This window comes from Ambystoma mexicanum, chromosome 14, assembly GCF_040938575.1.
Source record: "Ambystoma mexicanum isolate Mex_15411 chromosome 14, UKY_AmexF1_1, whole genome shotgun sequence".
Taxonomy (NCBI): Eukaryota; Metazoa; Chordata; class Amphibia; order Caudata; family Ambystomatidae; genus Ambystoma; species Ambystoma mexicanum.
In genome coordinates this window covers 329725582-330013939 of record NC_090940.1, presented here as the reverse complement: position 1 = coordinate 330013939, position 288358 = coordinate 329725582, and the positions used below count along the sequence as shown (strand labels likewise).

Genomic DNA, 288358 nt, shown 5'->3' with positions numbered 1-288358 from the left:
ACAAAGGCCAACACAGATTTACTATTACGCTTTTCTTGAGTACATAGCTCAAGCATACCCACAACTTCACCACGTCCTGCCCACCCTTAGGCATCGATCATACAAAATATCTGGGAAGAAATTTTTGTTTGGGCATTAAACGATTATTTAGTTCACAGGGCTTAAAGTACTTCCAAATACTAACCCAATAACGCTTATTATTGCGATTTTCAGACGGGCAACTTTATCGTCTCATCAACCACTGGACGGCGGTGTAAGTACCATAAAGTTATGGTGGTAATAATAAAATTTGTTTTGACAACTGTGTGGTTGATCTTCTCGGCCGGTCTGCTAGCTACTGTCTTTTGGCAGCTTTACACGGATTTGCATGTCTCTACAACACCCAAACTAATATTTCCCCTAGCGAAGCTGCAAGGAGCGCTGTTGGGTGGTACAGACAACACGGCTGAAAAGATCAGGAGAGGACATCGTAGTGTTGACACAGATATTAACGGAGTAGACACATACCTCACTGGCACAGCACACATAAACAACATGTGGTATAAACATGTATCGAAAAAAGGTAAGGGATTCCAAGGGAAAACAGCAGCACTCAGATGGAGATCGATGGCAACATACCCTTATGAAGAAAATGTCATCAAAACCCTACCCATGTTTGACAATTACTGGCAACATACTGAAGCCCTATGATACATAATCGACGGACCAGAAAAGGGCGAGACAAAAGAAGTAACATTGGACTACTTACCCTGAAAAAGAGACAGGCAGAGAACCCGGCTGCTGGGAATGACCACAGATATTGATATATGGAAAAGTATACACTGAAAATGGATGGGTAGATGGAGTGGTGGGGAGCAAGCCACTGACATTGACAAAAGCTGCAGTTAAATGTTAAAGGTATTTGTACCGCGCACCATCACCAACGGAATTGGTCCCCAGGCGCTCTGGCGGATCTGCAAACGATAAGGTGGGATGGGTTAGTAAGGTGAAGAGGGAGTAGAATAGTGAGAGGAGTGGGGTTCTGTTGGCAGCTTCAACTTAATATACACCGGGTGCAGAGCTTTGGTGCAGGTATTGGATCGGTGTCAGTCCGTGTGTGCTGTTGCTCCAGCTTATGTGTTGTTGCAGTGTTGTGAAGTGCGTGCGGCTTGTGGTGTGAGAGATGGTTGTGTGAGTTTTTGAGTGAGATAAGTATGCAGAGTTTGAGGTTATATTGGTTAGTGGGTTACCTGACCTTTAGCATGATAACATTCACAGTTTTGTCTAAGTGTGGCACTTGCTGGCCCTCACAATCCCATCCAGAAGCGGCGCAGGCCAATGTTCAGAATTCTATCCAGTTGTGGGCATGCTAACATTTACAATCTTATCTAGATGCGGAGCAGGCTGGTGTTCACAGTTCTAAGCGTGGCACATGCTAACATTCAAGTTTCATCTAGGCGTGGGCATGCTATCCTTCAATCAAAGACCTATCTAGATGCGACGCAGGCCAACGTTCACAATTCCATCCAAGTGTGGACATGCCAAAATTCACAATTCCATCTAGATGCGACGCAGGCTAATGTTCACAATTTTATCTAAATGTGGACATGCTAATATTTACAATTCTATCTAAGTGCGGACATGCCAATATTCACAATTCCATCTACATGCTACGCAGGCTAATGTTCACAATTCTATCTAAGTGTGGACATGCTAATATTTACAATTCTATCTAGATGCGACGCAGGCTAATGTTCACAATTGTATCTAAGTGTGGGCGTGCTAATATTATGGCACTCTGTTATTGGGAGGCAAGATAGAGTGGCAGTGGTTTTCTGGAGTGGAGTGATTGCTCTGCACCTCACCCATGCCACACTCACAGTTTTTGTTGGTGTCTGTTAGCTGCTGGCTTCCTTGGCATTCACTGCGGACACCTGCAGACATCTTGGCGATTCCAATGTCGGAGCCGCCCTTGGCCTTGGGGCCCTTCTCCACAGGGGCTGCCGGGCAGAGGGCTGCCCTGGGGGTTTCAGATTTGACCATCAGGTAGCCAATCACGGGGGGGGTGTGGGTTGGGAGGTGGGAGGAGGCAGGAAAGCTGGTCGGGAGGGGGAGAAGGGGACAAGGCAACGTGCCACCAGCTGCTGCCAAATATTTATTTTTTAAAGGGCCCAAAGCTGTCCCGTGCACATTCCACTCACCTGGCCTCCAGAGTTAGAAATGGCGAGGCAGCGAGGCGGCCGTTGGCTGGCCTGCACTCACTGATCGGCTGTAGCCAATCACGGGGTTGGGCGGGTTGGGAGGCGGGAGGAGGCGGGAAAGCAACAACAAGGGAAGCTGGTCGTGAGGGGGAGAAGGGGACAAGGCAGCGTGCGGCCAGCTGCTGCCAAATATTTATTTTTTAAAGGGCCCAAAGTGGTCCCGTGCACATTCCACTCACCTGGCCTCCAGAGTTAGAAATGGCGAGGCGGCCGGTGGCTGGCCTGCACTCGCTGATCAGCAGTAGCCAATCACGGGGGGGTGGGCAGATTGGGAGGCGGGAGGAGGCGGGAAAGCAACAAGGGAAGCTGGTCGGGAGGGGGAGAAGGGGACAAGGCAGTGCACGGCCAGCTGCTGCCAAATATTTCTTTTATAAAGGGCCCAAGGCGGTCCCGTGCGCATTCCACTCACCTGGCCTCCAGAGTTAGAAATGGCGAGGCGGCCGGTGGCTGGCCTGCACTCGCTGATCAGCAGTAGCCAATCACGGGGGGGTGGGCAGATTGGGAGGCGGGAGGAGGCGGGAAAGCAACAAGGGAAACTGGTCGGGAGAGGTAGAAGGGGACAAGGCAGCGCGTTGCCAGCTGCTGCCAAATATTTATTTTTTAGAGGGCCCAAAGCGGTCCCGTGCACATTCCACTCACCTGGCCTCCAGAGATAGAAAATCAAGTTAACAAAGTTCAGGAAGAAAATGACAAGCGCCTTAAAGAATGGGCAAGGAGCGCTAGCTTGCTGGCATGGTTGGATAAAGAAGATGGACCACTAACAATAATTCCTCTGACAACACCAGCCTTGTGCTACCAACACGACCGCGACATGGAAGTGGGGAACAATGAGGGGTGCAAAAGGACTAAGAAACTTTCTGAGATGGGGTCCGGTACAGCGTTGCTCATGGACCACTATTGGGCCTGTGGTTCGAAGGCATACGACAAACTACCACCAAACTGGGGAGGCATATACTCCCTGGCACATGTCAACATTCCTTCACTGGTAGTACCACAGAAACATGTCAAAATAGACTATTTCCCAAAAATGGATGAAGGCAACAGTAGAGGGAAGAGGTTGTTATTGCCAGTAGGATGCATTCCAGGTAACATCACTGCCAAGGATGAACTACTAAGGTGAGTGAAAAGACAAAGAAATTACTTCTGGGCCAAGTTTGAAAAGGCAATCAATGAAGTACCACCATCACACAGACTGTTCAGCAGGACTGCCATGTTTTTCTCAGCACTGATACATCCCGGATTTCAAACGTGTGCCAATGCCAAATGGCTCCAAATTACCCAATGGGAACTGATGATGACAAACTCAACTGTGAACAGATTCAATGCAATAAAAGAAGAGCTCAGAGCAATACGACAGCTGGCACTACAAAATAGATACGTCTTGGACCTCTTCACAGCAAAGGAAGGAGGAGTCTGTGCCAAAATTGGAAGTTCCTGTTGTACGTTCATACAGGCAAATGACAAAGACAACGGGACGCTGTCAGAAGCAGTAGCACAATTGGCTAAGATGCATGCTAAAATGGAAGAAGAATCCAAAGGCAAAAAGAAGGACAGAAGTTGGTTCTCGTACATCTGGTCCTGGATGCCGTCCTGGCTGTCGGATGGCCTGAAAGTACTGGCAGGTACACTGATCTTGTGGACAGCCTATTTGTTCGGGGTGAAAGCATGCAAGGCAAAAACCAAGACAACAGCAGGGGAGGTGATCAGAACTAACGTACTCTTGCCCATGGTTGACTAACAGCAGACGGACATCATTACCAGGGAACAAAAGAGACTGTCAACAGCTTACAGAATCAGACCTATACCCGCCTTCAATGAAATTAGAAAATCCAAAGAATCCGAAGAAGTATGTTGGAAAGTGGGTCTACTTTTTATAATACAGTGGACCTGTCTGGTGGGAAAAACCTTAGATTAACACATTATAGCTAGACAGACCTCCAAGATACACAAGGAGGAGAGATTCAATTAGACCCAAATCTCATGAAGCATTTAAAAAAATATACATTTTTATTTCTTAAACAAATTGATAAAAACACATATTAAATCTTTATGACCCTTAATGCATATTGGTTCTTACTCAATAAAATACTATACATACAAATGTGTTAACTCTGTGATAACTCATAGTGCAAATTTCAAAACGTCTAATGTACTAGAAGGAATATAAATTCAGATTAAATCTGTGTTTATGAAGACCTATGCAACCCACTCGGTCTTATCAATATTTGACAGAAAGATCATTTTTTGTTGTTCTACAGGCTCAGAATACTATAAGAACCTTAAACAGGGCCCAACTATAGGGTCCACATTCCGCAAAGACAGTTGGGAAGATGGGGCTCCAAACTCAGGCGTAGGGGATCACGTGAGCTGAGGGGACCGGTGTTCACAAGTGTGTTTGTGGTCAACTGATTCTATTTATATATAAATGTCAGTAGAATTATGACATTAATAAAAATTGTAAAGAATCTGGATTAGAGAGTGGGGGTGCTAAACAGCAGAATAATACCAAATATACAAATAAGCCGTTCAGACTGATCTTACATTAGTACAACTTCGACAGACAGGCATAATACAGTGGCAAGGGAGTGCTGTATGTCAACTACGCTAGCCTATGGACCATTAATAGTGCTATAATGTGAAGGGTCATCCTAGCGATATTCCTTACATAGCAACAGTAGTTTCAACTGGAAAAGTTCTTCTAACTGGGCTCCAGTTGATTCCCGTCTTCATCAGGACAATGCTATCCCTTGTGTGTTCACCACGTCTTACAGAGTGAATTAAAAATACATCAAATCATTACAGTCAATGTAGGGTAAGCAAAATTGATCAACCCTATAAAAGAAAAAAGAGAAAAGACAAATAACCACATTAAGATTGGGTCCAATTAAGAACTGCGACACAGTCAAGTTTGCTTCAGTCACAATAGTGTCCTGAAGCATTGGTGTGGAAAGGGAGAATAATCATAATTATTACCATATTCTGAACCGGAAGGCTGAAGGGAACGTTATATAATTGCTTCCAATAGCGTGTCAACCTGACACTGTGCAGACCACAACGTAGTTGGTCTGTGGAGACACAAAACAAGGACATTTATTCAAATGGGAACCACGTCCCCTAATTGCCAAAAGTGAAGTGAACTGACCAAATGCATTTGGTTGGCCTGTGCCTATGGCCCAATTGGCCATAGATTAAGAATGTTCGAGAACTCGCCAAAATTGGGTGCTCGAAATCACCCTCCCGTGGATGGATTGCTGTCAGCCACGTGGAGTGGATGCTTCCTCTTAGTGGAAAATTGCATCCTGCTGGGATTAGAAACCGATAGAAACCGTCACTCTGCATTGGATTTTCGGACCTGTGTATCAAAGGACAAGTCAAAAGACCAGTCAAACCGTGCTCATTCTGAGCGTAAAAGCATGTAGTGCAATAAAGGCACTCGCCTTGTGAATTCAGCATAATAGTACCCGCCAAACTGGACAAATACTTTAATTGGCTAATTGAAGAGAACGGCGCCTAATTCTAATGCGGCAGATATGCTGTGCATTCAGTTCATTTGTATTCGTCTCTAAAGATATATTTAAAGGGCGCCTGGCAGGGTCCTGATATGCCCATGAGGGTACATATGTGAATATCAAAACGAATCAGGATGTGAGATCACCATACAGTTATATAGTTATGGAAACAAGACAGCCTGCCAATTTTCAAAATAATTGGGCAGGAACTTGAATCAACCACTACCAAGACGGTCCAAAAATGGGTTCACCTTCAAAAATCCAAACTGGAAGACCTGCAATGCTCACTTAACGACTTGATAACGAACCCGCAAAGAGTAAGTGAAAAACTAAAACTGCAGGATTGGATCACCACCCTGGACAAAGCAGCTTCCATCAAGTGCTTAAACCATCTTCCACCAACCTACAATAAATTGAAACTTCCCATGGCATACCGTCTGAGATTCCCAGACAAAAAATTGCGCTCAACATTTTTAAGGGCTCGTTTAAATCTGCTCCATACCCGAGAAATCCTAGGGAGAAGACTGCAGGTCAGCTCAATTACATGCAGACTGTGTGAAGACCCTAGCTCAGTGGAGAACATCCGACATCTGCTCCTAAGCTGTCCGGCTCTGAAGGAAACTCGCGCCCCATTTTTGACTCCGCTTTGGCATGACTCGGTCCTGTTCGAGGAACACACGTGGTGGTGCCGTTTGATATCTGGTGAGAAGCCCCGATGGGCGGCAGCTACGGCCAAAATATTGGAAGCAGCTTTCATCAAAATCGGTGGTTTAACTCAAAGTGACCTGCAGACTATGGATGTTTAACGGACATTTTGGTGCAATTTTGAAAACTTTTCTGTAGTTTACACTCTGAGACTTACCTTGGCGTACCCTCCCTGTGACATACACCAATTGTAACCTTCAACTTCTTGTAAAAATCATTCTTTCTTTGATTACATACAAGTAAAAAAAAAAATAAAAATAGTTATGGAAACATTTATTTTAATCTCAAAACAATTTTTTCACAAATAATGTTTAGATATTTGCATTACTTTCGATAAGCACGAAAGTGACACGAACAGGTTAGGTATTCTAAAAATGGGAGTTACAACTGTGTACCAACTTCTGGAATGCGGAGGAAAAATTTCCAAACAAAATGCACAAGTGGATACAACAATTAGGTAAAACAAAACTTGGGAAAGTGCTACCCTGGACTGCTTTCAGTCCAGGGGTAACTAATAGACAGTATACACAACACTATATATAAACATACAACAGGGGTTAAACAGTTGTGTCACAGATCATCAACACTGTAGTGTTTCGGCAAACGGGGGCTTGATTCAAGCACGTTATTGTGGTGGCCTTCATCAGGAGAGACCTGAAGCGTGGTTCTATTCGTGCATGTTATCTGTGGGGGAAAGGATGACTATAAGGATCTCAGAATTTTTGTTTCTTATTTAAGGTTACTTAATAATGGCTGAGTGGTGCCTAGAGTATTCACATTTATGTGTGTTGGAGTACAGCTTGCTGTGCTTGAGAGTCCCTCATTTCATCATAGAGGACTGTTGTGTAATAAATACAGTGGAACGAGTTGACCTTGGATACCTGGAACGAAGATTTCAACACAATCCTCTAAACTTATTATTGGCCTATTGAGGTCTCAGATCTGTATAAGGTGAAAATGATGTCTGTGTGTCATTTCCCAAAAAAGACTGCTGTAGCAACACGGTCTACTAGTTAGTTGGTGGTGTGAGTGAGAGGGTCAGGGCATAAGAAGAGCGTGACAACGATGTCTAATGGCTCTTGGTGTGGACGGAGGCAGTGAAATAAACTCAGAGAACACGTAATGGAGTTTTCTTATTAGAAGTAATGGCGCCATATCAATTAGTGGCTGTGCCTACAACGTATGTGTCGTTATTGCATTACTGTGCACAAGTGAGTGATGGTTTATATAAAATGTGCAATGGTGCGCTCTATTTAAACTAGCCTGCTGGTGCTGAACAGAGTGGCCTAACCCAGGGTGGGTGTAAAGTCAGGTAACAGGTTGATCATCCTGTATCCCCTAATTCTAAGGCATTCTATAGAAGTATATAATCACGTGCACACCCGTGTGATGCACACTTGTGACTGTCCAACTAAAACGAGTTTTGCTATACTTATTTTCCACAGCGGGATTAAACCCGAACACTACTTGTATTTCCATTGTGTTATAATTGCTTGGCCTACAGATACAGGTAATGGCTTTTCAACATTTTACATACGTTAATAACATTTCTGAGACCTGTTTGCATGATAACATTCGTATTGTGTTTCACCGTATCTATTCTATTTCTATTCTTATCCGTGGCAACATCTTTAATTCATGGATCATCCATTTAGCGCATTTATCAATTCTTAAAAATGGCATAAGTGCATTCTAGGGGTGATCACGTAACACAATCACTACGTTCACTGAGCGTTTTTCTTTGTTTCTATTAGGATAAAGTTTGTGGTTTGTATTTTCATTTTGTGAAAACTATGATCATTTTTCTAATTTGTGGTTGATAACACTGCTAATTGAAATGTATGTTCTTTTTCTTTTCTCCTATATAATCCATCCCCATTCCCCCTCCTTTCTCTCTGTCCAACTTCTTCGCTGTCTGATTGTGACAAAAATTCATTTGTTCTTATGTACTTTCCCGTCTATGTATTGTATGTGTAACAGTACTAATGTGCAAACAATTTGTTGCCAAATAAGCCCTGGTTTGAAAAAGGCAATACTGTTTATGCCGAAACACGTGTGACCTATGAGCTCTAAACTTGACAAAAAAAACGTTTTTCTGTGCTATGATTAAAAAAGAACGTAATTTAAAGTACACTACGTTGGTGTGGCACGGAATCATTTCTTAGAAGGATTGCGTACTTATCCATATGACAAAGGTGGGGCCTTGACCTCTGTCCTTTTTGATTCTGCGACTCCTATAATTCCTCCAGTGCCAAAATAACTTTTTGGGCGCAAAGTGTAACAAGTTGGTGTTATTCCCCCACACTTTTTTTGGTTTGTAAAATTGCTTACCTGCGTCCATTCCTGTCCTGTGAAGGGCCTTGCATCGAGTTTTGCTGCAATATTCAACTGAGAGACTTTGCATCAGGATTAGACACCGACCAGAGAGCTGCTCAAACCTGCAACCCCTGGGGATGAAGGGCTGAAGCTTATGGTGGGAAAAGCAACCTTGGTCCTTCTACAACCGACCTGCCAAGTCTCATGAAGAATCAGAGTATGGGGGATGAGTTATAGTGATACTTGCCTGCACCCCTAACTCCCCTTTAAAAGTTTGATAACTTTCTAGCACTTTGGCTTTGCCATTGCTTGTTCACACAAGCACTCCAAAAGTTGGGAACACATTTGTTATCTAGTGCCTCGTCCCCTGACACATGGAACTGTTCAATGGACCTCAGAGACCCTACCTTCATTCTTTCCAGCTTCACAAAACTGTATGCAACTTTGCTGAATTTTTGGGCACAAGGCCCCCATATATTTTAGGCATGGGATGTTTGAAGTTAGGATTGAAGCTCTGTGGACTAGTAGTGCCAATAATAATCTGTACTTGCCTGTTCAGGGGTTTAATATGTATTTTGCCATACTCCAGTAATTGTATATATGTATCTAATTTTTTGTATTGAGTGATGTGATCTGTTAGTAGCCACTTTTCACTGTGTGTTGTAGCCATAAGTAAAGAAGTATTTGTATACCTGTTTGTCCAAGTGTGTTCCTTGGCTGCTTCTCTGTGTGTGCTCATTGTGGACCCCTTACAAGCTCACCACCTCTTGAGACTTAGCCTAGACCACTCACCTTGCTACTGTGAAGTGGTTTGGTTACAGATCCCAGAGTTGTCCCTGTCACAACACTAGGTTGGCCTTCTATGCATCTGTCCACCAGGCCAGAGTATAGAGAATCAGTCCTAACCATGGACAACTGTAATTTTACTAATTTCATTTGTGGGAATCGTGTGAAGCTTAGCATAGATTGAGGGTTTCACAGTCTGCTGCTTTGGCCTCGGGTGATTGGTAGTCTTGAGGATTTCACTGTCTGAGATTAACCAAACTGAAACAATATAATTTGAAAGTAGCCTCCACTGGGAGACTTGCACAGCCAATAGTGTCTCCCTTTACTAACTTTCTCTGTCTCCATGTGGCTCATATGTAGGTGTGTGGACCTTTCTAGGTGTGTGCAATGAATACACGAATATTGTGTTTTCTTTTCACGTGCATTCTCTAGATGGCCCTTTTTGGTTCAGGGAAGTGTTTAGTTGTATTTTACCTTTACTTATGCGTTTACTTGGCGTGTCTTGATATTCATGTCTGCCGATTTGTACATGTTTTCTGGCTTTGTATTTGGAGCTTTCCCTTCATTTTTGTGGGAATTTCACTTTAAGTTGAAGATCAGGGACGGGCATTCCATGCATTTTGGCTATAACCTCAAGACACCTGGTCAGCAGGTGGCGGGGGTCTGGAGTTTGAAATAAGAGCTATGGTAGCCTTGCCTTGGCCTCTAGGTTGGGAGAGGCTGGGGCTTGCGATAGACACAATGAGGGTGAGCTGAGCGGTGGACTGTTTATTTTCGATGGCCATGGGCAATTTGTCACATGTTCCCATCGGACACACTGTAAGGAGGTTTGGTGAGTTTTGGGATACACTTGGGGGCTGTGGGTTGTCAGTTCCCAAGATGGGTATTGGAAGAGGTATGACATTTGCAGATGGTGATGAAGGCTTCAACTGGGATACAGGAATAGTCTGAGTCTGTTAAGATGGATTTTCAGAATCAGCCCTGTTAGTAAAATATTTTCTTTTTGCACCTTTCCCTCTATATATCCCTACGGGACCCTGGGTATTTTTGCTTATTTCTTAACCCAGTCCTGACTTTTTGGAGGTCAGTAAAGCTTCTGCTTTCCTTCCCTTGCCTGTTTTCTTCATTCCTATTGGAAAACCGATTAGACCCTAAGACTGTCAGTACTGAGAAACGTTGGCCCTCTATAAGAGTTTGGCGGCAAGCAGTAAATCCATTACCACCACTTTGACCACTCCACCAAATTACAGGACCCCGAAAATGTATTAGCCCCAGCAGTAATTCCATTGGCCTCAGTGGAATCACCACCTGCGAAACTACAGCCAGAAACACAAATGCTAATTCTGCCAATTTACAAGTGCAATTACCGCCAAAAATTGGCAGTAATTCTGCCAAAAATCCAGTGCAGTTACATCCACTCAAAAGCTGGAGGTAAAAGCATCCACGTGATGGGAATCAAGCACAGGTGCCAATAATAACCCTCAAAGTGTATTATAAGGCCCACACTCTCCCCAAAACCAATTCCAATCAACATGCAGCCACAACCATAAGTGAATTACGGCATTACCAACTTGCTGCTGTACATTGAGCTCCAGCAACATGCAGGGCAACCACAGGGAAGGATACAGGCTGCACAAAGACAGAGGAGACTTTTCGGAAGAATTTTCATTTATGGCTAATTTCCCTCACCTAGTGAGTCCCTCAGCAGCTTTGCTGGATTTCTGGGGTTTATTGTTTCCACCTGGTAAGTGTGAGCCTTTTTTCCACTCTTACATGGGTTTTGCCATGTGTATTTCTATTGTTTGTGTGATCTTGGGCTCTGGAGCTACACCACTCCATGAGCCCCACTTTTTGTGTGTGCTGCACAGCACCTTCAGTGCAGTGACACAGGGTTGTCTTTGAGGCTTCCCACTGACTCGATTTTTCTGGGGCTGACTACTGTCCCCCAGAAACAGGTAAAGTTGCCATTTACTTTATGTAGTCATTTAAACTGTAGATCCAATACACCCCATCTTACATGGAATATTGGAAGTGGTTAATTCCTACTCCTTTTGTCTGCACCTCTTGGAGCTTTGTTTCACTCCCTTATACCTAAGACTTGGCTGGTGGCAGTGGTATCTACCCTATCTTTTCTACCGCGATTATACTATATAAACGTGGTACTGTTTTAGGCTATTATATTAGCCTCGAACATAAACCCGCTTGACCAAATACTCTTTCTTTTGGCTCCGGTCGGGTTTAGTCACCATTTCTTTGTGTTAATATCCTTCTTGTGTTTTACATTGCGCAGCAAACCAGGTTTGCCTTCTTTGTTCGTAGACCTACGGAGAAGCCCTCCATTGGCGTCTGGGTGTCTAGGTGGGCTGAATGTGAGGGAGGGGTTTAGTCAACCCCTGCACAGGGTCTCCTTGGAGACCCAAGTCACACTTTGTGTCCATTGGCTGGAGGGGTTGTCCGGGCTGGATAACCCCCCTGCTGTGTGATTGACAGCTAAGCTGTGTGAATGGGGGATTTTCGCATAAAAGGCAGGACTCTTGGGCTGGAAGTCAGAGTCGCCACTGGAACTACAAGAACTGAAGAGAAGCGGAGAAGAAGACGGCTGCTCAACCCCCGAGTCCCGGTGAAGCCCTGCTGCAGTCCTGAGCTATCTACCCTTTAACGACAGAGAAGATCCAGTCCGGAGTCTTCTTCCCTTGAGCATGGTTGGATCAACCAGCTCACCTTTCTACAACCAGAGAATCCTCTACTGGGTCGAAATCGCTGCACGAAGCTGTAGTGGTCCAGATGGCCATCAGAAGAGCCCTTTCCTGTTTTAAAGGAACACACCTTTTATTCACCGTTGCTTTTGCTGCTGCTGGCCTCATCCCTGGGTAGTGCAGATCGCTCCAGACGTACTCCTTCTTGTCCCCACGACTGAAGCTCCAGGAACCATGAGTCTGCAGGAACTACCAGGAACAACTGCCGAAGCACCAGCTTTCTTCATACGAATAAGGCACTGTGCACATTTGGTCGTTCTCTACGTCTGACCTTGAGAAATCGGGGTGAACCCCTTTTTCTTACCAAAGGCTTGTCCCTTCTTCCTTCCCACTTATAACTTTTGCCTCCCTTTGACAATATCCAAGTACTCCTGGCATCGTTCATCTCGAACTGTTCTAAACGTGTGATCCTCGACAACAGAGCCCAGCTCCATTTGACACTGGCGCAGGCCTATTGACTTTATCTGCATTTTTGAACATGTCCTCTGATTCTATTGCCTTGACAAAAGTATTGCCTATGATTTTTATCCCCTTTGCCTTGGTTTCTATTCAAATGCTAAGTGCGTTTGACTGCGGTTACATTTCTTCCCGCGGGTACGCTTTTCGTTCGTCAGAGCGAACTGTCATTACTGTCAAAAAGTGAGCGTTTCTTAAACCCCGGTAACGTCTTTTGTTTCACAACACCGGTCTGTCAAATCTCAAGGTACTTACCTTGAATTGTCCTAAACCAAGGGAATTGGTTGTGTGAAGTATATTTAAGAGTGTGGTTTTGTTTAATAGAAGTGAAGTGTTTTGTGAACAGATGGTTTAAAAATAAATGTACTTATATTTTTTAACTAGAAACCTTGAGTCAGTGTTTGCTTGAGTCACAGTAATTGTAGTCTTTTTTTTTTTAATTAAAAAAGTTGTTTTATTAGTTTGATTAACAAACTTTTTACATCATCATAAAAGATATTCATAATCATTACAATTCATTAAACATAACAAAAAAGTAGTTACATTCATAATTTGAATTCCATATAAAAATGAAAATATTATTTGAAGGAGAAATGCATTTTTTCCTGCTATGTTTGTTAGATGAGTAATTCATTGTTATAGTTTTACAGTTGCAGAATCCATCAGATGAGCAGGAGCTCCACCCACGAGGCCCCTACACTGCGGGAGCAGCGGGCCTGCCGAGGAAAGCATCCCGGAAAAGCTGATGCATTCCGGTAAGTGCTGCCACATCGCACTATTTCGTGCCATCCAACTCCGTTTTTCAAAATGTGTCGCATAATTGCACACAATCACTCCGAGAAGCCCCACTAAGGACTCGGTGTGCTTTGCAGCTCTGTACCCGCCCCACACCCGAAAGAGCACGTTTTGTGCCCCGCATCAGCATTGAGTTACACGAGGTACCGACACGAGGCACCCCTTCTAAGATGGCCGTCTCATTTATGCCTATTACAGTCTGTGCCTTACCAGGTACCCAGCAGTAGTTTTGGCCTGGCTGATTGGCCACTGTGACTACTACCCCTGCAATTGGGTGCCGGCATGCAAAGCCGGCCCTCTCCCACCAAGGCCCTCGGGAACAAGGCCGGTGCCTGTTCTCAGCCTGTTTTCTGCTGACCCTGCCGTCTGCCAGACCCCCTGGACCTCCGACACCCGCCTCCTAAGGTAACATATTGGTAATACAACTATACTGCAGTGTAGAGGCCACGAATGATCAGCTTCCCCCACAAACTAACCTGATCTGCTGTAACTAACGTCTGCCCCAGCAAACCACCACTCTGCAACACCTTTGCCTAGCCCATTACGACTGCATGCTTCTTTTGTACGTTTTGTGTATCCGTGCCACCCCGCTTTTCTAGGGTGACACCAGCGCATTGTGTTTAATTACGACACCAAACCCTGTCTAAGCGTCACACTCATGAGCTATATTTAAACTTTCCTTCATCGTGCTCGACTGTCTCCTAGAATTGCTGATTTGTAGCCCAAATGTAATCTTTTGAATCTAGATGCTACTACCATTGTACTGTGTCTAATTCCCTTTAGAATCGCTGATTTGTAGCCCAAATGCAATATCTCGAATTTAGATGCTACTACTATTGCACTGTCTAATTGCCTTTAGAATTGCTGATTCTGAGCCCAAATGCAACATTTCGAATCTAGATGCTACTACCATTGCACTGTGTCTAATTGCCTTTAGAATTGTTGATTTGCAGCCCAAATGCAACATTTTGAATCTAGATGCTACTTCCATTGCAGTCTGTCTAATTGCCTTCTAGAATTGATTTTGAGTCCACAAGTAATATTTCAAATCTAGATATTACCTCCATCCCACTGAGTCTAACTGTGTTTAAGTTACCCAGCCACTGCTGCCTTAACTGTAATCCTTCCCCTCAGCACCACACCATACTTATCACGTGAAATATCAGGTCACGACATCCGGTCACTGCCCTTTGCCAGCCTCTACCTCACCCACATAGCCATCCTAGGATCCTTATCCTTTACGGTTGGCACTCCCCCCGCCAGCACTCCTAAGCCACACTACATGTACACCCACGATGTCCACCCCACCCCACCCCTCCCTCTACCATGCTCCACTGCTCTGACCTTCCCTCGAATCCTTACCTCAACGACCCAGCCCTGTGGCTTAAACACGTTTCCACTAAACCTACACCAAATCTTCCATGCACTGTACAATATAGGAACACCAGACTTAGATCTAGGCTGCCCCGACCACCTTGCACTCAGCGCAGCCACACGCCCTCCCACAGCCCATCCCACCTACGCCCCCGAACCCATCGTCCTCCACCACACCTACCTTAACCCTCAAGGGAGCCCTTATCAATGCCAGATCCCTCACGGTTTACGCCCTTGACATCGCAGACCTAATCACTGTCCAAAACCTTGACTTCCTAGCCATTACTGAAACCTGGCTACATGACGCCTCTGGCCCACTCCTCGCCCTATCCATACCTAAGGGTTACGCCATTATTAGGACTGATCAACAATCCAACTTGTCTAAAGGAGGAGGAGTCACATTCATACACAGTGACAAGATCACTATGAGAACTATTGCCAATGCCCAATTCAGCTCTGCAGAATCCCTATCAGTGAAACTATCCCTCTCACCTACTAATACAGCAACACTCCACCTTATATACAGACCTCCAGGTCCACCTGGTTCTTTCGCTGACGATGTTACATCTACCTTGTCCGCCAACACAAAGCCTAATTCCCAGGTACTGCTATTAGGTGACCTCAACCTTGGCCTCTCCGATCCTAAGGACCACATGGCCACCGAAGTTGCCACTACCCTCACCAACCTAGGTTTCCAGCAGCGCATTCATGATCCTACCCACAAGAAGGGTAGAACGCTAGACTGGATAGCAGACTTTAATTGCAACACCACTGTCAGCTCCAACACTGCCTGCGCTTGGTCTGACCATCACGTCATTACCTTCCTCATGCCAGCCACCAACCCTCAGCCCACACCTACCATAGCCCCCGCTATACCCACCAGAAATAAAAAGGATATTACCAGGGAGAAACTGCTTCCTCTCATCCTCCCTATTCTGAACACCTGTGCCACGCTGCACAAGGACCCCACCGTCTTAGTAGACACTTTCAACAGCAATCTGCTCAAAGCCATTGAGACCATAGCCCCGCTAAAAATTCGCAAAGCCAAACAACAGTCCCACCTGAACTCTTGGTTCACCCCGCAGCTTAACGATCTACGCAAAGAAAAGTGTAAGGCCGAAGCACTTTGGAAAAGTCATCCTAGTACGACAAATAAAGCCTCCCTCCTGATCACCTCACTTAACTACAAAGAAGCCATCCTTCAAGCCAAGAAAGAGACGTATAATCTATGCATATCTCAAGCATCATCTAACACAAGAGAACTATTCAAAATTCTCAAAGAATTAGAATCCACATCACCTGCCCCCGACTCGTGCACTAAAGACAGCACTTGGTGCAACAATATACAAAATTCACTTCTCAACAAAATAACCAGCCAGCAATTTAAAATTAACGCTAAACAAAACTCTCTCCACACGCCCCTCTTAAGCAAAACCATGCTACCTAAAACAACCACCACAGACTCCCCAGACACCCCAGACTCTCCCTTTCCTTTCAGCTTCACACCGCTCACCACCCTTGAGGTTGAAAAAAATCATCTGCAACTTAAAACCCTCCAATTGCCAAGGGGATGCCTGTCCAGCTCCTATCACTAAGGAATCGGCCCATGACCTCGCTCCCTTCATTACAACCTTTATCAACTCCTCATTTCAATCGGGAGTGGTCCCTAACAATTTGAAGGATGCTTGGGTCATCCCTCTTCTAAAAAAACCAACCCTAGATCCTGAGGTCCCAACCAACTATAGGCCCATCACGACGGTCCCGTTCCTCCTGAAAATCTTAGCCAGAGCAGCGTATCTACAGATACAGAACTACATGGAAACTAACAATCTTCTAGGCACTAGACAATCCGGCTTCAGACCTAAGCACGGTACGGAGACAGCCCTCATAGACCTCAAAACCCAAATTGAGGATCTCAAAGACAAAGGTAAACTAGCCCTGCTACTACTATTAGACTTATCCGCTGCCTTCGACTTGGTCAACCACTAAATCCTTTGTCATCACCTGAAAACTGCAGCCCACTTTTCTGACAATGCCACTAATTGGATTAAATCATTCTTGGACAACAGACATATGAGGGTATTCTCCCCTACTTCCTCTGCCGACCCTGCGCCAGTCCTTTGCGGGGTCCCTCAAAGATCGTGCGTATCCCCTACCCTCTACAATGTTTTCACTAAACCCCTGTTTGATGTGCTTGACTATCTGGGTGTCACCTACACCAACTAGGCCGATGACACCCAGATACTCATCCCCATCACGGGTGACTACACAGTAGACTCGAAATCCTTAAATGACATATACCATGTCATTCAAACCTGGATGGCACAACATGAGCTCTGTCTTAATGATGACAAGACAGAGCTCCTCATCCTAGGGAGACAGCAAAGACTTAACAAGTTGAACCCTATGTTCAGTTCCTTCAATATCGATGGAAACTCCATAAAAGTGTCCAAAGATACTAAAACCCTCTGAATCTACCTAGATTCCACTCTTTCCCTTCACAGACAAACGAATGCAGTAGCAGCCGCCTCTGCCTACACATGCAAGCTGATCACAGCATGTCGCCCTTTTCTCTGTACTCAGAACTGCACAACCCTTGCTAGGACTTTGGTCATGTCCAAACTTGACTACTGTAATGCACTGTACCAAGGAACTAAACAATGCAACCTTGACAAACTCCAGATTATACAAAACAATGCCATCAGAGAAGCCCTCAACATCCCTAGATCAGCCCACATTTCTGAAACTAGGAAGAACCTTCACTGGCTGTCAGTCTCCCAAAGAATTTCACTAAAATCTCTTGCCCTGACTTACAAATGCTTGAATAACCAGGCCCCTAGCTATCTTTCCTCCCGGTTCACCCAGTATATCCCACCTCACTCACTAAGGTCTGCCTGTAGCCAGAGCCTAATGATCCCGAGATTCAAGCTCCAAACAGCCGGTGGGGCCAGTTTCCCAGTTCTGGCAGCCAAACTGTGGAACTCTGTGCCATTCTCCATCAGAAACCTGCCCTCCCTGAACTCATTCAAACACAAAGCTAAACTTTGGCTAGTCTCATCTGACGACCAATTGACACTTTGAAAAACATGTTTACTTATGTATTAGTTGTCGAATCTGCAATGTGATCTGATTCTAATGTTCAACTTAAACGTTCTTTGCAATGTCATACTGTTATGTAACCTCTGTTTTCAAGATATGCGCCCGGTAGCCTCCGGCCCTGGTTTGCGCTATACAAATAAAATAAATACAAAAAATACAAATTATAGGATAATATTTACTTCCTTCTTAGCTAATTCCACAATCAATCTCTCAAGAAATGTGCACAATAAAACAATTATTTTGAATGAATATCCCCACATAAATTTCTTCTAGCACCATTCTCTGGCTTCTTGTGTCATACCTAAGACATTAGGACCAATGAGAGAATATCTCAGAGCTTCAAAGTGAGCGCAATACATGGTAAGATGTTTTAAATGTTTCTACACAAATTTTTCCCTCGCAAAATCTACACCATGGGATCTGACTCATTGGAGATTGCGTGTTCTAAGTAATTGCTTTTTCAAAGGTATGCTGTTGGTTGAGCTTCAATCTCAAATATAAGTCGCGATAGGAATTAGCCGGGAATTTTAACAAATAGGCTCTATGAGGTATTCTAAGAGTGGCAAATTTGGCTGCTTCAGAGTACCATTTTTTTGAATGCATATCATTCAGTGTGATTAGCCAATCATGCTCATATAATCGTTTCTTCACAATCTATTGGTTTTAAGCCACATTCATCAAGTTTATTGATCATGAGATTTGAAAAAGGTGACCAACGAAATAGGCGCTCGATTCTTGATCATAATTAAGAATTCCTCGTAGAGTGATTGGTGAGGTGGAAATAACATTTTTCCATAATTCGTTAACTGTCGCCAATGGAATCTTACCTAGCTCCTGTCGCAATATACAATTTGGTAGGGAGTTTGGTAATCTCAGTGTAGATTTCCATAATTGACCTTGGTTTTGGTCAAGGATTGCATCAATGTTACACAAACATAAATCAAGCCCATATAATAAAATGGCTTCCACTTTCAGCAAATAAAATTGCAAGAGTGGTACTATTGAGAATTTACAATATTTCATTAATACAATCCGCATCTGTGTCATCAAAACAGCTTTTTTCGCGTTTAAATTTAGTAGCCAGTTTTTTCTTGAGGGAGAATCTATCACATCATATCCCAAATATCTCATATTCAAGTTAATAGGCATTGGAATAGAGTTTATGGACCATTTCATTGTAGGGATTCTCTTTTTCATGTTTTTTAAAATGAATATACTTGATTTCTCCACATTACATGTTAAATTATGTTTATACAAATATTCTGCAAATATTGCAAACTTTTTTTGTAAGCCATATGGTGTACGATCAAAGATTAACACATCATCCGCCAATGCAATCCATTGAATCCGCAAATGTCCCAATCTTGCAGTATAGGTGATCTCAGCTTTCCATATTTGTTCGATATCAGAGAAGTAGAGATTAAACAGGGTAGCCGCCAGGTTGCAACCCTGTTTAACCCCCACCTCAGTTGGAATAGGAGTTGTTGTTGAACTAGATTTGTTGATCCGTACCAAATATGAAGTGCCTTGGTGTAATTTAGCCAACATCGCAATTAGGCAATGAGGAATCCCCTTTGCATCAAGTTTTTCACAAAGTAAATTCCTAATCACGCAGTCAAATGCTGCGGATAAATCAACGGATGCCATGTATAGGGCACCCGTATTTGGAATTTTCGTTTGGGCAATTAAGTGTGCTAAAACAGTTGCATTGAGCGCAGTTACCATTCTGGAATGAAAACCGATCTGAAATGGTGAGAGAATAGCAAGACGATTTACAATCTCTTTTAGTTGCTGTAGTAGTAAAACAGCAAAGGTCTTTGCACTTGCATCAATCAATGCAATGGGACGAAAATTGCCGGGGTTTGTTCCAACACCTTTCTTATGAATGGGAACTATAACCCATTGCAACCATGAAGGTGGAATACAAGATCATCGGATGATTTCATCTAATTGAAGTTTCAGCACCGGGGCCCATAATTGCACATTTTCTTTAAGTACACATGGAGGAATACAATCCGGGCCAGGAGCTCTTGATTTGTTTAGCTTTCCAAGGGCCCATGTAATATCCTCTAGAGACCAACCCTTAAATTCCTTTACTGAATAGTGATTAACTTTGGCCGATGCTTCCAAGAATCTTTCGGGTAATGCAAATTTATCCTTGTAGAAATGAGTCCATGTTTCTGCACTGATGTTAGAAGATTGCTCGACCTTTCTTGAGTATTCATTAAACCTTAAAAGCGCCCAAGTGGATCGCCTATCATTGGAACACAGTGATGCTATCATTTTTTGATTTGTTGAGTGATGAAGATGGATTCTATAGTTTTTTATATTATTGTAATATTTGTTAATTACTTTTCGTTTTGTAATTTGGTATTCGGAGTTAGGTAATCCCATTTTGGTTAAGTGCAAAATATCCTGATTTTTTTTTTTTTAAATTTTAATTCTCATAGCAAGTAAATCGACAACTGGAGGCTGTGCTTGATCTTTTGATTTAAGCCAGACCAGGTAGATAAGTGCTGTTGTAATGATGGTTGAATTTTGTAGTGTTTTTATTGACCCTGTAATGGTTGTGTCACTACAGTTCATGCAATTCAGTGCTAGCATTTTAATAATTGCATTTAGCTTTCTGCATGTTTTCTCATTCCATCTTAGTGATGCACCTGGTCGATCTTCCAAGATAAATGTGCTAAATGGATCTTGTACCAAGGTTGAGATAGTTAATTGGATTTCTGAGTATAGAATACAATGATCACTCAATTCAATCATAGCAGTTTCTACTCCCGTACAGCTTGAAGATAATTCCACAGATACGGCAATATAGTCAATGCATGATTTTCTGTTAGTGCGAGACCATGTATATACATTCTCTTTTGAGAGAAAGGGAAGCAAGACCATATTCCAGAGCTCCAAAAAGAGCTGAAAGTGTATACCTATTTTTCTGTTCATCAATGATTGATTTTGGAGCAAAGTTTTTAATTCAGTAAGGGGAGTTTGGAGACAGTTAGAGTTAGTCACCCCCTAGGATTACTTTTGTGTTAGGCCATTTACAAAAGACCTCATCAAACAGAACATCAAGATCATTAAACAAGTTAGTTATTGCGGTAACTAGAGGATTGTAATACAATGAAACTATTAGTACATGATTTGTTTTACACATTCCTAATTCAATTAAAATTGCAATGAAGGAGTATGTTGTACGTGTCAGTACCACGGTGAAAGCATTGAAGTCCTTTGTGGAATTCCTATTACTGCTCATTTGCTCTTGAGATGAGTCTGGCAGCTCCGCTACTGCTACCACTATAACTGTGTAGTACAGGCTTGTACCAAAGGTGAAATTGTACTGCCACTTGTAGATTTAATCACCTGTAGTGTTCCCTAAGGGTACTGCAGAGGATTCTGCCTAACAGAGACGTGTGTTGCGGATGTTAGGATTTGCAGGGCTACTAACCCCTGTGGACGAAGTGACCAGGAATGGTCAAACAAACCCTGGCATTGTGGGTATCCGGGCCAATGAACTACACTGGGACTACAATCCCCATGATTCCCAGTGACAACGTGCATTACGCACGTGCTGCCGGGTCCTGATAAGCTCTGCTCCTGCCCGTGGTCCTTGCTGTTTCTTTTTACTCTGGAGGCATAGGCAGGATGCAAAACGAGAATGGTGGAGCAGGGGAGGCCGTGAGCCGCAGGAGTGAGCCTTGGTAATACTCACTTCACTTGAAGTGAGACTTGAGACTCAGGAAGCAGACAACCCGAGAAACGAGGTGTCTACAAGTACATGCTTTTCATCCAGCACATCCTGAGCATAGGGAGCTGATGTAGGAGTTTTTGTCTATTTCAGCACACTCTGGGAAACCTTATAAGGCTCCCCAAACTTAATAAAAGTACCGCTCTGTAAAGGAGCATTCACACGAAAATAAGCATTGCATGAATCAAGTACTTAGGTTAACACTCTGTGAAGTAACAGGGCAGCATTTGTACATGAAGCATAGCCTCAAATGAAACTAAGTGATTAAGTGAATACTCTGAAGTAACAAGACAGCATCTCATTGTATGGAGAAGTGAAGCAACTCGGTTATGAGCAATCACGGGTGGTGTTACGACAGTTTTTCTAAAGTCCAACTAATGGCTTCATAAAACTATTTCTGAGGCAGTTTAAAACTCCACTCTTAGTATAAGGCTGTGCCACTTGAGAACAGTTGGTAACATAGACAGAGCAGCCAGGCTTATATTAGGAGGGAGAGAGGGCTGTAGTTTGGTACAAGGAAATTGTAGCATACATATGGTCCAAAGAAACACTATGAATTGTAAAAATGATTATAAATGCATGTAGGCCAAGCTAAATCTTGGGAAAGCTAAGTAGTATACATATTATATAAGCACAATCATTAAAAACATACATAATACTTATGGTACACAAACCAAAGTATATCCTTGTTAAGAATAGCAATCAGCAGTTCAAAATTAGTTAAGCCTAAAGACACACAATCAGAATTGCCGGAAGCTATTGTTGGGGTAATTTCTCCTGGGATATACCAGAGGTCTGAGGGTTTGCCTGATTCCAAGGGCCCCAACACCCTGCCCCAGAATAATGGAGGACTCAGTCAACGGCAAGTTAGAACTGCGGTTTATTGCAAAATCCAACACGGATCATACAAGACAATTGAGATTCTCCAGTACTTCTTAGCTCTCCGTGGTGCGCGGTACAGTGTTGTACAAGTATGGTGTGATCACCTGGGCCTTTCCCCAAAAACCTATCATCACAGAGGATTGGGTATCGAGAGTAATAACACCTATGTATGTCCTCATGTACTTTACGGGGTGTCACTGAATTCCTGTATGTTTTATGTGCAGTCATGTGCGTAATCAACTTCCTGTAAGATGTCTGAAAAAAAATTGCTGGGTTAACAACTCTGCACCCCACCACCATAAGTGATGCATTTGATAGTAACACTTTGTACCCTGATGCTCTCTGTGTTGTCAGTGCACTTTTTGGTTTCTCCAGTATCGCAAAGAGGGCGTGCTCCATGTAAAGAGTGGTGCTGCACCCCATGGTAGTACTTGCTGATATATCCATTGTGAATGGGGCAGCAGCCAAAGCTTGTTTGCAAGGATAGTGTCCTCTCATTACTAGCCCGAGCTTCCCACTGTAGTAGGCTATGGGCTTGTGTCAGTACTGCTTTCATTAAGGAAAAGATAAAGGTGGGCACCACACGAAAGTAACAATGATTCTATTAATTAGATAAATCAATTTGGTATAAAAAGTAAATTAAAGTGTCTGGAGCAGGCAGGAAAAGAAATCCTTAGCAATATTCACAAAGAGGATCTGGGATAACCCTGGTCCAACCTGATGCTCACAGTAAATCGGTTATCAAATGTACTTCTTATTTAAAGGTGTTCTAGTACATTATTAAATGTGACAACACAGTTCCATACACAGTACAGTGAATTATCTCAGTAAATATGTATTCCATCTCTTCAGAATGTAGTATGCAGTGCAGAAGCCAATGCATTTTGGAGCAGTCTCCGTCTTCAGAGCTACCAACTGCAGTCCAAGCATACCCTTTTGTGAAACTGAGTGTTGTAATGCCACCCAATGGTAGTTATGGTAAAGCACTTGGACTTTTTCATCCAGACTCAATGGCGAGTCCGTTTTTCCACTTGGTATTTCTATTGATAAAGTAAGTCAAATCTTGTGAGGCTGGGGGAAGTGGTAGAGAAGGAGGCATTCAAGTCTATGACCGTGAAACGGGCAGCTTCCGCTGGAATGCTGCACAAAACAGTAGCTGGATTCAGGACCAAAGGATACTCTGCTTGTACAATGTGATTAAGAGGTACAAGTCCTGGATAAAACGCCATGACCGCCCTTTTGCTTTCTTAACTGGGTACCAGTCATGTTGCATGGGGATTCTGATGGTACTAGAATGCCTCACTCTGCTAGTGCTGAGATTGTCTCGTACTCATAAATGCCCTTGTCTGCCTCGTTTGAAAGTGGGTATTGTTCGACACTGGGCAAGATAGCTCGTGGTTTCAGTTTTATCTTCACTCCTCCCGCTCCTTTCAGAAGCCCCGCATCATAGGGACTTGTGGTTCATAGGATGCTGGACACCTTAGCCAGCTCCTCCTCGCAGAAGGACAGTGGTTTTTCCAGCACCATTGCCATTCTCTGTGGTACCTCTCTGTATTGTATCTTTAGCCAATATGTCACACTCATTTCGAACACAATCTCGTGTTCTGACCTTTCATCTCTGAATAGTTCTTTGTCACTGTGGTCAACCTGTGCCCTTATGCTACAGCGACCACTGCTCGCCATGGCCGTCCTGTGTCATCCATCCCATGTACTGCTCATCACTGCCTCAATTTCTTTTGGTATTGTTGTCCCTTCTGCCTTATCCAGTGGTAACTCTGGTCTGAACAAATACTCACTTGGAACTCACCACATCTTTACTTGAATCCCTGGGAGCCATCCAATTGCAATCTCAGTCCCATATTGGAACAGTTCCTCATCTACTGGCACTCCCCTCTGTACCTTCCATCCACAATAGGCTTGAATGATTTGTCTTACAATGAGGAAGTGCATTCCTGGTGTAGAGCACACTATTCCCTTGTCTGTGAATGTAATTGTTATGTTTAGTCTGCTCATAATGTCTCGTCCCAGTATGTTTACAGGTGTCGGTCGAGAGTACAGTAAAGGCAAAGATAAATTGTATTCCCCTATAGAAAGGGAGATATTGTCTGTGAAAGGAACCACTTATTTAGCCCCAGAGAATCCTTTTGTATTCATGGCATCGCCTAACAACCTAAATGTTCCCTCTCGAATGCAGGACCTATTTGCCCTGGTCTACAAGAAAGGAAAAAGTTTTGTCACCTATGACCACCTCTATGCAAGGTTCCTCCGCAGGGTTGGGTCTGATCGACAGGATGGAACACTTCATGTCTGTCTGTGGGCCATCCTATTGAGGATATAAGGACATCCCATTCCCAGAAAATAAATTGTTCCCCACCATGGTGACCCCCCAGATTCCTAATGGGGGTCGTTGCTACAAAGTATATGCGTGCCACTGTCCCATAGCCAGTGGAGGGTACGCAGCACAGGGGAAATGTGTGCCCCAAACAGGGACCCCGTGGCAACACAGGCAGTTAGATTCTGAAGGCGTTGCAATCGCAGGATGGTGCACTTGGGCTGATCCAGATAGAGAGCATTACAGTAATCAAGTCTGTTCAGCACCAAGGCAGCCACCACAGGAGGACGGAGAGCCACTGGTATCAAAGGAAGAAACTTTTTAAAGATTTTTAGATGGAAATGGGCAGCTTTACAGACCGCGGACACTTGGTCGTTCATCGAAAGAGAGGATGAAAGAATTACTCCCAGATTCCTCATCTTGGACACAGGGATAAGAAGAACGCCAAGTGAAGAAGGCCAGAAAGAGGAAACCCAGAAAGTAGGATCAGGGGGGCCCCAACCACCAACACCTCAGTCGTGTCCCGATTCAGTTTCAACCAGCTGGTGTGTCTGCGGGTGTGCACTAGGTCTCCGTCCTTGCTGTTGCTGAGGTTGGTCCTGTGTGTTATATTCATCTTGGTGCCCTTGATATGAGTGCTGATACAGTGTTCCCCAATTCTGTTCCATTCCCCTGCTCCTTTACACTCTCGAAATATGCCCTATCTGCCCACACGACCAGCATTTGGTGGCTCTCTCCCTTGACTTTGGAAACCCCCTGCATGATCCCATGGGCCCTGATGCACCTGTTGCCCATATCCCAGAAACCCCCCCTGAGAGCCCCCTGGTTGTGATGTATCTGTTGTCCATACCCACGTCCTCTCGATTGCCCCCTCTTCCTCAGAACCCATGCTGCATGTTAAGGGAGGAACACAATGTAATCACAATGCCTTTTAATTGACTACGAACCTCTAAGCTCCACAACCTGTCAAGTCGTGCTCCGCACATTGGACCTTTCACAATCACTGCCTCCTGAGGGACACCCAGAATCTTGCACATTCCGCGCACCATCACTGGTTCACCTCATTTGCCAATTTCAAGTTTTCCAATGCTAGCTCCTCACTGTGTCGTATTCTCCATTTCCTATGTGCTAACCTACGAATGACGCCACCAATTTACTAGACAAGGTAGTGCTAAGAAGTCAATTGCAGCGCGCACAATGTTAAAACCTGCTACCCCAAAATACACACAACCCCAACACAAACCCCACAGCGGTCTTCCTGCCACCTAGCAGAGTATACTACTTTTCTCATGTGTTCGATCTGTACCTGTTGCATCGCCTCACAAGTAAAATGTCTCCTTGAGATTAACCAGACGACTCACCATCCGCAATCTAGGCCATCTCCTTTGCTAAACCTTACGGGGACACTGTCGTCTATGACCCGAGCTAAAACACCCAACCCACAGGGAATCCACTATTTACATAACTTCTGTCATCCGTGCCTTTGAGCCAATAGTCTAGGTTGTTCACCCAAACCTTTTCTCTCTAAATCCGAATGTGCCCTAGCCACAAATAATGTCTACCTCCGCTCCTGACCCTACTAAGTTTGGCAATACTAGACAATACCTTGACAATACTCAACGATACTAAACGGTACTGAACTATACTACACAATACTCGAAATGCCCCCTCATACCCACATTTGCCGTGTGACTGGGTCAATACTTACGCTCTGTGATCCGATGATGCGCTCAGCTGCCGAATCACCCAAAGCTGCCACTTCTCTTGTCTGTTCTGCTAGACACATCACGGACTTCGGGAAGGATATTTCCCATGCTGGCTCCCGACAGCCTTACCGCAGAACACGCGTTCCCTGTGTTCTCGAAATACTGAGGGTGTCCTGCAGCCTTTCAGGTTCTGCGGCGGGCGAGTCGGCTTTTTACAGGGCTGGTGTAACAAACCATTACCACCGCTACCAATATTTTGAGGGTCATTTCTCCCGGGATAGGTAGAGGTCTGGGAGTCTGCCTGATTCCAAGGGCCCCAAAACCCTTCCCCAGAATAACTGAGGACTCCGTCAATGGCAAGTTAGAACTCTGGTTTATTGCAAAGACCAACAGGGATCATACAAGACAATTGAGATTCTCCAGTACTTCTCAGCTCTCCATGGTGTGCGATACAGTTTTGTACACGTATGGCGTCATCACATGGGCCCTTCCCCAAAAACCTATCATCACAGAGGATTGGGTATCGAGAGTAATAACATCTATTTCCATCCCCTATCGAGGTTATTCTACTGGTCCTGGCATTTCAGGTGGCTGGCCTATCCCGTCGCCAAGAAACCTATTATCTATTACATTGTTACAGAGTAATGGAATTACCATTGGTTTGTACCCTTTACCATCCACCCCAGAAGTTCTAAGCTGTGATTGGTTAGGGCTGATCTCCCCAGTCTTGGGACTCGATTCAGTTCTCAGCCCTCTGTGCGCCTATTCAAGGTGATGTGAATGATTGTGTCTTCATTGTAACTTGTGTGTACCACCTTTGCCTATGAGAATGCGCTCTGACGTTGCAACACTTGTTGCTGTCTTGGGCTGGTTTTGCTGGGATCAGCTCTGCTTTCCCACCACAGGTGAACAACCATTGTCTAGCTCAGCTGCACCTCGTGTTTAGAGACCACACAATCAAGCTCTTGAATTTGCATTTATGAGGATGTATTCCATTTCTCTGCAGCTGGTCCCCTTGCCGTATGAGATTTGGAATGTGTCCGTGTATCTCTGACCTTGGCTGTGAGCCTGCTTTGCGCTCTGTGCAACCTGAATCAGCTCTTCTTGTCTCATGCTCTGTGGCATGAGGCCTTCTGTAATTTTCCTTAATGTGTAATATTTCTACATGTTTGTTATTCTAAGTACCCTATAAGTTAGTGGAACATGGTTCTATCAGGCTCCATATATACTCCTGTGGTTCCATAGGCTCATTAGCTTTAAGCATCAGCAAGCTTGTTCAGGATCTCTTGTGCCTTGCAGTTCTGCGTAACTGCATTTGGCTAATGACAAAAATAATAAAGCTTTGACAGTAGGTATGTGTATCCGTCCTCTAGCTATAGAACTGTGCAAACATGTTCTTTGTGTATGCGGATTTGTGTTTGTGTAAAGCAATGCAGGACTGCGATCATATAGGTATTTCCATCCACAATCTCAGTTTCTTCTCCTATACCTGTAAATACATGTATTGAATTCGGTCCATAAGGCTGGCTGAAAGGATACCTTTCTGTGTACTTGTCAATCATTGGTGCACTCGGGATTAGTCCGAAATAAGATGGGTGGCTGCAAGCGTTTCTGGCTCTTCATCATGTCATGAATCTGGGGGGGAGGCGGGGCATTCTTGGGACGCTCTATTCACTATTCCTGGGGAGTAAAACCACAATAGTTATATTGATCAGCAGGATATACTGTGGCCGGGGGACCCGGGAGAGCCGGTATGCTGTGCAGAGTGCCCTGGGCTTAAGATTAGGACCAGTGGGTGCCGCCACCCCCCACCACTGATTGCACTCTGTCTGGGGCAGAAAAGACCCACCAGAAGCAAGATTCTCATGAAGGATGTCTCTGCCTTCCACGGAGCCCTCTCAGGCAGCAGCCATTCTCCAGCTGCGCAACAGCACCCCTCAAGTTATTCTGATGGACTTTTTATTGTGATTTTAACCTATTTAATGCAGGTGGCTCAACCCTTCTTGTCCACTAGAGACTTATTCAAACTATGCAGTCAATATTAGGTTCACTTAACAGACATCATCATGTGACGTAATCAAGCAATGCAGGTAAGTAATGTAGATGCAATAAATCATGGGAACCACTCACAAGTACAATATCCTAACTTTAGAAGTCCAAACCATAAGACGAATGGGGCCTTGTGCCCGTAGGTCTCAGAGTCCAACAGAATGTTTCTCACAGCTATGACTTTTCTTTAAAAACGAATGCAATGGGCATGTGGTGGTGATTAGTTTCAAACTCATTTAAAGTTCCATAACTCACCTATCCTTGGGTAAATTGTTATCACCTTTCTTCCAGACCCAAGACTAGCCCAGGAGCAAGATACCCAACCCATGTTCAATAACCAAAAGGTGCGTGGAGTGGAAATAGGAGACACAGGGACTTGTACCTATGTTGTCCTATGGGGAACGGTGGAAGTGTAAAGTTACTGATTTTCCCAGATTGTCATAATGGACTGTCTGGGGGTTCATTCTTTTGTCCTGGTGAGAGGTGCCCAGTTGCTGAGGGTTCGAGGATGCTTCCGGCCAGATGTAACTTCAAGATGCAGTCCCCGCCGGCGAAGAAATGCAGAATCCAACGATGCAGACCTCTTCTGGACACTTCATAGGGTGGAGAAAGGCAAATTCCAGCAACTGATCACCAATTGCAGGTGACAAAAGGCATCATTCCAGTCACTGTCACAGTAGCTGCTCTGGGACTGGTTTCCTTCAAGATAAGAATCTGTAATTCGGGGAGAAGGCAACTTGTGGCACAAACTGGCAACCACCAAAGTTCCCGGCTTGAAAGCGGAACAGTGACCGTGATGGCGAGGTAGCCCACGGGAGAGCTGTCCAGCAGGCAGTACAGGGATTCCAAAGGCTCTGAAGGGCTGGATCCTCGAGATGGTTTTGAGACTAGTTGGTCCACTTGTCCAAGGGCTGAAGCATCGCTCAGGGACTTTGGCAATCAGGCAGAGGTGCAGGGCTTTACTGGGCAGGACCCTGGAGTGGATGCTGGGCCACTTCAAGAGTAGTCTTTGGGTCATCAACCATCTGCACTTCTTTGAGGAATTCTTGGCTTCTAAGTAGATCTGAAGAATAGCTACAGAAGTCCTCCTCTTATACAAATTCCAAGCTGGAAGCAAGTCCGAGCCCACCAATCGGGGACAACTACTGATTTCACATCTGCCCCAGTAGCAGACTTTCTAGCACCAGTTATGTGGACTGGGACTAGACCATCCCAGCCGCCTAAAGCAGCAGCTTTTCCAGGCAATTACATGACCTTATAAGGACTTTCCTGACCTGCGAAGGCAGGAAGAAGGCCAAACTACAATATGGCCAACAAACAAGCAGAAACCTTGTGGCACAGCCATTTTAGGGCACTCGCCACTTTTAGTAGCCATACGCGGTAAACGCAAATGCGCACACCAAAAACAATGCCAAAACAGTACAAGTGTAACTGCTGCCACCAGCATGTCTTCAGGCACATACAAAAGGTAACCAAAAGATCCCATGTGTAAAAAGCTAGTGGGATATAAAAGTATCCACACTGCACTGCAAGGTGCTGTGTACAATGTTAAAAATACAAGAATTCATAAGGGAACAAACTTTCGCAGTACTGATGGTTTAAAGGACTGATGTATTTTCCCACAACATGTAAGCAAAAGGGAAGTGAAGCTGAAGGCTTTACTTCCCTTCAAAAAGTCAGGGCAGGAGCTAAAACAGAGCAAAAAGAATGGGGTTCCATAGGAAACCACAGAGGGAAAGTTGCAAAAAGAAAAATCTTTCCTAACACCCAGCTTCCTGGTGATCTATCGGTTTATACACAAGATCATTTTCAAAACCAGAGGTAGGTAAACCCTTCTCTGAGCACAATTTTTTTAAAGTATTCAACTTTGTGCATAGCACGTGCTGTACCAGTGTATGTTTCTATAATGGAACACAGGTTTGATAGCTTTTACAGGTAGAACAACTGTAAAAACCTACTGTTCTGTGTAACAGGAACTATGGAACCACTCCAGTGAATCTACAGCGAGTGCTAAAGACCTCATCCTCCACTGAACACCTATTTGTTAAAATGGATTTCCAAAACTCAGCCCTTGGTGGGAAGATTTTGGGAGGCCACACTATTGATTATAAACAGGGATGACATTGAGGCTCTTTCAATGCTCCATTCATCTTAGGGTTTGGACCTCTTAAGTTAGGTTATTGTCTTGTTATCTGGTTCCATCATCAACTGCATCTAAAATACTTTCCTGCTTTGCCAAGTTATTTGATATATGTTTGAACATATGTGACCGTATATATTTGTATCAGAGTGTTGTGCGATAATACTACCTGTTAGATACATTTTCCAGTGTGTTCAGAAGGCCTATAATGAATAACTATTTCTATATTTACTGTCTAAATGTAATTATTGCGTGGCACACTGTGTGGACTCATTGAGGGCCTCTGACCCCACTCTCACTCTCCAGAGAATAAGCTTTGACTGCCTATCGACGTACCTTGATTAGGTTTTGGCAAACCTCTCAGAATTCCCTGTTCACTATAACTAGGGTGGCCTCCTAAAATCTGTCCACCAGGTCAGATTCTAGAAATCTGTCTTAACACTAGGAAAAAGTCTTTAGCTGATGCTAGTAGGTGTAGATGAAGCTTTGACAGGGCAGAGAAGTAGTAATGGCCCTGTTCAGGAATCCTCAGGTTGCACACAGAGGAAGAAGTGTGGGCTTCCTAATCCTCTGTCACAACATCTGAAGCTGAGGTTATTTTTGATTTAAGAAACGAAGAGCTGGGGCTTAAATAAATGGAACTTAAATACAAACTAGCAAAGATGAAATCTGACAAGAAGGAGAAAGTAAAGTTTCGAGCATTCCAGCTGAAGTTGGCCTGGCATCAAGGGTCTTCAGGCTCCTCCAGAGGATCGGGGAAATGGTTCTTGGACCTTCTCTCAGCCACAATTTCCCAGGGATCCGTTTAATGTCTATGATGAAAAGAATTACATTATTGATTGGTTGACTGCATTTTAGTATGCTTTTGAAGTGCAAGAGGTTAATGAGTCTGATCAAATTATATGGTTGCTCAGCAGACATCCCCAGAATGGCTATAGTGCTATTATGGAGTTGTCGGAGTCTGAGAGAAAAGGCTGACAGATTAAAATCGGCTCTGCTCTTCCAGTTTGGAAAGACTCCTGGCCAATACTTAAAGAAAAAAAGTAATACTTCGTTGACTGAATAAATCCTTAAAGAACAGAGTAGCTGGGTTGAAAGTCATAAAGTAATCACTTTTCATGAAAGATAATCGTGTTATGCGTGAACATATGTTTGCCTATTGTCCCCTTGAGCTGAAACAGTATTTGGCAGGTTCAAAGGAGTTGGATCCCAAGAAACGTAACATTGCTGCCTATCTATGGTGTCCCATAGTGTGCCATAAGGATTGTTGGGGAAAGACTTCTCTTTTGGCAACTTGGTCCCCAATCTGTTTGCTTTGTTTGTAAGACTATTCTGACTTTTTGAGGGGAAGTAAAGCCTTCAGCTTCATGTCACTTTTGCTCATTTTGTTATTGGGAAACTGACGAGTCCGGGAACTATGTTTCCCTGTTAACTTTTACACTTTTGTAACTGTTCAACATTGCACATAGCATCTTACCATGCAGTGCAGTGGGGTTACCTTTCTATCACCCTAGCATTTTACTCTTGGGATTCATGGCTACGTTTAGGCCTGCCTAAAGACAAGCTGATGGCAGCAATTATATTTTTAGCATTTTTGTGTTATTTCTAGTGTGCACATTTGCATTTACCGCATATGGCTACTAAACGTGGAGAAAGTCCTAAAAAGGCAATGCCACAAGATTTCCGTCTGTTCTTTGGCCATATTTTTGTTTGGTCTTCTTCCTGCCTCGCCAGGTCAGGAAACCCCATACAAGGTCATGCACTTGCCAAGGAAAGCTGCTTTCATTGGCCAGTGCTGCCTTTGTGTGTATGGCCCAGGAAGTGGGTGGGATGGTCTGATCCCACTCCACATCTGTGGTGCCAGTGTGTGTGTGTGTGGTGCATGAGTGAAACCAATAGTTTCGTATTTGTATTTATTACATTTTATATACTGCTTTACGTCAAACTTCAAAGTGCTTTACATTCCAACAAGAATACATTAGAAGCACAAGTACCAAAATTAAGTTAAATAATTGAGAACAGTATGCAGAACAATTTGCTGAGAACTAAGAACAAGCTAAAAATGGAGGAAGAGTAAGAAGGAAGTAATAAGGAGCTGTCAGGAGGGAGGATGAAGGTGGTGAGATTTTAAAGAGGAGCATAAGGAGGAGTAAGAGGAAATGGAGCAGTTAAGGAGAAGTAGATTTCCAGTGCAGAGGGGCGAGGAGCTGAAAGGATCGGAAGCGGGAAGGGGCGCAAGGTGATGGTGGAACAGTGAGGAGGAAGAGGTGAGCAGAACGGAGGGGACGAGAGGGGGAGTAGAAAGAGAGGAGGGAGGAAAGGTAGGGAGGGGCAAGATTATGAAGAGATTTTAAAACAAGGCAGAGGAAGTTGAATTTAAGTTGTGAATGAAAGGGAAGCCAACCAAGAGAAGAACGCGAAGAGCAGATGGAGTCATGAGGAGATAGAAAGCAAAGAGTACGGATAGCAGAGTGATGGAGGGATTTGAGGGGAGCAAGATTAGAGGCATGGAGGCCAAAGAGGAGAGCAGAGCACTAGATTAGACAGGAAAAGATACAGGATCAAATTAAGAGTTTGGTGGCATGGAAGGTGAGGGAGGATCGATTTTGCGAACATTGAAGAGGTGATAGCGACAGGCTCGGGAGGTAAGAGAAATGCGGTGAGTAAATGAGATGTTAGAGTCGAGGTGGAGGCCAAGATTGCAGGCAGATGTTGAGGAAGGAAGATTGGTAGGGGGAAAGAGGATATAAGGAGGGGGAGGGGGAGGGGGAGAGGGAGGAGGCAGTGTGTTGGCAGGTTGTCCCTGGTCTGACATCTACTGGCTGTTTGAATGGTGCAGATCCTTACCATTGGTGGGCTTGGACTTGCTTCCAGGCTGGATTTTGGATAAGAAGAGGACACCTGCAGTCATTGCTTTAGATCAGCTTTGGTGCCAAGAATCTCTCATAGATGAAGAGCCAACTGAAAATCTGAAGAAGACTTTGCATCCCTTCCTGCGTCTGGCCCGGTGAAGCCCTGTTGGACTACCTGATCTGCAAAGGCCCTGCGTGGTGCTCCAACCCCTTGAATGGTGGGACCAACCACTCTTGATGTATCCGAGCATCCAGACGTCCTGAGCCTTTGGAGGTTTCCCTGGACCACCCGGTGGACTGTCAAGCTCTTTGGTGGGCTACCTCGCTAGAACAGTTGCAGTTCTGCGTTTACACCTAGACCTTGGTCGCCAGCTTGTGGCACAAGTCATCTTACTCCCAAATGTCAGCATCCCAATCTCAAGGGATCTTGTCCTGGATGGGTTTCTACAACCTTGACTGGAAGGATGACTGCCATTGTATGTGTGTAGTGGCCATGGCTGTAACTCGCCTTCCCCTGTCCTGTGAAGTCCCCTGAAGAGGGCTCCATCAGAGGATCTTGCATTTCTCCATCGGCAAGGGTTGCATTCTACTGTTGAACCCAACTGGAAGAATCCTTCCACCCGCAACTCCTGGGCACCAGTCGCCAGAACCACTGGCGGGAAATCCAAACTCCACCAACCTGCAGTCGACCCAGCAAGTCATCTTGGAAAATCAGAGTCCGGCAATGAGTAAACGCAAAGAATGTGTCTCCCCCTTTCCTCCATATGATAACATTGATATTGATATTTTATTTCTATCGCGCTCGTACACAAGTGTTTCAGAGCGCGACAAGGCAAGGGAGGGGAACAGGGGAGAACAAAACAGCGATCTTACTAGGCCCAGTGACATTGAGAATGGGCAACTGCCTGGGAGAGGGGGAGGGGTGAAAAGTGCATGGAAGGGGGGGAGAAGTGGAAAGTGCAAAGCAGAGGGGAAACAGATAAATAATAAATAAATAAATAATAAAGGCAACAAACAGTGATAGTGCAGCCAGCAATTTGCAAGTGCTAGGTTTAAAGCAGCAGACAGGGTAGGCCTGATAAGTGCAGGAAGAAAACAGGAAGGGGGCTGTATGGGTACAGATACAGACCCCATTGCAAGGGTTGGCCCGGAGGCCGTGTGGGAGGGTGGCAGGGGGAGCAGGTACCTGGGCCCGGAGGACAGAGGGTGGCCAGGTGCACGGTGCCGAGAGAGAACAGATCAGCAGGGGAGAGCGGGAGCAAAGGCAGAAGAAAAGAGGAAGGTCTTGAGGTGCTTCCGAAACCGGAGATGGTTCTCCACAAGTTTTAGAGTGTCAGGGAGGCTGTTCCAGAGGAAAGCCCCAGCCAAAGACAGATCTACCCCCAGCTTGTTTCTTTGAAAAACGACGGACCCTGAGGGAGTTCGAGGTAGAGGAGCGAAGAGCTCGAGAGGGGAGGTATTTGCGTAGGGATAGCTGAAGATATTTTGGACCCATGCCCCAGAAAGCATTGTGGACAATGCAGAGGGTTTTGAATTTAATCCTTGCATCCTTTGGGAGCCAATGGAGAGATTTCAGAGCTGGAGAGATACAATCCCTGGGCTTGAGGCCAAGGACAAGTCTTGCAGTCCTGTTCTGGATTAGTTGCAGAGGGCGGAGAGTAGAGGCAGGTAGATTTAGAAAGAGGCTGTTTCAATAGTCCAACCTAGAGAGAACCAGAGCTTGGGATACCATGAGCTTCTGGGTGGAGAGGAAAGGCAGAGTACCTCTGAGGAGGTACAGTAGGAAGTTTGACTTTTTATAGACCTCACAGATGTGGGCGGAGAAGGAAAGGGTGGAGTCAAAGATGACCCCAACGTTCTTAGCCCTGCAGCTGGGGGTAGGAGGAGGGCCAAGGGAAGCCGGCCAGAGAGTGAAGGGAATGGATGGTGAAGGTATGCCGATGAGGAGGATCTACGTCTTGCTGGCATTCAGACAAAGATCACTGGCGGCACACCAATCTTGAATGGCAGTTAGGCAATCAGAGATGGGAGAGGAGGTGGCTGAGGGCAGCCTGAAAATTAGTTGAGTGTCTTCAGCGTAGCACTGGAAATTTGAGCAGAAAATTGCAATGCAACGGGCGAGAGTTGCCAGGTATCGCTTGAAAAGCCAGTTTGAGGTTAGACCCCTGGGGAACACCACGGGTAGAGAGGAAGATAGATGATAGGAAGGACCCAAGTTGGACCTGAGAGGGTCGATCAGAGAGGAAAGAGATCAGCCAGGGCAGAGCCTGATCAGTGATATCCAGGTTTTCACAGAGACGGTTGAGCAGGATGGTATGGTTGACCGTGTCGAAGGCAGAAGAGAGATTGAGGAGGATAACATGGAGAACAAGCATCTTTGTATGCTTCCATTCCACTGCCTTTAGTTTGAACCTTGGTAGTACCATCTGAAAGAGAAGAACACATTTTATTAATCTACTAACTTTTGAACAATCATCAACACAAGTACCTCACCTGCTACAGATACATTCTGGGGAGAAGCATTGTGGCTGATGTGACTTTTGGACACAAGGGCCCACCCTTCTTAGGGATGGCCCACTGAAGTTGGGGAATATCATGTGTGACTTGGCTCCATCTTTACTGCATCCCTTACTTACCTCCTTTGTTGAGTCATTGAATGCATTTTAAGAACCTACAGTGACTGTTTATTAGTGAGTGTTTTGTTATAGTATCACCTGCTAGTTTCATTTTTTTGTGCTTTCGTAAGGCCACAAATAAATATTGTATTTTTATAAATTCCTGTCCAAATTGAATTGTGTGCTTCACTGTGGACCCATGACTCCACACTCAACTCCTGAGAATAGGCTTGACTGCTCTGTACGCTTACCTTGATTGGGTTTTGGCTCCCCTCTCAGAGTTCCCCAGTTCCCTATAGCTAGGGTGTCCATCAGGGCAGATTCGAGAAATCTATTTAAACAAGGGCAAACATGCTTCTTGTAAGCATGAGACAGGGGTAAACGCAGAAAGAGGGTGGGCCTACTGATAAACCTGCATCCCAGGGGGGGTAAGCCACAAAGACATCATGTAAAGGGTAGTGGGACATATCATCCCAAGCAACAAAGTGAACACAGTAAGCATTCCTACATACAAAGGTCCTCAGGATTGTGTGAAACCTGTGCAAGTGACCATGTGAAGGGGACCCCAAATGTAGGTATAATTCTGTTAATCTGACACTCCCTTATGAGGGGGCGAGATACTCACAATACCATCCTTCTCTCCCGACTCCTTGCCTAGTGTTGCTGGATCAGAAATGGTTCTAGTGTCCCTGGGAGCCTAGAGTTGCTGTAGCTTATGCTTGGGTACCTGATAATACCGAACATTATTTCAAGGATAGTGTACTGGTAGATGGTTTAGAAAACTCTTATCAGGGCCACTGGGGCCAGCAGATCTTTGGTGGATTCCACATTGAGAAATCCAGAGGCTCTGGCCAGAGCTCCTCCGAGGCCCACGAAGTTGGCTGATGGTCCGCCTCTCAACTTCCCAGTCATGCCAGTCACACTAACAGTAAATGGAGGCGTGGTCAGGATATCTGTAAATGTATAGAGGAAGATTACAGGCAGAGTTTACTTAGGGAATTACCCGATACTTGGGTCTTATGGGGGACACTGCAGAACTACAATGTAATAGCTCTCAAACATGCAAGGCGGCCTTAGCCAAGCCTAAGGGAAAGACTGAGCCAAAGGGGAAACCCAAGGCCAAGAAGACAAAGAATCCGAAATAAGGTAAGAAGAGCTCCTACCTTACTTTACCTACAACTGCGGTTGAGGTAACTGACAGAACCCTTAACCCTGACAAGGATGAATGGTTCCCTGAAGTATTCAATCCCCTTTGGCACTCTAAAATGCAATGTTTACTTGCAGAAGGGGGTCCCCTCTAGGAAGGAGGTAAGTAAGGGTCAGAGAGAATTTCCATTTTTTTGAAGGCCCAAGGAGAAAGGCCTTCTCCCAGTTGGTGAGTGAATCCCCCCTGGGAAGTGTAGAATCTATTGGGAAGGTGGGACCAAGGTAGGAGACAATAGGAGGTAGGTGGCCCTTCTTACTGCAGCTGGCACATGAAGCCCCCCACACCCCTTGCAGGTCATCCTGGTGTCAAGAGATCTAAGGAGCAGTTTAACATTAATTTCTACTGGCCCAAGATGGATGTGGATTCAGATTGAAAATCACTGTAGGAGTTGTCAGTTATCTGGCAAAGTGGAACAAATATTCAGGCTCCATTGGCACCCCTTCCTGTAGTGGAGGTACCATTTGTGAGTGTAGGGATCGACATTGCTGGCCCCCTTGAATCTCCTAAATCCTCTGGCAGTAGGTTTACCCTGTGGTGGGTGATAATTCTACCAGATATCCTGAAACCATTCCACTGAAAAAAGTGACTGCCAAGTAAGTTGCTAAAGCATTGTTTATGCATTTTTACCAGGCTTGGCTTCCCAAAAGAAATGGAGTCCGACAAAGGCAGCAACCTTATGTCTAATTATATGCAGGCCAAGTGGAAAGACTGTGGGGTGTCCTACACATTTTCATCTGCATACAACCACAAACTAATGGTCTAGTAGCGAGATTAAACAGAACTCCCAAAAGCATGATTGGAGCGCTTGAAGAGTCCCAGAGAAGGAAGGGGGATCTTCTTCCTGCAGGCTTTCTTTTTGCCTACTGAGAGTTGTCTAAAGAAGGGGTTGGTTTTACACCCTTTGAACTTGTTTTGATCACACCGTCAGGGGATCCTTAGCTATAGTCAAGGAAGGATGAGAGTCTCCCACTCCTGTTACAGCCAATGTGGTGGACTATGTGCTTGGATTAAGAAAGAGAATGTCCCTTCTGATGGCAATGACAAGCTGAAGGCTTAGCAAGCACTGGTGAAACATTGGTACGACCAGAAAGCTTACCTTGTTCATTGTTAGGGAGAATTATCATTTTAGTGCTAAATTCCTCCCCCCTTCGAGGGCTCCCCCCCCAGCTCTTTTGCTGGACTTCAGACTTTTTAATTTTCTCTTGAGTGAGTGGGATCTTTCTCTCCCTCATGTGTATTTACCTGATTTGGATTTTGTGTTTTTGCTGTTTTTGGAGTCTGAAACTCCATAGGCATCTGCTTTTTGGATGGTGACACACGGCACCTTCAGTGCAGTGTCACTGAGAAATCCTTTTGATTTCTCATGCGTTTTAGATAACTTTTCTTGGGTGAACTACAGTTGCCAAAAATAGTAAAATGAAATTGACTTTACTTACCTTTTCTCTTTGTAGGTCCAGCACACCCCATTTTATGTGGAGTGTTGTTACTTAGTAGCCCCTTATCCTACTTTCTCATGTAACATTTTTATATGACCCTCACTACGTGGAAGTGGTTTACTTTTTCCTACCATTGTGCTTTTCTACCGCAGGCTCAACCCTCACCTGTGTTACAGCACCCATGGGTGACAATTTTGTCAAAATGGCCCTGGTCGTCTTTTTTCACCATTTTCGGTTTATGAAGTCTTTCTTGACTTTTACTCTAGTAAAGTTTGAGCTCTTTGTTGGTCTTGCCGTTGGTGGGCTTCAGCAGTGAAGCCTGGCCCTGGCTCCAGTGTATCTGGAAGGACAGGATGCGGGGGAGGGTCCCGAAAATCCCCTATCCTTTGTCTCTAGGAATACCTCAATGAAACTAGTCCCGATTGGCTGGCTGGCTGGCCTTTAGGACTGTCACTCTGCTCTGTGATAGACAGCCGAGGCTGTGCATGAATGGGAGAACGCTGCTTAAAAGGCAAGGGATTTTTGGGACTACAGGCAGTCTCTACCACTGGAAGAACATCTGAAGAAGAAACTGTAGACAAAGCTCTCTGCAACCTGCTGGACCTTCAATTGCCCAGTGAAGCCCTGCTGCTTTGCTGACCTTTTTCACCTCAACCGAGAAGCTCCTCAGGAACGACTTCTCCCCTTGGGTTAGTGGGACCAACTAACCCTGAGATGAACTCCACTTGGCGCCCTTCCTGACTTGCTGTGCCTCTCTGTTGCTGCAGAACCCCAATGCCGAGGGGCCGAGGGACCATAATCGAGTGCAAGTCTGCCATGAAACGCATCCGGCTAAAAGCTCCAGGACCCGCCAAAGGACCCTCCAGAAGCAGGACATCCCGATCCAGAGTCCCCTCACTAGAGTGCAGGACAGAGGGAGCACGGAAAGTCCAACCAGTGTCCAGCGATACGCATTGGTGCCGTTTGCGAAGCGCTGAAACTGCAAAGTGCCACTGAAAGAAAAGAACCCTTAGCTGCCGACGACCTTCCAGAGTACTGCTGCAGGAGCCCTCCAGATGTCCTCCCTCTTTGTCCCCACGACTGAGGCTCAGAAACCAGGGTCTGCTTGGCTGCAGCAAGACGGAATCCAGCTGTACCACCTTTTCTTCTAACCAGAGGTACTGTTTGGGCTTGGGGGTACTTACCTTCTTGCCTTGAGTCATGCTGTCTCACCTGAGACTTGCACCTGCTTACTTTGAGTTGATTTCAACTCCCTTTTCACAGGCTTAACAGCTTGTGCCCCTACAGGTGATTTTTCTGAACTCGCTAACTTTGTGCAAAAATTTTAACCAAGAAGCACATCAGATCCACAGACTGTATCCAAATGACTTTGGCTGTCCTGGCTCCCTCACTCATCTTAATCCATTGACTTTAATACTGCTTCTCCCCTCATAGTTTGTGGCTTCTTAAACCCTGTTTCTGCCTGGAGAGATTTATCTAGACTTCATTGGATGATTTAGTTGTCCTCACATATTCTGAGAAACTGTTGTAACCTTTTTGCAACTCTAAATCTGCAAAGTATGCTTGTGTAATATATACATGCAAATACCATCCTTGTGATTGAAGTCACCTCTGGGTGTAGGAGAAGTGTATGAAGCATATCCAAACATTGTTCACTGGCTTGTTTAATTCTGAAAAGTAATTTTAAAGTTTATTTGTATTGTTACAATCTTTTAACTTTTTGAAGTATGCTTATTTAAAATGGACGTTAAATAAATCATGTATAACTAAAACCTTGATTATAAGTGTTGCTTGGCTACTTGTATTTACGGCTTTCAATTGTACAGCTCACATTTACCCCTCTTGAGATAGGCCTGGCTGCTCAGTCACACTACCAACTTCTGTAGTACAGACCTAGACCAAAAGGTGGGTTACCGAATACCAAGCAGATAAGTCTTGTGTAGTCTCACACAGTGTGACTGCACCAATTCTAACCCAACATTCATTTTCCCCTAAGCCAAGAAATCCTGATCATTTATTCCATAAGGTCTAGAGCTTTACAGGACAATTGGTCTGGTCCTTAACAGATAGTTGAATGACTAGGTGAGGTGAACTATTTAGTGGATCGTGGAAGACCTAATCAGTCTCCTAAAGTGTTTCATGTAAATAGAGTGAAGGCATTCATGACAAGGGTTGACATGGGAGCCCTGTTTTTGGCTTCAGATAGGAAGAGGAATCTGAACCTCTCCTTGATCTACTCCAAAGTAGTGCTTAAGATGTCTTCATTGAGTGCGTTTGATTGTCCCCTCAACTGACTCTGCAACAGGGTGAGGTGAAAACATTGCTTAAGCAATGCTTGCGCCCCGTTTTCTCTAACCTCAGGCTTGACACTTTGGTATCAGCAGGATATTGACATTGGAGATAATGTGCGTACCAAAAGTAGGAGTTACAGGATGTGAGACACCACACATCAAGTCTGAGGTCAACAAGATGTTTGAGTTAAAGGTGACAGAGCCCTTAAATAGTCCATGGTCCAGTCTAGTTGTATTTGTAACTACAGGCACTATAGATTTGAGGTTCTACATGGACTATGAGCAGGCACTATAGATTTGAGGTTCTGCATGGTCTATAGAGTGTTTAATACAGTGACCAAGACAAATGTTCATCCCCTTCCACAAACCTGGCCAAGTTACAGTGACCTACCTTGGGAATGAGGTTGCTGGAGGCAAAATTCATCCTCAACCAAGTAAAGTATAAAGCAGGGCAACTCCCACAACCCAAACCCAGGTGAGAGCTTTTCTAGGCCTCACTGGGTATTACAGGAATGTCATGGCAGACTATAGAATCATAGCTATCCCTCTGACTGCACTCGCCACTCCAAAGAAGCCTAAGAAGGTTACTTGGTCGGTGTATTGAGAGCAGGCCTTTCAGGCAGGGTCTGACTGGGGAATACAATTGTCTCGGGCACCAATGAAAAAGTGGCCCTCAGTTGCAAATGGCAATTCATTCCTTTTGTGACAGACTGACTAGTACACAAGGGGGAGTTTGTTGATAAAATGTGATGCAAATAGCTGCATATGAATTCACTCATTTAACTGGCCCACATTGGCCAAAAACAATGGCACAAGTTCACCAAATAAACTGTCCCACACCAGCATTTTGCGCTTTTGGTTTGGGTATTGCGCTATTGGCCAGCACAAGCCTGCTTTCAGGGCTTGAAAATTACATTTGCCAGGAACCTGTTCTCTGGGTACAGGACTGCCAGTGTTGGTGGAGAAAAAGGGTTTGTTGTCTGGCACCACAAAACAAATCTTTTATGCTTGTTGAAGTAACAGTGTCTAGTGTTTGGTTTACGCGTCTCTTTGAGGATCTCCATACATCTTTGAGGTAGATTTAAATGACCAAACTATGACTTCAGGAGCCAAGCTGCCAGGTTCATAGACTGAGGTTGAGAGTGCAATGGTGCCCCCCCCCGCGTTGTGTGAGCATGTTGAAGGGGCACAGGAGTTTGATCGGGTCGCACATCGCCAGTTTGCGCAGATGTGGATACCTAGGTTGTCTTTCCCACATAGTAGCAACTAGGAGTAACGTCACTTGTTCTTTGTGCATTTTGTTCACCGCTTTGCTCATCAGAGGAGTTGGGGGGAAAAGCACAGGCAAATTTCCCTGACCAGTTCATCCAGAAGACATTCCCTTGAAGTTGTGTAGGGGGAACCTAGATGCGAAGTCTGGGTATTGTTCGTTTTGTCTTGTTGCGAACACGTCTACAGGGGGGTAGCCCTATCTTTGTTGAGTTGCCACTTGCCACAGGTGCTCTTCTGGTAGAGGTCGTCTGCTTAGTGAGGCTGCTAGAGAATCGAGTTACCCTGGAACATGTTGCGATGTTAGGAACATGCCTGGCTTGATTGCCCACTTCCATATTTTTTTGTGCTTGCCTGGACAGACTTGGAATGTGTGGCCCCCTGCATGTTTATGTAAAACATAGCAGTGGTGCTGTCTGTGAGTATGTGTACTGTCTGTCAGGTGTGCTTGGAAGGCTTGTAATGCCCCAAGCACTGCTAGAAGTTCCAGTAGTAGGTTGATGTGATTCATGTGCTGTGAGATGAAGGTAATGGGCACCCCACCCGGTGAGTGTTGTGTCTGTTGTGACAACCGCTTGCACCGCCGGGTCGTGAAAGGGGTTTCCCTTTAACAGGTTCTCTTTTGTCCACCGGCGTAGAGCTTGTACTAGGGTTGGCAAAACGACCACTAGATCGTCCTACTGACCGCTTGCCTCAGACAACTGTTTCGCCAACCACTCTTGCATTGGGCACATGCGCAATCGTGCGCATGGGACCAGGTAAATGCATAATGCCATCATCCAGAGGAGGCGCATTGCTTTGCGTACCGTTTTCTGGAGGCGGCTAGATACTGCAGTATTTGCAGCAGTATGTTTTGTACTCTTTCTTTCGACTGAAAGACTAAACCCTCTTCTGTTTTTATGACAGCTCCTATGAACTATTTGGTCTTGTTTGGTAAAATGCATTGCTTGGGGGGGGGGGGTGTTGAGCCGCCTCTGCAGGAGGATCCACACCTACTTCGAGACCTCCTTTGGCCTCTATGAAACCAGTATTCAAAGGACTGTCCCTGTGATGAACCCCAGGACGTGCTTTGACCTTGGTTGTAACCTGATGCTCGTTGAGGGTTTTTCCCTCTAAAACAGCAAAAATTATAGCCCCCTCTGTCAGGAGGGTTTATTGGTGAACTTCCCAATTTTAGGGTGTCTTTCTTCTTTCGCACTCTTTAGAGCGTCTTCCGCCGATTTGCCAAACACGTTGGGTTCCATGGGCATATTAAGGAGGGTAGCCCGAGTTTCGAGCTTGAAGCCTGACTGGCGTAGCCCTGCGTGGCGTTTTTCCAACGTGCCCTCTGCTATTATTATTCCTGCATTGTCTGCTGCATCCAAGTTGTTCTTGAGGATGCAGTTTGCCATTTGTTCACCCTCTGCAACGAGAGCGACAGTTGCATTTTAAGAGGCTCTGGAACCAATGCTATTTGTTCAGGCATCTCATCCCACTTGTGGCAGTTGTAACTAGCTAATAAAGTTGTGTTATTAGCAATTCTAGTCTGGTAAACTGCCAAAGAGGCTACATTTCTTCTACAAGTGTAAATCTTTTCTCTCCTTATCCAGAGGGGCTTCGGAAGAGGCCAGAGGTGTTCCTGCTCTCTTTCTAGTAGTTGTTACCACTAAGGAGTCGGGTTTTAACTGTCCCCTGATGTAAAGGAGGTCTGAGGGGGCAGGCCGGAATACTTTCTCAATGCGTGGGTTGACTGCCCGTGTTAAATTAGGAGTAATCAGAGAGGGTTGGATGCGTCTCTGTACTGATTGTAGTAGGGAGATGAATTGGGTTGCCGACTTATCTCTTAGTATGTCTTCAACAAATTCCTTATCGACTTGTGTCTCTTGTGCCGCCTTTAGGAGCAGGTCGTTATACTATATTTGGTTATCCACTGGTGAGAGTGATCTGGTGACTGGAAGATGTAGACATCGCCGTTGTAATAATATTGGTCGACGTCACCCATGTCCCCTTGGTTGTCTGGGTCTGTGTACGTTCCAGGATCCTGGGAGTCTTGCATGGTGTAACAATAAGCATTCTGCCCTAAATCCTGCTTGTTAAGGCGGATTTCTGAACTCTGACCTGGAAGGCAGATGTTCAGAAGGCCAGCCTAGATTCTTGGAATAGGGAAACCTCTGGACAAGCCAGACCAAGCAAGGTAGCTATGGCAGGCGGTCAAGACTAAGTCTCAGGAGGGGTGAGGGTGACTGAAAGACCTCAATGAGCACACAAAGCAAGGACACTTACAATTTACTCCCAGACAGGTGTTCAAAAATATAGACACATTTATTACAAGGCCTTTGTAACTCAGACCGTAGCAAAAATCACAGCAGTACTAAGTAAACCAACACAATCAATACAATATATATATACACAAGACCATTGGGGTCTAAAGGGTTAAATGCACGAAATATGTCGGCATCCTAGATGGGACGGAAACAGGCAGTGCAGGTAGTCCTTAGGTCCCTTTCGACATCAGCAACACACCTAACTAAGTGGCAGTCCAAGCCCTCAGAATGCAAGTACACGTGGTTGTTCCAATGGGCAAAACAGGGTCTCTTCAGGGGTCTCTAGCAGCTCAGGAAGGTGGATGAGGCGATGAAGAATAAGTTCCCACTATTCAGGGAGGACCCCCCACTTGAAGGCAGAGGCAGTTCCAGAGTGCGGGATGGAGTCGCTAGTTCACACTAGCAGTGGATGAGAGGGACCCCCAGGGCCCACTTGTGCGTAATAATGGATAGAGGCACTAGGGGCCACCGGTTAAGGTTAGGGTTACTCACCAGCCGCAGGCGCACTCCGGACCAAACTTCGCCAGTCGAGTCCACTTTAGTTGCGGATTCTACTGCAGCAATACGACGGTTCTGAGGCTTTCAGTTCTTGAGATACAGTGATGATTCCCAAACGGGACAGTGGCAATGTCTCCGCTCCAGGCAGATGAATCGGCCTAGTTTCACTGCAGCAGGCTTCAGGGGCAAGAGGGTCACAAATGCAGTGCACCTGCAAATGTCGTTGCCGCGGTAGGGCAACACAGTAACCTCGTATGTTCCGGTCCTGGCGCACTCGTCTCACTTCAGACCTGGGAATGCCAAGTGTATGAAATTCGGTGTGAGGCTGCCACAGACATAGGGCTAGCAGTATACCAAGTTTCGAGGGCCTCCTCGGAAACGACAGCAGAGACAGAGCAAAGGCCCTCCGTAAACTGGTCAGCCGACTGGTTGGCCCAGGGACACTTCCGAGAAGGCTTACTTGCAGGGTTTGCTGAAGGTGCCGAGAATAGTTGGTCCCACTATTCTAATGGGTTGAAGCGTCTTTGCAGAACTTCTAGGATGACCAGATGCAGAGGGGTCCCACGGGACGACAGTGGGCTCAGGGTGCCAAACCTTCCAGTGGTTCCTCGACTCGGCTTCTTAGTTTCAGGATACTTGGATCCCATCCTTCGTTCAGTGAACTCCAGAGATCGACATGGTATGGGTGTTTTTGGCCTCCTCTTAAAGTTCCCTTCGTGCCAAAAGAAAGAGGACCCAATGGGAGATCTGCTCACAAACACACACTCCATACGTGGACCAATCACAGACCCCGGTGTTCCAGTCATTCATGGCACTCCAGGCTCTCCGGCACCCAGGATGTGTATTTGGGACAGACACCCCAGCCCACATCTTGGAGGCACACACACAAGGTATGCAGAAGCCCGCAAAAGCTTGGTGTTTCGCTGGAAACTGCATGTCCAAATAAGGACTGACCCGGGTCAGCTCGACCTGGAGAAGGCAAAGGGGCAAGATGGCTCAAGGACAGGACAAAACCTTGTGGCATGGCCATTTTGGAGCTAGGCCACCTATTCGTGCCAAACGCGGTTAACATGGCAGGAAAGGGTTAAAACATTATAAAAAGATAAGATGCCACCAGCCCTGTCCATGACATCTGCACATCTCGCAAAAAGTCCATCGAGAGTATCTAGGGTCATTGTAATTGACTATGAGACCCAAGTACACTGTACTGTAAGGTACATTGTGCACTTGTTACATGTTGCAGAAAAGTTGCAACATTAGAAAAGGACTAAGGGAAACAAAGTCTCCCAGTACTGACTGTCTTAAGGGCATGTCAGTTTCCCCATAAAAAGTGAGCAAAAGCCCAGGAGTGCAGCTGAAGGCTGTGCTTCTCTGGCAAAGTCAGTGTATGGTGCCTGAACAGCACCAACACGTTTGGGGGGTGTACACATGGAGGGAAAATTACATACAATTATGAAATCTTTTCTAACACTGCTGCAAGATGGAAGCTTTTGTGAGGTCTGTGCAGGCCTGCTTTGAGTAGTTACTGGCTCACTGTGTGGAACACCCTGAAGGTTTTGCATGCCCTCGGGGTGGTCATCAAAGAAATTAGCTAGAGAGGACATAGGCCTCATGACTATCAATCTGTTCTGCTGTCCATTGTGATGAATTTAGTATTACTGGGGGAACAGAGGCGGGGGGGTGGGTGTTGGTTCTGGTGCATGGGGTCTTTTATGGTGCATAGCTCCCAAAATGGTGCCCTCTCCCTTGGTCATAGTCCCCAAAATAGAGCCCTCTCCCTGTGTCTTAGAAGACTTATGGTTTTTCGATGTCTGGCTTTTTAACAGTGTATCTGGGTCACGTTTTCTAATGAGCTTGCTCATTTGAGCTTGGTGTAGTTTTCAAAGAGGCCTTCGAAGCGCCCTTCGACGGTCAGCATGCGAGGGGGCCATTGATGCGTCTTTCGACGCCCGGTTGTTGGCGTGTGAGGACTTTGTGGCTTTAGACACGGTGTCACAAACTGACTTGCTTGGCTGTTTTGGGGGCCTGTCATGTGGCGACCGCGAAGACCCAGAGGACAGGGAAACTTTGGACCTCCCCATGATGCCATGTGGGGCTTTCCGGTCGGCGACGTGGTCGATTTACGGCCGTGGAAGGTGTTTTGTGTGGTGCGACTTGGTCATGCTAGTGCCGCTGGGTGTCATCCCTGTAGCATAACTGCCGGCCTGCGTTGGTGTCAGGGGCTTGCACGCGGGTATCCGATGGATCCCGATCGCCCTCAGCATTACTGCAGACGTCAATGCTGCTGTTTCTGAAGGCTCTCTCTACGTCCATTGTGGCCTCGACCTGCCTGGCGTGGTGGGCCCAGTGTTTTTTTTTGCGGTCCTGGAGTGTTCTGGGCCTGAACAGTTTGCACGAAATGCACTGTCCTTCGGCGTGATCCCTGGTGAGACCGAGATTGCACACATGGTGCGAGTCTTTCCAAGGGAACTTTCTGTTACAGGAGGGGCAAAACTTAAAGGGTGTCTTCTCCATTATGTATGGGGAAGGCAGCTTGGCGAAATAAGTGGGTGGAGAGGAGAATATGCTTTCCCTTAATGAGACCAAAGAACGAACCACACCCCCACCCTCCCTACTGTGAGGGCCGAGGCCTGTTTAGGCCTTCTGAGGCCATGGCAAAGTTTCGTTGAGATGTAGTCGCCGACGATGGTAATAGGTCCTCGATGCCGTCGCTGAAGATCTCGCAGTAGACGGATATCAAAAGGACAAAAAGAATACAAGTTTAAATGTTCCAAGCAATAGCCATAGCCAAGAAGGAACTCCGCGTAATGCAACAGACTATTGATGGTGGAAAAAAACAATCTGAGGGACCTCTATGCGTGAAGCACCATGGGTACAGTAGATGTCACACAAGAGAGATTACTACTGGCACTTCCACTAGATATCGGACTATGCATAGCATGTGATCTAAGCAGATTCCACAAGCCTCAGAAATATATATGGGATACATTACTCACCGTAATCGTATTTCTGATGCTTGTATCTGCTTAGATTCACATGCTGTGCATAGGCCGACATCTAGTGGACGCTGAGGAGTATTACAGTTTGTTTTTCGAAACTCTAAAATGGGTGTCGACACAGGGCGTGCCAGTAATACTATCCCTAGTGTGACGTCCACTGTACCCAAGATCCCTCACGCGTCTAGGATCCTCAGATTGTATTTTTTCTGACATGAGGTAGCATAAGGAGTAGCGCGAGTACAGATAATCCAAGCAGATAGACAGAAAGGTAAGACTACAAGCAATCATGCGCCTTCTCTCAGAGGGGAGGAAGGGTGGGTCGCATGTGAATCTAAGCAGATACAAGCATCAGAAATACGATTACGGTGAGTAATGTATCCCTGTGAGGCTTGTGGGAATCTGCTTAGATCACATGCTGTGCATAGATTAGCGAGCAGTACCTGAAGGAGGTGGTATGTGAGAAGGGTCATGAGCAAATAAGTGTCTTAGAACCGCTTGTCCCACTTGTGTATCTGCCCTGGAATGGGTGTCAATGCAGTAATGCGGAGTAAAAGTGTGAATAGAGCTCAAAGTAGCTGCTTTGCAAATGGTGTCAAGGGGTACATTTGCAATGAAAGCCAGAGTGGCCCCAATGCCTCTAGTAGAGTGGGCTCTTGGCGTGAAAGGCAGAGTTCTTTCAGAGAGTGAGTAACACAGCTGGATACAGTTAATAATCCACTTCGAGATGGCACCTTTAGAGACGCGATTCCCCTCTTTGCCTGTAGCTACGGAGACAAACAGTTGATCTGTTTTTCTTAGCGGTCTGGTTTTATTTACATAGTAGAGGACCGCCCTACGCACATCTAGGGTGTGTAGTTTCATCTCAGCCAAGCTTTGCGGGTCCTGGAAGAAAGCCGGAAGCTCGATGGACTGGTTTACATGGAATTTTGATATAAATGTAGGTGAGAACCTAGGGTGTGTGTGTAAAACCAGTTTGTCTTTATGGACAGTAAAGAAGGGATCCTGCATTGACAGAGCCTGAATTTCACTGACCCTTCTTATAGAAGTAATAGCTACTAAGAAGGCCGTTTTATAAGTCAGGTGTTTGAGACTGCTTTTATGCATGGGTTCGAAAGGGGGGCCCATGATATTGGCTAGCACCACATTAAGGTCCCACCCTGGTGGTGGGTTTGAAATAGGAGGGTGAAGTCTCTTTACTCCTTCCATGAAGGCTTTAACTACTGGTACTTTCCACCACGAACCCTTGCTATGGGAAGTGGTGTAAGCCGACAGGGCTGCCAGGTGTACTTTCAGTGAGTTAAAAACCAATCCTGCATCCAGCAGGTGGAGCATGTATGTAACAATAGTGGAAGGAGTGCAATCAACCGGGTTGATTGATCTACTCTGGCACCAGATAACGAACCTCTTCCACTTGTCAAAATAACAGTGCCTTGTGTTTGGTTTCCTAGATTCCTTTAGGATGTCCATACACCTCTGTGGCAAATTGAGATGTCCAAACTCTATGACCTCAGGAGCCATGCTGCCAGGTTCATTGAGTTGGGTTGCTGGTGCACTGTTTGACCTTGGTGCTGGGACAGTAGGTTGTACCAGGCTGGAAGTTTGATGGGCTCGCACACCGCCATCCTGCGTAGGTGTGGGAACCACGATTGTCTTGCCCACATGGGAGCAACTAGGACGAGCGTCAACGACTCTGTTCATCTTGTTCACCACTTTCCTGATGAGAGGAGTTGGTGGAAAAGCGTACGCAAACATCCCTGACCAGTTCATCCACAGGGCGTTCCCCTGGGAGTCTGGTTGGGGGAACCTGGATGCAAATCCTGGGCATTGTCTGTTTTCGCTTGTGGCGAATAAGTCTATAATGGGGAAACCCCACTGAGAGAAGATATCTTCTACGACCTCTCTGTGTAGAACCCATTCGTGTTCCTCTGGGAGGGAGTCTCTGCTCAGAGCATCCGCTAGGGAATTGAGCTCCCCTGGAGCATGTTGTGATGACAAGAAGATGTTCCGTCTGAGTGCCCATATCCAGATTTTCTGGGCAAGCTTGAACAGATTTGGCGAGCGAGTCCCTCCTTGCTTGTTCAGGTAGAACATGGCTGTTGTGCTGTCCGTCTGGATTTGCACTGACAGGCTTAGTAGGTGGGGCTCGAACGCCTGAAGCGCTCTGAATACTGCCAGAAGCTCTAGCAGGTTGATGTGGTTCTTGGCCACTGAGTGAGACCAGAGACCCTGAGCTGTGTGGTGGAGATGGTGAGCTCCCCACCCCGTCAGGCATGCATCTGTAGTGACTATTGCCTGTACCTCGGGATCGTAAAAGGGTTTCCCCTGTGCGAGATTCTCTCTTGTCCACCAGTGAAGGCTTTGTACCAGTGTTGGTGAAACGACCACTAGATCGTCCCACTGACCACTTGCCCGAGACCACTGTTTCGCCAACCATTCCTGCATGGGACGCATGCGCAGACGCGCGTGGGGGACCAGGTAAATACATGACACCATCATGCCCAGTAAACGCATTGCTTTGCGTATTTTTATTTGTTGACCAGACTGATAATGCGGAATTTGCAGTAGTATATTCCAAATTCTTTCTTCTGAAGGAAAGGTCAACCCTTTTTGGGTATCTAGGATTGCTCCTAGGAATTGTTTTGAGGTGCTTGGCACTAGGCTTGACTTTTTCTCGTTGATTGAGAAGCCTAACTCGTGAAGGAGGTCGATAGTCCTTTGAATGTTTGTCCTGCAAATTCCTGGGGTTTCCCCCGTTATGAGCCAGTCGTCCAGATAAGGGCACACTGGGATTGCCTCCCTGCGTAGGTGTGCAGCCGCCACCGCCAGTACCTTGGTGAATACCCTTGGTGCTGAAGCTATCCCGAAGGGCAGTACCTTGAATTGGTAGTGTCGACTGTCCACCTTGAAGCGCAATTACTTTGTGCGCTGGGAACGTAGAAATATGAAAATAAGCATCTTTCATATCCAAGGTTGCCATGTAATCCCCCTTTTTTAGGAGGGGGATTACCTCTTGTAGCGTGGCCATACGAGATTTTTGGGGCTTGACATACTTGTTGGCAGGCCGTAAGTCCAATACTGGGCGCATTGTCAAATCTTTCTTTGGCACAAGGAAGTAAGTTGAATAAATACCCTTGTTTACCTGGTGTCCCGGGACGAGTTGTATCGCGTCCTTTTCTAGCAGAATGGCTATCTCCTCGAGGAGAATCTTCTGATGTTCTAAAGAGTGTACTCTTTCTCTTGGAGGATGGTTCCGGGGACGCTGCAGTAGTTCTATACAATATCCTGTGGATACTGTTGACAGCACCCACCTGTCTGATGTGATCCCTTCGCAAGCCTGGGTGAAGTTGAAAATGCGTCCCCCTACTGGGGTTGCGTGAGAAGGGACCCTGAACTGAGCGTCACTGCTTTGGTGGAGGCGTGCCGCCTCCCTTGTTGGGGCTGCCTCTGCCTTTACCACGACCTCTTTTATTACCCCTGCCGTAACCCTGGGTAGACTGTTGGTTGTTGTTCCACTGTGTACCCTGCCCCTGGGAATAGGTAGATCCTCTCTGGGAATTTTGGCCGCGTGGGCGACGAAAATTACTATTCCCTCTCTGGTTAGAGGGTTTATTGGTTAACTGGCCAAGGGACTTGAGTGTTTCGTATTCGTCCTTGGCATTCTTCAGTGCGTCTTCGACCGCCTTACCAAACAGATCGGTTTCCACCGGTTTGTCCAACAATGATACCTGGGTTTCTGCCTAAAAACCAGACTGCCGTAACCACGCATGTCTTTTGATAGTGCCTTCCGCTATCAATCTGCCTGCGTTGTCCGCGGCGATGAAGGTTGCTTTCAAAATGCAACCAGACACGGCTCTACCGTCTGCGGAAATCCGAGCTAACTGGCCCTTTAAAGGTTCAGGAGCAGAGGCTATGAGTGCCGCGACTTCTTCCCACTGATGGCAGTTGTAGCTGGCCAACAGGGTGGTGGAGTTTGCAATCCTTGCTTGATAGGCGGACGTTGAGGCTACTTTCCTGCCGAAACCGTATAGTTTTTTGCTCTCCTTGTCGGGAGGAGCTTCAGACGATGACAAGGATGTTCCAGCCCTCTTACGAGTGTTGGTGACAACTAGGGAGTCTGGCTTCAGATGTCCTCTTATATAGAGAGGGTCAGACTGGGCCGCCCTGAAAAGTTTTTCAACCCTGGGATTGACTGCTCTGGTGAGGTTGGGGTTCACCAGGGACGGATCTATTCTCCGCTGAATGGACTTAAGGATAGGGATGGTCTGGGCAACAGGCCTCCTTTCTCCCACTAACTCTTCTGCGAAGTCCCTCTCCTCCTGGACACCGTGGGTGTCAATGTGGAAATGTTCTGCTGCGCGTGCGAGAACCTCGTTTAGGAGGGGTTGGTTATCGACCGCGGAGTCGGTAACCGGGGCTTCGTTCTCTACCGGGGAATCTACTCTGTATGTTTCCGGGTCCTCCTCTTCCTGGTCCTCATCATCCCCATAGTAGCCCGTCCCGGTTTGCTCTTCTACCATACCAAATTCTTGGTCCTCACCAAAGGAAGCCTCTCCTTGATACAGTGAGTATGGTCTTGCGTATGGTTGTACCTCGAAGTGTTCTGACCTCATCGGTGTTCCAAACCGGGGCTTTTTACTCGGGGGGGGGGGGGGGGGGAAATAGGATCATTAGAGCCTGAGGGTGTCGCCCCTTGTGGATCATACAAGAGGAAATGTTCTGGATTTTTATCATAAAAATCAGCCAAAGAAGACATTCTTGACATGACCCTATGTCTTCACTGGACCATTTTTTGGAACTGGGAATGACTCTCTCAGCAAGTCTATGGGATTTATCTTGAGTAGCTTTGCTGGTTTTAGACATATCAGCAGACCTGGTTTTGTCTGTCTGTTTAGGGGGAGTGGTGTGTTTCACAGGTGTGGAAGAGTGCAAAGGTTGTTTCTTCTGCTGTTTTCCCCCCTCCCCGTGAGTGGAAAAATGTTTTCCCTGTCCTTTAGTGGCTCTGGAGGTTTTCGACGCCTGGCGTCGAGGATCGGGGGTGGTGTCCCTGTCCTTCGAGCGTGGGGCCTCGCTGATTTTAACTGCAGGCTCCGACTCCTGGAGCGCGGCCTGGGGGTGGAAGTCGTCTTCGTCTTCCGACGATCGAACTTCTGTTAGCCTAGGGAGCGAGGCACTCTTGGCAAGAGTGGATGATTGCCTGAGTCATGTGGCGATCTTGATCGAGAGCGCCCAGAGGACACTGAATAGGACCGTTCTGTTTGTGCCTCTTTCCGAGAACTTGACGTCGTCGAGTCTCGGTTGGACTTAGTGTGTTTAGTGTGTGTAGTATGTGAAGCGCTTGTGTCGCCGGGGGTCTTCCCCATGGCCGCCCTGCCGGACGACCTTCCGAGGTCGGGGACCTGAGCTCGGCTGTCTTTCGACGCCGTAATGCCCTCGCCGTCCGAAAGTACGGCGTCGCTGCCGTTGCTGAAGGCGCCCTCCGCTGCCATGGCCGCCTGCCTGGCGTGGTGGGCCCAACGCTTCGTCAAACGGTCCTTAAGTGTCTTAGGATTAAACCTACTACACGCTCTGCAGTTCGCTTCGGGGTGGTCCCTCGGCAAGCAGAGATTGCACGTGGCGTGCCTGTCGACCCAAGGGTATTTGCGATTGCACTTGGGGCAGAATTGAAAAGGTGTACCCTCCATACACACCTTGAGGCAGCGGGCTGTTAAGTGTAGGAAATGTATAAGGTGTACCTATATACCAAGAGTGTAGAGTATGTACCACCCCCCACTCTCCCTACTTGCAGGGCCGAGGCCAGAGGCCTTCCAAGGCCCGGGCCGAGGCCAGAGGCCTTCCGAGGCCCGGGCCGAGGCCAGAGGCCTTCCGAGGCCCAAATCCGTCGTGCAACAGCCGACGGTCGATTTCTTCTCCAGCCGGCGTCGAGTGTCGAAGTTCGACGTTGGGGTGGGGAAGGATGTCAATAGATTATTATTTTAAATTTTTAGCAAAAGTATGGCTAAGGCCAGGGGACTCCGCAAAATGCTTCCGACCAGTATGGCGGAAAAAAACAATCTGAGGATCCTAGACGCGCGAGGGATCTTGGGTACAGTGGACGTCACACTAGGGATAGTGTTACTGGCACGCCCTGTGTCGACGCCCATTTTCGAGTTTCGAAAAACAAACTGTAATACTCCGCAGCTTCCACTAGATGTCGGCCTATGCACAGCATGTGATCTAAGCAGATCCCACAAGCCTCAGAAATATATATATATATATTTGTGAAAGTGTGTATTTTCGGGGTTGGCTCCAGCCCCATAACAGATGGTGAGCTGAAATTTTGGCCCACGGTCGGCATACCAGTGTGGGGTGTACTGGCGAGAGTGAAATGTGACCGACCCTGCACATTAGCCCTGTGCAGGGCAGTGGCCAGTCCTGTGCCATCAGTATAAGCGTTTTTTGGGAGATTGCCGAATTTGCTATTGTTGGCTCCATCCCCACAACAGTTGGTGGGCTTAAATTTTGGCCAGAGGTTGGCATACCAGTCTGGGGGTGTACTGGTGCTAGTGAAATCTGACAAACCACACCCATTCGCCCTGCACAGGGGTGGAGCAGGGTCCTGCACAGTACTATCAGTATAGGCGATATTGGGAGATAGCCGATTGAGATTTTTCAAAAATAGGAAGTTATGACACAATAAAACAAACACAAGGCTATAGCAGAACCCCACGTACAGGTCAGCTGCAGACCCGGGCAACGCTGGCTTGTACAGTTAGTAAAAACATTTATATTTACCTACTTGTCTAACTTGAATTACTACTGTTGCTCTGTGTGGACTCATTGTAGCCATAGACCACTGTTACTGACTAGTCTTTTCACCCTTTGTGTATGGGGTGGTGGCCAACATTGACCGCTGGATGCCTGGAGCCCTGAAATCAGAAGCTAGCATGATGTATTCCTTCTTCTAGACACTGCTACCTCAGGGTTCCTTTTGACATTTTTCTACTAATGCTATAGGTATTCCATGAACCTCTCCCTTCAGGAAATAAAAGTGTTGAACTCTCCTGTGTGTTGTATGATCTGTTGTCACCTCATGAACAATACCTATTGCCTAGCCAATTTCACATTGCCCAGGTTAATTACATTTTGTCAAGCCAGTTTAAAGAGTTATTAGAGTTCCTTAATTTCCCTTGAAAAGGGTTGTGATGGTATTCACATTGCCAAGTACAGCACAGGCAATAGCAGAGCGATAATTACACACACTTTGCATGGGCAGAGGCAGTCCATGTTACCTGCGGACAGAACATTTGCAGCATATGTAGCAGTGAGGCAAGCATCACTCAGCATGATACGAGTGCTCAACAGGCAACAGAAGTACAGGATTCCCCTTAACAGGTTTCTGATCAAATGCATCCCTCGCTGCATCAGAAAGCAAACCCTTAAACATCGGCCACCTGATGACAACCCCTCAGGGTTAAAACATGTACATGTTGTGGCATGTTACCAACATTGGTCGTCCATCAATTTAATATCATATGACAATTTCAAAATGGTTAAATAAAAATATATAAAAAAAAGTCTTAGCAAAAGTAAAGTGGTTGAATGCTTTCTAAGAACTGTTCCATCGCTCAGGAAGTGGTTTCCGTTCAGTTCATAATAAATATTCCCTTAACAGTCACTCACTCGTTAAAACATAGCCAACAGCAGTACACTCCTCTCCGACAAAGGGTCAGTCTACAGTTTTAACAGAGGTAACTACAGTGCAAGCATCCTCAAATACTAGTCGGAGAAAAGGTAGTAAACAATAGAAGGTTACCACATTGTGGAGAACATGTAAAGCACAGGAAATATAAGAACAGGTGCCACTCATACACATGTTAAACACTAAAAGCAGCAGTGAACACATCTCTGCACACAACAGGAACACTACAAATAACTGAGATGGAGGTTTAACACACATCAGGTTGAGCACCAAAACCACCTTTACAATCTCCTTAAAAACAGCAGTGGGGGTGTCCGTCATGTTCTTTGTTCTGTCACGTCCTCATGGTTTGTTGATGTCAAAATAGTGCGCAGGATCATGTTTTTGAATTAGGTCTAGGTAATTTTGTAGATTGTATAGCAACAGTTATTTGCTTGGAATGTTGTTCTAATTTTGGTGTTGTGTATTGTTCAATGATCTAAACTGTAAATATTGTTGATTTTATGTTGAAAATTATAAACAAAAGTTTTTTTTTTTTAAAACAGCAGATAGAACCTGAGTAGTAAAAAGGTCCCTCACACACATCTGAATGAAGTTGTGTAAGGAGGTGCTCCAATTGACAAGCTCCACCATTAGGCTGCAATAATCGTGCATCAGTTTTAGGCTAGTAGGGCATCCCTGAGCGAAATTGTGTGTCACAGGCTGTGTTTGGTACAGAGCTCTGTGACACTCGATTCGAGTGCAGCAACCCAAGGTAAACAAGTGAAAATAAGTCACCTGGCAAGCAAACCTTTTAAAAAGAGATGTGTACTTATTCCATTTTTCTTTCTGGTGTTAGGCCATTGACGACAATTCTAAGATGTCCTCCAATGGCTGCAAGTGAAGAGCCAAGTAGGAAATAGATGCAGATAGCACAGCGGCCCCAATGAGGACGAGGACCCAGATAATTCAAACCTAAAATGCAAATCGACGATAGAAAAAGTCCAGCGACAATATGTACAGCATCTAATCCCAGGACGATGGGGAGTAGGGCATGGCAGGTAGCAAATACTGACAATGCAAATGTGCAACTGCCATGCAGTGCTCTTGTCCAGTCCTCACGAAGAAAAAGACCAGCCTTTGGTCTAGGACTGAGTGAGGGGAGGTACGCCAACAGGGGTGGGGCTGTGGCTGTGTGCAAAATGTTCTGGTCCATACCCATCTCTTGGCCAACATCTCACAATTATGGAAGATTGTGTCATATGTAGGTGTAGCTCAAGTGATAGTTATGCAGTGCTTGGGGTCATGGGGGCACAGGCATGATTTGTATTTGATCTGATTTCACAGCTGTGTGCAAATGTTATGTGGGCCATCCACCTAGATTTTCTGAAATCCTGATGCACTTTTAGATATTCAGTCATTTCACCATGACACATGGTCGTTAGAATCCACAAACATTATGGAAACCAAAGACAAACCACAGACTTTTAAACAAAAAACAAAAGAAGGTAGCCTACTAACACCCGTAACCAAACACTACTATGAAAGTTAATTTCACCAACTTTATTAACTAAAAATGTTGATGATGGACTACCATTTGAATCCACAGTTTTATGCAAAGGGTTGGTATTTGAAAACACAAATTGCGATTCATGAAACATGCCACAGTTGTACATAGATCCTAAATTGAAATAAGTACACACAATGACCAATGGGATAAAGGAATTCATGTTTCATCTCCCCACTTTTCCTAGTCTGTAATCTGTTCGTGGATCAGCAATTACTGCCTGAACGGCAACGATAGCCTCATTAATCTTTGTTTGTAGATCTCGGAGTTCCTCAATGTGGAGCAATCTGAGAATTTTGGCAGCTTCATTCAGAACAGCATCTAGTTTAACAATAAATAACACAAGACATATTCAATTGATGATCATAACATTGCAATGAGATCAACTGCTAATATCTGAATTTATTAAAAAGAAAAATGAAAGCAGCTTGCATCGTGTTACATGATCAACGCTTGCAATTTACAGTACATTCGGAATGTTCCAAGTCGTTAACCCATGGGTTTTACAATAGGAGCATAAGACCACCATAGAGACCCCTCATGTCAAAAGTAATTCAGCGCATCATGTAATCAGTGTATTCGATTTTAAACCTTACAACATCATACATGCAAAAGCAGTTACAGATATATTTTCAAGTCCACTGGACAACAAAAACCTAAACCTAACACATTTTGCATTCAAAAAGACTATTGCTGCTTGACATCCATTTAAAAACATGGTTATTCTTTTAAAATTATATTTGACTTTATCTTTTTTTTTAAAGATTAGAGACAAACGAATGAGAACATTGCATCTAACTGCAGTTTCTAGATATGCTCAGTTAAAGACCAGTGTTAAATCAAGTGCCTTGTGGCATATTACCAGAGTCGCAAGTGAACAGGTCTATACATAACTGAATAGCAAAATGTTAGTATGACAAAACTCGACGTTCTATCATAATCCCTAAATAACTTAGTTTGTGAAATAACTGGCAACTAAAAAGTATTGCTTTTTGGCACTGAACGAGAATGTCAGGTAATCCCTTTTTGGATCATTGGGCTGGTATTATTTTCAATAGCTGTGGATTTCTGCCACAAGAAGTGAATTATGAAACATTGCAATGCCGAGTAAAGGGAAGAATCACTTCTGCTCAACTATACTTCAACACATTAGGACTATCAGAATGTATCATGTGTAAAATACTAAAATGTGTCCTTGCTGTTAGGACAGTTTTTCTGGAGTCCAACTAAGGGCTTAGTAAAATCATTCAACTGAGACAGTACAAGACTCCACTCTTAGTATAAGGCTGTACCACCTGAGTTTGTGATAGCGTAGACAGAGCAGCCAGGCTGATTTTAGGAGGAAGAGAGGGCTTTAGAATCAGTACAAAGAAATGGCATAAACACGGACACCAAGTATTGTAAAAATAAAGGGTTTATTTTATATACAAGCAGACCAAGAGATGCTTGGGTAAGTAATTACTATCAAAGCATATAAACACATTATAAAAACATATCAGTATGCTTTAAATACACAGATAAAAGCACAGACCTTATTTAGAATACCTAACTGTATGTCTAGAGGCTGTGGGGGGGGGGGGGAGGTAAAACCATAGATTACTTTCTGATTACTTTTAGTAATGGAAGGGTAGTAGACCCCGTCAGTTATGCAGTGACACTCAACAAGGAAATTGCAGTCAACCAACTTGCAAATATACAGCGCTCAGTGGAACACAGGCTAAGATAAGCAAGAACTCTTTACAAGTTGTATGCACCAGGCAAACCAAGGTCAGCTACACCTAACAGAACACTTTTCAGGAATAGCGCACAGCTATTCTAAGCAGGTATGACCTAATGTTGTAATATTCTATTACAGTTTGCTTTTTTAGATCCGTTCAACACAGATTAAGGTAAGCAATAACTAACTTATTTTAGGATGGCACACAGCTAACACACGGTAAGTAAAACCTGTATACTTTTTAAAGGGGCTATCAGCAACTTAAAGGTAAGTATAACCTTTGGCAGACTTATTCTGGACAGGCTAACGGCAAGTCAGGGCAAGCAAGACCCAATTAGGGACACTCATACAATTAACCCAACAGGAATAGTCAAGTGAAACCTACAGCATTACTTTTGGGGAAGAGGCACAACCAATTCACAAGTGAGTAACTTAACCTTATATATACTTTTCAGAATAGTACAACACACATTCAAGTTAAGAAAGAACTTTGGTAACTGTGCACTCTCCGAGTTAGTTCCCAACCAACTTCTTTTACACGTATATCACTTTTGCACACTGGCTATACTTTTCAAGGAAGAGCCCTTTTCTTATCCAATCCTTCCCTTATTCTATAGCATGAGTTTAATCAGAGGCAGTAGAGGGACCCTAGTGGTCTAGGTGCCAGCTATAGGTAGGGTGAGATAGGGTTCAGTTGCAGGCAAAGTCAGAGTTCCAGAGGAAGACTGTTCAAGCAAGTATTTCACTTTAAAGTTAGTTGAGGGTCCAGGGACTTCAGAGAAGACACCCGAGGAGGATTCTGCAGTGGGCCTGGCTAAACTGGATGAGTGGCCTCCCAAAAATCACAGAAAACACCCCATAGCTATAGAGCAATCACAAAGGCTTAAGGTAGGTAAAATACCCCAGCCAACACAGTACCTCAGCACAGAAGAGTTGCAGCAGGAAGACTTCACGATTTGCAGCCAAAAACCCACTCGATCCTTTGTCAAGAAGACTGGACATTGGAAGGGCTTCTGCAGCATGGAAGCATGGATCACAGGAGAATGTTCCAGGCAAGAGTTTCCTCGCAGCTGGATGCAGCTCTGTGAATTTGGCACCTTTTCAGGAGCACAGAAGAAGACAGAATATCGCTAGTTGGATTCTCATCGTTTGCAAGGTCCAGCACTCTGGTGAGGGGGCTTTTCGGAGCTGAATCGTGCCTCTGGAGACCCAGAAGGATGCCGGCATTGAGATTTGTAATTCGGAAGACCGTGCACCACCAGATGGCTGAGGTCCCAGGGTATGGGGTATTGCAGCCCTGCAAGGTCGCAGTACAACGTGGGATGGCTAAAAATGCAGGTCTTCATGAGTCTAGTGGGTCTCACCAGGCTCTGGGTCGGGGCGTTGTTTTCGGAGTCCCCAGATCGATTGGAAGGAAGAGCTAGAGCAGGCTCCAGTTACATAGAAGGGTCTCTGGTCGCTGAAAATGGTCTCAGCTGCGGTTTTTCATCTTCCTCTTCGTTTTGGTTTTTAATGGTCGACTACCTCTTCAGCTTCCAGAATCAGACTTTTATGCGGAAAGCCAGCCAGCTTTCCAGCTTGAAATGGATTTCCGCAGTCAGGCTGGAAGACAAAGGGCTGCTGAGTTTTTGACTCCTCCCTCGCTTTCTGTCTTCACAGACACTCTGGAGCCTGGGAAGGAGATCCACAGAATGCCCGAAACTAAAGTTAACACAAAGGAAATTCCTTCCCTGGATGTCAAGGGAAGAAACAAGAAAGCACAAGGAATGGCGAAAAAAGAAGACCGTGCCATTTTGGTAAAATGAGCACCAATGGGTGCCTTTACCGGGGATGTGCAAACAGCCGTGGTAAAGGTGCACTGAATTAATAAAAAGGTTCACTGCCACCAGCCATTAAAGGCAAGTTTGTCCTTGTAACATACATGTTACATTTAAAATGAGAAAGGGGATGCTCAGTATCACCCCATGATTCCACATAGGGTGGGGGGTGCTGGTCTTCACTAAGAAAATGTAAAAGGGATCCAGATATCCTTTCTACCCCTGGGAATTGCAGTTCTCACAATGTTAGCCAGAGAAATTGAAAAGGGGAGCCCCCAGGGCAACTCTGCAACAATAGGCACTTATTGTCAAAAAGCTGTCAAAGAGGGTAACTTTTAAAAGGCACTATGGACAGTCTTAGAAATGACACCCATAAAAAGACTAAAAGACTGTTAGGAAGAATTCTCAGAAATGTGCCAATTCCCTTCAACTTTTCTGGATTTTGAGGACTTGATTTTTTTAACCTGGAGAGAGTGAGATCCTTTTTCCTACCCTCATGTATTTTAATGTGATTTTGAACACTGTTTCTTTTGGTTGTGGAATCCGACAAACTCCATAGGCATCATCTATTACATTGCGTCACACAGCACCTTCAGTGCAGTGACACAGGGAAGTCTTCCAGATTTCCCAAAGGTTTAAATGCCTTCTCTGGGATAAACTACTGTTCCCCAGAGCATTAAAGTGAAGTGGAATTGACTAACTTTCTAGGCCCAGCACACACTATCTGACAATAGGGTGCTGGAGGGGTTACCTAGTATCCCCTTTGTCTAGCTTCTCAAGTAACATTTTTACGTTACGCTTTCCTCACTGAATGGCTGGTGGCAGTGGTTTACGTTTAACTACAGAGTTGTGCACTTACTGCGGGCTGCATTCACAGCTGCAAGTAAAGCACACAAGGAAGCCATTTTTGTCAAAATGTTCCCGTTGACTTTTTTCGCCATTTCTTTGTGGAAAGGTCCGTCGTGAGATTTACTCTGCGCGCCAAACCAGGTTTGGTCCCATTGTTCGCTTTGCCTTTGGCGGGATTCATGAGTGAAGCTCGCCTCTGGCTCCAGGGTGTCTGGGGTGGGCAGGAGGTGAGGTAGGTGCCCGAAACTCCCTGCCCTTAGTCTCCTAGGAGACCCAAATTCACTCAATGATGATTGGCCAGCTGACTGACTGGCCAGGACAGCCACCCTGCTGGGTGACTGAGCTAGGCTGGAATGAATGGGGAGAGAACTGAATAAAAGGTGAGGCTTTTGGCTTGGAAGCAGAGTCGACCACTGGACGAAGGAACCGAAGCAGAACTTGAAGAGGACGCCTGCTGAAACTCTTGGACCGTTGGTTTGCCTGTTGAAGCCCTGCTGCTGTGCTGAAACTCCAAATTCGTATCGACAGAGGCCCCTGCAAGGACGACTTCTCACTTTGTGTTGGTGGGACCAATCAACTCCAAAGTAAGCCACCTGGACATTCTCTCGGAACTGGTTGCATTTCCACAGAGTTGCTGCTGGAAACCGAAACACCAGGGAGAGGAACACCAGATAGTGTGCATTTCTTTTAAGTTGGCCAAGAGCTCCAGGAAGATCCTCTGGACTCCCAGGAAGCAGGACTGACAGAGCCTGAGCCACCTCAACAGGGTGCTGGACCCCAGAAGCAAGGAAAGTCCATCTCGACAGCCAGAAACCCCCGTGTTGCTATTTGCGCTAGTCGCGAGGAACTGAAACACTGAAGTGCCACTTATTTCAAGATTGCCATTTGGGAGCGGTGACCGTCCCATTGCAGTGCAAGAGTCCCCAGAAGTCCTCCCTCTTGTCCCCACGACTGAGGCCTAGGAACAGTGAGATCTGCAGAGTTGCACAGGAACAGGAGTCCTCTGCTACACTTTTTCTTCATACTAAAGGTACTGTAAAGTCTAGGATAACTTACCTCTTGTTATAAAGTTGCTTGCATCTTCTATTCACAAGTCTAACAGCTTGTGGCCCATTTGATTCTTCTTTTCTTCAAAGACTTCTAAAACATTGTGCAAAGACTTTTTCTACTTACCTGCAAAAAAAGTGTTTCAGCTCATATAGACTTTTGCCTATTGGCTTAGCCTGTTCCACTGAATGACTCTTATTGAAGGATCTGAAAGTATTTGCCGGCTTAAGAATATTTGTGGTCTCTTGTATGTTCTAATAACCTTTTCCTTTGACTTACTCCTACATGATTCTAAATGCAACAGTGATATATTAATGTCCCCAGCACCCTAGCTATTGAAGTCACCCGAGGGTGTAGGTTGTGTCTGTGGGCCATCCCAAAAGGGTACTTACTGATTTAGAAATATTAAGAGTGTGTTTTATGAAGTAATCTTGAGTGTTACTGTTATATTGCTCCCTTCTGAAGAAGGCTTATTCCAACTGACTGATAAAATAATAATCGTTTATTCAAGAAACCTTATGTGTAAGTGTTTATTTGAATACTTGTCACTGTGAATCTCTGCAACTCCCCACCAGCTCACATTGACAACTCTTGAGATAAGCCTGGCTGCTCAACACACTACCAAACTGTGTAGTACAGACTTATACCAAAGGTTGGGTTTTGGATTTCCTGTAGTCCGAGTTGTTGTAGTGCACCCAAAGGATACTGCATACAAACTTTGCCTAACAAAGACTGAGTGTGGGAAAAGGTTCCCACTCAGTTCTGGGGAAAAAAAATTTACCAGTCCAGCAAAAAGTTCTGGGGTGGACACCGGTCAGGAAGATTTATCATTAATATGAAAATCTTACCCAACACTTGCCAATTCATAGTAAGATTCAGAATTTGTTCACAATTTGTAGTTGTAAGGAATTACCAACGGTTCATGATTTATACTAGCTTTGATAAACATGTCAAAAGGTACGAAATATAACAGTTGAATAACATTGATAACTTTAAATCTGACCAAAATCATAGTTTAAGTTCTACAGGTCTGCCTAGATCTCCTACTGCAGTTCGCCCACACGCTTATATTGGCTTCTCTCTACATTCCCCATTACAAAACACTGTATTGACCTCATGTCACTAATTTTGTCTATTGGGGAACCAGAAGAGAATCTGGATGTAAGCTTATTTTACTCCCCATTTTACAATGCTAGGAGGAAAAGGGCATTTCATGGAGTATGTAAACATACTACTCATTCCTGTATGGTTGTTTGTTGCAAGGAAAAAAAAATGTATATTTAAAAATAAGCATTTGTCTTGTAATTCGTGTCTTCTTTATAGCTATTAAATCCTGTAAATAAAAGAAGCATTTTTAACATGTTGGCCCTCTTATAATCTGGTAACGCTATATAGCAGGGGTCTTTTGTGGAAGGTGCTGCTCATGCAACTTGACTGAACACATTTAAGCAGTGCATGAGGCACAACGGTTTAAGTACTGATTTTAGTGGGTAAAACAGGCATATACATCACTTGTCAGGAGCCTTAATCTGCATACCTTCCCTTTCATTATGTTTGTGCTAACATTGTGGCCACCCGACTGCATCCGTTCCACAGCCTGGGATTATCTACTTTCAGTAGGATCCCAATTCCCACAGATGCTTCAGAGTTCCATTACACCTTTCAGGCCTCTTGTGGTCTGTATCCTCTATCATGTTAACCAACTCCTTACTGCTGCTACTTGAATAGACACAGGTGGGCATTACAAATTATGATGTGCCTTTCCCAGAAATGTTAATGTATCGACATTTCATTTTCAACATCCTTTACATCCCACTATCGTTGTTTTCACCTCCCCTTATATCTCTTGACCCACTTAGCAGTGGTTGGCTCCATTCGTATACATTGCCTTATAATAACTCTATGCTCTTTATATAGCGCTTTTGCGAAAGCGCTTTAAAGAGAACATATTTAAATACAATTATCACCCAATGGAAGTTGGCACTCATTTATCGATCTCTATTTTATTTTAGTGTTAACTTATTAGGCCCTTGTATAACTAGCAAAACTGTTTCAAATCGCCCACAGCGCAAACCGGGTCGGGACAGGGGAAGGTAGACAATGAATTACAGCAAGAATAAATAATTGCATTAATAGTACAAAACAAATACTGAAACTAAAAGGGAAGGGAAAACAAACCTATCCCTTGTGAGTGTTCAGAACATGCAATTGCAGATGGGGGAGGGGTGAGGGATAAGGTGTTTTGATGCTCACAGAGAAGTGCTAAGAGGGGAGGAACATAACTGCAACCACCCATGGGTAGGCTGAGCCCAAGTAAGTACAGCAGAAGATAGCGACTGGGATGAGATGTGTTGGGGTCAAGGCCCCAAAGACACATAAGGGCCCTGCAAATCAGTCACGCTGCTGTAAGATTAGCAGGGAAGAGAGAAGGAGGAGTTCAAGAGGAAGGTCTTGATGTTTTTTTTTCGGAATTTAAGGAAGTCTTGTTCAAGACGGAAAGGGAGAGGGAGGCTGCTCCACAGGGGGGGCTTCAGATGGATAAAATGCAGAGTTCACCTTGCAGGGATCTGAACCTGCGCTCTGCAGATCACACAAAGATTGCAGAAGGGATTGCTCAACCCACTGAGCTACTTTAACGGCTATATTAACCCTAAAATCAATTCTCCAACTATCTCTTCTACATGTGGGTAGGGAGAATGCGGCATGCGCCTCCCTTCGTGGGGATGGCCGAGCCACGCTTTGCCAGCTTAGGCCATGCATGTTGCTGCTTCCGACAGTAATGTGTCTTTGGGCTGCATGCTGGACCTGCAAATATGATGGCAGCTCCCAAAAACACACTGACAAGGTCTGTCTCCAGGACCCTGTCAGGGGTGGGAGGGAGCCCGGCCCCCAATACCTTGTCAGTGTCTGAATGTGTGCGGGCAGACTCTCTCTCACCCCCTGCTTACCAGCAGTGTTGCTGACGGTACAAGGAGCCACAGCTGTCGAGGGGACAACGGAGGACGAGGTGGTGTTTGCGCCCCACCCAAATACAAAGGAGGGGTTGCGCGGCCCAGTCAGCGTGATGCTCGCAGCACCTCACAGGACTCTGCTGCATCAATATCAAAGGCGAAGGATCCCACCCAGAAGACCACCGCCAGGCACAGAGGAGACACTGAGCCGGCCCAAGACAGAAGAGCCCGGCTGAGGAACGACACCTGTTAGGCAAGATTGCATGAAGTACCCTTTGGGTGGACTACAATAACGTTGACCTCCTGGCAAGAGGGACCCAACCTTTGCTATAAGTCTGAACTACATAGGTTGGTAGTGTGGTCGAGCAGCCAGGCTTATCTCAAGAAGGGTCAACGTGAGCAGTAATGTTGTGACAGTTTCACAAATAGTTATCCAAATAAACATTGACACTCAAGGTTTCTTGAGATAAATAGTATTAGTTTATTTCAGTCAGTTATATAAGCCTGCTTCAAAAAGGGAGCAAAACATGTAACACTTAAATATACTTAAATAAACCAACGGAAAGACAGTCCGGACAGAAGGAAACGCGACTGAATACACAGGCTCACCAAGACGGATGCACTAGGACGCCACATCAACACCACTCCGACCCTGAACCATTCAAAGCCTCAACCGACCAGTGTCACAATAAATAACCTGAGAATATATATTACCTACCCAGTCGCACACCCGTAGAAAAGGTTCAGCTGCAAATACCAATCCAAACAATACTCAATATGATACAGTTGGATCAGCGCAGCACCACCAAAGCGAGTCGGCCCACGAGGAACCAGCAACAACCCACAGGTATACAACTCTAAAGGAACCAGAAGTACCTGAATCAGGATACAGACCCCACTAGCCCAACCCTCAATTTTCTGCATACTTAACCCACACAACCATCTCTCTCCCAGCAATCCGCACGCACCTTACCACACCGCATCAACAACACAAACATCATCCACATCACTCGAGGCCTCGCCCCCGATCCGATACTGGCGCCAAAGCCCAGCACTCGGTGTATACTGAGCTGACGCTGCAAACAGCACACCACTTCTCCACTCTCCTTATCCCCTCTTCCCCGACTAACCCTACCTGCCCTTCCCGTTTACAGATCCGCCAGAGCACCTGGGGACCAATTCTGTTTGTGACGGTGCGCTATATAAGTACCTTTAACATAGCATACTTCAAAACACACTTTCTCTAAATCAGATGACGCCCATTGGGGATGGCAAAAAACACTTTCTACAACCTCAGGTGACAAATAGCTAGGGCACTGAGGACATTGAATTATCACTGGTACATTTAGAGCAATACTGAGTTAGGTGTAAAAGGTAGAATAGAGGGATAAAACAAAGGTTAACAAATATTTCATAAACAGGCAACTACTGTTAAACCCCTTCCAAAGCACAAAGTCAGAGGTAAAGAGGAGTCTCTCAGGGAGCCAGGACAGCCAATGTTAATGGCACAGTGTCAAGGGGAGCTGAGGATCTTCTTTGCAGGTAGGTAAAAAGTCTTGCACAATGTTTTTAGAAATGTTTGTAGAAAAATAGAACACTTAAAGGGCCACAAGCTGGGAGGCTTGCGAGTGGCAAAGCTTTAGCAACTCTGCAAGGTAACCAAGACAGGTCTCAACTGAGAGCAAGTAAGGCTACACAACAAGAGGTAAGTTCTCTTAGACTTTACAGTACCTCTGGTTAGAAGAAATGGTTACAGCTTGCTTCTGTTCCCGTACAGCTCTGCAGATCCTGTTGTTCCTGAGCCTCAGTCGTGCGGACAAGAGGGAAGACATCTGGGGACTCCTGCTCTGCAATGGGAAGGTCAGCGGCAGCAATGGGCAAACTTCGATTCAGCGGTTCGTCTGTGTTTCAGCTCCTTGCGTCTGACAGCAAATAGCAACACTGCGGTTTTCGGATACCACTTCACACTTTCGTTGCATCTGGGGTCCAGCACTACGTTGAGGTGGCTCAGGCTTGGTCAGTTCTTCAACAGGGAAGTCCGGAGGATCTTTCTAGCGCTCGGGTCTGACTTAAAAGCAACGCATACAATCTGGTGTTCCTCTCCCTGGCTCTGCAGTTCCAGCAGCAACTGAATGGGAAATGCAACTAGCTTCGAGAGGATGTCCAGACGGGCTTACTTTTTTCATTTATGTTCTGTATGGTTTTCTGCCCAGGAGTCCATTTGGGACTCCTGGCAGTGCAGCTCTTCCTGTTTTTGGTTTGGTGTACAGACTCGTGCAACCCTGTAGCCCTAGTGTATGTTTTGGGGCGCCTATGTGTGGCCCACAGAGCAGGGTACGGGCTGGTGGCAGTTCTGTGCTGAATTGACTGGTACCCTGAGCGTCCTCCATTTTGGGATGCCCAGGCCCTGTCATTGGAATCGATAGATTCCTGATGGAGACAAGATGGTCCCCGTAGCCTCTGGCCTTCCATTGCCCGTTACCTTGATCTTCCCAAAGTCCCAGGAAGCCCTGACTCTGTCCCTTCCCCCTGACTGGCTGTTGGGTGGAAGTTCCATATATGGTGTTGTTGTGAAGTCCAAGCCAGACTGACTGGAGCCTTCCCAGTGACTATGTTGTGGGTACTCCCTGTGGATGGGACCTGGGTGAGTGGAGTGTGACACGAATATGCACTTCTTGTTGTGGATGTCTAGTTTCTGGTGACACAATGACTGAGTCAGCCCTGCCCAAAACTGGTATGAATGCAGTGTGGAGTGTTGAATGGCTGGGTACTTGTTAAATGTTAAAGGTATTTGTACCGCGCACCGTCACCAACGGAATTGGTCCCCAGGCGCTCAGGCAGATCTGTAAATGATAAAGGTGGGATGGGTTAGTAAGGTGAAGAAGGGAGTAGGATAGTGAGAGGAGTGGTGTTCTGTTGGCAGCTTCAACTCAGTATACACCGGGTGCTGAGCTTTGGTGCGGGTATCGGATCGGAGTGAGTCCGCGTGTGCTTTTGTGCCAGCTTATGTGTTGTTGGTGTTGTGAAGTGCATGCGGCTTGTTGTGCGAGAGATGGTTGTGTGAGTTTATTGAGTGAGATAAGTATGCAGAGTTTGAGCTTCTATTGGATAGTGGGTTACCTGACCTTTACCATGCTAACATACACAGTTCTGTCTGAGTGTGGCACTTGTTGGCCTTTACATTCCCATCTAGACGTGGCACAGTTCAGGGTTTAGGACTCCCTCCAGGTGCGGTCATGCCAACATTCACACTTTTATCTATATGCGGCGCAGGCTAGAGTTTAGAGATCCGTCCAGGTGTGGGCATGCTAACATTCACAACTCCATCCGAACGCCACGCAGGCTGGTGTTCACAACTCTAAGTGTGGCACACGCTAGCATTCATGTTTATCTAGGCGCGTGCATGTTATCCTTCAGTCAATCCTATCCAGATGTGACGCAGGCCAACGTCTATCTAGGTGCGTCTGCCGGTCTGGATATGTTCGTCCAGTACGTACGAGTGGGAGAGTCATTTGAGGGATTTCGGCTGGGTCTAGGTATGTGGTCAGTCTCTTAGCCTTCCTTTGTGGCTATTTTACATGAGGTCTTATGCTACGTCGAGTGGTTGGTTCTTCGGTTTGAGTGTTTGTCCAATTTGAGAGTGGCCGAGGTTGGAGTTATTTTCATCATTATTTTAATGTCTGGGCATTCTAGTGCATCTCCGTTGTGGTTACGCTTTGAAGAGCCATGATTTGAGGAGTTTCCTGAATGTTAGGTGGTTTGTTGTATTCTGTATATTCTTAGGTAAGTCATTCCAGGTTTTGGGTGCCTAGTGAGAGAAAGACGATCCTCCGAGTTTTTTTCTGTTGTAGGGTTTTGGTTCCAGGCGTATGTCGGTGCTTGATCTAGCGTTCTTGTCGGTTGATGTAGGCGTAGCTTGTCGCTTAGGAATTCTGAGCCTTGTTTGTGTATTACTCTGTGCGTGATGCACATGGCCTTGAACTTTATTCGTTGTTTCAGTGGTAGCCAGTGTAGTATTTTTAGCGCGGGTCTGATGTGTTCTCTTCTGGGTAGCTTGAGGAGGAGTCTGGCTGCTGCATTTTGTATACGTTGCAGTTTTTTTTTTAGAAGTCGTTCGGGCATGCCCAGGTATAGGCTATTGGCATAGTCTACTCTGGACATGATCAGGGCGATGATGGTAATGATCAGGGCGATGATGTTAAGTGTTTTGTTGGCGAACAACAGGAACGGTAGGATCCTTTTTGCTGCACGCAGGAGGAAGAAACATTTCTTGATTACAGAGTTTACTTGTGGCTCCAGAGAGAGAGAGAGATGGTTATCCATCAGGACCCCTAGGTTTTTTACAGTTTATGGTTCTGGTGTGGTGCGAGCTCTCTTGGCCAGGGGATGTAGTTGATGTCTCCTCCCTTTTTTGAAACAATCATTATCTCTGTTTTGCCTGGGTTGATTTTGAGATGGTTGAGGTTCATCCAGTTGAATATGTCACAAAGGCAATTCTCTAGTGTGGTGTTTCCTTCTCGGGTGTCTTGTATGTTGAAGATTATTTATTTGAGTATCGTCGGCGTAATTGTAGCATGTGAGGCAGTGTTTTTTGATGAGTTTGATTAATAGGTATATGTAGATGTTGAATAGAAGCGGAAAGAAGGATGATCCTTGTGGTACTCCACACGTGGAGACTCTGGGTTTGGATTTACAAAGTTTCATCCATATTGTTTCTGTTCTGTTTGTTAGGAAGGATTTGATCCATAGTAGGGCAGTGTGTTATCCCTAGTCCTTCTAGTCTCTTTATGAGGATGGCGTGGTTGACAGTGTCTAAGGCTGCAGACAGATCAAGGAGAATCAGGGCGGTGCTGTTGTCGGAGTTTGTTTTTAGGTCGTCCCATATTGAGGAGAGCCGATTCTGTTCCTCTCATAGGTCTGAAGCCAACTTGTGCCTGGTCTAGTAGGCAATGCTCTTCTATGAATTCTTGGGTTATTTGGTAGACGTACGTTTCTAGCAGTTTGGCTATGTAGGGTATGTTGGAGATGGGTCTGTAGTTAGATATCCAAGTCCTCTACGTTTCCTGTTGTGTCTTTGAGTAGCGGCTTGATGTAAGCCGATTTGAAGGCCTGCGGTACTTTACCTGTTGAGATTGAAAGATTGAGGAGGTTCCTGTGGTATTCCATGGGGGTTCCTTGGTTGAGAATTGTTTTGTATATGTCCGGGGGCAAGGATCTTCAGGAAAGCCCGATTTGTTGCTTTGGTTTACCAGTTTGACGAAAGCCTCAACTGATATTTCTGGGAAGTTTTGTAGCTTGTTTGCGTGTTCCTCGTCTGTGTCGGTGGGGTTTGAGCTGTGAACGCTTGGGCTGTTTTGTATGGTGTGTTGGATGGAGGTTATTTTGTTTTTGAAGTGGTCTCCGAGGTCCTCGCAGAGTTTCGTCAATGGGATTGGCGTGTTGTTGCAGGCCGGTGGGTTTATCTAGTTTATGATTTTGAATAGTTCTTTTTGAGCGTTTGGTGCTCTGAAGAATCAGTTGTCGTAATGTTTCCTCTTCGCTTTTTGTATTTCCTTTTTATATGCGCAGATCTGTTGTAGGAATTTAAATTTGTTTGCGGTGGTGTTGTTGGTCCTCCATTCAGATTCTAGTTTTTGTTTTTTTCCTTTTCATGGTGTTGAGTAGCGGGGTGAACCATTTTGCTGTAGTTTTCTTGCGTGATGGGGTGAAGGGCTTTTCTTTGGCGATGTCGTCAAGGGTTGTTCCGATCCAGGTATGAAGTAGGGCAACTTTTTTGTATAGGTCTGCTTCTTCCATGGTTGATGCTTGTGGTTTGCTGAGTTCTAGGAGCTCGGTTAGGTTGGAGTTTTTTTATGGTTCTCCAATTTCTTTTCATCATGATAGGTTGTTTTTCTTGTTGCTTTTTTGTTGGAGCGACTGTTGTGATTCTGAATGGAATGATGAGGTGGTCGCTCCAAAGTATTTGAATTGGGGGTGCCGTGGTGATGAGATCCTTGTTGGTGAAGATTGCGTCAAGTGTGTGCCCTGCTGAGTGGGTTGCTCCTTTGACTAGTTGTTGCAGGTTCATGGCTGCTAGTTGGGCGGTTAGGGATTTTTGTGTGGTTGTGGTTTCTTCGTCGAACCAGATGTCGAAATCTCTGAAGTTGATCAGATGATTGTACTTGATGGCTAGGATAGTGATTGCTTCCGTGAAAGCGTCTATGAAAGTCGCATCGTAGGTTGGTGGTCTGTATATCAGTATGAATTTCAGGTTGGTTTTGGGGTTTACTGAAAGTCGCAGTATTAAGGATTCACATTTATCGATGTTTAGTGGGTCTTCCATTTTGATGGCCAGATGTTCCTTGTGGATGATCGCAGGCCCCCTGCCCCCCACCCTTTTTGGATTTTCTGTTTGTTTGGATGCATTCAAAGTCTTCAGGCAGGCAGTTGTTGAGGGTGATCTTGTAGTTGTCATCTAGCCATGTTTCGGTTACAAATAGGATGTCTATGCCTCCTTCTGACAGGAGGTCGTATATTTCCGTTGCATGTTTGGACATTGACCTTGCGTTTATTAGGTTACAGTGGATTTTCTGGGTGAGATTTTGTTTTGAGGTTATTTGTTGTTCAAGTTTATAATTGTCTGTTTGTGAAGTTTCGGCATTGATGTCGGTAGGGTGAAGAACGGCAACAGCTGCTTCTTCATTGAAGCGGTCTAGTAAGTTGATAACATGGCTGATTAGTCTTGGTGTTTCTGCTGTGATGCTACTCGGATGAAGATCAGCTGTGGTTTCTTCATTGGGTCCGATTGTTGGGTGGGAGGTGTCATTGGTGCTTCGCCGTATTTTGCGTGATGTAGTGGAAATCGATGTTGCCCCTCTGTTCTTGTAATGTGAGGGGTAATGGGGTCGGAGCCCTCCCATTCTCTTGTTGAGTGCCCCCATCTTTTTTCCATGTGCGTCAGGAAATTCTTTGCATGTTTCGAGGTTTCCGTGTTGGGGTGTCGGTGTACCGTGGTTGTTGTGAGGTAAGGTGTGAGGTATAAGGATTTTTCTCCTGTGGATTTTGTTCTGGTTGTGGCTGTTTTAGGTGTGTTTTCTTCCAATGGGGCTGTTTCTTGTGGGTTCTGTCGGTGTTGTGTGTTCGCGTCTCTTGTTGCACGATCTTGTTCTCTTTCTCGGCGTCCTTTTCTGGTACGGGCCATTTTCCAGTCTAGGTGCAGGCGTAGTATGGTAGTTGGTCCTCTATGCTGTGCTGTACAGTCGCAGTGACCTCGGTTTTCCTTCTTTGGATACGCTGGGGTGTGCTCTGGCTCAGTGTTGCTTTCTGTCGGTCGGTAGGGTTGGTTTCCTAAGGGTGCGAGGGGTCTTGGGGGGGGGGGAAGGGGTTAGGGTGTTAACGGTCTGCTGGTATGGGATTTAATTGAGTTAGGTGGTGGTGGTGGGTTTCTGGGATTGGTAGAGTACTGAACTAAGCGCAGCTAGATTATTTGAGAGACATGTATAGTGGGTGAGGGTCCTATCAGTGCAATCTAGGCATCACACAGTGCCGTTCGGCGACAAGGCCAATGCTGAGTCCTGAGAGACCTGCACAGTGGGAGAGACGCCCACCGGCGCAACCTAAACACCACACAGTGTAGTTTGGAGACAGAGCCCTCGCTAAACTTGAGGGACCCGCGCAATGGGAGAGAGGCCTATCAGTGCAATCTAAACAACCTACACAGCAATTTGGGGAGAGAGCCCCTGCTGAATTTGAGAGACCTGTATATAGTGGGAGAGAGGCCTATCAGTGCAACCTAAACATCACACAATGCAATTTGGAGACAGAACCCCTGCTAAACTCGAGAGACCCGCGCAGTGGGAGATTGGCCCATCAGTGCAGCCTAAACATCATATAATGCAGTTTGGGGACAGAACCTCTGCTAAATTTGGGAGACCTGTATAGTGGGAGAGAGGCCTATCAGTGCAATCTAAACATCATAAAATGCAGTTTGGGGACAGAGCCCCTGATAAATTTGAGAGACCTGTATAGTGGGAGAGAGGCCCATCAGTGCAATCTAAACATCATAAAATGCAGTTTGGGGACGGTGCCCCTGCTAAATTTGAGAGACCCACACAGTGGGAGAGAGGGCCATCAGTGCAATTTAAACATCATGAAATGCAATCATTTTTTTTTTACTTTGGGTTTGGTAAGCGGCTCGGAGTCTGGGGTAGAGTAGTTGCTCTAATCCTGACCCAGGCCACTCCTACCTTACTGATCCTTGTGGATGATGGTTGACGGCTGGCAACTATTTCCCCATGCAGACACCAGTTGACACTTCTGGGATCCGCCTCTGTGGAACCAGGAAAGGGTTCAGGGAGGAAGGGGATGCAAGGACCTGCTCCTGGGCACGGGCCCACGGACTTCTGGCCAAAATCAAAAATCAGGTGGCCGTTTCTTCCGGGCGCACACTCACCGCGCTAGGGGCTCACCCACTCACCTGCACGGCCCGGATGGCAGTGGTGTGCAGGTCGAGGTGGGGATGATGCACGGGGAGGGAAGCGGCCCATCAGGGATGGTGGGAGGGAGCGAGGGCGGCCACTGGGGAGAGCGGGAAGGAGGCGGCCTGCGCTGGGGGGACACGCAGGGGGCTCCGATAGAAGCGGAGTTGAGGCTCGAGGCCTAGAGGGGCTGGGGGCTCACCCATTCACCTGCACGGCCCAATACACAACTTGTTTTGAGTGTCTGGAGAGAAGTGAATGGCCCGAATGCACTATGCACTGGACTGGCTGCCTGCCTGCCTGCATGAATGCCCTTCTGACCGATTGGTTGCCTGTGTGTGACCCAGCAGAATGAAGATCAACTAGTCTATCTGGGGGCCTCTCACTGCTAGAATTCGTGTTCAGAAGCTGAAGAGAAACTGGAGTTGAAACTGAAGCTTAACCTTGAACCCCTGCTGGAAGAGAAGAATTGCTGTTGCTCTCCTTCATCAATCTGAAAGCTGCTGTGTCTCCAAGGATTGACCCAGAGAGGACCTGCTTAGGCGCCCTCTTCCCGAGCTACGAGGGACCATCGTGCACTGCTAATCTTTGCCAGTGCTCCCTGGTAGACAGACCTATGAATGGCTGCCGACCGGAGACGGGGACCGCCACGGAATCACAAGGAGAAGCGCCCGGACACTGTTGTCTATCACCATCGACGACCGCCGTCACTGTGCTCCCTTTGCCTAAGTAACATTTGATCCAAGGACGCTCTCGCCTGCACCGTCGACCGCTTTGTCCTGCCGGTGAAAGTCGAGCCCGCTGACGCGCCGAGGATCATCCGCCGGTGGGTTTCCCGCCACCTGAAGACCACAGAAGCCGACGACTCGATGCCCCTGCTGGGCCACAGTTCTTCAAACTCTTTGCGGTCCTGAACTATCGTCACCGGGGTGCCCCGCACGCCTCTTCCTTGCAGGACGCCAACGCTCTGTCGTCGACGAGCACCGCTAGGAATGAAGCTGCCATCTCACCGTCATCGTTCAACCCTTTTCTTCGTGGGATCTCGACGATCCGTGGGGCCTGCCTTAAAGGGAGCCGCTCAAGAAGGATCAGTCGACGACCTGACAAAGAACTCTGCAGTTCCAGGTACATTGGGGTTGTAGAACTATTTTAGAAGGAAATAACACTTCTAGAACAATATATGAACTGGTCTTGTGATATATCTTTACTTTACAGGTTGCCCAGGTGGGGGGGATCTTCACACAACTGTGTTTAACGGTAGAGGCCAGTTTTCTGCCAATTGTTCTAACCAACTGCTTTCCTCCAATGTCTATTGTTGGCTGCCTTTATTAAGTGATCTGTGTGACATTTAACCAGAATATAGTTGATGAACTTTAATGAGATCTGATAATAATTGTGGTACCACTTTAGAGCTGTATATATTTGCCATTGTAGATTCACTGAGCACAAAGTGAGTTATATTGATAGTGTACATAACCTTGAATATTAATTATATAAAGACTGTTTGAACTAATACAGTGTGTGGACATTCCTTTGTGGGGGGCTTGGGGAACTACACTGTAATTATGAACCAGCCTGAATTGTGTCCTGAGAAGCTAGGCCTTGATTGCTCGACCACGATACCAATAGAGAATCTTCGCTGGGGTCCTCTGTGCCTCTCCTCTACCATATAGACTCCAGTCTTTACACACACAATGGTAGTAACAAAGTAAACCACTGTCCCTAGTCATTAATTGTAGGAAGGGCAACACAAAAATGTTACCTGAGAAACTAGACAGGAGGGGATACTAATAAACTCCTCCAGCACCCTATGGTAAGATAGTGTGTGCTGGGTCTAGAAAGTTACAAATTATAAGTAAAGTCAATTTCACTTCACTGCTCTTGGAAACAGTAGTTTCACCAAGAGAAGGTTGGGGAAATCTAAGCCCTGAACTACTGAAAGTGCTGTGTGACACAATGTAAAGATGGTGCATATGGAGTTTGTCAGACTCCAAAGTTAAAATGAACACAGAAATAATTAAATCACATTAAATTTACATGAGATAAAAAGTCCTAAAGTCCAGCAAAAGAGCTGGGGGTCTCTAAGGTAGGAATTAACACATTTCTGAGAATTCTCCCTAACACCACCTCAGATAATGGAGGAACACCTCCACTTACCCAAGCAGAGTGATAAAGAGCACGGCTCCAGCAGAGATCTGGTGGAGCCCACATGTGAAGGAGAAAAAGCCACTAAACCATCAAGAGTTTCTCTTTTTAAAAATGGGCCTACAGATCAGCCTGAACAATAGGGAGCCACTGCTCTCTACCGGTGATTATGTGACCAATATGAGAGATTTAGCAGGGCCATGTGGCAAAGGTGGCGGGGCTTGCATGCCTTTTAAGGCCTACCGAGCCCATCTCCTGTGTCACTCGTCTGAACCAGTTAAGAGATTGTTAGGGAGGGGTAGCCAATCCTCGGAGGGGGTGGGTCACTATTGGGAAGAATTCTCAGAAATGTGCTAATTCCCTTCTATCTTTAGAGACCCCCCCCCCAGCTCTTTTTGCTGGACTTTAGGACTTTTAATTTCTGACCTGGAGAGAGGGAGAGCTGTTTCCCACTCTTGTGTATTTTTCTGTGATTTGGCCTAGGAGAAAGATTGTATGCAGTAACCCTGTGGGAGACTACACCAGTCGTGTCCTCTTGGTATTAGGTAAGCTACTGATTGGTATAGGTCTGTACTACACAAGTTGCTAGATGTTAGGGAGCATTCTCAGAAATATGCCAATTCCATCTACCTTAGAGACACCCAACAACTTTGCTGGATTTTGATAACTTGATTTTTTTAACCTGGAGAGAGTGAGACCCTTTTTTCCCCCCCAACTCTCTCATGTATTTTAATGTGATTTTTGAACTCTGCTTTTCTTTTGGTTGTGGGGTCTGACAAACTCCATAGGCATAATCTTTTACATTGTGTCACGCAGCAACTTCAGCGCAGTGGCACAGAGACATCTTTCAGATTTCCCAAAGGTTTAAATACCTTCTCTTGGATAAACTACTGTTTCCAAGAGCAGTGAAGTGAAATTGACTTTACTTACATTTATAACTTTCTAGACTCCGCCCACACTATCTTACAATAGGGTGCTGGAGGGGTTACTTAGTATCCCCTTTGTCTAGCTTCTCATGTAACATTATTATGTCACCCTTTCCTCGATGAATGGCTGGTGGCAGTGGTTTACTTTTAACTACCGTGGTGTGTATTTACCGCGGGCTGCGTTCGCAGCTGCAGTAAAGCACCCAAGGGTGCCATTTTTGTCAAAATGGCCCAAGTGTTTTTTTTGCAATTGCTTTGTGAAAAAGGTCCTCCTTGAGATTTACTCTGCATGCCAAACCAGGTTGGTCCCTTTGTTCGCTTTGCCTTTGGCGGGATTCACGAGTGAAGCCTGCCTCTGGCCCTAGTGCGGGACCCCAGAAGCAAGGAAAGTCCATCTTGACATCCAGAAACCGGAGTGTTGATATTTGTGGTAGTCGCGAGGAGTTGAAACACTGAAATGCCACTTGTTTGAAGATTGCCGGTTGCAAGCGGTGACCGTCCCATTGCAGTGCAGTAGTCCCTAGAAGTCCTCCCTCTTGTCCCCACGACTGAGGCCCAGGAACAGTGAGATCTGCAGAGCAGGAACAGCAGTCATCTGCTGCATTTTTTCTTCAATTCAAAAGGTACTGTAAAGTCTGAGAGAACTTCACTCTTATTGTAGAGTTGCTTGCATCTTTTACTACTCACAAGCCCAAACAGCTTGTGGCCCTACATTGATTCTTCTTTTCTTCAAAGACTTCTAAAACTTTTGCCCATTGACATTGGCTTAACCTATTCTACTGAATGAGACTGCATAGGGGATCTAAAAATATTTGCCTGCTTAAGAATATTCTAAATGCAGCAGTAAGATATTAATGTCCCCAGCACCCTAACTACTGAAGTCACCTGAGGTTGTAGGTTGCGATTGTGGGCCATCCTAAAAGGGTCTTTACTGATTTAGAAACTAAGAGTGTGTATTTATGGAGTGTGTATGTATGTCTTCGATATTTATTCCTTCTGAAGAAGGCTTATTCTTGATATATAATTGAATAATTGTTTATTCAAGAAACCTTGTAAGTGTTTATTTGAATAAATGTGTAACTCCCCAACAGCTCACATTGACCCCTCTTGAGGTAAGCCTAGCTGCTCAACACGCTACCAACCTGTGTAGTACAAGCTTATACCAAAGGTTGGGTTCCTACTGCCAGGTGGTCAGGGTTGTTGTAGTATACCCAAAGGGTACTGCATACAATCTTACCTAACAGTAGACTGACTGAGCAGACAGACTTCCCTCAAGAGGGGTAAATGTGAGCTGTAGCACTGAAATCCACAAATACAAGTATGCAAATAACACAAATAATTATTTTACCAAAAAAAAAAACTTAACTGTCAGTGTTAAATAAGCCTTCTTTAAAAAGGGCAATATGCAACAATAAAAACACACTTCATAACACTTTAAGATAAGCAAGTAGATACTCTTTGGAGATGCTTCATACACACTTCCTACACCCTGAGGTGACTTAAATTACTAGGACGTTATTGGCATTTATATATCACTTTTTGTACTTGATAACATTATTTTTTTTAATTAAGTTTAAAGTGCAATTGGTTAATTAAAACCTTATACACTACAACAAGAAATATATTGACAAAAACAATTACATATCAATCATAACCAATTATCAAAACATATTATAGACAATATTCAGTTTAAGGAATTCATCATGAAGAGGGGGAAAGATATCATCTAAACATCTAAAATGTGTTTGTTTTTTTAATTATGAAAGACAATTAAAATAGTACATTAACAGATTGCTCGCTTCCAAATATAAAAAGCTGCCCCAACAAAAACCTTTATCTCTCCATCATAGATAACTGACCAAAATTGGTCAGATTCAATCATTAGAAGATCCCCAACTATGTGAGCATACCCTTTCTTTAGCTTAGAACACATAGTAAGAATATGTCTTACAGTCTCTACCTCTATGTTACAATGCCTGCACAATCTTTCCGCTCGGGGAGTATTCGTCCATGCCCCGGTTATTTCATTACAGGGAAGCGTGTTCCGGCGTAAATGCAAAATAAATCTTCTTAAAGCCCTATTACTAGTATTTAATAGATATTCTCTCGGAATTGCAGGTTTAAGACCTTGGAGAGCATAAACTGTATATCGAGACTTAGTATAGAGGTAAGATTGATTTTCACTCATGTCCCAGATATCAGCTTTTTCCTTAAGGCTTTTCAAAATACATACACTGTTGTCTTTCACCATGGGGTCTTTATAGCCTAAAGCCTCAAGGAAGCGTAGGACTGTATTTTGCAAACTTACAATATCTGTGTTCTTAAACCTTCCTTCGTTTTTATTTTTTCCTATAAGATTAAGGAGTTTTCCTTCTTCCCCTTCCCCTGATATTATTCTAAAATAAAGTTTGCAGCATCCAACCTTCCACAGGATCAGAAGGGAAATCAGCCCCAGGTCACATCTTATTGCTTGTATGGGCACAGCGTTAGGTAATCCTAGCACAGGCCTCCAAAGCTTCCCTTCCAATTGATCATGTTTGCTCAAATATTTGCTCTCCACTGTTTCCAGAGCATACATTATACTTGCAATGATGCAGCTCTTATATACCTCAAGAAATCCTTCGATGGAATGACCCCCTTTACAAGCCATATATTTCCTTATAACATTCCATTTCTTTAATATTTTATGGTTTACCGCCTCTTGGAAGAAATGTATGCAGGGGTTGCTCAGAATGGGCATCCCCAGATATGGGTAGGACTCAACAACTTCTAATTTAATAGAATTGATGTACAACCTAGAAGTACATTTTTCCTCTCTTCTTTTGTTGTACCAAATGCCATGATCTTGGTCTTTTTTATATTGATATTTAGATTATTTACCTCAGAATAAGAAAACGGGCCATTCAGCATTCTTTGCAATCCTACCAGAGTCTTGTCCATAAGGATGGTGTCGTCTACATACATTAGACCATATATTGCTTTTCCACCCACAATCGGAGGACAATTATTTAAGGCAGTGAAACTCTCCCACATATTTGAAACATATAAATTATACAGTATTGGCGATGTTACACATCCCTGCTGGAGGCCAGTATTCGTACTAATGTCAGGTGATAACAACCCCCCTTTATCCAGATAGATCGACCCCGTGGTCTCCCTATACATTTCTTCCAAGAAGTGAAGAATTTTTGGGCAAACCTTTTTTCCCTCTGTTTTTCCCACAACAGGGCCCTATTGACACAATCAAAAGCTTTTGAGTAATCTATAAAGCACACAAATAATGTTTCCCCTTTATCCTTGGAGCCAGCTATGATAGGTTTCAACATGGTCAAATTATCCAGGGTACTATATCCTTTTCTAAAACCAGTTTGTAGGGGTGAGAGGAGACCCTTCTCTTCCATCCAATAGTTCAATCTATCTACTAACAGGGAACAAAAAATCTTACAGCTGCTATCAGCCATTGCTAATAATCTATAGTTATCAGGCAATTTTCTGTCCCCTTTTTAAAAATAGGGATAACTATAGCTTTCCTCCAGCTATCTGGTATAATACCCGTTTCCCATATGCCGATAAATAGGTGTAGGAAAAGCACTGGCCATTTCTTGGGGTTTTGTTTTGTAACAATATTGACCAGCCTGTCCGGTCCAGGAGCTTGTGATGATTTCATTTTTGAAATAACTAAGGATATCAAAATACCAAAAGGGAACTTGTAGCTGCCACCCAGATTTTAACAGATGGGAATATCAGATGTGACTTGTCTTGAAGAAGAGATCAGTAATGTACTGTTTCCAAACCTCCTGTCCCACGTCATTATTTTCTCCATTATCCTCATCCATCAGGAATTGACGGTAGAGATACCAAAAATGTTTTGAATCAGGGTTTTACATAGCTTATATATACACACCTCCAATTAGCATTATTGGTATTATATTTGTACTCCTTTATCCAGTTTTTATACTGGGTCTTAATATTACTGATTCTCTTACTTCTCTCTTCGTCGTCTAAGTCAAATAACTCCTTAAGTTCCTGAATATCACGCGTCATAACTTTTTTCCTGTCCTGAATCACTTGGTCAAAATTTTGGGAATGATTTTTTCCATTCATGTTTTTCAAAATAATATTACTATTCGGTCTACGTATTAGGCCCAGCAAGTTTGTGATTGAATTTAAGCCTTTAAGGGCAATATCCTGGCCATCAATGGGGAGTCGATCAAACATACTGTTAAGAGAGGCTACATTTTTAATCAGACCAAGTGATCCCATTTCCACCTGCTGAAAATTGGATATTCATCACTTTTTCCACTTCCCAGCTCTGTATTTTTGGTCCGGTAGTAAATTTGCCCCTAAGTGGTGAGTGATCACTCAAAGGGGTATCTACATGTTCGAAAGAAATGCTAGAACGACTTAGATTTTTATTCACAAACATATAGTCCAGCCTATACCAGACCTTCACATTGGTCCAGGTTTCCCTAATTCCAGACCCTATATTAGGTTCCAAATAGTTAAGCCCCCAACTGGACATCAAATTCATCCATCGAATTCCCTGTGAGGTTTGGGGATTTATCTCCCCAATCAAACAGTGATCCTGTGTTTCCATAGATACAGTAATGAGCGTTTCATCCCACAGTTCTTTGCACCTATCCGTCTCCTTTTTAGCCAAATCACAGTAGGCATAAAAATCCCCTCCTATGCAAATTTCGGAGTCTGGGGATTCCAATATCCAATCTTCGATGGTAAGTTTGAGAATCTCCTCATTTTCCCTAAAGTCACCCCCCCACCGAATGGGAATAGATGGAGAAATTTCTCTAAAAGGCTTCCCCTATCTCTAACTGCACACATAACATAAGGAGAGTTCCAATGCCTCTCATATACACTATAAGAGATTATTTTTTACCCCAATACATAAACCTCCAAATGGTCTACCCTTTTCCCCTTTAGTGGCAACTTTAGTCCATATATCATATCCGTCCAATAATATTTCCCCCGTGACCCAAGTTTCTTGAAGGGCAAATATATTGCTCTCCAACAACATTTGAATACCATCCTTACAAAGTAGGGAGTTAAAACCCCTACTATTCCAAGAAAGAATGGTGAACTCATTGTTAGATACCTCATCTCAGTATGGAATAGATGAGTTTCCCTCCAAGGATCTTCCGTCAATTTCCTTACTTCCAAATTCATTATTAGTCGGAGGAATCACCTTCAGATCCCTATTTTTATCCTTAAATTCTTTGTAGATGGGGGAGTTGCATATTACAATTTCATAATTATTTCCCCATACATCATTAGAATGTTCCTGTATGAGGTCAACAAATACCGCAGATCTAAATTGAACGATTGCCCAATTTTCCCAGCTTCCAATTTCGGGCAAAATGATGGAATCAATATCCCCTGTGTCAATATATTTTAACTGTGGTATCTGTGACAATTTGTTAAGTATCCAAGCCCCATTTAAAAAAGGGCTTTCGTCAGTAGTGGATTGTTCAATGATCTTGATACTTTTCCCCACTAAAAGCTGGGGTACTTTCATTCCAGCAGGGTTTCCCATTCTGATTTTTGAACTGCTATGCATAGCCAGTTGTTCCAGCTCATTAGTGTATATTTCCCTCTCCTTTTTTGTTAAGGACATACAACTTCCGCTGGCATTCAATTTCATAGTGGTTCCCCACTTCTACACATTTGGAGTCTAAAGGGGCAGTGTTGGCGAGTGCCAAGGAATTCTTTTTAACATTCTTATTAAATGTAACCTTGGTCATTGCCACCCTATTTCGGGTGGGACTATTTTTTTCTTTTATGTTTAGTACGGCTCTTTAAACCTTGGGATACCATTATTTCAATAGCACTATCACTAGAGTTTATTTCTTCGGCCATACTTCCCCTTGAGATTGGCGACTCACTAGGATGTGTTTTTAACTGAGCATCATCTTTCTCATTTTCTTTTTCAGCGGCTAAAACCAACTCACTCAGATCTCCAAGAGCATCATTGGACTCCTTGAGGTGCTTATAATCCCTATGCACTTCCTTACCCCAATATTCCTCTACCATGATCCCAAGGGATCTGGTGTTATCAATGGTCTGTTGTACCAAGGATTTGGGGTCACTCTGATCCTTAAGCAGCTTAGTGTAAATGGTCAGAAGGACATCCATCATGGTAGTTAGAACATCAAATTTCTCTCCCGCTTTAAGTGACTTTTCACTTACACCATTCCTTTCACTATTAGGAGGATGTTCAAAAAACTTTCCAGTTGAGTGCCAGGACACATCCCCTTCATTAGGTTCGGCTTCTACTTGGGCACATTTTTCCAGGTCAGGAGTAGCAGATAAATTTATTCCAATGACATTATTCATATCAGTTTCCTCTACCGCAGAAATATCCAACGTATTCCCTTTCCCATAGATTGGCGCCTAAAGTTATGAATTTCAGCAAAGAGTTGTTGTCAATCATCAAACTATTAGAAGGGGGTGGTTGCAGTAGTTTGGTTTCAGAAACATTCACTTTTTCAGTTAAAAAAATAATTATCTTAGGTTGCTCTAATACACCTTTAATCCCACAAGTTTGCTCTTTCTTCCCTCCTTTCTTTGGGTTTTTACCTTTACCCAACTTCTGGGTTCCTAATTTTAAATTGGGTGTTATTGTATCTTTTTTCCCCCTTTTTAGACCTAAGGTTATGTACACAAACTCGGAGCCATGATGCTAAGAAAGGGAGAATTAACCGTCCACTTAAAATAGAGGAGAGGTCTACAAGGGAAAGAGGGTCCAAAAGGGATACTCCGTAACTAAAGTCAAAAGGTAACCCACCTACCCGAAGAGGTGAGTAGCTCTAGTGCTAAAGTGGTTGTGCAAGAAATAAAAATATGTATGACCTATAAAAACAGCATTCAGAAATTCACCATATTCTAAGAATAACAGAGGAGAAGATCTCTTCGCAGCCCCACAGTTAAAAATAAAAAGGTTAAAACTGGGGATCTTCTAACAATATCGCCATAAAAGGAGGAAGTAAAAAGCGGAGTGGCACCAATTACAAAAAGAGAACAATAAAAGACAATTTATAACAAATATTTTTAAATAAGACAAAGACACAATTACAAAGATCACACAGCTATCAAAATTAAATAAATCTGTTAGTTGATAGCTTTAACGTCATAGGATGGCATAAGATTTCTAAGTTTAAACCGTAAAAGCAGTTCCAAATGGCTACCTGGTGTGGGAACACCCGACAGCTTAAGGAGCGCCCTTAGTCCGACTCTCCCCCCAACCAGGAAGTCCTTTAAAAGATGAGATAACAGCTGGTTTCCTTGCTTCATGAACCAGTTCACTTACATTAACATTACTCAATCCACAAATTCATAGCCACCATAACAGCCAATTAATGAGGAGGCACGCCTAACAGCACTGCGCCCTTGTCTCCCCTGCAGGCTTAATGCCACAAGGGGTCCGGCGAGTGCTTTTAAGCCCGTGCTTCTGGGGTGGACGTGGCCTGGCGGCGAGGTCCGCTTTCCAGGATTTCAGGCACCGGCAGCTTAAGAAAACACAGCCAGAAGGGTCAGCGCTGCTGTTTGATGTAACCAAAAGCAACCTTGATAACATTCAGAGGAAAAGATTAGGGAATGAAAAAGGTGAACAGGTTCTCAGAGCATGTGAATACCTTTCAACCTCCCAATGAAGTCTAGATTAGATCTTTCAGAGAAATACAAGTTAAACTCATGCACCACCTATGAGGGACAGTTGGAATCAAAGTCAATGGGTCAGAAGAGTCTGCAGGGAGCCAGGACAGCCAAAGTCAATTTGAACAATGTTTATAGAGCGGTAGCACTTCTTTAGATAGCACAAATGTCTTGCACAATGTTTTAGAGCGTTTGTAGAAAAATAATCACTGTTGGGCCACAAGCTGTTCGGCTTGTGAAAGACAGAGCTGAGATCAACTCTACAAAAAGCAGCTACTGCAAGTCTCAAGTGAGATAAGGCAGGCTACAGACAAAAGAGGTAAGTACCCCTTAGTCAAGACAGTACCTTAGGTTTGAAGAAAAGGATCCAGCTGGCTTCTGTTCTGGTTGCAGTCTTGCAGTTCCTGGGTTCCTGGGCCTCAGTCGTGGGGGCAAGAGGGAGGACGTCTGGAGGACTACTGCACTGCAGTTTGAAGTTTGGCGGCACTTCTCAACCCCTGACCCTTGGTTCTAGCAGCAGCAAAAAAGTACAGCCGGTTGAGTCGATTTGAAATTGGAGCTTCAACACTGCAACAGGGCTTCACTGGGCAGTTAAACGGTCCAGGAGGATGCAGCAAGCTTCTATTCCAGATTCCTTCATCGGATGTTTCGTCCAGTGGTCGACTCTGCTTTCAGCCCAAGAAACCTCACCTTTTATGCACATTTCTCCCATTCATGCACAGCCTAGCTGCCACTCACAGCAGGGTGGCTGTCCTGCAAGGACGGCCAGCCAGCCAATCAGCACTGGGTGCATTCCGGTAACCAAGGAGGCCAAGGACAGGGAGTTTCGGGCACCTCCCTCGCTTCCTGCCCTGCCAGACACACTGGAGCCAGAGGCGGGTTTCAGCACTGAAGCCTGCCAAAGGCAAAATAAAAAAAAGGGTTAAACGTGGTTTGGCGCATATAGTAAAACCCAAGAAAGACCTCACAAGCAAGAAATGGCGAAAAAAAGACGACTGGGGTCATTTGGACAAAAAGGGCACCCATGGGTGCAGTACTGCAGCCGAGGATTCAGCCTGCAGTAAAAACACACAATGGTAGGAACATTAAATTACCACCAGCCATTAAAAGTAGTGAGGGTAACAAACAGTGTTACATGAGTAAGTAGGAAAAGGGGCTACTAAGTAACCCCCCCTCCAGTACTTCCACATAAAATGCGGTATACTGGACCTACATAGGAAAAACAGGTAACTAAATTCAATTTCACTTTACTAATCTTGGTAACAGTAGTTCCCCATGAGAAGGTATTTAAACCTTATGAGAAAATCAAAGTACTTCTCCGTGACAATGCACTGAAGGTGCTGTGTGCCACCATACAAAGGGTAGATGCCTATGGAGTTTGTCAGACTCCAAAAACCAAGAAACACAGAGTCCAAATCAGATCAGAAATACATGAGTGAGAAAAAGGTCTCACTTACTGCAGGGTAAACATTAAAAGTCCAAAAGTCCAGCAAGAGAGCTAGGGGTCTCCAAGGTTGAAGGGAATTAGCACAGAAATGAGAATTCTCTTTAACATGTGGCAATTAACCTTAGAAAGAAGACATCCAGGATTACCATTGGTGCCATTTCCTTGGCAGACATTGGAAGAGGATCGTTTCAACTGAAAGCTGTTACCAGTGGAGTTTTGTTTGAACAACTTCTATGTTGAGTTGGAACTCGCAAGACTTGGTTGAAGGTGCTGGCGACACTATGGAAGAAATTATAACTGGTTCAAGACATTCCTGTTCCTTTGAACATTTGGAGGATTTACTTTGGAAAACCCTGGGGAAGGGATTTACCAGGACAGGTGAAGGTCATCCAAAATACTGGTTAAATACTGTCAATTTTCTTTATGTTTATGAGTTGCTTTGACTATTTTGTTGTTTAGTGTAAGGACCAGTTTGTTTATGTTAGGATGTTAGGAGTTTTAGCGTGAATTTTAATTTATGTGCTATTCCCTTCAACTCTTTAGACCCACAGCTCTTTTGCTGGACTTTAGGATTTTAACCCTGAAGTGATTGGGCCCTTTTTCTCACTCTCTCATGAGTTTGACCTGATTTGAATTATGTGTTTCTTTTATTTTTGGCGTCTTGACAAACTCCATAGGCATCTACTTTTTGAATGGTGACACAGCACCTTCAGTGCATGCAGTGTGAGAAATCCTTTAGATTTCTCATAAGGTTTAAATACCTTTTCTTGTGTGAACTAATGTTCCCAAGATTATTAAAGTAAAATTGACTTTACTTCCCTTTTCTCTTTGTAGGTCCAGCACACCCCATCTTAAGTGGAGTGCTGGGGGATTACCTAGTAGCCCCTTATCCTACCTACTCATGATAAAAAATAAAAATTAAAAAATAAATGCTTACCCTCACTACTTTGGCTGGTGGCAGTGGTTTCATTTTACTACCATTGTGCTTTCATACCACAGGGTGAATCCTCAGCTGCAGTATAGCACCCATGCGTGACAATTTTGTCAAAATTGCCCCGGTCTTCCTTGAGTTTTACTCTGCACGCCAAACTAGGTTTGAGCCTTTTGTTCGTTTTGCCTTTGGCGGGCCTCAGTACTGAAACCCACCTCTCGCTACAGTGTGTCTGGAAGGGCAGGAGGTGAGAGAGGTTCAAGAAACTCCCCTGTCCTTTGTATTTAGGAATGCCTGAATGTACCCAGTTCTGATTGGCTGGCTGGCTGTCCTTTCAGAAGCTGTTTGAGTGACAGCTCGGCTGTGCATGAATGGGAGAAATCTGCTTAAAAGGCGAGGGCTTTGGGACTGAAGACAGAGTCGACCACTGGGAAGAACAACCCGACGAAGAAACCGTGAACGAAGCTTGCCGCATTCTCCTAGACTGTTGAACTGCCTGGTGAAGCCCTGCTGCTGTGCTGAAACTCCTTTTTCTGATCGACAATAGAAGCTCCGGAAGGGACGACTTCTTCCCTTGGGTTAGTGGGACCAACTAACTCAGAGACGAACTCTGCCGGACCCTCCCCTTCCCCACTGGCTGTACTTCTTTGCTGCTGGAGGAACCAAGTACCAGGGGTTGAGAAATCCGTAGCAGAGTGCAACGTCTGTGATCTGGCCAGAAGCTCCAGGAGTCTCCCCAGGACCCTCCAAAAGCAGGACGACCAGACCTTGAGTCACCCCACCAGAGTGCAAGACTCAAGGATTGAAGGAAGCCCAACCGGTATCCAAGATCCACATTGGTGCTGTTTACCGAGCGATGAAACCGTGCCACTGATCTAAAAAGAGCCCGTAGCTGCCGACGACCATCTGTCGCAGGAGTCCCCAGACGTCCTCTCTCTTGTCCCCAAGACTGAGGCCCAGGAACACAGGATCTGCATCGCTGCAACCAGACAGGAGCCAGCTGGACCACTCTTCTTCTAACCAAAAGTACTGTTCCGACTTGGGGTACTTGCCTCAGTCTCTTTAGCTTTTCTCCTCTCAGTTGAGACCTGCAGTAGCTGCTTTGCTAGAGTCGATTTCAGCTCTACCCTTCACAAGTGTAACAACTTGTGGCCCTACAGTGATACAAACTCTACAACTGTGTGCAAGACTTTACTATCTAAGAAGTGCCTCAGCTCCATAGACTGTTCCAATTGACTTTGGCTGCCCCTGCTTCCTGCACACTCTTCTACTCAATTCGACTGCTATTTACTGTCCCTCAGAGGTGATAACATTTTTTTTTTTTAACTATTACTAGGAAAGGTTTTTGTCTAGATTTCATTGGAAGATTTAAGTGCTCACGTGCTCTGAGAACTTGTTTAACCTTTTTCCTTCCCTTAGCCTTTCTGCAAACCTCAGAATCTATAACGTGTACTAGTAATATATAAATGCCATTACTGTCCTTGTTAGTGAAGTCACCTCAGGATCTAGGAAATGTGTAAAAAGCATCTCTAAAGAGTTCTCTACTAGCTTTGTATGATTCTGGAAAAGTATTTTAAAGTATATTTGATTGTTACCTATATTGCCCTTTTTAAAGAATGCTTATTTAAAAACTGATGTTAAATAAATGGCTATTTATAACTGAAACCTTGAGTATAAGTGTTAATTGGATAATTGTATCTGTGTATCTGTGTATTTCATTCTACAGCTCACATTTACCCCTCGAGATAAGCCTGGCTGCTCAGTCACACTACTAGTACAGGCATATGCCAAAATGTGGATTACCTAATAACAGGAGGACAAGTGTTGTGTAGTCTCCCACAGGGTCACTACATCAATTATTGCCTAACAGTCTGAACTGAAAAGCAACTGTAATTGAATATTACATCCCAAGTTCCAACTCCCCTAGAATAACTTGAATCAGAGCTATAGGTTTACATCTTTCCTAGAATCTGTGTTTCACTAGATCAGAAAGGTATATTGTCCAGTTGATATTACTACGTGATTTCTTGGTGAGCGTCACAGTACAACGGACAGGGTCTACTACCCTTGTATTACTGTAAAGTAATCTGAAAATAACTTATGGTTTTTACACCCCCCCCACCCACCAGAATAGGTTTGCATTATACTGAATGTGTATACTAAGGTCTGACTTACCTAGAAATACTTTTAGGTGTTCTAAATAAGGTCTGTGCTTTGATCTGCATAGTTAAAGCATAGGGTTGTGTTTTTCGAATGCGTTTACATGCTTTATGATAGTACTTACCCAAGAATCTCTTGGTCTGCTTGTATATAAAATAAACCCTTTATTTTTACAATACATAAGTGTCAGTGTTTCATTGGACCATATGTAGAATACAATTTCTTTCTACTGATTCTACAGTCCTCTCTCTCCCTCTTAAGAAAATGAGCCTCGCTGCTCTGTCTACGGTCCCATGAACTCAAGTAGTATAGCCTTATACTGTCTCAGTTGAATGGTTTTACTAAGCCTGGACTTCAGAAAAACTGTCCTTAAAGATGGAAATAGAAATATAATAATAAACTTGTAGTAAAGATCTATAGCCAGGAAAACACAACATGCGACAGACTATGATGGCGGAAAAAAACAATCTGAGGGTCCTCGACGCGTGAAGCATCATGGGTATAATAGATGTCACACTAGGGATAATATTACTAACATGCCCAGTCGATGTCCATTTTCGAGTTTCGAAAATAAATTATGTAAAACTCTGACACTGCACCTAGATATCGGCCAATGCATAGGATGCGATCTAAGCAGATCCACAAGCCTCACAAATATATATATTATACTTTGGTCAAACAGAATATAAAAGTATTTAAATGGACACTTGTTCGAAAATTCCCTTTAAATGTGCAGAATATCCTGCATTCCAAAAAGGAAGTTTCAGAACGTATGAGCAGCCAGCAGAAAAATGCATTTACAATGTGAATCATAATAAAGTGATCTTCCTTACCTCCTGTGTCAAATCCAAGAACATGCTTTTCCAGTGCAATAGGCAAGCCCTGAAAATACAGTAAAGGACAAGCAATGTTAAATGTCTGCAAAGTAATTCAGCAAATATTCTTGTGGGAGTCGCTGACCCACAACTAGGCAATAGGGTTCCCTCAAGCTTTTCGTGGCTCTGAAGTCAATAGCATCTCTTAAGAGGGGAATAAAGCGATTGCAAATACGGTATGACACATGGAACATTCATTAAAAGAAACTTCCAAAAGATCTTTGCAAAATTATACTCATCTCCTATGAACTGCTACAGCAGAGGGAGCAACTCTGTGCCAACATCTATTTTTCCTTACCAACAGAAATGCTAAGGAATTACATAGAACTGTGCAATGTTGTGGGGAACAAAGAAACTTTGCAGAGGACCCTAGTATGTCAGTTCTTTTTACTCTTCGTCTCTGCCAACTGGCAGTCAAGAAGTCAGGTCCTTAAGCACTAATTTCTTTGTCCTTGTGGTTGGATGCTTGGTGTTAAGATTTCTCTTTTAAGCAACTTTGCCTCCTTATTTTAGGGACCCTCATTTTTTTTTAACCTGCCCTGACTTTTTACAGAGAAGTGAACCCTTCAGCTTCACTTCTCTGGCCTTTTGCTAATTTCCTATGGGGAAACTGACTAGTCTTTCGTACCATCAGTACTGGGAAACTGTTTCCCTTTTGTCTTTTTTACTTATTTTGGTAGCTTTCCTATCGGTGAACACAGCATCTCAAAATGAAGTGCATGGGGTTACCACCTTAGTTTTTATCACCTTAGTCTTATACACTATGGATTTTATGTTTGTTTTATATGTGCTAATGGACTAGCTGATGGCAGCAATTACATTTTTTTTTTTTACCATTTTGCATTCTTTTTAGTGTGCCGATTAACATTTTCATAGTCTGGCTAGCAAACGTGGCTGGTGCCTTAAAGTGACCATATTGTTTCTTGGCCTTCATCCTGCATTCTCAGGTCAGGAAATTCCTAATATGTCCATGCATTGTCCAGGAAAGATGCTGTTTTCGTGGGCTAGTGCATGCCATGTGTGTGTGGAGAGAGGAAGTGGGTGGGACTGTCTGGTTCCAGTCCACAACTGTGGTGCCTGAAAGTCCAGTGTGCATGCACGAGTAAAACCCACAGTGGTCCCGAATTGGACTACAGCTGGCTTAGTGAGTGGTGCAGATCTTGCTACTGGAGGGCTGAGTTTGATCATTCACCTGACTAACAAAGTTACTCACCGTAGTGACTACCTTACTCCTAGTCCATAGTCCCCTTTCCGCCATACTTTTGGGACATTCCGTCCTGTGGAACGGGACTGGAGCACTTTTGGAAAAAAGCATCAAATTGAAAATGTGTCCTCTCTTTACACGGGGTACCACACGTGGCCGTAAACCCGTCCACCCCGCATCGCTCTTCAATCCTTTTCTATCGCCAGGTCTGAGACCATTTAAGCAATAATAGAAGATACTTATTAGAAGGGACGGCGGACGGGCTTATGGAGGAAAGGTGACTATGGACTAGGAGTAAGGTAGTCACTACGGTGAGTAACTGTTAGTTATACTCCTACGTCCCGTCCCCTTTCCTCCATACTTTTGGGAGATTACCAAGCACTCCTTACAGAATAACGGGTGGATGGAACTCCTTTACTGAAAGAGGTTTTGAGAACAGCTTGCCCGAACTGAGCATCATCCCTGTAGCTCAGGTCTAAGCAGTAATGTTTCACAAAGGCTGGTGGGAAAGCCCACGCAGCTGCTTTGGCAACGGTTTGATGTGTTTACAGAGCGACCAATAGGTAGGAGGCAATGAGGGGAAAGCATAAGCTTTCATGTTGACCCACAAGCTGCAAAGAGGACCACCTCTGGCGTGCCCCATTGTTGGAAAAGTTGGAGATGATATTGCTGTTCATCTCACACTCGTAACCGATGCCGACTGGTGCCTGAATTAATCTGCAGTCACATTGAGGTGACCTGTGATGTGTGGAGCCTGGAGCCAAATAATATACTGGGTGGCCCAGCCCAAATTTGCATGACAAGATCCAGAATGAGAGGAGTGTGCGTCGCCCTGCTTGTTGATGTAAAACCTCACTTTAAGGGAGGTATTCAAAAAGACAGCTGTGGCCCGCAGAGGTTGGGCCGCCATTATCACACACCAGGGGCGGACTGCGTCACAGGAGCAAGTGAAGCAATAGTCTCCCCAGGGGAGTCGGGGGGCCTTGGGTGCTATCCTAGCCTTGAACAAGGAACCTCAGTAGAGCCTGTTCTGGCAGATCTAGGTTGTTTACTAGAAACTTCAGTGGCTTCCCCATAAGGATCCCCGGCAGAGCAGGTACTGGAAGGCCTGTGGTACGCGACTGCCTTCCTTCGCCCCTGAACAGAATTGGTATCACCACGGCCGCGCACACGGAAAGGCTTAGGGATATACCTTACAGCCTGGACCCTAGATGAGGGACTCAATTCTATTGGTGAACAATTTAGCCCCAAGCAGGAGAACCTCAGGTTTAACCCTGGTCTTATAGCCACCTCGAGAGGGGCCTCAAGCCAAGACTCAGTACAGTTAACTTCAGATGGAATGGAGAGCCTCAGGGCGAACCCTGGTATCCAAAGCCACAGCAGAACTCGGGTCAGTCTTAGCCCCAAATGGGGAACCTTTGAAGAAACTCTGGTAATGGGAGACTGCTGCGGGGCTCCTCAGAGTAGTTTCTGGTGCGTCTCGCTGAGCCGAGACAAAAAAAAAAATAATAAAAAATAAAAAAAAAAAAAGAGTACCCGAATCTGAAGTGTTCTGCTCCCACGGAGAACCGCAGATATTTCATATGCGGGCTCCAGAGAACCGCAGATATTTCATATGCGGGCTCCAGAGAACCGCAGATATTTCATATGCGGGCTCCAGAGAACCGCAGATATTTCATATGCAGGCTCCAGAGAACCGCAGATATTTCATATGCGGGCTCCAGAGAACCGCAGATATTTCATATGCGGGCACCAAGTCACAATGTGCATTTACGCATCCTGGAAGACCACCACACTGAGTCAATCGACCCTTCGAAAGAGAGGGCTTTATTTGGCAAGGGAGTGATCAACTTGAATTTCAAGAAGAGAGGTCTGAAGGGTGGGGTAGGAGGAAAGGGCAATCGAAAACCCGCCTAAAACAATGGCCAAACCCCACCAGTCTTCGGTGATGGTTTGCCACGCCTCCAGATGAGACGAGATTCGTCCTCCCACTGAAGTGTAGTGTGACTGACAAAAAATATCATTTGGTGATTTGTCGGCAGGGAGATGATCTGTGCCTGTAGAGGAGGCTGATGGCCGAGAGAAAAACCAACCACCTTACCGCTGCAGTTTAAGGCGGGACTACCAAGGAGTTTCTGATCGGTGCGCACGGCATCCCTGAAAATCCCTGATCCCAAAGAAGGACCGAGTCTGAGAATCTAACCTCTGCGTACAAGGGGCCTTAGCTGAAGCTGCCGCCAGGACCAACAAACTGGTCCCTGTTGTCCACATGGCGTGTGAAAAAACTGCTCAACCCCAAAGGAAAAGCTCCCAGCACCATTCGACATGAAAGTTGGTGTAAGGGAGGTATCCAAAAAGGCTGCCGCAGACCAACACCGGATGAGAACTGCGTCATAGGAGAAATTAGCCAACTGTCCCCTCAGGGGACTTAAGAAACGCCTTGAAACAAGGATCCTCGGCCGACCGGTTCTGGCAGATCTAGGATGTTTATTGGACATCCTAGGAACCGATGCATAATTAGCCTCCAAAAGAGGAACCTCGGCAGAGCTGCTACTGGAAGCCCTGCTGCTGATGACCTTTACCCCCTCGAGAGAATTGGTACCACCAGACCCCGAGCGTGGGACGGTTGAATTTATCCCTCGACTCTGTCGGTACTGTATTTAGAGGAACCTTGGGTTTTAACCCGGGACATATAGCTCCCTCAAGAGGGGCCTCGAGCCGTTGCTCGGTGCGACAAGCACCAGAAACTGAGATCTCAGGGTGTAGCTCAGTTTCAGTGTGGAAAATAGCAAAAGACGAACTGAGCTGAACCTTCGCACCCAAATGGTGAACCTCTGAACCACATCCGGTTTTGGCAGGTACTCTGGTGCGCCTATTAGGACCTTGAAGCACCTCAAGAGAATCCCTGGTAACAGAGCTACACAAGCCCCTCCTGGTCATGGAATACTCTCACCGAGCAGCGGTGCTGCTCATCGCCGTCCTCATCCGCTTGAGGCTCATCCAAACTAGGCGGAAATAGAAGACTGGTCCTCCATGCCTACCGCCTCAGGTTTTGAAAGAAAACCTGAATCGGAGCCTCCGGGGATGGGGTGGAACAGGAATGAAAAGACGCTTGAACTACGTCCTCATTAGGGTCAGAGTGCAGCATCTGAAACTTCCCAAAAAACGCATCCTCAGCCGAGGATTTAGGAGCATGGTTGCCAGGAGGGTACACCCCCAGCCGGGGCCACATAGAACAGAGGAGCAAAGGCAGGAGGGAGCGAAACAGTATGAGGCAGCGGAGCCCACGCACACCGGTCAAAGAAGGGTGAAACTGGTTACTAATGCCGAAAGGAATGCTCCTAGCACCAGACGTTGCAAACGTAGGTGTACGGGAGGTATCCAAAATGGCCACCGTAGGCCACGCAGGTTGGCCTGACATCTTTCGCCACTTGAAGAGAACTGCGTCACATGCGTAGCTGAGGCACTTGTCTCCTCAGGAGAGTCAGGGGCTTAAGTAACACTTTAGCCTTACAAGGAGCCTCGGCAGAGCCGGTCCTGGGTGGTCTCGGATGCTTAGTCGACCTCTTCGAACCAGTCTCAAAATTAGCCTTCAACGGAGGAACCTCGGACAAGCCGGTACCAGAGGGAATGCAGTCTGTGACCCCCCCCTCTTTGCCCCCTCGACAGAACCGGTACCACCATAACCCTGAGCGTGGGACGGTTGAGGACAATATCTTACCGACAAGACCCTCAGAGAAAGCCTCTCAGATCTGTCGATATAGACTTTAGCCTCCACAAGAGGAACCTCAGGTTTCAACCTGGTACGTAAAGCTCCCTTAAAAGGGGCCTCGAGTCGGGACTCGGTACAGACTTTGGCCTCCACAAGAACCACCTCCGGTTTCAACCTTGTTACAGTGGGGGAAAACTCCAGAAACGGAGATCTCAAGGTGAACCCTGGTTTCCCAGCACCCAGTCGAACTGGGCTTAACTTTAGCACTGTGATGGTGAACCTCGGAACAATGTCCGGTACTGGCAGGTCCGTCAGAACCCTTGGAGGAATCTCCAGTACGCCTGTTAGACCCTTGGGGCAAACCCTGGTCACAGAGCTACAAGAAAGCTCTTAAAGTACTCCTTCATGGGGTCAGAGTGCATAAGTCTCTGAAACATCCCGAAAAAGGCATCCTTGGACAAAGAGGCTGCCAGGAAGCGGGACCGCATGCGGCAGTGGCATCCAAGCACGCCAGTCATAGGAAGGGCGGAACAGATTCACACTGTCGCGTGGATAAGGTTGTCCAACAAAAAGAAGGTTCCCAGCACCCGCCGACGATAGCGTGGGTGTGAGGGAAGAATCTAAAATGGCCACCGTAGACCACGCGAGAACGGCTGCCATTTTGTGAACATCTGATGAGAACTGCGTCACGTGTAGATGAGGCAGTTGACTCCACAGATTGGTCAGGGGACTTGACTGAAATGTTAGCCTTGACACAAGGATCCTTGACAGAGCCGATACTATGGGGCCTTGGATGTTTATTGGACATCCTGTCCCTTGAATTAGCCTCCAAAAGGAGGAACCTCGGCAACGCCGGTAACAGAGGAGTTACGGTCGACGACCTCTCCCTGTGCCCCCTCAACAGAACCGGTACCTCCACGAGGGTGGGAAAGTTGAGGAATCCACCTCACAGACAAGACCTTTACAGGCCTCTCAGTTCTGTTGGTACACACCTTAGCCTTGTTAAGAAGAACCTCAGAACAGAGTCCGGTCTTAATAGCTCCCTCGAGAGGGAGCTCAAACCAGGGTTCGGTACAGAAAGCCTCAACAGAGGCCTCAGGGCGCACCCCGGTGTCTGTGTGGGAAGCTCCAGACAAGGAGACCTTGGAGAGATCTCCAGTACCCACAGCCTCAGCACGACTATGCTGGCTATTAGCACCTTATGGGTGAACCTCGATCTTGATCCGGTATAGGAAGGTCCCTTGCGGAAACCCTTGGAGAAAACCCTGGTATGCCCATTAGGCCTGCAAGGCACCTCAGGGATAACCCCGGTAGCAGAGCTTTTGAAACCCCTTCCAGACCTGGAGGACCCCAGGAAGGAATCCCCTGGCCGGGGTGCCCTGAAAAGTAAAGAACTTACCAGGCGTCTCTTCTTTCCATCAATGAAGAGTTGGAAATGAGATGAGGAACCTTCTGGAAGATTTCCTCCGACCTACGAAGATGACGAAGTGCCCGTACTGAAAGGGAGTCCAGACACTCTAGCAGAGAGAATGGGGGCGATGCTCGCAAGAAGAACAAGTGGCAAATCACAAACGCTCCAGCATAGACAGAGGACTACGCAATCGCAGAACCGGAGCAGGAGAGAAGGACAAGGACAACAGGAAAGAAAAAAAGGTCTTCCCGGTGATGCTAGTGCGTCAAGTCTCGACCGCGCAAAGAAAAGGACTGAAGGGGGATGCGCGAGGCGGAGCTAAGGAGGGCAGGGTTACGGCCGTGTGCGGTACCCCGCATAAAAAGAGAAGGACACATTTTCCATTTGATGCATTTTTTTTTTTTTTTTTACAAAAGTGCTCCAGTCCCGTCCCACAGGACGGAATGTCCCAAAAGTATGGAGGAAAGGAGATGCGACGTAGGAGTATTTAGGATAAGGAGGAGTCCTTGTTGGGTAAGATTTTCATAGTAATGATAAGAGAATATTTTCTTACCTGTAACTCCATTTCTCCAGCATTGGTATCTTTCATGGATTCACATGCTTAGAATATTCCCCCTCAGGCTGGGAATCCTCGGTAAATTATATAGACCTTTTCCATAGGAAAAATGTCGACACTTTTGTGTCCTATCTATGTCGTTTTGGGCCACGTACGCCTGTGCCACTAGGACGTAGAGGTATAAGTAGCCCCGCCCCCGCGGCTTCCTCAGATTTCGACCCCCAAAGTAGTATGGGGGGGGACATCTGGTTTGCATGCCAGGGGAGGCCGACGGGCGCATGTGAATCCATGAAAGATACCAATGCTGGAGAAATGGAGTTACAGGTAAGAAACTATTCCCTTCTCCAGCATTGGATCTTTCATGGATTCACATGCTTAGAATAGATTGTACAGCAGTATCCCCCATAGTTGGAGGTGTGTATGCAAACCAATAACACTATAACCATGAATGCATATTCGCCATGGCTAAACTTCAAATAATAGTACATGAACAGCTAAAAAAACAACACTTTAAAGTACATTAGCCAAAGGATATACCCCTTTTATTGGGGCCTACCTTATTGAAACAGGTGCCGTAGGACTGCATGACCCATCTGTGTATCCTCAGCATGTTGTTGTTCGAGGCAATAATGTCGGGTAAACGTATGTGGTACCGACCAGGAAGCCGCCTGACATATCTCCCAGCGAAATCCCGGACCACAATGCCGACGACGACGACGACGACGAAGCAGATCTCGTCGAATGGGCTCCTGGACGTCTTTCCAGTGGTTTCCCAGCTTTTGAGTGGCAAAAAGAAATGGTAGACGACACCCAGCGGGACAGACCTTGTTTTGAGATTGCTTTACCTTTAGCCGAAGGGACATAGGTCACAAATAGCTGTCTTGTGTCCCTGAGATTTTGAGTGCGATGGAGGTAAAATTTCAGAGCCCTTCTCACGTCCAACATATGGAGAGTCCTCTCCGCAGCAGACGAAGGTGTTGGAAAAAACGTCGGTAGCACCATAGAAGAGTGCTTATGGAACATGGTAGGGACTTTAGGAATGAAGTGAGGATTAGTAGCCAACACAACTATTTTTGAAAAACCTAAAATATGGTGGATCGATCACCAACGCTTGTATTTCTGACAGACGTCTAGCCGAAGTTATAGCCACCAGAAAAGCCAGTTTCCATGATGGGAATTTCAATGACGACGATGACATCGGCTCAAAAGGAGCCTTCATTAGTGCTGCTAGAACCAGGTTAAGACTCCAGATCGGCGGAAACTTCTTTGTTGGAGGAAAAGTTCGGAACAATCCTTTCATGAAATGTTTAATCAACCAGTCACTAAATAATGGAGTTGAATGTCTCTTCCGAGTAAATCTCGAAATGGCCGCCAGATGCACTTTTATCAATGAAAAAGACAAACCTTTTTGTGCCAGGAGTAGCAAGTATGGTAGAAGCTGCTCCGGTGTGATGTGAAGTGGACGTAAACCTGGCTGATCCCCGCACCAAATACAGAATCTCTTCCATTTGTATGTATATGAAGCGTTCGTGGACGGCGCCCTTGCAGCTTGCAAAATGCGACGACAGTCCGGTCGAATTGCTATCATACCAAACTCGGAGAAATCAGGAGCCAGGCTGTCAGACGGAGGCTGTCTGGGTCGTGGTGCCAAACAGCCCCTTTGTCCTGAGACAGAAGGTTCGGGATCCTCTGGAACCTCATGGGCTCCGCTGCTGAAAGATGGAGTAGATCGGAGAACCACACTTGTCTCGCCCAGTATGGGGCCACCAGGATCACCCGACAAGGATATCTGTGAATCCATTGCAGCGTCCGACGTATGAGTGGAAACGGGAGGAACGCATACAAAACGTGTCCGTCCACGGGAAGGAGAACGCTTCCCCCAGTGAGTCTTGCTGTGGCCACCTGCTCGCGTATTGTAAGCACTTCCTGTTCTCTCTCGTCGCAAAGAGATCTAGAGCCGGACGACTCCACTTTTCGAAGACACGGTGTAGTTGTTGGTCGTTCAATTCCCATTCGTGTAGTCGATTCATCTCTCTGCTGAGAGAGTCTGCTTGCACATTTTTGACTCCTGGTAAGTGGAACGCCAATAGATATATCCTGTGGCGGAGGGCCCAATGCCAGATCTCCTGGACTTCGGTCGACAGAGTCTTGGAGCGCGTACCCCCCTGTTTTCTCAGGTAAAACATTGTTGTCTTGTTGTCTGTCATTATCCGTACAACGGATCCCTTTATGCGTGGCAGAAAGGACTTCAGGGCCCAACGCACTGCCCTTAACTCCAGCACGTTGATGTGAAGGCTGGACTCCTCCGATGACCACTGACCTTGAACTTTAAGGGAATCCAGATGAGCTCCCCATCCAGTCAGAGAAGCATCTGTCACCACAGTCATCTGGAACACAGGTTCCAGTAAGGGCACTCCTCTTGTTAGATTTTTGGAGATTCTCCACCACTGAAGTGCCTGCACGAGCTTGCTGTTGATGGTCAATTTTTCCGACCAACGACCTTGACTCTGAGCCCATCGATCCGTCAAGAATTCCTGAATGGGCCTCATGAAGAGACGACAATTGTTGATCAAGGGTATACAGGACGCCACGGTCCTTGTACCTTCTCACCAACACTCTGGTGTTGACTTTCCATTCCGATGCCTTGTGTCGTAGTTTCAGAACTCTTTCGACGGATGGTTTTACCAATCCTGACTGCGTCTGGAACTCCGCCCCCAGAAAGACCAAGGTACTTGATGGCGTTAAGGAGGACTTTTCAAAGTTTATTGTGAAGCCCAAGCGCTGTAGGAGGGACATGGTGGCATTCAGACATTCCCGTGCCCTTTCCGGAGATAATCCCCTTACTAACCAATCGTCCAGATATGGGTACACATGATGACCATCCTTCCGTAACCGGGCTGCCACTGGTGCCAAACATTTCGTGAACGTCCTGGGAGACGATTTTAGTCCGAATGGGAGGACCTTGAACTGATAGTGGGTTCGCCCGACGACGAACCGCAGAAATCTTTTGTGTCGTCGACGCATGGCGATATGAAAGTACACGTCTTGAATGTCTAGCGACGACAAATGTATCGATCGGATAACCTCTTGCAGAGTAAGCATTTTGAACTTTAGATTCTTCAGCAGCTTGTTGAGAGCCCGTAGATATAGAATGGGAAGCCATTTTCCATTGGGTTTCTTGACCACGAAATAACGGGAGTACACTCCCTTTCCTCTTTCGGCCACCGGGACCAGTTCTATTGCCCCTTTCTGCAGCATAAGCATCACTTCCTGCACCAGTATCTGAAGATGGGATTGCGGCAAGAACACTGGCGGAATGTGTGGTGGCTTGTCCTTGAACTGTAGGGAGTGACCCAGACGTAACGTGTCCAAAACCCATTGGTCCGTTGTTATGCGTTCCCACTCGTCGACGCGACGAGACACTCTGCCCCCCAGGACGCCTCGAAACATGTCATTGCTGGGTTTTTGCCTGTCGATCCTTCGCCGACGATGAGTAGGCGCCACTCCTTCTTGAGGACTGGTAATCTCTGCCTCTACAAGTAGCTTGGGCTGCTCGTCTGTAGCCTTGGGAAGAGTAGGAGGGGCGACTGAAACCTCGGTCTATAGGTGATCCAAACTGGGAGTTTCCGGAAGCACTTCTGAAAGGACGAATGGAACGAACATTTCTGCCACTTTGGAGGGCTCCGAGTGACCGAGCAGTGTCGGTGTCTTCTTTCATGCCCTTCAAGGCTTCATCCACTTTCTCGCCAAACAGTTGTTCCCATTTGCACGGCATGTCCAGCACCTTGTATTGCACCTCTGGTCTAAAAGTCGTGCACTTAAGCCAGGCTTGCCTCCTTAACAAGACGCCGTTATCGATTTGTTTAAAACCGGCCTCGGCCAGGTCGACAGCGATATTTATGGAGTGATTGGAAGCCTCTTCCCCTTCACGTACTAGTAGCATAGCGGACTTCCTGTGTTCCTCTGGCAGATGGTCTAAGATAGGAGCCAAACGATGCCACATCTCTCTATCATACCGTGCCATAATGGTCAGGGAGTTGGCTGCTTTCACTGTAGTCGCACCGACTGACAATACCTTCTTTCCAAACGCATCTCGTCTCCTGGCATCGTTGTCCGGCGGGGTCGTGCATTTGTGTTGCGACCTCGCGTTTCTGGCCGCAGCAGCAGACACCACTGAATCCAGCGAAGGTTGAGACGTCAAGCATGTGGGGGTTGACTCCGGAGCCTTGAATTTCTTTTCTAACCATCCTTTTATCGCCGGTTCTGAGAAAGGATGAGGCATGGTCCTCAACCCCTCTTGCCAGACATGGTCCAAAATGGGGATAGCAAACATCGATTTTCTTCTCTTGCCCATATGATCGAAGAGAAAGCAATCTTTCATCACTTCTTCCGGCGCCAGGCCAAATTCCGCACACGCTTTTCCCATCATTGCATGGAAGGTCCCGAAGTCATCCGGCGGTGATGGTTGCGCCGAGCTCATCCGACTCCCATGTGGGGTTCCTTGAGGGGGATAATGAGACGTCTGAAAGGGACCCTTTACGCTCTGACTCCGGCAGTTCTCCCTCCTCCGAGTGTGGGCGAGAACAATCGTCCATCGGGCAGGTTGCAGGTATTCTGGTCGTACAGCGAGGAGCCGGGCCTGGTTCGGCGATGACCGGCATAGCCTGCGGTACCGTCGGGACACCAGTGTGAGGCAACTGCGTGTCCAGACGCTGTAACAGCTTCTGTAACATGTTCAACACCTCCAAGGCACAATAGAGACTGGGGATTCAGCAAGGAATGGGATGGCACTTCCATTTGGGAGTTGCCCCGAACTGATTGCACGTAACCCCAGATCAGTCGGCTGTACAATCGGACCACGGTCATCCTCCGCTGACGAGATGGAAAGGGCTGCTTCTGGCTGCAACAAGGCCTCAGGCAAGATCGGGTCGAAATCTTCCGGCAGCCAACCCACCGAAGGTGCCACCGTCAACGACGACATCTCCATAACCGCTGTTTGACCCGCCGAAGTGATTGCGGGAAGAGCAGGCACAGATGGCAAAGAAGACGTTGACGATCTGACCATCGTCGACGAAGTTTTTGGTGCAGAGCCTTGTGGCACACCCGCCGGTTTGGAACTCGGCTTGTGGGTCGACGACACTCGATTCGAGGTAGAGCCATGGCGGTCTCCCGAGGAGGATTTCAATTTCTTTTCCTTTTTTGATGAGGAGGAAGAAGAGGACGTTTTCTTTGACGAAGAGTCCCTCGCAGGATGTTTATCTGAGGGGTGTTTTTCCGATGATTGTGGTTTCTTCGTCGGGGGGCTCTGCCGACAAAGAGCGACGAGGGGGCACCGGAGATTTAGATCTCGAGGCAGTAGAGCCTACCTCCGATGCAGGGTACGCACCCGCCCCGTCATTGAGCCAAGTCACCAGGCGTCTGTTACGGTCCTTCAGGGTCTTCTGGGAGAAGCCCTGACAGATCTCACACGTGTCGGCCGAATGATGAGGGTGAAGACAGTAAATACAGTCCATATGCCCATCACCTTCATACACTTTAAGACCGCATGTAGCACACGGACAAAACAACGCCTTTCCAGACATTTTCAAAGGAAGTCGAAGAAAAAGAACGCACAACCTAGCAAAAATAGTAGATACTCGAGGTAATCCCACTACTTTGGAAGACGGTTGAAATCTGAGGGAGCCGCGGGGGCGGGGCTACTTATACCTATGTCCTAATGGCGCAGGCGTACGCGGCCCAAAACGACGTAGATAGGACACAAAAGTGTCGAAATCTTTCCTATGGAAAAGGTCTATATAATTTACTGAGGATTCCAGCCTGACGACTGGGAATATTCTAAGCATGTGAATCCATGAAAGATCCAATGCTGGAGAAATCTTTTTGACCTGTGTCAAACCCAGAACTTTTTTTGATTTTACTGGTGGATTATTTCCACTTATACCTCTATGAGTGGGAACCTTTTTCCACACTCGCAGAGTCTTTTACTCTTTGTATGGGTGTCATTTTTAAGACTCTCCATGGTGTCTTTTAAAGGTTATCCTCTTTGACAACCTTTTGACAATAAGTGCCTATTGTTGCTGGGTTGCCCGAGGGGATCCCCCTTTTAACTTTCTCTGGCTAACCTTGTGAGAATTACAGTTCCCAGAGGTAGAAAGGATCTTTTACATTTTATTCGGTGAAACCAGCACACCACACTTTTGGAGTGCTGTGGAGATACTGAGTATCCCCTTTCACACGAAACCTGTAACAATTATGTTACAGGGATAAGTTTACCTTTAATGGCTAGTAGCAGCGATACCTTTTATTAATTTGGTGCACCTTTACTGCAGGCTGTGTGCACAGCCCCGGTAAATGCACCCATGGGTGCTCACTTTATCAAAATGGGCCCAGTTTTTTTTGCCATTTTAGTGTTCCTTGTCCTTTCTTGTTCCTTCCTCTGAAATCCAGGGTTGGAAATTCCTTTGTGTGATTTTCTATCTCCGCCGGGAGTCCTGTGGATGCCCCTCCCAGGCTCCAGTGTGTCTGAAGGCAGGAAGCGAGGGAGGAGTCCAAAACTCTGCAGCCCTTTGTGTTCCAGCCTGAGTGCATGATTCCAATTCAAACTGGAATACTGGCAGTCCTGAAAGGATTACCAACCAACCAACCTCCCCCCTTCCCTCGCCTCCCCTCCCACCTCCCCTCCCCCCTTCCTCTACCTCCACCCTCCTTCCCCTCCCGTCCCGTCATCGCCTCCCACCCCGCCCCCATCCCCTCCCTTGCCCCTCCCACCCCCCCTTCCATGCCCCCCCCCTTGATCCCTCTTCCCCCACCCTCCCTCCCAAGTCTGAATGTTGCAAGGCTGTTTGATTGGCTCGGTTCCTGCATAAGAGTCCGAACCTGGAGGCAGAAGAGGTAGTGGACCACTGGAACCAAAACCGAAGAGGATGCTGAAGGAAAAGCAAGAGACGATTTCCAGCGACAGGAGGGCATGATGTGTAACCAAAGCCTGCTGTAGCCCTTCCTTCCAATCGACCTGGGGACTCCGAAAACGATAACCCAGAGCTTGGTGAGACCCACTCTACTCGAGAAGACCTTCATTTTGAGCCATCCCACGCCATGCTGCGATCTTGCGGGGCTCCAATACCCCAATACCCAGGGACCTCAAGCCATTGTGCGGTGCACAGTCTTCCGAATCTTGCTGAAGCTTCGTGGGCATCCTGCTGGATCTCCAGAGACACAAATCAAGTCTTAAAATCCACTCACCAGAGTGCTGGACCTTTGTAACGACAAGAAACCGACTGGCAATATTTGCCTTTTTATGTGCTCCTGAAAAGGTGCAAAGTCCACACAGCTGCATCCAGCCACGAGTAAACCTTGCCTAGAGCCTTTCCTGTTTATCCCGGCTGCAAAATCTCTTCCAAGGTCCTGTTTTCAGTCACCACAAGGAATCCACCGACCAGGTTTTTGCCTGCAGATTCCGAAGTCCTGCTGCAAAATCTTCTGTGCGGAGGTACTGTGCTGGCTTGGGTATTTACTTACCTTAAGTCTCTGGTGATTCCTGTGTAGTTTTGGGGTGGCTTCTGTGATTGGGAGGCCTCTCGTCCAGTTCACCCAGGCTCACTGCTGGAATCCTCCTAGGGTGTCTTCTGTGAAGCCACTGGACCCACAACTAACGCCAAAGTAAAATACTCACCTGTTTGAACAGTCCTCCTACGGATCTCTGACTTTTGCTACTTAAGAACCTATCCTGACACTGTCTGTTGGACACTAGACCCTAGTGACTCCCCCCCCCCCTTCTGCCACTGAGACCACTCATGCTCCAATAATAAGGGAAAGACTTTGAAAGGATTGGGCCTTTTGCCTAGAAAAGAGAATACGTGTTTAAAAGTTACAAACTAACTTCTTTTGCAAGTAAGTAACTGTAACAGAGTGAACAGTACTTACCTTAGAAATGTTGTGCCATTCTGAAAAGTATATGTAAAATCTTTCTTTCCTTAGAAACTGTTTCGCTATTCTAACAGAAAGTAGATGTAAGGGTATATTACTCACCTGTGATTTGGTTGTGCTTCTTCCCAAAAGTAATGTTGGTTTCACTTCACTATTCCTGTTAGGATGAATGTATGAGTGTCCACAACTGGGTCTCACTTCCCCCGACTTGCTGTTAGCTTGTCCATAATAGGTCTGCTTTAGGTTTTACCTACCTAGAGTAACCTTGAGTCATTCAGAAAGAGTAACATTGGGTTTTGCTTTCCCTGGTCTGTTTTAGATATATACAAAAAGAGTCTTAGGTTTACACCTGCCTTTAAGTGGCTGATAGCTCCTGTAAAAAGTGCATAGGTGTTACTTGCCTTGAGCATAACTGTTATCCTAAAATAAGTTTTGCTTCCCTTAGTCTGAACTGAAAAGCAACTGTAATTGAATAATACACCCCAAGGTACAACTCCCCTAGAATAACCGTTACCCTGAATCAGAGTTATGGGTGTTTTAGTTATGGGTGTTTTACTGTTCCTAAAGTAAGTGTTCCACCATTCACAAAAAGTATATTGTCTTGTTGGTTTACTAAGTGATTTCTTGCTGCGCATCACTGTACAACTGCTAGGGTCTACTACCCATATATTACTGAAAGTAATCTAAAAAGTAACTATTGGTTTGAATTCCCTTAGAACTCCTGTTAAGTGTCCCAAATTAGGTTATATGCTTTGGTCCGTTTACCTTCCAGCATAGTGTTGTGTTTCTACAATTGTGGTTATATATAATGGGATAGTACTTATTCCAACCCCCTCCCCCCTGACCCCTCCAAGATTCATCTGGGTCTACTTGTATTTAAATAAAGCATTTATTTTGTATACAATACATAGTGTTTCAGTGTTTCTTTGGACTATTTGTATTACAATTTAATTTGTAGGGATTCTACAGCCCTCTCTCCCTCCTAAGATAAGCCTGGCTGCTCTGTCTACGCTACCCTGAACTCAGGTGGTACAGCCTTATACTAAGAGTGGAGTCTTGCACTGCCTCAGTTGAATGGTTTTACTAAGCTCTTAATGGACTTGAGTAAGACTGTGCTAACAACAATTTAAAATGTAGAGAGGATTAGGATTGGGAACACATGTTCTGACAAGGATAATAAATGACTAATAGAAATGTTACAGGAACAGTGAGAAAGGGGATACTATGTAACCCCTCAGCACTGCACATAAGTTGGGCTGTGCTGATCTCAATAGGAAATAGGAAATGTAGAAAGGATAGATAGTATCCCTCTACACTTGGGAACATTAGTTCACACAAGTAAAATGAGAAAACAAAAAGGGAAGCCCAAGTGGCTCCCCAACAACACTGCACAGAAAGTGTTGTGTGCTGCAAAAGTAAATTACAGATGCCTAATAAAGCTATAGGAAAGTATAACTCCAAAAATAAAGTATGAAGAGACTTACAAATGACTCCCATAGACAGAGTAAAAGAAAGGGAGAGTTGGGAAAAAGGTTCCTACTCACTCAGGAACTCTGTGCCCAGCTACCCAAGGGTTCGGAGCGCATTATCAAATAAACAGACAAAAAAAAAACACAAGTCCAGCAAAAAAGTGCTGGTGTCTCATAGGTGAAGGGAACTTAACATAAAATGAAAAATCTACAATTGGTCATCTAAAAAATACCCCCAAGACAAGGATGCTCATCTCCATGCAAGGGAGAACGTTTTGAAAAGAGTGCAGGGAACTGCAGAACCAGTACTGCCTAATTGTCAAAGTTAAGGATGTGTCAGGAGACTGTAGGCTTCAAGTGTAATTTGTGACTGGTGGTCCGGTAGAGTAAATGAGGAAAAAACAATGTTTAAGCAGAGCGATGTCCAAGAAAACCTACATTTTGTGTTTTTCTGTGTTCATTATTGTGGAGTTCGTTGTCAGTCTAAAGCACTCCCCTTCACAAAGCAGGAACTACGACATCGAGACATTTTATATTATCTAGTCTACGAGGCCTATTTTAATCTTCCTAAAGGCAAGTTTACAAGTTGAGATGTTATCTCTTCACAGAAACGAATCCTGCAGCACATCAACAAATAATCAAATAGTGAAACCAGGCAGCAAAGGTAAAGACGAGGTTCACTTCCCTAAAGCGTGCTGAAATGGGCAGGGAAACTTGCAGTTTCCCAGTTCCAACATTGCTGCCTCCAAGCACAAACCTCAGGATTTCTTTTAGGGCTTTACACGATGAGATTCAGAAGAGCCGGTATGATATATTTAGCCTTTTACATTAACAATGAACTTCCTAATGGCACATCCTCCAGTCTTGGAGGGCGCGGCTTTGCAGCACCTTTCGAGTCTGTACAGTACCATTTGACCTAGTCACGTCGTACAGACTACCACCTTCAGCAGATCTTTCCATCCTGCCTGTGCCCATGCCCATCATTCCAGTTCCAAGCAGAGTAGCTCGCCTTCAATGAGGATGTAGAGCTGGAAGTGTGCACCCACCTGAGCTCTTGAAGGTGGTAACCGGTCATTCAGAAAAGAAGAAATGCAATTTCATTTTTCTGATATGGCACTTGCTGCCATAGTATTTCTCATCATTGCACCTACCGCAACAGAAAGTAAACGCTGGAGGGCAAGGTGCAAAAGGTAGTATATGCAATATGATATATTATTTAAAAAGAGCAATATTTTGAAAAATCATGCCATTTGCCACCTGCTCAGGTTCGGCTATAGCGAAGATAAAAAAAAAACCCAAACAAGATAGAAAAACAAACTCAAATGAAGCAGCACACATTATACAGGAAAGGTCTCCAAAGACAAGCGGTTAACAGGCAAAGTATTAATTGCATGAAATCCTACCTCTCGGGATTGATTTGCTTTTGCCACAGCTTCCTGGCTCAGGCGCTCTTGAACTAGAATTCGAATTGCCTAAACAAAAACATTGTAAAAAAGCAAGTTACTTCACATTGCACAATTACAAATTAAATCATAATAAACCAAAGGAAATTATAAATTACCCACAACTCACACTCGTGTAATACACATTTTTTGGGCAATGGTGAGCCAGGAACACATCAAGACCTCACTTTTTTACGACAGATACTCGGGGCCATTTTGCCCAGTTTTCGTTATTGCTTGCTGCCTGTTTCCAGCAATCAGGGGAGGCCCTTTTCCCCTTTGTTAAATGTCCAGGAATGCCATAATGCCTGCTTCAATGAAAGTTTAAGTTGTGGCCCATACTCGTGCTCTGCTTCTTCGTCCACTGTGCAGGAAGCCATACGGGTCTTAACCAGCAAGGAGGTTTGCAGGAGACCTGCGCAGACAATCCACCAATCAATGTTGAGCAATCCTCTTCGGTATAATGATTTGATTTTGCCAATAGATCAGCCCACGAAATACAATTTATGGATGAGAGCATAGAGCACTGCACACAAGTCAAGGCCTTTCATAGTGGGCTAGATTGACCTCCATCAAACTACCCTCTGAGCAGCATTCCAGTCCTAGATTACCAAGGGTTCTTAAAGCCTTCTGACCGGTAAAATTCAGAAAGGATGCTTAAAGTTGTGTGCACAACCAAAGCATGTTATCACACCAACATAAACAATAATTTTAGCAGAGGGAGTGCAGAAAAAACCCAGGAATTGTTACGTTTGACTACATAAAATATCAGATTCTTGAGACCTCAAAAAAGAACAATAAAAAAACGACTTAAAGTAATGGTTCGCCCAAAAACTTATTGCAAAAAAAGATGGGCAATAATAAAAAAAAAAAATAATCGATTGCCACTTTTTTTTTTAAGTCCCTATGTAAAATTTTGAGAAAATTAAGCTAACATTTTTAAAAAGGAAGCACATGGGGGCATCCATTTTGTGAAATGGATGCCCGCCGCTGTGCTTGCTTTGGCTTTTGCGGCACTAATGAAGGAAAAGCCAGCCAGCTGTAGTAAACAAAAGCTACCACTGGGTGGCTTTTCCTTCATTGGTGCCGGGACTCTGAGGACGCAGCCCGGAGACTACAGGCAGAAAAGCTGCAACTGCATCTCGGTAAGTGCTATTTATTTTTTTTTTTAAAAAAAGCACTAGCTGGGCTGGAGGAGCCCGGAAAACTTAGAAATAAAACCACACCTTTAAAAACGTATTTAAGTTTGCGGTAGCTTTTGAAGCTACCGCACACAAATACAACGTTATTGTGTTTGAAAACGCTGCGGTTTTTCTTTCCAAGTTTCTTAGGCTCCTCCGGCTCGGAGGAGCCTTGCATTTCAAACACAACCGCGTTGTGTTTCTGCCTAAAGCTGCTTTCCCATCTGGGGCTTTCGGGCTCCCCGTGGGGAGCCCGAGAGCCCCAAATGGGAAAACTGCTTTAGGCAGAAACACTGCGGCATGGAAACACAACCGCGTTGTGTTTCTGCTGCCTTGCCTTTCACTTTGGGTCTCCGGTGCTCCCCTGGGGGAGCACCGGAGACCCAAAGTGATAGCCACGGCAGCAGAAACACAACGTGGTTGTGTTTCAAAAGCGCTGTGGTTTTTCTTTCCAAGTTTCTCAAGCTCCTCCGAGCCGGAGGAGCCTGAGAAACTTGGAAAGAAAAACTGCAGCGTTTTCAAACACAATAATGTTGTATTTATGTGTGCGGTAGCTTCAAAAGCTACCGCAAACATAATACGTTTTTAAAGCTCCAGTTTTATTTCCAAGTTATCCGGGCTCCTCCAGCCCGGAAAACTTAGAAAAAAAACTGCAGCTAGTGTTTATTTTTATTTAAAAAATAGCACTTACCGAGATGCAGCTGCAGCTTTTCTGCCGGTTGTCTCCGGTCTCCGTCCTCAGAGTCCCGGCACCAATGAAGGAAAAGCCACGCAGTGGTAGCTTTTGTTTACTACAGCTGGCTGGCTTTTCCTTCATTAGTGCCGCAAAAGCCAAAGCAAGCACAGCGGCGGGCATCCATTTCACAAAATGGATGCCCCCATGTGCTTCCCTTTGAGCTTCATTTTCTCAAAATTTTACATAGGGACTTAAAAAAAAGAAAGTGCCAATCGATTTTTTTTATTATTGGCCATTTTTTTTGCAATAACATTTTTTGGGTGAACCATTCCTTTAAACAAAGAGATTGCAGATAAGGAACAAGTTACTTACCTGTAACTGTTCTCAAGCATGGGTCTGGCATGGATTCACATGCTCATGAATATTCCCTGTTTCTGAACTGTCTTTCTACTAGTAACCAATCACTGGTCTCTGGGTCATACTGCCCCCAGCCAATGACTGCCCTCTACCTAATCCCCTCCTCTGGCAGCCATCTTCAGATTTGATAGAACAAAGTGGCAGTAGGACCAAGAGAAGAGCCGCAGAGGGGTAGGCGGGAGGGTTCACACATGTGAATCCATGCCAGACCCATGCTGGAGAACAACAGTTACAGGTAAGTAACTTGTTCCTTCTCCAGCATGGGGTCTGGCATAGATTCACATGCTCATGAATACAAGAATACATAGCAGTACACACATGCACAACCACAGAAGGTGGCAAGGATCAACATTTAGTATTACAACAACTCAACATTAAGCATCTCTTTCCTCCTCACCAGGCTCACCTTCAAGCGAACAGGTTGCGCAGCACTGCCTGGCTGACTCTGGACTCCTCCCTGGAATTCTGGTCGACGCAGTAAAATCCTGTGACGGTGTGCATCGGCCTCCACGTAGCAGCCCTGCAGCTGTCCAGCAGGGGCACACCAGACAGGATGCCGTGGTAGCAGTGATTGCTCTGGTTGAATGGGCTCTCGGACGGCTGGGCAACGGTCAGTTTGCCAACAGGTGACAGTGCATTATACAGCCGGAGAGCCATCTGGAAATGGAAGCCTTCGAGAGGGCCTTACCTTGGTTCACAGGTCCGAAGTCCACAAATAGCTGTGAAGTCTTCCGAAAACTCTTTGTGCGGTCCACGTAGAACTTCAGCGCTCTAGCCACATTCAGCGAGTGCAAAGTCCTCTCAGCCGGCAACAAAGGTGATGGGAAGAAAACAGGTAACACCAAGGGCTCGTTGAGGTGGAAGTTCGACGGCACCTTGAGCAAGAAGGAGGGGTGCGTCCTCAGCACCACCCTAGTCTTGTGGAATGTCAGGTATGGAGGTTTACAGGAGAGGGCCTGGATCTCTCCCACTCGTCATGCGGAGGTGATGCCCAGAAGAAACGTGGTCTTCTACAACAGGAACTTCAATGGTGCCGAATGCAGAGGCTCGAATGGCGGCCCAATGAGCCTGGTCAGCACCATGTTGAGCTCCCACACCGGGGACAGTCCTTTCATGAACTCCTTCACCAGGCGATGAGACCATAGGGATGACCGCCCCGGAGTTCTAGTGTAGCGGGAGATAGCCGCCAGATGGATCTTGATGGAGGCATGTGCCAGCCCCGCCTTGGCCAGCGATAGCAAGTACGGCAGCACCCGAGGGGCCGTAATCCGCAGAGGGTTAATCTTCTGTGCACGGCACCAGACAAAGAACCTCTTCCATTTGTGTCCATAGTACTTGAGTCGAGGACGCCCTGGCCTATGCAAGCAGCTCCTTGCAGTCCGCCGGGTTATCGTATCCTCCGAACTCTAGTGCTGCAGGAGCCAGGCCTGCAGGTTCAGCGACCCCGGGCCGTGGAGTAGGATGGCACCTCCTTCTCTGGCGAGAAGATCCGCGTCCGTCGGCAGTTTGACTGGGGGGGGTGGTGGATGCTGACATGTCCAGAAGGTTTGGGAGCAAAATCTGCCTCGGCCACGCAGGTGCGGTGAGGATCATCCTGAGTTGACTGATGAGTCGCAACGGCAACGGTGGGAACGCATACTGTAACAGGCCGTCCCAGGGGAATGAGAAGGCATCGCCCATGCTCCCCGGCTGGGAAAACCTGCTGGCAAACCTCCGGCACTTGGTGTTCGTCACGGTTAGGCAGAATCCTGTGCAGTTCCTTTAGGGAGCACTACAGAAGATTAAGACTACATATATGAGCAATAAATCCCCTTTGGTATCGGTCTGTACCACAAAGATTTAGTTGGTAGCTGTGGCTAAGAAGTCAGACTTATCTCAAGAGGGAGATGAGCAGTATTCAGGGTTTACACAATAGGGCTACAGTGCTATGGTACAAGGAAACACTGACCAAAGCTTTGTATTAAAAAGAATATATATATTTATTTTACACACTTTTAGCTGAACACATTATTCACAGTTAATAAAGCAAGTTAAAATCAGTCAAGAAAAGTATACACAACTCCCTAGTTAAGTTTAAGACAAGGTTGAGCAAGAGGGAAAACTGAGCAAAACGGCACAGTGAAGACCAAACACAAATGGCACTCTAGCAATTTCTCACAAGGGAGGGAAAGCACAAGTTATACAGGAATATCTTCTTACACACCACGGCAACACTTCACATAAGTTTGTGAACAAGTTTAGGCAAGGCGGTACTTTAGCAAAGAGAATACTTAAATGAAAACCAAGCAAAATGGCACTTCACAAGTTAAAAAATTGGGAAGGAAAAGGTGGTTATAAGAAGTGGGTGCATCAACACAGTTCTAGCTGAGAAGCAATCTAGAGAAGGGAGTTCTAACAAATTTAGCCAGAGTCAATAGGCCTGTGCCAGAGTCAGTGGTACATGGTAAAGGGCCCAGGAGCAAAATGTTCTTGTAGCCTCAGTCAAGTCTTTGGTTAACGATTCGAAAAGGTGGATGCAGAAGGTGAAAGACAATGTTTAGAAAATAGGGGTGGCGAACCCAACAGGTAGGTAAAGGATTTAAAACACCTTTAGCACTACCACACGAAAAAGGCTACCTGGCGGAACAATGTACCTTAAAATGAAGTGGCTCCTGCAGTGGCGGTTGTTCCCGATAGTTGCTGCAGTTCGGGGGATCCAGCAGAGGAAGAGAGGCTCTCGTCGTGGAGGAAGGTTCGAGTTACTGCACTACCCAGGGATGAAACCAGACGCAGTGCTGCCCGAGTAAAAGGTACGCTCCTTTAAATAGCGGTCCGGGTGGACGGGTGCCTGGCTATCCGGTCTCCGAGTACAGGGTACTGGCGATGGGCAGGTCCAGGAAGGCAATTGGCAAACTGGCTGGCCCCACCAGCACAAGGGAAGAAGGCTCTTGCAAATGAAGATCTTCTCTCGTCGAGTGGAGAAAAGTGGTGAGACGCTGCAGTGGGGATTCACTGGCGGTTCAGTCGTTGCAGGTGTCTTTGGCTTCTCTCCTCTTCAGCTTCTTAGTTCCAGTAGCAACGGCTTCCCCTTCCAGTCCTCCGGACCCTGCTTTTATGCAAAAACATCCCCATTCATATAGCCTAGCTGTCACTCACAGTGGAGAGGTCATCTTGGCGGGAGACCCTCCAACCTATCAGGACAGAGTACGACATGGGTTGCTGTGGCAACCCTGTCCAGGGGTCCTACTCCCCCCTCCCACACAATGCACCCACCCCGGACTCAGTGGCGCTGAAAGGAGGGCTTCTTGGCAGAAGCCCGCCAAAAGGACGAACAAAGGATCCCCGACCTGGGTTAGGAGTTTAGAGAAAGAAGTTATATGAACGTTCTGGCAAATAAAACCTACCGGAGTAAAGTTAATATTAAAATAAACCGTTAATATAAAAAATAAAATGTTAGAGGCTGTCAGAAAATGGGGTAGCCTCGAACAATGGGAAAATCCCATAGGGAAATATTCGCGGTCGGATATTTACGGTTGTAACCACTGCCACCAGCCAGAAACTTTTGAGAGAAGGACTGTACAGTACCCTCTCGAAAATGAACACCAGGGAAAAACTATGGACCCTTCCCAGCACCCCCATAGTAAGATGGGTTGTACTAGTTTAGTTCATAAAAATTGACTAGTAAAGTCAATTGGGACTTTACATGCCCGGGGAGACAGTAGTCAGTCCCAGGGTATGGAGTCTATGTTTGGGGGTCACTATGACACCCCTGTGCATCGAGGGTGCTGTGTAACACATGGGTATAAAGATGGTTTCTATGAGGGTGAGAAAAACCCCATAGACATTAAACACAAAAAAATAGCCTAGAACACACAGAGCAAAAATGCCTAAGCGTGGGGAAAAAGAGTCAAACTTAGCAGGAGAAAAAAAAAACCCTTAAAATCCAGCAAAGCTGCTGGGGGAACTCTAGGTAAGGGAAATTAGCCATAAGATGAGAATTCTCCCTTACAGTCGCCGTCGCGAATAGGTCGATCTGGGTATTGCCCCATCGCCTGAATAAGAGATCCACTTGATCCTGCCGCAGCTCCCACTCATGGCACGAGCGCAGCTCCCTGCTGAGTGAGTCGGCGATGGTATTCTTTATTCCTGCCAGATGGAAGGGTACCAGAAACATCCCTTGGGCAACGGCCTAGTGCCACAGATCCTGCGCTTCCTTGCTTCCGGATGTAGAACATCGGGGTGGTGTTGACCCTTTCCACCTTGCCCTTGAGGGACGGAAGGAACGACCTGAGGGCCCAGAACACGGCTCAGAGCTCCAGGACATTGATGTGTAGTGACCTCTCCTCTGGGAGCCAAAGGCCTCTTGCGTGGAGATCTCCAGTGTGCGCACCACACCCCTCCAGGGAGGCATCCGTCGTCACCGTTTCCTGGTGTGCAGGGGTCTGGAAGTCCATGCCCGCCATCAGATGTGCACAGGTGCCCCACCACCGGATCGCTTGGCAGAAAGTCTCGTTGAGAGATCCTGTCTTCGAAGCTGCCCACCGCTTGCATCCAACGGGCGTTGAGGAACTCCTGCAGAGGTCGCATCCTCAGCCTGCATAGGCGCACGAGGTAGATGCACAAGGACATCATGTCGAGAAGGGACTTGATGAACCTCACCCTGGCCACGTCCATGGTCAACAGCCAGTGTACCCTGCCCAGGATGGCCTTCGTCCTTTCCCTCCGACGCAAAGCCATTTGCGCCACTACGTCGAGCCTGGCTCCCAGGAACACGGCGACTTGCAACGGTACCAAGTGAGATTTCGTAAAGTTGATCGATAATCCCAGATACATGAGCAGTTGGACGGTCTTCACTGTGTGATCAACGGCGAGTTCTCTTGACTTTGCTTGGATGAGCCAATCGTCCAGGTAGGGGTAGACGTGGACCCCCTGCAGGCGCAGCCGCGTCGCCACTGGTGCTAGACACTTGGTGAACACTCTGGGCCCTGACTTCAATCTAAAGGGAAGGGCCTTGAACTGATAGTGTCGCCCTTGGACCACAAATCGCAGGAATTTTCTATGTCCTTTTAGAATGGGGATGTGGAAGTAGGCATCCTCCAAGTCCAGCAACGATAGTAAGTCTCCTTCCTCCAGCTGTCCCAGCACGTGCTGGAGGGCGACCAGGTCCCAGAAGTTCTGGATGATGTACTTGTTTAGACGAAGGTCCAGGATGGGTCGCCAACCGCCTGTCTTCTTTCGGACGAGAAAGTATCGCGAGTACACTCCGGAGCCCCGGAGCCTCTTTGGGACGAGTTAGATAGCTCCCTTTCTTAGCATCGCCCGTACCTCCAGCAGCAGTTGGGGGATGTGGTCTTCCTTCCTGGCCACGGGTGGAATACGGGGACACCTCTTTTGAAATTCCAGGGTGTGCCCGCGGGCCAGGGCATCCAGCACCCAATGGTCGGTGGAGATGGACTCCCACACGCCGACTAATTTCGCCAGCCGGCCTCCCACCGGGGTGCTCAGGTGAGGGCCAGACACCACGGTCGGTTCAATCATGTTTTGTCACGGCCTTGCCTCCTTGGCGGCGGCGGCGTGATCCTCCTGTCTTGCTGCGTCCTCTGTAGGCCTCCTGCGACAAGGAGCGGGCCGCTTGGCGGTACGACGAGGAAGCGGCACCAAATCCTTTGGAGGCACCTTGCTTGCCTCTGGAGTTCCGAAAGGATGGCCGTCGTTGTGGAAGAACACCCAAGGCCCGAGCCGTCTCGGTGTCCGCCTTGATGGCCTGCAGTGAGCCGTCCACTGTCTTGCCGAACAGGTTGTTCCTGTCGAAGGGCATGTCCAGAACCTTGGTCTGCACGTCTTGGCGGAAGTCGGTGGCCTTGAGCCAAGCACGCCGGCGAAGGCAAACGCCACTGCCCATCTGACAGAAGCTGGTGTCGGCGATGTCCACGGCTACCGTGATGGTGTGGTCTGATGCCACTTCACCTTCCTGTAGGATTTCCAGGGCCTCAGCCCTCGTCGTCCGGGAGGAAGTCCAGCAAGGGAGTGATCTTGAACCACAGTTCCCTATCGTAGCGTGCCATGATCGCAAGGGCGTGGCCGCTTTAATCGTCGTTGCCGCCACCGAGATGAGACGACTCATCCCTCGGAGGAGGGGAAGGTGGTGAGGGGAGGTCAATTCCGTCGTCGCAGCTGTCGTCGTTGTCCGTCCCTGTCGTTGCCGTTTCCGTTCCAGTCTCATCCCTCGGAGGAGGGGAAGGGGGGTGAAGGCTGAAAGGGGGGAGGAGGATGGACTCGCCTCCGCTTGATAGGTGGGATCTCCGACGGACCAGGCTCTGCTGGGTCCTTGGTGGGGGTAAGGGCATCCTCGTCCTCATCTTCATGCACAGGGTCTGTATAGCCATCAAGATCGCTCCTGAATTGTCCTGTGGTACGGGTACTGGCTGCAACGCGACCGACGGTCGGGGTGCGGGATCCTCTGCAGCCCTATCTTCCTTGTCAGCCCCACCGTCACTCTCCAAGTCGGGATCCTTCCAGTGGGCCTTGGATTCCTCAAACTTCTTGTCCAGGATCCTTTGAATGCTCTGCAACTCATCCTCAGAGGTGGTATCCCTGTCCATTATGGCTACCATGCCCCCCCCACCTCTTTTCCCTGCTAGGGTTTCACAGGGGTCTTCTCAATAGGCAGAAAAGACGATTCCCTCCTGGGTGGCAGGGAAACTCTAGCCCCTGAAGTCGCCTCCATTGGGGAAGCCTCCATAGGTTTCGCCAGGGCCGCCACGACTCCCTCAATCGAGGCCTTAGCCGGGTGAATCAGGGCCTTCACGACCTTGGGCGTGCCTGAGGCCTTCACCTTGGGGGGGGGGGGGTCACTGCCTCGCTCCCCCCTCAGCTGTCTCCGTCAGAATCGACCGGGGCTTCTCCCGAAGCTTACCCGGGTTCTCCGACTTCCTCTTCACCGAGCCAGAGCGTTGGCTCGTGGTTGATGGCGTCAGTGATAGTGCGCCCTGCCTGGCAGCCGAGGAGCCCAACCATTCGGCGCTCCTGGTGCCCGCGGACAGGCGGTGCTTTGCCTTTTGTTGGGCCCCCGTCGCCGGAGCACCCTCAAAGGTCTCAGAAGACCGCTCGGATTTCTTCTTCTCACCTGCTGCTGGGCTCTTCCCCTCCAGCCAGTTGGTGTGTCGAATACGACGATCCTTCATTGTCTGTTCGGACATGTTCTTACAAAACGCGCAGTCTTTCTCGACGTACGCTTTGTTTTCGTGAAGGCAGTAGAGGCACCGAGAGTGCTCATCCTCCTTAAAGACGTTTTGAAGCCCGCAGCAAGAGCAGTTCCTGAAAAGCTTGGATCCAGTAGGCGTCATGCTTCCCTTGTCCTGGGCCATGTCCACGCAGGGTAGGCCTCAAAGATCTTATGGAATCCTCAGAGAAGTGGAAAATATGAAAAAAATGCCCTTGAGGGGCGTAGAAAATTCCAAAACGGGTCCCCGTTAATCGGAAGCGAAGTCGGTGGAGCTTGAGGCTCTATTGACCGAAAATATAAGAGTAAACTCTTCAAAAAAACGCAAACGCAGTAAAAGCTCGAGAGCTAAAGCACGAGGATCCCAACACTTGAATGTGCGGTAAAAATCTGAAGATGGCTGCCAGAGGAGGGGCTTAGCTAGAGGGAAGTCATTGGCTGGGGGCAGTATGATCCAGGGACCAGTGATTGGTTACTAGTAGAAAGACAGTCAGAAACGAAACAAACTGATTTTTTTCTTTACCGAGGATTCCCAGCCCGACGACGGGGAATATTCATGAGCATGTGAATCCATGCCAGACCCCATGCTGGAGAAAATGTGCTTCCCCCAACTAGTCTTCATTGTCCCTTGCCAATTCCCATCCCACAAACTAACCTGGCATGCGTATCCTCCACTCCTCAAGGCAGCAACAACCCTTTACTGTTGATGAAAGGGAAAGTAGTTTCACCAATGAATAGTCCTGAGCAGGCTTAATCAGAGTGATAATGTTCCAAAACCAAAATCGGAAAGCTATGGGGCAAACATTACTGCAGAAGTCAAATGCTTCTCACCAAAGCGGCACAAGAGTCATTTCTAAGAGGTTGTTGAGGGAAGGTGGCTGCAGAGGGGGGATGCTAAAATGCCAAAACAGGTGGCCTTTGTGATAGAGGCATCAACATATGGCCGAGAGCTGCATAATGTTTAAACAGAACACGATTGAGTTTAAAGAAAACAAGGATTGGGGCACAAAAGTAAAGCCAACAAAAGAACACTTTTCTGTCAAATGGTCAGGCAGAAAAGGGGAGAGGTAAGTTCAAAGATTCAAAGTTGCTGGCGAACGCTGCCTCTCACATTCCCCACGGATTAGAAATGTAACCGCGAGGGCAGACCTTCGGTATCTAAATTCCTTCCATCAATGGTGTCAGGAAGGACACGAGCACCAAGAATGGGAATGGGGAAGAGGCCTTGTGGCATCCTCCACATACCTCCTCCAGGGTCGGCCTCAGAGGAGGTGGCTTCCCCCAGAGTCTCTCTCCCCCCGATGTCTTGTCCTCGCTAAAGGCCTTTCTGTCACACTGTAAATGTTGGTTGGGTTGAGTGGTCAAGGGAAGTGACTGTGAATTAGGTGGATGGTGTGTTTGAACTATAAGGGTGAAGAAGGAGGCCAACACAGGTGGCATGGTTGTTGGCATAAACCTTTATTATACCAGAAATAAAGACAACACTTACCTCTCCCTAACTCTAAGAGGGGTTTACCTAGCTCAGCTAAAATACAAGTTCAATCAGGATGTCCATGTACATCAAAAGTTCACCGTCCTGTGTCAAAAACCTATTTCGTCCCTTACACTTATAACTAAACTTATGAAGTAGTGTATCTTGGTGCACAAGAATGGGTCCCTTCTTCTGGACAACGGACCACAATTCCAGTTAAGTGGAATCTTTACCTGAGGCAATTACTCCCTTCCCCAGGTAATGTGAACACGCAGTAACATTCTCAATGTCAACTCAAAAGGTAAAGTTCCAGTTCAAACCTCAATATTCCTTATTGTCCATAGTTGCTTCTTCACTATTGGGCTCCTGGAGAATGCTTCGGTTTTCCAGCCCCAGCGGAAATGGTACACCGTCCTTTCATCGTGGGATGAAAGGATGCTGGGTTTTTCACCGTTGTCATTTCAATGTGAAAACTCATTGAATTTTGTAGGGGGGGGGGTTAAAAAGAATATATAGATGGGGTGTGGGTGTTCTGCGATAGTTAAATAATTAAAGGGGATGGGGATCTCACCAAAAAGAAAAAATGATGAGCTTTTACGTTGAAATATCAACGGAGAAAAACCCATTGTTGTTTCATCCCGCGATGAAATAACATGGAACCGTGGGACTGACTCTCTTCCCGACTTCAATACCTCAACATAAAGGATTGATGGCTTTGCATTACAAGTTTGTCATTTCTTCTTTCCAGCAGAATGACTCCCTTTTCTTGGTCTCAGGTTCACAGTGCTTTTTTCACACACAGCCAGGGGGAATGCGTACCTCTCCCTGGACTCTCTCTTCACTTGGTTTCACAATTTGACAATGCCAGGGGAAGGACTCCCTTCCCCTGATCATCCTTGGCTTTGATCGCCTACTCTTTTGGCTTGCTTTCCCAGTTAACAATACCAATGGGAATGTCTCCCTTCCTCTGGCCTTTCTTCTCCTTCCTGCTCTGACAGACCTAGTTCACTACCCTGCCAGGTACTGCCATGAAGAGGACGACAGGAGAATATTTGACACTGGGTGCGGATCCCAGACCAGTCCTTTATCACTTTCCAGCCATCCCACCAACTGTTGCAGTAACCCAGATACCTACAGGGAACTTGCCAGTGCTTTCCAGTCGGTTGTGGGCTTCTCAGTGTCCTTTCTCAAGCTTTGGACTGCTTCTCCAGCAGTTGCGAAGGTCGGCAGCATTCTCTCCTTCTCAGACTGTGCTGTTCGAGCTGACCGTACGTTCCATCTCCCTCAATTGGCTGGATGGCCATTGTTTCCTGTTCTGTCGGTCCATCCACGGTGGACCTGCAGGGACCGCCTCTGCCGCCTCTGAGTGTCTCTCCCTGCTTGTCCTCACTTGCTGGCTTTGCTAACCACTAGATGGCTCTTTGGAGGTTCTAGGAATAGTCTGTAGGGCTCTGCACCTCCTCCTCGTCCCAGTACTTGCACACTATTTGTTCTGGGTAGTCTTTGCTATTCTTTATCCCAGTATAAGCCAAGAATGTTTCTCTTGGGTAGCCCCTACTCTTCCTCATCCTGGTGTAGGTTAAGTTTTGGGTTTTACAGAGATGCATGAATGTCTGTGGTTTTGGGGGAGGCATGTGGAATGGGTCTTAGGGCTAGGGATATTTGGGTGAGGGGGGGCATACCACGTTTCCCTTAGATGGTCATCCTTGTCCTCCTAGTCCCTAGAGGGGGGAAGTCTCTCCCCATGAGATCGCTCCCACTGAGTACAACCCCCATGGGACTATCGGGTAGCAGCCTCACCTTCCTAGCCTCATAGGAAGGGGCTCCCCCTCAGGGAGAAGTGACATCTAAGGATTTCTCACAGAACATATGGCTCTACAGTAGTTTACTGAAAAGGGTGATGGTTGAACAGCAACCCGAACAACATGAAAGAACAGGAAATAAATGCAAACCTTCAACATCATCAGGTAGTCGTCATGACGCTGGATCTGAAGCAGGTTAGCCAAGGCCATCACACCTGCTTTGAAGTCCGGATTAGTAACTAAAAGGATGATAAAAACAAAGGTTTACTTGTTTGGCTCTAGAATGCAGAGTTCTAAAAATGGCAAATGCTTATTTTTAGATGGCTGGCGTTTAAAATAAGAACAATTACACTGAGAAACATTTACATTACACAATTTTTCTTGTATCTTGTGAAAAAATGTCTAAAAAAGTGAGTGAAATAGAATATACATCATACAAACATCTTAGCAATGAGATACAAGTTAATTGATTTTCACTGTTGGGTGCTGCGGGAGCAACTTGGCCTGCCCCCCCGCCACAATTGAAGGTAAACCCTGTTGGGCTTTTTCATGCTGATCAAAATATGTAAAGAAAAAGAAAAAAACGAAAATTGTGCTGCAAGCCCTCCACACTCGCCTGTTTGTGTTGGAGATATTTTTACATCTTCACCTTGATGTGCACTTTGATTTTAGTGTTTTAAAGTGTACATCCTTACTTCAAGACACTTGGCCATTTAAATAGGTTTTATGAATCTCCACTGCAAAATGGTCGACGCATCCTCGTGTAGAGGAGCCACCCTCAGTCTAGCCAGCTGCCCTGCTGTAATTGGGCAGCTCTTTCCTTGAAGACCCAATCCGGGACACCGGCAGGCGGAAGCCATCCCCTTAGATCAAGGCCCCACAAGTAAGTGCCTGTCTGGGACCGGGGGAGGGCCCGGAAGTGCCCCACCCCCACTTTCACCTCCACAGAAAATCATGGAATAGCTCACAGACAGGCAGGCTGTTAGCCAACAAATTTGGGCCCCTGCAACTCTACGCACCCTGCAGAATACCTATGAGTGATGGCTGGACATTGTCAGTGCCTCTCCACTTATCCTAATAACTGTTGAACCATGGTGTTCATATACCATTCTGCCTTACTTTATCTCACTTATTCCTTCTTTCACACATGTATTTTTTTTTTGCAAATTCAGCCTGGTGTGTTTTCTGCACCCCATTTTGTACTGCATTTTGTCTCTTTTTGCAAAAACAAAGCCTGGTGTGTGTTTTTAACATTTGTGAACTCATCTGCGGTACTAAAGTATTCCCAGTGCATCTGTTCTCCTGTTTGCCAGGGTTACTAGGCCGCCTGGCGAGTTTGTGCTTGGACTGTGCTGTGCAGCCTCTTCTCTCCCAGCTATCCTCTACCGCCCCTATGGCACTCACCATCTCCCCCATCTTCTCCAATTGCTACACTTTCACCTATCCGTCATCTCTCATGAAGTCTGGAAGAATAAAGCCAATAAAAGACATCCTGACCACCTACCCTGGCCTACCTATCACAGACGCCTATGTCAGCGCAACTTCTAGACAGATCTTCATGGAAATCCTCTTTTCTGTACTCTCTCCAGATCTATAGACTCATCTCAGTTAATCTCTTCTCTCGCCTCTCAGATCCTCACCCATTGATGGCGGCACTAGATGGGAGGTCCTCTTGGCGAGCTTTGTATCATTCAGGTGTATCATTAATGTCTATCACAAAGGCACCATCTTGGTTCAGGGTCCTCAACCCAACCTTCTCTTTGACCGGTACCTGCTGTCCCTCGTTAACTTCCTTCCCACACCTGCTACTCCTTCCACTCTCTCTGCACCCCCCTTCGACTGGTGTACTACGCCCCTGTAGCCCTCCTCGTAAAACCTTCAACGGTGGAGACCTCTTGCATCTAGCCACGCTGAATGCTTGTTCTGCCATCAAACGCACTGCCAACATTTGCCTCCTCCTCTAAGACATTGACCTAGACATCTTGGCTCTTACCGAGACGTGGTTTAGTGCCAGCTGAGTCACTGCTTTTGACTCCCTGACAGCTACAAGATCATCTCCAAGCCAGGCCCAAACCATGCTGGCAGTGGGGTTGCTTTAATATTCCCTGGGTGGTCCCTTCGTCCCTCATATCCACCCAGCATTACTGTTCCTTCAAGAGCCTGGTATGCAAGCTGGTCATCTCTCATACCTCCTCTCTGACCATCACAACCATCTAGCGACCACCTGGCTCTACCACCCTTTTTGTCTCTGAATGGGCCGATTTCTCCTCCTCTCTCCTCACAACCTCTAAACGCCTTCGCCTGGGTGATTTCAACATCGTCTCTCTATGTGACCTCTGCACCTCATGCTCCCCCTTTCCATTCTGGTCCTACCCACTCGACAGAAACACTTTCGATGTCTTGATGCCTTCATCTATACTGATCTTTCACCCCCCTCCTACTGATCACCCCACTCTCTCCTCTCACCACACGGCCCTCTGACCCCCACCTCCTCCAGCCCTGCCAACCTCGTTCACGAACATCCGTCTGATGAAACGAGTGTCCGCTGCTGCCTTCGCATCTACCTTCATCCCCCACCTCTCCACTACAGACTACCTCTACTCTCAGCAACCTCCATCTTGCCATTACTAATATCCTTGACATCCCTGCCCCAGTCATGGGATTACGCCTGAAACATGCCTCGAAGCGCAACACCTGGAACGACTCCGAACTGGCCGCCTCGAAACGCAAATGCAGAGCTGTGTAAAAGTGGCAGACCTCAGTGTTCGGGAGAATTCTCATTTCTGTGTTAATTCCCTTCTACCTTAGAGACCCCCAGCTATTTTGCTGGATTTTGGGACTTTGTGATTTTAATCCTGGAGTGAGACCTGTGTCTCACGCTCTTAAGGATTTTATCTGATTTGGACTGTTTCTTTTGGTTTTTGGAGTCTGAAACTCCATAGGCATCATCTTTTGTATTGTTACACACAGCACCCTCAGTGCAGTGTCATAGAGAAGTCCTTTGGATTTCTCTCAAGGTTTAAATACCTTCTCTTGGGTAAACTACTGTTCACAAGAGTAGTAAAGTCAAATTGACTTTACTTACCTTTTTCTCTTTGTAAACTCAGCACACACCATCTTATGTGGAGTGCTGAGGGGTTACTTAGTATCCCCTTTGTCTACATTCTCAATTTTCCTACTACTGAGTTTTTACCGCAGGCTGAATCCTCAGCTGCAGTGGGGTGACTATTTTGTCAAAATTGTCCCGTTCTTTTTTCACCATTTTTTGCTTGTGAGGTCTTTCTTGGGTTTTACTCAGCGTGCCAAACCAGGTTAGGTCTTGTTCAGTCTTTGGCGGGATTCTCGGCTGAAGCCCGCCTCTGGCTCCAGCGTGTCTGGCAGGGTGGAAAGCAAGGAGGTTCCCAAAACTCCCAGTTCTTAGTCTACTTGGTTACAGGAATGCACCCAAAGGCAATTGGCTGGCTGTCCTTGGAGGACAGCTACCCTGCTGTGTGAGTGACAGCTAGGCTGCAAATGAATGGGAGAAACCTGCATAAAAGATGAAGTCTCTTCGCGAGAAGGCAGAGTCGACCACTGGACGAAGGAAACGAAGAAAGAAACCGGAAGAGAAGCTTGCTGCACCTCCTGGACTGTTGGTTTGCCCGGCTAAGCCCTGCTGCAGTGCTGAAGCTCTAATTTTCGTATCGACTAGAGAAGCCTGGAACAGATGACTTCTTCCCTTGGGTTGTTGGGACCAACTGACCGCCAGATGAACTTGACTTGACCCCCACTCCCTGCTGGCAGTACTTCTTTGCTGCTGCTGGAACCGATTGCCAGGGGACAGGAACACCAGAAACAAGTACATCGTCTTTAAGCCAGATCCAAGCTCCAGGAAGATCCTGAAGACCCTCATGAAGCAGAGTGACCAAATATTGAGCCACCTCAACAGAGTTCTGGACCCCAGAAGCAATGGGAGCCCACAAGGTGTCCAAGAACCGTGGCGATGCTATTGACCGGTAGATAAAACCGCAAAGTGCTGCTGATCTGGAGTGAGTCCATTGTCGCTGCCGACCTTCAAACTGCAGTGCAGGAGTCCCACAGACGTCCCCCGCTCTTGTCCCCACGACTGAGGCCCAGGAACACAGGAACTGCAAGACTGCAACCAGAAGAAAAGCCAGTTGGATCCTTTTTCTTCAGACTCAGGTACTGTCTAACTAGGGGTACTTGACTTTTGTGTGTAGCTTGCTTGTTCTCACTGAAGACTTGCAGTAGCTGCCTTTTGCATCATTGCTTGCATCTTTGCTTTTCACAAGCCTACCAGCTTGTGGCCCTACAGTGATTCTATTCTACAAACGCTCATTGTGCAAGACTTCAAGAAGTGCCTCAGCTCCCCAGACTTTATTCAATTGACATTGGCTGTCCTGGTTCCCTGCAGACTTTCTGACACTTTGACTTGGTGTTTATCAGTCCCTCGAAAAGTCATACATACATTTACTTGTATTACTGGGAAAGGGTTAACATATACTTTGACTCTTCCCTCTCCTTATCTCATCATATCTCCCTCACTGCTCAGGCTTGTCGCTATCATCTCTTCAACATCTGTAAATCCATCCCTCTCGCACCTTCCATGCTCCCAAACTCTTAATATCCTCCCTCATCTTCTCTCGCCTTTTCTATTGTTCTTCTCTCTTCTTCGGTCTTCCGCTTCCCATCTTGCCCCCCTCAAATCCCTTCATCCCTCTGAGATACGTACTCTCGGTTTACTCACTTCTCATGACTATTTCCAACTCACTTTTTTACCTAGGAAGGCTTCCTTTCCACTACCAGCTTGACTTTCACTTCCTTTGTCTTTAAACCTTTTCATGACTTTGCTACTCCTTACCTATTCTCTCATTCTATACCCCATCTCCCTCCCTTCATTCATTATGCTGATCTCTTACTTTCTGTTCCCCCACCACCATGTGCCTCTTCTCATTTCTGCTCCCTTCAGCTTCTTGCCCCCTTACACTGGAACTCCCTACCTCTCTCTATCTGCTCCTCCCCCACCCATTCCTCTTTCTGCTCCTCATTGAAAGAACTTCACTCCCCTCCCTGATACCTTCCCTCTCTCTCTATCCCCCTCCCTCCTTCTATTATCCTCTGTTCTCCTCATATTTATCTGTCCCTGTCTCTTCTATGTTCTTCTCTCTTTTGTTGCTCACTTCACTCATTACTCTCTCCCTCTCGATCCTTCCCTACCCCCCTCCTCTCCTCTCCCTTCTTACTTGCAAATTGTTCTAAATGCCGATTTTATGGTTTGATTCATGTTTACTGTTTTGCTTCTACTGTTCCATGTTTTATGTGTTACTTGTTAACTTTAAAAGCGCCTTGGATTAAGGCGCTATATAAAACAAAAATACAAATACAAATACTTTGTTGGGGGATTGTAAAGTACTTACCTGTTCAGATAACCTTTTCCACAACTCAGTATTGCATTCAAGTATTAAAAGTGATATATCAATGTCCACAGTGTCCTAGCTATTGATCACCTCGGGGAGTAACAAGTGTGTGTGACACATCCCAAAAGGGCATCTACTTAACTGAAATCGAAGGAGCATTTTTGAAGTGTATTTTATGGTTACATAATGCCCTTTCTAAAGAAGGCTTATTTTAAAACTGACTGTTAAATTAATGAATAATTACTCTAATAAGAAACCTTGAGTAGAAGTGTTATCTGAATACTTGTCCCTGGGAACCTATATGTTACACCTCTACAGCTCACATTGACCCCTCTTGAGATAAGTCTGACTGCTCAGTCACTCAACCAACTTGTGTAGTACAGGCCTCTACCAAAGGTTGGGTTACCTATTGCCAAGAGGACAAGGCTGGTGTAGTCTCCCACACACAATCTTGTCTAACACTCCGGTTGACCCTCTGACAAACTGGCCTGTCGCCTGCTCCAAAGGTAAAACAGACTCTCCATCCGTGCCATAAAAACGGCCCACATCCAGGCTAGCATCTCTGGTGCATCCAAAAAAAAAAACGGCTGAACTATAAAAATCTGTTAGGAACTAGCCAACCCTTCCGCAGTCGACTCCTCGCCTCCTCCCTCCCATGCCCTCTGCAACGCACTGGCCACACACTCATTGCAATAACTCAGGACATCTGGAGCAGCCTTGTGTCACTCTCCCCTTCCATTCCCCCACACCTGTGCTTCCTACGGCCTACCATCCTCCCTCTGCCTTTCTCCCCTTTTCCTCTATCACACCTGTTGAGGTCACCAGAGTGGTCTGCGCCATGAAGGTCTCGACCAAACAGGTCTGCCACTGTTCCTCCAGAACCATTTAGGACAATATCGGCTCTCTTGCCCCTGCACTTGCTGAATTCTGTAACCACTCTTGCAACTGGATCTTTTCCCCCTCCTCCATCAAGCACTCCCTTGTGCGCCCCCTCCTGAAAAAACCTTCTGCAGACCCGTCTTGTCCAGCCAACTACCGCCCCATATCCATCACCCCCTTCCTTGAGAAACTCTTGGAGAAGCTGGGCTTCCCCCAACTGACACAGCAGACTGAACTTGTTGGTTGTCATCAATCTGGAAATCCGAGCATCCAGAGGAACGGAAACTGCTCTTCTGAACACCCGCAAGGAATTACTTGCATCTCTTGATTCCAACTCTCCAGCTGTTCTCATTCTACTCGATCTCTCCTCTGCATTGGATAGGGTGAACCACTCCATCCTCATAAAACGGCTCCACGATACCCTGGGTATCTTGGAGCGAGCACTAGACTGGCTGACTACCTTCCTCCGCGACTGTCCGTCCCAAGTTATTCTGGGCTCTTTTACCTCCCTTAACTATATGTCCAACTGTGGCGTTCCCCGGGGCTCCAACCTTTCTCCCTGGTTCTTCAACACCTATCTTGCTCCGTTCACAAACCTCATTTCCACCTTCTCCCCTAACTTCCAGTGTTATGCAGATGACACAAAACTCTTCTTCAAACTTCGCTCTGACCCTCCCCCTCCTACTTCCTCCATCATTCCTGACTGCCTATCTGCCATGTAGTCCTGGTGTACTTCCAATGATGTCTGCCTCAGCAAGACTATGATCCTTCCCTATTGGGACCCTTGCTCCTTCCTTCTTCCCTTTACTCTGGCCATCTTCTATGAGCTATCCCCCTTCTCCTTCATCTGAAGCCAGAAACCTTGGAGTCATCTTCGACTCCTCTCATTCCTTCCTCCGTCCGTCCGTCCCTCCCATTCAGGACCTTGCCAAGAAGGCCCACTTTCAACTCCACCTCCTCAAAGGAATTCTTCCTTTTCTCACTTTTCCCCAGAAGCTCAATGTCTCTAGAGCTCTGGTTCTCTCTAGGCCAGACTACTGCAATAGCCTTTTCCTTACGCTACCCTCTTCTCTACGACCCCTCTAGCTAATCTAGAATAGGGCTGAGAGACTTATCCTTGGCCTCAAGCCCACGGACCACATCTCACCAGCCCTAAAAACCCTCCACTGGCTCCCGGTTGCTGCAAGGATCAAATTAAAATACCTCTGCATCATCCATAAGGCTGTCTGGGGCTGGGGACCACGATATCTACAACTTGCTCTCACTAAAAACTCTTCCCTCCAGATCTTTACGTTCCTCCGGCACCAACTCTGTGTGTCAAGTGCTTCGCTAAAGAGTGTGCTCGTGGCCGATCCCATTCATCGGCAGGCTCTCTCCTATGGTGCAGCCTCCCCCTTCCTCTTCCTCTTCGACTTGAGCCGGATCTCCTCAAATTCCAGAAGCACCACAAAACTTTCCTTTTCACATCTTCCTTTCCTTCATCCCTCCACTGCTAAACCCCACAGTTGCTGAGATTGGTGGCCAGGGTCCTTATGTGTCCTCTTGGGCTCGGGTCTCCCCCAACCACCTTCAGCCGCTGCCAACACTTGCCTTGGCACCCACTGGCCTGTGCCACCAAAGGCCTGCACTTATTTATCGACAGCTGACCACCCTCACCTAGGCACTTAACAGCTGCTCGCTCCCTAGCCCTTGCCCCCACTCCCTCATCCCTTCCTTCTCTGCATGCGCAGATTCTGAATGCTCACAAGGCCTAATAGGTCTGCCTCTATCACTGTTATATTTGCTTTTCATCCCATGTTTCCTCCCTGTTGCCCTGTGGGCGCTTTTAAACACAATTTACTTGATGTATAAGCGCCTTACAAATGCACAATAAAGAAAATAAAAGAATACAGAAAAGAGATGTCCTATAACGGTACATACAACCTTGGATGTGATCATGCTAGATCTGTATAAAAGCCTGGGAATAACGTTATTACAAGATGGTTATGACATCACAACTGCCCTGTAACTAGAAAATGACATCACAACTTCTCCGTGATCAGTTACTACGCTTCAGTTGTGATGTCACAATGCCTGCTGCTTGAGCTAGCAAGGATCGGAATTCCAGCTGTCACTGCAGCAGTTCATTAAAGCCAACACACACTTTTCAAATCCCTTGCTTGTTAAATAGTTTTCTGTGACCGTTTACAGCAATTGATTGCCTGGGAACTGTTTATGGTAGAATGTTTTATTTGTGCTGTGCATATGTGAAAAAAGTGCATGATATTACTAATCTTAAAGTACAAAATAAAAACGTTTTTCCAACGCATTTTATTAAAATGTTAAACTATTTTTCTGCAACACATTAAAAGTTGCATATTAGCATTTTAAAAACCAAACTGATTCTACATTGATTACATGGATCAGCAAATGGAAGATCTCTAAAATTAGATTAAGCTAGAGGCCGGGTATTAAAGGGGATGACAGTGTGCGGATATATACTAGTACAAAAATACACCTCTGTATGTAAAAAGGATATTGCAAGACACCACAGATTTCCGTGACCTTATAAAAGCTCTTATTTGGCCATGTAACCCCTTGGTGACTTGTAATATCCTTAACGTATGGTAAGGGGCCCTTTATCCCTTCTATATGTATAAAACAGAAAATGTGTTTGTATGTTCCTCGTACAATTCCACACTGTTCCACCAAACTTCACCACATTTTGCATAGTGACCCGTTAGGACCCTTCGGACATTACTGGCTACATGACATTTGGACACCCCACCCCTTTCCCTGGATTTCACCCTCTTCACGCAAGAGACGGTTGCCTGAAATCAACGAAACATCAATGTGTTCATAGAAGGATCTGTATTGACATGAGGAACAAAACTTGGTCCCTTTTGGACCTAGAAAACCACATTTCAAGGCCCTAGGACACACCCTTTTCCAGAGATTTGGCCACAAAACACTGCACCGCGCCAGCGGTGGCGACGGGTGGGGAGAGCGCACACAAAATCCCAGTATGCTGAAGCACTAACTCACGCCTTCCCTCCATGTCTGCTCCGGGGTATGTGAGCAAGCCACAAGCACCCACTGTCAGTGCAGTTTACTTCCGAGTGCAAAGCATATCAAGTGATGAGCGACTGTCAAATGATGAGTGTTATGTCCGTCTACAGAACCCGGCGCAGTGCTGGTACTTTTTGCTAGTATATAATAAATTGGAGATTTTAAAATACTGCAAAGACGAATTACATAGTACTTTTATGGAAAAACTGAGTGAGCAAAGAAAAGATTAATGTAAGTAAAGGGGACATGATGATAGGGAGGTTTTTCCAAAGCCCTTTGAGTGCTGTACTTTCGTGAAATAGCAAGGGAGGTGGGGTCATCAACTATTACTATTGGTAGTGTGGCTGAGCAGTCAAGCTTCTCTTTTAGGACGGGGTTGGCAGATATAAAAGTACACACAGGTACAATAAAATACACCACACAATATACTGTAAAATGATGTGTATACTACTAAGTACTGTATATTGTTAAAACAGTACTACCAGGAATACAAAAACAAACTCAGTAAGTAAATAGAAATCACAGTAATGTGTGGAACATGTTCTACCTCCAAGGTTTGGATATTAGACAGATCCTAGCAGGCAAGTACTTTATACATTATATAGGTCAAAGTAGGGATTGAATTCAGACAGGCTATACTGGTCATGGTTAAGTTGATTTTCATTTCTTTGGTGTGGGGGGGGGGGGGGGGGAAGAGGGTATAGCTCAGCAGCAACGTGTTCGTCTTGGAAGCAAGACCACGCAAAGCAACACAGGTTTGAATCCCGATTCCACGCTTAGCACCAAATCTCTGGCATTAAGCGCGCTATAAAAGAAAAATTATAATTATGCAAAATCTTCCTCACCTGAGAGATCCCAGAACTTTTTGCTAGACTTGTGGATTCTTTTTCCTTGTTCCTGGGTGAGTGGGAACCTTTTCCCTCACCCTTTCTTTGACTCTTTTTATAGGTGTCACTTTGGTGACTCCATATTTTTGATTATATCTTTCCTATAACTTTTTGGGTATCTAAATTTATTTATTGCAGCAGACAGCACTTTATGTGCAGAGTTGCCATTGGGTCTACCCTTTTTATTTTCTCTTGATTTACCTTGGGTGAACTACTGTTCCCAAGGGTGGAGTGGGATTTTCATCCCATTTATATTTTATATAGTGAGACCTGCACATCCCACCTTGTGTGGAGTGCTGGGGAGATCCCCTTTCACACTGCTCCAGTAAATTTTCTGATACTGTGACAAGCTTACTATTATGGCTGCTGGCAGTGGAAATACTTTAAGGACATTACTATTCCTATCAGGCTGTCGAACCAGCCGTGGTACGAGGGTCACCATTCTGCTAGAATGGTGGCTTCTTTCTTTTTTCTCTTTTGTAGTGAGCTTGTCCTTTCTTAGCCCTTTTTCTGCCGTCCAGGGTGAGGGAGGTCCTGGTTGAAGTTTTGTCTTGGGAGGGAACCCTTTGTGTAGACTACTGAGGCTCCAGAGTGTCTAAAGGCAGGAAGTGAGGAGCCTGAAACTCTGCAGCCCTTATCTTCTGGTGTGTTTGAGCGAAACCAGTTCCCACTGGGGGGCTGGCTGTCCTGAATGGACAGCCACCCGCCCCATTCTGTAAACTGCAGGGAGAGTTTGCAGAAGTTGTGTGTGGGTTCCTGTATAACTGTCCGATTCTGGAAGCTGAAGAAAAGTCTACCACTGGATCCGAATCTGAAGATGAAGAGAAGACGACTGTAGCGGATTCCAGCGACCAGAGATACCTGCTGTGCAACCAGAACCTGTTCTGAACCTTTCTTCCAAAGAAGACTACTCCGACTCAGAGACTGCTGTGTCCCTTCAGTCTTGAGACAAACTGTAAAACGAGCAATTCCACGACATGCTGTGACCTTCCTGGGCTGCAAACCGCTAATACCATGGGACCTCAAGGGGAATGCGAGCGGCGACAACTGTCCTTCATCTGGTACATGTAAAAGGGCGCCATATCCATAGAGCCACGAGAAGCACCGAAGATTCCTTTGTTGGGAGCCTTTTCTGTTGACTGCTGCTGCACGTTTCCATCTAGTGTCCGTTCTTTCGTCACCACAACCAAGAATCCATTGACCAGGTCCTGTGCTGCTGCATCATGAAGGTGTCCGCCTGCAAGCTCTTCTTCACTGCTGAGGTACTGTGTATGCTTGGGTAATACTTACCTAAATTCTTGCGTCGATCGTGTGTGGCTCAGTGGGTGATTTGTGTGTTTCGGTGTTTGCCCATACCGTTCGCCCAGGCCTAAGGCTGGAATGCATCTAGGGAGCCTTCTACACAAAGTCCCTGAAAACTTTCTAATAACGCTAATGCATGTACTTGTTTGACGAGAAATCCTCTGAAACTCTCGACTTTCCTGCATCTTGACCTGCCAGTTGGCCACTAGAAAACTAGTTCCCGTCTTCTGTCTCAGAGATCACTCACTCATCCGTTAGAATAGGGAAGGACTTGAAGTATAAGCCCATGTTTTGAAAAGATAACTTAATTGCTAAAATGTGTTAGGTTTGCAAATGTATCTCTGAAATAGAATAAGTTACATCTCTGAAATAGAATGTTACAAAGTGTTACCAAGTTCTTACTTAACTTTGAGTTGCTTGTTGCCCCTCTGGAAAGTATTAGAGGTTATTTACTTACCTTTAATCGGGGTTCTGAAAAGTAATCCGAATGTAACTATCTATTCTGAAAGAATACTATGTTCTGTATTTTGCAATGTGTATATTTGTTAACAGTGTTGGTATAACTAGAGCATCCCAAAAACAGAACACCATTGTAGGTTAACATTACTGTCTGCTCCCTTGAATTACATTGTGTCACACTAATGTTTTACTCCAGGCAAGTTGCAACATTTAGATATGTTTCCCCAGTGCACACTGCACTTCCACTGCAAGAATAATGCTCCACAAGGGAAGATGCCCCTCCAAAATGGCCGCCGCCATTTCTTTTGACCCATTCAGCATCCAGAAGGGCCTGGTACAGGCCTCTGGTTTCAAGCAGCATGAATGGCTGCCTTCACATCATATGGGGAAACGACCCCAGAGCTGGCAGGCGCAGCCGGTCCATTTCCAAGGGCAGTTTCAAAGGGCTATAATGCCCGTCTTGGCCTGTCCTGGACAGTCCGGGACGCTGGCGGCCCCCCCCTCCCTCCTCCCCTATGTCCGCAGCATGCCCTGCATCCACAGCTGACCAGGAAACATCGGCAGATTGACTGGAATGACCGTGCCTGCACACCTCCACTCCAAGGTAACACTGCTGCAATTTCAGCCCCAGTCCGCTGTAAGCACTTTCCTCTGCCCAGCTACCAAAAACAGGCAGACCAGCGTCTTTAGAACTGTAGCAATACCCACTCGCAACAATCCCCACCACATACGGATATCACCACTAGGAGACACACTGCCCAAATCTTGCAACTCTTGGTCCACCCTACTGTTACACAGCACCCAGGACCTCTGAGCAATGACACATGGGCTACCTAAACCTACGACATTCCTCCATCCAATAGTGCATTTTGGCACCTCCCTCAGCCTCACTAGCTGGCCCGCACCAATCACAGTACTCAAGACTACCCACACCTCCGCCCCTCCCACATCAGGATGAAGGTCCATCACCCAACCTCGTGTTGAGCCAGACCTGACCCTTGTCAGTTATGCAGGCATAGTACCCTCATCCATCCATCGTATTATTGCCATCCCACCAACCCACCACGAACAAACACCCACCTAGATGACCGCAAGGTCAGCACACTCCGTTCAAGATCTAAATAATCAGCACTCACCCAACCCACTATGAACAGAAACACCCACCTAAGGGACTGCATGGCCACTACTCCCAGCAGCAGATTAAACTACTCGGCACTGCCCAGTCAACCCCCTCCAGACCATTGACTGCTAAGGACACTAAATATCCTACCATAGTAAAGGCCTTGACAAGCCATCCTCGCAGCTCCCAAACGTCTCCAAGCAAGGTAGCACCTGTTACGATCCCACCTAGCCCGCCTTTCAAGCATCTACCTCGCTTACCTCTACATTGTTCTCTCATCAATGCTAGATCTATTTGTGCGCATGCCCCAGATATCCATGACTTGATGAGCACCCATAACCTTGACATCCTAGCATCCACTGAAGCTTGGCTGCATGCTGCTTCAGGCCCAGCTCTATCGTTGTCAGTCCCACAGGGTTCACAATCTTGCCAGACTGAACGCCAGAGGCAGAGGGTTAGCGCTTATAGCAAGGGATTCCCTTCCCATTAGAGTCTGCAACTCCACACTAAGCGACAACTGTTACATATCTGTCAAGCTTACCCTTTCAGCCTCTGACACCATCACCCTTCACACCATCTAGCCCCGGTTAGGCAGAATTTGTATGCAGTACCCTTTGCAGTTTTCTGGAACGGAGTTGTACACATCCATATTCTTCTTCTTACCCAGACCAAGGGGCTCTAAGGATACACTGGCCTGAACACCCAAGGGTTCTTCAGACAATAGGTGAAAGTGGGCACTAGCCATTTGTACTTCCCCCTCAGGTATGAAGGCTAAGGAGGCAGTGCTGACCCCTGGCATCTGGGATCTCCTTTCACATGGTCAGTTGGCCCACAGACATAGCATTTACCAAATGCTCTCTGGAATGGCGGTGCCTGCTGACCTCCCTCTGGTTGCGCACCAGATGATTCACTAGACCTACCAGAATTCCCATGGGATCTACCGTTATGTGGTTTGGGGGCCTCTTCTGGTTGGTTGGAATTAGAAATATCTTTACTCATCTTTGTGCTGCTTCCCCTCATCCTTTTTGTGAGTGGCCCCAGAATCCTTATGAGTGGACCTGTTGGCAACCCACGAGTCAGCTGCTCTTGCTATCTTTTTGGGATCAATCTCTTTAGAGTCAGCCAAGTGCTGTCTCAGCTCAGGAGAGCAGGCATCAAAAATAGATTCCAACAAACAGATTTCTCATTCCTTCAAAAATATTAACTCTGTAACCCGTAACCCATCCATCTAAGTTTTTCAAACAGGCACACACCCAGGTAGCCCATGGGGTACCCATCAGTCTTTTTGAGGGTCCTAAACCTCAAGGTACCTGGAAGGAGTTTTCCCAAAACTAGCTATCAAAGCTAGCTTCAAATTTTCATACTCCAATCTTTTAAAGTTCCCCCACCTCCATTACAGCATCGGTTGCAAGCTGGAGGAGCCTAGACAAAAGCCAAGGAATAAGCCGATTCCCTGTGAAACCCTGAATCCTATAGTTATATTCAAAAGCACCCAACCAATTCAAAATATCAAGCTTCACCTCGTACATACTCACAGCTTCATTAGGCATGCCATGTCTCTTAAGACTGGAAGACCTAGAAGACTCTGAGATAGAAACATTTTCAAAAGCATCTTGCATTCCCATTTCCCTTAGTTTGAGTTCTTGATGTTTGCTTTCAGTTTGCATTTGTAGCCTTTTGAACTCTAACTCAAGTCTAATTTTTTAAAGAGAGACACATTCTGGACTCACTATTGGACTGGTAGGGTCCCCGTGGCTAAAGGTTGAGGCCCAAGAGCTTGTTGAGGTGCAGAGGGGCCCACATCCTGAGACTCCTCTAACGCTTCTGACTCTTCAATAACATTAGAGTTAGACTGAATCATTATCATCCTCATCAGCATGTTCCACATTTTCTGAAATAGCAGGTGTGACAGGCCTACTATTCAGGTTTTGATGATTCAACAATCTTTCAATTAATTAATTTTTCTTTCCTTTAACAGGGAGATTCCTGACTTTGCACATTTCTTTCAGTTGCTCCACTGTTAAAAGGATCAGGGCTACCTGTCTGGGGTTTTCCATAACTGGCATGTTGAAATTGCTTTTCTAGTGGTGCTTAGCCTTGTGAAGGTTACTACTTGAACAAATGTAAAGCAAACTCTCAATGTAACTACAATTTATCCTCACCGCTTGCCACCAGTGTTAGGCAGAGTTTGTATGCAGTACCCTTCGGGATCACTACACACAACTAGGTATACAGGTGTAAGCTATACCAACCTTTGGCATAAGTCTGTACTACACAGTTTTGGTAGTGGAGCTGAGCAGCCAGGCTTATCTCTAGAGGGGAATGTGAGCAGTAATGATATCACACAGAGGTCTACAATCACAAATGTTCAAGTAAACTCTTACACTCAAGGTTTCTTTGATAAATACTTATTAATGTATTTATCTGTCAGTTATAAAACATTCATAAGAAGGAGGCAATATAATCACACACAAATATACTTCAATACTATTTCAGAATAATTTTCAAGAGGAGTAAAAGTCAAAGATTATTAGAACATAAAAGGTTACAATTATTCTTAGACAGTGCAAATACCTTGAGTTCAGCAGAATAGTCAATTCAATTCAATAGGCTAGGCCAAAGTCAATGGACTAAAGTCTTGGATAGGATAAAGCCGTTCTGGTAAGTAAACGGTAAAGTCTCTGCCAAAGTTCTCGGAAGAAGTTTGTAAAAAGAAGAACCATATGTTGGTTCACAAGCTGATTAGGCCTGTGAGTTGCAAAAGTTTCAAGCACTTTCACTGCGAGAGGTAAGAACTCTCAGTCTTATTTCCACAGTACCTTGCAATGAAGAAAAAGATGCAGCTGGTGACTTCTATTCCTGGCAGTTCGCTGTTCCTGTGCCTCAGTCGTTGGGGACAAGAGGGAGGACGTCAGGGGACTCCTGCACTGCACTGCGACTGGTCAAAAAGCTGGCATTTGGCAAATCTTCAATTCCAGTGGCTGTGAGAAAAGCACAAAATGGTGTCCCTCTCCCTGGTTATACGGATTCCTGCGGCACTCTGAGGAAAATGCAACCAGCTCCGAGATTGATATACAGGTGGCTTACTGTCCAGTTGATTGGGCCCATCAACTCAAAGGGAAAAGTCGTCATGCAGGGGCTTCTCTATCGAGGTGAACTGGAGATTCGGACCTGCAGCAGGTTTTCACCTGGCAAACCAATGGTCCAGGAGTTGCAGCAGCCGTCCTCTTCAAGCTCGTCTTCGGTTCTTTCGTTCCAGTGGTCGACTCTGCCTTCCAAGCCAAGAGACTCGCCTTTTATTCAGTTCTCTCCCATTCATTCCAGCCTAGCTGTCACTCACCCAGCAGGGTGTTTGTCCTTGCCGGACAGTCAGCCAGCCAATTATCACAGAGTGCATTTGGGTCTCCTGGAAGACCAAGTACAAGGAGTTTCGGGCACCTCCCTCACTTCTTGCCCACCCCAGAAACTTGGGCACCAGAGGCGGTCTTCACTCCTGAAGCCCACCAAAGGCGAATGAACAAAGAGACCAAACCTGGTTTGGTGTGCTGAGCAAAACTCTAGAAGGACCTTTCCACAAAGAAATGGTGAAAAAAGACGACCGGGACCTATTTTTACAGAGGGGGCTCAGACGCCATCTTTAACAACATGTCTCCTGCGATTTAATGCTACCAGTGTTCGCCTTCGGAAAAATCATGGTAGTTCATTGTAAAACCACTGCCACCAGCTATTCTGAGAGGAAAGGGTAGCATTTGACTACTACATCAGTATCTAGACACAGGGGATACTAGGTAACCCCTCCAGCACTCTATTGTAAGATGGGGTGCGTTGGGTCTAGGAATTTAAAAGACTAGTAAAGTCCATTTCACTGTACTTACTCTGGGAAACAGTAGTTTATCCCAGAGAAGGTATTTAAACCTTGGGAATGCCTGAAAGGCTTCCATGTGCCACTGCACTGAGGGTGCTGTGCGACACAAATGATGCCTATGGAGTTGTTTAAACTCCATAATTAAAAAAGAAACAAACACAGAAACACATTGATTTGAAAAGTACAAAGTCCCAAAGTTCAGCAAAAGAGCTAGCGGTCTCCAAGGTAGAGAGGAATTACCACATGTATGAGACTTCTCCCTAACAGCCCCCAAGGTCCATCACCTTCCTTTGAAGAGAACATCCTACTTACATTGGGCGCCAACATCAAATCTTCTTCAAAGGTTATTCTCATGGGAGTCTTTAATCTAGGATTCAACGACCCTGCAGATTTAATTTCCGCCTCATTCACCAACTCTCTGAATGCATTCGGCTTCCAACAAACTGTTACCTCTCCTAAGCATAACAAAGTAAGAACCCTTAACTGAATTGCTGATCTAAATTGCTAGGTTAACATCCTTACCAACAGCCCTTTCCCATGGTCGATCACAACATTGTGCACTTCACCATCTCACCTACCGCCCACATGAAACCAACCACCATCCCACTGCACCCCACCCTAGCCCGCAGCACTAAGAATATCACCAAAGAGCATATTGCACACCCTACTAAACTCACTCTTGCCGGAGGCACCCTTTGCCACTGACCCAAACATACTTGTTGATCTGTACTGTAAGACTTTGACAGCTGCCATTGACACTGTTGCACAGCTAAGGCCATGCAAATTGAAACCATTGGCACACAGACACCCATGACTTACCCCTGAACTCCTAATACTCGGTTTTAAAAAACGGCTAGCAGAAACTGATTGCAAGAAATCACCAACCGAATCAATGAAATTTGTTCTCCATGCTGCCAAACACTATTAAAAAGCCATACTCTCTGCTAAAGCCACCACCTACAACGCCTGCATTGCCAATGTGAAATCAAACACTTATGTGCGGTTTGTCATTCCTGGGGAACTGGAATCCCCTACCAATCCCCCAACCACTATCTTGAAAGAGGATTTCTGGTGCACCACGATTCAGAACGCCATGCTCATTTAAATTTAAACTTTGCATAGAAAAATCGACACCAAGCAAGTCCTCCGCAAACCCTCGCTCCGACCTACAGCAGACACGACTGTCTCTGCCTACAACCACCCATCCCTGCCGATGTCTCAGAAGTCGATGTTAAATCTATTATAAAAGGTCTTAAACAGTCTTGTTGTATAGGTGACATCTGGCCTGCAGCCCTCATTAAAGACTGCATGGAATCTAGGCACCCTTCATTGCTTCCTTCATTAATACCTACATTCACTACCAGCATTTTCCCCACCAGCCTTAAGGAATCCTGGATTCGCCCTCTAATAAAAATAAAAACTTGTATGAAGGTACGATCCCTACTACTGCCCGATAACCGTCCCCTTTCTACTAAAGATTCTGGACAGACTGGCTTATCTGCAACTCCAGAGCTACCCGGAAGATAATTACATCCTGGGTATGCACCAGTCAGGGTTCCGCCCAGGCCACAGGACTGAATCAGCGCTACTTGATCTAAAGATATAGATAAATGAAATTAGGGACAATGGAAAGTCTACATTATTGCTACTCCAAGATCTGTCTGCTGCATTTGACCAGGTGGACGACAAAATTCTTGGCCAACATCTTTCCTCTGCAGCTAACTTCTCCCCGGAGGCCACAACCTGGATTGACTCCTTCCTAAGCGAGTATTCTCAGAGATCACTAGTGCCCCTCCGCCACCCATCACCTGAGGTATACCAAGGATCCTGTGTATCACCAGCTCTGTACAATATTTTCACTAAAACACTATTCTTCCTTCTGGACTCAATCGGCATATCTGACAAAAACTATGCCGATGATGCATAAATATTACTACTCCCACTCCGGCAACTACATCGAGGACTCTACCACACTAAACTCCTTATATTCGACCAACCAGGTGTGGATGGCCTCCCACCGCTTATGCTTAAATGATGACAAGACAGAGATCCTACTGGTGGGCTCCCCGTCAGGGATTAAGAAGTTTGATGCACTATATGCCGCCTTCAACATTGACAGCAGCCACACACCAGTCTCAACCTTTCTGAATATGTTAGGAGTGTGCCTGGATGCCACACTATCCCTTTCACGGCAAGTATTGCCTCTTCAGCCGCCTACACAACCAAATTAATCAATGCAGCCAGACCCTTCCACTATCCGGACAGTTGCCTCACTATAGCCAAAGCTAGTATAGGATCAAGGCTGGACTGACTATTGTAATGCCCTCTTTGCTGGCACTTTGTAGACAACATTAGAAAGATGCAAGCATATCTCTCTTAATAGACCTTTCGTAAGTCAATAAAAACACTTGTTCACTTGACTGTCCTCCAGCACGAGTTTGTTTAGCCTTATGAGCAATGGCCTTTCCAATACACTAACACTCTTTTTAACCTGAAATGTACAACTTTTATGATCTCTGTGTAACTGTTTTTGTAGCAGCGCCTTGATGCCCCTGGGGTTAGCGTGCTTTAGAAATGTAAAAATACACAAATAAATAGTGCTCTGCCATTCTAAATGTGCAACTAGGTTTTACTCAGCTTGAACTGCATACTGCTCTTCTAAATAAGGGTTATACTTTGGTTTGCATACCATAAGAGTCGTGTCCCAGCTACTGGAGCTAGAGCAGGAGCTTGTTCTGTGCTGTGTGCTGCAGGAGCAATGCTGGCAACTTCTCAACATCATTCCCGAGATGCGAGGTAAGCCAGTGGGCTTCCAGAATCAAACAGCTGCTCAGCTGCACATTTGCCAATATATTTGTTCGGAGCCTGGAGTAACCGCAGTAATTGTTCCCGGATATCGGAAGTGAACCGCGAGGATTCCACCCTCCAAGATGGCAGCCAAAAACGATTTTTGCACCCTGGAATCAACATTGCTTCAGCCGACAGTGGATTGGCAAGTGTGCCTTTCTTGAACCAATCAACAGGCGCTGGCAGGCGAAAGCCAGTCCCCAACAAAGGCCATCCAACTAAGGCTCCTGTCAGAGCCTGTCTGAGCCGTAAGGACCAAGGGACAGAGGACCGGACACCAAGCTGTACTTCTTCCTTACCATACTCGTGCTACCATACCTCTGCATACCTGTCCCCACCACGAGCATGCTCCGATATGAAAGTACTTACCAGGTGGACTATTAAACACCACTCAACTAAAATACTCACTGCCTTCAATCAGATTACATCACCTGCCACTTCAGCTGCTGCTTTAACCATTTGTACCACTTGCACTTTAACCCTGTGGTTCCGATGCAGTCGTCCATCTATGCACTTGCTAAACTGTCAAATCAAGCTGTAATGAAACCCCTCACATCGGTATATCTAGACTGCCACAGCTTCTAGCATGATCGTGCACTTAAAACGCCATGTGTATACTGCTACTGCCTACACTCTCGACTGCCGACATTTTTACTAGAAACTGCTTCGAAGAGCCTTCACAGTATACAGCATAATATCCCGATCCTGCCTTACAAATCTGTGCCATAATTGCTTGTACAACAACTCAATGTGTAAACTCTTATATCTGTACCTAGCTAATGCTCCTTTCTTAGTTGGAGCAACCGCACCACTTTATTGGCAATATTGAGCTCTCGCCACTGTGACAACTAATGCCATTGCTATGTCAGCTTTCATACTCGTGTTGTTACCATTGCTGCAAATGTTATCCCGTTCTGCATGACTGACGGCTGCGCCTCCCACCATCTTGCTACCACCTGCCCCCGACTTGTTAGATCTGACTAAACCCGCACGCTTACCCATGACACTGCGCATGAAGAAGCCCCCATACACTAGAATCCACATGGATATTGCCACTTTAAAGGATGTGCCTTGCACAGCAGGCTGCTATATCCAGTTAGGGAAGGGCCTAGTTCGCCTACGTTGTGCCCGTCACCACCCATCCCATGCCCCACCCCTTTCCTCAACAAAATCTCGCCCTTCCCTGCTCTAACCCCCTCACTTAATACCCCCCCCTCGCAATCAGGACAAAGTGAGGCTATACCCTATCACCAATGCCCGCCTTTCAGCCACACTTCCGCCAGACGGACGCACAAGAACTTACCGCCTATCCGCACGGACAGCCCAGCTACACTCCCATGCCCACATGGCCCTTGTGCTGCCGGCCCTCACTTTACAGAAACTTCTCCCACATGATTCACAAACCATCGTCCCATTACCTTCCTCACGCCCCATTGATGGGCACACCAGAAGACTTAGACTGTCTTCTCACTCCAACCAATTCCACATCCAACGGCACCAGACACACATGGCTGTCAACTATAACTTACAGAAACTTAAGATACACAACCATCTAGATGCAGAACTAGCACCACACCAGAGTAATAACAGCTCACCTACCACAAAGGGGCCCACCGCTCATCTCACCTCATCCAAAGAGACACACATAGGATGATAGATCAGAGTGTCGCACAAATGTAAATACACCCTCTAAAACTCCAGACACTGTCAATGAGACCGTACACCTAAAAGGGGCTCCCATTAAACGCCAGATCCATCACCACCCATGCTCTGGACATTGCAGACGTCATCAAAACCAAGGATCTAGATTTCAAAGCAGGCTCAGAAATCTGGCTCCACACAGCTTCGGGCCCCCACCTATCCTTAGCCATCCCAGAAGGCTACTCTATCTATAGGAAGGATAGAACAGAAGCAAAAGGAGGTGGAGTAGCCCGACTAGCCAAGAAAGCCTTAAACCTAAGAACTTCCACTGAACCTCCCCTCACCTCAGGTGAAGTCATCACACTAAAAATCTTATTCACACCTACCTGCACCCTCACTCTACACATCGTCTACAGGCTCCCAGGTCCTACCACTACATTCAAAGATTACATAATTTCACTCTTAGCTCACAATATGATCCCTCAATCTAAAGCCAACATTCTTGGCAATTTCAATGTAGGATTGCTGACTCTCTAAATAGACATGCATGCCCTCCTAGCTAATTCCATGAATGCCTAAGGTTTCACACATCGAATCTGCTCACCTACTCATGAAAAAGGACGTACCTTAGACTGCAGAGCTGACACCAATTGTGTCACAGACATACTCGTCAGATCACAACATCACAATTTTCTCTACTACTTTTATTACTAAAACTGCTAAACATCCCCTAACCGCATCCACAGCTCTATCCAGAAGTATCAACCGTGATAACATATTACCACTTCCAACACCTTTATTGGATCGGACATATTCTGACAACGACCCATCAGCACTGGTCAGTCAATATAATAAAACCTTGACTGCAGCTATTGAAAAGGTAGCCGCTTTGAAAATTAAAAAAAGCCAAACCAATTGCACAGATTAACTCTTGGTTTACCCCTGAACTCCAAACCATGCGTGCAACCAAAAGGTCAGCGGTAAACAACTAGCTAAAGTCACCAACACCTGAGAACAAAACCCTTTTCCAGACACTAGCAAATAACTACAATAAAGAAATCATTAAAGCCAAACGCAAAGTCTACAACCAAAGAATCCAGAACGCCCAATCAAATTCCAGAGAATTATTCACTATTCTCCACGAAATGGAACCACCAGCACCCACACCAGACCACACCATCAAACATGAACAATGCTGCTCCAATATTCAAAATGCCTTAGCAGACAAAATGTCACTACTACAACAAAAAATAGAACTAAAAAAAATCTAAACTTAACCTCAACCTTACCACGCTAACCACACTTCCATTAACGGAACTACACAAGGATAGTAAATTCATTATCATGCCCGTGTCCACCCTAGACACCATCAATATCATTAAAGGTCTAAAACCGTCAAGATGTAAAGGCATCACCTGCCCTGAAACTCTGGTAAATGAATGTGCTAATGAATTAGCACCCTTCATAACCAGCCTCATCAACAGCTCATTTGCCACCAACACAGTACCGAATGACTTAAAGGCAGCCTGGGCACTTCCGTTACTAAAAAACCTACACTAGACCCCAACATCCCCACGAACTTCTGACCCATCACCACAGTGCCATTTCTATTTAAAAACCTTGATTGTGCAGCCTACATGCAGATCCAAAAATTCCTAGAACTCAATCTCCTAGGTCGCAGACAATTAGGGTTTAGACTCGGTCACGGAACAGAAACAGCCCTTCTAGATTTAAAAACGCAAATGGACCAATACAAGGATAAAGGTGACCTATGCATCCTCCTCCTAATAGACATCTCTGCAGCCTTTGATCTGGTCAATCACGACATATTGTGCCAACACCTTGAAACAGCGGCTCACTTTTCTCCTAAAGCCATTAAATGGATTGAATCCTTCCTCGGACTACAAGGGTCTTCTCTGACAGCAGCCCCCCCTGTCTTTGTAACCTGTGGCATACCGCAAGGCTCATGCGTGTCACCCACCTTATACAATGCATTTACTAAGCTCCTATTCGATAAGCTTGACAAAATGGGCACCATGTATACAAATTATGCGGATGATACGTAAATTCTTATACCGATCACTGGATGTTATGACAGACACCAAAAATCTAAACAAAATGTACCTCGCAATCCAAGCATGGATGGCTCTTTATGAATTGTGCCTTAATGACGACAAGACTAAGTTAATTCTAATCGGAAACAAAACTAAGCTAAGCAATCTCCCACAACAAAACAAATCATTCAACATTGATGGCAACACTATCATGGTCACCAACGAAATAAAAACTCTCTGGGTCTACATTGACTCTACCCTCAACTTAGACAGTCAGGTCAATGCTTTAGTCTAATCTGCAGCCTACACCTCTAAACTGATAAGAGCAAGCAGACCCTTCTCCACTGACAACTCCATCACAATGGCCAGAGCCCTGATACTCTCCAGGATCGATTATTGTAACTCACTAGTTGCCGGAAAGAGTATCAGAAATATCAAACAATTACAAATAGTACAGAATAATGTCATCAGAGCTGCATTGAATATTCCCAATAACGAACACATTTCGTCACCAGGCGTAATATCCACTGGCTCCCAGTCCATGATTGGGATCAAATTTTAAATTCTTACTCTCACACCCAAATGTCTAACAATGCACCAGCCTACCTTAGCAACCAGATCAGCAAAACCCAATCTATCAGACCCACACACTCTTCATACACCAATCTGATTGCTAGCCCCAGATACAGAAGACAGAAAGCAGGAGGTTTGAGCTTCCTGGTATAGCAGACACATTGTGGAACTCCCTCCCTACACAACTACAAAACGACATCCCTTTGTAAAAACTGTAATGCAAAAACCCTATTATTTTGACTAGACCACATACAATAGACACGTGGCCTCTTAACACCTGAGGCTTCCCCTGCTAGTACCGACGCAACTGACATGTCTAAGACTATGTATAACTAGCCTTGTTACTATAAATGCTGTGAACATCCAATTCTAAGTAAACTTGAAATTTTGAATGTTTAATTAATCTATGTACCACCTATTATGCAAATGTCAATATGTTAATGAAGTCTTAAAAACATGTAACCAATTTCTTAAGCCTCAGCGCGTAGATGCCAATGGGCTACGTGCGCTTTACGAATGTACAAATAACTAAGTATTGTGTTGGTTTTTATAATTGTATTTATAGATAATAGTACTTCGCTTTAAGGCATCTCTTTGCCTGTGTATATATTAAATAAACCATTATGTTTACAATACATCAGTGTTTCTTTGGACCATGTGTATGCTACAATTTCTTTGTACCCATCTACAACCCTCTCTCCCTCCTAAGATAAGCCAGGCGGCTCTGTCAAACACGTGTGTATAGGCAGGTTATAAATGCCATATCATAGCTACCCTATTCCAGGTAACCTATACCAAGAGTTGGAGTTTACTGTATTGCCTAAGGTATAGTTTTATAAAGTATTACTTTAGAAAAAGGTGTCCTAACAGTCAAGTGGTAAATAAGAAAACGTTAACAGTAATATATCAACGAAGGACCCAGTTTACTCCGAAAATAAAAACAAAGAGCAACATGTTGAAACCGTATTTATGGGATACATTACTCACCGTAATCATATTTCTGATGCTTGTACCTGCTTAGATTCACATGCTGTGCATAGGCTGACATCTAGAGGAAGCTGCGGAGTATTACAGTTTGTTTTCCGAAACTAGAAAATGGGCGTTGACACAAGGCGTGCCAGTAATACTATCCCTAGTGTGACGTCCACTGTACCCATGATCCTTTACGCGTGTAGGACCCTCAGATTGTATTTTTTCTGACATGAGGAATAGCGCGAGTACAGATTATCCAAGCAGATAGATAGGAAGATAAGACAACAAGCATCTATGCGCTTTTCTCAGAGGGGAGGAAGGGGGGGTTGCATGTGAATCGAAGCAGATACAAGCATCAGAAATACGATTACGGTGAGTAATGTATCCCTTCTGAGGCTTGTGGAATCTGCTTGGATTGCATGCTGTGCATAGATTAGCGAGCAGTGTTAGAAGAAGGAGGTTGGATGCGAGAAGGGTCCTGAGCAAACAGATGTCTTAGAACCGCTTGTCTCACTTGAGTATCTGTCTTGGAATGAGTGTCAATGCAGTAGTGCCGAGTAAAAGTGTGAATAGAGCTCCAAGTAGCTGCTTTGCAAATGGTGTCAAGGGGTACATTTGCAATGAATGCCAGAGTGGCCCCAATGCCTCTTGTAGAGTGGGCTCTTGGCGTAAAAGGCAGAGTCTTTTCAGAAAGGGAGTAACATAGTTGGATACAATTGACTATCCATTTGGAGATGGCACCTTTAGAGATGCAATCTCCTTCTCTGCCTGTAGCTACGGAGACAAACAGTTGGTCTGTTTTCCTTAGCGGTCTGGTCTTGTCTACATAGTAGAGGACCGCTCTTCGCACATCTAAAGTGTGTAGTTTCGCCTCAGAAGAGCTTTTGGGTTCTTGGAAGAAGGCCGGAAGCTCAATGGACTGGTTAACGTGGAATTTAGAAATAAACTTTGGTTCTACGAACACACTCTAGGTTCTCACCGGTTTATCCTTATGAACAGTAAAGAAAGGATCCTGCACTGACAGAGCCTGAATTTCACTGACCCTTCTTATGTATGTAATGGCTACTAAGAAGGCAGTTTTATAGGTCAGGTGTTTGAGACTGGCTTTATGCATGGGTTCAAATGGTGGGCCCAGGAGCTTAGCAAGCACCACATTAAGGTCCCAACCAGGTGGTGGGTTAGAAATTGGAGGGTGGAGTCTCTTTACCCTTTCCACGAAAGCTTTAACCACTGGTACTTTTCACCACAAAACCTTGTTGTGGGAAGTGGTGTAGGCTGCCAGCGCTGCCAGATGTACCTTTAGTGAGTTAAATACCAGGCCTGCATCCAGCAGGTGGAACATGTAAGTGACAATATTGGAAGGAATGCAATCAACTGGGTTGATTTGCTTATTCTGGCACCAGATAACAAATCTTTTCCATTTATCAAAGTAACAGTTTCCTAGATTCTTTTAGGATGTCCATACATCTCTGTGGTAAGTTGAGATGTCCAAACTCTGACTTCAGGAGCCATGCTGCCAGGTTCATTGAGTTGGGTTGAGGGTGCACGGTTTGTCCTTGGTGCTGGGACAGTAGGTTGTACCAGCACGGGAGCCTGATGGGTTCGCACACCGCTAGTCTGCGTAGGTGTGGGAACCACGGTTGCCTCGCTCACATGGGAGCAACTAGGAGGAGCGTCATCGATTCCCTGTGCATCTTGTTGACAACTTTCCTCATGAGAGGGGTTGGTGGAAAAGCGTAGGCAAACATTCCTGACCAGTTCAACCACAGGGTGTTACCCTTGGAGTCTGGCTGGAGGAACCTGGATGCGAATTCTGGGCATTGCCCGTTTTCGCTTGTGGCGAATAGGTCTGTAGTGGGGAAACCCCACTGTGAGGAGATGTCTTGTACGACTTCTCCGAGTAGACACCATTCGTGTTCTCTTGGGAGGGAATCTCTGCTTAAAGCGTCTGCTAGCGAATTGAGATCCCCTGGAACATGTTGAGATGACAGGTAAATGTTCCGTCTGAGCGCCCATCTCCAAATTTTCTGGGCAAGCTTGGACAGATTTGGCGAACGAGTCCCTCCCTGTTTAGGTAAAACATCGCTGTTGTGCTGTCTGTCAGATTCTGCACTGACAGGTTCAACAGGTGGGGCTCGAACGCTTGAAGCGCTCTGAATACTGCCAGAAGCTCTAGCAGATTGATATGATTCTTGGCCACTGTGCGAGACCAGAGACTGAGCTGTGTGGTGAAGGAGGTGTGCTCCCCACCCTGACAGGGATGCGTCCGTAGTGACTACAGCCTGTACCTCTGGATCGTAAAAGGGTTTCCCCTTTGACAGGATCTCTCTTGTCCAACAGTGAAGACTTTGTACAAGTGTTGGCGAAACGACAACTAGATCGTCCCACTGACCACTTGCCCTGGACCACTGTTTCGCCAACCATTCTTGCATGGGTCGCAGGCGCACGTGGGGGACCAGGTAAATAAATGGCACCATCATGCCTAGCAAACGCATTGCTTTGCGCACCCTTATCTGGCGACCGGGCTGATAGAGGAATTTGCAGTAGTAGATTCCGAATTATTTGCTCTGATGGAAAGGCCAACCCCTCTTGAGTGTCTAGGACAGCTCCTAGTAACTGTTTGGAGGTGCTTGGCACCAGGCTGGATTTTTTCTTGTTTATGGAGAAACCCAATTCGAAGAGGTTGATTGTTCTTTCAATGTTTGATCTGCAAATTACTGGGGTCTCCCCCGTGATGAGCCAGTCGTCCAGGTAAGGCTACACTGGGATTGCCTCCCTGCGCAAGTGTGCCGCCGCCACCGCCAGTGCCTTGGTGAATACCCTTGGAGCGGCGGCTATACCGAAGGGCAGCACCTTGAACTGGTAGTGCTGACTGTCCAGCATTAAGCGCAAGAATCTTCTGAGCGCTGGGAACATGGAAATATGAAAATAGGCATCTTTCATGTCCAATGTTGCCATGTAATCCCCTTTTTTAGGAGGGGGATTACCTCTTGGAGAGTAGTCATGCGAAACTTTTGGGGCTTGACATACTAGTTTGCAGGGCGCAAGTCTAAAACTGGGCGCATTGTGAGATCTTTTTTTGGCACAAGGAAGTAAGTTGAATAAACACCCTTGTTTACCTGGGTGGCCGGGACGAGTTCTATCGCGTCCTTTGCTAGAAGATTGACAATCTCCTCAAGGAGGATCTTCTGGAGGTCTGAGGAATGTATTTTTTGACGTGGACGGTGGTTTCGGGGACGCTCGAGTAGTTCTATGCAGTATCCTGTGGACACTGTGGACAGCACCCATCTGTCTGATGTGATCCCTTCCCAAGCTTGGGTGAAGTTGGTAATGCGTCCCCCTACTGGAGATGCTTGAGAAGGGACGCTGAACACGGCGTCACTGTTTTGCGTGAGGCGTGCCGCCTCTGCTGGGGTGCCTCTAGCCTTACCACGGCCCCTCTTGTTTCCTCTGCTGTAACTCTGGGTAGACTGCTGGTTGTTACCCCATGATGTATCCTGCCCCTGTGAATAGTTGGAGCCTCTGAATTTTGGCCGCGTGGGCGATGAAAATTACTATTGCCTCTTTGATTAGGGGGCTTGTTGGTCAACTGTCCCAGGGATTTCAGAGTCTCATACTCATCTTTGGCATTCTTTAATGCGTCCTCTACCGCTTTGCCAAACAGTAGATTAGGCTCCACCGGCATGTCGATTAGGGATGCTTGTGTCTCGGGTTTAAACCCCGACTGTCTTAACCAAGCATGCCTCTTAATGACAGTACTCTCTGCTATTAGCCTGCTGGCGTTATCTGCGGCATCAAAGGTTGCCTTAAGGATGCAACCGGACACGGCTCTCCCCTCCGACGCAACCTGGGCCAACTGGCCCTTTAAGGGTTCCGGTGCGGAGTCGATGAGGGCAGCTACTTGCTCCCACTGGTGGCAGTTGTAACTAGCCAGCAGTGTGGTGGAATTGGCAATCCTTGCCTGGTAAGCGGAAGTGGATGCTACCTTCCTTCCCAACCCGTAGATTTTCTTGCTCTCCTTGTCGGGGGGGGGGAGCCTCAGATGATGATAGAGGCGTTCCCGCCCTCTTCCGGGTATTAGTAACTACCAGGGACTCAGGCTTCAGTTGCCCCCTTATGTATAGCGGGTCCGATTTGTCTGCCCTGAAATATTTCTCAACTCTGGGGTTTACTGCCCTGGTGAGGTTAGGATTGAGAAGGGAAGGATCAATTCTCTGTTGAATGGACTTGAGAATTGGAATGGCCTGAGCAATGGGGTTTTTTCTCTCCTACTAGTTCCTCATCAAAGTCCCTCTCCTCCTGTGCCCCTCGAGTGTTTATGCGGAAGTGTTCTGCCGCTCTAGTCAAGACCTCATTTAGGAGGGGCTGGTTTTTGTCGACTGGAGAGTCGGTAACTTGAGGTTCTTTGCCTACCGGGGAATCTATTCTGTAGACTTCTGGGTCATCTTCCTCTTCGTCCTCGTCATCCCCATAATAGTCATCCCCAGTTTGGTCATCCAACGTTACCAAGTCTGGATCCTCATCCTGTAGTGGATCCTCACTATACTGGGCGTAAGGCTGGATGTAAAAAGGGTCTGAAGACCGACCTTGCGTTGGGGTCTCAAACCGAGGTTTCTTACCAGGGGGCTGTGGGTCCCTAGACCCTGAGGGAGTAGCACTGTCAGTGGTATAGGAGAAGAAGTGTTCTGGGTTCTTGGAGTAGAAGTCTGCTGGGGAGGACATTCTAGAAATAACCCCGTCTATATCCTCACTGGTCAATTTTTTGGAGCTGGGAATGACCCTTACTTGAGAGGGTTCCCCTTCTATGACTTGACTGGACCTATGGGCTTTGAAGGGGTGTTGGCTAGTTTTCATGTAACTGGTGCAGAAGAAGGGCGAGATGGTTTCTTCTGCTGTTTCCCCCCTTCCCCACGAGTGGAAGAGTGTTTCCCTGGCGTTTTCACCCTCAGAGCTTTTCGACGCCTGGCGTCGAGATTCGGGGGTAGTGTCCCTTTCCTTAGAGTGAGGGCGTTGGGATTCGAAAGCAGCCGCCGAACGGTCTGCTTACGCCGACTCTTGGTGAGCGGCCTGGGGCTGCCAGTCGGCTTCATCTTCTGACGAGCGTACCTCCATGACTTTGGCGAGTGAGGCACTTTTGGTAACTGTAGATGGTTGCCTGGCGGTGTGAGGTGACCTTGACTGAGAACGCCCAGAGGACACCGATTCGGTGGACCGCTCTGTGTGCCCCTTTCCGAGAACTCGGCACACGCGTCAAGTCTCGGTTGGACTTTGAGTGCTTAGGTGTGGAAGTGGTGTGGGTAGCGCTCGTGTCGCCGGGTGTGTTCCCCATAACTGCCCTGCTGGACAGCCTTCCGAGGTCAGGGACTTGGGCGTCTTTCGACGCCTCGTTGCCCTCGCCGTCCGAAAGTACGGCGTCGCTGCCATCACTGAAGGTGCCCTCCGCTTCCATGGCCTCGCGTGGTGGGCCCAATGTTTGGTCGAGCGGTCCTGAAGTGTCTTAGCCTTGAACCGGCTACACGCTCTGCAGTTCGCCTCGGGGCGGACCCTCGGCAAGCAGAGGTTACAGGTGGCGTGTTAGTCAACCCACGGATACTTGGGGCAGAATTTGAAAGGGGTACCCTCCATACACACCCTGTGGCAGCGGGCTAGTGTGTGTAGGAAAATATATACGAGTGTAGAGTATGTTACCACACCCCACTCTCCCTACTTGCCGGGCCGGAGGCCTTCCAAGGCCCAAAGTCCGTCGTGCAGCTCTCGACGGTTGTTTCTTCTCCGGGCCGGCGTCGAAATTCGAACCTCAATGATTCAACGTGGGAGTGGAAGAAACAGGGAAATATAATTGATTTTTAGCAAAATATGGCTGAAAACCAGGGAACTCAGCTGAATGCTTCCGTCAAGTATAGTGGAAAAAAAAACAATCCACGTGGGCTGCACACGTGAGGGATCATGGGTATAGTGGACGTCACACTAGGGATAGTATTTCTGGCACGCCCTGTGTCGACGCCCATTTTTTTCGAGTTTCAAAAAACAAACTGTAATACTCTGCAGCTTCCACTAGATGTCACAGCATGTGATCTAAGCAGATTCACAAGCCTCAGATACATATGTATATATTTGAATGCACCTCACACTTTCAACATTTTCAAAAGGCCCCAAACAGAAGTCCCTTTCACATGAACAGCAGGATTTTAAACACAAACAAAAATGGCTTGGCCTTCGTTTTCTTTTTCCAAGTAAAATTGAAGAACCATGTGGAAAAGGGGCCTACCCGTCATTACCAATGGGAAAAGCAGCATTTTAATTCACAAAAGGAGGAATCGAAGATCCCTTTCACAGGGAAAACAGGATTTTTAAACAGTGACACAAAAACGGATTGCACAGTTGTATGCAAATAAAAGCAGTTTAAACGTGAAAATGTATCGCTGCTAACAGAAAAATGTCAGGGAAAAGACGATGTGCGGGTTGACAAAAAACAATGTATATTATGCTTCACTTACAAAACACCAGTGACATCTGAAAAGCCACTTTGTTTTCATGAAAAAATGTCAGCCCAAGACAAACCCTTTTGCTCACTGCGGGACACTTCACAAAGAAATCCCACTCTGCCAGTCTGGGTGTCGCATCTCCCATCTAATTACCAACTGCAATAAAATGTCCTGCTAAAGGTGTCAAAATTCATTTTTCTCCAGACCTGCTGGCTCTGAAAGCATTGTCTGCAGTAGAAGTTCCCCTTGGCTGGAGCAGGACTAATATGTGGGAAAACGATGGAAACAACTTCAAAGAGCAAGCTTCCAACACAGAGAATGATCAAAAGAAAAACTGTGTGTGCAGGCTGACCCAGTGAAAACAAATGGCCGGAAGGCAGGAGGGGGGCCATTTGTCCCACAAAGATTCATAATTAATGTAAAACGACTATCATCATTTAGGCCATTTTATCAGTAACCATAAGGCAGATCGATTTAATCTATGTACCATTTTTTAGGTAATGTGCAGGCGAATTTGGAGATATAAAATACATCCACCTGCGACTCATGGAACTGTAATGGCTATCTAAGATGCGTTTCTGGCTAATCTGAACATGTTCCAAATGTGAGAGTTGGTGCGCGGGTGCAGAATAGAATTAGGGATATGGGTAAGAACTATATTCATAACTTATGCTTTTTATGGAAAAGGCAGAAATGTGCCACATGGCCATGCAATATGGTACAGAACTGGTGGTTGGCTTATCTATTTACCCATGATTTGCTGAATCAGAAAATATGTATATTATGGCAGTTGCTAGTAAAATTATGGAGTTGTGATACATAACTAGTTTTTGCCAAACATTTGAAAGGAGAACAAATGGTGATTACAAATGGATATTGCTATATGTTGCTCCAGACTCCTAAACCAAACCCGACTTGGAGGCTGGTCTCGGGAGGAGAGAGAAGGGTAACTGACCAATCCTAGTTGCAGGAATTATTACAGGGTACTTCACCAAGATTGTAAAATTGGTGGCGTCATCGCCGTTATACAAGAGGGACTGCACTAAGAGGACGAAACACACAGAGGGACAGACACACAGAGGAGATAGACCATCAGGAAGGCTGCTGAAATGTACAATCTGACAGCTGTAAGGAAACACCAGAGAAGATTGCTGACAGTGCATCTGGGTGGAGTCGTCTATTTCTAGGAAGGCCTCAAAGCTGACTGAGTTCTATGGTGGAGAGCAGGAGACCAACTTTGAGAGTGGAGTAGCCAGACGCCGGCCCCATCTTTCCAGAGAGTCCTAAGATGCAGGTGGCTTTCCTGAACTTTAAACAGAGGCTTTCTATTTAAGGAGAACTGAGCCCTGGGAGACCAAAAGGTGGGGGAGTCTGCTTGCCTTCAATCCTTTCCTTTTATAGTGGGTGGGGGAGGGGCAAAACAGTATAGATCCTTAGCCTATTTAACTAAACAAATTAATTTAATTAATTCATTTGGCAGAACTACAGGGTGAATTTTGTTAAAATCCAAAATTAACAAAGCTCACTTTGCAGTGTGCACTGAAAACTATAGCCTATCATTTAATGGAGTAATCTTTTGTCCTGCTGACCAGGACTTCTTTAAGGAAGAGGGGTGTCTTTGTTCTTAAATCAGTCCAAAACTTTTTATCCAGCTTCCCCAACACAGGTCTTTCAGTGGAAGGGGGTCTGAAATCCAAAATTCCCCAAGATCATGCCAATTTTTATGTCCTACTTCCCCAAAACAGACCAAAGTAGAGGTGGGGGGGGCTCTGAAAAGCAAACCGCTAAATCACACTGTTTTTTAAACCAAAAGTGTGGGTGAAATCATAATTGCCATATGTATTTGTACCGATCTTGAAACCCACCGCTAGTCTTTTAAGCCGCAGGAAAATCAAAATCGCACACTGCATGATAATTGCTTTCACTATTGATCAGTGTAATTATTTCTTGAAGTGAAATTTGCAGAAAGTGAAGAATTGTGATTATGTTCTTTTCAACTCACTTTTGTGATGTATTCATGCTGAAAGAAGTGGGTTGTGTTGTGCCACGGATAAAGTGGTGTTCCACATTGTCCTGCTAAGTTATATTACTTTTCTTTAACCTCTTTAGTGCCAAGGACGAGCTATCTCGTCCTTGGGATTACCTCCCTGTTGCCAAGGACGAGATAGGTCGTCCTTTCAGGCACTCTGTTTTGTGCGATCCCTACAAAGCAGGGATCGCACAAAACTGTAATCCAACCCCTGGGCTATGTGAGGGGGAGGTCCCCCCTCACTGCCAGGGGGCTGGATTACCTTCAGTTTCACGTCGGCATGCGTAAAGCACGTCAGCGTGAAACCGAAAGTAAAATCACTGCAGCAGCCATTTTCAGCTGCTGCAGTGAAAGAAGGTAAGAGCCCTTCTTTCTTCGCGTCGATCTCCGGCTGTATTTCAAGCCGGAGATCGAGGCGGGTATCGTTGGAAAGGGGAGATCCTCCCCTTTCCAACAATACCCATTGTATGGCATTGCGGCCCGCGGATCGGGCGCAGGGCGCCTGATCCGTGGGCAGCAATGTCACCGGATCAATGCAGATCCGTTTGTGACATGGGGGGAGGAGGGGCTGCTTACTAGGTAAGTGGCCCTCTTCCCCCCCCCCGTGGCCCCAAAGCATGAGGCCACAGCGCCAGAGACCCCTGGGGGCAGATGATCACTGCCCCCAGGGGTGAAAAGAAAAAAAAATTAAAAAATCGAGGGAAGGGGGAGGGGGTTTGGGGTCCTGGGGCCCACTAGACCACCAGGGATATGGCAAAAAGTGGTGTCCTTGGAAAGGGGAGGTTCTCCCCTTTCCAAGGAAACATCTACATGAGGCATTGCTGGTCACGGATCAGCTGATCCGTGACCAGCAACCCACTGGACCACCATGGATCCGTTTGTGAGATAGGGGGGAGGGGGGCTGCTTCAAGTAAGCAGCCCCTCTCCCCCTCCCGGCCCCCAAAGCATGGGGGCACATGCATGTGAACCCTGGGGCAGATGGCTGACCATCTGCCCCCAGGGAATGTTAAAAAAAAGAAATGATGGGAAAAGGGGTGGGGGTGTGTGGCCACTAGCCACCATGGATTTTTTACTGAAAAAAGGGGGGGTGCCCCCCCCCCCAACCGAAGTAGAAAGAAAGGGGGGCACCCCTTGTAACCCTCCCTGGGGGCAGATATCTGGCTCCAGGGTGGGATGCATGAGGTGGGCCCCCCCCTATCTGACGCCAGGGAGGGATGCATGAGGTGGCCCCCCCATTTGGGTGGGGGGGAGAAGGCCACCCCCCATTCCAGTAGAACATTTGCCGGCAATGTAGGGTACCCCTCAGCCCCCCCCCCCCTAAAAAGCAGCCTACGATTTTGTATTTTTTTGTTTGTTTACCCAACTTTGCTTGGGGCAGATGGCCACATTAGTGTGCCAATCTGCCCCCAGGGTGCCCAAACCTTACTGCCCCACTCACTTGGGGGCCTGTCCCACCATTTTTGGGGGCCCTCTCCCCCCCACCCAAATGGAGGAGGGGTGTACCTCATGCAGCCGTTTGTAGGAGGCCCAGGGAGGCCTGCATGAGTGCCCCTGCCACCCATTTGGGGTGAGGGGGGAGAGGGCCCCCAAAAATGGTGGGACAGGCCCCACAGTGCGTGGGGCAGTAAGGTTTGGGCACCCCGGCACCACATTGGCACACCAATATGTCCCTCTGCGCCAAGGCAGGTATAGTAAACAAAGAACAGAATTCAAAATGGCAGGCTGCCCCTTTAGCGGGGGCGGACGGGCCCCCTACACCGCTGTGGAATTTTCTAATGTGAAGGGGGGTGCACCTCTCCACTCCCACCCCAACTGGAGGGGCGGCCCATCTCATGTAGCCCTCCCCAGGGGCAGAAAAGGGGGAAGCTGTCCTGCACTCCTCCCTGGGCTCAGGCGTCCGTTCCTAGGAGCAGATATCTGGTCCCAGGGAGGCCTGCATGACATGGCACCCACTCCATTGCGGGTGGGGGAGGGGTCAACGCCACATCCCATTAGAACATTTCCCAACCCTTTGGGGTGCCCCACAGCCCCCCGGTAAAAGGCGTTTCAACATTTTGTCTTTTTTCCTTTAGTAACCCAACTCCCCTTGGTGCAGAGAGGCACATTGATGTGCCAATCTGGCCCCGGGGTGCCCAAACCTTACTACCCCACCCACTGGGGGCTCTGTCCCACCATTTTTTGGGGACCCTCTCCCCCCCACCCCAAATGGAAGGGGGTGTACCTCACGCAGCCGTTTGTAGGAGGCCCAGGGAGGCCTGCATGAGGTGCCCCCACCACCCATTTGGTGTGAGGGGGAGAGGGCCCCCAAAAATGGTGGGACAGGCCCCCCAGTGGGTGGGGCAGTAAGGTTTGGGCACACAGGCGCCAGATTGGCACACCAATGTGCCCCTCTGCGCCAAGGCAAGTTTTATTTAAAAAAAAAAAAAATGGAAAATGGTGGAATGCATTTTAGGGGGGGCTGTGGAGCACCCCAAAGGGACGGGGAATTTTCGGTGACCCCGTCTCCCCCACCCGCAATGGAGTGGGTGCCATGTCATGCAGCCCTCCCTGGAACCAGATATCTGCTCCTAGGAACGGACACCTGAGCCCAGGGAGGAGTGCAGGACAGCCCCCCACCCTATCTGCCCCTGGGGAGGGCTACATGAGATGAACTGCCCCTCCAATTTGGCCATGTGTGGATTCCCACGGGTGTCCTCTTTTGGGAAATATAGGGTTTACTGTTTCCCTTGCTGGCTTCGACACCCTAGGCCGAAATCTGTAGGTTGCCCACATGAACAAAATGGGCAGTGGCGAAAGACTTGGGGTTACCAGTGGGTTACCCTTTTCCTTTTGCGCCCCCAGTAGGTGCACCCACACATGTGAGGTACCATTTTCATCGAGACACCTATGGGAACACGGGACAGTAGGCCATGTGTTGTTGGGGCGTGTTTCGATGGGTGAGCCGAGCAAAATGTGCGGAAAATGCGTTCCCCCTCCCCCCACATTTCTGACTTTGCAGGGGTGTCTGGGTAATAAATTCTTGGGCGATTTGCCCAAATCATACCTCTGCGGATTCCCACAGGTGTCCTCTTTTCGGAAATGCCTTGGGTTCCCTGTTTTCCTTGGTGGCTTGGACATCCGAGGCCCATATCTGTATGGTGTGCCTGGCGGCAGAGCGTCTGACATTCCGGTCTGAAAACAGACTTGGGGTTACTTGTGTTTTAGGCTTTCCCCTTGGCGCCCAGGTAGGTGCACCCACACATGTGAGGTACCGTTTTCATCGGGACACCTGTGGGAATGCGGGATGGTAGGCCATGTGCTGTGTTTGTGTGGTTTTCATAACGTTTTGACCCATTTGTTGGTGCCCTCTGTCACACAACCCTTTAATTTCCCAAATGTGACCTACATTTAGTCGCTGCTTTAGCCACCATACACTTTTGTAACCTGCACAAGTCACCTACCCTTGAAAAGGTCTGCCTGTGCTCTTTCAAAAAATGTATGCTTGCCGTTCCTCACCACATTGGTTTTCCCGATTTACACATGCTAAGTGCATCTGTTCAGGCCGTGAGCGTAAAACTCCTGTGTACCATGGATCAGTGTTTGGCTTGTGCTATTGCTATTGCTTGTTTTATAAAACACTACAAAAATGTGTGCTTGCCTAACTGCAAGAGTCAGGGTAATGTAGCGAAGCATTGCTTTTCTCAAAATTCATAGAAGCCATTGCCGTACCAAGCCAACCATGTCCAACACATACCTTTTTTTCAGTCATTTTCCCGCTTTTCCCCCAATCGATGGCAGTTTCCCCTACCTAGTTATTGCCTGACCTACGCAAATCACCCCTTCCTAAACTTGGAATTTTGTCTACTTTTCAGAAATATATGCCTTTCTGTCCTCCAATTCGGCTTTCCTACCCGTTTCTCCCATTCCGTCCATGCATGTCCAATTGGCAAAAATGGCCAAAATCGCCCACCTCTCACAAAACGGTTGATAAACTACATCAAAATATTTTTTTTTCCTTTCCACTCAACCTGTTCTTGAAAGCCAGGAAATTGGGGAACTCAGCACAGCAAACCATTTGTTCCTAGCTCTTACAAGGAAAAAACCACAGGCTTCTTTTTCTTTGTACATCATTTTATTGGCATTTTTTGAAAAAACCCAAAATGTTCGCCCTTTTTGCTTATTTTCTCTCACCCCCCTACAGCAACCTAGGATTCCTCGGTAGCGTTACGACCGCCTACATGTGGGGAAAAAAGGAGCCAAATTTGGCCAAGATAGCTCATGTAACAAAAAAGTTACCAGCCATTGAATGGCCATACCGAAATAACCAAAAAAGGCCCTGGCACAGGGGGGAAATACCCATGGCAGTTAAAGGGTTAAATAAATACCAATATATTTCTGTACACCGGCCTGGTACATGGCTCATTGTTCGCTTAGGATAGAGGGATCCAATGGGCACGATGTGTGTCCGAGATGGGGCTAAAGAAAATCTGTTAAAATAGTTTGTTGCGTAACCCCTTGAGTGGGGAGGGAAGGAAATCCCCATGTTGAGGGTAGAAGAGTGGCCTGCCGTGGTTTTCTAATCTAAAATGAATGTAAAATCACTGGTCCATTTACATAAATTGTGCAGAAAATCACTGTGCCTCAGGGAAAATGTCATGGTTCAAGTACCATGGTGACAGTCCCGCTTACCGTGCTTGCACGGAGGTGGGACCCAAGGTCTACGTGCTACGGCGCAATGCCTCGAGGTCACCATGGTAACACCTAAATACACATGTTGGCATTCGCGCTCACGCCCGAGCGAATGCGTTTGCCTTGAATACTGCGCTCTCTGCTGAGTTAGGTAAGATTCCATTTCTGCTATCCATTTTCACGCACGTTTATATCATTGCCGAACAATGATTAGATTTTTCATGGTATTGACAGGAGCTGATTGTTTAGCTGGATGCTCCCCACATCAGTTGAAGAGTTATTTGAATTTCAAGGTACCCATTACTTTGACGCTTTTTTACATTGCAGGATACAGGTTTGTAAAACTGACATAAAATTTTCTTTTCTTACTTTCATTTCACCACGTTGGGGCACATTGATGAACATTGAACCGGCATGTGTTTTTTCATGCTAATTTTGTACTACTATTTGGTTGTTTACCTGCTATACAAATTATTAATAACAGTAAAATGTTGGTCATATGAGTATCAACACATCATTTTCGGCCCTGAAGAAGGTTTTTCACCGAAAATGCATCGGCAATTGCACATGAGATTTTAGCCAAGTTTTGCCTGGCCTCAATGAATACGATATATTAATATTCGAAAAAGGAAAGAGAAGGGGTGTGAATAAACAGTTCCTTTAAGAAAATCACGAACATTAGTGGTTGTGAATACTTCTTATAATAAATTAGAAGCACGTTCAGACCAAGTGTGCAGCCCTGTTCAGGGGCAACTGAGAGCACCAGTTTTAATAGGGTGGACTCGCTATTTTTTTTGTTGATGGTCCAAGTAATTACCTGTTTTAGTCACTAGTACAGTGTTTGGAGTTCCAAAGGTTCTCCATTTAAGAACAGGACAACCCCAAAAGATCCCCCGCAATTCTAGGTTAAAAAAAGGTAAATCGTATTTACCATCTGTAAGTGCAGGAGGCGGCGACCACCTAGCTGGGGAGTCCCACAGAAGAGTTCCAATCCATGCCTCAAGCATCCTGGAGATTGATGGCTGCAGTGTGAGATTCACTGTAAATACTAGAGCTAGCACCACATCTTTAAAACAGTCCTCCAGCAATTCATGTCAAAATCTGAGGATAGCCAAAACAGCCCTCCAATGACATACCACCTAAACACATGTTGGCAGCCAACCACCAAACAGGCGGACCCTAATAACTGACTAACACAGTGGTCCACCCACACATTATGTGTACTGGGCCTGTCTGCAGCAGAAAACAATGCAGTTTAAACCACTTTAGAGGGTGCTGATCTGGGCTCAAAACGAGCTTCTAGCTTCGCAATGGCTATTTTAGGCCTGCCCCAGAGTTCAAATAAGCAAAAGGATGTACCAAAAGAAAATAGCTGAGAGTAGGCTGGGACAAAGCAGAACAAGGTGGTGGGGGTGGGGGGGTGGCGGGGTAACCTAGGCACCAGGGAGCAGGTAGAGGGAAAAGGGCCTTGGCAGCAAGGGAAGGGGAAAGAATGCCTGGGACTGAAGGGTCGATCAAACAGGTGTGCCAGAAATAAAAGGGCACTGCCAGCTCAGACTTCACATTGTGTGAGCTGGTGGTTCCCTTTACATAACATTGTCATGTAAAGTATTAGTCAATGACATTCTATTAGTGAGTGACAGAGGCGCTATTAGTTAGTGACCTAGGCACAAAGGGCGCAGCCAACTCAGGCCGCTGGTAGACCTGGGGGCAGCAGTGTCTGGGACCCAATGGGAAGGGGGGGACCATGGAGGAGGACTGGGACAAAACACAGACTGATGCAGACTCCAAAAATGACCATAAATAACAGGGCTCAGCAGTTTTATTTTGTTAACTTGTGTCTGCCCGAATGGCGAGGTGCATTACAAGCCGATTGGATATATGCATATCAGAATAAGAACAGCAAGGTAGGACACGTGCACTCGTCTTGTATGCATGCACACCAGATTATTAACTGCATCTACTAGTGCCTTATACTGGCCAACAAAAGGTGATCATCTGTGTGGGCGCCTCGTGCATTTGGGGCTGGGAAGGTAGGGCGAGTTTCAGGTTATAGAATACAGGGACAACACTCTCTCCTGTGGCATATAAAGTATCCTCGCAGCTTTTATCATTGACAGTGCTCTCAGGGTTTCTGCCAACTCGTCTAGATGTTCTCCCTTTCTCGTCCAACTGATTCTCGCGTGTCCCGTTCAATGAATGAATTAATCTTTCATTTAACACCCCTCATTACCGCTTTGGTAACCCGCAGTGCTAAGCACAGGTTCCAAGCGTGGGAACGCCCCTGGTTAAAAGCCCAAGCTTCGCTCGGCTTTTAACTTGGGCGGCTGGGTCATTAACACCTTTTCCAGCCCCTGGAACGGGTGCTTAACGCCACAATAAAGCTCACTGAAAGTCCAAGGAAGAGCGGACTTTGGGGATCTAAATTTAGAAAACCGTGGCATGGTAGAGCTCCCTCGGTTTGGTGTACAAGGTCCTACATTTCACTCTGCCGAAGTCGAAAATAAAATGTGAAAAACGGGGTAGGGGAAACGAACAGAATTAAAGAAAAATGCAGAATCATGCAAGGTATGATTTCTCACGCAAGCAGATACAAAGTAAGGAATTCCTTATGTTACCGTTCAGCTAACTCAGAACTAGCTAGAGCTCTCACAGGCAACCCTTCAAACTTCCAGAGCGAACACTGTAGCTCATTGCAATCACTCGCAACATTTTACCTTCGGGACGTGCGTTCCCTCTGCATCTACAATTACGAAGATCGTTCCTGACTCGTGTGCTCCAATTCAAAGGCTGCCTTTTTAAAAAAATATAATGTATTGTGTTATGGCTTAAAAAATGTAAACCTTTCACAATGACAAATGAGGAAAAAGGAAAAAATAAAAAAATCAATACAAATGAGTAATTAATTAAAATCAGTTCGTCGCCAGACAAGCGTTTGAGTATTTCAAACCAAAGTTAAAACGTTTTTTCCGTTCCAGTTACCGTCACCGGACAGGTGACTGGATTTTCCAGCGAGAAATCTGCATAAAGTCTGAGTTAAAGAGACATTTGCACCCCACAATAAACAGGCCCAAAACAAGCTAACTGAACACAAACGTGTTTGAAGAAATTAAAAAATGAATTACAGTACATAACTAAAAGTTTAAGAGATTACAAGACTGACTGCAGAAACTACAGTATAATGGCCGACCTGTATATTGGGGTCGTCGTGCCAATCGTTCCATGGTTGGGAGTTGGTTTTGACTAGAGTCTTTAGACGAAAGCGCAGGTAGAGGCTGCATTGCAAGAGGATTGCTTTAACAACATATTTGTTATTCCAAAGCCAGGATCTTGTGGCTTTGCAGGGTTGTATATAGTGCAGGCATTATTGGGCAGCTTAACAATACCAACGCTATCAATCTTTAGAGGGTAGACGTCGACAATTCAAACCAGTGACCTGCAGGTTGGATAAAGATGTATGGCGGAGCAAACGCATCCAACTGAGCAACAATGCCCCTATCACTTACTGGTAATCTTCATTACTCCTAGTCCTCCTCCTCCTCCTCCTCGTCCCAGTACTTTACTTTGAGTACACTCCGTGCTCACAGGAAATCTTTCTTCAAGCTGAACTCCTCTGGACCCTCCCCTTCTCTCCCAGGAGGTATAACCTCCAACTTACCCACCACACAGCAATACATCCAAAGGCAAGTCATGGGCACCTTCCGTAAGGGAAGTTCATACTGGGACGAGTTAGAGTAGGAATAATGAAGAATACCGGTATGTAATCCGAGCATTACCTCCACGTGCCTCTTCCTCATTCCAGTACTTACCTTTCGAGTTGTACCAAAGCAGAAAACAGGAGGGATGCCCATGCCCACCACAAAAGACAGACACCAAGGGCAATGTGAAACTAACCCAACAACAATTTATTCAATGTACGGACGAAAGAAGGCCGAGACTCCTGCCACCACTTCAACCAGACACAGCCCTCAGAACCCCCACACCAAAGGAAGTGGACCTTGGCCCATCCACATGAGTTGGTAAAGTCTAACAAAGGTGTTCAGAGTACCCCAGGTGGCAGTTCGGCAAATGTTAAGCAGAGGCACCCCCTGCATGCTAGCCTAGGAGATCTGGTGGACCAACCCTGGACCCGCCCCGCAGGGCATATTTTTATTTATTTTATTTATTACATTTGTTACTCGCCCAGACCCTGGGGTATCACGGCGAAAGATACAGAAGGTAGTCAATTATTAAACACTGTTACAGTTACAAAGCAATAATACATTTTTTATACAAACGTTACAAGAGAATACGTGGTCATATGTCAGATTCCAATTGGTGAGATAGTCCTTACCCTTATGTTCCGGCATAGGCCCGCAGACTCACAGGCCTGCAGAATTAAAGACTTAATCCACCGGCTGATATTATGAGTGGAAGCCCGGTGGCCACAGCCCCCCCCCCCCTCGGACCCCAAAGGTGACCAAGAGATGATCAGTGAGATGAGAGGATTCTGTGCAGGAAAAAGGTTCTGTACGACAGCCCGCTTGACATCCAGACAATGCCAAGCCTCCTCCTCAGGAGAGGACGGAGCAGCAAATAAAGCTGGAAGAACCCCCTGCTGAGACCGATGGAACCAAGAAGAGACTTGTACAAAAGAAGGGTCAAACCACAGGACCAGAGCCTCCTCCCGGACCACCAGGAACAGAGACCTACACAAGAGGGCCACAGACTTCCCCCAAAGGCAGAGCCGAAGTACCCACCATTAAAAAGGTAGTCTTCAGCATCGACCACTTAAGCCCCAAACCCTCCAGGGGCTCAAAGAAAGGGAGGCTCCTGCAACATAGATGGGATGAAAGGAAGGTCCCAAGGGAAATCCCAACTGGACCAAAAGGACAAGAATCTGCCACCCCTTTCAACAGTCTCGAGACCAGAGCCTGCCCCCACCCCTGGTTAAAGGGGACCAGGAAACATGAAAATGCCAGCTCACTGAGAATGGAGAGTAGAGACTGCCAACCCCTTCTCAGCCCCCTCAGGAAATTGCAAAATGTCCTGCAGACCACCAACCAGCCTAGACACCCCTCAGGAAACACCAAGCATGAAAATTACCCCAATGACGGACATAAAACAGAAGGACAACATGCCCTCTGGACTGTCCCAGGCACAGCAGCCGAAAATATTGTCCATCCGAATCATAACATCCTTCCCTAGGATCGAAGGTCCGAACAGCACCAAAGCCCTCAGAACAGCAGCCAATTCCTTCCAATTGGAGGACCTCCCCTTGTCCTGAAGAGACCAGCTCGCCTGAAGAGACAAGTCTTGGAGAGTAGTTCCCTAACCAAGGCTGCTGGCATCAGTGGTACAAAGGACCTAACCAACCACCAGCAAAGAGACTTCCGGAGGGGAGATGTGACTGGGATCAATGTCGTACTGAAGGGACGCCGGTGCCAATGGGACAACAGGTGACACCAACAGTCTCAAATGCAGCCATGCCCAGGGGACCACAAAGACTTAGGCAGCCATGTGACCCTGGAGACACAACCGCTCCCTTGCTGTAGTCCAGTCCTTGTGGAAGCAACCCTCCAAGAGAGGCCGCAGCCGGGGGGTCCTGTCCAGTGGGAGCCGAACCACTCCCTCGGGAGCAGAACTGGGCACTGATGAACTGTAGAGTCTGAGAGAGGGACAAGTGGCACTTCGGGAGATTGAGCAAAAACCACAATGGACCAGGGCACGGCAGACAAGGCGAAGATGGACCACCACCTGGAGCCAGGACCTGGCCCTGATCAACCAATCGTCTAAGTAAGGCTACACATGAATCCTGGCCAGGTGCAAGGATGCCACCAACTTTGTGAAGACCCGTGGAGCAGATTTGAGCCTGAAGGGGAGAACCCTGAATTGAAAATGATCCCCCGCCCCACAACGAACCGCTGCAAGCTCTGATGACCAGAACATGGTAATAAGCGTCCTGTAGGTCGAGGGAAACCAACCAATCCCCTGCAACACCGCCAGGATGACGACGGACTGTAGGGTCTCCATCTTAAAGTCCTGTGTCCGAACAAAAGCATTCAGGATCCATAGATTGATGAGCACGAAGGAGAGTCCTTGTCTGGGAACCAGAAACACCCTGGAATAGAACTCTGTCCCCCTCAGGCCCGCGCACACCGAGACAATGGCCTGCTTCTGAAGAAGGTCTTGTTGGGCGGAGTACAAGGCCACATGGCGACAGACGTCCCTGGGCAGAGGAGTCAACCAGAGACCGGACTCCGGAGAAGCAGAAACAAAGTCCAGCCGGTACTCCAGGCGAACCACAGATTGAGCTCAGATGACGGAGGCCAAGAGGTTCCAGATTCAAGAAAAGCCAGACAAACTCCCTCCCACCAGCCAACAGCGAGCGTCAGGACTTCAAAGGCTTAGGAGGGGACCTGGGACAACGTAACAGACCCCGGAGCCCTGCTTCATATGAACAGTCTGGGGACGAGGAACGTAAGATGTGCGAGGAGGCCGAAAACCACCAACCAGACTCGGGATCTACCTTCTCCCTCAATTTGTTGCATGTTTATCCGCCTTAAAGAGAGCATCCCCAACAACTTCCAACCTTCAAATGGTTGCCTCGCTAGGGAGAATTCTCATTTCTGTACTAATTCAGCTCTTTTGTTGGACTTCAGCACGTCTTAATTTTAACCCTGGAGCGAGTGAGCCCTTTTTCTCACTCTCTCATGTGTTTTGATCTGATTTGGATTTTGTGTTTCCTTTGTTTTTGGACACCGACAAAACTCCATAGGCATCTACTTTTGTATGGTGACGCACAGCACCTGCAGTGCAGTGTCACAGAGAAACCCTTTATATTTCTTTTAAGGTTTAAATACCTTTTCTTGTGAGGACTACTGTTCCCCAGAATAGTAAAGTGAAATTGACTTTACTTCCTTTTCCTTTTTGTAGGTCCAGCCCACCCCATATTATGTGGAGTGCTGGGGGTTTCTTCATAGCCCCTTTTCCTACTTCTCATGTAACCCTCACTACTTTAAATGTCTGGTGGCAGTGGTTTATCTTTCCTACCATTGTGCATTTGTATCGCAGGCTGAATACTCAGCTGCAGCCCATTGGTGACCGTTTTGTCAAAATGGCCCGGTCTTCTGTTTTCCGCCATCTTCTGTTTGTGAGGTCTTTCTCTGGTTTTACTCTGCACGCCAAACCAGGTTTGGCCCTTTGTTAGTTTTGCCTTTGGCGGGCTTCAGTACTGAAACCCGCCTCTGGCTCCAGTGTGTCTGTAAGGGCAGGAATTGAGGGAAGTGCCCGAAACTCCCCGGTCCTTTGTCTCCAGGGAAACCTGAATGCACCCAGTCCTGATTAGCTAGCTGGCAGTCCTTGAAGGACAGCCACCCTGCTATTTGAATGACCACTGGGAAGGACATCCCAAAGAAGAAACCGTGAACGAAGCATGTTGCATCCTCCTGGACCATTGAACTGCCCTGTGAAGCCCTGCTGCTGTGCTTTTCTGGTCGACAAGAGAAGCTCTGGAAACAGACGACTTCTTCCCTTGGGTTAGTGGGACCAACTAACCCCGAGATAAACTTTGCTGGAAGACCTACCCTGACTGGCTGTACTTCTTTGCTGCTGCAGGAACCGAGTGGCAGGGGTCTAGAATTCCGTAGTAGAGTGCAGCGTCTGTAAACCGCCCAAAAGCTTCAGGAGTCTCCCTAGGACTCTCCAGAAGCAGGACGACCAGAGCTTGAGTCACCTCACCAGAGTGCAGGACACAAGGAGTGAAGGAAGCCCCACCGGTGTCCACGATTCACAGTGGTGACGTTAACTGAGCGTTGAAATTGCGAAGTGCTGCTGATCCAAAAAGAGCCCATAGCTGCCACCGACCATCAAACTGCTGCTGCAGGAGTCCCCAGACGTCCTCCCTCTTGTCTCTAGGACTGAGGCCCAGGAACACAGGATCTGCATCGCTGCAAAAGGAGCCAGTAGGACCCTCTTCTTCAAACCAAAAGATACTGTTCTGACTTGGGGTACTTACCTCAGTGTTTGTAGCTTTCTCTTCTCAGTTGAGACTTGGAGTAGCTGCTTTTTCTCGCATTGATATCAGCTCTAACTTCACAAGTTTAACAGCTTGTGACCCTACAGTGATTTTTCTTCAACAAACTAACTTTGTGCAAGACTTACTATCAAAGAAGTGCCTCAGCTCCATAGACTTTGCTCCAGTTGATTTAGAAAAATTAAAAATCCGGGACTCAGCGCCACCAGTTTAACAGTCATTTAATTGCGTTATATTGTCACACATTAAATTATGAGGTAAAGCCCATGAATGATAACATGTTTCGGCTCGCTCAGAGCCTTTTTCAAATCTGGGCCGAATTTCGATTAGCCAATCCGAAAGACTAAATGTCAATGTAGAAGTAACGGGGTCAGATCCCCACAACAAAATCTTAGATCAGCGAGCAAAGACAATCACACGCTGATCTAAGATTAATGACTGTTAAACTGGTGGCGCTGAGTCCCGGATTTTTTCTTTTTCTACATTACATGTGGTGACAGTTAGGCTTTACTACCGTCTGAGTCCAGAGACCTGCAACACCCATTTACTCACAGATGCAATTGTATCAACACCAGTTTCTCCATTGTCTAAAATTGGGATTGTAAGGTGTCGCCCCACAGAGCAGCTTTTTTTAAAGCCAGACTTCCCCTTTCTTGCTCCAGTTGACTTTGGCTGTCCTGGCTGCCTGCAGACTCTTCTATACCATTTGACTTTGATTCTTTCTGTCCCTCATATGTGATGCATTGGTTTTAAACTAATATTGCTGGGAAAGGTTTTTATCTAGACTTCATTGGACGATTTAAAGTGCTCACATGCTCTGAAAACCTGTTTAACACCTTTCCTTCCATTAACATTTCTTCCTACCAACCTCAGAATTACAAAGTGTACAAGTGACATATAAATGCCATTACTAGTTATTGAAGTCACCTCAGCGTGTAGGAAGTGTGTATGAAGCAACTCTAATGAGTATCTACTTGCTTTGTGTTGATTCTGAGAACATATTTTAAAGTGTATGTGATTGGGTTTACAGTCTTTCCATCAAAAATCCTCCATCGAAAATAAAATCCATCGAAATAAAAGCACTGAAAATAAATTAATCAAAATGCTATCTTTTTCATTTCAAAGTACATATCCATCGAATCTTGTCTATCAAATACAGGAATACGTTCAATGGAAATAGCACATGCAAGAGTAAAGCACCCTATGTTATGAGGTGAGGCAAAGTGACAGTTTCTAATAACGTCGCATTATCCATTTTGTGCTGAGAGAATCAAACTGATTATCGAGGCAAAGCCAGATTACATCGTTGTTACACACCACTGGTAAGCGTTTCTATTCAACATAACATAGAAGTATCGAAAAACGACACCATAATGATAGTTTAAAGTTAAAATTAATTTTGGTTTCTTTGGTTTTACAGTTGATAAAAATGGCAGAAAGTATGGAATTTATTAACTCAAAAAAATTGTGAAAAAGCAACTAGCTTACTTAGTATTTACGTACAATCAAGAAAAACAGATTAATGAACGTGTATATATTGGAAATGTACGGAATATTACTAAAGTAAATGCAAAGGACGTGCCATCAGTCACTGGGAAAGGATAATTCACCAGATTGATCACAATCATTTGCCAGATAGTACAAATATAATGATAAAGAAAACAATTGATGAAATAAAAAAAAAACAGCTGGTGCAAACAAAGAGGCGGCAAGCGGATCGGTCATAAAGCATGTATACACCAAACTGCCTTTTCATGTGGCCGCACAAATGGCAGAAAAAAAAAAAAAGACAACTCTGAGACAAATAGACAAAAAAATAAGACAAGTTTCCAAAAATACCAGAAACATTTAACACAATTGAGATTCCAATTCAATTTCAGGTAACTGAGAAAAATTAGAATTTCATGCTGTTAAGTAAAGATATAAATGACCAAAAACTGCTGATGTTCGGAACATCAAGAAACATGGAATACCTAAAACAATCAAAAATCTGGCATGGGGATGCAACTTTTAAAATACGCCCAAAACTATTCGGCCAATTCTAAAGCATCCATGAAATAGAAGACACTCTTGTGCCATTAATCCATGTGCTGATGTCCAATAAAACAGAAGAAATGTATAAACATATTTTCAGGTGAATCAGAGACACTATTACTCCAATTCACCACAAATCATGGTAACCGATTATGAAGTTCAGCAAATGAAAGCATTTACAGAAACTTTTCAGTCATGTCAAATACAGGGATGTTTCTTTCATTGTGCACAGGCAATGTGGAGGAAATTAAAACACGTAGGAATGCAATCAAAGTATATTAGTGATTTGGAATTTCAGCAGAATATAAAACTTATTTGCACATATTGATCATATTGAAAATTATTATGAACATTTAAATGAATTAGTTTAAAAAAAAACACTTCCTCTAACCACTATTAGACTACTTCGACAGCACATGGATTGGACAATTGACAAGAAATGGCACAGGAAGAAGAGCAAGATACAACAAAAATGTATCTAACTGTTTTAATTCGGTGATAGGACATGCCAGAACTAACAAAACGGAAGGATGGCACAACATACTAAATAAATATTTTGGAACACCAAATCCAACACCAACTTTTTAAAACAACTCAATAAGAACAATCAAATCAAGAAATGGTGATTGCACAAATAATATTCAAAGAAAAAACACATATACAGAAAAAATACAGAGATTTGGCAGAAAGGTTAAAGTAATGCATTCTAAATTTCGAAAAAACAGACAATTAAGGTTTCTAAAAAGTATAGCTTTCAATATTAAATGTTACATTTAAAATAAAAACTCACAAATTGCAGTGGTATCCTGAAATCCTCAAAATAGGAAACAATTCCAAAAGTGCCAAGGTAAAAACCAATAAAAAAATAAATCCAAACCGACACCAAAAACCCATAGAATCCAAAAACAAAACAAATCCAAAACCACAAGAAAATCGATACAAAATGTAATCCAGGTTAAAAAAAAAAAAAAAACATTAAAAAAAGCCATGAAAATAATCCAAAGGAAACAAACTCCGGGAGGAACAGCCAACTCGCGAAAAAGAACTTCCAAAATGGCGATCACATCGTACGTACGACGTAAATAACAAAGAAATACAAAAAAAAAAATGCATGTATTCTAAAGACAAAAAGTGAACAAACAGCGACATCTAGTGGACGAAAAATATAACGAATGCAAGAAAACTTGACAGCACTTATTTAACATAGAAGTTATTAAAAAATTACAGTTAATCTTCAAGAGTTTTAAATGTGAATATTTTAAATTTAAATAAAAAAGAACCAATGATGAAAAAATTGTTTCCATTTATTTTAAGTCAGTCAATTCAACAAAATGTATTCATGAAATTGCATTTCGATGGAAATAGCTTTCAATGAATACATTTGGTTGGATTTTAACTTGATTAAACTACTTTCGATGGATAGACTGGATACCTTTGATTGCTACATATATTGCCCTTTTTAAAGAATGCTTATTTAAAACTGACCATTAAATAAATAAATACATTATTTTACTAGAAACCTTGAGTTTAAGTGTTATTTGGATACTTGTATTGATGGATTTCTTTGCTACAGCTCTACAGCTCAAATTTACCCCTCTTGAGATAAGGCTGGCTGCCCAGTCACACTACCAACTTGTGTAGGACAGACCTATACCAATAGGTGGGTTAACTAACACGAGGACAAGGGTTGTGTAGTTTCCCACAGGGTTACTACATCAATTCTTGCCTAACAAGCCTCAATGCTGCGGGCTTCTGGTATCCCTGGTATCCATCTGCCCTCCAATCCCGAAAACACATGCCATCTGCTAGCGACAGTGGCGCCCGTGGCCCTAGCCGTCCCTCGCACACCATAATAAAACAGGTCCGTAATGAACTTGGTCTGCCGCTGCATGTCTGACAAGAGCAGGGAAGCGCCAGTGCCATTATCCAGAGATAGCTGCAGTTTCTGAAAGCCAGCCAACACAGTGTCTGTGCCATACAACCCATAGGTGTTGGACCGCAAAACCAGATGAGACCCCCCCCCCCCCACATAGGATTTCTTGATGGCAGAATCCACCTTGTCGTCCACCGGATCCATGACAGCCGCTTCATCTGCCAACAGAGGAACGGCCCACCAGGCTAGCCAGAATGTCATTCACCTCCACAGTGACAGGCAGCCGCGATTCCTCACCACTCAAGGGATACAACTTCGCCATAAACCAGGTCATGGAGATCTGCTCCAGACTGACCCACTCGTGCAGGACCTAGTCCGGAATGTCCGAAATCAAAGATCCCCAGCTTACGGGAATGTTTATACTGGCAAATAGATGGTTCCGAAGCATGCTTCCACCAGCTCCTGAAACAGACCTGTAGATCTTTCCCATCACCAGCTGGACCTGGTCCGGGTCGAAGTCCTTCCCGGTGGTGTGGGGATATATTGACCCACTCAACATTTCCCCACATCACCAAGCTGCATTTGCGCAGAAACAGCCAAATAGCTGAGCTGGCTCCAGTGAGCGCCATGGCTCAAAACTGCATTTTGCAACAACCACCAAAAATGGCTGCACCGTCCTGCCAAAGCACACATCGGGCAGGATGGAACAAGGGGGCCCATTGAAGGAGACTGCCAGTGGGTTCCGAGAAACAAAAGGAAGAAAGTGGAAAAAGCAGCGTTGCTTTGCTGCAAAAGTCGAAATCTCCATTGAAAAGAAATGCTTTTTCACCTTTAAAAAAAAAAAGAAATGCGGATTTGACGCTAAAATCGCTCTGTTCCTTAAAGCCACTGCGATTAATAAGCCCTACCAAACCCTGTGTGTCTCACAGTGCCTCAGCAAAAGCAGGTACGATTCTGAATTGACAAGCCCTGTCAAACCAACTAAAAAAAAAAAAAAAAAAAAACAAAAAAAAACAACCAGGAACCTTACTTTTACTTACATGGGAAACACATTCATTTTCTTTGCAAAAGTATGCAAAACTCAGCTGTTCAGAGAGAGCCTCTAACTAGCTGAGCCATGTCTGTTTCAATGCATCTGTGATGCAGACCAACTCCAGCATTCAAGAGAATAACTATAGCTGCAAGACAGTGTGTGAAGCTGCTGGAGATGAAAAGTCGAAGCTGCACCACGTGTAAAAAAAATGGGCCTTTGCAAACTAAGCAAAAACAAATGCCCGTTTGTTGGAACAGTACACTGGTGAATGAAAGCCTGCCAGTCTTTGGCAATATGAAGGGGTTTGTTGCTGGTGAGATTATAGAACATGGGTTACTTTATGCAACAGGCTCGTTTAATTCTGGATCGAAGATCAGAAAATAAAAGGTTAAAACTATGGTGGCTGGAGTTGCAAGTTGAAAAACAGGTTTTCTGCTTGGAGGGGGGCACCAAAAGGAGAGCTCTCTCTATCAGCATACACTGCCAACCCCCTGATAATTACGTGGTTGAACAGACTCATCTCTGCTGGGACCCTGACAATGAAGCTCAGAGGGAAGGAAGTCTGAAGTGTGAAGGGACAATAAAACTTCAATCATGGGAGAAACCCCCACCATACTCTGGAGGAAATGACAGTTGGCAGCAGTTGAAGGAAAGAAAACAAATTGACCCAGGGACAAAGGGACTGCCATTTGTTCCCAAAGACTATTTCAGGAATAAACTTTAGAGACTTGTATCTCTGCAGCAAGTCTGAACATTTTTAAAAAGGTCACAGTTTAAAAGTGATTTTTGCGTGCGTTCTTTTGAGACATGGTAGAATTCACTGACACCCTGGGGACAGAAAGGGCAAAGTATTGAGGATAAATTGAAACGTATCAATGTTGCAAACATACATTTTTTTATACATACATCCCTTGGAATAATTCGCATATGTGTATAAAGTTATGGAATTTTAGGCCGAATCTTTCATGATCAAAATGACCAAAATGTATCAGAAGGGCGAAACAAGGTCCAACAGACTGGAGGATTGGACTGATATGTGCTGCACATAATATGTAACCTGTGTATATAATTTGCTAAGAGATTGCAATTGTATAAATGTATGTTTTTGGCAAAATCAGATTTTTAAGTAAAGTAATTGTGGGAGTTTTTGGACATTGTAAAACTCACCTCATAAATCTGACATAATTCCCTTGGAAATCCAATCAGTTGAGAGCAAGGCGGAGACTAGCACCCCTGTCCAATCCAAGTAGTTTAGAGGCATGCTTAGTTAACCCTGCCCAGCCTATACTTTGATGACGTCATTATGCATTATAAATAAGGGTCCCGGACAAGACTGTAGACCAACACTCTTCCTGATTTCCTGCACTGCGTTCCTGTTCCCGTCCTCTTCCAGATCCAGACTCCAACCAGAAGGCCAAGCATTGCTGATCCTACCCCAGGGCCCACTGCAAAACCCAATCAGTGCTGATCCCATTCCCAGCAAGGCCTCAAATCTAAAAAACCCAATACATTTCCCGTTAACAAGGGGAAAGCTGTGGTACCTTCTGCATCCTGATCCAGCCTGGCTTGCTGCCACTCACTGCAAGCTGCTGCAATCCTGCTACCCTGATGACCTTTAGTATCCAGTGACCAGAATTGCCCATCCAGTACTTGCCAGCCGGCGACCAGAAATGCACAGCTGTTTGCCAGATGCTCTGCCATGGGGTGACTAGACCTGGTTGACTGTCCAAAAAGCCTAAAACTAAAAAGTGGATCGTGAGTATTTCATCACCCCATAGTAATCCCTAGTATCTTTGTCTTGCATTGTCCTCATCCCACTCTATAAGTCATCCTGTCATTGTCCTGATAACTTGTCCAACCGTCAGAATTCTCTGTGCATTTTGTCATTAATCTCCAAGCATCAGTGCTACTTCTCTTCATTTCTGTCTTGCATAGATCATATGTTATTAGCGATATTTTTATTAAAGTAATTTTCCTTAAAGAAAACGGGGTACACTGCGTGAAGGGTTACATCTGCAGCGCAACTTAGAGAATTCACGGGTGGCTTTCCTCTTTTCTTAGTCCTTAAATCTAGTTAAAGTTAAACTGTTCTTTTCACAAACGGATTCCCTTTCCAATTTCACCCTTCATTTTACTCAAAGCGCGCCTCCTTCTATATTGCAGAACTCCAATTTACCAGCTAGACTCTTACTTTCAATTTCATTTTGTACTTGTGATATATATCTATTCCCCCAAACATAAAAACCGCACTCCAAATCAGTGTATTTCACCCGTTTTTCTTTAACTGTTTGGTAATTTTAGGCGGGAATTGCAAAAGTGTACATTTTAAACGTGTTATTTGACTGAAATCTGTTTTAAACGTCCACCCATTTCTGAACTGCATGCTTTAGGTAATCCATTCTTTGTCCATTCTTTGTGAATGTTAGTATCTTTGCATTGTTGCTTTAGTAAGGAATCGTATTTGCTTCAAGGTTTTTAACACACTCATTATTGAATTATCCATTTCTGAGTGTCAGTTCACCACATTGCAAGGGGTTTAAAATCTGTGTCCTCTCTTATTTGGGGAGGGAAGGTCAGATTTAGATTCCGTTTTCAGTTTTATTCCCGACTACCTGCTGCTTCTTTGTATTCACTCAGAATTGATTATTGGGTGGGGGGGGGCTTGAGGGAACATTGCAGGGGGAAATTCTAACTTGGGTGCCATCTGTCCTAAATCAAAAAGTGCTCCTATTCTGCTGTGCTGTGTAAATGCTCCACTAAAAAGTCAAACCCAGTGCATTGCTCACATTCTGATTGCAACTATCACCCCATTGGTGATTGCTGCCCCATGTTAAAAAGTGTGATTTCTTTTGAATTTTAAATAAATAAATAATGCATTTGACCAACCAGCCTGGTTCATGGTCCATTGTGACCCGGGGTATTTGAAAAGGGGGTGTGATATGAGTGGTGTATCATCCCAAAATTGAATCCACATAAATAAGGAGATAAGCACCTGCGTTTGGTGCTACATACTAGGCCGAGACCAAGGTGTGTGTGTCGCCTGATTGAAATCCTCAACAGTGGCCTTCTTGTCATCACATGAAAGGGAGGGCCCAGCTGCATCTGTAGAAGAGGAAGAAGAGCAGGACGAAGAAGACTGGGACAGATTTCGACGCCCCCAAACCCACTGTACGGCTGGCCAGAAATTCCTTAAAAAGAACCTTTTAGTCCTGCCCGGAAACCCCATGATCAGGAGCAGCCACCATCCTCGGAATAACCACCCTAGTGGAAAAGGCTGTTACAACAGGTTTCCTTTTAGCTGCGTGTTTCCCAATTGCAACGACAGGCAGAGTCGCCAGAAACCACCAAAACAGTGGTCCAGGCCGCCATTTAAAAGAAACAGCCCGGGAAAATCCCTGGGAGTCGTCCCAGACTACCAGCAACAAGGCAGCGTTGCCAGGGCTACTCAAGCCAAAGGCACGGCTCAAAAAGGGGCAGGCATGCCCTGCCCCACCACAGGGGAAAGGACGCTGTGCCAACATGGAGGCCGAAACAGTTACACCGGAGAGCTGCTGTGTCCCTGGGCACTCCCAGACATGGCCCTAAGCCAGCACGTACCACTGCAGAAACCTGAACGCGGACCAGGAGAGGCAGAGTAACAGCAGGAACCTGTGACCTAGGAACCACACCAAAAGGAGCACAGAAGGCGTCGTTAGGGAGATTTTTCATTTTTATGCTTCTGCTTCCTCCCCTAGTGAGACCCCAAGCACTTTTCTTTCTATACTGAATGAGGGGATCCTCCCCCCCCCATTAATTATTAGTTGCTCTGTTCTCTGATTTTTAACTTTCTTATGGCTTGTGCTTTCATCCATATCTTTTCAAGGGCATCTGTGTAACTTTTGCAGCACACAGCACCCTATGTGCAGTGTTGCTGTGAACCCTTTGGGTTCTCCTTTACGATTCTTTTACTATCCTCAAGTAACTACAGTTCTTAAGGATAGAGGAATACTTTGCATCCTTCCTAAAACTTTATACTATGAGAGATTAGCACACACCACCTTATGTGGAGTTCTATTGGGATACCCATTATCCCCCTTCTCTCTGCTCATGTAACTTTTTAGTCAAAGACAACTCTATAGTTATGGCTGGTGGCAGTAGACGTGTTCTACCAACTATTGTGCCATGTATTACTGCACACTGTATTCACAGTCTCGGTTGTGCACAATAGGGTCACCTATGTTCCAACACAGTGGCTCCTTTCTTTTTTCACCATTTCTATCGTAGTTGTTCTTTGTTAGCCCTTCTTCTGAGAGGAGGCGGTCTGTGTGTATGTTTTGCCTTTGGCGGGAACCTTTGGGTTTCCCAGCCTAGGCTCCAGTGTGTCTGGGCAGGCAGGAAGTGGGGGAGGAGTTATTCACTCCCCTGCCCTTTGCCTGCAAGAGTGCCTGAATGAAACCAGTTACCACGGGGGGGAGGTGGTGGGGGGGCTGGTTGTCCAACTGACCTGTTGTGTAAAATGCTAAGATTGCAGAGGAGTGTGTGGGAATACTGAACAAAAAGGTGAGGGCCCTGAGGTGAAAGGCAAGCCGACCACTGGAACAGAGGAACTGAAGCTGAAGACTACCAGTGACGCCTGCATACCCTTCCAAACACTTTGAAGCAACCACTTTTGTCCTGACCCCATTTTCTAAATCAGAGGAGCTCTGAAGAGGACTCATTCCCTTTGGCTGGTGAGACCAACCAGCCCTGAGACAAACTACAAAATTAAGCAATCTCCTGAGTTGCTGTGTCTCTCCAGAGCTGCAGACGCAAATACCAGGAGATTTCTGACCCATTTGCAGTGCAATGTCTTTGCAAGGCGGAAACCATCCAGAACTTTGGTGAGCTCCAGTTGGACCTCCAGAGGCACGATCAGACTCCGCTAAGTCCCCCTCACCCGAGTGCAGGGCTTCAGAAGCGAAGAGGATCGACCAGGCGAATACCATCCTTTGTTGGTGCTGAGAAAGACACCAAAACCAAAGACTGACCAAAGAAGAAATCCATGCCAAGGGTTCGTTTTTTCTCTCTCTCTCTCTCTCTCTCTCTCTCTCTCTAGACTGCTGCTGAGACATCCCATTCTCAGCCCTTCCTTTCGTCACCAGACCAAGGAATCAAGAGCCTGGGTCCATCGCTACTGCACAGAGGAGAATCCAGCTACAAGCATTTCTTCTAACCCGAGCTACTGTGGGCTGAAAGGTATAACTTAACTTGAACCAAGACGTCGCTCCAGAGAGAATGGAATGCATGAAGGGGTGGTGTCCGGTCAAAGGGTCGACTACAAAGTAGGGATTTAACGGTATTACGGTATACCGTTAAAGATACCGTGAACCACTTAATTGAACAATAATAACCGTCACATTGTTTATACCGGTATACCGTTCATACCGTTAAGTGTGCTTTTCAATCTGATTTGGAAAGGCTGCAGTAAGCAAGTTCTGCGCAGTCTTGGTCTTGCACTGTTGGATGTGCCGTCTGCCAAGTAGTTTCAGTTTGAGCAGTTTTTAATGCAATTCCATAAACCACACGTGCCTGACACAAAATCAACATGTTAGCAATAGGAAGAATAAATACAGTGCCAAGAAGGAAAGGGGTTTACTTTTTTTTAAAGCGCTCACACAGCCCCAGGGCATCGAGGCGCTGTTAAAGAAATTGGTTTTGTTTATTTTGTTGCATAATTGTTTTTGTCTTAGTTGCGTATTTATAACATGCTTAAACACCCAGAGGTTTCTAAGCGCGGACCCAGGGATCGAACCTGTGTTTCTTCATGTCGTCTTGCTTCCAAGGCACGCACGTTGCCGCTAAGCTATCCTCCCGGGACTTTGGGTTGGAGGCTTTGGGGTTTATATATTTATAATGGATAATGTTTTCTAAACATATGACAATGGCGTATTTCCCTGGTTCTATAATTGAATTTACATATAATAAGTCACACTGCGAAATTTAATCATCTCTGTGGGTATTCCCTGCTGCCATACCAAAGGGTAACATGTCCGTGATTACTGAACACCTTTTGGCCCAGAAGTAAACTAAAGGCTGTAACGTAAAGAGAGAGTGCATGTGTGTGTGTGTGTGTATGTGCACAAGCGTATACTACCATCAGACTCCATTGATCTGTGGCATGCAGATTATCAATTTGGCAACATGTTCATCTTCACCAGTAACCAGTGGGGGAGCTAAAAGCCTAAATGACCACTTAAGAAAAGCTATTCAGTTTGCTTTGCCAGTCGCAGCAGGGCCCCGCCTCCCCCTCCTCTCCACACGTGCGTTTGTGTTTGGTGCAAGCAAGGGGTGGCATTTCAGTGGAAAGTATGTTGAAAAGCCCAATTCTGGCCCTGGGTGCATGGTTTTGTTTGTGATGATAAATCTGACAATTTATGACCTTTTAGAAAATATTTGTTAAGATTAGTTAACTCCACCTGCTATACCGCGATAACCATGATATACCGTCATTTGGAAAGAAGGTTATTGTACCGTCATAAAACTAATACCGTGACACCCCTACTACAAAGGATCGAATGGTCAAAGGTTCGACGCAATAGGGCCAAAAACAAAAAGGATCGAATTTTTTTTTAAAATTATATATTTTTTGGGGGGGGGTTTTCGTTTAGGGAAAAAAAAGTGGTTACCACCACAAAAACGGGGGTTGGGTGGGGGACTCCCCCCCAACCAACAAAAAAAAACAAAAAAAAAATGTAAAAAAAGACAAAAAATGTCGATCCTTTTGTTTTCGGTCCTTTTGCGTCGATCCTTTGTAGTCGATCCTTTGACCTATAACCTGAAGGGGTCCAGCCTACCTCTGACCCAAGCTTGCCAGCTTGTGTCCCTTTAGGGAGTCCTTTTGCAGGGTCTCCCTCTGTGTTATATTGCTGCGCAACCTATCCTAGAGACTGAACGTACCCTAAGGAACGTTTGCTGTTCCACTCCTACACTGACTTTTTCGTATAGTTTGGGATTGGACTTTAAAAGCGTTGCCTGAATAGTGTTTCTAAAACATTACGCTCTGCTGCTGTGTGATTAACCAACCTTTTTCCTTCCTAAAAGACTATTTTATGTGGTTTTGCTAACTAAATACAATTACTGTATATCTGAAGTAGCGCGTGTGAGCGGTAGTACCGATAATACAGTAGAACTGTCATTAGTGTCAAACTCAATTGTAACCGCAAGCAACTACCATTGAAGCAATGGCCTTTGTAAAGTACCAAGAATTTACATGTGTGTTGGTTAAGTGAATTAAGTATTTGTCTACCTTACTTGTGTAAATATAATAAATGTATATTTTAATATAACATTTTATATTAAAGTGTTTCTTTGTACTATTGCATTTACTGGGTTCAGTGTACTTACCTACAGCTCACATCTTCCTCCTATGATAAACCTGGCTGCTCTACCATTCTACCAACATCCCTTGGGTAGTACAGACTTATTCTGAGAGTTGTGGACTTGTGTACCAAGGTATAGTTTTATGGGGACTTTAGCAAAATTCCACTAACAGGCCGCCCACCCCGCCTCTGCCCAACATGAGTCTGTTAGGGAGAATTTTCAGTTTGTGCCAATTCCCTTTAACCTGAGAGACCCCCAGCACTTCTACTGGACTGTTGACTTTTTTTATTTTAATCTCCCGAGTGAGTAGAACTTTTTACCACTCATTCATTCTTTTTCTCTGACTGGGGATTTTTGATTCTTACTGTTTAATGGAGTCTGGTAAACTCCATAGGCATCTGCTTTTTGCTTAGTGACACAGCACCCTCTGTGCAGTGTCACTGCGGAGTCCCATATAATTCGCTTAACGTTTAAATACATTTTCGTGTGAGAACTTAGTTCCCAAGAATAGTGAGATAAAAAGTTATTTTATGGGTCCAGCACACACCACCTAATGGTGGGTGCTGGGGGGTTACACACTAACTCCTTGTCCCACTTCTCATGTAACATTTTGTTAAACTGACTAATTTAAATGGCTGTCGTTACCTATTACTACCTTTTGTGCAGGTTACTAGCAGGCTGATTTCTAAGCTGCAGTACAGCACCCATGGGTGACCATTTTCTCAAAATGGCCCGTCTTCTTTTTTTGCCATTTTTCACTTGTCAGTTCCTTCTGGGCTTTTACTCTAACCTATGGAATAGATTTGAGTCCTTTGTGAGTTTTGCCTTTGGCAGGCTTCAGCGTGTCCAGGCTTCAGTGTGTCTGGGAAGGCAGGAAGGGAAAGAGGAACCCGAAGCTTCACTGTCCTTTGTCTGTAGGTATGGCTGGCTGAAACCAGTTCTAACTGGGCGACAGCCACCCCCATTCAGCCAGTCAGGCCGATTTAGTCAGGCAAGCAACCCGTTCAGGGGAGGAACTCAATGATGAAGACGGCAACCTGTGAGGCATTTTCTTCGAATGTAGTGTAGACAAGTGGTGAGACCCACTCCTAGATCAAGATCGTTTTTCAGCTTTCTTCCGACTAGGATAGTCGCCCCTCGACTCATCGGAGCATTGCTTTTTCAACTGAGTCATCGAAGGGGATTTATGTGACCTACCTGCAGCTAATTTCCCTCTACGTTCTTTCAGGGCTTTCACAGTCATCGAAAGGAGGATCCACATGTCAATGTCTTATGATGGGATCCCAAGCACCACAGACTCACCCGATCGGGGTCCATAAGGAACATTTTTTGCCCTGCAGTCGTGGCATTGTTTTTAAACCCCGATTTTGGAGTTGATGATGCCGACAAAGATGCCATTATTTTCACAAAATTCAATAGGTTTCTGGAAGGAACCAAAGCGCGCCGATCTTCCGAAGTGATGGCTCTCGAGGAAAAACAGAACTGAAGCCAACGCTCGCTGCGCGCGCTATATACCAGTGATGACGTCGACATTGAGAGAGGACATTGAGTCGACAAGCATCAATGCGCAGCGCCCACGCTTGAAAACGTTTCTCAAGGCGCTAAAGCTGGATATGGATTTATCAGAAGATGAGGAATACGTGGGAGGACACAATCCATTTGAAATATCCATTTGCATATCAGTCTTTGTCCCACCCACAGGTTATTTGGCCGTCCTCTCTCTCGGTAGAGGGGCTCCCGGACCTCTTTTTGTATGTTTAGGAAATTGAGGCTTTCACCCTAAATTACCCAGGGTTATCGAGGCACAGCTTCACCTCACTGATGAGTTCCGACTAAGCCAAAACACTTGTCTGGGGTTGCTGTTGGTACTCCTGTTCAGAGGACAATTGCCTAGCATTTTGGTGCTGGACTGCCCAAGTGGGTGGGACAAAGGCTGATAGGCAAATGGATATTTCTCCTCTGTGAAAAGTACAGTGAGCTAAAACAGGGTTGCAGACCCGCCCGAGTCAGCACCTTCCCAAAGAACAGGTTATTTGGCCCTTTTTTTTTTGATAGAGGGCCTCCCAGACTTCTTTTTGTATGATGGGAATTACTGTGTGCAATACCGTCTACTCTTTAACTCACCCCTGAAAGTCTTTATGTCACCAGCTATGGGGCTTACAATTTAAAGTAAAGATTAATTCCTTAACTGGCCATTTACTGTTTATCAAGGTTTATAGTGAAAATGTCGACTGCAAAAATGTCGAAAACTTTTTTTTTTAAAAACCATTTTAATGGGGGGGGGGGTTCCCTGTTTATTTTTACTAGCTAGACCCCAAAAGAAAATTGAATTTAAATTTTTTTCCCCGACATTTTTGCATTCGACTTTTTGCAGTCGACATAACTGGACACCGTTTATCAACACTATGCTTTGCTATGCATTACGTTTAACCCGAGTACTTATTTTCCCCTATTGTTAATATTTTTTGTGTGACTTTATATATAAAAAGTTTACTTTTTTTTAGTACACCGGTGTAACGTATTCTTTTTTTGGAGAGTAATGGCAATAATTTTAACTGAGGTTAAACCGGAGCGCTCTGCAGCAGCGCTCCTTGGAAGAGTCTGATCCTGCTTTTTGAGTGACGCACTGTTCTACCATTAGGTTTGATATTTACACATCTCTCACTAAGGGGTTGTGCAAAAACCTCCAAACATTGGTCTTCAGTCACTTGATTTTTAAGCAATGTGTCCGTGCATCTGTTCCTCAGGTTGAATTTCAATTAAAACAAGCATTTGGCAAAGCCAATAGCTTTGTTTTTTATAAAGATTTTGCTAGGTACTGTCATATGCCCAGGTCCTCGCAAGATTTACCAGCTGTTGCCATTTTATGGCAAGGTAGCAGAGGCGTTGCTAGGTCTGGAAAAGATCTAAACTATGCTAATGTCTTGACTGTCGGGACTCGGGCTAGCTAGCCTTTTGGTTGTAGCCCAGGATAGAAGCTAATGGGCTACAACTAAAAGACCCGGGGCTATAGTCCCCTCAGTCCCCTCTAGCAACGCCTCTGCCAGGTAGTATCATATTGGCAGTGCCTGGAAAATGATGATCCCATGCCTACACAAAAGCCCAAACAGTTCACTTTGCCAATGCTTGTTTTTTGTTTCAGAAATAGCATTTAAAATCATTTGGTTTATAATAAGAGACACTGAATCTTGGACTGATGCAGTACAAGACATCTGTTTTTTGTATTGTTAACGCCAATAACTAGGAGAAGGCAATCCATGCATCTGGAAACCATCAAATGAGTTGGGTACGATTATAAAACAATGGAAAGTGATAAGCTGTTAGCCAAATGACAATTTTCATTCAATTTTTTTTTTTAAACAGCCAATCCTCCTGATACAAGTTGGTTTTGCGATCCCCAACTTCAATCACGCACCGTGTGGCAGCCCCATATTTTCCACCCATTACAGGACTTGGCGACCCACTGCAGAGCATACAACGTGACGTTCTGGTATTAATTGCAACTCTTACCTCCAAGTCATGACATGTGCCTGGTAAAAATGCAACCATAGACATGTACCAAGAACATGTGTCCAATTCATTCTGCAAGTTCATGGAGGTCAGAAGTGGGTAAAGCTACTCACCGCCAATATTAAGTGTTTGTGCCGCCTTCTCCCATATAATTTGAAGACAGAACCGAAACAATTCTTACGCAGCAAAAATAGATTTTTTAAAATGGCAGCCTGGGAAGCACATGCCTGCCAGGCTCTTCCCCTGAAATGTGTTTACCTGCTCCCAAGTACCAGTCCTTTTCCATTCATGCAGAAGGAATATAATTGAGTGGAAAGCAGTGTGTGGCAACGCTTGAAAAGGCGGCGTGTTGAGTGTGGGGAGGGGGTAAGAAGCACCAGTACAAGAGCACCACTGCAGAATAATTTGTACTTACTGACACATCCAGACAACCTTCCACCAGGCAAGTCAGGCCACAATGAGCATCTGACTAACTTTCACTGAATAGTGTTAGGCAAGATTGTATGCAGTACCCTGTGGGTGTCTGCACCAGCCTCGTCCTCTTGGCAATAGTTAACCTAACCTTTGGTATAAGCATGTACTACACAAGTTGGTAGAATGACTGAGCAGCCAGGCTCATCTCAAGAGGGGTCAATATGAGCTGTAGGGTTTTAAAAGACTTTCACAGTGCCAAGTATCCAGATAACAAGTATACTCAAGGTTTCTTGATTAAACAATTATTCATTTATTTAACAGTCAGTTTGAATAAGCCTTCTTTAGAAGGGAGCAAATATGTAACAAAAATATACTTCAATAAATATACACACGCGGTTTCAATAAATCAGTAGATACCCATTTGGGATGGCACATAACCGCAGGTCACTTAAATAACTAGACCACTGTGGACATTTATATATCACTAGTAAATCTAGAGCAATAAGGAGTTTGGTGTCAAAGGAAAAGGTTGGGGTGAGAAACAATGGTTAAAACGTATCACAAACTGGTAAGCACTTTTGAATTCTCCAATGCAATGTAGATTAACCCTTTCCCAGCTACACAAATGGAGAACATGTGACTTTTTGGAGGGAGGGATCAAAACACAAAGTCAGAGATTGGAAGAGTCCATCAGGGAGCCAGGACAGCCAATGTCAATTTAGCAAAGTCTAGGAGTACTGAAGTTCTTCTTGAAGGTAAGTAAAAAGTCTTGCACAATGTTGGAGAGTTTTTGTTGAAAAAAGGGATCACTTTTGGGCCACAGGCTGGGAGGCTTGTGATGGGCAAAATTGCAAGCAACTCTTCAAGAGGTAAAAAAGGCAAGTCTCAACTGAGAGCTAGCAAGTTACACAGTAAGAGGTAATTAATTACCCCTTAGTTTACAGTACCTTAGGTCTGATGAAATTGGTTCCAGCTGGCTTCTGTTTGTTGCATGTCAGGTCCTGGTGTTCCTGGGCCCCTGTCTTGGGGACAAGAGGGAGGACCGTGCACTACAATTCGAAGGTCGGCGGCAGCAATGGGAAAACTTCAGATCAGCAGCACTTTGCGGTTTCAGCTTCTCATGAACAGCACCACCACGGTTCGTGGACACTTGGTGGACTTTCCTTGCTTCTAGGGTCCAGCACTCTGTTGAGGTGGCTGCGGCTTGGTTAGTCCTGCATCATGGGAGTCTGGAGGATCTTACTGGAACTCGGGTCCAACTTAAAAACAATGCTCTCAATTCTGGTGTTCCTTTCCCTGCCACTCGGTTCATGCAGCAGCAAATGGAAGTAGAGCCAGCAACGAGAAGATTTCCAGACAAGTTTGTCTTGGGGTGGAGTGGTCCCACCAACCCAAGCGGTGAAGTCGTTTGTTGCAGTGCTTCTCTAGTCGAGGCAAATTCGTAGCTTCAGCAATGCAGTAGGGCTTCACTGGGCAAACCAACGGTCCAGGAGATGCAGCAAGCTTCCCTTCCAGGTTTTTCTTCGGATTCCTTCGTCCAGTGGTCGACTCTGCCTTCTATGTGGGTTTCTCCCATTCAGTCACAGCCTAGCTGTCAATCACACAGCAGGTTGGCTTTCCTCCAAGGACAGCCAGTCAGCCAATCACCTTTGGATGCATTCCTGTAACCAAGGTGACTAAGCACAGGGAGGTTCGGGAACCTCCCTCACTTCCTGCCCTGTCAGACACGCTGGAACCAGGGGCAGGCTTCACCAAGCCTGGTTTGGGGCGCAGAGAAAATCTCAAGAAGGACCTGTCCAACAAGAAATGGCGAAAAAGGTAGACTGGGGCCATTTTGACAAACCCATGGGTGCTTCACTGCAATTGCAGCTTGCAGTACAAACACTCAATGAAAGTAAAAAGTAAACCACTGCCACCAGCCATTAATTGTAGGGTAACAAAAACTAGACAAAAGGGATACTAGGTAACCCCTCCAGCACACCTATTGTAAGATCGTGTGTGCTGGGTCTAGAAAGTTACACATTTAAGTAAAGTCAATTCCACTTCACTGCTCTTGGAAACAGTAGTATAACCAAGAGAAGGTATTTAAACCTTTGGGAAATCTGAAAGACTTCCCTGTGCCACTGCACTGAAGGTGCTGTGTGTCACAATGTAAAAAGATGATGCCTAAGGAGTTTGTCAGACTCCAAAACCAAAAGAAACAGTGTTCAAATCAAAGAGAAATACATGAGAGTGAGAAAAAGTCTTACTCTCTCCAGGATAAAAATGTAATGTCCTAAAGTCCAGCAAAAGAGCTGGGGGTCTCTAAGGTGGAAGGGAATTTGCATATTTCTGAGAATTATCCCTAACAAATAGTGGGCCTCATTACGAGATTGGTGGTAGTCATGGCACTATTTGCGCCATGACTGCCACCAATAACGGGTCCGGCACCGGTGTAGTTCAATGGGGACTTACCGGTCTAGTCCGACCCAGGTGGGACCGCTAAATCCCCATTGAACATGCCATTCCCATTTAAGCCCCCATAGGGTTCAATGGGAATGGGGAGGGCGCTAATAACGGTCTCGCAACGTGCAAGCCCGGCCTGGTCTCTTAGCGGGACCCGTAAGGGACGTGTGGTCTGACCACACGTAGCTTGCGGTCCCCGCCTAGAGACCTCGGAATAGGGCGGTAGGGGATTACTGGCACCGGTCTCCTTACCGGTGCCCAGTATCCCCTACCGCCCTACTCGTAATGAGGCCCAGTGATTCCAAAACTTGTGACTATTGTCCAATGCTTCCCTATATAAATGACAGGTAAAGGAACATGGTGCTGGGAAGGAACCTTAAGCTGCATTTGCACCAATGGCTCTAGAATGGATATCTGTAGGCGGTGAAAACTCCAAAGTAGCGTGGGATTCTACTCACTCAGGCAGGAATGGAGGCTTTGGTTGCTGGGTTGTCATGACCATCGTAGGTAACCGGTCTGCCCGAGGACTTGTCATGCTATAAGTGAACCTTAAGAGGCCCGCAAACATTTGACAACTAAAAAGAATTAGCGATGTAAGCAGACAAAAATGTCCACATCCGCAATCAATGCTTTCATAGAGCCTTGATCATAAAGTGGGAGGAGATTTGTACTAGTCGCACACAGAGGGAGAACCTGAGACAGAAGTCTCTGGCACCGCCCGTCACAGTGTGCAGGCAAGTACTGAAGTGTCGAAACAGTCACTCGTGAAGGAGAAGCTTACTCCAGCGAGCGGTTTGATAACATGCCATTTCTAGTATTATTTATTCTCCCACTTGGGTTTATTATGGTTTAGTAAAGAGTAAATTAAAATCATCATTTGCTCGATTTTGTTTCCTAGAGGTTTTTTTTCTTAATGAATAATTTAAACTCAAAAGGCAAAACAGCTTTCCTTTGATACACAGCTTAAAATATTAACAGAAACAAACATTTATTTGAACTAGCTTTTCCACATGAAAGAGAATGTAGGGGCAACACAACCATCACGTTGGATTACAGAGAATGAAAATCAGACTAAACCATGTAGGCAAAGCCTGACCCAACATAGTTGTGAAATGTAATTAACCCTTTCCCCATAGCAGGTGGGAGGGGGAGAGTCACTAGCCTTCCCCATATCCCTTCTGCTCACCTCTTCCTTACCGACAAGAAAGAACAAGGACACACATCGCAGCTGTCACTTAAAATATACAAAATACTCTAACCTTCACCTATCCCCCTTACCCACTGGCCAACTCTGCCCATTCACCCCATTTTAGGGAGGTTTTCCAGAGACGTCGTGAGGGGTGCAAAGAGAACTGGGGCTTTGTGGGAGGCCATGGTGGACATCAAATTAGACCAATCTCCCTCAATGGGTAACGTAGCAGAACTATCAGGCTTCCCTCTTAGGAGGATAAGGGATGTAACAAAGTATAAATATTCCCATAGACAATACAATGTAAAAAATATATACACACATTTATTTAATATTGCATTAAGATAAAAGACACTGTCAAATGAGTACATTACAAACACATTCACAGGTTGCACTTCACTCCCAAGTGCCAAAATAAAGAGGACTAACAGTACTAGGACTATATAAGCCCTAGACAGGAGAGTGGTAAAGGGGTCAGGCGTTAAAGAGAAAAGGTTAAAGGGTCATCAAAATAGACTGTTAAATTCAAGCAGTACAGGGGCTGACTAGGTCCCAGTTCAATCTTAGAAATATGTAGAAACAATGTGGCCATTCATTATTTCCAATGGCACAGAGTGAAATGTACTGTATTCTACTACAATCTGTAATAACTCATGGGTGCCTTCCAAAAACAGAGCCTTTGTTCTAAAAACACCAGGGCGCCATCTATGGTCGACCAGAGCAAAATGTTCCTGTTCAGTAAAGTGCCTTGAAAGTTACTACGAAGGAGTTAAAGATGGTACCAAAGGTTCGCTCATAGGAATCAATAGGACAAATCCCATAAATTTGCTGTGGTTAATGGGAACATCAGGTTAAGTTATCCTACTTTTAGCAGGAGAGGCATCCAGGCATGATTGGAGCACAAGAGAACCCTAAATAAGAGTTCCAGCCCAGGGCTCAAAACGAGCAGGCCAGTATGAGCTGGTTGCTCAGAGAGCACCACACACAGACAATGAAGATCAACAGTAGTGGTGATTCAAAACTCCTAAAGGCAACATAGTGCAATGCATTCAACATTCATCCAGAGGTTAGAGTGTGATCCTATTCCCAATTCTTGTGCTGCTGTCCTCTACATAGAGACAGGGGCATATAAAAGGACAGGAATAGCAGCTACATTTCCCTGCCTGACAGGTAACTACCCCTAACGAGTGCTGAAGAAAATAGTAGATGGTGACCAAGCACTCTTCTCCAATTATTCGTACCAGTGAGTCACTTGCTTACTCTTTTGCCTCTGACTCTCAACACTTATTATAAAATATTAGATAAACCCAGCATACTATCTTTGGCAAAGTGATCTTTATTGCCCGATAATCTAGGTTCCATAATCATCGGGTTAGATAAAACTATGAAGACCTAAATTGATCCATAGTGAAGAAGGTTATTTAAATAGTCCACTGGGATCAAGTGCAAACTGTATTTGTAGGCAGATTGCCAAGTGCCTTTGCTACAGTTCTATTGTCAACCCATTTCAGTGGTTGTGTATTGCTTATAGGAGCGGAGTAAAAGTGGGCACCACTTGTGAGTTTCAAGTTTTCTTTATAATTCAAAATGTATCCAATTCAATTTATTTTATATTCATTTTAGCCTGGAGCTGTCAAAATGAACTAATCCCATGACACAAGGATTAGAAATATATGCAACAAACAACAACAAGGTAGAACCACATCGTAGTATTTGACGCTCTGTTAGCTCATATTTTGAGCTAACTGAGAACGTCAAATACTATGAGGTGGTTCCACCTTGTTATTTTTTGGTGTGTATTGCTTATCCCCACTTTCTTCAGGACAGTCTTCGAATTTAAAAACGTGGTATACTCAGTAGTGAGGCTTCTTACCACACATCTGTTATGTTACATCAATGTTTTATTTTGCCAATAAAAATCACTTTGCCAAATATAGCCAAAGTATGCAGAGGACAGCAGCATAAGACCTGGGAATAGGATCACGTCTGATGTATGTTGAGTGTTTTGCACTATATTGTCTTTACGTGTTTCCCCCCCCCATTTATGATTTAGAAACTTTATGCCAGGGATTACCCTGCCTATCATTTGTAGAGTCCTCCCGTCTGCAATCTAATTGCAATTCAATACCCCACTACTCCTAGAACCAGTTGACCCCTGCAACACTACTCCTGGAAGCAGTTAAACCCTGCAATCTGAGCCAAGTACGAAATCAGGACCGACCCCAGCCCCCCTGTACTCCCAGATCATAGAAACAGGTACTCACTGCACTGTCCTTCTAAAATTCAGCCCAGAGTTCATAGGCTGTCAGGTTAAGTACCTGCTAGCAGGGATTTGGGGCTCCAAATGAAGGGTTCATGACTCAGCAATGAGCCAGGCGACGGCGGCCCAACAAAGAAGACAAATGGAGAGAAAACCAATGTGTTATTTGTAAATCATACATTTTGCACTCACCATCTAAATTTATTAGTGGCTCCGCATTTTTTGTTGCATTGTCCGCATTGGCAGGTTTAGCATTTTTATATTTATCCGCTGCAAAAAAACAAAAACAACAAGAATAATCAAAGTTCAAAAACTTATGTTCCAGGCAAGATTCATATCAACAAGGCCATTCCTCTCTAGGAGGAACTTTTCTATGCTGCAACATTCTATTCAACACAAGGAGAATGCTAAAACATGATTAAAATTATTTCACTTTCTCATAGACATTCGTTAAATTTTACGTGATACCCAATGCATGCTCAGGTTTAATTTGATCCAGTGTAGCCAGGTTTGCTTTTTAAATGCTTAAATTATGAAGATAATTTTATGTAAATACTAGACATTGATTTTACTAACTTAGTTGGTCTACACACTTGACTCATTATTAAAGTAACTTTTTAATTTCACCATGAAAACTCCCAAAACAGGTATTGTTACCACCCTCATTCTATAAGGCTATACTAATCAATTAAAGAAAAATGTGCAATTAGTATACAAGCCGCTTTGCGATGGCCGCACCTTGCCACACTTCCCATTTCACCTCTCAATATAAACAAATTCACAGATAGGATTAGTCTTTGCCCTGGTGTTCGCTGTAGGAAAGCGACTATCAACACTGTGGCTTTCAGGTCCACCCATTCTCCTACTGGCAAACCTGGCGGGGCAGTAAAGGAAACTATCTCGGGAGAGCTGTGTAGTTAAAAGATACAGTAAACACTTGGTCAAAGCCCACGCTCGGAAATATTTTCTCTTTGCTGCTTTCTACACAGACTTCTAGGGACACCTTTTCTTTTTGCCATTGTTGGATGCTGACCTGACTTTTTGGAGGCAGGTAAAGACCACAGCTTTACTTCACTGGTTTTGTTGCACACTATTATGGGGAAACTGATCAGTCCCTAAAACCATATTTACTGGAGATTATGTCTCCCTTAAAGGATTTCTTGTTTTTTAAAGCTGTATATATCACCTTAAAATGAAGTGCGGTTGAGACACTTTCTTTCCTTTTAAACGTTTTCTTTTGTAACTTTGTGGCTACAATTGAAAGGTTTCCAGGATGGGCTTGTGGCAGCAGTCATTTTTATACTACCCTTTTCATGTTTTCCTTGTAGAATGTGCAATTTGCCACATTATGAAATAAAGAGTACCATGTACTCTAAAATGGATCTGCCACAAGATTTATGCCTGTACTTTCTCCTTCTTCCTGCCTTCTCAGGTCCGGAATTGCCATATATAGAACGCCCTTTTCCTGGAAAAGACTCAGCTTTCACAGGCAAAGTGGCGGTCCTTGTGTTGCGGGATGTGGAGGCTGACAGTCTAGTCCCAGTCTACATCTGAGCCAAGGAGTGTCTGTTGCTGGACAGAATGTTTGGCCAGTGGCTGTCCATGGTTGAACAGCCCCTGCCAGTTTGAATGGGGTGTATCATTGCCATTTGTGGACCCAGTGGCGCATCAATACCTAATTGTGGAAAAAAAGGAGGACTCCTGCAGCCATTTGACGCATCATTATTGGAGCCAGGACCACTTCATAGAAGTGCAGCACGCTGAAGACCCCAGTACAACCATTGCAGCTGACCAGAAGGCCCTTTCAGTGCTTCATCCCCTCGACTGGTGGAAGCAACCTGTTTTGACCCCTGCTAAAAGATCCATGCCTACTGGGACTTGGAAAGTATCCCCGGATCAACTAGTGGACTGACCAGCTCTCCGGGGCCATCTCACTGCAGCAGTTGTCATTCTGCGAGCATCCTTGGAACTTGGTGGATCTTCAACTTGTACAACTAGACCTCTGCTCCAGCAGTTTAAGCCTAGTACACTGAAGAGAAGGTTTTCAGGGCCTGCTACTTTGTTTGCCCTACGAAGATCGCCCGGCACCGCCCGATTGTGGTGGCTCACACTAGAACCCATCTTTTTCGTGTCCTGCAGGTCTCCATCGCTTCGTGGCAAGGGTGTCCAGTATTCAGAATGTTATCACCAGAGCCTGAATGGCATACTATGCTAACCCCAATACAGACGCTGAAAGAGACTGCTGCACCTGGAACCTTAAGCGGTCCTGCGAAGAATCAAAAGGGGGCAAGTTGTACTATTCCTGCTCCCCCATCCGCCATATGGTTTGCATGGGAGCAAAGCCTTCACCCTATCTCTCCCAAGCCTGACTAAGATCGGTGGTGGGCTGGTCAAGGTTATCCCACCCCCCCCCCCACCTGTGCCCCGGGCCGCTCCTTGAGTGGTGTGATTGGGAGAGAAAGCTTTCTGAATTTTCCTGAACTTTGCAACACTTACCTTCAGCCTGTGGTCTCTGGGATAGCTATTATCGCAATCTAAAAGTAAACCCACCTAACAGTAGGGTTTATTGAACTTTTATTATGTTTAAATGTGACTTCTGGGCACTAGACCTCATAACTCATTCCCTATCAGGGCTGGACTCACTAAATGTCAGAGATCCAAGTGTTCTACATACATTACGTACCTGTGTTTACTGGTACTGAAATTGAGTTTTTCTAATTCGCATTTTACCAACTACTCACAGTTTTTTTCAGGGATGCATCTGCTACAATTGCCTACACTTTCTAAAAGTACAGTGTCTGTGTTCTGTTAGTAGCAGCCCCAAAAGGTGAATGTATATATGTATTTACATAATAGTTGTATGGTGATTCTCACCTATATTTTTTAATTGCTTAGACTGAATCTTAAAGGCCTAATAAAAATGGTATATTTGTATACTTCTCAGTCTAATTTGAATTACTGGGCTGCTTGGTGTGCGTCTCATTATAGCTCTTGCCCGCCCTCACACTCCTCCCGGGTCTAATCCTTGCTGCTCTACTTTGACTGGGTTTGGCTAGACATCAGTGTTTTTCCATAACACCATAATAGATCAGCCTCTCAGAATTCACACAGAATTCACATTTAGGGTTGAAACCACACAGCATATTGGCCAAAATATCCATCTTGAAACCACACAGTATATTGGCCAAAATATATCACTTTAGATTTAATGTGCAGGAAAACATGCATTTAATAATTACAGATGAGCAGCTTTTCGAAAATGGGGATACTTCAATGTCTTAGGATGTCACCCTGCCAAGGTAAGATCCTCAGGCAAATTCACCATCAGTCTGTGGCCCCAGGCAATAAGCTCGGCCAAGTTGGGCTACAACATCTCAGTCAATATTTGGCCTTAAAGGTATAACTTTTCCCATAGAAATCAATGCTTGCATTGAAAAGACAAAATGTTAGCACTTGCGATGATAGACAGTCTGTCAAAAAGTCTGGAAATTGTTTTAAGTCAAAGTTTACCAGTAGCATAGACTATCTTGTTTGGGAGTAACAGATCTGATCAAGGCGAACAGCCAGGCAATGCAAATGGTGTTCCAGGAGAGCAGATCAGTTAAACGTATAGTTTCGCTGATTCCTATGGTCTTTGTTTGGGTCTTAGTTTGACGTTATTTTTTTAATTTTATTAATTTACATTTATAAAGCACACTAGCAGTCCGGAGGCATCAAGTTCCTTTGGGTTCAAGGTTTTTTAGAAGTGTAGGCCTCCGACACTGCCAGTTACCTGTCCTTTTCATGCGAGGGGAGACTCTTCAGGGCACTTCACAGGATGGGCAATGCGTGTGCCAGCGACAGCCACCACACATAAAAGGCTGGAGTCCTACTGTCCAGGACAGGATCCCTTGAAGCTGGGAGGCAGAAATGTGCCAGGAAAGCGACCACCATAGTTCTGGCTGCAAATGTGGAACAGAGACAGTTCTTGCTAGGTAGCCCACTGGAGAGCTGGACAGTCCACCAGGTGGTGCAGGGACACTTGCAAGGGATAAGGGTCCCACCAGTCCAGGGGTTGAAGCACCACACAGGGCCTTCGCAGATCAGGAAGTACAACAGAGCTTCACCGGTAAGACACAGGAAGGGATTGTTAGGCAGAAACCTGTGCAGTTCCCTTAGGGACCACTGCAAAAGATTTAAGACTACAGGTGTTGGCAGTAAACCCACTTGGTAGCAGTCTGTACCACCCAGATTTACCTGGTAGCTGTGGCTGAGCAGTCAGACTTCCCTCAAGAAGAGTTAGGCAGTATGCAAAGTATACACAATAGGCACTCAGATACAATAATACAAGCAAACACTGACCATAGCTTTGGTATCAAAGTATATAATTATTTATTTAAAAACAAAACACACAGTTGAAACACTCCAGCACTCTTATTGTAAAATATTCTAAACACAGTTACTATTGTAATATATACACCCCTTTTTCCCTATCAGATAAATCACAGTAAAACGCCACTTATTTTCATACAGAGGTGAGCGCTTAACTAGATTGCACTCTAATAAGTTTGTGAGAAAGGGAGGGAAAAAGACAGAATATGAAAAGGTACACCACTCTAAGATTCAGGAACACTGTTAGCAAGGCAGAGAGCAAAAGGTCACTGGTGAGCCAAAGTCCAAAGGCTGGGCCCACTCTTAGAGAGAGCAGAGCACAAATGCGCCCAAGATCACACAGTTACACTAGGCTTAAGAAGTCTTGCAGAGGGTTCAAAAAGAGTTTAGAGAGGCTTTAAGAAAGTTTAGCCAGGGTGTCCCAGACTAACCCAGGTTCGAAAGCCGGGGGCTAAATCTACCCCGTACAGTCGGTAGCAAGGGAAGCCAGGCGGGACACGGTACCTTAAGTGGGAAGGATCCTCCAGCGGTGGCAGTTGTTCCTGGTAGTGGTTGCAAGTTGCGTCGTCGTCCAGGGGAAGAGAAGATCTCGACTTGGAGGAAAGATGAAGGTCGTTGCACTACCAGGGAAGAAACCAGCGCAGAATTTTCCGGTTAAAAGGTAGTACCTTTGTTTCGCGGTCGTGGTAAAACGTGGTATCCCGGTTGCTGGGGTGCTTGGCACAGGCAAGGCGGCCACGAGGTACGTAGGGAAAGTGAAAAGACGGTGAAACTGGTTATCCCCACCAGTCAAAGGAAGAAGACTCTCCGGCGGGAGATCTCCTCTGTCGTTGGGAAAAGTGGTGAGGCAGTCCAGCAGGGCTCCACCGGTGGTGGTGTCGTGGCAGGTCGGCTCAGCTTCTCCCTCGTCAGATTCTTAGGTCCTGTGGCGACTTCTGAAGTTCCAGTCCCCAAAGCCCTGCTTTTATGCAGCAAACCCCCATTCACTCAGCCTAGCTGTCACTCAAACATGGATGGAGTGCGACTTGAGTTGCCTAGGCAACTCAGTCCAGGGTGCCTAAATTTCCCTCCACCCCTCCTAAGTACCCCAGACAGAGTGGCACCACTTTGGAGGGCTTCTGTGGAGAAGCCCGCCAAAAAGTGGAACAAAGGGCTCGGCTTGGGTTGGAGTCACAGAAGAGAACACAAACACCATTTTTAGAATCAAGTTTTGGCAAAAAATACCAACCGGAGAATTAATATTAATTAAATAAACCAGCGGTATGTTCGAGGCTACCGTAAATTATAAAATAAAGATAGTAGCCTAAAACAATGGGAAATCCCATAGGAAAATATTTGCGGTTGAATATAAAAAGTAGTATCCACTGCCACCAGCCAAAACTCGATCAGGGGGGACGGAGACGTGCCCCCTCGACTAACAGACCCCGGGGCAATTGAATTGCCCCAGCCAGTATGTCCACAATATGATGTTTTGTACTGGTTCTGTTCAGAATTTAAGACTAGTAAAGTCAATGGTGACTTTACATGCCCTGGGAGACAGTAGTCAGTCCCAGGGTATGGGGTCTATACTGGGGGGTCACTATGACACCCCTGTGTCACTGCACTGAGGGTGCTGTGTAACACACATCACAAAAACACATGAAGCCCTATGGAGTAAAAGACCCCATAGCCCATTAAACACATCTAGATTCAAAGCAACACACTCAAATCATGCCCAAGAGTGAGGGTAAAAGTCTCACTCTTGGCAGGAGAAAAAAATAAACCCAAAAAATCCAGCAAAGCTGCTGGGGGACTCACTAGGTTAGGAAATTCAGCCTAAATAGAGAATTCTCCCTAACACTCACCCCCCCACACTAAGGGACAGGAGGATTTAATCCACTCCTGGATGAACCTCATACCTCTAGTCGATGACATACATCCTAGAGAGTCCATCAGCAGTTTGATGGTGACACCCTGACCTGTGCTCAATGGTAAAATCAAACCCTTGCAGGCAGATTGACCATCTCAATAGTTTTGGATTTTCCCCCTTCATTTGCATTAACCATCTCAAGGGTTGGTGGTCAGTCTGAATGACAAAAGTAGAAACATACAAGTATGGCCTAAACCTCTTCAGTGCCCACACAATAGCAAAGCATTCTCTTTCTATTGTTGCCCACAATAGGATCCTTCAGCTTACGGCTGATGAAGCAAATGGGGTGCTCCCTACCCTTCTCATCCATTTGGCTTAGAACTGCACCTATACCTACATTGGAAGCATCAGTTTGTACAATGAAAGGTTGGTGGTAGTCAGGAGCTCTCAATACTGGAGCTTGGCAAAGAGCTTTCTTTAGTTTTTCAAAGGCCTGATTGCACTCCTCATTCCATTTGACCTTTTTAGGGAATTTTGGAGAGGAGGTTACATTCAGTGGAGAAGCTATGGTCCCATATTTCTCAATGAAATTCCTGTAGTACCCAGTGAGGCCTAGGAAGGCTCTCACTTGGGTTTGAGTAGTAGGTGTTCTCCAATTTTGCACAGCTTCAATTTTGCTGAGCAAAGGCCTTATTTCTCCACCTCCTACCTCATGTCCAAGGTAGACCACCTTACTTTGACCTATCTGGCATTTACTTGCCTTGATAGTCAAATTGGCCTGCCCAAGAGCCTGCAAAACATGTCCTAGGTGGTTCACATGATCCTCCCAGCAGTGGCTGAAGACTGCAATGTCATCCAAGTTTACCATGCAGAAGTCCTCCATCCCAGCTAGAACTTGGTTCACCATCCTTTGGAATGTAGCAGGTGCATTTTTTAATCCAAAAGGCATGACCTTAAACTGGTACAAGCCAACTGGGGTGGAAAATGCAGTTTTCTCCTTGGCATGGTCTGTCAAGGCTATTTGCCAATAGCCTGACGTAAGGTCAAATGTGCTGATGTACTTGGCTGCACCAAGTCTATCCACCAACTCATCTGTCCTTGGTAAAGGGTGGGCATCAGTCTTGGTGACTGCATTAAGAGCTCTATAGTCCACACAGAATCTCAAGTCTTTGGACCCTGCCTTTGGTACTAACACAACTGGGCTAGACCATGGACTAGTAGAGGGTTCCATTACCCCGAGAACAAGCATCTTCTTGACCTCCCCCTTGATATGGGTTCTCACATTTTCTGACATTCGGTATCCTCTGCTTTTGACTGGCAGACGGTCACCAGTGAGTATCTCGTGCTGTCCCCAAGGGGTCAAGCCTGGTGAGAGTGAGAACAGGGAGGCAAACTGATTTAACATAGATTTGCACTCCTCTTGTTGCTCAGGTGTCAGATCTGAAGAGAGATTGACTCCTTCAATTTTTTCATCTAAAGGTACACCTCTGAGGAGATCAGGGAGAGACTCACTCTCTTCTTCCTCTGCTGCTGAAGCTAGAATCAAGGCTCCTAACTTCAGGTCTGGAGATGTACGCTTTCAGTCGGTTGGTGTGGAAGACTCTAGAGCTTCCCTGGGTCTGCCCAGATCCACCAGATAGTTGACCTCTCCAAGTTTTCCCACAACTTTGAAGGGTCCCATCCATTTGTCTTGCAAGGCCCTCTGCCTTGTTGGGAGCATAATCAGAACTAGCTGGTCTTGAGTGAACTCAACCACGTTAGCCTTTTGATCATGCCAATGCTTGACCAAAGCTTGTCCAGCTTTCAGGTCATCACTAGCTTCTGCCATCATGTGCGACATTCTCCTTCCGAGACCTATCACATAGTCAGTCACTCTGACTGGCTTGAGGGGAGGAGCGCCTTCCAACCCCTCCTTAATCAGGGCCAATGGACCCCTGACTGGATGGCCATAGAGAAGTTCAAAGGGAGAATAACCTACTCCCTCTTGAGGGACTTCTCTATAAGCAAAGAGAAGGCATGGCAGTAGAAGGTCCCACTTTGTTTTCAGAGGTTCCTCTAAAGCACCTATCATGCTTTTCATGGTTCTGTTAAATCTTTCTACCAATCCATTGGTTTGGGGGTGGTAGGCGGTTGAGAACTTGTAAGTAACTCCACAGGTTTTCCACATGGCTTTCATGTAGTGGGACATAAAGTTTGACCCCGTCGGATATTACTTCCTTAGGAAACCCAACCCTGGTAAAAATACCAAGGAGGGCCTCAGCCACAGCCGGAGCTGTAACAGTCCTCATAGGAATTGCCTCAGGGTATCTAGTAGCATGGTCTACTACAACAAGGATAAACCTGTTGCCTGAGGAGGTAGGGGGATCAAGAGGACCAACAATGTCAATCCCTACCCTCTCAAATGGGACTCCCACAACTGGGAGAGGCACTAATGGTGCCACATTCTTGGCGCCAACCTTACCAGAAGTTTGGCAGGTATGGCAGCTCTTGCAAAACCTATCTACTTCGGCCCCCATTTTTGGCCAATAGAAGAGTGGGAGCCTTTCCTTGGTCTTCTTGAAACTCAAGTGACCAGCCAAAGGAATCTCGTGGGCTAAGTGCTAGAACGGTTGTCTGTTTTCTTGAGGCACTACAAGGCATTTGTAGTCTCCAGGTTCAGACTCAGTTGGTTCACTGTAGAAGAGGCCATCTTCCCAGTGCAACCTATACTTCCCAGGCTCTTGCCCATCAGCCTGAGCAGCTGCCTGTTGGCGGAGACCCTCCAGAGTTGGACATTCTCTTTGTCCCTTACGGAAAGCTGCCCTGCTGGGCCCACCTTCTGCCAGTAAAGACTCCAGCTCAAGATGGTCCTCAGGGTCTAGATCTCCAATAAGTTCTTGGCCTCCCACTAGCTCTTCTTCAGAGTCTAGTTCAACCATACAGGGTTGTACCTCCCTCTCAGCCTCAGCTGGAGGTGGAGTTACAGGTGTAACTGTTGGAAGCACTGGAGTGCTTGCTGCTGACTTTTTCCTAGGAGTCTTAGGTTGCCCCTTTGCTCCTGATCTGGTAGTTACTGCAGTGAGTTGCTCCAGTGGTAAAGGAGTGATCTCTGTCATCATCTCTTGAGATAACCCTCGCAGGGTTTTCTCCCTTGCAGGTTTTGTGAGCTCCTGTAACCTTTTACTAGGTGGTCTGGGGTACGTGACAACTCCAAGAGCTTTTAGGTCATTACCCAACAGAACCCTACCTGGCACTTCACATTGTACACTGACAGGTATTTTTACAGCCATGTCATTACACTGGATGAGAACTGGTAACTGGGGACACATCTGCACAGGCCCTCCAGCTAACTTGGTGAGGCATTTGGGTGCCTTAGCAACATCCTCTGCCTTGAAAAATGATTCATCCAACACAGTTATGCTGGCCCCAGTGTCTCTAATGGCAGGAGTCTCCTGACCATTTACCTGGACACTGTCTTTATAATACTCTTTAGTATTATCTGGGATAGAATTATACACATCTAAATTCTGTTCCCACAACCCCAGAGAAACTAAAGAAACACTGGCTGAGACTCCAATGGGTTCATCAGCCAGCAGTAGAAAGTTTCCACTTGCCATTGGGACTTCCTCTTCTGGAGCGAAGGCTAAGGAGGCAAGTTGGATCCCTGAAGGTTTACCCTTGCATCTGGGATCTCCTTTCACATGGTCAGTAGAGCCACAAACAAAGCATTTACCAAATGCCTTCTGGAATGGAAGCTTGTTCTGACCTCCCTCTGGTTTGGCACCAGAGGAGACACTATTCTGCTGTGGTTTCCCTGGTGGCTTACCCTTCTGGTTTTGTTTGGGGCCCTCTTTGGAATTTGCAGTATTAGAATTCTCTTTTGAGTCCTTTTTAGGCTGTTTCCCCTCATGCTTTTTCTGAGTTACCCCAGAATCCTTGTGAGTGGCCCTTTTGGCAACCCACAAGTCAGCAGCCTTAGCTAGCTTTCGGGAATCTAATTCCTTTGAATCAGCCAAGTGCTGTCTGAGCTCAGGAGAGCAGGCATCATAAATTGACTCCAACATAAAAAGATTCTTCATACCTTCATAAGTGTTCACATTGTAACCCTTAATCCATCCCTCTAAGTTTTTCAACCCTTCACTCACCCAGGTAGCCCAAGGGGCACCATCATGCTTTTTGAGGGTTCTAAACCTCTTAAGATACTGGGAAGGGGTCTTCCCAAACCTAGCTATCAGAGCTAGTTTCACACATTCATACTCTTTCCTATCCTCCTCCCCCAACCCCATTACCACATCAGTTGCAACAGGGGGAAGCCTAGAGAACAACCAGGTGAGTAAGTCATTTCCTGTGATGTTCCGGAGGCCATGATTATATTCAAACAGAGACAACCAATCCAACATATCCAACTTAGACTCATACATACCAACCAATTCTTTAGGCATCCGGGGTCTTTTAGGACTGGAACTTCTAGAGGAGCCAGAGAGAGAAGCATTTTCGACAGATAATTTCTTCATTTCTAGCTCATGCTTGAGCTCCATTTCCCTTAGCCTTAGTTCTCGATTCATTTCCTAATGTCTCTGCTCAGCCAGAGTATTCAGTCTTTTGAACTCTAGTTCAAGTTTCATTTTCTCTAATTTGAGATATTGAGGACTTAGTGTGGGACTTGGCAAAGGCCCAGTAGGTACAGCATGTAGAGCAGACAGAGGCCTAGGGGGGACAGTCACAGCAGCCTCACCCTCCTCTTCTGACTCTTCCTCAAGATTATCAATATTTTGATCAATATCAATTTCTATACTGTTAACTACATTTTCTGGCATGGTAGGTTCCTCAGACCCATCATCCAGACTTTGGTTAGCTAACAACCTTTCTATTAATTCCATTTTCTTGCCTTTAGTCAGGAGGTTCTTATGCTTACATAATACTTTTAAACAATCAGCAGTTTTTGTAGCAAGGGACTCTTGACTATAAGTTTCCATAGTTGACATGTTAGAAAGATTACCTTTTCAGTGCTAAGCTTTGTGGTTAGTTGCACTAAGGTATCCTCAAGCACTCTAAAGTGTATACTCAATACAAATCCCACCGCTGTAAACCAGTGTTAGGCAGAAACCTGTGCAGTTCCCTTAGGGACCACTGCAAAAGATTTAAGACTACAGGTGTTGGCAGTAAACCCACTTGGTAGCAGTCTGTACCACCCTGATTTACCTGGTAGCTGTGGCTGAGCAGTCAGACTTCCCTCAAGAAGAGTTAGGCAGTATGCAAAGTGTACACAATAGGCACTCAGATACAATAATACAAGCAAACACTGACCAGAGCTTTGGTATCAAAGTATATAATTATTTATTTAAAAAAACATAGTTGAAACACTCCAGCACTCTTATTGTAAAATATTCTAAACACAGTTACTATTGTAATATATACACCCCTTTTTCCCTATCAGATAAATCACAGTAAAACGCCACTTATTTTCATACAGAGGTGAGCGCTTAACTAGATTGCACTCTAATAAGTTTGTGAGAAAGGGAGGGAAAAAGACAATGTGAAAAGGTACACCACTCTAAGATTCAGGAACACTGTTAGCAAGGCAGAGAGCAAAAAGTCACTGGTGAGCCAAAGTCCAAAGGCTGGGCCCACTCTTAGAGACCAGAGCACAAATGCGCCCAAGATCACACAGTTACACTAGGCTTAGAAAGTCTTGCAGAGGGTTCAAAAAGAGTTTAGAGAGGCTTTAAGAAAGTTTAGCCAGGGTCTTCCAGACTAACCCAGGTTCGAAAGCCGGGGGCTAAATCTACCCCGTACAGTCGGTAGCAAGGGAAGCCAGGCAGGACACAGTACCTTAAGGGGGAAGGATCCTCCAGCGGTGGCAGTTGTTCCTGGTAGTGGTTGCAAGTTGCGTCGTAGTCCAGGGGAAGAGGAGAAGATCTCGACTTGTAGGAAAGATGAAGGTCGTTGCACTACCAGGGAAGAAACCAGCTGGAGAGTTTTCCGGTTAAAGCTGGTAGCTTTGTTTCGCGGTCGTGGTAAAACGTGGTATCCCGCTTGCCGGGGTGCTTGGCACGGGCAAGGTGGCCACGAGGTACGTCAGGAAAGCGAAAAGACGGTGAAACTGGTTATCCCCACCAGTCAAAGGAAGAAGACTCTCCGGCGGGAGATCTCGGTCGTTGGGAAAAGTGGTGAGGAAGTCCAGCAGGGCGGCTCAGCTTCTCCCTCGTCGGATTCTTAGGTCCTGTGGCGACTTCTGAAGTTACAGTCCCCAAAGCCCTGCTTTTATGCAGCAAACCCCCATTCACTCAGCCTAGCTGTCACTCAAACATGCTAAGTGGTGAGCCGGCCGGCTCACCACTTGGGCCAATCAGGATGGAGTGCGACTTGAGTTGCCTAAGCAACTCAGTCCAGGGTGCCTAAATTTCCCTCCACCCCTCCTAAGTACCCCAGACAGAGTGGCACCACTTTGGAGGGCTTCTGTGGAGAAACCCGCCAAAAAGTGGAACAAAGGGCTCGACTTGGGTTGGAGTCACAGAAGAGAACACAACGCCATTTTTAGAATCAAGTTTTGGCAAAAAATACCAACCGGAGAATTAATATTAATTAAATAAAGCGGCGGTATGTTCGAGGTTACCGTAAATAATTAAATAAAGATAGTAGCCAAAAACAATGGGAAATCCCATAGGAAAAAATTTGCGGTTGAATATAAAAAGTAGTATCCACTGCCACCAGCCAAAACTCGATCAGGGGGGACAGAGACGTGCCCCCTCGACTAACAGACCCCGGGGCAATTGAATTGCCCCAGCCAGTACGTCCACAATATGATGGTTTGCACTAGTTCTGTTCAGAATTTAAGACTAGTAAAGTCAATGGTGACTTTACATGCCCTGGGAGACAGTAGTCAGTCCCAGGGTATGGGGTCTATACTAGGGGGTCACTATGACACCCCTGTGTCACTGCACTGAGGGTGCTGTGTAACACACATCACAAAAACACATGAAGCCCTATTGAGTAAAAGACCCCATAGCCCATTAAACACATCTAGATTCAAAGAAACACACTCAAATCATGCCCAAGAGTGAGGGTAAAAGGGTCTCACTCTTGGCAGGAGAAAAAAATAAACCCCAAAAATCTGGCAAAGCTGCTGGGGGACTCACTAGGTTAGGAAATTCAGCCTAAATAGAGAATTCTCCCTAACAGGGATGCTGGGCCTCTTCAGGAGACTTCTTCAGATCTTTAGTCGGCTGCTCTTCTATAAGGGATTAATGGCTGAAATGCTGATCTGAAGAAATTGCTGCAGCAGTCCTCTTATAAAGCAATCCAGCCTGGACATCACTAGCCTGGGAAAGCTGCAGTTTTCCCAGGTAAGTGCATGGCCATATATGAGATTTCCTGACCTGGCACGGTAGGAAGACGGCAGAACAAGTGATAATCACATGGCATGGCCATTTTAAGGAGCCATACGTGGCAAACAAATGTGCACACTAGAAATAACTCAAAAATTGTAAAAATACAAAAAACAGAAGCTCGAAGGGGCTCAAGTCAACACCCTCCTGTGGTACCTCTCTGTAAGTAAACAGTAAGCATGGTAACAGAAGATCCAATTTTCTTCTTTGGGTTCTTCCAGAGCCCCAATCATACCTTTTAAGGTTCTGTTAAACCTTTCAACTAAACCATTGGTTTGTGGGTGATATGCGGATGAAAACCTATAGGTGACACCACAGTCCTTCCACATGGCCTGCATATACTTTGACATAAAGTTGATATCCCCATCAGACAACTTCTTTAGGGAAGCCAACCCTAGTAAATATGCCAAGAAAAGCTTTTGCAACTGACTTGGCAGTCACAGTCTTCAATGGGATGGCCTCAGGATATCTTGTAGCATGGTCGACCAGTACCAGGATAAACCTATTGCCTGATAATGTCGATCCCTTCCCTATCAATTGGTACCCCCACAACTGGGAGTGGTACCAGTGTAGCTTGGATTGTTGAGCCACTCTTACCAAATAACTGACAGGTGGCACAACTCCTGCAGTGACTTTCTACTTGCACCCCCATCTTGGGCCAGTAGAAATGCATGGATAACCTTTGATTGGTTCTCTTGATGCCAAGGTAACCAGCAAGGGGCACTTCATGCGCCAAATGCAGGAGGAAGGGTCTTACAGCAAGGGGAACCGCCAGCCTCCTATGGTCTCCTTCTGTAGACTCTGTAGGCTCACTGTAGAGGAGCCCACCTTCCCAATAAATCCTATGCTTCCGAGGAGGTTCACTCTCAAGCTGGGAGCAGGCCTGTCTCCTTAGGCCTTCCAGAGATGGGCACTCACGTTGACCCTTACTGAATTCATACCCGTCAGGACCACCTTCTACTAATAAGTCTTAGTTCAGGATGGTCATTTGGATCAAATACTTCAGGTAACACCTCTACCTCGTCAGGTCCAGGTGTTTGACCAAATACTTCCACCTCTGTGATAGGCGAGTTAGGGGGAATGTTTTCTTTCCCTCTTTTCTTTCTCAACTCCTTTAGCCTTGGGTTTCCCCTTTGGCTTGGTCACTGCAGGGGTCTTGGCCAGTGCTGCCCTAGTTTGAGACCTTGTGCAGGATCTTTCTGCTGTATCTCCACAAGCCCCAAGGCTCCGAGATCATTTCCCAGCAAGACCTTTCCTGGGACATCTCTCTGAATGCTCACTAGAATCCTGACTACTGTACCATTTAAAGTGAGATTTACAGGTATAACTGGGAACTGGAGAGGTGGGCCATGAGCCAACTTAGTGGGCATCAGAGCAGCTCTGGGTCTACTGAGGTAGAACCCACTACAGTACGACTGCACAAACTATCCCTAAGAGCAGGAGTACCTACTCCATTAATCAGCACACTGTCCTTAAAGTAGTGCTTGGCATTATCAGGAATCCCGGCATATGCTCGGGGACACTAGGCTCCCAGGGAAAATAAAACTACCTCAAAATCTATCCCACTGGGGAAGGAATCCGAGGAGAAGGATGCCCCTGTAATCTCTTCTTCCTCATAGGAGAAGGCCAGATTAGCAGAGTGAAGCCCCAAAGTTTTGACCTTACATCTGGGGTACCCCTTCACATGGTCACTTGCTCCACAAGCCACACAGATCCACTGAGTCTGTGGACATAGGGAGGCTTATTGTAACCAGTGTTCTGTCTTGTAGGTAACCTCCACTACCCTGTGTGTTATCCTGTGACATACCCTTATTTTTCTTTGTGGCCTTTCTGTGGGGAAGTTTTATCAGATCCCCCACCCTCCTCATCTTTGGGCTTTGTCCCCTTCTCCTGCTTATCGGGAAGAGTATTGTCCTTATAGGACACTATATGAAACCCACAAATCTACTGCAATAGCCAGCTTCCTAGGATCTAACTCCCTTGAATCTAGTGTAGTAGAATGGCAACCAATGGGGTATTATATTTACATGTATTATCTGTAGAGGGTTTGAGGGTTTAACCAAGGAGGGGTTAGGAGCTGTAAAAAGGACCAATTTTAAAGAGGCCACTTATAGATAAATATACAATCCTATACTCTACATCCAATCAAGTAAGAGAAAATAAGTTTGCTGCGATTGTATCAACAATGACGTCAAGTGTGAAGATTCGCTCCATTAAAAATAGTTGTTTCTAACACCATTTTAAGATTATCCCTTGTACATTCTCCCAGCAGCTATCCGTTTTGGCATAAAGCTGGGTTTACTCGTGCACTTGGGAGTTACACCGTTATTATTTTCTTCTTATTGGTACTTTTGGCACAATCCTAACATTTGGAGGCACTGCTGAGATACCCAATGTTTGGTGGAGGGTTGAGGACTCCTTGCCACGGCTTCATCACAGTCTGTCTGCAGGGAGCTGTTTGAGTGCGTACTTAAAGACAAGTCTGGCCGGAGCCCGGCTTCAGCGAAAGTCCTACCCGGTCTTGCAGGTGGCACTCTGGGCGCAGATGGCAGAAGCAGACAGATCGAAAAGACTCAAAGCCGGCGGGGATCGCAAAAGTATATCCGTTCACGAATACATCCGTGGGGGAGGGTACTGTATTATTGTGTTGTTATGTTCTTTAAGTTGAAAAGAGTACTGAAGAAAGAATTATTGGTTAGTTGAGGTTTTATTGTTATAATGGCAGACACCTGCATTGTTCATTTGTGTACTTCGCATCCCCAATAAAAACGAAAGACTTTTAAATATCACGTGCAATGAGTCAAAGACATTGCTGGCAAAATTATCCAAGAGATTGAAGAATGACCCAGAGTTTAACTACAAAGCAGAGTGTAACAGAGCTAAAAACATTTATAAAAGGTTGGCTTCGCTCCCACAAAATAATCATGTTACAGAATGACTCTGAAAAGACGCTCGAGATACTGAAACAGAAGAACACGTGGTCCTTTTGGGACATAATTATAACATGGACGCCAGCAAACGTGCGTTTCCAACTAATATGGTGTCGGAAGTACAATGGAAAGAACTATTCATCGGTATTTAAAAAAAGAATGTTAGAATATATTCAGGTTGATCCAGTGGGTCTTTGGGGATATCGGTTTCACTAAATCAGAAATCACAGAAAACATCCTGAAGCTCAGTTCCTCAAGGGCTCCCGGACCAGACGGCCTGACTAATGAAATTCTGAAACAGCACCCAGAAGAATGGGCAGAATTTTGCACTGAATTATTCAATAAAATAGTGATCGAAAAAAAGGCTACCTGCATCTTGGAAATCTTGGACAAAAGCCATAATGATGCCGATTTTAAAAAAAGGCATACGTTCAGACCCGACAAACTATAGGCCTATAGACATATTAGATGTCGTGGGTAAGATCTTTGCTGTGCAATTACTCAAGAGATTGACGAGGTGGATAAGGCAGAGCGGGGCGGGGCATTTGATAAGCGCCAAACAGGATTCGTCAAAGGCATTGGCTGCGGGTTAAATGTATTTCTGATCAACTTGCTAAAAATGGAGGCCATTAGTAAAAGAACTAAAACCTATCTGGCCTTTGTTGATTTAGCAAAATCCTTTGACAGCGTCGACTGCAAACATTTGTGGACTAAGATGAAACCACTGAAATGCCCTCCAAACCTCCTTGCTGCCATTAAAGAGCTTTACTCAAATACTGAAATAACTGTGAGGCTGGATGCAACAGGAGCACTATCATCAGCAATAAAAACATCAAGTGGTGTGAAGCAAGGGTGCCCGTAGCCACCCTATTTAGCCTGTTCATCGCGGATGTGGGAAGAGCATTAGATTAAGTATACACATTCGCACTCAAGATCAATGGTAACAGGTTAAGCCATATGATCTATGCAGATGATATTGTATTAGTAGATGCTACTCCAATAGGTCTACAGAGAAAGTTGGAGGCCTTAAACAAGTATACAGATAAGAACAGCCCCACTAATTTCAGCAAAAGCTGAGATTTTGGTCTTGCAGAATTTAGTGGGAGCTAAAAAAAAAATATTTAAAAAAAATGAATTTAAAAAAAAACAAAAAAAAAAAAACACACAGGACAACAATTTAAGTGGTCTATTGGAAAAGCCCAAATAAAAGTGACAGAGGTACCCTATTTGGGAGTTCTAGCAAATTCAAATGTAAATGATGATCCAATGACCCTGAAAATCCGGCGAAAATGTCTGCACAGGGAGCTGCTATTAACAAAAAGTATGGGAATTTTTCTTTGAAACCTGCTTGGGAATTTTAAAAGGCTAAGGTAATTCCTTCATTAATATTTGGTGGAGAAGCGATGTTGGGATGCCCATATGGTATATGGGCTTGGTGTGAAAACACATATTGGACGCAGATATTACAAATATCAAGAAGTACTCCAACAGCCTGTATCAGATTTGAACTTGGGCTATCTTCCATAAATGCAAAAGTCGTGGCAAACGCTCACGTTATACAGGAAAATAAGTGGAGCTGAGAATATACTTCAATATCAAATCCTGGCCTTAAAGTCACCAACTATTTTAACTGAATCTGTCTTAGTTAAGTGGAATCAGCGGTGTGAACTCCTCTTGACGCAACTACAATTGACCAAAGAATTATTGATTCAAAATCCCAATGCAGTTTAAAAAAAAAAAAAAGCTGCTGTTGCAAGACTGGTGCGAAAACTCAGAACAACGTACCAACATAGATGTATGGCCCAAGTAGCTCCAGAAGCAAGAGCTCTAACTCGTTGCCAGAGTACTTGAATATCTTTCCTTGAAGAAAAAAGCGAAAGACCTTTCAAAATTTCGATTACATCTGATGCCGACCAAAATGGTGATCATTTGAGAGCTAAATGAAATCTTGTGGATGATCTTTGCAGGTTCTACGAAGTGGAAAGTGAATCCCTAAAACATCTGGTCCTATATTGCAATAAGTTAAGCGATTTAAGAACATTATAATTAGTAAAGTATTCGCAAAGAGCCCTCATAGGAGTGGAGAAGATTGGCGGCATCAGATGGCTGCAGGAATAGACAAAGTTGACTTTTTCGCTTATATTCTACTTGGAACAACTTGAAATCAGTACGACTGAAAAATAAGCAGAGAGAATCGTTAACTCTAAAGAAGAGAGCGCGCAGACCACACTAAATAAAAAGAGGACAATGGTATGCAGGTGGCACGGAAGAACTTCAAAAGTGATAATGAATGTAGAATATGTGAGATTTACTTTAAATTGACTTTTTCCGTTCTTTTAATGTTAAATATATATGTGTCAAGAAGAAGAAACATGTGACATATTTTAAAAGTTTGTAATGAACTATTGAAAAAATAATAAATGATCCAGCCATGGCCCCAAGAAGGGACACATTTGAAGCATCTGCTGCAACATAAACATATTTACATGCCACACATAAGGGAAAGAAATTACAGAGCAGACTAAGCATACTTGACTTATGGAAAATGTTCGAGGAGGAGGAGCACAGTTAAGTAGAAGAGACCATGAAAAGTGCGTGAAACCCACTGCACCCCTCCTCCCCCTTCAACCAGGTCTTCCGTACTCAACTGTGTCAGGATATCAATTGCAAACTTCTGCAGGTTACAGCAATCCCCGATATGTGCCCCAAGAGGTGGAAGGTAATATTAAGGGGAAAAGGTGGCCTAAAGGGCACCTTAGCAGAGTGAGTTGAACACAGTAAAAGACATATCTTAGAAGCATGGTTAAAAGAAGACAAAGAAGAGTTCAAAAGGGTGAAAAGCGCAAAGGCAGGAGAACAGGGAGCAGCAGTTACACCGGACAAACGATTAGGAAGGCAGATAGTATTTCAATTAGACAGACTCGGAACTGGCAATGATTACATGAAGGTTTTGGAAAGAGGGGATAAGCAGGAGAGAAGAGAGTGTAGGCGGGAGGTGCATGCAGTCATCAGTAGAGGGTGACAGAGGACAGATGGGGAAGAGAGCATGAGAGTAGCTGCTGACAATGTCAGCAGAAACATAATAGATGAGAATGAAAGGAATGCATGTACGCGGAGGCAGAATGATGAGGGCTTAGAAGAGGTAAAAGGAGAGGAAGAAGAGTAAAGATGAAGAGGTGGTTCAAGCCCCCCAAACAGAGACGCTTGAAAGAATAGAGGTTCCCTTAATAGACTTGCGGAATGACAAGCTAATATGGAGTGAAAGCCCATCCCTCCCGGGGTTTCTTCCAATAACTTCTGGAAGAAAACCAGATATGTGAACAGATTCAGAAATGTGCCCGGCCACTGAGCAAAACACATGGCGATAACATCGAAAGGGACAAAGGGCGCAGCTGCACCTGTGTGAAAAGCAAGGGCGGCGCAGTTACGATTGCTACAAAAGGCGAGGGGGCTAGCTCAGTGTGCGCCATGGCCACAAACAAACAGATAAAAACAATTTGATGGCTACATTACCATCTTTGACAGCAGGGGCACGAAAGTGGATTAATGAGCTGGAAAAAAGGATAGCAGGAATGACATTAGTGGTAGGGGACGTGAAGAGCTTACTTGCTAACACTAGGAGAGCAATCAGACAACGTATGGAAAAGAGCAAGTTATCCTGGTGTGGCGGCTCAAAATAATGCACACAATGTTTGCTGTTTAGCAATTGTAGAGCAGACGTTTGGAGGGTACAATACCCTGATACACCAGACATGAGTGCAATTATGACACTTAAAATGAGGACAGATGAGGATTGAACAAATATATAAGAGAAGTGGCGTTTAGAAACATGAGAGGGCTGGGACAAGAATATACCCATATTTTATCACATTTTATGCCAGGGTCTTCATAATGAAGTGCAGAAACTAAAGAAAATTGTAGGGATCGATATGAAACAATGGCCCGCGATACATTTAAATATTGTTCATTATTGTCGACTCAGTGAAGACGAGGCGAGGAACAAAACAGGAGAGACGAGAGAAAGCTAAATTGGTGCAGAAGAAATTATTAAAAGGTAACGGTAGAAGGGGGCAGTGATGACAAGACAAAATAATGAGCAGGAATATCAACAGCAGGTGGCGAGTGGATATATGGGAGAAAGAGGAGAAAATATCTATTACCCCAGGGGGAGGAGGGTATGAGCCGAGGGGTTGAGGGTATGGATTTGGAGGCAGATCTGGAGGAGGTTTTGGCAGGACAGGACCACGATATAGAGGCTTTGGAGCACAGGGAAGTTTTTGAGCACAGTGTTGGATGTGCAGGAAGATGGGGCACTACGTATGGGGGTGGAGGGGTGTAGTGGCTATGAACAGAGGATGGCAACAACTGGTCCAAAAGGGGGGGCAATGTTTCCCCTACAATATTCTGCACAGACACAGCAAGAGTGGGGCACATTTCAATGCACAAAGCCGCAGCCATTCCCAGAACAGATGCAATAACACACAACCACAGACACAAATGCAAATGAGGATGCTTCAGGCAGCACACGCCACAGAAACCGAACTCACAGCAAGCATTGAATCCATTACCAATGCAAACACAACCATCCGGACAGAGGGACTGGAATATATTTCCATGAACTATGGGATCGATGACAAGGGGTGCAACAGCGATGGGAGGGAATTCCTTGACTGGAACAGGGAAGAGCATCTATCCATGATAGAATAGCCCACAGAGAAGCTTGATTTGTCCAGTGCCAACACTAACTCCTGACTCAGAAAAGGAAACCTGGGTGGGGGTGAAAAAAGGAGATAGGATTTCATTCTTAGCGGACACCGGGGCAACAAGATCTTGTGTCAGGGAAAGGGGGGTTCACACTGTCACAAATAACTATGGGACGCACAAGGGTTTTCTGGGACTATGATAAAGGTTCCAGTCATAGAAGCGCTATAAATAACAGTAGGAGAAGATACGATGGCAGCGCCATTGTTGTATTCTTGAAAGAAACCGGTTAACATACTGGGAAGCGACCTGATGGCCAAATTAAACATGACAATTTCATTTACCGAAGAAGGGATATGTTCGATACCAGGCATGTATTATGCAAATGCAAAAGAGTTCCTACAGGTATTTTGTGGATGGAAAGCATTACGAGGGATTCACCCAAATTAAGAATTATTCCTTTATGGGTTAGAAGTGTTGATAGGATGGCTTCCACGAATGCGAGACAGGCTGTTATGATTACCTACAGAGTTTTTGCTTAGAGCAGAAGTACACACAGACATGGCAGAGGGAGAAGAGAGCATAACGATGCATTTGGAAGCAGCAGTGCCAAAGAACAGTGTAGTGTAAGCTGCCCCGCAGCCATAGTCCTAGACTCAACACAGCGGTTGAGTGACATGACTGATGAGCCATTTGAAAATGCTCATGAAGAAGGATAGTCATGAAGTTAATTTTGAAATATCCATTCCATACCAATTGCAAGTACAGTACAGAGAAATCCCTCCGATAAGATTGTTGGCTAAAAAAGCCTGATCCATTATGCAACAAGTACCAACTGTACTATGCACTAGCGGCCCGGCCCGTATGATGTAGGTATGCTGGAAGAAATTAGAGCAGTATGAAAACAAATTGAAGGAGGGAACCATTTGACTCTGAGTTAAACATTATCCTGTATCAAGAAAGGCATTTATGAGACAATTGCAGCCTTGAAACGACAAGGAATCCCCATGCAACACGGCAGTGTACCCAATGGAAAAAAAGGAGGGTCTTGGAGATTCATACAAGATTTGAGTAATATGGAGGCAGAGTTTAATATTGTGCCTAACCCAGCTACAATTGTGTGTAAAATACCACTCGCTGCCACACATTTTACAGTGATTGATCTAAAAATAAGCTTTTTCACACATTCTATTGCACAGTGATTCTCAATATCTCAGTGTTCACTTAACGTAGGATCCGACTCCAACCCACAAGAATCCCACAGGGGTACTGCAAGTCCCCCAGTGTTTTCAACAGAGTGCTGCAGATAGACCTGGGAAATATACAGACACCCAGTACAATTATATGTTGATGATTTGTTAGTGTGCAGCACCACACAGGACGAGTGCAGGGCAGACTCTGTAACATCAATAGTACTGCCCAAGAAGGGTTGCAAGGTAGTCAAGGAAAAGTTACAATATTGTCAGGAAGAATTATTATATATTTAGGCCAGATAATATCAATGGAAGGAAGGAGGGAACACGACAGGACAGAGCAAAGGCAACTGAAAACACAGACCTACAGCTACTTTCTGGGGTTAAGCAATTATGGTTGTGTGTGGGTTTTTGACTGCAGCACATATGTTCAGCCCCTTTTGGAAGGACTAAAGGAAGCGCAAAAAGAGGAGAGCCCCATAATGAAGACAGACAAGATCACTGTATTTGAGGCCCTGAAAGAAGCAATAAGTAAAGCTCCCATGCTAGGGATACCAGATTACAAGGAAGAATTTTATTTATTCTCAAATTCATATGGAAACATGACAGATATCCTCATGCAGAAAACTTCAATGGGGCACAAACAGTGGGATTGTAGATCCAGTGATGAGAAGACTTTTGCCACGTGAACAAGCATTGGCTGCAGCTGCATTTGCAATAGAGAAGTCAACTGCATTAACAATTGGCTGTGCAGTAACAATGTATGTGGAACACGCTTTGTCCACCATCCTAGAGAAACCAAAGTCCACGCTCACTACACAGAGAGCATCTGGATACCAGATAATATTGTTCAACCGATCAAACATTACCAGATGTCACACAGTGAACGCTGCAAGATTTATTGCCAAACCAGTAGAGGAAGGAGACTGGGTTCATGACTGTTCAACATACACAGAAGTACAGGACGATATACCCCCAGTAAAAGAAACAAAGTTGGAAAGGTGGTCTTCATTGATGGTTCAGCGACAATCGATCAGAGCACAGGGATTGAGGCATTCAGGAGCAGCAGTGATAAGGATTAGAGGTGATGATTTTGAGATTGTGGCAAGTATCAGATTACCAGGACATTTTTCTGCGCAGGCAGCCGAGTCAGTGGCGCTATTAGCATTTGAAGAGCACGAGGATCAGGAGGCGACGATATATTACGACTCCGCCTATGTGATGTCTACAGTACATTCAGGACTGTCACGGCGGAGAGAGTGGGGTGTCCAGCATGCTGACAGAACACCAGTACAGCATGGCCAGTTATCAGGAAGACTACTAGATGTACTAGCTTATCCCGCGGTGGCTGCCGTGGTGAAGTTTGCAGCCCATACACAGGGCACAGATTTTATTTCCTGTGGTAACGATGCGGTAGATGCAGAAGCAAAAAGAGCAGCATTTTCCAGATAGCAGAAAAACAATTACCCCACACAAATATATGCTCAAAATGAAAACAGCACAGCTATAATGCATTACCATTAACACAATTAGTGGAGTTACAGGGACATGCATCACAGAGAGCAGGATCTTTGGATAAAGGGGGGGGGTTGCATTATCCCCCAGTGATCTAGTGTGGCGACAGGATAGCACAGGAAAGCCTGCAATGCCACTTGAGTTACAAGTTACTTACAGTAGCGTTAGAACAGCTGCACTACCCAGTACATGCCACAGGACAATATGTAGCAGCAGACATTTCAGTACATTGGTTCGTCCCTAACCTGCAGGAGCATGTGGTCAACTCTATTATCAATTGTGCCACGTACCAGCAAATACTGCAGGCATACCCGTAGAACAGTGAGAGGCACAATACCCCACCCGACAGTCCCATTTAGGCATTTGCATATCGACTATGTTTATATGATCCAAACCTGTAATGGATACCAATACACGATAGTTGCGGTGTCCTTTTTCATGCTGGATAGAAGCAGGACCATGTACCCATGCAGACGCAAAATTGGCTGCCAAATTCCTCCTACGAGAGGTGTTCCCCCAATACGGAGTCTGTGAAGTGCTGCACTCAGACAATAGCCCACACATTGTAAACAAGGTATTACCCGAATTAACATCCCTACTTGGCATCAAGCACAAGCTTTGTACTGTTTATCAACCTCAGGCCAAGGGCATTGTTGACTGTCTAAACTGATTCATAAAACACATTGCAAAATTAAAAAAGATACCCTACAATTGTGGTTGCATTTCCTTTGCCTAGCCCTTCAGTCAGGCTCAGACCACCACCTCACACCCGATGAAATTGTGATGGGCAGAAGGATGCATGTCCCCTTTGCTCCTGCCACGCAGGCTCGATTGAATGCAGAGACCTCTGCTACAGTGTTAGATGAGATGCATGATTATTTAACTGCCATGACTAAATGTCTGAAATTTATTGCGACAGATAAAGGTGTGGCGGGGTACCAAGAAGAATAATGACAGAGAAAGAGCAGTATATGCGAATGCTAGAATAACCCTCCCCTTGTCCTTATTTCCTTAGTCCCTGGAGATTTGATTATGAAAAGAACTTCATCAGGAAGTGGCACACACCACGGTTTGATGGTCCATTTACCGTCCAGTATGCAACCCCCACCAAAGTAAAGGTTTATGGCACGAAAGAATGGGTGCATATAGGTGCTGTTAAGAGATATGTATGCACGGCGCCCCTGTCGGATGAAGAGGAGCCTGAGAATATTTGACCAGACCACAGAAGGAGAGGATGAGAGCTGACCGGCAACATCACCCTATTACCTACACTGAACTATGAATTTCTCTATAACGAAGGAAAATGTAGTATCCTTATTATTGCAACATGTGAAGAGAAGATATCTGGAGAAGCTATATTCGCTCGCCATTATGATTGACTCTTTATTCTTTTCCCTTTGTTTTTATTTTGTTTATACCAAAGCAATACAAATGTTTAGTGATAGTGCTACCAATATAGCAGTTAGCATCAGCGAAGAAATTAGACGAGTAAGCAGAGATGTCATTAACAATGAATATCTAAGGAGGCAAATGATAAAGTGGGCAGGGAGAAATCGGATGAACACTGTTGTGTGCGCACTGCTTCCATATGCTAGGAGTGTCTCCAGATAGTTGGTGGCTGAGGAAATACCAGTAAACAAGGCGCTCTGCTCATCTCACATTGCATTATGCAAAACAAGGGGACTATTTCGTTCGGCTGCTATAAAATGGGTAACAAAAGCAGATTCCCTTTATGTATATAATTCTATTAAGGAGAAGACAATGTTAAATAAAGTAATGAAATATACACCATCAGGGCCACAAAGAGCAGTAACAGTAACTGCTCATCCGTTATTGAGATACACTAACAAGGACAAGGGATACTGTTTTGTTGGGACAGACTACAGTTACACATAGCAGGAGGGGTCTTTAAATCCAAAGGTTGGATACAACAGATCATGGGATGTAGCGCAGAGGCGCTTAGTGGATTTTCGCGATATCCTATAGAAAATGCTAATGAAATGTGCCTAGAAGAATGGAAGCAAAATGTCAAACTATTAACATGGGCAAGGACTGAAAACCCAAGGCTGTATTTTTATAAACAATGGCACAGTACAGCTAGGGAACAATGTAGGATGCAAACAAATTGTGGATTTGCCAGGCATGAGAGTAGACTGAGCAGTACTAATGGACCACTATTCGATCTGTGGTCAACAGGCCTATATGCACCTTCTGCCAAATTAGAGTGGCATCTGCTTACTAGCAGTACTACACGCAACAGGCACTGGTGGTGCCCCAAGGTGACATGGTGCAAATAGTAGATTACTCTATGGTGAAAAGGTCTCAGAAGGAGAAAAGACATGAAAGGTCACAACGCATAAAAAGAGAATGATCTTTTAAAAACATCTAAGGACGCACTAGAGGCTATCCCATATGACCACAGGCTGTTTAGCCTGGCATCAATGTAATTTGCATCCCTCCTCGCCCCAGGGGTGCAAACAACAGCAAATGCCAAATGGTTGCAGATGAGAGTTACTTTCTGCAGGCAACAAATGCCACTGAAAAGGGGTTAAATATCATTAGGGAAGGGCTGAGACCAATAGGATTGATGACTCTCCAAAACAGGTATGCCCTTGACCTCCTCAGTTCTATGGAGGGAGGGGTGTGTGCAATAATTGGCTCAAGCTGCTGAACAATTATAGCTGCACACAATTAGCAGAATTAAAGCTTGACTGAAGCAATAACATCCCTGCAAGATTTGCACACAAAAAGGGTTCAGGAAACTAGTGTAACAGAAGATTAGGTCTAGTTTACATCTCTATTCTCATGGGTGCCTAACTGGCTAGGTAATACGTTCAACATAATGGTAGCAGTCCTTGCATTAGTATTAACAGGTTTCTGCGTCTTGCAAATAATCCTAGCACAATTTAGGAAGACTGGGAAAAAGGTTGCAGAACACTACATGACGACAGTGATATTGGGTAAAGATAATGTGGTGCACATCCACACTCTAACAGATGAAACACAGGAAATGCATGTAAAAAAAGACCAATAGGACCACCAGGCACTATGTTTGAGCACCCAATGGACCCAGAAAACTATACCGAGCACTGGGTCAAGTGTGAAGATGGGGTGTGCCGTTTCATGACATGCGGGCCAGAAGAATATGTAGAGCAAGGCGGCAGCCTGAGGGAGGGTTGTAAAATATAGAAACCCAAAAGATGGGTAAGATAGGATGATGGAAAATTATAGTGTGGTCAATACATTGAGACCAGAGGAGGGGAATGAAATAATGGAAATGAAGGTTGTAACAGGCATGGCCACGCACCCACCTATTTCCGAGTATACACGAAGATACAAGCTGAGAACTGGTATATAAACAGATAGTAAAATACTAAGAGCCATGCAGGGAATTATCAAATCGTGACACATGCAGACACGAAGAACACTTACACGTAGACACGATAGACTGATATGCAAATGGATATTCCTCCTTTGTGAAAGGTACAGTGAGCAAAAAGCGATAGCTGCGGACTGTCCAAGTGGGAAAAAAAAAAACACAGAACAGGTTATCATGCCATGTTCTTTCCAGAGAGGGGTGCCTGCTACCTTTTTGTAGTTTCAGTTGGTAGCAGTGAGAAACACACATATCCTTGAATGCCAGGTGCATGTGGCATTAGGCAAGATTTGGAGTACTACCCTTTGGGTGCACTACAACAACCCTGACCTCCTGGCAATAGGAACTCAACCTTTGGTATAAATCTGTACTACACAGGTTGGTGGTGTGATTGAGCAGCCAGGCTTATCTCAAGAGGGGTCAATGTGAGCAGTAGGGGAGTTACACAGAGATTCACAGTTACAAGTATCCAAATAAACTCTCATTAAACAATTATTAATTTATAACAGTCCGTTTGAATAAGCCTTCTTCAGAAGGGGCAATATAATAGTAACACACAAATACACTCAAAATACACACTCAGTTTCCCTAAATTAGCAAATACCCATTTGGGATGGCGCACACATACTTCCTACACCCTCAGGTGACAAATAGCTAGGACACTGTGGACATTAATATATCACTGTTGCGTTTAGAGCAATACTTAGGAGTTTGTCAAAGAAAAGGGTTATTAGAATAAAACAAGTGATCACACAAAAATTCTGAAGCAGGTAAGTACTTTTGGAAACCCTGATGCAGAGCAAGTTAACTCTTTCCTGGAAGGAAGGTAAAACTACACAGACAGAGGAGAGATGTGTCATTCAGGGAGCCTGAGCCAGGCTATACTCAATTGGGCAAATGTCTAGGTGAGCTGAAGCACTTCTTGTAGTTAAATAAACATCCTGCACAATGTTTTAGAAGTCTTTGTAGAAAAAGTAGACTCAATGTAGGGCCACAAGCAGGGAGGCTTGTGAGAAGTAGAAGATGCAAGCAACTCTACAGAGGCAAACAAGACAAGTCAACTGAGAACAAGTATGGCTACAAGACAAAAGGTAAGTTCTCTTAGACTGTACAGTACCTTTGGTTAGAAGAAATGGTTCCAGCTGGCTTCTGGTCCTGTGTGGCTCTGCAGATCCTGTTCCTGTGCCTCAGTCGTGGGGACAAGATGGAGGACTTCTGGGGACTCCTGCACCACAACGGACAGTCGGCGACAGAAAAGGACAATTCTATTCAGCTGCACTTCGTGGTTTCAGCTCCCCGCGTCTCAAACGGGACCACGGCGGACTCTCGGATACCACCTTAGACGTTCCTCACATCTGGGGTCCAGCATGGTTTATCAGGCTTGGTTAGTCCTGCTTACTAGGAGTCCGGAGGATCTTCCAGCAGCTCGGGTCTGACTTAAAAGTGATGCACTCCAATCTGGTGTTCCTCTCCCTGGCACTTCGGTTCCAGCAGCACCAAGGAAGTACAGCCAGCTCCGAGAGGATGTCCAGACAAGTTCACTTTGGAGTTGAGGCGTCCTTGCAGGGCTTCTCTAGTTGAGGTAAATTCTGAGCTTCAGCACAGCAGCAGGGCATCACCGGGCAAACCAACGGTCCAGGAGTTGCAGCAGGCATCTCTTCCAAGTCCTTCTTCGGATTCCTTCATCCAGTGGTCGACTGCCTTCCAAGCCAAAAAGCCTAACCTTTTATGCAGGTTTCTTCCATTCATTCCAGCCTAGCTGTCAGTCACACAACAGGGTGGCTGTCCTTGCCGGACAACCAGCCAATCACCTTTGGGTGCATTCCTGTGACCAAGGGGATTAAGCACAGGGACGTTCGGGCACTTCCCCCTCACTTCCTGCACCGGCCAGACATACTGGAGTCAGAGACGGGCTTCACTCGCGAATCCCGCCAAAGAAAATGAACAAAGGGACCAAACCTGGTTTGGCGCGCAGAGTAAATCTCAAGAAGGACCTTTCCAACAAGAAATGGCAAAAGATGACGACCGGGGCCATTTTGACAAAATGGGCACCCATGGGTGCTTTACCAAGGCTGCAATTGGAGCCCGCAATAAAAAAAAAAAAAAAAGACACACAATGGTAGTTAAGTAAACCACTGCCACCAGCCATTCATTGTAGAAAGGGTAACATAAAAATGTTACATGAGAAACTAGACAAAGGGGATACCAAGTAACCCCTCCAGAACCCTATTCTAAGTTAGTGTGTACTAGGTCTAGAAAAGTTACAAATGTAAGCAAAGTCAATTTCATTTCACTGCTCTTGGAAACACTAGTTCATCTAAGAGAAGGTATTGAAACCGGTGTGCAGTAAAAAATAAAAAAAACAAATTCCATCGAAAGTCATAATATCGAAAACAAAAAGTTCAAAAAAAAAAGTTTAACGTCTTTTTGACATTCGATTATATCACTATAAACCATTGAAACCTTTGGGAAATTTTGGAAGACTTTGTTGTGTCACTGCACTGAAGGTGCTGTGTGTTACAATGTAAAGATGATGCCTATGGGGTTTATCAGACTCCACAACCGAAAGAGTCCAAATCACATTAAAATACATGCGAGAGTGGGGAAAAAAAAAGGTCTCACGCAATCCAGGTGAAAAATAAAAAGTCCTGAAATCCAGCAAAGTTGCTGGGGGTCTCTAAGGTAGAGAGGAATTAGCACATTTCTGAGAATTCTCCCTAACAAGTGGCTAGAGTGCCAACTCACATCATAATAGATGAAAACACAGCACACAGAGTGGCTGCAAAAGGAAAGCATGCACACATTAGAATGGCAGAAAATCCAACAAATGGATGAATTTTGAGCTCTGAACAGTGGTCCTCAACCACGTGATCCCAACAACGACCATTCATTCTGGGCACAATCAGATAGTGCACCTGCCGCTTCCTTAGCACATCCAGACACAGAGACAACAGCCAAGGCCACAAACAAAGCTTGTAGATAAGACAATGTGCCTGGGAACAGAGGGGAGTAACTTCTTTAAACTAGATCATAGAGGTTCACCCATCTCTCCTTGCTCATCACGTAACTTGGCACTGTGCAAGGTATTCGAGGTTGGATGAGAAAACGACAGACCAATCGAAGTCTGTTCTTATCAACTAGTGTAGAATGTAAACCAATGGTGTATTATATTCAAATGTATTATCTGTAGAAGGTTTACCATAGGAGGGGTTATGAGCTACAGAAGGGCCAATTACACACAAAAAAAGAAAAAAAAAAAAAGTGTTCACTTATAGATAAATATTTTCAGTCTATACTCATCGTCCAAGTACGAGAATACAAGTTTGTTTTGATTGCATTAACAAGGACATCAATTGTGACGATTACCTTAGTTAGAATCAACAATGTTTTGTACCATTTTGAGGATACCGTTTGTATGCCCTCCCAGCAGCCGTCTGTTTTGGAATAAAGCTGTGTTTTCTTGTGTACTTGGAGTTATTCTGTTACGGAGTATTTTTTTTTCGTACTTTTACTTTTGGGCCAATCTTAACAGAGGTCCCTCTATTCACCTAAGTAAAGTCAAAGATCCAGAAAAACACCAGGGAAAGTGCAAACGGCTTAGGATGGTATAAAATGGGCGTTGGGTGAGATTGTCATATTATTTATAATTCTTCCTGACCTGTGTCAACCCCAGAATATTTTGCTTGGCCTTGGTAATTATTTGACTGTGTCTCTAGGTGAGTGGAAATCTTTTTCCACGCCACCTAGTCTTTTACTCTTTTTATGGCTGACCTTTTTATGTCTCTCCATAGTGTATGGTTAGAGTTATAGTTTCCTATAACTTTTGGGCTTAGGCTGGGTTGCCCCTTTGGGCCCCCCTGTTCATTTATCTTTCATGTACTTGATTGAACTACTGTTCCCAAGTAGTAAAGAGGGATTTTCATCCCCTTTACATTTTGTACAAGTGAGCCAGCACACCCCACCTTGCTGGGGGGATACAATGCATCCCCTTTCTTACTTACCTGGTAACATTTTGTTACAATTGCGAGTTTACTTGAATGGCTGGTGGCAGCGGTTTTACCTTTATGACTTTTCATTATTACTACTTGCGGGCTGTTACTTCAGCCTCGATAATGCAGAGAAGGGCACAAATTGTGGGCATCCTTTTTGCGCCATTTCATGTATGCTTGCTGTTTGAGGTCTTCGCCCTGCCATTCTAGGTGGGAACTAACTCAGTAGAAGTTGTGTCAGCGGAGGGAATTCTTTGGATTCCCGGCCAGGCTGCAGAGTGTCTGAGAAGGTAGGAAGCGAGGGAGGAGTCCAAAACTTTGCATCCCTTTGTCTTTCACCTTGCCTGAAAGGAGCCAACTCCCAGTGGGGGGCTGGCTATCCTGATTGGACAGCCAGTCAGCCTCTTGCAGTAAAATGCAGTGAGGGATTGCAGAAGTTGTGCTGTAGTTCCAGGTTTAGTTCATTTATCAGGAAGCTGCTGACAAGTCAAACACTGTAGCTGAGACCGAAGAGGAAGATGAAGAAAAGACAGCTGTAGCAATTTCCAGGGAACGGACAGCCTGCTGTGTAACCAGAGCCTGGAAGGATGGGTTACAGCAATCGACCTGAGGATCCAGAAAAGGATGACCCCAACCAAGAGCCCAGTGAGAACTACTAGACTCAGGAAGACCTGCATTGTGAGCCATTCCTTAGCATGCTGCGACCTTACCAGGCTGCAATACCCAAATACCATGGGAACACGAGCCATTTATGAGTGCACAATCTTCCGAATTGCGCGGAAAGACTGGTGGCATCCTTCTGGACCTCCAGAGACTCAAATTGAATCCTTGAAGTCCATTCACCAGAGTGCTGGACCAAATTAGTGACGAGAATCAACCCAGAGATATTCAGTCTACTCCTGGCATCTGAAAAGAGTGCCAAAACCACAGAAATGCACCCAACTGCGAAGAAACCCTTGCCCGGAGTCTCCCCCGTTGACCCCTGCTGCAAATTCCCTTCCAGTGTCCCATCTTCACGACAAGGAATTAGACCACCATATTTATGGCTGCAGATCCTGAAGACGTTCAGCTGCAAACTCCTCTTCTGTGCGGAGGTACTGTGCTGACTGGGGTATTACTTACCTTAAGCCTTTTGGGATTCCTGTGGAGCACGGGGGGGGGGGTGATTTGTGCGATTGGGAGTTCCCTCATCCAGTTCCTCCAGGCCTAATGCTGGAAACCCTCTAGGCTGTCTTCTCTGAAGTCCCTGGAACCTTTCTCCAACTCTAAAGTAAAATACATACTTGTTTGAACAGTTTTCCTCAGGAACTCTGACTTTTACTATATCTGTGTCTATCCTGGCCCGACTATTGGCCACTGGAGACTAGTGACCCCCCCCCCCCCCCTCTTGCCACTGAGAACACTCATGCTCCAAAAATAGGGAAGGCTGTATAAGGTGTGGGCCTTTTGCCTAGTAAATGCAAAAAGTGTTTAAAAATACTTACTTGTAATAGAGCTGGTTTGGTAACTACCCCTCTGAAATATCAGCAGTTACAAAAGTTCTTAACATCCTTTGAATGCGTTTTGCCATACTGAAAGGTATATACAAGGTTATTGTTCTCACCTGTGAATTGGTTCCCCCACTTCCCAAAAGTAATACAGTTGGCTTCACCCAACTATTTCTTTCAGAATGTAAGTGTACACGTTTACCAACTGGGTCTTTACTCCCCTGACCTGCTGTATAGCTTGTCTATAATGAGTCTGCCTTCGGTGTTACTTGGTCTGCCTTGTGCCATCCAAAAATAAGAGTTATTGCTTACCTCAATCTTTGTTTCAATGATCTGAAAACCAACTGTAATAGTTGATTACAGCATTAAGTCTTAGTCACCTGGTATAACTGAATGTAGTTGTAGGTTCATACTGTTCCATTCATTTGTGTTTCACTATCTGCAAAGGTATCCTGGTAACCGGGTTGGTTTAGCGTGTGATTTTCTTAACTGAGTGTCACTGCATGACCGACGGGGTCTACTCCCCTTGAATTACTGAAAGTAATCTAAAAGTAACTTGTGGTTTTATTTCCCCATAATAAGTGTTTTCGATTCCAAATAGTTATAATTGGGGCTGACTTACGTATAATTACAGTTAGTATTCTGAACAAGGGCTATGCTTTGATCTGTGAACCTTAAAGCATTGTGTTGTGTTTTGTTTTTATATTGTGTTTATGACTCATGACAAACTACTTACCAGCCAAGATTTACCTTCGCCTATATGCATTTATAATAAACCTTTATTTTTTATAATACTTCTGGGTGCAAGCGTTTCTTCTGAACCATTTGTATGCTACAGGTTCTTTGTACTTTCCTACAGCCCTCTCTCCCTCTTAAGATAAGCCTGGCTGCTCTCTCTATGCTACCAAATACTCAGATGGTTCAGCCTTATACTAAGAGTGGAGTTTTGTACGGTCTCAGTTGTATGGTTATACTAAGCCCTCAGTTGGAGTTCAGAAAAACTGTCCTAACAATGGGTCAAGAAATTCTGTACTAAAATGGTCTGGTGCAATGGAAAGCAGTTCTGTTCTTTGGACATATTTCTCCCAGTAGTTCTGTGGATCAGAGACAAAATATATAATGTGCCGACTACTCCAGTGGAGGGACGCTGTAGAATTTCTTAATGCTGAACGTGCCCTTCTTTTCAAATAATGTTTTTTTAAGTCTAGATAGAGTAGCCTCAGGACTAGAAATATAAATTGTAAAGCTCTTTAATTGTTTTTGGCCCATGTAATGTCATGTAATTTGTATAGCGCCTTTTCTCATTGATATGGCCTCAAAGCAATGTTGGTTGAACGCCCACCAAAGTCCAAGGTATGGAAACTTTGTCAGATGTGTTTAGAATACGTGTGTGCATTTTAGCCAATAGGTAGGTCACTAGGGGTGGCCAAGTCCCCGTTAGCTACCCAGATCGAGCTGGCATGTGGATTGGAGCTGTGAGGTAGTCTGGAGAGTATGCGAATGCAGGAGACTCATTAAGTGCCCAGCTTGACCGATTTTTTTCGTAGTGGTGTTAGCTACATTCTTATGGCAGAGGTGTTGTGCAATGTTTTAGTGTTTGACAGCAGATGCGTGCGGGTGGGTGGCCGTGCCTTCGGCTATCTACTATAAGCATGGAGCGTGATACGTACCTCGGTATCTTGCTTGGTTTGTAAGTAAGTTCAACAGAGGCTAAACCCAACATGTAGACAAATTTAACAGTGGCAAAATTCAAAATGTAGCTAAATTCAGCACAGTGGCTATATTCAACATGAAGCTAGATTTCAAATGGGGGGGGATTCAAAGCGCAGGTAAATTCAACAAAGTGGCTATATTAGAAAATGCAGCTAAATTCAACACAGTGGCTATACCTAGAATGCAGCTAAGTCTAACAGTGGCAAAATTCAAAAGCAGCTAGATATGAAAGGCTGTGAATCCCATGTAATAACTATGGGATAGAAATTGCATCTAGAGTTGGCATTTTAAATGTGTGCACTCAAGATTAAAAAAACAGTATGCTATGACGAATCATCTCTGCATTCTTTGTACCCTGCACAGGTAGAATATATGCAGACTATTGCTTCATATTTTAAAATATTCACTGACTACACCAGGACTACTTCATCGATCAATGTGACATCACATAGGAGGCTAACGAGGCTTTGAATTCCAATTAAGCATATTTTTGTATCGGTCCTTGTACTTTGTGAAATAATTGAGGTTAAACAGAAATCATGATGCAAACTTTTTGAACAACAAATACAGTGGGAAAATCCCAAACTAAAAGAAAATATTTAAGGAGTAAAATATATATATATTTTTTTAAAGACACACAAAGCTCTTACCATTATCTCCATATTCAAGACGAACTGCCAAACCAAGAAGCCAGTCGATGGACTCCTGACGCTCCTGTACCGTGAAGGGACAGTTCACATCTTTAAGATACTATTAAAGAGGAAATTAAAATGAGGTTAACTTGTGCTACTACCCACTCCTCCTCAATGGCCCCTTAATAGCTCCTTACAAAAACCAGCTGCAACGTATTCAAATGTGAACGCTTAAAGCAGACAGAAAATCTGGGCCCTCGTTTCAAGTTGGGTTGGTTGCTTGGATTAAACCCATCACAAAAAGCAACGTAAACAACCACCTGTCTAGCTCACAATCGATTTGAGCAGGTGCCCGGCGTACCTAAACACATACAGAATTTTCTCAGAGTTAACCCTGAAAATATGTTCGAATTAAATAGCATTTATTTAGAGATTTGCTTTGACAAGGTCCCAGATTGCTGTTTATTCACAAAATAAATAAAAAAGGACCCACCAAGCATCTGCTGGACTGGAGCAAAACCAGACCTGAATTCGGGTCAGGTATATGACAATCTTGTGAATAAACGGCATCAGGTAATATTATCCCCATATATATGGTCGCCGTAAATAATATCGCTGGGAAAAGGTTGTGGCGATATTATATGGGTGATATATATATAGGGGCAGGGGCAAAAACAAAATTAAAAAAAAAAAAGTTTGGGGGTTGCAAGGGTGTCCCCCGCATGTTCCAAGCAATAATGTTGCCACAAAAAATGGCAATTTTTCGGCAAGATTTTTGCATGGCGAGATTTTTGTGGCGACATTATTACATGGAACCGAATAAACGCCTGAAGCATCCATTTTAGCTGTGCTGCTCAATTTCCCATCATTTTGATTACATGGGAACTGGCACAGTCTATAGCACGAGGATTAAAACAAGTTACAACTCAGAGCGAAATGTACAAAAGAGAAAAATAAACGTAAACAGACAGAATTTGGTAGCAACCATCTCATGGGACTAAATAGAGGCCTAAATATGCGTTTACTAAACATGACATAGTAATATGTTGTATTAATAGACTATAAAACCATTCTTCACGTGTACGTTTATTTTACTAAATGAAAAGAACGGTTTATAGTCATTGCATCCAATGCAATGGCATTGAATGCCATACCGCAGAAAAAAAAGCATTGAAAAAAAGCATTGAATGCATTTATTTCATGTTTTATTAATGGTGGGTCCCACCCTACCCTTTTTTTAACCTTTAAACCCCATTTTAATAAAACTAAACCGTTTACCTTTAAAAAAAAAAAAACATTTGATGCTTTTCTTTCTCTGGTATGGCATTCGATGCAATGACCAGATACAGAAAAGAACATTTGAGAACAGGTGGGAGTATCTCTTGCTCCTTTTTCCATGCAGAAGGCATCATTTAGGTGTAGTGGTGGGGACCAGAAGGAAATCAAGAGTACAGTTAAACAGAAGAATTTAGCAGGGAGAAGATGACCAGGCATATTTCAGCTTTATTCTGCCAACTATCCCCTTTATACGGGGGTGGGTGGGCTACCACAAAGGGATGGGTTGAGAACCAGCACCGGGGAGCAGGGGAAATTAAGCAGTCAACGCACAGGGACGTGGTACAATGTTGTAAAGCTTTGGTGATGAATCCTATGGAGTCATCACTGACTCCCGGGCAGAGATCTCCTCCCATGTGGCCAGGGGACGGCAGCCACTACCCGATCCTGACCCTGGGGGTGGTACCATGAGGGAGGATCACAAGGGAGGAGAAAGCTGTCGGGTGAAGGTGGTGACCCCATCGGGAGAGACGCAGTATTCTTACCTTCCTAGAGAAGACATCAATTCTTGATGGCTTGTTGTCGCTATAAAAATTCCTTCTCTTGTAAAATACGGAAAACCCTTCCTGCAAATCACTCTAGAAAACATACCATGCATACACAACACACTGCCAATATCTCCCGATTCTAATATTTTTCTAAGTGGAAGTCCTAAACAAGAGCACTTTAGAAAACCTGGGAATTCTATGCATTCCAACTCCCATAACACCTCAAGTACTGAGACGAGGAAGAGACAGAAGGAGTTAATGCAGATGGAAAGGAACACAAAGTTGAATGTGCAGACTAGTGGTTTTGTTGAAGCACGAGTGTGCTGGCCAGTTAAAAATGGTGTCTGCACTCAAGAATCCAGCAGAGCGAGAGAAGGAATTAGTACAGAAACTGCCTGAGTCAGAAAGAGCAGACACTTCCAGTCAGCGGCTCAAAGCTACCTACTGGGGTGGCGTGAGGCCAGGAGAGATGCTGCAGGCACCGTGGGAGGAAAGTTGGAGAACCAGCATCAGCAGAGATAGCAGCGACCCGGTCATGCTGAGGAGCAGCAGTCTTTCCGGCTAGTGAGCGCAGAGCTGCTGGGAGTGTTGGAGAGGGTCAGCAGTGCGACGAAGGCTCTCCCAGAGAAGAAGCTTCACTGCAGCAACATGTCACGGGTCGAGAACGCTGCAAGACACCGGTGAGTCCACCCAGAGCCATTGGGGCCCCCGGGGCATATCGGCTAGCATGTAAACAAATAAGACTATTTGAATGCTGACCAAATACAGTATCAAGACAGAACTTGACCAGGTGCCCATTTATGAGATGTCAATGTGGCGAAAGTTGGAACAAATAGTACCCCAAGCCAATGAAGAGGAAGCCCAGTGAAGTTACACTTCTGTGCTATGCTAAAGGACTATTCTATTCCTACTATTCTGAGTAGGTAAGATAATGGGCTACTAAGAAACCCCCCCAGCACTCCACATAAGATGGTGTGTGCTGGACCTACAAAGAAAAAAAGGTAAGTAAAGTCAATTTCACTTTACTCTTCTGGGGAACAGTAGTTCGCACCAGAAAAGGTATTTAAATCTTGTGAGAAATCTAAAGGATTTCTCTGTGACACTGCACAGAAGGTGCTGTGTGTCACATTACAAAAAGTAGATGCCTAATGGAGTTTGTCAGACTCCAAAAACAAAAAGGAAAAACACATAATCCAAATCAGGACAAAAGACACGAGAGAGTGAGAAAAAGGGCTCACTCACTCCAAGGTTAAAATTAAAAAGTCCTAAAGTCCAGCATAAGAGCTGGAGTTCTCTAAGGTGTAAGGGAATTAGCACAGAAATGAGAATTGTCCCTAACACCCCTCACTCCCACTACCGTTTTTCCATGGATCACGATGGGTCATCTAGGAGGTTGCTCGGAGTGCTTTCTTTCGTCCTTGGCTTGGGCGAGAGGTACCCAGAGGTTGCAGGTTTGAGGCTTCTTCCGGTGGGTGCACCTGCAAGATGCAAGCCCAAACAATGAAGAAATGCAGACCTCTTCAGGAGACTTCACGCAATGGAGGAAGGCGAGTTCCAGAGACTATCACTGCTTGCAGGCAACGGCAGACGTTCTTCCAGTTGCGGTCAAAGAGTCATCTCCAGGATAGATTCCTTTGGCGTTTGGAAGCGGACAATTCAGAAGGCAACGATTTATGGCACAAGCTGGCGACCCTGACGTGTCAGTCTTGAACGTGGAACGATGACGACTTTGGCACGTTAGTCCATGAGAGAGCTAGTCAGTCTTCCAGGCAGCCCAGGGACACTGCTGAAGGCTCTTGGGGCATGCATCCTTGAGAAGACATCCAACAAGGGTCCTCCTAGATCAGGAAGAGGGCAGGACTTCACTGGGCCAATACCTGGAGGGGATGCTGGGCAACACCCGGCAAACTTCCAGGAGGGGATGCTGGGCCACGTCAGTTGTCTTCTTCGGATCTTCAGGGGGCTGGGATTCGTGGCTCCAATAAATGGCTGCAGGGGTCCTCCTCTTACCCAAAATCCGAGCTGAAAGGAAACCCAAGCCCATCAATGGTAAGGATCTGCACCATTCAAAAAGCCAGAAGTTGTCCAATCTGGGACAGCTACTAGTTTCACATCTGCCCCACACCTAGACTTTCTGGTACCATGAATGTGGAGTGGGACTAGACAGTCCCATCCTCTTTTCCTGGGCCACACACACTAAAATGCGCACAGGCATGACTAGACCGTGAAAGCCGCAGATGTCCCAGTAAAGTGCATGACCTTATAAAAGGCATTTCCTGACCTGGCAAGGCAGGAAGAATGCCAAACAATAATATGGCGAAAAAAGCCAGCAGAAATCTCATGGCACGGCAATTTTAGGGCACTAGGTATGTTTAGTAGCAAACGCTGTTAACGCGAATGTGCACACTAAAGCAAAACTAGATCTGTTTCACCAGCTTGTCTTTAGGCACATATAAAAGTAAGCAAATACCCTCCGTCTAAAAAGATAGGGTGATGTGAAAGTATTTCCACTGCAAGATGCTGTGTGTAATGTTAAAAAGTACAAGAATTAAAAAAGGAAACATTCACAGTAATGATAGTCTGGAGGACTATCAGTTTCCCCTTAACAATGAGCAAAAGGCAAGGGACGGGAAGCTGAAAGCTTTCCTTCCCTTACCTTCAAAAAGCCAGAATAGATTTAAATACAGAGCAAAAAGACTGGGGGTCCATAGGAACTATGGAGGAAATGTTGCAAAAAGAAAAATATTTCCTAACGCTTTGGTTGCCGGCATTCGTAGTTACTATGCTCCTATTTTGTTCGAAAGATTTTCACAGATGGGGCTGAGTGCTCTACTAATTTTCTTGAACTCCATTTCATACTCCTCATACCAATCTAATGGTTTTCCTTTTTGTTCACCTATGTTATTTGTGGCATCCAAGTAGTTGAGTATTATTTTTTGCATAATATTCGGACATTCCAAGGAACAATAGTAGTGGCTCCTGGTCCTTCGGGGAAGGGTGGAGGAGTAGTGGGGGGGGGGGTCCTATGGTGTTCACTACGCCTTTTCTTGGCTCAATACCATCCTTACAAATAATGACCTAAATATTGAATCTCACTCGTGCAATTTACATTCTTCTTTGCTTAAAGTCATGCTGGCTTACTTGAGTATACTTAAGGCTCTTCCCACTCTCTCAGCATATTGCTTCTCATTTTCTCAGTAAATTAAGACATCGTCCTGAAAGCACACCACACCATACTTATTTTGAAATAACTGATAGATTACCCTTTGGAATACTGCTGCCACCGATATTTATCCAAAGGGCATTTTTATGGATTGAAAAGGGTCAAGGTTATTTCGAAAATAAGCAGGATTTGGGGTTTGGGAGTTATCTAGCATACATCAATCCTCCTTTTGCTCGTATGTTATACCTCATTTTCAGGATGGGCACTCTTTGGCGTGCTTCTTTTACCAAATTCTGGGACATTAATGGTCTGGGTGGTGAAGAGACGATTGTCCACTTTTCTTTGCCCTAGCAAATTGCCCACATATCTTTGCCCTTTCTCGAGAGCACTCCCACCCCAAGGCCGCTACTTAATACCCATATCAAGATCTTTTGGCATTCGTACGCAGACTGATGCATTGGCGATTTGTAAAAGCACAGACAATCTGAATTTTGCCCTTTGCGTTGCTAAAAAAAATCACAGTGCCTGGCTGTTAAGAACAAAGGAGCAATGAGAGTTGAGTTTTATTTATTATTTGTTAGCATTTTTAAAGCACGCAGCAGCCCTTAGGCAACGTGACGCAGTTACAGAAAAACTTCTTGCTGGTTACAGTGGATACAGAGAGCTTGGTGGTTACAGATCAAGCTGTAGTTACATTACATACATAATGGTTACATATGAAGAGAAGAGCATAGTTACCTAGCGTGTGTATGTTTGGGACTAGTTGAACAGGGTAGTTTTGAGTGATTTGCGAAAGAGATGGTTCAACTTACATACCTTGGGTTATTTGCTAAGGGTAGGTCAATGTTCTGAATTTTTGCACTAATGAGGCTGCGAGTTTTGCTCCACTCCGTTTCTGTGTTTATTTTTGTATTGGTCTCACAATGCATGGTATCCAGTCTTTGCTTGGAAATGTATTAGTGGGGCTGCAAGTTTGTGCCTCTACCCCTTGTGTGGCCCTTAATTGGTTTGCCAATTTTTTACGGTTTTAGACATTTTAGTTACATTCAACGTTGATACGTATACTTTTTATTGGTTTTGTAATGTATGGCAATTTGTTTTTAATTGCTGATGATTTTGCATATTTTGACTAAATCAAATGGTCTGATCAAAAATGGTTCTATGTGTACATATGGTCACAATTATGCCACGGCAACTAGCTTAATTATTAAAATTTTTGTATTTTTGACTGGTCTTTTGACTAAAAATATGTTTATGTGTATTTATGATCATAACCATATTAAGTATATCTAAGAGAACTTTGTAACACTAGATGATCTTAGATTAAATTATTCATCAAGTGTATTCTGTATGTACTTTTATGGCTCTGTGCCGAATAAATGATTTTGATGATTATGTTGGGTAGCGGGTGTCTGTCTGGAATTATGCATTTGTTGGGTTACCTTGCTATATAATCTCACTTTGCCACTTTGTTTTCTTGCAATTACCTTAGGAGACACCCATTCAGCGGAATCGCCTCCCTCATTGACCCCTTGAACTTTCATGTTCTTGAGTCCATTTCTTACTTCTACTCGTATTGATATCGGAACAATCCTGACCATGTGTGCTACAGGTACAGAACCAGTCAGTGCTTCAGATAAGATTTGGAAGTGTGAGTATTTTACTTCCTATTTTTTAACGCTGCGAGTAAAATTATTTTTTAAAAGGAGTACAAATCTAAATCCAATTCCCAATGTGAGTATAAGAAAGTCAAAATAGGTTTTAACTGAAAAACAGAAAAGCTTTTGTAATATTTTTCTTTGCACCTAGTTATATCCACATTAAAAGATGCACGTTTAATTCTTACAATCAGGCAATTAAATTAGTACTTTCTTCCTGTGGCACGCCATGCACTACTGGTCCAAACACATCCATGGAGATGTGAGGGTGAAAGCAGGGGCTCAAGATCCTACATGTCTTTTAGCCATTTTTGTTGCAGGTATGGTTACTTCACATTTTTATTTTTGGGGAGAATTTGCCACTTATTAGGGAGTAAAAGTGTCCAATACGTCCTTATCTATAGGTCTGGAACCAGTCCTAGCTCTTATCCAATGTGTAAAACCTTTCAACAGCCTAGGTTGTCTCTGAAAATGTCATGCCCATCCACATTTTTCTTCGCTTCATTGTTTACACTCCCTTTCATTTCCTTGCCATTCGCTTCACATGCAACACAGATTCATCAGCATTGGGATCCAATTTTATGTTTAATCTCTTCTGATGGGACCAAATAAGTAAGGTGCATTACCTGTGAGCGATATTTAAAACTTTACCTTCTGCCTTCAGATTTATTTACTCAGATTCATCCAAAACCATCCTATCTGATCAATTATTTTGCCACCATACGCAACCAGATGTATATCTATTCAATTGAATGTTTTACTTCTTCCTTTAATACACTTTCATAGATTCTTTTTAGCTATAAAGTATACTTAGTTCCAGAATCTATTACCATGCTTCTGGTTCTCTTTGCCAGTTTGATCACTGCCATAGGCCTTATGGGGTCGGCATCCTCCTCCTTTTTAACCTTTGTTCCTTCGTTGATTCCAGTTGATCCCTATATCTCGAATATGCCGGCAATTCCAAATACTGATCCACCTAACTTTGCATAATTCTACAACACAATTCGTTGCTGCCACCATGGTGCGACAGCATTTAGCCAGATGTCCTCTCCTATTGCATAATGTTGGACATTGATCACTGTTTAATACGTGGTAAGGACTATCACATCTGTATCATCTCCTTTCATTCCTCTGTTCTTATATTGTTACTTCCTCGCTGGGTTCCTTTCATTTTTCTTTGTTAGTTTACCTTGTATTGCCAAAACATCTGATGTGTGGTGTGTTTCTTGTAACTTTTATGGCGAGTTACTTTTCCTTTTTAATTCCTTCACAAACATCCACATGTTTGGCTTCTTTTGCTACTCCTATGACTGACTGTTAAGTTTCAGATTACCTTTAGACAAAATACACATCTCTTACTTTACGTTCACAACATTCTAACATGAATTGGTCTTTTAGTCTTTCTTCCAGACTATTCCCAAACGTGCAAGATAAAGCAAGTCCTCTTAGTGCAATCACATATTGTTCCAACGATTCACCTCGTTGAACACTCTTCCCAAAATGATAACATTCAAGAATTACACCGATTTTCTTCTCGTAGCGTTTATCTAACATTTTGATGCATTTTTCAAATTCATTAGGTCCATGCAATTCCACAGCATTTAAATTTGGAAGGTGCCCAAATGACACTCGTCCTACATTTCCTAAGCAATGGATCAGCAATTACTTTTTCTGTCCGTTGCATAGTTTGCTCCATATATCACTTGCACATAGTGCTCAAAGTGCTTTTACCACGTCCTCGATGGTATGGGTGGTTTATTTATTTAACATTTTTAAAACGCTCACACAGCCCACAGGCATCAAGGCGCTTTTACAGGAATTGTTTGTTTTTTGGTTGCGTAATTGTTTTTTTTGTCTTAGTTGCGTATGTATAACGTATGTATAACGCGCTTAAACCCTTAGTAGTTTCTAAGCGCGGACCGAACCTGTGTTGCTCCGCGTCGTCTTTCTTCCAAGTCGTGCACGTTGCCGCTGAGCTATCCTCCCGGGACAGTTAATGTGTAGTGTGAAAGATTGATGCTGGTACACTTTGCATTTTCTCCTTATTTCGTTATTGGACTCCCAATTCCAATTTGTGGTTTGATGATTTAATAATTAGATAATTGTAAAACTTGGCTTTTTTGCAATAATCAATGTATCATTGGTGTTTAATTATAGATCTGAATAATCCCATTATCTGAATTACTTGTGCCATGTTTTTTTTTTCTAGTGTCTCCTTCAGACGCTTGCATTATTTTTACAACATAGACTTTGTTCCTTCATGGTGGCCAAGCAACTGTAACACTTGTAGTTGCTTTCATCTGCAGGTTCCGGCACAGCACGAGGTTCTTTCCTCAGCTTTCCACAACTCGGGCTGTAACACCGCTAATATATCTTTAAATGTGTGCATTATTCTACAATTGTCCGCATTGGACTGAAGACAGTTCACAGGATGTTCAATCACCTGATGTGATCGCTATTTCTCCAAGGATTGCAAATTTCAGTGGCTGCTGCTGCCGTACTTGCCCTGCCAACGACCTTCAAGTGTCCCTCGTGGCCACAAAAATAATGGGACCATCCGTGAATAGTAACGCTTTTGTTTCATCTTTGACACCCCATCAAGGCTGCCTCCATACAGCAACAAAGTCCCCTCCATCTCGCTCCACCTACTCTCTCCTTCATTCTCCCACTATATTACCATTCCAGAACACTAAAAAGAACTTTCAGAGACTTAAAATGTTGCTTACTGTACACCTGGATCTTAGAATGTTTTATGTACCTGTAGTGAGATTTCCTTTTGGCTTATCTTTATAGAGATTACATAATCTGAGGATGTTTTGTGAGAGCAATTTTATACTCTGGATTCATCATTGACTTTACTGTACCCGTTAACCCCCCTACTCCGCTTCCTAAGGGATAAGCCTGGGCTGCTCTGCCACTCTACCCCTTGGATTGCCCGGTATACAGAGGAAACCCTGTGAAGCATGTGAATTGGCTGTACCTGGGTCCTGGAAAACGTGCCTAAGGAAAGTGCTTCAAGCAAGCTGGTTCCTTCAGGTCGATGTTCGAGCAAGTTGACATCTGTTGGTTGAGGTTTTAGTTCTGGCATCAAGCTGATGTTGATGGAAAAGCCAAGTTTTCAGTTCTTTTCTAAGTTCAAGAGCTTTTCCTTCCTCACTGCACAGGTGTTTGTGCAAAAGAATTCCAAGAGTTTGGTAAGAGGAAGAGAAGGAGGCTCTCCAGTGCATTTCCAGTCGAATCTGTAACCATTACTTAGAGAATTGTTGCTGGATAGAGGACCTCTTAATGGATGGCCGGGAATAAGATAAGTGGTACTGCATCACAATTTGCGATATAATACTGCTGATGTGCATTTTATTTAATTAATCACGTTGCACCAACTGTGATATGATTCGAGAATGCGTCCGTTTTCAATTCATTACGGTTAAGGCCTAACTTCTGTGAGGCACAGACTCCCGGGCTGAGCTGAAGCAGTGTTTCAATTCATGTGCTCAGCCCGGGTGCTGACGCATGTGCTGCCATCATCTAAAGTGCATGGGCAGACAAGCCCACGTGCAGAGGCACGGCAGCTCGACTCATGCAGCTTCCCAGTCATCGTGCCGTTAAGTAAGGACAGATCAAAGCAGGTTCCGCCAGATTCCAGCACCATTGCCCGCCTTACCTAATCTAAGCACCTGCTAGGGGCAGAGGGTCATGTTGGGTGTGAAAATGATCCACGTCAGTGTGGGCCACTGTTGCCAAGTCATTTGTGGATCCGATTTAAAAAGCTCTCACAGAACACTTTTTTTATAATTTTCATGGTGGTACGGAAGCATGAGCTGCTAACACAAATGTATCCAGCGCAATTGAAACCCCTACTGCTCAGGCAGCCCGGCTCATTGAGGTAGAAGGGTTACAGGTGCTCTGTCTACATAGTTCTCCCCTTGATTATTATCGTGTCGAGTGGCTAGCATACTCGTCAATGGCTGGGGCTGACAATGAGGACTGTGTGCCCGAGAGAATGGTGACGTTGGGCCATTGTACCTTGCACCCATCTGCTCAGCCCTTTTAGCTCCTGCCTCAACACCCCCGACTGAATGTAAGGTCAGTTCTTATAGTTTTACTTTTTAGACTCAGAATCTGTGTTCTCTTAGGGCCTGGCCATTACAGAAGGGCTCTTCGGTGTGGCGGCCTGCAGTGCTTTGTCAATGCTTGTCAATGCTAGGCTGGGGGAGAATAGAGGCAGCCTGCAAACGTCGCACACAATTATTTTTTGAAAACGAATCATGTAATCCGTGGTACTGGTTACAAAAACGTAGGAGAAAACATTTGATATGATGTAATAAGTAAATAATAGTTATTGTAATTTCCCACAGTGGAATACCGGGACTTCCAATAGGATGCGTTCCAAATCGGTGCGACTGCTTTAATCAATTTGTGCAACACATATTTGTGCGGTTCCTGCTGTGATATAAATTATGCCTTGAAATTACCCTCTGGGCAAGACCTGGTGAAAACACGTTCCCGACTCTTTTCCCCAATATCTCTTTAACACGCCATAAATATGCGGAGGATCAGACATTGGGGGAGAACTACTAATTGACTGGGAAATATCAAGCAGCGAGTATGGGTGATGAGTACATCGCCATATAAAAAATCCCACGTAGCTCCACTCAGCTAACACATATGCGAATACTTGCAAGAGAACATGGAGAATAACTGCTTTTCTGCAGCATTTGTTTCACGTCATGAATAGCAACGCAGTGCAGTTTTTTTTAAAGATCAAACAACATTGCAGCTCCACCAATGCCCAGCAAGGCTGAAATGCTTGTTTGGGGTTGCTGTTGGTAATCTTGTTCAAGCAACGATTTCAAGTTCCTAAACTGCACAATGGGTTCCAGCACCGGCTTCACCAGTTATACAAATTAGGTGATTCTGGGCAACTCATTTTTGTGTATTACCATCCCGATTGGTTAATCGGCTTGCGTCATGTCCGCGGACACGGGACATGTTTGCTGACTGGCTGCGTTGAAGCGTGAGGTGTCTCCCCCTTCCTCCAAGCAACACACTCATCCGTGACCTTTATTGTAGCCAGCCTCATTAACAAATCCATTAAGAGCACCCAGTCCCGAGCCCTTGTACCATTGGAAGGATGGCAACACGGTGCCGGGGTTCGAAATTGAGGGTAACTGGGAGCTATTTAGCTCCTGCTTCTAGCATAGTAGAGCCTTGTTAGCTTGAAACCAATGGCTACCAGGAGCTACGTTTGGCTCCCAGGGCCAACTGGTGCCTTCCAAACATGTAAATGTGACATAAGTTTGAGTATTTGAGAATGTTAATCAAGACGAATTAGAACACAGCCAATACACAATTAACACAAAGGCACATACCAAATGGACAACAATTTAAAGGAGCATCTCTGGTACGCCTACAGAAGCTCCTGCCTATTGGGTGATGTCAGACACCCAGGAGCTGGTTTTAGCTCCTGCTCAGTGAATCTCAATTTCGAACCCTGGGTGCCTCATCACCCTGCCAAGGCTGCAGACTTCCCATTTATTTCTTCTCACCCAATGCCTCAATTCTTTACCACATGCCAATGGTTCTGATAATTTTACCCCCTCACTACCTCCTGCGCTTTATATCCGACCCACTCAGTGTCTAACGCGTACATTGCAGGTTTGTGTTGTTCACCAGATGGAAGTGACAAAACGTTCGAGTATGGCGTAACACCAGTCAGAAGCACGTTTCCTTCTTGTTTCACAGTAGGTCTCAGTGAAGTTGCAATAACTGCATGGGAACAACATCAACGCATTATTTGGTGTAAATTAACAATGTGCATAGACATAAGCCTGTGTCATGAATGCATTGGAAAATCAAAGCACATCCGAGATGCAAACTAGAGCAGGGAGCCGGCTGTCCAGGGGGATTCTTGCAGCCCCCATTCTTGTAGTTGCTAGGCAGTCCCTCGTCTGAAATGTACATGGATGTGAATGTAGCCAGCTCCCTCTTTTCACTTGTTGCATTAGGTTATCATTTACTCTAGTATTTGTGGGTTTTAGCTATGTAATAAACATTGTGGTAAGGAAGCCTGGAATTTGATGCAATACTTAAACAACACTTTTCCGCACCAATAATTTAACAGTCTTGAAGGGGTTACAGGAGCCCCTTCAAGACTTCATAGATCACTGCTTCTCCTCGTTAAATCTCAAAAATAGTTTCTAAATTAAGTCAATTTCATAGTCCCTTAAAAAGGTAAAAAAACAATTTTTCCTCAAATAGCAATGATAGGCAAGTGAGCGATATGGGAATTTAAATTAAGTTTCCATGAGCGAGCTGAGCAACAAATCTTTGTGATCATGTGTACTGGAACCAGAAACATTTTAAAATAACAAGGGTTTTTTTTATGAATGTACAGCTGATCACTTCCAGTTTTTGGATATTAAAATGCAGGGAGTGTGAATGATTTACCCAAGATCACACACGTTATTGAAGCAATAAAAATGGAATTTGGGCCCAGCCTACACTTCAAGCACTGGACCGTGCTTTCAGCTGTAGGTGCTCATACAAATGTGTGCTAAGGATGGCTTTTCACGTGTTAAGATAGTGCTTGGTTTTATTTGAGATGAAAGTGCACCTATGCCAAGCACTGGCTAAATGTTCTAACTAACTTAGTAATGCAATTAAAATGGCGCACACACACCAAGTCTTTGAGGTCTTGTTGCAATTAACTACTTGTCCCAAATGAAAATAGTGACGGATTGGTAATCAACATGTCTTTACTTAGCAATTTCGACTAATCAATTTTTTTTAAACTAATTTATGGATTGGATGGTAGTAAATTAGCTTCCTTGTGGCGGATTCAGGTTTCCTGCTGCAGAAGACGCAGTGTGGAATGCAAAAGTTGATGCATTAAAAGAGTACTGAAGTGAATCTTGTGATCAGGAGGCAGTGGAGTGTTTGAAGGGCTATGGCGATGTGTTAGCTTGATGAAGAAAGAAAGTGTGCAGATTTACTACGCTCCTTAAAAAGATAAGAGTCACCTTAAGCCATGAACGGATCCTTCAAATGATGGGCAGGTGTTCTTCATATAATAGGCAAGTTATCTCTAAAAGGTCGGACCCCTGGAAGGACAAGAAATGCAGTGCTCGAAATTCTGTGAGCTGGTAGCTATTTTGCTCCCCAGTATAGCATTGAGGAGCCTGGTTAGCTTGACACAAACAGCTACCATTGGCTAAATTCAGTTCACCACACCGACTTGGAACATACAAATATACTTAATTGCCATTCACTCTGTGACTGAGATGGAGTATAAAAAGGTGCATTAGGAAACTCCTAAAAAGACATGCAACGCATGAGGGGTCATATGGACTGGACAGTTATAGCTCATAACTCAATATGTAATTAAAGATTGTGGCACGCTATGTGTTAGCTCCTCATTTTGCAGTTGAGAGAAAGAACGAGCGAGTTCCCCCACAGAGAAAGAGGTGGCAGCATAGGTAGCATTGTGGCATTAAAGAAACCGCAACAGAGGTTGATGCCGTAGTACAAATAGATATAGCGGCAGAGTTATAGATGTTGCAGCAGAGACAGGTAATTAATTACTCAGTGAGTGGCAATAACAAGACAAAGAAAAAAAAGGGAAAGCGATGTAAAGATGAAGAAAATGGGAAAACAAAAAGTAACAAGGCATGTAAGAGAACAACAATCAGTCGGCAGTAGAGCAAAAGAACGTGCACCATTGCAATTGGACGATGGGCTTATAGCCTTTGCATTTTTGGAGTGAATATCAGTTTGAAAAAAAAAAGAAAAAAAAAAACACTTTTTGCCATCTTTCAGGCACCCCAGTTTGTCTGTTGTGATGTTCCCTGCTCTCAATTTTCAAGCGTTAAACAAAATTAGCATTTTTTCAATCTCTGCACAGCTCCTCGGTCACGAGTGAAACCTGATCATAGAAAAATCACAGTATGTAACAGCTACTTCCAGCTCCTGCTCCAGGAATTCCAATGTCTACCCCTAGAAACGTAATCCTGAATTGAAACATTTTGTGAAAGGAGGCACCACAAAGTATTGGACACTAGTCTTGACTGCACAATTCTTGGTCAGCCATGTAATGGGGGTATGTAATTCTTAGTGAGCCTTGTGGGCTTTAGTTACAAGTATGGTTGAAAGGTGATCTCAAGCCACCTCAGGTTTCTGTTAGGACTGATGTTCAAGTGTTTTACATTTCATGTTTGCACCCAGGTGGCCAGGAATATAGGAAACTGACAGTAACCGCCAGTGTTCTCCTAGTCACTGAGCACCACCCCCAGGAGTCGTCATTGAACCACCCCGTACCCCTTGGCCCCCTGTGGCATCTGTTAGGCAGATCATTTATAGGCTTGGTCCCCTCTCCTAGCGAGACCCTTAGCACTTTTTGCTTGACATCTGGACCTTTTTCTTTCTATCCTAACGAGTGGAGCCTTTTTCCACTCATTCATTCTTATTTGCTCTGGTTTTTGGAACCCTGTTCTGTGTTTTCACTTTCCTATGGAGTATATTTTCATCCATATCTCTTGCAAGGCATCTGTGTAACTTTTGCAGCAAACAGCACCCTATGTGCAGTGTTGCTGGGAACCCGTTTGAGATTCTTTATCCTTACTAACTACAGTTCTTAAGGTTAGAGGGATACTTTGTATCCTTCCTAAATGTGGATACTATGAGAGATTAGCACACAACACCTTTCATTCTTTCTGTTCTCCTCCCCGTTGCTTGTGTGCCGACTGCGGTCTACAGCTTGATACGGTCTTCTCCACCACAACCCCATCCCCTCACTGCTGGCAAGGTAAGCCTATGTTCTGGGCTGAAACGCAGAGGGGTGCGCTGTGTGTTTTTAACATTTGAATGCGTGGATATCATTACCCGGCTGCATTTCTCATCGTGCACACTTGAATACTTGGTAAGTTGGTTCTTCTTCAACCACAACCCGATTCCTGGGTACTCTGAGCAACAGCACTGTACTCCTCTTTGTGCCTGGGCCCCTCCAACATGGCCACCTCACTCACTGCCTGATCCAAGACTTCTTGACTTGATCGTGCCCCTGCTCCCATTGGTTGGCCTAGGCTTCCTAAGCCAATCGACACAGTCGCGAGGCGGAAGCCAGCCCATTCATCAAATGCCCACACCGAAGGCCCCTGTCTGCTACCAGAACGCTACTTGGGTCCTTTTTGCACCCTAGCACCTGAACTTCCATGCTGTTGCCACATCACTCTTCAATAAAAGCTTAACTGCCTTGACATTCACACCTCCTGTACTATGGATTAGTTCCCTCCTTTCTGACCACCCCTACGCTCTTGACTTTACTTTCCTTCACTGCTTGTTCTGCCATGTTAATGCTCTCCAATGCATTGTGATTCTGCACCCACCACTAGCATCCAACTGTAATTCTTCAAACCTAGCTGTGCTTTTGCATCCTATTGTGAAAGTTAAACTTAGCTGTGATTTTTGCTCTGGGTTTAACTAGCAGTCTTCCTGTGTAGACTTCTTGTGCCCTTTGCTTGAATTGATGGTTTCTCTGTAACCTGCTGACCCAGTGACTATTCTATACTGATGTGCCTGTTCTACTCTCCCTGCCGTCTCTGCACACCCATGGCGCTTTCTATTTCTCCTATCTTCTCCAACTGCTTCTCCATCAAATACCCTTCCCTTCTCACCAAGTCTGGTAAGAAGAAGTTTAAAAAGGATATCTTGGCCGCTAACCCTGGTCTCCCCATTGCCGATACCTACTGCAGTGCTTCCTCCAGATAGACCCTCACCAACATCCTCTTCGTCGTTCCTTCGCCAGATCTATGGACTCTTCATATGACCTCTGTGCTCTGTCCTCTCTCCTCCTCTCCCATTAATGGTGCCACCTGCTGGGAAGCCCTTATGGCCCCCTTCGACTCCTCTGTCATCCTTAATGTCTACCTAAATGGCACTGTCATGGTCCAAGGCCCTCAGCCCAATCTCCTCTTCTTTGATAGGTGCTTCCCTCACCTCATCCATTTCCTTTCATCTCCTGCTGTCCCCCCTCCTTCCTTTGGCTACCTTGCCCCCTCTTCCCTCCTCTGGCTCTTTCTTAACCTCCGCAGGGCGTACCACTGATTTGTACCCCTCCCCGGAAGGCCTTTCAGGCTGGCAAACTTCATCTTGCCACTCAATGCTTGCTCTACTGTCAAACACTCCTCCGACATCTGCCACCTCCTGGAAGAACTTGACCTCGATGTCCTTGGTTTTACAGAGACATGGTTCACGGCCAGCTCTCACGAGCTTTGACACTCTCCTCCTTGATGGCAACAAGATCCTCTATGCACCTGGATTCACCTGGTCCGGAGGGGGTGTAGCCCTGATCTTTCCTGAATGGATTCCTGCTTCCATCATCCCCATACAGACATACTCCTCTTTTGAATGCCTTTTCTGCAGGCTTTCTCCCTCTCCTGGCCATTCCCTTACTGTTGCTTCTCTACCGGCCCCCTGGTCAGATCATCTAATTTCTGAGTGGGCGGACCTCTCCTCCTGGCCTCTACTACTTAACTCTTCCTTCTTGGTGACCTCAATATCCATCTAGACTCTCCTTGTTCCTCCTCTGTACTCTTCCGTGACCTATGTGATTCCCTCCACCTTTCTATCCGCCCGACTCACTCTGCAGGGCATACACTTGATGTCTTGATCTCCTCCAACCTCCCCCTCTCCATCCCTCGGACCACTCCTCTCTCTCCTGGAGTGATCATTCCCTCCTCTCCTCCCATCTCTCCCTTTCTACCCCCCAAGGCTAAGCCAACTCCAACACTGCCATATACCTTCTCAGACATCTGGCCCATGAAGCGTGTGTCAGTGGAGGCTTTCGCCTACCACTGGTTGACTAACATCCTGACACAGCCCAGTCTATGCTCTACTCTTCTATTTCTGATACTCTTGATGCTCTTGCCCGTCATGAGGATCCATTTGAAACCCAAGGCCAAGTGCAATTCTTGGTATGACTCACATAGCTACACTTAAACCGAAGTGTAGAGTGGTTGAGAGGAAATGGAGGGCTTCTTGTTCATCCTCTGACAAACTGGCCTGTCTGCCCCAGAAGGCAATACAGACTGTGCACACTAAGATGAGAGCCCACATCGAAGCCCGTGTCTCTGCGGCGTTTAACAACTCCGCCAAACTCATGCAAAATATGCAAGGAGCCGGCCAACCCTGCTGCAGTCTCTACCTCTCCTGTCGCCTCCCAGGCCCTTTGCACGGCCCTTGACTCTCACTTCATCTAAAAAACCCAGGACAACCTGTCCACTCTCTCGTCCCCTCCCACTCTCCTATCAACTCCAGCCCTCCTTCAGCCACCCCCTCCCACTTTCTCGTCCTTTCCTCTCCTCTCCTGACAAGGAAGTCCGATCTATGAAAGTCTTGTCAAAACAGGTTCCTCCCTGTTCTTCCCAAACCATCAACAACCACATTGAAACCCTTGCTCCTTCCCTGGCTGATTTCTGCAACCACTCCTTCACCCCAGGAGCCTTCCCCTTCCCTCTGAAACACTCTCTTGTGCACACTCTTCTTAAGAAACCCACAGTTGACCCTTCTTGCCTGGCTAATTATCACCCAATCTCCATCACTCCTTTACTTGGCAAAATCCAGGAAAAGCTGGCCACCTCGCAGCTTAACCTTCACTCAGATTCTGTTGGTTGTCTCCATGACTATCAGTCTGGCTTTAGAGCGGCCAGAAGCATGGAACCTGATCTCCTGAACATCCGTGAAGATCTGCTCTCCAACCTTGACTCTAGCAACCCCTCTGTCGTCATCCTACTCGAGCTCTCCTCGGTCTTCGACACAGTCAATCATACCATCCTGCTCAACCGTCTCCGTGACAACCTGGATATCACCGCTTTCCTCTCTGATCGACCCTCCCAGGTCCAACTCGGGTCCTTCCTTTCATCTAGCTCCCTTTCTACATGTGGTGTTCCCCAGGGGTCTAACCTCTCACCCTAGCTTTTCCAGTACTATGCGGATGACACTAAATTCATTTTCAGGATTCCCTCGGCCACCTCTTCTCCGCTCATCCCTCTTCTCCTTCTCTCATCTCCGATTGGCTATCTGCTATTGAGGATTGGTGAACCACCAATGATCTCTGCCTGAATGCCAGCAACACAGATCCTCATCAGCACACCTTCACCCTCCTTTCCTGTCACCTTTTGGCTGGCCTCCCTTGGCCTTCTTCCCACCCCCTACCTGCGAGGCGAAGAACCTCTGGGTCATCTTTGACTCCACACTTTCCTGCTCTGCCCACAGCTCTGATGTCTCTAAAAAGTTAAACTTCCTACTGCACCTCCTCAGAGGTATTCTGCCTTTCCTCTCCTTCCCCCAGAAGCTCACCGTGTCTCGTGCCCTGGTTCTCTCTAGGTTGGACTATTGAAACAGCCTCATTCTAAATCTATCTGCTTCTACTCTCCGCCCTTTGTAACTTATCCAGAACAGGACTGCAAGCCTTATCCTTGGCCTCAAGCCCTGGGATCGCATCTCTCCAGCCCTCAAATCTCTCCATTGGCTCCCAGAGACTGCAAGGATTAATTTCAAGACCCTTTGCATTGTTCACAAGACTTTCTGGGCCTGGGCCCAAAATACCTTCAGCTCTCCCTCTGTAAATACCTTCCCTCCAGAGCTCGTCGCTCATCCACCTCTAACTCCCTCAGGGTCAGTCGTTTTTCAAAGTCCTGGTCCTGGTCCTCCTCCTGGTGGTCCTGGTCCTGGTGGTCCTCCTCCTCCTCCTGGTCCTCTTCCTCCTCCTCCTCCTCCTGGTCCTCCTCCTCCTCCTCCTCCTCCTCCTCCTCCTGGTGGTCCATCGGATCTGTTCCGTCGGATCAGTTCCGTCGGATCTGTTCCGTCTCGGCATTGTGCACCTGGTCACCCTCAGATTTTCGGGCCCAGGTATCTGCTCACCCTGCCACCCACCAGCACTGCCTCCTGTCAATCCCTTGCACTAGGGTCTGTATCGTCACAGTGGCGATATTAAAAAACACTCTGAAAGTACTTAGGGCAGTGACACTGCTCAGCATGGAGCCAGTGATAATGCTTTCAAAATTAGCTGTCTTTATTTGGGTAAGTAGAGCGTTTCATTAATTTAGGAAAAGTGCTGTACAACTGAAAAGTAAGAAAATAATCTAGGTTCTTTTGGAACGAGAATACATTTCCCCCAAAACATGATATCCAATATTGTTAATGAAATTGCATTCAATATTTATCAGCAATTTTAGTTTCTACAATACAAGCATAAATTAACGTTTTAAATCTTAATTTACTACAAAACAAAATCACCATGCCTCATAGCCACACCTTTTCATAATGCTTTGGCCAATCACTGCTGTTTATGTTTCGCAAATTTCCCCGATCTTCAATCTTGTAGTGTCTGATTTTCTGATCTTCAAGCCAGACCAAGAAGTTCCGAAATTCAGTCTCATCTGTACAAAAGATATGTATAAAAATTGTATTAGAAACACTTCAGTCATTCATGATGAAGAAAAGCTAGTGGGGAAGAAAGCATTGTTGAGAGCATATCAGCACATGGCCAATTCAAGAGGGGCACAGTAAAATCGCAGGGTTGTTACAGATGCTCCGTTTAAGGCAACACAGGTGGGGAGAGCTATACCTCAAACTAAAAAGGTCAGAGTAAACAACTGCATTTAGCTAGGCCCCTCTCACAAAAGTCCAGAGAACACTATGCTCAGTTGGTATCCTGTGGCTTTTCAGATAGTAATTTACTTCGAAGTAATTACTACCTAAAACTTTAACCTATGAGTGGTTAGCATCTATGTGGGTTGTCTATGCGACTAAAATGTCACGGTAGCAGAGAGCAGGGAGATATACTAGGTATCCTTTTAGCACCTGTCGGTGTCCCCCGCCTAGCCTTTAGTAGGTCTCCGAAGGCAGGACGTGGGGAAGGAATTTAACATTTCCCTGCCCCATGTCTGGCAGAGTGCCTGAATGGAACCAGTTCCCACTAGAGGGCTGCAGTACCGAATGGACAGCCAAATGCTCCTTTCTGTAAAATGGTGAGAGTTTGCAGCAAAGCGAGTGGGAAAACTGAATACAAGTTGAGGTCCTGCAGGCAGAAGGCAAGTTAACCACTGGAACAAAAGATGCGAAGCTGAAGACAGCCAGAGACGCCCGCAGACGCTTCCAGTAACCATGAAGCAGCTGTCCTGACCCTGTATTCTTATCAACAGAGGAGCTCAGAAGAGGAAGACTCCTTCCCTTTGGCTGTTGGGGCCCAACTAGCCCCAAGACGAACTACAAATCGAGCCATCTCCAGAGGTGCTGTGATCTTCTAGGGCTGTAAACCGCTAATACCAGAACACCTGACCCATTTGCAGTGCAACATCTTGGTGAGGCCGAATCGGTCCAGAACTTGGGTGAGCTCCAGAGGCATGATAACACTCATCTAAGTCCGCTGACCAGAGCGCAGGACTACAGAATCGAAGGATATCGACTGGGCGATAACCATCCTTTGTTGCAGCTGATAAAAAGGCACCGAAACCACAGACCGACCAAGGAGACTGAAGAAATCTGTGCAAAGGGTCCTCTCACGGCAGCGGAGAGGGCCTTCCTTTTGTGACCAGACCGAGGAATCAGGAGACTAGATCAGTCTCTGCTGCACAGGCGAGGATCCTGCTAAGTTTGCTTCTTCTAATCTAAAAGGTACCATGGGGCTAAAAGTACAACTTACCTTAAGTCGAAGAGTTACTCCGGTATGATTGGAGTGAGTTACAAGGGGTTTTTTTTGGGTGTCCAGCCATACCTCTGGCCAAGGCTGCACAGCTTGTGTCCTTTAGGGTGTTTATCACAGGGTCCATATAACTTGCGTTATCTTGCTATGCATTTTGGTTCTAGTTACTAAAGTATCCAATTCTTATGTAGCAGCCTTTCCAGCTGCTACATAAGACTTGTTCAGCTCCTACACTGACTTTGTGCTAATTAGGGATAAGACTTACAAAGAATTAGAAGCCTAAAAAAGTGTTACTAGAACGTCTAAAACTGCTCAAGCGCGTTTAAACATCCTTTCCCTTCCAACATGCTGTCTGCTGTGACTTTATGATCTGAATGCCATTCATCTATAATCTATGCGAATGAACGCCTTTACTAGTAATACGCTAGAACTGTCATTAGCGTCATTCTTTGTAACAATTGTTACCGCAACTACAATTGAAGCAGTCCCCATTGAAAGGTATTGTGTATATTTCCAATGTGCGTTTTATTTATCTAAAAAGATTATTTACCTACCTAGGGTTTACAAAATAATTATATTTTAATTTAACTTTAAGAGTATGTGTGTTTCTTTGGATAATTATATTAACTGTGTACTTAGCAACAGCTCACATCCTCCCTCCTAAAATAAGCTTGGCTGCTCTTCCATTCTACCAGATCCTTTGGGTAGTACAGACTTTACTAAGAGTTGGGAGCATGTATACCATGGGATAGTTTTATAGAATCTTATATCAAGTGGACTTTAGAAAAACTCCCAACAGTCCTTCAGACTAGCAGTACAAGGAAACAGTTTCCTTTTTGTCTTTGTAACTTTAACATTGCACACAGCATCTTATAACAGTATCCTCATTGAACTGGATTGGATCACCCTAGACTGGGATTTTTGGTTACTTTTAGTTCTGCCTAAAGTCAAGTTGGTAGCAGCAATTCTATTTTTACCATGTGCGTTATTTCTAGTGTGCACATTCACGTTTACCACGTTTGGCTACTAATGTGGATAGTGTCATAAAATGGCCACCCCATGAGATTTGTGCCTGTTCTTTGGCCCGTTAGGAAGATTTATCATTGTTCTGCTTCACCCACTCTCCTAGTGAGACCCCCAGCACTTTATTTCTGGACCTTTTCTTTCAATCCTGAATGAGTGGAGTCTTTTTTTCCAATCATTCAGTCTTGTGGGCTCTGTCTTTTGGAACTCTATTCTTTGTATTCTACCTGCACCATGGAGTCCGTCAACTCCATAGCTTTTAAAAGGCATCTGTGTTTAACTACTGCAGCTTACAGCTCCTTATGTGAAGTGTTGCTGGGGACCCTTATGCCCCCCCCTTTAAGATTATTGTTCTATATCCTCAAGTAATTGCAGTTCTTAAAGTATTGCTCCCAAAACTCTATAGTCTGAGAGATTGGCACACACCACCTTAAGTGGCGTGACAAAGGGAAACCTAGTATCCTCCCCTCTACTCCCGTGACTTTTTAGTCACACAGACAGTCTCTAGTTATGGGCAATGGATGTGTTCTACCAACTATTGTCTAATTTCTATACCGCAGGCTATGCCCATAGTCTCGGTGGTGCACGGAGTTAGGAAAGATTTCATTTTATATGTAATTTTCCCTCCAGTTGTACACCCCAAACATTTTTCTGCTGTTTAATACACCTTAGTCTGACTTTGCCAGAGAAGCACAACCTTCAGCTAGACTCGTCTGGGCTTTCACTCACTTTTTATGGGGAAACTGACATGCCCTTAAGACAGTCCCTGCTGGGAGACTGCGTTTCCTTTAGTCCTTTTCCAATGTTGCAACTTTTCTGCAACAAGTGCAAAGTACCTTACAGTACAGTGCACTTGGGTCTCCTAATCATTTCCAAAGACCCTAGATACTCTCGTATGACTTTTTGGGGGATGCGTCATGGACAGGGCTGGTGGCAGCTTATCTTTTCATGTTATTTTGACCCTTTCCTGCCATTTTAACTATGCTTACCGTGTTTGGCATGACTAGGTGGCCTGGCTCCAAAATGGTCATGCCACAAGGTTCTTGGTCCGGTCCTTTGGCCATCTTGCTCCTTTGCCTTCCCCAGGTCGAGCCGACCCCGGTCAGTCCTTTTTTGGTCATGCAGTTTCCCACGAAATGCCAAGCTTTTGCAGGCTTCTGCATGCCTTGTGTGCGTGCCTCCAGGATGTGGGCTGGGGTGTCTGTCCCCAAACACATCCTGGGTGCCAGAGAGGCTGGAGTGCTGTGAATGCCTGGAACCACCGGGGTTCACGATTGGTCCACGTATGGAGTGCGTGTTTGTGAGCAGATCTCCCATTGGGCCCTCTCCGTTTTGGCACAAAAGGGAACTTTGGATAAGGCTGAAAACACCCATACCATGTCAATCTCTGGAGTTCTCGCTGAACGAAGGATAGGATCCAAGTATCCTGAAACTAAGAAGCCAAGTCGAGGAACCGCTGGAAGGTTTGACACGCTGAGCCCGCTGTCGTCCCGTGGGACCCCTCTGCATCTGGTCGTCATAGAAGGTCTGCGAAGATGCTTCGACCCATTAGAATAGTGGGACCAACTATTCTCGGCACCTTCAACAAAACCTGCAAGTAAGCCTTCTCGGAAGTGTCCCTGTGCCAACCAGTGGGCTGACCAGCTTACGCAGGACCTTTTCTCTGTCTCCGTCCTTGTTTTGAGGAGGCCCTCGAAACTTGGTATATTGCTTGCTCCGCGACCCTGGCACCCTCACACCGAATTTCAAACACTTGGCATTCCCAGGTCTGAAGTGAGAAGAGTGCGCCAGGACCAGAGTAAGCGCGGTTACCGTGTTGCCCAGCCGCGGCAATGATGTTTGCAGGTGCGCTGCATTTGTGACCCTCTTGCCCCTGAAGCCTGCTGCAGTGAAACTGGCCTAATCCATCCACCAGGAGCGGAGAAAATCGCCACTTTCTCGTTTGGGACTCCTCACTGTATCTTCGGAACTGGAAGCCGCAGAGCCGTTATATTGCTGCAGTAGAAACTGCAACCAACGTGGACTCGATGGCAAAGTTTGGTTCAGAGTGTGCCTGGGGTCAGTGAGTAACCCCAACCTCAAACTATGGCGCCAGGCTCAAAGATAAAGTCAGTCCTGGCGCCATGGGCGCCAGGCTCATTATTGATAACTTACCTGAAGCAGACCATGCTGCATACTCACCTGAGGCAGACCATGCTGCATGAAGACTCAAGCCAAATGAGGCTTAGGAGGGACTATTTTACTGAAGGGACTATTTTGTTACTTGGGTGGGGCTGTGGAAGAATACTTACCTGGATCTTCTTCCAAGGCTATTTAAACCACGCCCGGACAGCCACACGTGCTTCGCGTTATTCTGCTTGCTGCAGCGTAACGCTCACCATGTTTTCAGCAGCTCCAGTCTTCAGCCACGCCCGCTTCAGTCCAGGGACTCCTGAAACAAGAAGAAAGGAAGGATAAAAGGTTAGAACAGGAGTTTTAACTTTAATCCTTACCTGAATCCTGATCCATTTCGCCGCGGGACTGAAAGACAGAAGTCTCTGAAGCATCGCTTCGCATTCCTACGGCGCCGCGCTGAACTCACCTGCTTGGCGGTACTTCAGCATTCCATCTCGCTCTCTCCATCTCGCGGCCGCCCTCCGACACCCAAGGAGACAAAGACAGCAAGGTGAGCAAGGGGACTCTAAGGCTATACAAGCTACCCCCAAGGACTTACCTGATTTACCACGGGAGGTACTCACCTCATCTCGGGTCGGCACAGTCAACTCTGCTTCATTGCCGTACCCCGGCCCCGAAGGGGAAAACCACAATAGACTTACCTGAATGTTACCAATTGCCATTTGGAAATCTTCGAGTGGATTAATCGGCAACCTGCAAGGAATCAGGCAGAGTGAAGATCAGACATTTGAACTCTTATGAACAATTGGACTTTAGAGTCAATACTGGAACTCACCAATTCCTCTACGCCAGTGAAGTAACTGGTCATCAACGCGCCCCTGCGGTCGACGCAGGATGGAGAGCTCATCCTTCCAAACCATCAGGTGAGACTACGGAGGGGACATCAAGAGTGATCTGTGGGAAGACAACGGGAGTGGGGAAGGTGGGTTGACACTCAATTCCACGAGTGGTTAATTCCTCTTCTCCTTTGCAGAAGAATATTCTTGCGAGCCAGACAAACTAGGCTGAGCGGGCCTGTCCAGTCAGTCATCTCGGCGCTACACGTCACGCTGGTGGAAACAACAGCGGCCCAGTTCCGGTCGACGCCCCCGTGGGAACCAGGTGAGCGTAACAGTCTTTTCCCTTTCTAACGTTGCTACAAATGTAACTGCCAACAAACACAAACGTGAAAGTGTCCTTTGTAGTGTATTCAAGTATTCCGAAGTGTTCTAGTATAAATGTCTAAAGTATTTAAAGTGATTCTGGTGTGTGTATATAATTTATTATAAATTATAAGTGTAAGAGTTTCTTTGGTGTGCATGTCTAACTAAGGTTCAGTGTACTTTCCTACAGCTCACATCTTCCACTTAAGATAAGCCTGACTGCTCTGCTACTCTACCAAGGTCCAGAGTTAGTACAGACTGATACTAAGAGTTGGAGCTCTACAAACCACTTACTAAAGTCTTACTACCAGTAGGACCTTAGGAAAACTCCCCTAACATAGGCCGTATTGTCGTTTGGCCTTCTTCCTGACTTGCCATGTCAGGAAATCCCATATTGGGTCATGCACTTACCCAGAAAATCTGTAGCTTTCGCAGGGTAGTGATGCCATTCTGTGTGTGGCCCAGGAAAGGGGTGGGACTGTCTGGTCCCACTGCACATATGTGGTACCAGAAAGTCAGGGGGGGGGGGTGGGGAAAGGAGTGAAAATGGCTGTTTGAATTGTGTGTATCCTTACCATTGGTGGACTTGTACTTTCTTCCAGGCTGGACCCCTACAGCCATTTCTTCAGATCAGCATTGGATCCAAGAACCCCTCATAGAAGAACAGCCGACTGAAGATCCGAAGAAGACTCCGAAGAGGCCCTGCATCCCTTCCAGCATCCGGACTGGTGGGACCAAGGACTCTCTGCATGTTTGAGGATCCAGCCATCCTGATCCTTCAGAAATGTCCCTGGACCACCCGGTAGACTGCCCAGCTCTCAAGTGGGCTACCTCACAAGAACCATCGCCATTCTGCATTTGCAGCTGGGCCTTTGGTGGCTGCCAGCTTGAAGTATAAATCGCGTTCCTGATTCAGCCTCCCAACCTCAAGTGATCCTATCCTTGAAGGGCTTCTACAACCGTGACTGGAACGATGCCTTCCCCCATCCTGTGAAGTGTCCTGAAGAGGGCTGCATCGGTGTATCTTGTATTTCTCCATCACCAAGGGTTGCACTCTGCTCCTGGATCCAACCAGAAGAATCTTTTCACCAGCACCTCACCGGAACCAACAGAAGGAAATCCAACCTCCAGTGACCCCCCCCCCCCCAGTCAACCCATTAGGTCAGGGAGGGGCTAGTAAACACAAAGTATTTGTCTCCCCCTGTCCTCCATAGGAATACATTGAGAACAGATCTCTTTGTATCCTACAATTCTACTGCTTTTTGGTGGTAGAACCTTAGAATTTGTATTTGTATTTATTTATTTATAACACGCAAACCCACAGGCCCAGGGGCATCAGGGCGCAATTTGTACAAGGTTGCAAGAAAAGAACATACAGGGATATAAATTACAATAAAAGTGTGTCAAAACAGCAAAAAACAAACTTAATAATTACAAATATTACACAGGGTATAGTATCCCTAGGCTTAGCAGAGGAAGTATCCCTGAGGTAGTTGGGAGGGTAGCAGCCCGGAAATCATGTAAGGGAACAGACGGGCTGGGTAAGTAGGACAAATGTCTGACACAACTATTGCTGGTCAAAGAGCCAGGATTTGGTTTTATTTTTGAAGGTGTTGAAGGAGTCTTCAGCTCTGATGGCAGCGAGGAGGGTATTCCAAAGTTTGGAGGCTAGGACAGGGAAGCTGGTGCCTCCGGCTTTTTGGAGCTTAAACCTGGGGATAGTAAGGCAGTTAGTCTGGGCAGTTCTTAGTGGACGGGCAGTGGAGTGGCGCGAAAGCCGACTGCAGAGATAGATCGGAGCCTTGTTGGCTAGGCATTTGTGCGTGAGGGCAAGCGTTTTTAGGGAAATTCTCTGCTTCACGGGTAACCACTTAAGGCTAGTTCTGGCTTCTGAGATGTGGTGGTTACGAGGGATGTTCAGGGCTGCTCGAATTGCATTGTTCTGGGTGGTTTGGAGTTTGGATAGGTTTTCTTGGCTAGTGCCTAAATATAGAGCACTGCAGTAATCTATTTTTGCCATGATAAGTGTTCTCGCTAGTGTGACGCTATTGTGGGTGGTGAGGAAAGGTCTACAGGCTGAAATGAGTTTGCACGTGTAGGCGGAGGTGGACCTGACTGCATTAGTTTGTCTTGACAAGGATAAGGTGGAATCTAGGTAAAAGCCTAGTGTTTTGGTGTCTTTCGAGACTTGTATGGAGTTGCCGTCTATGATGAATGACTGATAGGATGGCTCAAGTTTGCTAAGGCGTTGTGAAGTACCCAGGATAAGTAGCTCCGTCTTATCGTCGTTCAGACATAGCTGGTGCTGGGCCATCCAGGCTTGGATGACCAAGTAGACGTCATTGAGGGCCTTGGTGTCAGCAAGATAATCACCAGAAATGGGAATGAGTATCTGGGTGTCGTCCGCATAGTTGGTGTAGGGGACACCCAGATAATCAAGCACATCAAAGAGTGGTTTCGTGAAGATATTGTAAAGAGTAGGTGACACGCAAGAACCCTGAGGAACACCGCAATGAATAGGGGAGGGGGCTGCGGCAGCGGAGGGTGCAAAGACCCTCATAGATCTGTTGCTCAGGAAGGATTTGATCCAGGCCGCTGCGGAGGGAGAGAAGTTGGCAGCAGAGTGGAGGTGCCTGCAAAGGATCTGGTGGTTAACCAAATCAAATGCGGCGGAGAGGTCGAGGAGTAATAGCATTGCTAATTTGCCCTTGTCCTTCAGGACATCAATCTGGGTTTTTAGGTCTAGTAAAGCCGTTTCGGTCCCATGTCTGGGCCGAAATCCGGATTGTCGTAGACCTAACAGATTGTTAGATTCAAGGTAGTTTTGGATCTGCAGATAAGCTGCCCGGTCCAGTATCTTCAGCAGAAATGGTACTGTAGTGATGGGTCGGAAGTTCGTGGGTATGCTTGGGTCAAGGGACGGTTTTTTTAGTAGCGGGATCACCCAGGCGTCTTTAAGGTTGTCCGGGACAATACCTGTTTCAAAGGATGAGTTAATGAAGGTTGTAATGAATGGGGCTAGGTCATGGGCGGAGTCCTTAATGATGGGAGCTGGGCACGGGTCACCTTGGCAGTTGGAAGGTTTCATCCTGAGGATGATGCTTTCTACTTCGGTGACAGTGAGCGGTGCGAAGGTGAAAGGTTTGATGTTGACAGAGTTGGAGAAGGTGGGCCTAGGGGGGGAGAATGAGCGGTTGTCCCGCCTCAGGCAGTCCTGTTTTTCATTTATTTTAGATTGGAGCGTAGAGATTTTGTTTAGAAGGGCTGCTTGAATGTTAGCACACCATTTGCTGTCTTTCGTGCAAGTGTCTGGCGGGGAGACTGGGGTTTCGAGCTCTTTTAGGACTCTAAAGAGTTTCTTGGAATTAGAGTCGGCTTGCATGATACGATTATTAAGCGATTCTTTTTTAGCAGTGATGATGGCGTCTTTATAAGTGAGGGAGGCGAGAAGGAAGCCGTCTTTATGCTCATCAGAAGGGTGGCTTTTCCAACGGTTTTCCGCGTAGCGTTTGGCTTTGCGGAGGATTCTTAGCTGTGGAGTGAACCATGAGTTGAGATGTGCTCGTGGTTTAGCCTTCCTGGTTTTAATTGGCGCTATGGTGTCAATGGCCGTGAGCATCGTTTGGTTGTAGATGTCTGCTAGGGAGGTGGGATCAGAACAGGCGTTGGTCGCCGCATTAAGAGAGGGGAGTAGCAGTGGGAGGAGTTGTTCTCTTGTTATGTTTTTTTTATTACGGGTGGGGAGGGCTGGGGCTATGGGTGTTAGGGCTCGCGGGGTAGCTTCAATGTTAAATGTTATGATATGATGGTCAGACCATAAGCAAGGGGAGTTATTGAGGACCTGGATGTTGCAGTTGGAACCGGCTAACCAATCGATGGTCCTGCCTTTGATGTGGGTCGGTTCTTGTATGTACAAGGTGAGGCCAAGGTCGGTAAGAGCATATTCCAGATCAGTTGCTACAGGATCCTTAGGGTCACCGCGACCAAGTCACCTAAGATGACTGTTTGGGAGTTGTTTTTTGTTTTGTCAAGAAGAAGAGTGGAAATTTCACTGACAAAGGTGGGTGCCGGCCCTGGAGGCCTGTAGATAAGGTGATGGGTGGCCGTTTGGTTAGGTGTTAGTAGTAATTTGATTGTCAGCAGTTCAGCTGATTCAAGTTTGGATTCGGATACCACTCTTAGGTCAAGGGAGTTTTTGTGGATGAATGCCACGCCGCCACCTCTAGTATGGGTAGAGGAGCGGTCACAGCGAGTGATGCCATAGTCAGGCGGTAAGGCCAAGGATAGAGAGGGGCCAGAGGCGGCATGTAGCCAGGTTTCAGATATGGCAATGAAGTCAAGGTCGGCAGTGGTGATAAGGTCGGCTATGTCAAGAGCGTGTGCTGTGAGAGATCTAGCATTGATGAGGGCGCACTTGAACACAGGCAATTTAACCCCTGTGGTCTTAGTTTTGCAAGTGGCGGTGGGCGAAGGTGGGCTGGGAGGAGTGTGTGGGGCTTGCTTGGTAGTGTTGGTGCGGGAAGGACGAATGCGGAATCTGGTGCCTAGTCTCGTGTTCCTGAGAGTGAGAGGGCAGGGTTGGTTGGGGTTAGGTTTTGTGGCAAAGTGTTTGAGCCAGAGGGCTGGGTCATTGAGGTATTGGTTAATCTGGTTGCAGGGGTGGTGAGCGTCAACGGTAGTTACTGAAGGACTCGTTGAGGGTGTCGAGGTCATGGTGGGTGACGCTAGGTCAAGTGGGTAAGGGCAGGCCAGGTTATTAGCCTCAATGGTAGGAGTGGTTGACTTGGGTGGTTGAGTGAATAGGGACAGATGTGTGGTAAGGAGGTGGTGCAATAGAAGGCGCACGCTGATGTGCATGATGGTGGTGCTGGCTGCCAGAGTGGGTTCCCTATGAGCTAGTTGGCAGGGACAGGAAATGGTCTGTAAACGACCAAGAGGCACAACACAATTGAAATAGACTGTAAGAGATCTTAAGGCACAACACAATTGAAGTGGTCTGAAAGAGACCTTAAGGCACAACACAATTGAGGTGGTCTGTAAACGACCTTAAGGCACAACACAATTGAAATAGTCTGTAAATGACCTTAAGGCACAACACAATTGAATGGTCTGTAAGAGACCTTAAGGCACAATACAGTTATAAGGTGGTCTAGTAGTGGCCCAGAGGCACAATATACTTATGATATGCTATAGTTCGAGAGTTTCAAGGGTGGCCGGAAACACGTTCAGAAAATAGTGGCTCAGAGAACATGGCTACAGTAGTAACCCCGGTACTGGCATGCGAGATTATACTCCTTGAGATGACGGTCCACGTAGTAAAAGGGGTACTGAAATAGGCCGACTGAGGAGTCGTCGTAACATTTCAAGCTCAGTAATTGGACAAGGACAGGGGCAAAGTACTTACAGTAGGATCTCCATGTATGAAAGGAGATGTTAGGATGCTTGGATCCGATAGCTTGCCTCGGGCTTTGCAGAAGGCGGTCGGGGAGGCTTAAATTGGGCAGGGGGGGTGGCCACGCCGCGCTCCCATGCGCGTAACAGGTGCAGGAACAGGCCTTCGTGCTGGCCGCCGGCGGTTCCGCCTACCGGCGGATGAAAGCAGTGTAAAACTGCTTCGAGCGAGGATCAGCCTCGCTTTCGTGCCGCGCGGCGCCCGGCATGCGGGAGTCAGGCACTCTTGAAGACAGGGTCAGGCAGGCCCTTCGATGGTGCCGGCGAGTAGTACAATCTGAAAGATAAGAACAGAATTTACTTACCTAGAAATGTTGTTGCATCTCTTCTTTTGAACAGTCACTGACACAAGTAACTTACCTGCTGCAGATACATTCAAGGGGGATGGGAGGGGAAGCATTGTGGCTCCTGAGACGTTTGGGCACAAGGGCCCATTCCTCCTAGGGATTGGACTGCTGCGGTTGGGAAATATCAAAAAACAAAAAGGGTTAGTACTGCTACTAATAGGCTCAACCCAAGTGCTTCCTCAGAAGGAGCAAGCCGTTTTAGTTAAATTGGGGAACCTTCAAACTTTAGCTCAGGGAATATATCCCACGGTTAGTTGCCCATTCAATTGTCAAGGAAGAAAAAACACACACACAGGGGGCTATTTCATAAAATAAGCTTAATTGTATTTAGGACAAAAAATGAAATTTCCTTAAAAACCACCTGCATGTGAAAAACATTGCTGGACTGTAAAGGAAAACATAGATTGGTGTCTTTGGACAGAGGAACAGCATCAATCTTATTCTAGTCTGAGGACTTGTGTGGTTAAAGAAGAAAGACAAATTTACAACAAACTTGAAGAAAAACATATCTAGTATATACACCTCTTAGTTTTGCACCTAGAAATATTAAATTGTGTATCCAGAATCCAAGTGTCTGATGTGTTAAATTAAAGTAAGATTACATCATACATCATGAATTATTCAAGTGCTAAGAAAGTTCTAATGTTCAAACTTCTAACCGATTAATTTTACAGAAAGAAATTTGCATGAAATAATTCTGATAATCATATGCCAACGTTGTCGGGGGTAAAATGTAGTCAAACCACCTAATGGTGTCTGAAACACACTGAAAAGTCAAAAAGAAGCCCCTGGCATTGTGCTAGTAGTTCCCCATCGTGTAAGCTTGACGTTTTGGCGGCAGTACCATCCGTCTTGAGACGGAGTAAGTGGGATCGTAGCCGCCTTCTTCAGGGAAATTGAACAACATAATATAAACTAAAAAACAGAGGAGAAGAATGAATCTCATATCCTCTCAGTGCAGTGCATTTCCTTTCTTGACATTTATGGGCAGGTTTGGTAAAGGAAAAGGAGCACTAAATGCAACAATGGAGAAAATGAAGAATGGTTTCATAGAAAATGGGCTGGTGAAGGGTCAGGGTGGGACTTGTACCTCTGACACCCTAGGGTGGACTTGATAAGTAAATGTCTCACCACAAATATCTAGTTGGAACTCCGAGTTGCATGCCTCCAGGCCGGAAGATTGCAAGCAGCGGGACCATCTCTAGCAGACTGGCATAGAAGGGATGCGCTGAGAAATGCTGCATCTAGGGTCATCAATCACTGTGTAAGAGAAAAGAAGGGTGGGCGGGGGGTTTAGAAAGGGGGGGGGAGGAAAAAAGGGGGAGAAAGAGAGGGGTGTGTAAGTTCAAGTTTTGAGTACCCCCTCTAGAATAAACAGGCCAGAGGGAAACATTCCTCTGCCTGGGTGTCCTACAGTAATGGACCCTGGCACTGTTGCGGGGGCCAAGTGGACACCTGAGCTGAAAAAGATTGAACGGTAGATAAACTTTAAAAATGAGTACCTGGTAAAAGCCTGTATGCAACTGGTCTCCCAGGTCGTCTCCCCGAAGTGTTGAGGGACACATGTATGATCCAAAGCGCTCAAAGCAGCCACAGTCTTTGAATCACTGCAACCTACGTGTGCTGCCCGGCAAGAAGAAAGGGGGCGGGGGTGAGAGGAGGGGGGGAGGGAAAGGGGTGGGAAAAAGGAGAAGGAAAAGATTGGGTGGGAGATCGGCTGTAACTTAAATGAAACGTGCTCAAGAAGCTAGCAAAAAATAGCTGCTTGGGTATGCATCTTTCGAAATACCTTTGGAGCGCCGTGTCTGTGTGTGGGCTGGTCTTGCTCCGTTGTTATGGCAGTACTGCACTGCTGACATGCCCCTTGGGTGCTGTGCAAAAGTCTGCAGCTCGGCTCAGCCGCAGCGTTCACGGGACGTGCTATCGCAAAATGCCGAGAATGATTAAATGGGTGTGTGTGAATCACCCAATCGGAATCCTCGGTGTCTGTTGGTGTGATTGGTGTATCCCGTCTCGAATGCGGAAGTCAGCCTAGCCATGTCTGGTAAGCCCCGGAAGGGGCGTGTCATCCCTAATCCAATCACGGTCTAGTCCCAAAAACACGGAGACCGTGATTGGTTGTGATGCTCCCTGGAAGGAAGTGTGTGTGTGTGTGCGCGTAGCCGGGGCAGTGGCCCTCGATAATGCAAGGACCTTGATGGATTGATGAGAGCTATGTAGGAGTTGCCTAAAATGTATTGAAGAGTCAAGGTATATTAATGGAATGGGCTGCGGCTCAACTCGAGTCCTGTGTGTCTTCATACCATGTTAATGACCGATCTAATACGGAAGGAGAGGGCCGGAGGGGTGGGGAGCGGGGGAAGGGATAAAGGTAAGAAAGGTTGGGGTGGAGGGAGGAAAGAGAACGGGGAGAATAGGAAAAAAAGGGGACAGAAGGAACGGGGGGTTTAGAGGGAGGAGAAAGATGGGGATGGTAGGGGAGGGGGGAGAGTAGTTGGCGTCGGGGGGGGAAGGAAAAGAAGGGGAAACAAGGGGGGGAAAGGGAAGGAAGGGGGACAAATCCCCCCCCCCCCCCCTGGTCCCGGTGTCCCAGTGCCTGCGGGCGTCTGCCATCAGAGCACTGGAACAGGAAGTGGGGATAGTATGGCCGCCTCTGGTTCAGTCTGACGTGGCGGACCAGAATCAACACGTCAGAAACCTGTATTGGGCCCGACTAAGTCACATACTGCCTTAATACGGGAAAAGTTGTTATTCATTTAACCCGTGGGTGACAGAGTCCATTTTGTGTATCCACCTGCATTCCAGATCAAGGAGTCTTCCTTGGATATTGGGGCCACTCCGAACCGTTCGATGACCCACCATTTGATGTCCTCTGGGCTCTATGCAGTGTTGTACTAAGGGGGATGTGAGATTCTTACACCGAATCTGTGACCGGTGTTCAGAAATCTGTGTGCCCACACTGCGCATCGTTTGGCCAACATAACGTAGTTGGCAGGGACACTCGATGCAATAAACCGCTTGGTTGGTTTCGCAATTAGATATATCACCTAGGGTCCATGTTTTTGCTCCGAAGTGAAACTGTTGTATTTTTTAAGTGAACTGGCAGACTAAGCATGACCCGCAAGGATAATGTCCTTTGAGAGGTCGAAGGTTCCAAAGGTTCCCTTGATTTGGTTTTTTATGTACATAGAATGTACCAGGTGTTCTTTTATGTTCCGAGCCCTCTTGAAGGCAAATCTTGGTTTTTGTAGATCGGGCAACAGAGTCTGGCTGTGGGCCAGTATTTATGGATCTTTTTGATTTCGAATTCATGTTGGCCATGGGTAATCACACACGTGATAGGGTCATCCCCTGTTGTGTGTGCTTTTGGTGTAAGAAGTGAGTCACGGCATGTGAACCTCGCCCTTTTCAAGGATCTTGACACCAGTTTCTTTGGGTATCCTCTTTCACGTAATCTGTCGCTCAAAAGGCTGGCATCGTGATAAAAATCATCCAAAGAAGTGCAATTTCTTTGGATCCTTAAAAATTGTCCGTATGGTAGATTTTCTTTGGTGTGTTGAGGGTGGTTACTAGCAGAGTGTAGAATGGTATTGCGACCTGTGGGTTTTCGAAAGGTATTCCAGATTAGTTTACCTTGATGGCATCCAATGGTAAGATCTAAGAAGTGAATAGTCGAAGTACTGTGTTCCATCATGAATTGGAGATCACGGCTGCACGTGTTCAGTCATGAGAAAAAGTCATTCAGTGACTCCTCTGTCCCCTCCCACAGGCATATGACATCATCTATATATCTGCGCCATTGTTTTATGTTGCCCCTCCACCTATTGGTTTGGCTAAACAGGAACTTCTGCTCGGAAGAAGCCATGAACAGGATTGCTAGACTGGGGGCAAACGTTGCCCCCATAGCAGTTCCCTTAATTTGTAGATAGAATCGTTTGTCAAACTCAAAAAAGTTTTTACATAGGGCCAGGGTCATAACTTCTATGATAAATTCTGGTGGGGCTTTCATCTGCATATTTGCTGTCATGTTCATACACAGAGTCAATTGCTGCTTGTTGGGGGGATACTGGTATATAATGATTTGATATCTAGAGTCACAAGTCGCTGTTTTGAGGGGTCAAAGTCCAGATTTTCGAACAACTGAATTGTGTGCATCGTATCCCGAATATATGATTCGGTTGTCACACTGATGGGTTTTAGGAAATGGTCGAAAAATTTGCACAGGGGTTCTAATATAGACCCGCACTCCGAAACAATTGGTCTCCCTGGGGGGTTGATACAATCTTTATGTATCTTGGGTAGAGCATAAAGGCAGGGGGTTCTGCCTGCGAAGTTAGGGGAAATTCCGATTCTTTGTCTGTAATCCAGTCTCTTTCTAATGCAAAGGAGACCATTGAAGCAATTTCTGTTTTTAAATCTTTTGTTGGATTTTTTTTTTAAACTTACTTTCCCGATCTTTCAGGAGATCCATAACCATGCGATGGTACTGTTCAGTTTTCACGATGACTATTCCACCCCCTTTGTCGGCGGGTTTAATGATTAATTCAGGTTTCTTGGATAGTTCCGAAAGAGCTTCCCTTTCTGCCTGTGTCATGTTTTGCTGTCTTTTAGGACAATTCTATTTGCTCATAACTCTGAGAAATCTGGGAATATCACTTGTGACTTGGTTCAATTTTTACTGCATCACTTTACTTACCTCTTTTGTTGTTTGAAGTAATTGAAAACCATATTAAGAACCTATGGTGACATATATATAAAAATAATATATAATATATATGGGATATCACCGGCTTTCATTTTTAATACATTTTAAAAGCCTACAATACTTTATTTCCTTTACAATCCTGTCTAAAATTAAGTATTATGTGCTTCGCTGTGTTGACTCATTGTGGACTTCTGACCCAACTCGCACTCTCCTGAGAATAGCCTTGACTGCTCCCCAGGTTTACCTTGATTGGGTTTTGGTTAACCTCTCAAGAGTTCCCCGGTTAACTAGGGTGGCCATGTGTCCACCTGGCCACATTCTAGAAATCCAGCTTAACACTGTGTTCGCTCACTACCTCCTGAGGTTGTTCAATGCAAGACTTGTCCACTCACCTGGTCTACTGCTAGAACTCTATCCTATATTCCCGGGCAGCCTGCTGCTCATAGAAGTATCCTAGCTCTGCATCCTGACACCACTGAACCAACGCCAAAGTTCTGCCTCTCCGGATGGCCAGAAAGTACCAACTGTAATGCCACTTCTGGCTGGATTGCAGGTCCTGCTCCAAGGAGTCAGTCGTCTCTGAAACTCCTGGCTCGCAGTGGAAGACCATTTGCTGCCTGGACTGTGAAGACTCTCTGTGGCAAACAGGCCACACTGCCTTCCTCCCAGGACATCAGGCAAGTATGCTGGTTCCAGCTCCCTGATCTGGGAAGCTCTATGGGCCTTTCTGCCCTCGTTCCTGCAACCACACCATCGAACATGCCTTCTAGTCCTTATTCAATAGCTTCTGCTTCTTAGGGCGACAAGCTTTTGTTCAATATTAATTCTTCTCCAAGTTTTTAAGCTGACATCAAAAACCCAATTGTGTGCCTGTGGGCCAAGGAGTATTGCGGACTGCAGCTTCTTTGCCTTGAACTTTCTCCGACTCAGACCCTCAAAAAGGAAATCACTGAATTGTAAATTGCTCCACCCAAGGGTTTAAGGGCAGTGGTATTCAAACTGGGGGTCAGGTGGGCTGGGGAGTTTGCTTGAGGCTCTTAATATGTGTTTTATAAAAAGGAGTACAGTGACTGCTTTCAATAGTAAATATAAGCAGATATGGCACCTGGGGTGCCCAGCAACACGATTTATACTCAAAGGAGACTCTACAACAATATTTATACTCCGGGTGTGGTTCAGCATAAACAGTTTGAATACCACTGGTCTAGAGTCCCTCATGCACAGATGGCTCATCGCTGGAACCCAGGTGACCACCAAACAATGTGCATGGTTATGGTCCCTGGTAAGCACCAATAGCCTGCTGCATGTACTGCTTTTCACACCCATGGTATTGCTCTGCAAGTCATTTCTTTGTTTCCTTCTTCCCTAGGCCCCTGCTTCCTCAAAGTGGGTCTTCTGTGGCTTTAACTTGAAACTGCTCCTTGGGAGATTTCACAGAAAGTAACTCTTTCCTGCCCAAGACTGCCCCAAATCGGCATAACCGATTTCCGTTGGTCATACTGGAAACTTTCTGGCCTAGATAGGCAAAGTGTGTTGCTTACCTGTTACTGCAACCTATTCCTTCGTCACCTGCGGCGCTCAATGCTGCACCCGCCCTTAGCAGCCCGGGCTTCGCCACTCCGGGTTGCGTCCAAGGGTTTTAATGCTGCTGCAATTGCAAGAGGCACTGGGTGGGGCTTCAAGAAAGCCTCACCTGTGGTGCTCAACACTGCGTCCACCCCCAAGGGTTTTAATGCTGCTACTCACAAAAGGCACTGGGAGGGAGTCCAGGACAGACTCACTTGCGGCGATTAACACTGCGCCCCTCACCTGCGGCGCTCAACACAAATTAATTGAGGTGCCATAGTACAATTTGATAAGCAAAATGTGTTTTATCAAAGAGCATACAGTTTCCAAATCATCTAACATTAAAAGAGATTGCGCCTCTGCAAGTAGCCTGTTGTGCCTGGAATGCCTGCTGAGCGTGGAAAAAAGCGTGGAAAAATTGGATGAGATTAGCAGCATATATCATCTTTTTGGACTTTGGACTCAGAATATTGGTGAATGATGCCTTAATTACTTAATAGTTGCTGCATCCAACACACTAGTCCATGAAACTGTTATAAACGTGTATTTCCTTTTTACTCGTAGACTCCGCCCACATTTAAGGAGGAGACTACTTAACACAAGTGCCTCTGCAAGTAGCCTCACAAGTAGCCTGTTGTGCCCGTTAGGCCTGGGAGGCATCTGGCACTGTTGTGTTGGCTTCTTTGACAAGCTCTGAGGGATATATTTGGTCGTTAACACGCAGCGTCCATCAGCTGTGTAGTGGGATGCTTTTTGTTTGCAGTGCTGGAGTCTATACAGTGTGTAATAGCGCATGCCTGTGGCAGTAATAAAAGGAAAGTCATGGCAACGAAAAAAATAACATGTGTTCGCCTCTCATAATGGCGACTGTCAATAGCAAATCGAATCAAAAATCATAACCAGCATCCAAAATACTGACTAGATGCGCCAGTATGGCGCTGGCCGTTGCAACCTCATTGCCCAGGTCGTCTGACACAGACGAAGATCACATTGAATGTGCCCAGACATGCTTGCTGGATGGGGGCAGTGAACAATACTCAAGTAATGCCAGCTTTCCAGAACCATCACAGTGTTTATATGAGGGAGAGGTAATCATGGCATCCAACATAACATCTAATGCTGATTCGAATTAAAGCTTTATGTTTGCCAATACTCCGCCAATATTTAGCAGGGGGGGGGGGGATCCCTCTCATGGGACTTACACAGCATTTGGAAACAATCACGGAAGAGCGCGGCAGTCACACACCAAAAGGGAGAGTGAACCCGACGAAATAGGACACGCAAGCGTAGATGGTTTGTTGTATATAGAATTAAAAAAGATTCGAGATTACTGAATGAAATAGTTTTAGCCCTAACGGCCCTGCCTGATCTCTGCCGTCTGATGATGAATGAGTGGGGTGCATCATGCAGGAAGAACCTAAACACTAAAGAAAACTCCAACATTCTGTTATTCATTCCTGGGTAACAGTAGAACAGCCACAGGACTCTGTGAGTGAACCCATCCTAATTCCAGATCAGACTATCCTGTGTCAAGAAGAGGTCCAACCCCACCTATCTAACCTATCAGTATATCCGGTATCTTCCGAGGGAGAGGGGAATTGCGTGAGTAAAGAGAAAACTTCGGAAAAAAAACAAATTAAAAACACAAAGAGGTTACAGACAGGATAGACAGGAACCTAAGGCTTATGGAGAGGGGGGGTGGCAGATATATTTGATATATTTAAAAACCCTGATGTTCAGTCACGTGCTAATACTCACTCTTCGGTGGGTCCCATAACACCTTCTATGTCCCCACACACAAAGGGCCTTTCAGTAATTTGCCTGGATGATTCGCAATTTGCTTCAGGTTCTAACATGGAAACGGCCAATGTGGGAAGCATGGGCCAGCTGGAAGCTAAAATGTGAAGCATATTACGGCTACTCCGGATATGAAGCAACCAAAGGTCGGTACGGGAGTAACATGGGAAGGGCTCACAGACAATCCCTATGCAATATGATTGAAAATATATTACAAAAGAAAAAGTTAAACGAGAATAATGACACCGACTAAAAAACCTCCATACCACACACAGGAAGGGGTTAATGTAAGGCATATTCCGATCTCAGGGGCAACACAGGATGCATTGGGATGGAGTACAGTAAATACAGACCAAGCAAAGTATGTATCAAACGATGTCCCTATAAAATCCAGCAATTTCACACACATTGAGGAGCCAACAGGGTACCTTAGGGCTCCTGCATTTTCCAATGAACCTAGTTTAATTATGTACTACGTATTTGAGGAAGGTGGACCAAGAGCATTGAATAGACCATATAACTTAAACATGTTTAGCGAAATTCAAGAATTATGTCTAATAACATCCTCAGACATACAATTAATGGATTTTATCCATAATCACCGCTTTGACTATGTGCGGCTAGTTATTAAATTGCCATTGGTACATGCATTACTCCTGAAAGAAGTAAGTACCCTTCAGAAAAAAGGATTTGATATTGTCCCCTTCACAGTCCTACCTTCCAACAATCTAGCAAAAGCGAATGATGGGAAAACTGAAGTAGTGGAAGGCAAAACAAATGTAATAACCAAAATTAAGGGGTGCAGTTGATAAACGAAGCAAAGTCCTGCTTAAAAGATATGCCGGAATGGCGCTGGCTTGCCCTTTCTCCGAGTGAATCAATAGAGCAATTAAAACAGACACCGAAATCACTTTAGCGAAGAGAAGAATTTCTTACTTGTCTCATGGAATACCAGGGGTTTTAAACATCCGCTGCATGGTACTGCGGAAAACGATATATTGAACAACTATGATTTTATTGTGTTGCAAGAAACCTGGGTTACAACCGATTTGTATATGGATGGGTTCAACACAATCTGTTTACCAGCAACAACCGAAAAAAACCTTCGGGGTAGACCAAGTGGGGGCCTGGTTTTTGCATACAGAAATGACAATAGAATTAAACTTGAGGCCAGTTCCTTTGTGATGGATTGCACCATTTGTGCCAGTTTCCAATTGGCAACAGTGGTAATGCTCATATTTTGATGTTCAATGTCTATTGGAATATATGCTCAGTGAGTGTGTGTTTCTTATGGAACAAGTTAATTACCTGTAACTGTTCTCCAGCATGGGTCTGGCATGGATTCACATGCTCATGAATATTCCCCGTCGTCAGGCCGGAAATCCTCGGTAAAGAAAAAAAAAAAATCAGTATCAGTTTCGTTTCTGATCGGTCTTTCTTAGTAGTAACCAATCACTGAACTCTGGGTCATACTGCCCCCAGCCAATGACTGCCCTCTACCTAAGCCCCTCCCCTGGCAGCCATCCTCAAATTTGGTAGCACGTAAAGTGGCAGTATGACCAAGTGAAAAGCCGCAGAGGGGAAGGAGGGACGGTTTGCATGTGAATCCATGCCAGACCCATGCTGGAGAACAACAGTTACAGCTAAGTAACTTGTTCCTTCTCCAGCATGGGGTCTGGCATGGATTCACATGCTCATGAATATAAGAAAACATAGCAGTATACACATGCACAACCACGGAAGGTGGCAACAGGCTCAACATTAACCAATACAACAACTCAACATTAAGCATCTCTTACCTCCTCACCAGGCTCACCTTAAGCGAACAGGTTGCGCAGCACTACTTGGACGACTCTGGACTCCTCCCTGGAGTCCCGATCGACGCAGTAGAATCTTGTGAAGGTGTGCGTCGACCTCCATGTAGCAGCCCTGCAGATGTCCAGCAGGAGCACACCAGACAAGAACGCCATGGTAGCAGCGATCGCTCTGGTCGAATGGGCTCTCGGACAGCTGGGCAGTGGTCGGTTTGCCAAGCGGTGACAGTGCATGATGCAGCCGGAGAGCCATCTGGAAATGGAAGCCTTCGAGAGAGCCTTCCCTTGATTCACAGGTCCAAAGTTCAAACAGCTGTGATGTCTTTTCCTAAAACTCTTTGTGCGGTCCACATAGAACTTCAGCGCTCTAGCCACATCCAGCGAGTGCAAAGTCCTCTCGGCCAGAGACAAAGGCGACGGGAAGAAAACTGGTAACACCAAGGGCTTGTTGAGGTGGAAGTCCGACGGCACCTTGGGCATAAAGGAGGAGTGCGTCCTCAGCACCACCCTTTTGTCGTGAAAAGTCAAGTATGAAGGCTTGCAAGATGGGGCCTGGATCTCTCCCACTGGTCGTGCGGAGGCGATGGCCACAAGGAATGCTGTCTTCCACAACAGGAACTTCAACAGCGCGAATGCATAGGCTCGAATGCCCCCCCCCCCCCCCCATGAGCCTGGTCAGCACGCTCCCACGCCGGGGGAGGGGCCTTCACCGGCGGGAACGATCGGAATAGTCCCTTGATAAATTCCTTCACCAGGCCATGAGACCACAAGGACGCCTGTCCTGTAGTTCTGGTGTATCAGGAAATGGCATTCAGATGTATCTTGATGGAGGCGTGAGCCAGTCTAGCTTTGGCCAGCGACAGTAGGTGCGGCAATACTTGAGGGGCCGTAATCCGTAGGGGGTTAATCTTCTGTGCACGGCACCAGACAGAGAACCTCTTCCACTTATGTCCATAGCATTTGGGAGTTGAGGACGCCCTGGCTTTTGCAAGAACCTCTCTGCAGTCATCCGGGATATCGTATTCTCCAAACTCTAGTGCTGCAGGAGCCAAGCCTGCAAGTTCAGTGACTTTGGGTCGTGATGGAGAATGGGGCCTCCTTCTCTGGAGAGAAGATCCGCGTCCGTCGCCAGCTTGATAGGTGGGGACGCTGACAAGTCCAGAAGGTCCAGGAACCAGATCTGTCTCGGCCACGCCGGTGCGACGAGGATCATCCTGCACCTGGACCTCTTGAGCTGGTTGATGAGACGGAGCAGCAACGGCAACGGAGGGAACGCGTACAGGAACAGGCCGTCCCAAGGGAATGAGAAAGCATCGTCCATGCTCCTCAGTTGTGCGAACCTGCTGGCGAACCTCTGGCACTTGGAGTTCATCGTCGTGGCGAACAGGTCGATCTGGGGTTTGCCCCACCGTTGAAAGAGCCGATCCACCTGGTCCTGGCGTAGTTCCCACGCGTGGCACGAGCGCAGCTCCCTGCTGAGTGAGTCGGCAATGGTGTTTTTTTATTCCTGCCAGGTGGAAGGGAACCAGAAACATCCCCTGGGCGACGCCCCAGTGCCACAGATCCTGGGCCTCCTTGGATAGGGCTGGGGATCTGGTGCCTCCCTGCTTCCGGATGTAGAACATCGTGGTGGTGTTGTTGGTGAAGATCCTCACCACTTTGTCCTTGAGGGACGGAAGGAACAATTTGAGCGCCCAGAACACGGCTCGTAGCTCCAGGATGTTGATGTGAAGAGACCTCTCCTCCGGGAGCCAGAGGCCTCTTGCGTGGAGATCTCCGGTGTATCCTCGTCGAGCGGGATCCTGTCTTCGAAGCTGCCCGCCGCTTGAATCCAGCGGGCGTTGAGGAACTCTTGTAGCGGACGTACCCGAAGTCTGCAAAGGGGCACAAGGTAGATGCATGAGGACATCATCCCGAGGAGGGACTTGATGGACCTCACTCTGGCCACATCCGTGGCTAACAGGCGCTGCACCTTGCCCAAAATGGCCTTCCTCCTTTCTTCCGACGGAGATGCCAGTCGCTGCACTGTATCGACCTTCGCTCCCAGAAACAGTGCCACCTGCTATGGGACCAGATGGGATTTGGGGTAGTTGATGGCGAATCCCAGCTCCGTGAGCAGGCGGACGGTCCTCGCTGTGTGTGTTCGATGGAGAGTTCTATTGACCTTGCACGGATTAGCCAGTCGTCCAGTTAGGGGTAGACGTGGATCCCTTGCAGGTGCAGCCGCGCCGCAACAGGCGCGAGGCACTTGGTGAACACCCTGGGTGCTGATTTTAATCCGAGCGGCAGGACTCTGAATTGGTAGTGACGCCCCTGGACTACGAATCTGAGGAACTTTGTGTCCTTATAGAATGGGGATGTGGAAGTAAGCATCCTCCAGGTCTAGTGACGATAGGAAGTCGCCCTCCTCCAGCTGTCCCAGCACGTGCTGGAGGGTGACCATCCTGAATTTCTGTGCCTTGATGTACCTGTTCAACCGACGCAGGTCCAGGATGGGGCGCCAACCGCCTGTCTTCTTTCTGACGAGGAAGTATCTTGAGTATACTCCGGAGCCTCTTGGGGACGAGCTTGATGGCACCCTTCTTAGCATCGCCCTTCCCTCCAACAGCAGTTGAGGGACGCGATTCTCCTTCCTGGCCACGGGAGGAATGCGAGGACACTTCTTTTGAAATTCCTGCCAGTGTCCGTGGGCCAGGGTGTCCAGCACCCAACGGTCGGTGGAGATGGACTCCCACACGCTGACGAACTTCGTCAGCCGGCCTCCCACCGGGGTGCTTCCGTGGGGGCCCGACACTACGGCCGGTTCAGTCCTGCTTGGAAGAGGCCTTGCCGCCTTGGCCTCCTTGCCGACGGCAGCGAGACCCTCCTCGCTTGCCACAGCCTCTGTAGGCCTCCTGGGACGAGGAGCGGGCCGCCTGGCGGTAAGTAGAAGAGCCGCCGCTGGATCCCTTGGAGGCTCCCTGTCTGCCTCCAGAGTTCCGAAAGGGCCACCATTGCTGAAGGACTCCTAGGGCACGGGCTGTTTCCGTGTCTGTCTTGATGGCCTGGAGGGACTCATGCAACGTCTTTCCAAACAGGTTGTTGCCGTCTAACGGCATGTCCAACGCTCTGGTCTGGACGTCCTGGCGAAAGTCCGTCGCCTTGAGCCATCCTCGTCGTCGGAGACAAACCCCGTTGCCCAGTTACGAAATCCGGTATCGGCAATGTCCGTTGCCACCGTTATGGCATGATCCGACACCACCTCTCCTTCCTGCAGAATATGTAGGGCCTCCGCCCTCTTGTCGTCCGGTAGGAAATCTAGCAGAGGAGCCATCTTGAACCAAAGCTCCCTGTCGTAACGGGCCACAATCGCTAAGGCATTGGCCGCCTTAATCGTCGTCGCCAAGATGACTCGTCGTCCCATGGAGTCCAACTTCTTGCCCTCGCTGTCCGGCGGGAAGTGGAAGCTGCCGCACCCGCTGCTTTCTTCTTGGCCGCTGCCGAGACAGAGTCCGGTGTGGGCTGGGCCTGAGGCACAAGAGGCGGCATCGGGGACCCGGTACTTCTTCTCGTACCTGTCCATCTTGTCGGGTGTCGTGGAAGGGTTCTTGAGGATAGCCAGCCCCTCGTCCCATCGAGCAACGGCACCGCGAGGACCGTCTTTCTCTTGGCCTCTCGTCGTTGGTAAAGAAAACCTTCCTTTTTCTGTTCCTCAGGGCAGAGCTTGAAGAGTTTGGATGCCCTGGCTATCATAGTGTGAAAAGAGCCAATTTTGTCGGGCGGCGAGGCCCGGGTGGGGGGGGTGATGACGGGATGTCCATTGTGTCATCGCCGCCGCCGTCTGTCCCCGTATCCTCCCGAGGGTCCAGCGAGGGGGATGAGGGGTCCAGAGGCCTCGCGGGCACAAAGGGCGGACTCTCCTCCGCATGTTCGGAGGGCTCCCCGACGGGCCTGGTTCTGGATCCTCCGTCGGGGTCCGTGGTAACCTCGTCCTTATCTCAGTACAGAAGGATTGGATCGCCTACAAAATGGCCGCCGAGCTATCCTGGGGCTCGGGTAATGGCTGCGACGGATGGGATGGCTGCTCCACTGGGCCCTCGTCGTCGCTATTTTCGATCACATCAGCGGGAACCGTCCCCTGGGATCGAACCTCTCGTTGAGGCCTATGAACCCCTCGTCGAGGCCTTTCACGGCTTCCACTGGATCCTCCTCGGAGGCTGAATCCGAGTCCATAATGGCCATCGCCCCCCCCTTCTTTTTCCACCGGGGTCTTCACGGGGGTCTTAACGATGGTCTGGAAAGAGGATTCCCTCCGCGGAGGCAGGTAAACTCTGGGCCCGAGGCCACCTCCACTGGCGTAGCCTCCGCCGGCTTTGCCAGGGCCGCTGCGACAACCTCGATAGAGGCCTTTGCCGGGTGGATCAAGGCCCTCACCACCTTAGGTGCGTCCCGGGCCTTCGCTTTGGGGGGGGGGGGGGGGGCATCGCCTCGCTCCCCCTCGGCTCCCTTCGAGATCAACCGGTGCCTCCCCAGAAGCTTACCCAGGTTCTCGGACTTCCTCTTCCCCGAACCAGAGCGCTGGCTCGTGGTTGATCGTGCCGGGGAAGTCGCGCCCTGCCTGGCAGCCGAGGAGCCCGACCTTCGGCGCTCCCGGTGCCCGTGGACTCGCGGTGCTTGGCCTTCTGTTGGGCCCCTGTCGCCGGGGCGCCCTCACAGGACTTAGAAGACTTTCTTCGCCTTCTCACCTGCTGTGCCCTTCTCCAGCCAGGCGGCGAGGCGGGAACGTCGATCTTGCTTGGTCTGGTTCCGACATGTTCTTGCAGAACGCACAGTCCTTCTCCACGTGCGTCTTGCCCTCATGAAGGCAGTAGAGACATCTCGAATGCTCGTCCTCCTTGAAACCATTTTGCAATCCGCATCCTGGGCAGCTCCTGAACAGCCTGGATCCGGGCGTCGAGCTTCCCTTGTCCTGGGCCATGTCCATTGAGGTAGGACACAGATCTTCTGGAATCCTCCAAGAAGCGTAACTCGACGGAAACTTCACCCTTGAGGGGCGTAGAAGAATTCCAAAACGGGTCCCCGTTATCGGAAGTAGAAACGGTGGAGCTTGAGGCTCGATTAACTGAAAAAAAGAGAAATATCTCCTGAAAAGCGTAACACAGTAAAAGCTGAAGAGCTAAAACACGAGGACTCCCAACACTTGAACGTGCGGTAAAAATCTGAGGATGGCTGCCAGGGGAGGGGCTTAGGTAGAGGGCAGTCATTGGCTGGGGGCAGTACGAGCCAGAGATCAGTGATTGGTTACTAATAAGAAAGATCAGAAACGAAACGGATACTGATTTTTTCTTTACTGAGGATTCCAGGCCTGACGACGGGGAATATTCATGAGCATGTGAAATCCATGCCAGACCCCATGCTGGAGAACTTGAGTTTCTGAATATAGAGATTGGAAATTGGCGCGACATCCAGCCACAGAGCTTCTCATTACTCGCAGGGGATTAAACGCAGAATGTACTCTATCAAAAGAAAAAATGCAGCCTAATCGAGCCACTGTACCAACTATCCAAAACAAAAGACAGAGTGTGTCAATGGTTAGACTTTAGAAGGAGTTGGGGTTTGGAACCAATGTTTAATATCTTACCTACATGGTCAGCTTGTGGCTCCAGTTCGATTATAGATTATATTTTCGTAAGTGTTCACGAATCATTGCTTTGCAACAACTATAGAATACCGAGTAATCAGCATAGTGACCATGCCTTACTAAGTCTTGAATTGCCTTGGAACAAGGCCAGTGACACGAGTACATACTTTTCAATGCAAATTGATGTTAGCAATGGTGGAAGGCGAGTAAAGTGGACTCTGGGCAAATTGGCACAATTCAACTGCACTTTTTATACAGGATTTTGCATACCTTTTTATACAGGATTTTGTATACTTTACTCTTGAAATGAAGCTTGTTAGGTACCCTGTGGACTCATTTGCAGAGCATAGCAAAGTATTATCAATGGTAACCTTTGTCCAAGTCATAAAAAATGCAAAAGCTAATCTTAGAAAAGCTATTCAGTGTATAAAAAAAAAAAGAAATGGAACATGGGTGACTCAGAGAAGGTTAAAGATTAAACAGTGTAAACAAACATATAAAAATTGGATTAAAAGTGTTAAAGGTGTAATTGCCCAAAATGATGGCAAGTCCATGATTAGTGCAATGAGGGGATCCAACTCTCGTAGATTTTGGTCACTATTAAATAGTATTCACTATTAAATAGTATTCAAACTTCACAACAACAACTGCAAATGAATTCCAATGACTCTTCAGAATGGTCGGCTTACTTTGGTTCCCTATATAAGAACTCTGATGATGAATGGGTACAAGAGGAAATGAGGAAATTACAGAAGTTGGGTGGTCCCTGGATATATCTATTCTTAACATTAAAAGAACAATTAAAAAAGCCAAATCAACCTCCACCCAACAATATGTCCTTTGCAAACCTTAAAAGCCACGCTGTTATGTGGTCAAAATTACTACATATACCTTTTTGGGACATCTGTGACCAAAAAAAGATACCCGACTCATGGAAAATGTCTTATGTTCCGTTGCTTTTTAAAAAAGGTAATCGGCTATGTCCTAAAAACTATCGGCCAATTACGCTATTGAATGTTGAATCAAAAATCTTCGCTGCCATTGTATTGGAAAAACCATACATGGGTGGATGAGCATTCCATCCTAGATTATAGACAAATAGGTTTTCGTAAATCAATGGGACTGATGCAGGTGGGCTCTTGGTTGCGCAATTACTGAGTTTAGTTAAATCAAAATCTCTGAAACACCTGAATATTGCTCGGATTGGACTTCAGCATTTGACCTCGTAAATAGACCAAAATTGTGGAAAACACTGTCCTCGTTAGGCATTGAAAGAGGGTTGCTGGATGTAATTATTCATCTCTATTGAGAAACAACCATGAAGGTTAGGCTGAACAATAAAGTTATTTTGTCCAACACGATAGCAACTGGCAACGGACTGAAGCAAGGGTGTAGGCTGGCAGCCACCCACTTTAACCTTTATGTTTCGGAAGCAGGCAAGATCCTAAACACAAGTGGCCTTATTGGACCTCAAGTGGCCTTATTGCACCCGAGATAGGAGGGGTTACTATCAGGTGGGTCACCTATGCAGACGGTTTTTTACTGCTGAACTGCACAAAAACAGGTCTACAGAGATAAGATTTTGGTAACTTTATAGGAGGAAAGAAAATTAAAAAAGCAATCCTAGTAAAACCATCATTATCCAATCTGGTAGTAAAAGTGTGACTCCTTTCTTTTCCTCCTGGTACTGCAGTGGTGTGAAAATTAAAAGTCAAACAGTATTACGCTTTCTAGGTTACGTATTTGTTAGTAATTCATGTGTTCTAACGAAAAACAACCCAATACTAAAAGAGAAAGAAGCGCTGAACCATATAAGGGCAAAAGAAAGAAAATTTGGGAAATTTACACTAGCCCCATTTATCGAATTTTACAGCTTAAAAGTCATTCCCAGACTAACTTATAGGATAGAATTCTTTCCAGTAGCAACGATCCCTTTACTGCGGCAATTGGAAGACATGATTTGGCAAAGAATACTATTTTATATCCAAGTGTATTCCTCTAGAGGTGATTTGCTATGAATTGGGCTAATATTCGCATACCAGCATTTTGTAGAACAAAAAACTATCTTTATTAAGGAAATGTATGGTAGCTGAGAGTGACTCATACTATTATATGAAAGAATATTGGAAATTTTCCCCAAAACCTGAAGATTACCTTGTGAAATACCCATCAAGAGAATTTAGAAATCTAACCATGTGTTTTAGATTTAATGTCTTGAATACGAATGAGATTAAAAATGCGTGGAAAGAGCATTAGGGGTAACAATGAATGCAGGTTTTGTAATCAAACTGGAGTGACGGAATCTCTGAAACATCTACCATTAGACTGCCCTAATCTACTGTATAAAAGAATAGATCGTTTTTTGAAGTTTGTAAATGACGCATCAGATTTCGACAGTGATAAACTTTGGTATGAAATGCTTCACGGTACATCTTTAGCATTAAAATTGAAAGTGAAAGTGAATGTATTTTTACAAAAAGTATGCTCCCTCACATGAATCCTGCAAGGAGCTCCATATCTAAAAGACTTAATGGAATAAAGTGCGTATGAAACAGGGTAACTTAAATAAAATGGAAGATTGTTTGTTTTGCGCACCAGACCCGTAGGTAAAAGGGCGCAGCAGAATGAAAATGCAAGGCTTACATGGTTACAAACACAAGTTACAAAATTAGCATAAATAAGAATTTACAGATGGTCAAAGTATACACATATATACAACAGTATCAAAATATACAGAGGGGAAGACCCTTTACTGATGCAGGAGAGGAGCCAAGCAGTGTGCAAGGGTGTACACAGACACAAATCACCTTCATGTATCATTCAGGGCTCTAGGTTGGGCCCTAGTAGCAGACATAGTCTTGCAGGTCCCAGCTAGGGGTCTGTAGCGGTGATATGTTTTATAACATTTTTTCTGAAATGACAGTAGTGTTGGGCAGCTCTCAGGTCTTGAGGCAGTGAGTTCCAACATTTGGTGGCCTTTACAGGGAAGCTATTACCACCAATGGTTGTAAGTTTGAATTTGGGTATGGAAAGACAATTAGCATTGCCCGTTCTAGTAGGTCTATGTGAGGTTCTTCTCTGAAGTTTGGCAATCAGATACGTGGGTGCCATATTGCTGAGGGCTTTGTGTGTAAGAGATAGCAGCTTCAGCTGTATTTTGTCATCTGTGGATAACCATTAATGGTGTCGTCTAAGGGGGGAAATGTGGGTTCTTTTATTTATGCCTAAGGATGCTCTCAAGGCATTATTTTGTAGAATTTGGAGCTTATGAATAGTAGTTTTATTCACACTGTAGAGAGCATCGCAGTAGTCGATTCTGGAAAGTATTAAGGCTCTGGCCAGGATCAAGCAACTCTCGTCGGAGAGGAATGACTTTCCCGCTCTAAGAAGCTTACACGCGTAGGCTGTGGAGGAGGTCAGTGATTTGATCTGCTTATCGAAAGACAATGTAGAGTCTAGGTAGAAGCCGAGGGTCTTTACCTCTTTGGAGACTTTAATGGTATTCCCATCAATGTTGAAGGAGGAGTAATCCTGCCCTAGTTTTTTGATATTAGCTTGTGAACCCAGAATTATCAACTCAGTCTTATCATCGTTCAAGCAAAGGTCGTGGGTGGCCATCCATGCTTGGATGATAAGATATACTTTGTTCACCAACCCCGTGTCTTTGCAGTGATCCCCAGAAAGCGGGAGGAGAATCTGGGCATCATCTGCGTAGTTGGTGTAGGTGACACCCATATTGTCCAGATCATCAAACAAGGGTTTGGTGAAGATGTTATAGAGAGTTGGTGAGACGCAGGATCCTTGAGGGACCCCACAGAGAATGAGGGTAGGGTCAGCCGCTGCCAAGGGAGAGAAGACTCATTGTTCTCTCGCTAAGGAAGGACCTAATCCATTTAATAGCTTCCGGGGAGAAGTGGGCAGCAGAGTCAAGGTGTTGGCAGAGGACATTGTGATTGACCAGATCAAACACGGCTGACAGATCAAGAAGGAGCAGAAGTACCAATTTCCCTTTGTCCCTCAGCTCGTCAATTTGGGTCTTAAAATCAATAAAGGCTGTTTCTGTTCCGTGTAGCGGGCGGAAGCCAGATTGTCTATTACCAAGGAGTTTAAACTGTCAAGGTGTTTTTGAATTTGCATGTATGTGGCTTTATCTAGAATTTTAAGTAAGAATGGGACCGTGGTGATGGGTCTGTAGATGGTAGGCATAAGTGGGTCTAAGGTTTGTTTCTTGAGGAGCGGTAGCACCCAAGATTGTTTGAGGTTAGCAGGGATGGTGCCTGTGTCAAAAAAGGAGTTGATCAGTTTGGTGATGAATGGGGATAGGTCTCTGGCAGCATCTTTTATTTGGCTGGGCAGATGTCACCTTTGCAATTAGATGGTTTCAGTGACAGGATAATTTTTTCAACTTCCAGGGTAGACATTTTGGAGAAATTGAACGTGTTAATATGGGCCTGTGGTGGGACATTTGTTACAGGACTATTCAATGGGTACTGTAAGTCCAGCATTTCTTTTTTTGTTGAATTTTATTTTGCAGGGTGACAATTTTAGTGGCTAGTGCTTGTTGGATGTCTGAGCACCAAGATTTGTCCTTGGTACAAATGTCAGGTTCTGCTATAGGGGACTCGAATTCTTTGAGTATGGAGAACAGTTCTTTCATATTGGAGTTAGAATTGGCAATACGCTCATCGTACGATTTACATTTGGCCTGGCAGATTTCCTGCTTTTAGAGTGAGGACAGTGAGGATAATTTGGTCTTATTCTCGCTAGAAGGGCAGAGTGTCCAATTAGTTTTGCTTTTCCTTTTTAGTGTGCAAAGGTCTTTAAGTTGAGGCGTAAAACCAATTATTTATGTGGGCCATAGGTTGCTAGGCCTGAGTTTGAGGGGGGCAATTCTGTCCACGGTGGAGAGCATGATATTGTTGAATTCTTGGACTAGGGTACTATGGTCAAGATTTTCTGACAGAGTCGAGGGTGGGAAGGATAGCAGGGATAATTTTCTCTAGTGTTATACTTTTTTTATTTCTAGTTAGGCAGGGTGGCGCTGCTGGGGGCACCTGTGGGATGAATCTTGTAGCTGATAAGTCGAAGGACACCAGTGAGTAGTCTGTCCAGGAGAGTGGTAGGATGGAGGAGATGGTGGCTGTGCAATTGCAATCAGCTATCCAATACAGTATTCTTCCTTTTTGATGGGTAGGTTTAGTAACTTTTTGGGAGAGACCTAATGCCTTAATTGTTGTGGCTATAACTGTGGCATGTTTCTCGGTTTGGCCCATAAAGCCATGGTTGAGGTCCCCTAATAGGAGTATTTGCAGGGATGGTTTGAGGTTGTTGGTGAGTAGATTTAAAAGGTCCCAAGTGGACCAGGCGGTCTATATATTAGGTGAATGGTCAAAGTTTGAGAATTATTTATTTGGTATTTGACCGAGAGGGCTTCACACGATTGTAACAGATGGGCAGGGGCTAGTCGTAGGCCTAGAGATGATGGCGATGCCACCTCCTCGGGTACTGTCACAGTCTTGTCTAGCTATGGTGTAGCTATCGGGAGTCGCTAGCATGAGAGCAGGTCCTGCTGCGCTATGGAGCCATGTTTCTGTAATGGCTAGAAAATCAAGCTTACCCTCTGTAATTAGATCGGCAATGTCGATGGCATGTGTGACAAGCGACCTTGCGTTGAGAAGGGCCCCCTTAAGGGGGTGGGTCACGGTAGATGCCTTGACCAGGGTAGAATTGTCAGCATTATTAGCATGCGTCTTACACTTGTGGTTATTGTTCTGGATATTTGTGTCCCATGTAGATAGTGGCGGAGACAATTTAATGTTAAAGTTAGTTTTGTGCTTGGGAGCAATCTTCTTAGTGGTTCATATATTTTAGGGAGTCTAGGCCGGAGGCGTACATTTCTCTTGTTAGTATCACAAGGTAAAGAGGCATAGGGTGCTATGGTGCAAGCCCTTTTATGGGGAGATTGACTCATGGTGTTAAGGTTTGTTGGTATAGGTGGGCTAGAATTTGAGAGTGGTGCTAGTAGGTAACTGATAGGCATCAAGGTACATAACAGTAGTACTAAGGTTACCATTTTCATGTAGCACTAAGAGAGAGTGAAGGCTAATGCCAGAGGCACTGGGATAGAAGTGTGATTTTTGGCTGGACAGTCCCCTGAAGGTAGATTCTGCTTGGCTAGGATGCAATACCGAGTAGACGCAGATCGACAAGGTTAGAATACTTAACTAAACATGATCAGTTATCACAGTATTCCTACGGTTAGGCTAATTAGACTTGGCTAAAATGCACGGAGTAGGTGCAGAATCGGCTGAGGCTTAATGAGCATTAGTTTAGGGAAATTCAAATGCATAAACAAGGCACACCTAGATTCAGAATCAAGGTGTGGTTGCCCACCAAGATGCAGGGTACACAGGTAGATCTGGAGTTAGGCACTGTTGCGAGCGCTAAGTGGCATTCAGGTCCAACACAGTGATTAGTGTGCATGACTGGTGCAGGTGTGGTAATGGAGGGAGCTGATGCAGGTGGCTAGATATATTAAGAGTTCAGAGGGAGTAGGTTTAGACAGGCATAGGTTACTCTCAGTCTCGTGGGGCACGAACAGGGGGTATGGCCCTGGGCTCGGGACAGTCTCACGACATTTGTTGGCCTTGCCCTCAGGGCCTTTCCAGGAAGGGCCGGCTCTGCCTGCCGGCTGCCGATTGGCCTCTGCACGAGCATCAGGACCCTATCAGCAACAGGCATCACTGTAGTGGAGGGACTGAGCAAGGTGAACAGTGTAGAATACACGGGCGGCCATCTTGGAAATGGTAAACACCTCGTGTGTAGTAATGGTGGCAGGGTTCTGATGGCATTTACATCAGGGTAGCACAGCTCATGTGCAACACGAATGGCATAAAATAAAGGCAGTTTCTTTGCAAATACTTCCCCAGCTACCGCGCATGCAGCGCTAAGAATAGCCACCTAGAATAATGCTATATTTAAATATGCCAGTTTACCACCATACCTTTGCATGGAGATCACTTCAATCGGCGGATGACATGACCAACTGCTCCTGCAGAGGTTCGGCTGGCCAGCTCCTGCTCCGATGATCCCGGTGTAAGGTGCGGTTTACGGTTATACGTTAGACGTATTTAGTTATACTGTGGGAGGGATCAACATTGCAATGGCATAGGGCTCCAGCCATAACATTATGTATATGTATAGAAATTGGTTATGAGATGCAAACCCCTTCCTTTGCTACAGAGGTATTGGCACAGCTCGCTCTAATGTAAATAGTATGTTATAGACTCGATTAGCTAGAAACTATGTGTTACGATGATAAATTGCTTCATTGAAATTTTTACTGCTGTTTATGCTATACATTTTGTATAGGTTTGTATAAACCAAAACAAATAAACATTTTAAAAAAGTAAGAGATCTGCTCCGTCAGGAACTAGAACAGATATGCCACACAAAATATCATTCATCCATTCTAAACAATATGGAATTACCTACTTCTGTCACTCTGTGTATGAATGTAAAATAAATATATTTATACACAAAAGAAGAGAAGGTACACAACCTTTAGTCTGATAAATTGCCCATCCGTCTGCCAGAAGATGATTAGTAATGACCCATACCCATTAGTCCTGAAAAAATGGAATTTGTGTGCAAAACCTTTCATAGATTTGATCATTTTAATTATCATATTCAAATTCAATAAAACATTGTTAAAACAACTTGTTTTAAAAACACACAATATACCCCAAGATTTTGACCCACATTGTGGGTATAAAACCAACCTAATGGGATAAATTACACCAGAATTAACAACATATAAAATTCACGGACACATGACAATTACAATCCACTATGCATTTAAACAAAGTGTCAATTAACAACAACCATATCCCATCATGTTTCAGTTCTTTGTTGCTTATCAATGCTAGAACTTTCTTCAGGGGAGAAAAACTTTTTACATCAGTTTTCACCACCATGTAATCCTGAGTAGGGGGTAGGCGATCCAAAATAGGGCCACCTCTAAATGTGATTTTAAGTAGTGCTAATGTCAACGTCCAACCAAATAGCATAAAACTTTTTGAATCAAGTTTATTTAGTAAATGGGTACTCCAGTAACCCTCCTGGTTCCAAGATCTCCACTATGAATAAACACAGGTTTCCAATGTTAACTATGAATGATTTCCAATCTTCACTGTAGGATTGACTCCAACACTTCAAACAAAGCTTGTATTCTAAAGGAGTGTTTCCACGCTATCTCGTATCTTAGCGTACACGGGACCCGGCTCTCCTGTTGATCGCGATCTTGGAACCAGGAATTGTATATGTATCCGTGAATTGGCATTCTTTGATAACACACTTTTTGCACCAGTGCACTCCCTTTATAATTTAAGAAAATAGTTCATATTAACAAGTTTTGACTTAAAATATTGACACAGGACCCCCTTGTGTATGTTGAATATCAGAAGGACAGATGAAATAACTAATCTGACAGTACGAGAATTGATCTACAAGGCTGCTGTTGACATAAGATAACGGACCTCATTGGCAGGGTTGATATACATTTTGGAAGTCGGTGCATCAAAGCAGGTTTGGTATTCTTTCAATGGGGCAGTGTCAGCCAACCATACCAAGACTGTACTGCAGAGAAGTATTAGTATACTATAAGTGTAAGTGTGACAGTGTTGCCCATAATGGCACTTCTCATCAGGCCAATATACTTTTAACAGGAATGCACCAGTGTTCCTTTGCAGGGAAGCAACAAGGAAACTCAGAAGGATTTGTTAATGCTTCATATGGGGGGGGGAGAAGAGGCCAACTTTAAAAAATATGTGGGTGGGCCAAATGCATTTGTGGGTGAGGCCTTGCAGTTCATCCCCAAGAAACGTTGGGGGGGGGGGGGATCTATTGTCAAGCTATCAACAAATGGTGCAATGTAGAGCACATCAAGAAGCTCGACATTGCAGTAAAGATGATCGGATTTAAGGTGTGCATGATTAGGTTTGTCCTCTGTGTGATGTCCTTTGATCTCCGGTGGTGAAGGAGATCAGGACAAGAGGTGAGGACCCGCTCGGGCCTTCAGTAATAGCGCAGCACAGAAAACACAAGACTACTTTGTACGGTACATAAACACAGACTGACGCCAATGGCGTAGTTCCGGTGATTCCTTTATTTCCCCGGTCCCGCCCCCAGCACGTGACCTCATTCTCCCGCGATACAGGTGATATCACACTCTGCTAGTGCATGCCCAGCTGCACTGTACCATAATTTCATGTAAGCAAAGTAGCAGTGTGGTTGTGCAACTGCAGCCTATTGTCTCATACTAATGAAGTGGAAGGCATAAATGCTGGAGAAAGTGTTTTTTCATTGATTGGAGGTCTGCTGGGTAAGTGTAGTGGCCCTCAATGAACACAGGACACTTGATTGAAGTAAAGGTGTTTATTGAGACACCTTGATGTAACAGGGTAGGAAAGGATTTGTCCAGTGCTTGGGGGTAGTCACAGTTAAGTCATGTTCCGTGCAGTTGACTTCACTGCACAAGAAATATGCTGAGTAGTATTTACATTACCTGCCTGCTAGAGCTCCCACATGGGTTTCCTCAGTCATGTTATTACGCTCTGCAGTGGTAGGGATCATCTGGAGGAACAGACTTCAGTAGGGGGGCTGATTCCCTCTTTTAGGAGGAGCGCTGAGGCCCAACCATCCTTCTGGTGCCTCGCTGCGATGCTGCCTAGTTTCCGGCTCCTTCTGCGGGTAATCTCGCTGTGCCGAGATCTCACTGATAGGTCCTTGCAGTAAGGTATAATAACATGCCTGTCTGTGCTCCACATGACGACCTCTGTGATATCCCCCTCGAGTCCAGGAGCTGCTGTGACCCAGATGTAACCATCCTTATCCACGTTGTTTTCGCCAGATGCCGCCATTCAAAGATGGCCGCCCGCCTCTTCTAGCCTCTGACTCCCCTTGGCCGAGGGCACGCGAGCTGCATCTCGCACATTACTAGCTGCCTAATTCCATTTCCCAGCGAGCCCACGACCGGCAGGCGCAAGCCAGATGCAGCACGAAAGCGTGCACTAAGGCAGCCTACCTGTCAGTGCCTGCTCACTTGCCAGGAACTCTGCCCGTGAGCCATTCCACCGGCACCCTAAGGTACTGTACAACTGTTTCCTGACCGCCTGTAATGTCGAGCCTCTTCACTTTGCTTTGCACACTCCATACACCGCTGAATCCAAAACGTGCGCGCGATAGCGCCTAGAGTACATATGCATGGGCTATCCTAATCCCACTCACATTTGTCTACTCTGCCCGCATACGCACGGATAGTTCCACGCAGCTATAGTCATCTGCCCGAGCCACAGACTATCCTCCACATGATGCTGGGCTCTCTACTTCGCTTTGCCAGCTAATGCTCAGCACCTCCGGCCACCACCAGAGCCTGTTCCTTGCCCTTGTTTGATCTGTACTTGTTTATGAGCATATCTACTCTGCTATAGACCTTGTGTTAAATCGTATCTAGATGTCAGTATGCATGCATACCCTCACTGCACTTCCACAAGCTAAATGTACTGAATGCTAGCTTACTGCACCACTAGTCACTCTCCAGTCACTAGTGTTTTAGGCATCCTGTGCGAAAATCGAACTTAGATGCCAGAATGTTTGAACATCCTCATTGTATTTCTACAATTTAAATGCATTGAATATTAGCTTACTGTACTCCCTAGTCACTAGTGTCTTAGCCCTTTTTTGTGTTCTCCAGTCATTAGTGTTCTAGGCCCCTTGCGCTAAAATGGATTTTAGATGCCAGCATGTTTGAACATCCTCACTGTATTTCTACAACTTAATGCATAAAATATTAGCTTACTGAACTCTCTAGTCAATAGTGTCCTAGGCATCAGCGTTTAAGACATAATACTGTATGTATCTGCGACCCAAACCAAATACCTAAACGCCAGCACACAGGATGCTCCTGGCATAGACAGAAATGTCCCCCATCTGCCTTATCAAAGTCACCTTGACCCTAATACTCATCACCGATATATTTAGTATAATGGCCCTTACTATCAAAACTAGCCCGGCCAAGGATAGAAACCTGAGACTCAGGTCCAGACTGTCCAGCATCTATGAACCTGTAAGCAACCATCCGAATAATGCCAATAAACGCTCCAAGACCCAGCCAAAAAACCTGTCTCGATTGGTCAAGCAACCCACATATACTGGCGCTCAAATCTCTACTAAAACTCGCACAACTCTAGACACCATACCACCCAAAACTTGTCAAACAACAAAACACAATAACTCTATGACGCTAATAGGATCCCTTATTAACGCAAGATCAGTGGTGGCCCACGCCACAGAAATTGCTGACATTCTAAACAATGACAACTTGGACCTACTGGCCATAACGGAAACTTGGCTTCACGAGGCTGCAGGACCAACACTAATGCTAGCAGTGCCTGATAACTACCAAATTCTCAAAGCTGACAGGCCAAATGCCAGAGGCGGTGGTCTAGCCATTATCTTCAAATCCACCCATCCCATCAGACTTGCCACGTCAGCCTCCTACGCATCCTGTGAAACACACTCAGCCAAAATGCCCCTTTCTAATAATCGCACACTCTCAATCCATTTGATATATTGACCTCCTGGGCCACTAGGCACCTTTGAAGACGATCTAACTAGCCTTATGGCCAACACCACCAAAGACCACTCCCAAACCCTATTGTTGGGAGACTTTAACCTCGGCTTTAATGAAACTGACAATAAACATGCAGAATCAGTTGCAGCCTTGATCAATGACCACGGGCTTAATCAAAAAGTCCTCTCCCCTACCCACGTCAAAGGAAGGACTCTCGACTGGGTATCCGAACTGAATTGCAATATCAGCATTACAGATATCGTTCCACAAACATGGACTGATCATTATCTAATAACTTTCTCCGCCACACTACATCTCCGGAGCCCCAAAATCAACAATATGGTTCCCCCTCTCCCGACTAGAAGCAAGAAGGATATGATTGCTGAAAATATTATCCCTCTCCTCCTCCCAGCCATATCTGGATTGGAAAGTAACAACCCTGACGCCTTAGTAAATACTTTCAATGGCGCTATGATCAAAGCACTAGACGCAACTGCCCCAAACAATCTGCGCAAAGCTACTTAAATGCCTGGTTCACACCCCACCTGAAATCTCTAAGATTTCAAAAAAGAAAGCTCCAATCTAGCTGGCGCCACTCACCCACTAAAAACAACAAAAATAACCTAACTGAATTCGCCAAATCTTACAAAAAATAAATAATCAAAACTAAGAAGAACACCTTCAATGACAGGATCGCAAAAGCTAAATACTAAAGAGTTATTCGCCATCCTCTGTGAACTGGAATCCCCCATTCAACCTATAGACAATGTCCCTAAAAAAAAAAGCTTGGTGCACAAACATACAAAATGCCCACTCTAACAAAATGTCTACGCTTCAAGGCAAAATTGCAACAACAAAAAAAGGCCACACTGTCACCTTCCGACCAACAAATCAACCTCAGAAGTATAAGTCCACTGCACCCTTCAGATTCAAGACCATCTCCATAATCGACACAGAAAAAATAATACTGTCCCTCAAACCGTCAAACTGCAAGGGCGACTCCTGCCCAGCATAAATAATAAAGGACGGAGCTAGGGACCTAGCTCCCCTTCATTACCAAGCTTATAAACTCCTCCTTTAAATCTAACACGGTATCCACCAACCTCAAAGAATCTTAGGTCCTCCCACTACTGAAAAAACAAACTTTGGACCCCACTATCCCCACCAACTATAGACCCATCACCACTGTGCCATTTCTTCTTAAAATCATAGAGCTGCCTACATACAAATCCAGGACTACCTGAAAACTAACCACCTGGTTGGCTCACGGCAATCTGGCTTCCGCCCACTTCACGGTACGGAAACAGCGCTATTAGACCTCAAGACACAAATTGAGGAACTAAAGGATAATACAAAAACAGCCTTACTCCTCCTACTGGATTTGTCGGCAGCTTTCGATTTGGTGGAACATGCAGTCCTGTGCAACCACCTCGAATCTGCCGCCAACTTCACCGGAGATGCCATAGCTTGGGTCCAATCCTTCTTAGCCAAACGTACTATGCGAGTCTTCTCCACCTCCGACTCTGCTGACCCTATCAAAATAACCTGTGGTGTCCCACAAGGATCCTGTGTCTCCCCCACCATGTACAACATCTTCACTAAGCCTTTGTTTGACAAGTTGGACAGACTGGGCGTCACCTACACAAACTACGCAGACAACACCCAGATCCTCATGCCCCTTTCGGGCGACTACGAGACAGACTCAGACTTGGTGAACAAGATATAGACCCTCATTCAGGCATGGATGGCCTCACATGGCCTCTGCGTGAATGACGATAAAACAGAGATACTAATCCTAGGATCTGAAGCTAATATCCAAAAACTCAGCCCAAACTACACATCCTTCAACATTGATAACAACCCTATCAAGGTGCTGCCTGTGGTTAAAACCCTTGTATTCTATCTGGACTCCTCCCTCACTCTCAAGAAGCAGGTCAACTCCCTCGCTTCCTCCACCACTTACACCTGCAAACTCATCAGTGCATCCAGACCGTACCTCTCCAGTGCTAGCTGCATTACTCTAGCTAATGCTCTCTTATGTCCAGGTTAGCGTATTGCAATGGCCTGTACTCAGGAGCCAACAAATACATCACAAACTTCAAAGACTGCAGAACAATGCCCTGAGAGCAGCACTAAACATCCCTCATAGAGAGCACATCACCAAATTCAGGAAAGAGGTTAATTGGATAAAAATAACGGACAGAATCCTACTCAAAACAACGTCCCTCACCTCTAAATGTCTGAACAACCTAGCCCCCCCCCCCCTTACCTTATGGAAAAAATCATGAGGAAAACTTCCAGGCGACCCACAAGATCTGCTAACACCTTTAAACTAGAGACCCCTAGGTTAAAGTGCTCAACCGTGGGAGGAACTAGTTTTCCTGTCAAAGCTGCTTACTGCTGGAACATGTTACCACTCGACCTCATAGCTGAACAACCGTACCCTAAATTCAGACACAAGTTAATTAATTGGCTGCGGGCCAATGATACATAATTTGATCAACACCCTACCTTCTCCCAACTCGAGACCATATCTTGTGCGCCTTGTACTTCTCCATACTAAGATAGCCGAGCATGCATCCCCACCTATCTAGCCCATATATGATACCTAGACTTATAGCTTGACCTATAAACCTGAAACCTGATTATATACGTACCTGTTAGACAGCCTTGCTAGTGTGCCTTGGATTTCTCTAAGTTATGCCTTGTACATATATTTGTATATATTCTTGCATATATTTTTTTGCCCATGTACTCTTTATATTTTCATGCCAAATATTGTAATAAGCTTAAGATTTCTTGTATACTGTTGCGCCCAGCTACCCAAGGGTTTAGTGCGCATTACCAAATAAACAAACAAACAAAAGCACCCACCTGAAAATGATTCTACCACCCACCTTTCCACTAGCACCAAAACAACATAGGTTTGACACAATTAAACATTCAGTGCCCAAAGACCTGTCTACACAAAACTCCCTAAACACCACAATAACGCAGTAAACCCACAACCACATGAACTATTTACATTGGCAATCGGAACCGCACATTAACCAATGCTCTCTGCACTCCTTTAAATATCTAAAACGTACATAACACAAACACAAAGATCCCTATATTTTCAGCTCTACACAAAACACCACATCAGCCCTGTCCTGTTCCTTTATTAGCAAGCCCCCCCCCCCCCCCCCCTCCCATCTCCCTCAATAGTAGATGTCAGAGATGCACTGATACCCAGGCGTAAAGAGCCTTTCTAGTAAGGAAGGCTACGAGTTCAAAAAGCGCCATCTGCAGCGGTGAGCTGCGGGACCCAGGTCAATGCGGTCGAGAAAAACAATGCCAAAATCTGCAGTTTTAGGGCGCAATCAACGCCCTTCCACACCTCTCCCTCCTTCCTCCTACTCCTGTCACCGCCAGGTATTCCCCATTCAACCTCACCTTTGCAGTTGAAACCCGAGGGGTTGTGATAATCCAAAGCTTGAAGTTTTCGCCGAAACATGTCTTTACGTAAATCACTGCTGCACCGAAAATACACCCGCAAATATCAAACGGGCCTTATTCTTCGCTTTCGTACAAACACGCTGGCGGCCCGGCCTGTGAGGCTACACAGAAAGGGACCTTGGTACACAGGGCCACGAAAGTACCAGGCTTCTTGATAACACGGCGGCCATTTTACAGAGGGGTCCAATCAAGTTTACTATAGAGAAAGCGCCACAAAACTTGATTCTGTCAGTATTTGAAGACATATAATCATTTAAAAGATCATCCGGCATAGAAATATAACCCATTAAAAATTAAAAAGTAGTATTGCATAGAGCTCTATAAAATTAGGATTTGAATAAGTCACATTCGAAAATCTTTCCCCTTGAACATCTCTGATTAATCACTGCACATAACGCTGGAATTCGGTCTTAAATACGAGTAAATGGAGTAACTCGGTCGTCACGTTTAACTTAGCGTGCGGGTGCTTGCTGGGGCATACGGTACAACATCCGCTTTTTATGTTTACTCACATAGCCCACAGAGCTTCACAAATCAAACCAATCGCCACGTATTGTTTCCTCCAATCAGTATTTGCGTTACACTGCAAAGGCTCTCTCATTCACTCTGTTTTGTCAACAGCTTTTTAGAGACTAGAAGACCACCATTCAAATAGAAGCCGTGTTATCTATGGACGCCATGCTGGTGGTAAAACACAACCTTGGAATCCGTCTTTAGAATAATAACCAACAGCATTTGGAACCACAAATGGCCCTCCTCAGGAGTTGTAGCACTAGGGATGGGACATGCCACTTCTATTTCGTTTATTGCGTTATTTGAGTACATTAGAATGTTTTACTGCTCTGCCAAAAGATGTAGGATTTTTCAAGTTTGAAAAATAATAATTCCCATAACAATGACATCACAGGAAAATACAAAACATACAAACAGTACAACATGAAAAGATGTTGAAATGTTAAAAATGTATAATACTGAATGCTAACACCAAATTGTCGGCAGATGCTGTGTGTTGGTGTTACACTCTGCCACTTGCTTTCACTGCTGATTCACCCATAGCTCTCAACTCTCACGCTTTTGGCGGGTGTCACCCGCCTTGTAAAGGGCGGAATTACTTGCCAAGACTCCTGCACGCCCATTCATTCCCATGGGCGTCTCACCCGCCAAAAACAAAATCGGGTGATTTCACCCGCCTTTGCAGCACAAATGGTTGAGAGCTATGGTTTGTTGCCCGGGATTCGGGCACTGAAAGCAAGTATGCGGGACACAGAGAGTGTAATGCAGGACGTCCGTTTATTTCTCTGGTACAACCAGTAATGGCGCTAACGGCGCCTTCCCCCACAATCCCCCAACTCCCTCCTCCAAACATGACATCCTTGCCCTTTGTGGGCGGAGCTTAACAGTTAACCCTGTGGGGGTCGGTAACACCACCCCCAGACAAATGTCCAAACGTCACCTTAACATTCTTCAACCAATTTTGCTGGTCTTCTGATGACTCGTTGCGGTCTCTCGCGAGGGACCTCTGGACTGCTGTCGTTTTGCACTCTTTCATTATTGTCTGCTCCGCTGAATTCTTCTTCCGGTGGATGCCACAGGTCATCTCGGGAACCCGAGGTTCTGGAATGCTAGGTCTCGGGGGAGACTTGTGGTCCTCCCTTTTAACGTAGTGCTTGAACTATTGGCAGTTTCTGGTGATGGTCTTGTCCTGGCTTTGCTTGTCACCATTGTT

At 45.7% G+C, this 288358-nt stretch overlaps 1 protein-coding gene across 1 annotated transcript; it reads right to left on the bottom strand.

The window, feature by feature from the left end:
* Nucleotides 1–57568: 57568 nt before the first annotated feature.
* Nucleotides 57569–287141, bottom strand: RTRAF (RNA transcription, translation and transport factor). Its single transcript, XM_069637469.1, has 8 exons — nt 286570–287141; nt 244473–244597; nt 224539–224638; nt 189590–189667; nt 121192–121280; nt 108255–108323; nt 90532–90580; nt 57569–57908 (listed from the first exon to the last, which is right to left on the bottom strand). The coding sequence occupies exons 1-8, from the start codon at nt 286628–286630 to the stop codon at nt 57754–57756; spliced, it is 726 nt and encodes a 241-aa protein (XP_069493570.1). The 5' UTR covers nt 286631–287141; the 3' UTR covers nt 57569–57753.
* Nucleotides 287142–288358: the final 1217 nt, after the last annotated feature.

Bases quoted from the DNA above. Each gene is read 5' to 3' on its own strand.
- RTRAF (XM_069637469.1), bottom strand. From the start codon at position 286,630: ATGTTTCGGCGAAAACTTCAAGCTTTGGATTATCACAACCCCTCGGGT. The intron at 121,281-189,589 runs GTGAGTGCAAAA...TCATCCTTTTAG, and splicing joins GCCACTAATAAATTTAGATG to TTACTAATCCGGACTTCAAA. The intron at 57,909-90,531 runs GTAAGGAAGATC...TTGTTAAACTAG, and splicing joins TCTTGGATTTGACACAGGAG to ATGCTGTTCTGAATGAAGCT.